The 288358-nt window shown below is 40.8% G+C and overlaps 2 protein-coding genes and 1 long non-coding RNA gene across 5 annotated transcripts; 1 reads left to right on the top strand and 2 right to left on the bottom strand.

Annotated features, from left to right (window-relative positions):
• Window positions 1-87851: 87851 nt before the first annotated feature.
• LOC126072026 (uncharacterized) lies at window positions 87852-185463 on the top strand. Of its 3 annotated transcripts, XR_007516446.1 has the most exons (11): window positions 87852-87894; window positions 106505-106664; window positions 112382-112489; window positions 126334-126441; window positions 132661-132768; window positions 146879-146986; window positions 151850-151963; window positions 159908-160015; window positions 177130-177269; window positions 177682-177796; window positions 185378-185463. XR_007516446.1 is itself a non-coding variant. In XM_049876617.1 (9 exons), exons 2-9 carry the CDS (start codon window positions 106598-106600, stop codon window positions 171112-171114), a joined length of 759 nt encoding a protein of 252 aa, XP_049732574.1. In that variant the 5' UTR covers window positions 87852-87894; window positions 106505-106597; the 3' UTR covers window positions 171115-171181. The 3 variants fall into 3 exon arrangements, 1 of the variants encoding a protein (XP_049732574.1); XR_007516447.1 differs by lacking the exon at window positions 177130-177269 and having other exon boundaries at window positions 177636-177796; XM_049876617.1 differs by lacking the exons at window positions 177130-177269; window positions 177682-177796; window positions 185378-185463 and adding an exon at window positions 171077-171181.
• LOC126070869 (adhesion G protein-coupled receptor E4-like) lies at window positions 184306-217554 on the bottom strand. The gene is made up of 10 exons (XM_049875207.1): window positions 217485-217554; window positions 214069-214253; window positions 212466-212633; window positions 207334-207528; window positions 204354-204589; window positions 195646-195712; window positions 193614-193705; window positions 191234-191414; window positions 185449-185544; window positions 184306-184462 (listed from the first exon to the last, which is right to left on the bottom strand). The coding sequence occupies exons 1-10, from the start codon at window positions 217552-217554 to the stop codon at window positions 184424-184426; spliced, it is 1329 nt and encodes a 442-aa protein (XP_049731164.1). The 3' UTR covers window positions 184306-184423.
• A 2183-nt stretch (window positions 217555-219737) lies between these two features.
• LOC126072027 (uncharacterized) lies at window positions 219738-232410 on the bottom strand. Its single transcript, XR_007516448.1, has 3 exons — window positions 232374-232410; window positions 220591-220667; window positions 219738-219817 (listed from the first exon to the last, which is right to left on the bottom strand). It is a non-coding gene; the product is annotated as an uncharacterized LOC126072027 (long non-coding RNA).
• Between the last annotated feature and the right edge of the window lie 55948 nt (window positions 232411-288358).

Raw genomic sequence — 288358 nt, 5'->3', positions numbered from 1 at the left:
AATCCAAGCCCACCCCTAGTTCTTCTCAATGTTTTTGTTAGTTGCTCATGACTCAGGTGTGATTCATGGGAACCCCACGTGTACAGAGAAGAACTGTGCTCCACAGGGCTTTCAAGGCTGTGGCCTTTCAGAAGCAGATGGCAGTCTTGTCTTCCAAGCACCTGTGAGTGGGTTCAAACCACCAATCTTTCGACCAGTGTGTTAACTGTTTGTGCCACGTGAACTTGCCTATTCTAGATATTTCATTTAAGTGGGATTATATAATTATACTGAATGAAATGAGTCAGTCCTAAAAGGATAAATATTTTACTGATTTTTTTTCCAGCCATTTAAAAAAAGTAAAAACCTTTCTGAGCTCACGGGCCATACAAAAGCAGGTTGTGGGTCCAGAATTCGCCGATTGCTATTCCCGGTGGTCATACACTGAGAAGAGTTAATCTTGAAAAACTATACAATTACCAACATGATCCATGTCCATAAGAGCTATTTGGGAGAAGTGCTATTCACAGAGTTTTGAAGTTTGGTACAATTATATTGTATATTTTATACATCCTTCTTCAATACATCTATCTACACATCCAATATAAATATTGAAGTTGTAAAGGATTTCATTTTACTCAGATCCACAATCAACGCCCATAGAAGCAGCAGTCAGGAAATCAAATGGTGTATTGCATTGGGCAAATCTGCTGCAAAAGACTTTTTTAAAGTGTTCAAAAGCAAAGATGTCACTTTGAGGATGAAGGTGCGCCTGACTCAGACCATGGTCCTTTCGGTTGCCTCACATGCTTGTGAAAGCTGGACAATGAATAAGGAAGACTGAAGAAGAATTGATGTCTTTGAACTATGGCGTTAGTGAAGAATATTGAATATACCATGGACTTCCAGAAGAATGAATGAATCTGCCTTGGAAGAAGTACAACAAGAATGCTTCTTAGAAGGAAGGATGGTGAGACTACATCTCACATACTTTGGACATTTTAGGAGGAAGGATCAGTCCCTGGAGAAGGACATCATGCTTGGTAGAGGGCCAGCGAAAAAGACAAAGGCCCTCAACAAGATGTATTGACAGAGTGGCTGAAACAATGGGCTCAAGCATAACAATTGTGAGGATGGCGCAGGACCCAGCAGTGTTTCGTTCTGTTGTACATAGGGTCACTACGAGTCAGAACTGACTTGATGGCACCCAACAACTTAACAACAACATACATCCTTCTAAACATTACTTGTAGGGAAATAGGTAGTATAAGAGGGAGAACATAACAAACCTAGTTTTTCTTTTAGGAATTAGTGAGTAAGTGAATGAATGAATATCATCAACAACTCTACTTGAAGGTGCCTACGGAAGTTACATCAAACTTCACGAGATATATATATATATATATATATATGGAAACACTGGTAGTGCAGTGGTTAAGAGCTACGGTTGCTGACCAAAAGGTCGGCAGTTTGAACCCACCAGGTGCTCCTTGGAAACTCTATGGGGCAGTTCTTCTCTGTCTTATAGGGTCACTATGAGTCAGAATCAACCCAACAGCAATGGGTACCTGTGTGTGTATGTACATATATATTTGTATTATCCTCTTGGCCATCATGGTAACTTGTGTGATGATCTTCCAAGAGTGGGACTCAACTCTTTAGCACTAAGGCAAAGAAAGTTTAACACACACACACACAATGAGTAGTATTTTGAGGCTTTGGTTATAGAACACAAGTTTAGTCTCTAGTTAGATGTAAGAACATAGGGTAAAGTACACATAATCTGGACTATAAGTGGCTCCTTAGCTCCTTACTTTTTTCTGCTAGAAAAGGATTGTAAGTGACTCAACTGCCATTATAAAATGTGATATAAATTGTTATAACCTAAGGTGTTTCCAGTAAGGGAAAAGTAATGGATGGCGCAAATGGTTAAGTGGTATTGAAGGAAGAGTTGGCGGTTCGAGTCCACCCAGAGGCAGCTCGAAAGAAAGTCCAGGTGAGCTACTGCTGAAAGATCAGCCATTGGAAACCTTATGGATCACAGTTCTACTCTGGCACACGTGGGTTGCCATGAGTCAGAGTCAACTCGAGGGCAACTTTTTTTTTTTTTTGGTTTAGTTTCGAACACCTTAATTACATACCATGGATGTTGTAATTTTAGAATGTACTTAACTTCAAATTCTAATCGAATGTGAAAGTTATGGAGACAGCTGGTTGCTAAGATTAGCAATAATATCTGTGTTGACTGTTTCCCAGTTGTTCTAAAACTGTGCTAATCAGCAACTTTTAGATGCTCTTCCCTGTATTTTGCTTGCTTTAAATTCTCTCCCCTGTATTTTGCTCTTTAGTCCCCAGCCTCAGACCTCAAAGACCCATCCTCTGTCAAAGGATCAGAATATCTAATATACGAGCAAGTACACAGAATATGAAAATACAGAAAGGAGATGAAAATAATGCTGAGAAAAAAAAAAAAAAAAAGCATGTTGGGAGAATCTGTGCGCAGAGAACATTATGTCCCAATCTAAAAAAAATAAAATAGAAAACACCATGATTCCGTAGCAAATAGGGTATTTATGTTGCAGGTATGAGACTATAAAAGTCAAGATTTTCAATGAAGCTCTCCAAACCACGTGTATAACCAAAACGTACTTTCTGTCCCCATTTCCAGCTAATGATGCAAGAGTTTCCCAAGGACACTATAATAAGTTGCTTGCTTCTTTTTCCTCCTTTCTAGTGCCAGGAGAAGCAGGTGATGAATCTGGACAATATATTACTTTCCAGCTGATAAACACTTGTACTTTTCCTAGAAAAGTCTATTGTCTTTTCCATCTCCATTTGGGGAATTTGTAAAAGGAAGAGAAAACACGTTAATGATGCGCACTCTGTAGATGAAACAACAGCTTAGTAGGTGCTTTCCAGAGTAAAAGCCAAGAGCCACATAAATTATTTATTGCAATAAAAAATTGTTTACTGCAGGGTTCCAGCAATTTAGTTGCCGGGATGAAGTAAAAACATTATAACCTATCAAGCCATTGGATTTTGTTGTAATTTTTTACTTTCCATCTTTCTGCTGACTCTAAGAGCCATGAATGGGAAACTCTGGTGGAGCGGTGGTTAGGTGCTGTGGCTGCTACCTTCTTTCCTTTCCTTCTTCCCAACAACCTGGCATCTTTTTTTTTTTCCCCTTGGTTTTTTGTCTCTCTCTACATTCCTTCCATGCCTTTCTTCCAGCCACCTATCTGCGTGTGCCTTTCTCCCTGTATCAAAGCCCTGAAATCCTGAGAGTATGGCCCCTGGACACCTTTTTAACTCAGTACTGAAGTCGATGTTGATGTTCACCCCTTAGCCAAAGATTACACAGGCCTATGAAACAAACCTATAAAACAAACCCGGGTGGCATAGTGGTTAAGAGCTACAGCTGCTAACCAAAAAGTTCAGTTTGAATCCACCAGACACTCCTTGGAAACCCTATGGGGCAGTTCTACTCTGTCCTTTAGAGCTGCTAGGAGTCGGAATCAACTTGATGGCAATGATTTTTTTTTTAATAAAACAAACAATAACACATATACTTCAACCATGTATATGAGACTACTAGGCACACTAGCCCAAAAGCAAAGATGAGAAGGTGGGAAGGGACAGGAAAGCTCAACGAATGGAAATGGGGAAGCTGAGGTCTAGAAGGAGAGTTGTTACATCATGGGGTTGGCAACCAATGTCACAAAACAATGTTGTTGTTAGGTGCCATTGAATATGTTTCAACTCATAGTGTTTTGACTCATGGTGTATTCGATATTCTTCACCAACACCATAATTCATCACAAAACGATAAAATGTGTATTAAATGTTTAATGAGAAACTAATGCGCTCTGTAAACTGTCACCTGAAGCACAATTAAAAAAAAAAAAAATCCCCTTTGAGCTACTTAGCATTTTTCACTTGCCTTTCAACAAATTCTTTGCTTTTATATTTTAATGAAGAGTCTATCAGTATAATGCAGACCTAACTCAAGCTTTTGCCCTCCTGACCTCTTCTCTAAGGTAACCTAGTTCAATACAACCTGTCTGGATGATCTATTGTTTCAGGAAACACGTGGGTTTAGTGTTCGCCGATTCTCAGAAGATGCCCCCCTCATCTGAACTCCATTAACCGTAATTTTCTAACCCTTTGCTCTAACTAACCCAAGTGTCACCCAGTGAGAAGTGTTTTAGCTGTACCCCTCTGCACCCCAGCTGCCTGCAGCAATGCCAGCCAATGAAGACAGCTTCTGGCTAACCACAATTGCCTGTGGTTTTAGCTGAAGGGTCTGTCTTACCCTGCACGGTTCACAGCCTCCCTGACTTAAGTTGTTTGTATTCTTTAATAGATCTTCCTTAATTTGACTTTTTTCAGAGTCTGAGTTTTACTCTTGGGCCATACATAAGCCAGTAACATAGATGTTTACTATGACTATCAAGACATATGTATTACAGGTTATATGTGTATGTTGTTGTTGCTGTTGTTAGGTGCCATCTAGTTGGTTCTGACTCATAGCAACCCTGTGTACAACTGAACAAAACACTGCCTGGTCCTGCGCCATCCTTACAATTGTTGCTATGCTCGAGCCCATTGTTGCAGCCGCTGTGTCTGTCTCTCTCTCTGAGGGTCTTCCTCTTTTTCACTGACCCTCTACTTTACCAAGCATGATGTCCTTCTCCTGGGACTGGTGTCCTGATAACATGTCCAAAGTATGTGAGACGAAGTCCTGCCATCCTTGATTCTAAGGAGCATTCTGGTTGTACTTCTTCCAAGACAGATTTGTTCGTTCTTCTTGCAGTCCGTGCTGTATTTAATGTTCTTTGCAAACACCACAATTCAAAGGTGTCAGTTCTTCAAAGGTCCTCCCTACTCATTGTCCAGCTTTCTTTCACATGCATATGAGGCAATCAAAAATACCGTGGCTTGGGTCAGGCACATCTTAGTCCTCAAAGTGACATCTTTGCTTTTTCACACTTTAAAGAGGCCTTGCATAGCAGTTTTGCCCAATGCAAATACGTTGATTTCTTGACTGCTGCTTCCATGGGCATTGATTGTGGATCCAGGTAAAATGAAATTCTTGACAGCCTCAATCTTTTCTCTGTTTATCATGATGTTGCACATTGGTCCAGTTGTGAGGAGTTTTGTTTTCTTTATGTTGAAGTGCAATCCATACTGAATGAAGGCTGTGGTCTTTGATCTTCATCAGTAAGTGCTTCAAGTCCTCTTCGCTTTCAGCAAGCAAGGCTGTGTCATCTGCATATTGCAGGTTGTTAATGAGCCTTCCTCCAATCCTGATGGTGCATTTTCCTTTATATAGTCCAAGTTCTTGGATTATTTGCTCAGCATACAGATTGAATAAGTATGATGAAAGGATGCAACCCTGATGCGCACCTTTCCTGATTTCAAACCGCAGAGTATCCCCTTGTTCTGTTCGAATGGCTGCCTCTTGGTCTATGTACAGGTTCCTCATGAGCACAAGTGTTCTGAAATTCCCATTGTTTGCAATATTATCCATAATTTGTTCTGATCCACACAGTCGAATGCCTGTGCGTAGTCGATAAAACACAGGTAAACACCTTTCTGGTATTCTCTGCGTTCAGCCAAGATCCATCTAACACTAGTAATGATATCCCTTGTATCACATCCTCTTCTGAATCTGGCTTGAATTTCTGGCAGTTTTCTGTTGATGTACTGCTGCAGCCGCTTTTGTAGTATATTCAGCAAAATTTTACCTGTGTGTTATATTAGTGAACTGTTGCATTTGCTATGTCTGGTTATGTCTGCTATGTTCAGTTCTCCAGCTGGGATTTCTGAACTCTGTTATAATAACCTTAGGGGACCATGGACGCATATGCTGTCAGACATGCCCTAATGGAGGTTATGCGACCCATGACTGTACTAGAAGTTAATATAATAATGTTGTTATTGTTGCTGTGAGCCGTTAAGTCAATTCTGACTCATAGCGACCCCATGTGACAGAGCAGATCGCCTAATCCTATACTATAAGTTAATATAATAATATTAATTGTATATATTTAATAATATATTACTACTGAAGTATAATGGTTAAATTTTAGTTTTCGCATTGACAATCTCGTTGTTGTTAGCTACCATTGAGTCTATTCTGACTCATGGCAACCCCAAGTGTGCAGAGTAGAGCTGCTCCATAACGGTTTCAAGGGTGTGGCCTTTCGGAAGCAGATTGCCAGGCCTTTCTTCGGCGGCACCTCTAGGTGGGTTCAAACTGCCAAACTTTTGTCTAGTAGTTGAGTGCTTAATTATTTACAACACCCAGGGACTCCACAATGACCATATAATTCCCCCAAATCATAATTATGGGAAAAACTGCACAGGGATTTTCTTCCTATAAATCAGAGTTTCTAAGCCTCAGCACTGTTGACATTTTGGGCCAGAATAGTCTCTGTTCCAGGGTTGTCGTGTGCATTGTAGGATCCTGAGCAGCATCTCTGGCCTCTACCCACTAGATACCAGTTAAATAAATAAGCAAACCAGTTGCTGTGGGTTGACTTTGACTCATGGCAACCCCATGTGTGTCAGAGTAACCCCTCTGGGTGGACTTGAACCCCCAGCCTTTCAGTTAGCACCCGACCTTGTTAACGGTTTGCACCACCCAGGGACACCAGATGCCAGGAGCACACCCCAGATGGTGAGAACCACAAATGTCTCCAGACATTGTCAAGTGTTCGCTGAGGGTGGGGGAAAATTGGCCCCAACGGAGAACCACTGCCCTAACTTTCAGCAGTAGGAGAAGTGTACAAGAACACTCCTCTGGGATTTTCTGGCTCTGTGCCCACCCACCCTTTGTTCTGAATTCTGGATACGTCATTGTCGAGGGAGCTAAGTTGTTTTTTTTCAAATCCAGAGGGTTGTCAGATAGAAGGGCGAGTTGATGATCTGTGGAAGCAGCGTGAAGGATGGAGCTTAAAATAGGCTTATACCCAATATTTGTAGTTAAATAGAAAATTGATATAGGGATTTGTTCCCGCAGCTTGTAAAATATGTTTAAGATTTCTGAAACTTACTGGAGGTACCTCTTGTTGTATTTTATTTTTTCAATTAGTTTCACTTTTTTTTTCTGATTGGAGAAGTGATACATTGTCATTAGGAAAATGGAGAAAAAAATGTACAGAAGAAAATGGAACTGCTCTGTAATTTCACAACACAGAGATGTTATTTCCTTTTTGGCATTTATATTTTCCGAGTTTTTTTGTTATTGCTGTCCCTTTTGCATGCCAACATTTTAAGTCATGCGCTGAATGTTTTGTACAGCCATAAAAATCCCAGATGGAAGAACAAATTCTGTCCTCAAAACACGTTCTATCAAATCAACAATAAAATAGAAATAAGGTCTGGGATCTAGTCAATATTACTGTACCAATGTCACTTTCCTGGTTTTAACTTTGCAGGATGGTTATGCAAGATGTTGCATATATTTACTATATTAAATACGTTACTGCTGTTGGGTGCCGTCAAGTCAGTTCTGACTCATAGCAACCCCATGTGACAGAGTGGAACTGCCTCATGGGGTTTTCTTGGCCATAATCTTTACGGGAACAGATCACCAAGTCATTTCTCTCGTGGAGCTGCTGGGCGGGTTTTGAACTGTCTACTTTTTGGTTAGCAGCCAAGCACTTAAACATTGTGTCATCAGTATATATTGAATTAAGGTTCCTAGGTGGTGCAAGCAGCTTATGGTTGATTACTAACCTAAAGTTTGGCCATTCAAACCCACTCACAAATGCCTCAAAAGAACGGCCTGGTGATCTGCTGTCATAAAGATTATAGCCACGAAAACCCTAGAAAGCAGTGCTACTCTGCAACAAATGGGGTCGCCATGAATCAGCATCGATCGGACAGTAGCATGTTTGGATTTTTAGTTTTTATATATTTAATTGAGGTACTGAGGGGGAAACTGGGTGAAGGGTACCTGAGAGTGCCTGCATTATTTTTCCAACTTCTTGTAAGTCTTATTTGAAAATAAAAAGTTAAATCATCAGGGACGGGGGCAAAGTGAATATCAAAAACTTCATCTCATTAACTCTTCAACTCTGAAGTGCTCCCTGTAACTCCTTCTACAGATAAAACCAGTTGCCATGAAGTCGACAGTACTCACGGCAACTGACGGTGACTTGTGGCAACTCCATGTGTTTCCGAATAGAACTGTGATCCATAGCCTTTTCAATGGTTGATTTTTTGGGAAGTAGGTCACTAGACCTTTCTTCTGAGATGTCTCTGGGTGGACTTAAACAGCCAGCCTTTTGGTTAGCAGCCGGGTGTTTTAACCTTTTGCACCTCCTAGGGATTCCCCACAAACAAAAAGGTCCATAATTCCTTGACGTGCTCTGCCTAAAGTTTAAACAGGTCTTTAAAAGGTCTTTGGGTGGAACAAATGATTTGTACTTGGCTGCTAACCAGAAGGTTGGCAGTTCAGGACCATCCAGAGGCACCATGAAAGGAAGCCCTGGCCATCTGCTTTCCTAAAGATTATAGCCAGGAAAACCCTATGGATCTCATTGCTGCTCTGTCACATACGGGGTTGCCATGAGTTGGAATCGACTACACGGCATCGGGTTTGGGTTTTATCACGTTATGCCATTGCCACATCAACCAAATATTGTATTTCCAATATCCAAATTAAAGACAAAAATTATAAACCCACCAAAATAATGACAAAAATAGGTCCCATGAAGCTCCAGATAAGTCCTCTATGGAGGTTAAGCCAGCAGCTGAAAAACAGAATAATAATGTCCCCATCTTTTCATAACAAGAAGCAAATACATAAAATTAAAAAAACCAAAAAGTCATTTTCTAAGCTGTAACATAGGAATTGAATAAGGAAGACACAAATAATCACTACAGCAACACTAATAACAATAAAAAATTAACAGCAGCTATCATTCATTGGGAAACTCTGGTGGCGTAATAGTTAGGAGCTACGTTTGCTAACCAAAAGGTCAGCAGTTCAAATCCACCAGGCAGTCCTTGGGAACCATATGGGGCAGTTCTACTCTGGCCTATAGGGTTGCCATGGGTCAGAATTGACTCTACGGCAATGGGATTGGTTTTTTTAAAAAAACATTAATTGGAAGAAGCCCTGGTGGCGCACTGGTTAACGTGCTCACTGCTAACTGAAAGGTTGGCAGTTCGAACCCACCAGCTGCCATGCAGGAGAAAGGTGTGTCAGTCTGCTTCCCCAAAGATTACAGCTTTGGAAACCCTATGGGGCAGTTCTACTCTGTCCTATTGGGTTGCAATGAGTTGGAATCGACTAGACAGCAATGGGTTAACTAACATTCATTAGAAGCTTAATATGTTCTAGGCGTTGTGCTAAGCAAGTCGAGTACATTGTCCTGCTTAATGTTCGTAATCTTTTTTAAAAAAATTTGTAGTGAAAACATACACAACAAAACGTTTGCCAATCCAGTAATTTCTGCACGTGTAACTCCGTGACACTGACTGCGCAGTCTTCCGAGAGAGGTACGTGAGCTCCATTTCATAGATGAATAAGTCAAGGCTCTCAGAGGTAAACAATTTTTTCAAGCCGTTCAGATAAGCATATGGGGTCCACTGAGTGTTGCAATGTCATTAGATTATCAGAATTCGATTACAAAATCAGAACAGCTATTTCAAATAAACTGGGGTTTCTCAACCTTAGCACTGCTGACATTTGGGGCTAGATGATTTTTTATAGTGGAGGTTGTCCTATTCTTTTGCAGGATGCTTAGAAGTATCCCTGAGGTCCCTGAGTAGCTGTAATGGTTAAGTGCCTAGCTATTAATCGAGAGGTTGGCAGTTCAAACCCATCCAGTGGTGCTGTGGAAGAGAGACTTGGCAATCTACTGCCAAAAGATCCAAAAAAATAAAATCCATTGCCACCAAGTCGATTCAGACTCATGGCAATCCCATGTGTTACAGAAGAGAACTGCTTCATCTGGCTTTCTTGGCTGTAATATTTATGGATGTAGATTGCCAGGTCTTTCTTCTGCTGCACTGCTGGCTGTGTTCAAACTGTCAACATTTTTCAGTTAGTGGTTGAGTGCAAACCACTTGCGCCACCCAGGACCTTTCCAAAAGGTCACAGTCATTGAAAACCCTATGGAGCACAGTTCTACTCTGACACACATGGGGTCGCCATGAGTCGGAGTTGACTCAATGGTAACTGGTTTTAGCAGCACCCCTGGTCTCTACCCACTAGAGGTCAGTAGCACCCCCAGTTGTGACAACCAAATATGTCTCCAGACATTACCAACTGCCCAAAATCACCCCTAGTTGAGATCCACTGGGATAGGTCAATAGCAGAGTAAATACATATTTGGCTTTAGTAACTATGATATTTAGCTTCAAATAAATGTTCTCCTATAAAGTGCAACCTGCCTTTTTCTTAAGTTGTATTTCAAAAGATTCACTTTGCTCCTCAGTGTGATGTATACTCTTTCATGTATCATTTTATTTCTTTACCCAAATTCATCCCTACCCTAAAGTCATAATTGCTCATTTGTTGCTAAATTTATCTTTGCACGTTCAAAGAGATTAGAAAAGAAGGCAAATTTGTAGGCGTGAAAGGCAGACTGCACTCTCTTCCAGCTTACCTACATGATTAGGTTCCAAAGGCCAGGTTTTTCTCAGTCATCTAGTGCTACTATAACAGAAATACCACAAGTGGATGGCTTCAACAAACAGAAGTTTATTCTCTCATGGTCTAGTAGGCTAAAAGTCCAAATTCAGGGCATCAGCTCCAGGGGAAGTCTTTCTCTCTCTCTGTTGGCTCTGGAGAAAGGTCCTTGTCATCAATCTTCCACTGGACTAGGAGCTTCTCCATGCAGGGACCCTGGTCCAAAGGCTGTACTCTGCTCCTGGCACTACTTTCTTGGTGGTATGAGGTCCCTCACTCTCTGCTTGCTTCCGTTTCCTTTTATCTCTTGTACTATTAAATGTGATGCAGGCCACACTCCAGGGAAACTCCCTTTACATTGGACCAGGGATGTGACCTTGGTAAGGGTGTTGCATCCCACTGTAAACTTCTTTAACATTATCTAATCTTGTCTCATTAGCCACAGTCAGAGATTAGGATTTACAACACATAGGAAAGTTTCATCAATCACAAAATGGAGGGCAACCACACGATACCGGGGATCATGGCCTAACCAAGTTGACATGTGTTTTTGGGAGACACGATTCAATCCATAACAAGGTTGTAATGTGAAATCGGTGTTATGTGAAAATGGAGCATCCATTTCTTCAGTTTCAAAGAGTTATAGGTCTGTACTGTCAGCGGGACAGCAGATTCCTGATAACCTTGAGAGGCAGAAAATGTAGGTGGGTGTCGTATGTCCCATTGGTCATGTTAATGTGCAAAATAGTAAGATAGTAGATTTTTTTCTATTGTTGTAAATATGAAATGTCAGATAATGAGATAGTCAATAAGTGATGAAAAGGTTTAATGGCCCTTCAGAGACATACAAAGGAGCCTTGGTGGTACAGTAGTTAAGCACTGTGCTATTAACTAAAAGGTCAGCAGTTCAAACCTACCAGTTGGTCTACAGTAGAAAGATGTGACAGTCTGCTTCTGTAAAGATTATATCCTTGGAAACCCTATGGGGCAGTTCTACTCTGACCTATAGGGTCACTATGAGTTGGAATTGACTTGATGGCCACGGATAAAGATAAACAAATCCTAATCCCCAGAACCCTGTGAATCTGTTACCTTACTTGGCAGGAAAGACTTTGCTGATGTGATTAACCTAAAGTCCTTGAGGCAGAAAGGTTATCCCAGATTGTTCAGATGGGCTCAATGTAATGACAAAATTCGTTGCTATGGGTTGATTCCAACGTGCTTTAGAGTAGAACTGTGCTCCATAGGGTTTTCTTGGCTGTAATCTTAACAGAAGCAGATGGTCAGGCTTTTCTCTCATGGCACCACTGGGTGTATTCAAACCACCAACCTTTCAGTAGCAGCTGAGTGCTTATTATTTGCACTACTCAGGGACCTTGAATGCAATCACAAGGGTCCTTAAAAGTGGAAGCAGAAGAAGAAAATCGGATGGGGATGTGAAGAATAGCCAGAGAGATACCATGTTCTGGCTTTGAAGACGGAGGAGGCAGCCATGAGTCAAGGAATGTGGGTGGACTCTAGAACCCGGAAAGACAAGAAAATGGACTCTCCCCAGGAGTCTCCAGAAGGAATGCAACTCTACTAACACCTTGATTTTAACGCATGTGTTGTTTTAAGCCACCAAGTTTGAGCGAATTTGTGATGGCAGTAATAGAAAATGAATGTAGTAGGAAATTAAGAAATCAGATAATATATGATATTCAGAAGTTACCTCCTTAGAGCTCCTTCCCCTGTCCACACAATTTAAAATAACATCCACATGATGGCTACACCACAGGATGAATGTAACTGATATCACTAAATTGTACACCTGAAAAATGTTTAATTGGCAAATGTTGTGTTATATGTATATTTTTGTTGTTGTAGGGTGCTGTCTAGTTGGCTCCAACTCATGGAGACCTTATGTATAACAGAACAAAACACCACTCAGTCCTGCACCATTCTCACAGTTGTTGCTATGTTTGAGCACATTGTTTCAGCCACTGTGTCAATCCAGCTCATTGAGGGCCTTTCTCTTTTTCACTGACCGTCTATTTTAACAAGCATGATGTCCTTCTCCAGGGATTGGTCCCTCTGATAACATGTCCAAAGTACAAGAGATGACGTCTCACCACGATCTCTTCTAAGGAGCATTCTAGCTATACTTTTGCTAGATAGATAGATGATAGATAGCTAGATAGATGATAGATAGATAGATAGATAGATGATAGATAGATAGATAGATAGATAGATAGATAGATAGATAGATAGATAGATAGATAGATAGATAGATAGATAGATAGATAGATAGATAGATAGATAGATAGGTGAAGATGAAGAAATTGAAGATTTTTACCAATTTCTGCAGTCTGAAATTGATCAAACATATAATCAGGATGAACTGATAACTACTGGTGATTAGAATGTGAAAGTTGGAAACAGAAGAAGGATGGGCATTTGGAAAATATTCACTTGGTGACAGAAACCATGCAGGAGATCATATGATTGAATTTTGTAAGACCAACGACTTCTTCATTGCAAATATCTTTTTTCACCAGCATGAACGGTGATTATACACACAGACCTCACCAAACGGAATACACAGGAATCAAATTGTCTACATCTGTGGAAAGAGACAATGGAAAAGCCCAATATCATCAGTCAGAACAATGCCAGGGGCCAACTGCAGATCAGACCATCAATTACTCATATGCAAGTTCAAGATGAAACTGAAGAAAATTAGAAGAAGTCCATGAGAGCCAAAGTATGGCCTTGAGCGTATCCCACCTGAGTTTAGAGGCCATCTCAAGAATAGATTTGGCTCGTTGAACACTAATGACCAAAGACCAGATGAGTTGTGGAATGACATCAAGGACACCATATATGAAGAAAGCAAGAGGTCATTAAAAAGACAGAAAAAAAAGGAAAGACCTAAATGGATGTCAGAAATTTGAAATGGATGTTTGAAATTTGAAATTTGCTCTTGAATGTCCAGTAACTAAAGCAAAAGGAAAAAATGATGAAGTAAAACAGCTGAATAGAAGATTTCAAAGGGCGGCTTGAGAAGACAAAGTAAAGTATTATGATGACATGTTCAAAGACCTAGAGTTAGAAAACCAAAAGGGAAGAACATGCTCAGCATTTCTCAAGCTGAAAGAACTGAAAAAAAGTTCAAGCTTCGAGTTGCAATACTGAAGGATTCTATGGGGAAAATATTAAATCGCGCAGGAAGCATCAAAAGAAGATGGAGGGAATACACACACACACTACACCAAAAAGAATCGGTTGATGGTCAGCCATTTCAAGAGGTAGCATATGATCAGGAACCGATGGTACTGAAGGAAGAAGTCCAGGCTGCACTGACGGCATTGGTGAAAAACAAGATTCCAGGAGCTGATGGAATACCAGTTGAGATGTTTCAACAAATGGATACAGCACTGAAAGTGCTCACTTGCGTACTGGAAGAGATCCCTATTTGTGCCTATTCCCAAGAAAGGTGATCCAACCAAGTGCAGAAATTATAGAACAATGTCATCAATATCACACGCAAGCAAAATTTACTGAAGTGGCTGCAACAGTATATCGCTGGAACTGCCAGAAGTTCAGGCGGGATTCAGAAGAGGATGTGGAACCAGGGATATCATCGCTGATGTCAGATGGATCCTGGCTGAAAGCAGAGAACACCAGAAGGACGTTTACCCGTGTTTTATTGACTATGCAAAGGCATTCAAGTGTGTGGATCATAACAAATTATGGACAACATTGCGAAGAATGGGAATTCCAGAACACTTAATTATGCTCATGAAGAACCTGTACATAGATCAAAAGGCAAGTTGTTCACCAGAACAAGGGGATGCTGCATGGTTTAAAGTCAGGAAAGGTGTGCATCAGGGTTGTATGCTTTCACGATACCTTTTCAATCTGTATGCTGAGCAGTTGATCAGAGAAGCTGGACTATATGAAGAAGAAAGGGGCATCAGGTTTGCAGGAAGACTCATTAACCATCTGTGATATGCAGGTGACACAATTTTGCTTGCTGAAAGTGAAGAGGACTCGAAGCACTTACTAAAGAAGATCAAAGACCTCAGCCTTCAGTGTGGATTACACCTCAACATAAGGAAAACAAAAATCCTCACAACTGGACCAATAAGCAACATCATGATAAATGGAGAAAAGATCAAAGTTGTCAAGGATTTCATTTTACTTGGATCCACAATCAACAGCCATGGAAGCAGCAGTCAAGAAATCAAATGATGCATTGCATTGGGTAAATCTGCTGCAAAGGACCTCTTTAAAGTGTTGAAAAGCAAAGATATCACCTTGAAGATTAGGGTGCCCCTGATCCAAGCCACGGTATTTTCAATGGCATCATATGCATGTGAAAGCTCGACAATGAATGAGGAAGATGAAAGAAAAATTGACACCTTTGAATTGTGGTGTTGGAAAAGAATGTTGAGTATACCATGGACTGCCAAAAGAATGAACAAATCTGTCTTGCAAGAAGTGCAACCAGAATTCTCCTTAGAAGCAAGGATGGCAAAACTGCATCTTACATAATTTGGACATGTTGTCATGAGGGATCAGTCCCTGGAGAAGGACATCATGCTTGGTAAAATACAAAGTCGGTGGAAAAGGGGAAGACCCTCAACGAGGTGGATTGACACAGTGGCTGCAACAACGAGCTCAAGCATAGGGATTGTGAGGATAGTGCAGAACTGGACAGTGTTTTGTTCTGTGGTACACAGTGTAGCTGTGAGTTGGAACTGACTTAACAGCACCTAACAAGAACAACAACAATCAGGCCTCAGACAAACCCAAATATGAGGGTGAAATCTAGTGATAATAACACTATCTGACTTCATCTAACTTCACGGAGAATAGTGAGAATCACCATCGGCTGAAAGCCGATTCCTATGAGGTGGAGGTCAGACATACTTCCACTCCCCAACCTTTTTACCAATTCTGACACCAGCCATTCCTCTCATGGCACTCTCAGCTTCTCTTCTGTCTTCGATTATTTGTTGCAGTGGCCACACAGAACTCATAGATCATACTCGCAGTTAATAGGGTTTATTAGGGAAGTAACAGGCTACAATTTAGGATAAGGATAAACTTGGAAGTAACAGGAACAACTCAGGATACAGTTTGTCAATCAGGACAGCTTCTGACCAAGATAATGCTCAACTTCTTCTCAGCCCAGAGTGTTATAGCTCTTTATCTCCACTGACAGGTACCCAGAGTTACCATACTCTGCCAGGAAGCCTCCTGCCCGATGGCACTAAGCTCTCTCACTCTGTGGTCCGTGACCCCACTGCAGCCATCTCGTGCTGGTCTCCTGGTTCTTGCTGCTTGTACCACATTGCGCTGTCTCGTGCAGTCTTGCACTGTCTGTCTTCAGTGTTACAGCTCTTTATCGGTCTCGGGTCTAGGAGGTTCTCAGCACAGAGACCCTGGGTCCAAAGGGCATGCTTCGCTCTTGGCTTTTCTTTTTGATGGTAGTGAGGTCCCCTTTTGACCTCTGTGGGAGTGGCTCTTTTAAGCCTAGCAGGAAAGCAAAAATGACCAATCTCCTCAGGAGGCCACAGTCACCTAGTTTACATAGTAATTGACCAATCCTTGTAGGGGTTTTACACACCTTATTTGCATAATAGACTAATCAATCCCATTGAAAGATTGTGGCCTAGCAAACCATCTTAGTAGAACTATAAACCCAGGCCAGAAAGGCCACATATAAAGAGAAACCAATTGCCCTGCAGAGGGACATGCCGTAAAAAAAGTGCCTGAACTCCTCAAAAATGACAAAATCATGAAAGACAAAGAAGAGCTGAAAAAATAACTGTTCTAGACTAAAGGAGACGAGAGCAACGTGATAACTAAAATGCCTATCACCAGATGAATGGCCAAACAAAATGTGGTATATACACACAAGGCAATATTTAAAACCCAAACCAAAAAACAGTGGCCGTCAAATCGATTCTGACTCATGGCAACTCCATGTGTGCAGAGTAGAAGTGCTCCATATGGTCTTCAAGGCTGTGACCTTTTGGAAGGAGAGCACCAGGCCTTTCTTTCGAGGTACCTCTGGGTGGGTTTGAACTGCTACCCTTTTGGTTAGCAATCAAGTGCTTAACCATTTGCACCCTCCCTCCCCTCTGAGAATCTCAATGCAATATTACTTGGCCATAAGAGAAATGAAGTCCTGATACATGAAAACAGTATGCTGAATGAAACAAGTCAGTCACAAAAGGACAAACATTGTGTGATCCCATTCATATGAAATATCTAGAATAGGTAAATTCCGTAGAGACCAAAGCTTATTTAGTGGTTACCAGGGGTGGAAAGGAGGGAGAAAGGGAGAGACATTGCTAAGGAAGCACTGAGTCTCAGTTGGTGGCCATGAGAAATTTGGCAATGGATATTATTGATGGCTGCACAACACGATTAGTGTAACTGATGTTACTAAAATGTTCACGTGAAAAATGTTAAACTGGCAAATGTTGTGCTATATACATTTTCACAACTAACAAAAAAGAGGCACGATCACTAAATACGATGCTTATACTATCCTAGAATAGATGCTAAATTTTTTAAATGGAAAAATTTGAAAACAATTGATTACGGACTAAAATGAAATCATAGAATTGAATCAATGTTAAATTTCCTGAATTGATTGTTGTGTTGTAGTTATGCAGAAATATGTCTTTGTTCTTAGTTGTTGTTGTTAGCTGCTGTCAGGTTGATTCAGACCGGTGGTGACCCCACATGTGCAGAGTGGAACTGCTCCACAGGGTTTTCAAGGCTATGACCTTTCAGAAGCAGATTGCTAGGCCTTAATTCTGAGGTGCCTCTGGGTGGGTTTGGACCACCAATCTTTCAGTTAGTAGTCCAGCACCTTACCACTTGCACCACCCAGGGACTCCTCTTTGTTCTTAGTAGACATGTGCTAAAGTATTTAGGGATGAGCAGGCATGATATCTCCAACTTATTTTCAAATGACGTAGCAAAAAATTAATTTTATCTGTGTGTGTGTGTAGATAGGTATGTGATAGATAGATAGCAAGATTTGCAGCTAGATAAATACATAGTGACATTGTGTTCTTTAAAAAAAAAAATCTATGTAAGACCAAATGGACAACAGCTATTCTAAAGTATAGATGAGAAGGTTGGGGGCGGAGGGCAGAGTTTAAGTCAATGAGAATAAAACAAGCAGAACAGAAATAACAAGGCTATTGAGACAAGGAGAAGAATGAAACCAACGTCACTGATCATTATGTTGAGAAACTGTAGAATGGGAGCAGGTTTTGCTGTGTGTATCTTCACTAAAAATGAGAAGGAGAATTGCGCCATTTCTGCCATCAGGTACTGCCAATATGATGCTCAACATCACACGTGTCCTTTCCCTGCCCCAGCAGATAGATGCATAGACGATAGCTAGGTAACTAGTTAGCTAGATGATAGCTAGCTAGCTAGCTAGATATGAAAACGTGGCAAAATATTAGCAAGTGGACTTCGGGTGAAGAGTATATGGGTGTTTCACATTTACTACTCTTGGAACTTTTCTGTAGATGTAAACATTTTCAAAAATAAAAAGTAGAGGAAAGAATAGCATTGGACCATCTCTTATTGGGGGCGATTAAGCCAGTTCCAATTCCACATTGTTTTTATTTTGGCCTCTACAAATCAGTGCCTTGGGGCTCAAAGTAAAGTGACGACAGTCAGGTCTTGATAGATTGTAAATTGCCTCTCCCTTCTCACTAAATAGGACTCCCTGGCTGATCACTAAAGCGTTGGAGTTTCGAGTTCACCCAGAGGTGCCCTGGAAGAAAGGCTGGAGATCTACTTCTGAAAAGTCATCCGTTGAAAACCCTGTGCAGGAAGCCTCATTCACCGCTGGGGAGAATGTAAAATGGTGCGGCCGCTGTGGGGAACTGCTTGGCGGTTCCTGAAAGCTGAACACGGAACTAGCATATGACCCAGTAATCCCACCTCTCGGTATAGACACAGAAAACTTGAAAGCAGGAATACAAACAGAAACCTGTACACCAGTATGCATTGCAGCACTTTTCACAATAGCCAAAAAGTGGAAACAACCTAAATGTCCATCAACAAATGAATGGATAAACAAAAGGTGGACCATCCATACAATGGAATAATTAGCCATAAAGAGAAATGAAGTCCTGATGCATGTCACAACATGGATGAACCTTGAAAACATCATGCTGAGTGAAAAAAGTCAGTTGTAAAAGACAAATACTACATGCTCTTACTTATATAAAGTAAGCAGATATATAGAAACCAAAGATTCTTATGGGTGGTCTCCATTAGTTCAATTGACTCTATGACAACTGGCTTGTGGTATTCTTTTTTGTTGTTGTTCTTACCAGGAGTGGGTGGGAAAGGAAAGCAGAATTTCTGCTTAGAAAGCATTGAGCTTACGTTAACAGCGTTAGAATAATTTGGAAAAGGATAATGCAAATTGAATAATGCAATCAATGTCACTGAATTGTTGTTACTATAGGTGCCATCCAGTCCTTCCCGGCTCATAGCAACCCTTGTTGTTGTTGTTGTGAGATGCCGTCGAGCCAGTTCTGACTCATAGTGACCCTATGCACAACAGAACGAAACACTACCCGGTCCTGCGCCATCCTTACAATTTTTATGCTTGAGCCCATTGTTGCAGCCGCTGTCAATCCACCTCGTTGAGGGTCTTCCTCTTTTCCGCTGACCCTGTACTCTGCCAAGCATGATGTCCTTCTCCAGAGACTGATCCCTCCTGACAACATGTCCAAAGTATGTAAGACACATTCTCGCCATCCTTGCTTCTAAGCAACATTCTGGCTGTACTTCTTCCAAGACAGATTTATTTGTTCTTCTGGCAGTCCATGATATATTCAATATTCTTCGCCAACACCACAATTCAAAGGCATCAATTCTTCTTTAATCTTCCTTATTCATTGTCCAGCTTCCACATGCGTATGATATGATTGAAAATACCATGGCTTGGGTCAGGTGCACCTTAGTCTTCAAGGTGACATCTTTGCTCTTCAACACTTTAAAGAGGTCCTTTGCAGCAGATTTACCCAATGCAATGCATCATTTGATTTCTTGACTGCTACTTCCATGGCTGTTGATTGTGGATCCAAGTAAAATGAAATCTTTGACAACTTCAATGTTTTCTCCATTTATCATGATGTTGCTCATTGGTCCAGTTGTGAGGATTCTTGTTTTCTGTATGTTGAGGTGCAGTCCATCCTGAAGGCTGTGGTCTTTGACCTTCATTATTCAGTGCTTCAAGTCTTTTCACTTTCAGTAAGCAAGGTTGTGTCGTCTGCATAACGCAGGTTGTTAATGAGTCTTCCTGCAAACCTGATGCCCCATTCTTCTTCAAATAGTCCAGCTTCTCGGATTATTTGCTCAGCATACAGATTGAATAGGTATGGTGAAAGAATACAACCCTGGCACACACCTTTCCTGACTTTAAACCAATCAGTATCCCCTTGTTCTGTCTGAACAACTGCTTCTTGATCTATGTAGAGGTTCCTCATGAGCACAATTAAGTGTTCTGGAATTCCCATTCTTCGCAGTGTTATCCATAATTTATTAGGATCCACACAGTGGAATGCCTTTGCATAGTCAATAAAACACAGGTAAACATCCTTCTGGTATTCTCTGCTTTCAGCCAGGATCCTTCTGACATCAGCGATGATATCCCTGGTTCCACGTCCTCTTCTGAAACCAGCCTGAATTTCTGGCAGTTCCGTGTCAATATACTGCTGCAGCCGTTTTTGAATGATCTTCAGCAAAATTTTGCTTGTGTGTGATATTAATGACATTGTTCTATAATTTCCACATTCAGTTGGATCAGCTTTCTTGGGAATAGGCATAAATAGGGATCTCTTCCAGTGAGTTGGCCAGGAAGCTGTCTTCCATATTTCTTGGCATAGACGAGTGAGCACCTCCAGTGCTACATCTGTTTGTTGAAACATCTCAATTGATATTCTGTCAATTCCTGGAGCCCTGTTTTTCGCCAATGCCTTCGGAGCAGCTTGGACTTCTTCCTTCAGTACCATCAGTTCCTGATCATATGCCACCTCTTGAAATGGTTGAACATCAACTAATTCTTTTTGGTATAGAGACTCTGTGTATTCCTTCCATCTTCTTTTGATGCTTTCTGCACCATTTAATATTTTCCCCATAGAATCCTTCACTATTGCAACTCAAGGTTTGAATTTTTTCTTCAGTTCTTTCAGCTTGAGAAACACCAAGTGTGTTCTTCCCTCTTGGTTTTCCATTTCCAGCTCTTTGCACATGTCATTATAATACTTTGCTTTGTCTTCTCAAGACTTCCTTTGAAGTCTTCTGTTCAGTTCTTTTACTTCGTCAATTCTTCCTTTTGCTTTAGCTGCTTGACTTTTGAGAGCAAGTTTCAGAGTCTCCTCCAACATCCATCTTGGTCTTTTCTTTCTTTCCTGTCTTTTCAATGACCTCTTGCTTTTTTCATGTATGATGTCCTTGAAGTCATTCCACAACTCGTCTGGTCTTCAGTCACCAGTGTTCAATGCGTCAAATCTATTTTTCAGATGGTCTCTAAATTCAGATGGGATATACTCAAGGTCATATTTTGGTTCTCGTGGACTTGCTTTGATTTTCTTCAGTTTTAGCTTGAACTTGCATATGAGCAATTGATGGTCTGTTCCACAGTTGGCCCCTGGCCTTGTTCTGATTGATGATACTGAGCTTTTCTATCATCTCTCTCCACAGATGTAGTCAATTTGATTCCTGTGTGTTCCATCTGGCGAGGTCCATGTGTATAGTCGCTGTTTATGTTTGTGAAAGAAGGTATTGGCGATGATGAAGTCACTGGTATTGCAAAATTCAATCTCCACCATTGCTTCTATCACCACGGCCATATTTTCCCACTACTGATGCTTCTTCTTTGTTTCCAACTTTCTCATTAAAATCACTAGTAATTATCAATGCATCTTGATTGCATGTTCAATCAATTTCAGACTGCAGCAGCTGATAAAAATCTTCTATTTCTTCATCTTTGGCCCTAGTGGTTGGTGCGTATATTTGAAAAATAGTCATATTAACTGGTTTTCCTTGTAGGCGTATAGATATTATCCTATCACTGACAGCACTGTACTTCAGGATGGATCTTGAAATGTTCTTTTTGACGATGAATGCAACACCATTCCTCTTCAAGTTGTCCTTCCCAGAATAGTAGACTATATGATTGTCTGATTCAAAATGGCCAATACCAGTCCATTTCAGTTCACTAATGCCTAGGATATTGATGTTTATGCATTCCCTTTCATTTTTGATGATTTCTAATTTTCCTAGGTTCAGGCCAGCCTTAATCCTCAAAGTGATATCTTTGCTTTTCAACACTTTATCTTTTGCACTAGATTTGCCCAATGAATACATAGTTTGATTTCTTGACTGCTACTTCATGGACGTTGATTGTGGAGCCAAGTAAAATGAAGTCCTTGACAGCTTCAATCTTTTCTCCATTTACCGTGATGTTGCTTATTGGTCCAGCTGTGAGGATTTTTCTTTTCTTAATGTTGAGGTGTAGTCCATACTGAAGGCTGTGGTCTTTGATCTTCATTAGTAAGTGCTTCAAGTCCACTTTCAGCAAGCAAGGTTGTGTCATCTGCATATTGCAGTTTGTTTATGTGTCTTCCTCCAATCTTGCTGCCACATTCTTCTTTATACCGTCCAGCTTCTCGGATTATTTGCTCAGCATACAGATTGAAGAAGTATGGTGAAAGGATACAACCCTGACACACACCTTTCCTGATTTTAAACCATGCAGTATCCTCTTGTTCTGTTTGAGTGACTATCTCTTCTGTGTACAGATTCCTCATGAGCACGATAAGTGTTCTGGAATTCCCATCCTTCATAATGCTAATCATAATTTGTTATGATCCACACAGTTGAAGGCCTTTGCATAGTCAATAAAACACAGGTAAACATCTTTCTGATAGTTTCTGCTTTCCGCCAAGATCTAGCTGACATCTGCAACACTTTCTCTTGTTCCATGTTCTTTTCTGAATCCAGCTTGAATTTCTGGCAGTTCCTTGTCAATATACAGTCGCAGCTGCTTTTGAATGATCTTCAGAAAAATTTTACTTGCGTGTGATATTAATGATATTGTTCGATAATTTCTGTGTTTGGTTGCATCACCTTTCTTTGGAATGGGCACAAATATGAATCCCTTCCAGTCTGTTGGCTAGGTAACTGTCTTCCAAATTTCTTGGCACAGATAAGTGAGCACTTCCAGTGCTGCATCTATTTGTTGAAACATCTCAGTTGGTATTCAGTCTATTCCTGGACCCTTGTTTTTTTGCCAGTGCCTTCAGTTCGACTATCTGCATTCATTGCATTTAACTTTACCTGACATACAATATATTCACATAATTTTTCATTATCTGTCTTCCCTACACTAGATGTGTACACAAGAAGAGCCATTATTTTAGCTTGGTTAAATCACTTCTGTATCCTCCTTGTTGTTGCTAGTTGTTGAGTAAGTAGGTTCTGACTCATGGTGACACCGTATGTGCAGAGTAGAACTCTGTGCCATGAGGTCTTCGAGGCTGTGACCTTTCAGAAGCAGATCACCAGGCCTGTCTTCCAAGGCTCCTCTGGATGGTTCAAACTACCAACCTTTAGATTAACAGATGAGCACAAACCATTTGCCTTACCTACCTAGAACAGTGCCTGGCACATAGTAGGTGCTCAAGTGGTATTTGTTGTGTGAGTGAATGAATGAGTGAATGAATGAATGATCATTGGCCTCAGCTTTGCAGACAGCCATCTTGAACTCAGCTGGGACTCATCCCATCCCTCATTGCTGACTGTGCAATGGACTTAGACCTGAATTCCCAACAGGTATCTCCGCCTGCCTTCACACCTCTCTCCAAGGCCCTGGAAAGTCAGGTTTGAACTGCTGGGTTCAAAGCCTGGGTTGCAGAAACAAGAGTGGCTTATGACAGTGTTATTGCAAATTGGACGCTCTGGGCAAGCTCTGGGATTGGCACATTCATCTACATCTGGCAAATGGAAGAGAGAACACAAGGTCAAGGCAATAAGGAAACAAGAAAGGGATTTGCTCTGAGTGTTGTTAATGTGGGGCAGAAAGTGGTGATGCTCCCCGATATCCAAGCTCCCCGCTTCTTCCTGAGCACACGGTGGAACATGTTTCCAGCCTCCCTTGCAGCTAGGTGTGGCTGTAAGAAGAAATTCTGCCCAATGGCATGTAGCAGAATGGTCGTAAATAGATTAAAAATAGCAGCTTCATTCATAATTGCCAAAAATTGGAAGCAACCAAGAATGTCCTTCAGTAGGTGAATGGATAAACAAACTGGTACATCCATGTAATGGAATATTACACAGCCATAGAGAGAAAGGAAGTCCTGATGCATGACAAAACATAGATAAACCTTGAAAATGTTATGCTGAGTGAATAAGTCAGTCACAGAATGACAAAAACCACATGATCTCACTTATATGAAATAAACAAATACATAGAAACTAAAGATTATTAGTGGTAACTGGCGGCGGGAGGGAGGAGAAAGGGGTAATTTTGTTTGGGGAGCATTGAGCTTCAGTTAATGTTGATGGAATGTTTTGAAAAAGGATAGTGATAAGGGTGGCACAACACGAAAAATGCGATCAATGTCACTAAGTTGTAAATGTAGGAGTTGTGTTGGCAAATGTTTTCTTGTGCATATTTTCATGATAATAATAATAAAAAAAACCCTAACAATAAGTGTTGACCAGGGTGTAAAAGTGGTACTCTTGCTTTGGAAAACTGTTTGGCAACATTTTATAGAGTTAAATATACACTTACCATGGGACTGAGCACTCTGATTCCTAGGGTTTTATCCAAGGGAAATGAAAACCCATGTTCACACACACATATGAAAAGAAATGAGCAATTTTTACAACAATAACTAAAAAAAGTAAAAGGAAGAAAGAAATGAGCTTTAAAGCCACAAAAAGACGTGAAGGACCCTTAAACGTATATTGTTAAGTGAAAAAATCCAGTCTGAAAGAACTACACGCTATATGATCCCAGCTATAGGATATTCTGGAAAAGATGAAGCTATTTTTATAGAGACAGTGAAAAGATTGGTGTTTGCCAGCGGACTAAGGGAGGGATGTAGCATAGCAGTTCAGTGCTTAAGTTTTTGCACGACTCAGGATTGCTACAAGTCAGAATTTGGGGCACCTGTAGGGGAAGGCTCCCTCTCTCTGCTCTGGGGAAAAATCCTTGTCTCAGCTTCTCGGCATTCCATGGAGACCTCCCTGTGGCATCAGTCTTTCCCCCACGTGTGTTTGCTTACTTCTGTGCCTGATCTCTTCCTTTTATATCTCAAAGTGATCAGCCCTTATCTTTTAGAGAGAACATTCTGGCTGCAGCATGTCTATCGTATGTTGTCGTTATTGCTGTTAGTTGCCAGCAAGTCAGCCCCCAACTCATGGCGACCCCATGCACAACAGGATCTGGCTATTGTGATCCATAGAGTTTTCACTGGCTGGTTTTTGGAAGTAGATGGCCAGGCCTTTCTTCCTAGTCTGTCTGGAAGCTCTGGTGAAACCTGTTCAGTATCCTAGCAATACACAAGCCTCCGCTGACAGATGGGTGGTGGCTGCATGTGAGGCACTTTGGCCAGGAATGGAAGTGGGGTCTCCGGCATTGAAAGTGAGAATTCACCACTGAACCACCGCTCCCCCCGCTGGCTGCAGTGTGGATGATGGATCCAAGGGGACAGGACTGGAGAGCCGGGAGCTAGTGAGGAGTTCGCTGCAGTACTAAAGGCTGAACCAAGGGCGGGAAAGAGCTGAGGGGTTCAAGAGATATTTAGCAGGTAGATTCCCCAAGACTTAGGGACTGATTTGCTATGGAGGAAGAGGATGGAGGAAGAGGAGGATCAAGGCTATTTCCTGAGAGTATGGCCCCTGGACACCCTATCAGTTCGGTGATGAAGTCACTCCTGAGGTTCACCTTCAGCCAAGGATTGGACAGGCCCATAAAACAAACGAGACTAAAGGGGCACGCCAGGCCGGGGCAAGGACGGGAAGGCAGGAGGGGACAGGAAAGCTGGTCATAGGGAACTCAGGGTCGAGAAGGGAGAGTGCTGACGTGTCGTGGGGTTGTTAACCAATGTCATAAAACAATTATGTGTACCAACTGTTTAATGAGAAACTAGTTCTCTAAACCTTCATCTAAAGCACAAAAAAACAGAAAAAAGGCCTCTGGTTAATGCTGATGGTTGCACAGCATGATGAAAGTAATCAGTGTCACTGAGCTGAACATGTAAAAAATACTGAAATGGCATGTGTTTTGTTGCATATTTGTTGTTGATGTTGGCTGCTGTCGAGTTGGCCCCGACTCGTGGCAACTCCGTGCACAACGTCACGAAACGCTGCCCAGTCCTGCGCCATCCCCATTAATAGCTTACGGATCCCACCGTTGTGATCCAAAGGGTTTTCATTGGTTGATTTTCAGAAGCCGATCACCAGGCCTTTCTTCCTAGTCCATTTTGGTCTGGAAGTTCCACTGAAAGCTGTTCAGGATCACAGCAACACACAAGCCTCCACTGATAGATGGCATTAGTCAGAGTTGTACCTGGGTCTCCCACATGAAAGGCAAGGATTCCTTCACTGAACCATCAATAGCACCATATATTTTTATCACAGTAAACAATTGCTTTAATGTTGAGATGGCAACTGTTTTGTTATGTATATTTATATCACAATAAAAAAAATGCCTCTGGACATTGCTAGATGTTCCCTGGGAAGAAAAATCAGTCTACGGATAAGAGCTCCTTGTCACTCTCAAGTATAGCCTGACTCACTGCTTGACTCAGAGAAGGCCCTCAATGGGAATTCAAATCCTGGTTCTTCTGCTTAATTGCTCTGTGTCCTTGGGCAAGTCACTTCACCTCTCTGAGCCTCAATTTTCTCATCCCTAAAACAGAATCACAATCCTATTCACATAGTTGTCAAATGAGGTGATGATTAGTTAATTGGGTAGGTAAGTCATGAAGGACAGGTGCTCTGTACCTTCACAGGTGGAGTGCCTGGGATGAAGCCAGCCCGGCAGCTGCAACTGTAGCTTCCCACGGCCTTCATGCAGTCAGAATTCTCCAGGCAGGTGGCGCTGCTGAGGCACTCGTCGATGTCTGAGGAGCAGAGGAGGAGAAGGAGCAGACAGGTGACCAGGTGTCTAGGCTCAGAAACACGTATACCTAACCCAGCGGAAGCTGTCCACCCAAGACCCCATGCAGGAGAGCATTACCTGGACGGGTGAAATCGTCTGACTATGCTGGGATCCAGGTAATTTCAGTGGGAGAAGAGAACCCAGGCAAACAGCTGCACCTGTGTCTCCCCCGCAGGTTTGTGCAGACCGAGCCAGGACCACAGGGTGGGGGTGTGTGAGAGCATTCATCCACATCTGGGCAGAGAAAGAGTGGGGTCACCTGTGTAGCAGACTGCATTTTCCAAAGATGGGTGCAGAGGGGCTCGGCACAATGGGACTTTGGCGTTCCTCCCGGTAAGAGGGGTGGTTGATCTGAGCTGTGACCGTGGGGGAGGTGACTCTAACCCAAACCAAACCTGCTGTCGTCGGGTCAGTTCCGACTCACAGCGATCCTGTGTGTGTCAGAGTGAAACTGTACTCCATGGGGTTTTCAATGGCTGGTTTCTCAGCAGTAGATCACCAGGCCTTTCTTTTCAGTGTCCCTGAGTTCAGGGCTCAAACCACCAACCTTTTGGTTAGCAGCCAAACACCTCAACTGTTGTACCACCCAAGGACTCTGCATTCTATATATAAAAGGAAACAAAATGAAACAAACCTCATTACCGTGGAGTTGACTGTGACTCCTGGTGACCCGACATGCGTCAGAGCACAACTGTGCTCCACAGGGTTTTCAGCGGGCGATTTTTCAGAACTAGATGGCCAGGCCTTTCTTCCGAGATGCCTCTGGATGCACTTGAATCTCCAACCTTTCAGTTAGCAGCTGAGCACATTGACCATTTTCACCACCCAGGGACTCCCTGTAAATGTTAGATGTCCTTACAATCAACATGGGGAGGCGACTGAAAGGAGGGTCCCCCAAAGGAATCAGTGGTTATTTCTGGATAATAACCTATAGCGTAATTTCTGTTTTTATTTTCATCTGAATGTTATTCTCTAATCATTGAAATTTTTACAGTGACCAAGAATCATTTTCATGACCATAAAAAAAGGATAAATAAAATGGACATACACACAAAGGAACATAACTCAGCTGTAAAGAGAAATGAAGCCCTGATGCATGTCACAACGTGGATGAACCTTGAAAACACTGACCCGAGTGAAAGAAGCCAGCCACAAAAGGGCAAGTACTATATGATCTCGCTTATACAAAATATGCAAATATATAGAAACCAAAATTATTAGTGGTTACCGGGGCGGGAGGGGGAGAGGCAGAGGGAGTTTTTGCTTCGGGGGCACTGAGTTTATGTTAATGGTGGTGGAATAATTTGAAAACGGATAGTGAGAATTGTTGCACAACTGGAAGAATGTGGTCAATGTCACTGAATTGTACATGGGGAAATTGTCGAATTAGCATATGTGTTACTGTGTATATTTTCACCACAATTGGAAAAAAAAAAAAAACCTAATTCAAAAGAAAAGAATAAAATCATGTTTGGGGGAAAGAAAAGAAATATCAACATCCAACTACCCGGCCATCTTCCACCTGACTTCCCTTCCAAACGCTGGAGGTTTGTGGAGGGGTTTGGACTCAACTGTACAGTCCACTCCTGGGCCTGTGAAATTGGTTTGTCTGTTGCTGGGCAGGAAGCCCTGTTTGCATGTGCAGTAGTACCTGTCCCAGGTGTTGGTGCGGGTGGTGTCAGCTGGGCATGCTATAGGGTTGGCACACTCGTTCATATCTGTGTGGTGTGGAAGGAAGAGTTTGGACAAGGCTAATGTGGTGCAAACAGTTAAGCACTCAACTACTAGCCAAAAGGTTGGAGGTTCAAAGCCATGCAAAGGTGCCTTGGAAGAAAGGCCAGGCAATCTACTTCTGAAAAATGGGCCATTGAAAACCTTATGGAGTATGAAAACCCTACCCTGTAATACGTGGAGCCTCCATGAGTCAGAGTCAACTCGACGGCAGCTGACAACAGGACCATGGTTAAGACTTTGGCTTTTTGTTGGAGAGAGATGGGAACCACGGGAAGGTTTTGAACAGAGGAGGGACACGGCTTGACTTAGGTTGTAACAGGATCCACTGGCTGGAGAATGAGCTAGAGAGGGGCTGAGGCAGAATGACCAGGAAGCAGGTTGTCCAGGGGAGTGATGGCGCTTTATGCCACCTGGGTCCCTGGGCAGCGTGAATGGTTTGCACTCAAGTACTAGCATAAAGGTCGATGGTTCAAACACACCCAGCAGTGCTGTGGAAGAAAAGCCTGGTGATCTGCTTCTGCAAAGATCACAGCTTTGAAAATCCTATGGAGGAGCAGTTCTACTCAATGGCAATGTTGTTTTGTTTTTCCTTTTTGCTTTGGGAGCCGTAGGGAGGATGAGAAGTAGTTGGACTCTGAGTTATTTTGAAGGCAGTGCTCACAGGATTTGCCAGTGGAGTGGGTGTGGGATTGAAGGAAAGAGAGGAGTCAATGACAATGCAAACATATTTAGGCAGAAGCAATGGGTAAGATGAAAAAGCATGAGAAAGCTCTTTAGAAAGTGCCCTAAAGATGTGAGCAACGATTATCATTGTGATTTTTATCTTTTTCTCACTCTTGTTTTTGTCTGTTGGTCTTGAGAGTCAGGCTCTTCCCCTGGCCAGGCGCCTTGTTGATTTCCCTTCTCTGCACCTGACCCCAGAGCCTCTCTCTCTTCTCATTTCCAGGTTCCTCTTTTATCTGCGGAGGCATCATTTCTCTTTGCAGACTTCTGGCATTTTACCACTTGTGGTCTCTTGAATCTGTGAGTTTCCCATCACCCTCTTCCACTAACTCAACCCCCACAATTCAAACCCATGCTAAACCAGAAAAACCACCCACCCTGTATAATCTGGCCCCTGCTAACCTCTCCAGCCCAGGTCCTACCTGTCCCATGAGCCATATTCACCTTTGCTCAGTTCCTCAAGCTCCTTCCAGCCCCAGGGCCTTTGCGCCTGCTGTTCCTGCTACTGGGTATGCTCTCTCCACCCCACTCCATTGCCTGGGTGACCTTGATTCATCTTTCTGTGTCCACTGAAATGTTACCTCCCAAGGGAGTCTTGCAAACAATCTCAATAGAGCTCTTATTATTTTAATCCTCTAAGGCATAGCTCTTGTCTTTTAAAAAAGTAGGACATAAATAACTTTTAGAACAACAACAAAAAAGAAAATAAGTTGGGGTAAGCTAAAAGTTTCAACATAAAAATAAGTTGGGATAAGTTGAAACCTGTTCAGCATCATAGCCACATGCAAACCTCCACTGACAGATGGGCAGTGGCCATGCATGAGGGGCATTGGGCGGGAATGGAACCTGGTACTCCTGCATGAAGGCAAGAATTCCACCACTGGACCACTACTGCCCTCAACTGCTCCCATAAAAAAAAAAATAGCACGCCATAATTTTCCTTAAGAACCCTAAAGAAATTGAAATGCTATAGCTGGGTGTTTTTTTTTTTTTTTTTCTTATTTTTTCTCTCTCCCGTTAGAATGGAGGCTTCCTGGGGACAGGACCAAGGTCAGTCTTAGGTAAAAGCCTACCCCCAGTGCCTAACACTATGCCTGGGGCACATGAGACACCCAACAGATATTTTTGAATGAATTAACCAGTCAGTCCCTCAACCCAAGCACATGTGTGAACACGCACACACACATACACACACACTCACACACACACTCACATACACACTCACATAATCACACATGCACATGCATGTACACATACACAAACATACATACGGATACACACATATACACGTACATGTACATGCATACATCTACACACATACACACATATACACACCTACACACACATAATCACACACACACACACATGCATGTGTTGTTGTTGCTGGGTGCTGTGGAGTTGATTCTGACTCAGTGATCCCATGTGACAGAGCGGAATTTCCCCATAAGGCTTCCTAGGCTGTGATCCTTACAGGAGCAGATCACCTACTGCAAGGTCTTTCACTCTCGGTGTTACTGGGTGGGTTCATTTCACCAACCTTTTGGTTAGCAGCAGGGTGCTTAACCGTTGCACCACCAGGGCTCCTTACACACACACACACACACAATCTTGTGCCCTATTTGGAGCAGGCTGCAACACTGAGGTTGGGTGTAAAGGGAACCTAGGTGCCCAGTACCCAGGATGCCCCAGTATCTGTCCTCCCGCCTTGCGACAAACATCCCCATCCACCATTTATTCCTCATCTTGCAGCTGCCTGTTCACTCTTTGCCCAGCATTTGAAAGGCCCCATAGCATGTTGTTAGTCGCCGTCAAGTTGATTCCGACTCATCGCAACCCCATGAGTGTAGAATAGAGCTGCTCTCCTTGGGGTTTTTAAGGCTGCGACCTTTTGGAAGCAGATTGCCAGGCCTTTTTCCCAAGGGTGGGTTTGAACCGCCAACTTTTTGGCCAGTAGTCGACCACTTAATCCTCTGTGCCAAAGGCCAAAAATGCCAGATGGGTAGGATTGTAATACTTGCTATGGTGTTGTAATCTAGGGCGTGCTGCTTCCCCTCTCTGAGCCTCTTTTCTCCTCTGCAAAATTCAGACAGGAATAGTACCCTCTTCACAGGGTTACCAAGATGCAGTTTGAGGGTTTACTGTAGTGTCTGCACAAAAAGGGGGTTTAACAGCATGGGGCTGATTATTAAGCCCTCTGGCTCCCTGGGTGATGCAAACAGTTAAGCGCTGGGCTACTGACCAAAAATGGTTGGTGGTTCGAATCCACACAGAGGTGCCTCAGAAGAAAGGTCTGGTGCCCTGCTTCCCAAAGGCCACAGCCGTCGGAAACCCTGTGGAGCACAGCTCTACTCGGACACACGAGGGACCAGCAGGAGTCAAAATCGACTCAACTGCAACTAAAACAGGAGCCCCGGTGGCGTAATTGCGAAGCGATCAGCTGCTAACCGAAAGGTCGGTGGTTTGAACCCTTCCGGCAGCTCCACAGGTCAAAGACCTGGTGATCTGCTCCTGTGAAGATTAGAGCCTAGGAAACCCTATGGGGCGATTCTACTCTGTCCTGTAGGTTCTATGTGAATCAGAATTGACTCAAGGGCAACTAGTTAGGAGTCTCCCTGTGATGTAAATGGTGAAAATACTCAGCTTCCAACTGAAAGGTGGGAGGTTCTAGTTCCCTCAGAGGCACCTCGGAATTAAGACCTGGTGATCTACCTCTGAAAAATCAGCTGGTGAAACCCTGTGGAGAACGTTTCTACTCTGACACACATGGGATCACCATGAGTGGAAATCAACTCGACAGCAATTGGTTTAGGGTTTTTTTTTTGGTATTGAGCCCTCTGGGATAAGTGAGATACTATATATATTTTTTTCATGTGTATTATGGGTTATAAAGAATTAAAATCCAAGTCAACAGAGATTCAGTCCAAACTTGACATAGCATGCAACATACCAAGACACCCATGTTCAAAACAACCTCTCGCTCACTCAGTAATTCATTCTTTTATACAACAAACATTTCTTGAACACCTACTATGTGCTGTTCTAGTCACTGGAGATTTAGTGGGGGGACAAGACAAACAAAAGTCTCACCCTCATGGAGCTGATAATCTGGAGTTTGGGGGTGGGGGAGACAATGTTAAAAAGAATAATTGCTGAGAAGGTGATAATCAGATGAGAAAAAGGAGAGAAGGAATTTTTAAAAGACAAGGGAGGGAAACCAGAGGGTATATAGGGGAAGAGCATTCCAGGTTGAGGGGACAACCAGTGCAAATACCCTGAGGCAGGACCGTGCCTGGCATGTTGGAGGAATAGCAAGGTGGCCTGTGAGCAGCTGCCGTGGAGTTGACTCTGACTCGTGGTGGCCTCAATGTGTCAGAGTAGGGCTGTGCTGCATAGGGTTTGCAATAAGTATGATCTTTCAGAATTTGATTGTCGGGGCTTTCTTCCAAGGCACCTCTGGGTGGATTCAAATCACCAATGATTTGCACCACCCAGGGACTCCAGAAGGAGCATAGTCAGCAGGTGTATGCTGAGAGAGAGTCCAGAGGACCCGGCCATTGTCCTTGCCGTGTCCCTCATTGGCTACCCACTTTGGTCCAGCTGCAATATATGGTGTCTTCTATTACACTGGCCAATATGGTAGCTACTGGGTGATGCAACAGTTAAGCCCTTGAAAAACTGAAAGCATACCAGAGTGCCTTGAGATCAGTGAACTTAGAAAGGTGTTGTTATGGATTCACTTGTCTGCAAGGAAGAGGAGTTAATGCAGTAAAGAAGTTCTTCTTGCAAAATTCTGTCAGATCTTCAGCAACATTTCTTTCAGCAAGGCCATATTTTCCAACTACTGATCCTTCTTCTTTGTTTCCATCTTTCACCTTCAAATCACCAGTAACTATCAATGCACCTTGATTACATGTTTGATCAATTTCAACCTGCAGAAGTTGGTGAAAATCTTCAATTTACTCATCTTTGGCACTAATAATTGCTGTACAAATTTGAATAAGTCATATTAATTCATCTTTCCCATAGGCATATGGATATTATTCTATCACTGACAACATCGTACTTCAGAGTAGATCTTGAAATGTTCTTTTTGATGATGAATGTAATGCCATCCCTTTTTAATTTGTCATTACTGACATAGTAGACCATATGATTGTCCCATTCAAAAAGGCCAATGCCATTCTATTGAAGCTCACTAATGTGTAGGATATAAATCTTTATGTGTTCCATTTCATTTTTCACAACTTCCGATTTTCCTAGATTCATACTTCATACAGTCCATGTTCCTATTATTAATGGATGTTTGCACCTGTTTCTTCTCATTTTGAGTCGTGGCACATCGGCACATTGCTAATGTCAGATGAATCTTGGCTGAAAGCAGAGGATACCAGGAAGTTGCTTACCTGTGTTTTATTGGTTATGCAAAGGCCTTCAGATGCATGGATCATAACAAATTATGAATAACGTTGTGAAGAATGGGAATTCCAGAATACATAATTGCGTTCATGAGGAACATGTACTTAGACCAAGAGCCAGTAGTTCAAAAAATACAAGGGGATACTGCTTGGATTAAGGTCAAGAAAGGTGTGCATCAGGGTTATTTCCTTTCACCATACTTATTCAGTCTGTATGCTGAGCAAATAATTTGAGAAGCTTGAGTATATGAAGAAGAACATGACATCAGGATTAGAGGAAGACTCCTTAACAACCTGTGATATGCAGATGATACAATCTTGCTCGCTGAAAGTGAAGAGGACTTGAAGCACTTACTGATGAAGATCAAAGACTATAGTCTTCAGTACAGATTGTACTTTAACATAAAGAAAGCAAAAATCCTCACAACTGGACCATTAAGCAATATCATGATAAACAGAGAAAAGACTGAAGCTGTCAAGATTTCATTTTACTTGGATCCACAATCAGCACCCATGGAAGCAACAGTCAAGAAATCAAATGACATATTGCATTGGGTAAATCTGCTGCAAAAGACCTCTTCAAAGTGTTAAAGAAAAAAAAACAAAAAAAAACAAAGATGTCACTTGGAGGACTAAGGTGGGCCTGACCCAAGCCGTGCTATTTTCAATCGCCCCATATGCATGTGAAAGCTGGACAATGAATAAAGAAGACCAAAGAAGAATTTACCGTTTGAATTATGGTGTTGGCAAATAATATTGAGTATTCCATGGACCGCAGAAGAACAAACAAATCTGTCTTGGAAGAAGTACAACCAGAATACTTCTTAGAGATTTGGATGTCGAAATTTTCATGTACTTTGAGCATGTTATCAGAAGGGACCAGCTGCTGGAGGACATCATGCCTGATAAGATAGAAGATCAGCAAAAAAGAGGAAGACTCTCGACGAGATGGATTGACACAGTGGCTGCAAAAATGGGTTCAAGCATAACAACGATTGTCAAGATGGTGCGGAACGAGGCAGTGTTTCGTTCTGTGGTATATAGGGTCGCTATGAGTCAGAACCAAATCAAAGGTACCTAACAACAAGAACAAAACTGCCACCTGATCTGTGACAAAAGCCCAAAGTCTGGTAAATGGGGAAAAGACAGTCTTTTTAACAAATGGTGCTGGTGATACAGGATGTCCGTTTTCAAAAAAGTGAAACAGAACCCATACCGCACATCATACACCAAAACTAATTCAAAATGTATCAAAGACCTATATATGAAACCAAAAACTATAAAGGTCATGGAAGAAAAAATGGAGTCAACACTAGGGGCCCTAAGGTACCACATAAACAGCATACAAACCATAATTAACAATACACAAACACCAGAAGATAACCTAGATAAATGGGATCTCCTAAAAATTAAACACTTTCACTCATCAAAAGACTTCACAAAAAGAGTAAAAGGAGAAACTACAGGCTAGGAAAAAATTTTTAGCTATGACAAAGGTCTAATCTTTTAAAATCTGTAGGAAAATCCAACACCTCTACAATAAGAAGATAAAAAAACCGTTGCTGTTGATTACAACTCATAGCAATGCCCATAGAGTTTCCAAGAAGCATCTGGTGAATTTGAACTGCCAACCTTTTCGTTAGCAGATGTAACTCTTAACCACTATGCCTCCAGGGTTTCCAAACAGATAATCCAAATAAAAAATGGGCAAAGGATATGAACAGACACTTCACCAAGGAAGACAATAGCTATCACTAGCTATTGTTGTTGTTAGGTACGTTTGAGTCAGTTCCTACTCATAGTGACCCTATTTGTGCAACAGAACGAAACACTGCCCAGTCCTGTGCCATTCTCACAATCGTTGCTATGCCTAAGTCCATTTTTACAGCCACTGTGTCAGTCCATCTCTTTGAGGGTCTTCCTCTTTTCTGCTGACCCTGTACTTTACCAGGCATGATGTCCTTTTCCAGGGACTACCCCCTCCTTGTAACATGTTCAAAGTATGTGAGATGAAGTGTTGCCATTCTTGCTTCTAAGGAGCATGCTGCTTGTACTTCTTCCAAGACACATTTGTTCGTTCTTTTGGTAGTCTATGGTGTATTCAGTATTCTTCGGTAACACCAAAATTTAAAGGTATCAATTCTTCTTCAGTTCTCCTTATTCATCCTCCAGCTTTCGCATGCATACGAGGTGATTGAAAACACCATGGCTTGGGTCAGGCACACCTTTGTCCTCAAGGTGACATCTTTGCTTTTCAACACTTTAAAGAGGTTTTCTGTAGCAGATTTGCCCAATGCAATGTGTCTTTTGATTTCCTGACTGGTGCTTCCATGGGTGTTGATTGTGAATCCAAGTAAAATGAAATCCTTAACAACTTCAATCTTTTCTCCATTTATCATGATGTTGCTTAATGGTCCAGTTGTGAGGATTTTTGTTTTCTTTATGCCGAGGTGTAATCTGTACTGAAGGCTATGGTCTTTGATCTTCATCAGTAAGTGCTTCAAGTCTTCTTCACTTTCAGCAAGCAAGGTTATGTCATCTGCATATCGCAGGTTGATAATGAGCCTTCCTCCAATCCTGATGCCCCGTTCTTCTTCATATAGTCCAGCTTCTCATATTATTCGCTCAGCATACAGATTGAATAGGTATGATGAAAGGATACAACCCTGACCCACACCTTTCTTGACTTTAAACCACCCACTATCCCCTTGTTCTGGTCCAACGACTGCCTCTTGGTCTATGTACAGGTTCCTCATGAGCAGAATTAAGTGTTCTGGAATTTCCATTCTTCACAGTGTTATCCATAATTTGTTATGATCCACACAGTTGAATGCCTTTGCATAGTCCATAAAACACAGGTAAACATTCTTCTGGTATTCTCTGCTTTCAACCAGGATCCATCTGACATCAGCAATGATATCCCTGGTTCCACGTCCTCTTCTGAAACTGGCCTGAATTTCTGGCAGTTCCCTGTCGATATACTGCTGCAGCCGCTTTTGAATGATCTTCAGCAAAATTTTGCTTGCATGTGATATTAATGATATTGTTGTATAATTTCCATATTTGGTTGGATCACCTTTCTTGGGAATAGGCATAAATATGGATCCCTTCCAGTCAGTTGGTGACGTAGCTGTCTTCCAAATTTCTTGGCATAGACGAGTGAACACTTCCAGGGCTCCATCTGTTTGTTGAAACATTTCAATTAATATTCTGTCAGTTCCTGGAGCCTTGTTTTTCACCAACGCCTTCAGTGCAGCTTGGACTTCTTCCTTCAGTACCATCAGTTCCTGATCATATGCTACCTCTTGAAATGGCTGAACGTTGACCAATTCTTTTTGGTATAGTGACTCTGTGTATTCCTTTCATCTTCTTTGGATGCTTCCTGCTTCATTTATTATTTTCCCCATAGAATCCTTCACTGTTGTAACTTGAAGCTTGAGTTTTTTCTTCAAGTCTTTCAGCTTGAGAAATGCTGAGCGTGTTCTTCCCTTTTGGTTTTCTATTTCCAGCTCTTTGCACATGTCCTTATAATACTTTCCTTTGTCTTCTCGAGCTGCCCTTTGAAATTCTCTGTTCAGTGCTTTTACTTCATCATTTCTTCCTTTTGCTTTAACTGCTTGACATTCGAGAACAAGTTTCAGAGTCTCCTCTGACATCCGTTTTGGTCTTTTCTTTCTTTCCTTTTTAATGAGTTTTTGCTTTCTTCATGCTTGATGTCCTTGATGTTGTTCCTTGACTCATCTGGTCTTCGGCCATTAGTGTCCAACGGGTCAAATCTATTCTTGAGATGGTCTCTAAATTCAGGTGGGATATACTCAAGGTCGTATTTTGGCGCTGGTCGACTTATTCTAATTTTCCTCAGTTTCAATTTGAACTTGCAGTTGATGGTCTGTTCTGCAATTGGCCCCCGCCTTTGTTCTGACTGATGATATTGAACTTTTCCATTATCTCTTTCCACAGATGTAGTCGATTTGATTCCTGTATATTCTGTCTGGTGATGTCTACGTGTATTAAAAAAAAAAAAAAAATTTTTTTTTTTTTTTACGTGTATAGTCACCATTTATGGTGGTGAGAAAAGGTATTTGCAATGAAGAAATTGACCATATGATCCTGTAATCCCCTTCCTAGGAATATATTCTAGAGACATAAGAGTCATCATATGAATAGACATATGCACACCCATGTTCATTGCAGCTTTATTTATAATAGTAAAAAGATGGAAACACTTTAAGAGCCCATCAACAGAAGAATGGATGAACAAACTATGGTACATACATACACACAATGGTATACTATGCAATGAGAAAGAACAATATTGAATCTGTGAAACATGTTGCAACATGGATGAATCTGGAGGGCATTATGCTGAGTGAAATAAGGCAATCATAAAAGGACAAATACTATATGAGACGACTATTATAAAAACACATGAAAATGTTTCCACACAGAAAGAAACAATCTTTGATGGTTATCAGGGAGGGGAGAGATGGGGAGGGAAAAACACTAACTAGATAGTAGATGAGCGATATCTACTTTGGTGAAGGTTAAGACAGTACATAATACTGACAAAGTCAGCACAATTTGACCAGGGAAAAGTCATAAAAGCTTCACAGTACCATCCAAATGCTCTGAGAGACTGAGCTACTGGGCTGAGGGCTGGGGATCATGGTTTCTGGGGACATCTAGTTCAATTGGCATAACATAACCTATAAACAGAATGTTCTACATCTGACCGTGGTGAGTAGTGACTGGGGTCTTAAAAGCCTGCAAGCAGCCATCTAAGATACATCTACTGGTTCCGTCCCAGCTGGAGCAAAGGAGAATGAAGAAAACCAAAGACACAAGGGAAAGATTAGTCTGAAGGACTAATGGACCACAACTACCACAACCTCCACCACACTGAGCCCAGAAAAACTAGGTGATGCCTGACTGCTGTGGTAGGGATAATAATAGAAGGTTCTGGATAGCTCGGAAGAAAAATGTAGAACAAAATTCAAACTCACACACACACACACAAAAGACCAGCCTTGCTGGTCTGACAGATATCAGAGAAACCCCAAGATTATGGCCCCCAGACACGCTTTTAACTCAGTACTGAAGTCACTCCTGAGGTTCATTCTTCAGCCAGAGATTAGAGAGGTCTACAGGGCCAACAATAACACATGTGAGCATCACGCTTTGTAGTCCAATCATGTACATGAGACTAATGGCGGCACCAGTCCACAAGCAAAGACGAGAAGGCAGGAATGCACAGGAAAATTGGGCAAATGGAAACAGGCACTTGAGCTGGAGAAGGGCAGAGTGTTGGCACATTGTGGGATTGGCAACCAATGTCACAAAACAATTTGTGTATTAACTGTTTGATGAGAAACTAATTTGCTCTGTAAACTTTCACGTAAATCACAATAATAATAATAAAAGATTTAAAAAATCTCATGGAGGGATAGGAGTGTTAAAAAAAAACTCTACAAAACAGTGCAGCCCTCTCCCAGGTTTTAGCTCCCCTCCATCGTCATCATCATCATCATCATCATCACAATCATCATCACCAAAACTACCATCACCATCATGACCATCACTTTCGTCATCACCATAATCATCTCCTTCATTTTGATCGTTACTGCCACCATCGATCATCATCATTACCACCATTATCACCATCATCATCACCACCACCATTATCACCATCATTACCACCATTGCTACCATCATCATCTTCATTTCTCATCATCATCATCATCACAATTCTTTGCTGATTAAATTTAACATCAGGGGCCGCTAACGCTAATGGAATCCTGGTGGTGCAGAGGTTAAGCTTTCAGCTGCTAGCCAAAAGGCAGTTCAAATCCACCAGCCTCTCCTTGGAAACTCTATGGGGCAGTTCTACTCTGTCCTATAGGGTCGCTATGAGTCAGAATTGACTTGATGGCAATGGATAATGGCTAATACCAGTGCTGACACCCCAAAGAAACAACTTCACATTCCTGCATTTGGGGTCTTCAAGCTTAAAGACATTCTCCTCAGCTGCTCCTTCTAATGAAGCCTGCCAGTCATAGGTCCCACAGATCCAGATTCCCAACATTCACATTTAATATCACTAACTGAAACTCCCTTGCTCGTTAATTAATATAGAGGCAACAAAGCATAGTGTTTAAGTGTACAAGTCTGGAATCAACATGCTTGGGTTTAAAATCTGGCTTCACCATTTACTGACTGTCTGGCCTTGGGAAAGTTATCTCTTTGTACCTCGGTTTCCTTTCCTGTAAAACAGGAGGAACCCCACTACTTAGTAAACATCCCCCATTCTTAATGTTGAACAGATGGCCAAAATTTGCAAGACATTAAAATATCCAGCAACATGAAAGATAGACAAGACCAAAACAGTCACCTGAAGAAATACAAATAAGAGAAAAGAGATGAGGGCTCCATCTCATTCTTCAGGTCTCAGGTAAATATCACCCTTAAAAAAAAATCTTCCAGGACTTCCTCCTTCTACATAGCCTGTAGCCACACTCTACATACAGTGAAACCTGTGAGAGCTGGAATTTGACAGGGCTGTCTTGTTTTTCTGGGTCTCACAAGTTTTCCACCTTTGACAGGATGCAGTCTTACCACATTTCTATCACTCATTCCAGTAGAAAACATTTGAGTTTTCCTTCTCTGACAGGTTTCCATCTTACAGAGTTTCCTGCTTCCACAGAAACTTCTTTCATGACCATGGTCACTACCTAAACTTCTTTTGTTTATTACTTGGGGGACAATATAACTTAAGGAGGGATCCCTGGGTGTCACAAATCATTATGGCTTGACTACCAGCCAAATGTTGTTGGTTCAAACTCACCCAGTGGTGCTGCAGAAAGAAGACCTGCAGATCTGTTTCCCAAAGGTCACACCCTTGAAAACCATGTGCAGCACAGTCCTACTCTTCACACATGGTGTCACCATGAGTTGGAATCAAATCGATGGCAACTAACAACAGCAACATCAACAGTTTATTGATAAAGTACACAGACTCTGGAGGCAGATTCCCACCCCCTGCCATCGACCTGGCTTTAAATCCTGGCCGTATCCCTTGGCTGGCTAAGTGGCTTTGGGAAAGGTATTTAAACTCTTTGTGCCTCAGTGTTCCTTTCTATAAAATGGGGCAAATAATGACTGGATAGCATAGAAAAGTTTTGAAGATTGATGATGTTCATATATTTAAAGAACTTAGAACAGTGGTGAGTATTTGCTATAACTATTAGGGGCTTCTTTTCTGCTTCCCTCCCCTTCCCGTGAACATCAGCCCCACAAGAGTATGAACTTTGCCTGTTTGTTCTCTGCTGTATGACAGTGCCAAGACAGTGCCAGCACACAGTAAACCAAACCGGTTGCCTTTGAGTCAATTCCGACTCATGGAAACCCAATGTGTTACACAGTACAACTGAGTTATATAGGTTTTCTTGGCTGTAATGTTTGTGGAAGTAGATCACCAGGCCTTTCTTCCATGGCACCACCATGTGCGTTCAAACCACCAACCTTTAGGTTAGTAATCAAGTGGAAACTGTTTGCACCACTAGGCACATATTAGATGCTCAGAACATACTTGTCAAATGAATGACTATGAAGAAAATCTGCCCCAACTTATGAAGTCTCCTGCGTTGAGTGATTTTGTCAAAGGTCCCCAGTGAAGGTGTTTGCAGAAAAAAAAAAAAAAAACCCAGTGCCGTAGAGTCAATTCCGACTCATAGCGACCCTATAGGACAGAGTAGAACTGCCCCTTAGAGTTTCCAAGGAGCGCCTGGAGGATTTGAACTGCCGACCCTTTGGTTAGCAGCTGTAGCACTTAACCACTACGCCACCAGGGTTTGCAGTGTCCACCCTAAAACCGTGGTCTCTTTGTGGAATAGTCAGTGGCCCTCACTTTTCCCTGCACCCCATTTCCTGCCCAGGATGCCCCAGAAAAGAATCAGACTGAAGCCCCACATTGTGCTGTGGTTGTGTGGTTTCAAGGGGAAACTTTTCTGCTTTCCCTGGGTTCTTAATTCTAGAGGATGTGGTGAGGGGATGGCAGAGCCAGGGTTACTCAATGGTGCCAGAGAATCACAGCCCTTTCTGCTGAGTTGCTGGTTGTAAATAGGAAGAACAGCATGGAAAACCCCTACTTGTTCCTTTTCTCCGCAGTGAAGAGAAGTTGCTCTGGTTGGCCTGTTACCGTGTGTGTCTTTCCCTAGATCATCTTCCAATCCAATCAATATCTAGCTCTCATCTCCTATCATCTTCTTTCATTGCACCCAATAATTGGGCCTGTACGTTTCTTTCTCTCTTCCCTTCCATTTCTTTCCCCTTCCCTCTCCTCTTTCCCCCTCTATTTCTGTTTCTTTTTCTCTCTCTCTTTCTCCCTTTAATATTTCCAGTAAAGCGAGTCACAGACTGAAAGACCTCTTCCCATTCTGCTCCATGTAAGCCACCATGACATAATTCTCATGAAATCAGACTTTCTGGAAGCATTGAGGCTAGATGAACCCCATAAACTATTGCTCTGAGATAATCTTTAACGCTTAGGCCAAAACTCTTCCCTTAAGACTTCTTTAAATAAAACAATAGTTTAGCTTAACTAGTAAAGAATGTTTACCTTGAGCACTGTGCTCTTTTAAAGAATAATCTATGTGAGATTATCTTCACAACAGCAACTTGAGAGGTTAGATGAGAAGCTTAGGGAGCAGTGAACTTATGTTGGAAATGAAGGAATGATTTGGAAAATGATAGCAAAAATGGTTGTGTTACCAATACCCAATCTGACACAAATGTCTGTCTTTTCCAGAGTAAGAATACACACAAAAGACAAACTTTATCTTCAGCAAGCTTTATTTTGACTATTTAGTCAAGCAAAAGGAGTCAGTGGGGGACTAAGCCTCTCCAAAAGACTGACTCATCAGAGTCAGGGAGGTCACAGCTCTTATAGTTTAGGGTAGGATAACTGTGTCATCTTTACTTACGGGTTTTCTGGGAATAGACGTGGTCTTCTAGAAAGAGGTGTAGTTTATCATAATTAAGTGTGCCTGCATATTTCTTTCAAGATGGAGTCTGCAGCAAAAGGCTCTGGGACTGTTCCCCACCCCAGTGCCTAGCATCACTCATTAGGGAAGTGGTGCCTACGCAGTTCCCCAACTCTGCCAGTTTGAAACCTGCTGGTGGGTTGGATAATGTGGTGTCTCTGGGGAGAGGTCATCTGGTGGTCATGGCAGTCTTGTACGCATGCTCAGCACCTGTCTCCTTGAAAAACAAAGTTGTGGATAAGCTTGGCTGAGTAATTTAAACAATTTCCAGATTGCCTCCCACAGATTGACCTCAGAGCTCACAATCTGCAGAAACAATCCAGAAACTGCTCAGCTCTGCTGTCATTTGTTCCCATACGTGGAGAGCTTCTTCCAGGGTGTGACCCTTGTACACAGACATGTTTTCGTCAAGGCTGTTGCCACAGATCTTTTCCTATTGTTCCAGTTTATCTCAGTTGTACAACTCGAAGAAAGTAATCAGTGTCACTGAATTTTACATGTAGAAATTGTTGAATTGAAGTATGTTTTGCCGTGTATATTTTCACAAAATATATTTTTACAATTAAAAAAAAGCAACCATCACTTATCAGGTGCTTTTCTAGGTGCCTTTCCAACAAAATTTAATTTAATCATCACGCCAATATGGTGAGGTAGGTATTTTCCCTTACGCACTAAAAAAAAGAGGAAATTGAGGCCTGTCCAAGATCATTCAGACCTGAAATAACAAACCAAGACCCTCTGACTCCAGAGTCTAGATTTTCAATCACTTCATCTTCCCTAAGCTCTCCTGCACATCTGACCAATCTGCAAGAACAATACTACACCATCCCCAAACCCCAAGGCAACACTCACACACACATGCAATCATAAAAATATGGAGGTATAGCAAAGATGTCACTTTTATGAATAAGGTACGTATGACCCAAGCCACAGCCTTTTCAATTTCCTCATGTCTATGTGAAACTTGGACAATGAAAAAGGAAGACAGAAGAAGAATTGATGCATTCGAACTGTGGTGTTGTATAAGAATATTGAATATACCATGGACTGCCAGAAGATCAAACAAATCAGTCTGAGAAGAAATACAACTAGAATGCTCCTTAGAAATGAGGATGGTGGAGAGGCAGGGCCAAGATGTAGGAATAGTCAGATGCTTCCTGTCATCCCTTTTACAACAAAGACCTGAAAAAACAAGTGAATTGAATGTGTATGACAACCTAGGAATCCTAATCATCAAAGACAAAGCTTAAGACTCAGACTGAGCGACAGGTAGAGGGAGAGACAATTCAAAAGCAGTGGAAATGGGGAAGTTCAGATCCTGGGATGACCAGTGTCCTGCTAGCTGAGCCTTCTGAGTGCACACAGGCTAAGGCAAGCTGCAATATTTAAAGCTGAGGCCACCACATCAGGTATAGCCAAGCAGCAGCGAATCTGCACCCACCTCCAGAACCAAGCAGGAGCGACACCAGACCTGTGAAAGTGAAGTGCAAATTTCTAACCTACCACGAGCAAATAACCCCTCAGCCCCCAGAACTTCACAGCAGAGAAGGGCTTCCTTTCCCTCACCCACCCCCGACTCTGCTCCACTCCGTGGCATTCAACAACACCAAGCCCCCTAAGGGAAGAATCAGGACCCTCTGCTCCTACACGAGTCCCATGGCATTTAATAATGCCACACCCCCTAAGCTGGGAACCCAGGGCTGGTCAGGATGCTCTGCTCCTTTGCCCAGCCACTGGTGTAAGGGGTCCATGTACTTGAAGCACCCTTCACCCCTGCCCAGCCCCTTGTGGGCCAATTCAACAGCTTACACTCTCGTTAGCATAAAACAACTTGGCAAACACCTGAAGGCCACTTTCCCCTGCAGCAGCCAAAGGAGAGCTGCAGATTTGTGACATTCAACACTTCCTGCCCCTTAAGCAGAGCCCTCACCCACCCACACCTGAGGCTGAGGGCCAGCAGTACCACTCAGTCCATCTAGCCACTCACAACAGGGGTCTGAGAATTAGTAGTGCTTCCCAGTCCCTCCAGCCAACATCACTAGGTGCCCAAGGACCAGATGCACTACCCGCCCACTACAAGCTGTACGGGACAGGGATATGCCCTCCACCCAGGCACCCAGGGACAGCCTATAGCCCCAAGCCTTGTCCCAAACATAGCCTCCCAAGGTACCCAGAGACCTGTGCCTGCTCTAAACACCCCCACACACCCCTGCTCACCTAGGACTGTAGGTAAGCATCTGCACCACACACTTGGTGGCTGATGACCTGGACACCTGTACCTTGAGTAACCATACCCCTGCAAGAATAGTAAACAAATCCTGGTCTCACAAACCTAGTAGTTGCTCTAACAACCTGGAGTCAGGATGCAAGCACTTCAAAGATGCTAAAAATAAAAGTAGCCCACACGCCCAGCCTAGTTGGGCATATCAAAACAAAACAAAACAAAAACACAGGATGCAGTAAACAAACACATAATTAATACACAAATACAATAACTTACTGATGCCTTAGAAGCAGCAGTCAATATCAAATCATATAAAGAAGCCGGTCAAGATGGCTCCAGCAAGTGATCAAAATAAAGAACCAGAAAATCTTCTGGAGAAAGATAAGGCAATGGAACTACCTGATAAAGAACTCAAAAGACTAATATACAGACGTCTTCAAGAGAACAGGAAGGAAATCAGGCAAAACTCAGACCAAGACAAGGAACACACAGACAAAGCAATAGAAGAATTCAGGAAAACAATACAAAACAAAAAGAATAAACAGTCTGCTAGAAAACATACAGAGAAAACAACTAGAAATCCAAGAGATTAACAATAAAATTTCAGAACTAGACAACCCAGTAGAAGGTCCTAGGAGCAGAACTGAGACAATGGAAGTCAGAATTAGTGAGATTGAAGATAAATCCCTTGACAATAATTTGTTTGAGGAAAAATCAGAAAAAAAAATGAAGAGAGCCTAAGATTTATGTGGGATACTATCAAGAGGAAAAACCTATGAGTGATTGGAGCACAAAAATGGAAGGATAACAGAAAGCATGGAGAGAACTCTTGAAGATTTGTTGACAGAAAACTTCCCTAATAGCATGAAAGACAAAAAAGTAATCTGTCCAAGAAGCTCAATGAACCCCATACAGGGTAGACCACAAAAGAAAGTCACCAGGACATATCATAATCAAACTTGCCAAAACCAATGACAGAGATAGAATCTTGAGAGCAGCCAGGGATAAACTAAAAGTCACCTACAAAGGAGAACCAATAGGACTAAACTCTGACTAAGTAGAAATCATGCAGGCAAGAAGGCAATGGGATGACATACAGAAAGCCTTGAAGGGAAAAAAAAAATTGCCAGCCAAGAATTATATACCCAATGAAATTGTCTCTCAAATAAGACGGTGAAATTAGGTCATTTCCAGATAAACAGAAATTAAGGGAATTTGCAAAAACCAAGACAAAATTATAAATTTTAAAAAAGAATCCTTCAGTTAGAGAACCAATAACATCAGACAACAATCTAAGACTAGGACACAGGACAGATCAACCAGTTATCAACCCAGATAGGGAATTCACAAAAACAAATCAAAGCTAAAGGACTGAAAATAGGGAATCAGAGACATCAATATGTAAATGATGACAAAAGAAGAGGAGATAAACAGTGTAGTCAGAGAACATCCATATGAAGAGAAAGTTAAGGCAATATCAAGACATAAAAAATTGGTTAAACTTAGAAATATAAAGGTAAGGTTCAAGTTAACTGCAAAAGAAGCTAACGAACCTACCCATCAAAATAAAGAAGAAGAAAAACATACATGCTCAGCAAACACAAAATTAACAATAATGAAAAAGATGCAGAGAAAATACGTAACGAAAATAAACTCAGCACAAAAAAATAAGTGGAACAAAGAAACTGTCTACATCAAAAAAAAAAAAAAAATCAAAATGACAGCAGTAAACTCACACCTATCAATAACATTGAATGTAAATGGCCTAAATGGCCAGTAAAGAGACAGAAAGTGGCAGAGTGGATAAATAAGCATGATCCATTTATATGTTGTCTAAAGAGACACATCTTAGATGCAAAGACATGAACAAACTAAAACTCAAAGGATGGAAAAAAATACATCAAGCAAACAACAACCAAAAGAGAGCAGGAGAGGTGAAATTACTCTCTGAAAAAATAGAATTTAAAGCAAAATCCACCACAAAGGATAAAGAAAGACACTATATAATGATTAAAGGGTCAATACACCAAGAGGACATAATCATAATAAATACATACATACCCAACGATAGGACTCCAAAGTCCGTAAAACAAACTCTAAAAGCATTGAAAAGAGAAATAGCTCCACAATAATTGTATGGGACTTCAACACACCACTTCCACTGAAGAACAGAACATCTAGAAAGAAACTCAACAAAGATATGGAAAATCTAAATGCCACAATCAATCAACTTGACCTCACAGATGTATACAGAACATTCCACCCAACAACAGCCACAAAGGCATTCTATTGCAATGCACATGAAACATTCTCCAGAATAGACCACATTTTAGGGCAAGAAGCAAGCCTTAACAGAACCCAAAACACTGAAATATTACAAAGCATCTTTTCTGATTATAATGCCATGAAAGTAGAAATCAACGACAGAAACAGCAAGGGAAAAAAAATCCAAATACACAGAAACCGAACAAAACCTTGATCAAAAACTACTGGGTTATAGAAGAACTCAAGGATGAAATAAGAAATTCATACAATTAAATGAGAATGAAAACACATCTTACCAAAACTTTTGTTGTTGCTAGGTGCCGTCGAGTCGGTTCCAACTCATAGCAACCCTATGCACAACAGAATGAAACACTGCCTGGTCCTGCCCCATCCTTACAATCATTGTTATCCTTGAGCTCATTGTTGCAGCCACTGTGTTGATCCACCTGGTTGAGGGTCTTCCTCTTTTCCTCTGACCCTGTACTTTGCCAAGCATGATGTCCTTCTCCAGGAACTGAGCCCTCCTGACAACATGTCCAAAGTATATAAGATGCAGTCTTGCCAGCCTTGCTTCCAAGGAGCATTCTGGCCATACTTGTTCGAAGACAGATTTATTCATTCTTTTGGCAGTCCATGATATATTCAATATTCTTCACCGGCACCACAATTCCAAGGCGTCAATTCTTCTTTGGTGTTCCTTATTCATTGTCCAGCTTTCACATGCATATGATGCAATTGAAAATACCATGGCTTGGGTCAGGTGCACCTTAGTCTTCAAGGTGACATCTTTGCTCTTCAACACTTTGAAGAGGTCCTTTGCAGCAGATTTACCCAATGCAATGCATCATTTGATTTCTTGACTGCTGCTTCCATGGCTGTTGATTGTGGATCCAAGTAAAATGAAATCCTTGACAACTTGAATGTTTTCTCCATTTATCATGATGTTGCTCACTGGTCCAGTTGTGAGGATTTTTGTTTTCCTTATGTTGAGGTGCAATCCATACTGAAGGCTGTGGTCTTTGATCTTCATTAGTAAGTGCTTCAAGTCCTCTTCACTTTCAGCAAGCAAGGTTGTGTCATCTGCATAACGCAGGTTGTTAATGAGTCTTCCCCCAATCCTGACGCCCCGTTCTTCTTCATATAGTCCAGCTTCTTGGACTATTTGCTCAGCACACAGATTGAATAGGTATGGTGAAAGAATACAACCTTGGTGCACAACTTTCCTGACTTTAACCTAATCAGTATCCCCTTGTTCTGTCTGAACAACTGCCTCTTGATCTATGTAAAGGTTCCTCGTGAGCACACTTAAAGTGTTCTGGAATTCCCATTCTTTGCAATGTTATCCATAATTTGTTATGATCCACACAGTTGAATGCCTTTGCACAGTCAATAAAACACAGGTAAACACCCGTCTGGTATTCTCTGCTTTCAGCCGGGATCCATCTGACATCAGTGATGATATCCCTGGTTCCACATCCTCTTCTGAAACCAGCCTGAATTTCTGGCAGTTCCCTGTCTATATACTGCTGCAGCTGCTCTTGAATGATCTTCAACAAAATTTTGCTCGCGTGTGATATTATTCTATAATTTCCACATTTGGATGGATCACCTTTCTTGGGAAGAAGCATAAATATGGGTCTTTTCCAGTCAGTTGGCCAGGAAGCTGCCTTCCATATTTCTTGACATAGACGAGTGAGCACCTCCAGTGCTGCATCTTTTTGTTGAAACATCTCAATTGATATCCTGTCAATTCCTGGAGCCTTGTTTTTTGCAATGCCTTCAGAGCAGCTTGGACTTCTTCCTTCAGTACTATTGGTTCCCGATCATATGCTACCTCTTGAAATGGTTGAACATTGACTAATTCTTTTTGGTATAATAACTCTGTGTATTCCTTCTATCTTCTTTTGATGCTTCCTGTGTTGTTTAATATTTTCCCCACAGAACTCTTCACTATTGCAACTTGAGGCTTGAGTTTTTTCTTCAGTTCTTTCAACTTGAGAAATGCTGAATGTGTTCTTCCCTTTTGGTTTTCTATCTCCAGCTCTTTGCACATATCATTAGAATACTTTACTTTGTCTTCTCCAGCCACCATTTGAAATCTTTTGTTCAGTTCAGCTGAGCTTCCAGACCAAGACAGACTAGGAAGAAGGACCTGGCAGTCTACTTCTGAAAAGCATTAGCCAGTGAAAGCCTTATGAATAACAGCAGAACATTGTCTGATATAGTGCTGGAAGATGAGCCCTCCCCAGGTTGGAAGGCACTCAAAAGATGACTGGGGAAGAGCTGCCTCCTCAAATAGAGTCAACCTTAATGACATGGGTGGAGTCAAGCTTTCGGGACCTTCATTTGCTGATGTGGCACGACTCAAAATGAGAAGAAACAGCTGCAAGTATCCATTAATAATCGTAACCTAGAATATTTGAAGTATGAATCTAGGAAAATTGGAAATCGTCAAAAATGAAATGGAACACATAAACATGGATATCCTAGGCATTAGTGAGCTGAAATGGACTGGTATTGGCCATTTTGAATAGGACAATCATATAGTCTACTATTCTGGGAATGACAACTTGAAGAGAAATGGTGTGGCATTCATCGTGACAAAGAACATTTCAAGGTCTATCCTGAAGTACAATGCTGTCTGTGATAGGATAATATCTATACGCCTACAAGGAAGACCAGTTAATACGAGTATTATTCAAATTTACACACCAACCACTAGGGCCAAAGATGAAGAAATAGAAGATTTTTATCAGCTGCTGCGGTCTGAAATTGATCGAACATGCAATCAAAATGCATTGATAATTACTGGCAATTGGAATGCGGAAGTTGGAAATAAAGAAGAAGGACCAATGGTTGGAATATGTGGCCTAGGTGATAGAAACAATGCCAGAGATTGAATGCTAGAATTTTGCAAGACCAACGACTTCTTCTTTGCAAATACCTTCTTTCACCAACATAAACAGCGACTGTACACATGGACCTTGCCAGATGGAACACACGGAAATCAAATTGAGTACATCTGTGGAAAGAGACGATGGAAAAGCTCAATATCATCAGTCAGAACAAGGCCAGGGGCTGACTATGGAACATACCATCAATTGCTCATATGCAAGTTCAAGCTGAAACTGAAGAAAATCAGAGTAAGTCCACGAGAGCCAAAATATGACCTTGAGTATATCCCACCCGAATTTAGAGACCATCTCAAGAATAGATTTGACACATTGAACACTAGTGACCACAGACCAGACGAGTTGTGGAATGACATCAAGGACATCATACATGAAGAAAGGAAGAGGACATTGAAAAGACAGGAAAGAAAGAAAAGACCAAGATGGATGTCAGAGGAGACTCTGAAATCAAAACTTTTGGGACACAGGACAAGCAGTGCTTAGAGATCAATTTATACTAACAACCACTTTGAAAAAGAAGAAAGGACCAAAATCAAAACATCAACCTTACAACTCAAACAAAGAGAAAGACAGCAGCAAAAGAAGCCCCCAGCCATCAGAAGAAAGGAAATAATAAAGGATCAGAGCAGAAATAAATAGAATAGAAAATTTAAAGAACAAGACCAAAAGTTGGTTCTTTGAAAAGATCAACAAAATCAACAAATTAGCCAAAATGAAAAAATAAAAAAGGGAGAGGAAGAAAATAACCCAAAAAAGAAAGGAGACAGGTGATATCACAACAGACTCAACTGAAATAAGAAAGATCACAACAGAATACTATGAAGAATTGTACTGAAACAAATTTGAAAATGGAGAAATTTCTAGAAACACATTACCTACCTAAGTTAACACAAACTGAGGTAGGAAAACTAAGCAAACCCATAATAAAAGAAGAAATTGAAAGGCAACTAAAAAAAAAAAAAAAGCTCCCAACCACAACAAAAAAGCCCTGGCCCAGATGACTTCACTGGAGAATTCTACCAAACTTTCAGAGAAGAGTTAACATCAATACTGTTAAAGCTATTTCAGAGTGTAGAAAAGAGGCAAATACTCCCAAACTCATTCTATGAAGCCAGAATAACCCTGACGCCAAAGCCAGGCAAAGACACCACAGGGAAAAATAAAACTACAGACCAATATACCTCAAGAACATAGATGCAAAAATTCTCAACAAAATTCTAGCTAATAGAATTCAACAGCATATCAAAAAAAAAAGAAAGAAAGAAAGAAAAAAAAGAAATTATAACCAAGTGGGGTTCATACTAGGTGTGCAGGAATGGTTCAATATTGGAAAATCATTTAATGTAATCCACCACATAAATAAAACAAAAGAACCACATGATCTGATCGATTGATGCAGAAAAGGCATTTGACAAAGTCCAACATCCATTCCTGATAAAGTGTCAGCAAAATAGGAATAGAAGGGAAATTCCCTGACATAAAAAAGGCCATTTATACAAAGCCAACAGCATTCTAAATGGAGACTGAAAGCATCCCCCTTGAGAACTGTGACCAGACAAGGATGCCCTTTATCACCACTGTTATTCAACATTGTGCTGAAGGTCTTAGCAAGGCATCCAAATTGGTAAGGAAGAGGTAAAACTATCCCTTTTCTCATATGATATGATCTTATGCACAGAAAACCCCAAAGAATCCACAAGAAAGCTACTGGGACAAATAGAAGATTTCAACAAAGTATCAGGATACAAGATTAACATACAAAAATCGGTAGGATTCTTCTACACCAACAAAGAGAACTTTGAGAAGGAAACCACCAAATCAATACCATTTACAATAGCCTCCAAGAAGATAAAGTACTTAGGAATAAATCTAACCAGATACATAAAAGACCTACACAAAGAAAACTACAAAACACTACTGCAAGACACCAAAATAGACCTACATAAATGGAAAAACATACTATGTTCATGGATAGGAAGATTCAATATTGTGAAAATGTCAATTCTACCCAAAGCAATCCACAGATACAATGCAATTCCAATCCAAATTCTAACAAATTTTTTTGAACGAGATAGAGATACAAATCACCAACTTTAAATGAAAAGGGAAGAGCCCATGGATAAGTAAAGCATTACTGAAGAGGAAGTGGGAGGCCACACACTGTATGATTTTAGAACCTATTATACTGCCATGGTGGTCAAAACAGCCTGGCACTGGTGCAACAACAGACGCGTAGACCAATGGAACAGAATGGAGAACCCAGACATAAATCCATCCATCTTTGAACAGCTGATATTTGACAAAGGGCCAAAGTCTGTTAAATGGGGAAAAGACAGTCTCTCTAACAAATGATGCTGACATAATTGGATGTCCATCTGTAAAAACAGTGAAACAGGACCCATACGTCACACCATGCATGAAAACTAACTCAAAATGCATCAAAGACCGAAATGTAAAACCTAAAATGGTAAAGATCAAGGAAGAAAAAATAGGAACAATGCAAGGGGCCCTAATACATTGCACAAATAATGTATAAACCATAAGTAACAATGCACTAACACCAGAAAAGAAACTAGACAACTGGTAGCTTCTAAAAGCCAGATGTTTATGCTCATCAGAAGACTTCACCAAAGAGGGAAAAGAGACCCCACAGACTGGGAAAAAAATTTTGACTATGACGTATCCTATAAGGGCATAATCTCTAAAATTTACAAGATACTGCAACTCCTCAACAACAGGAAGACAAAAAATCCAATTTTAAAATGGACGAAGTATATGAACAGACACTTAACCAGAAAAAATATCCATGCTGCTAACAGACACATGAGGAAATGCTCACGATCATTAGCCATTAGAGAAATGCAAATCAAAACTACTCTGAGATACCATCTCACCCCGACAATGCTGGCACTAATCCAAAAAACACAAAAATAACAAGTATTTGATAGGTTTTGGGAGATTGGAACTCTTTTGCAGTATTGGTAGGAATGTAAAATGGTAAAACCACTTTGGAAAATGATATGGCACTTCCTTAAGAAGCTAGAAGTAGAAATACCATAGTACCCAGCAATCCCCCTGCTAGGAATATATCCTAGAGAAACAAGAGCTGTCACATGAATAGACACATGTACACCCATGTTCATCGCAGCATTATTCACAATAGCAAAAAGATGGAAACAACCTAAATGCCCATGGTACATACACACAATGAAATACTATGTAACAATAAAGAACAATGATGAACCTGTGAAACATCTCACAACGTGGGTGAATCTGGAGGGCATTATGCTGAGTGAAATAAGTCAGTCACAAAAGGACAAATATTGTATGAGATCACTATTATAAGAACCGGAGAAAAGGTTTACACACAGGAAAAAGCATTCTTTGATAGTTACAAGGGTGGGGAGGGAGAGAAAGGGCAAATCACTAACTAGATAGTAGACAAGTGTCAACTTCAGTGAAGGGAAACACATCATACAATACAGGGGAAGTCAGCACAACTGGACCAAAGCAAAACCATAGAAGTTCCCTACACACATCCAAACACTTTGAAGGACAGAGTAGCTGTGGCTGGGGTTTGGGCTTCATAGTCTTGGGGGCCTCTAGGTCAATTGGCATAACATAGTTTATAAAGAAAATGTTCTACATCCCACTTTTGTGAGTAGATTCTGGAGTCTAAAAGCTTGCGAGTGGCCATCTAAGGTAAATCTATTGGTCCCATCCCACCAGGAGCAAAGGAGAATGAAGAAAACCAAAGACACAAGGAAAATACTAGCCCAAAGGACTAAAGGACCCCACGAACCAGAAACTCCACCAGCCTGAGACCTTCTACTAGATGATGCCCAGCTACCACCAATGACCGTCCTCACAGGGAATACAGCAGAGAGTCCTAGACAGGGCAAAAGAAAAATGTAGAACGGAATTTAAATTCACATAAAAACACCAGAATTAATGGTCTGACAGAGTCTGGAGGAATCCCTGAAACTATGGCCCCTGGATGCTCTGCTAACCCAGAACGGAAACTATTCCTGAAGTCCACCTGTTAGACAAAGATTAGACAGGCCTATAATGCAAAAAATTAATATACATGAGGATCGTGCTTCTTGGTTCAATCAAATACATGAGACCAAATGGGCATCTCCTGTCCAAAGGCAGGACAAGAAGGCAGAAAAGGGACAGGAACTGGACAAATGGACACAGGGAACCTGGGGTTGAAAAGGAAGCGTGCTGTCCCATTGTGGGGATTGCAACCAGTGTCACAAAGCAATATGTGGATAAACTTGTGAACGACAAATTAATTTGAGCTGTAAACTTTCACCTAACACACACAAAAAGAAAGAAAAGAAAAGAAAAGAAACAAGGATGGTTAGACTTAGGCTCACTTACTTCGAACGCATGATCAGGAAAGATCAATTGCAAGAAGAGGACATCCTGGCTGGTAAAGCAAAGGGTCAGTGAAAAAAAAAGGAAACCCTCAATGAGATGGATTAACAAATGAGCCACAAAAATGGACCCAGAAATATCAAAGATCATTAAGATGGTGCAGGACAGGGTAATGTTTTGTTCTATTACATGTAAGGTCGCAATGAGCCGGAGCGTGCTTGAAAGCAGTTAACCACAATAACACCAGTAATGTCTTAGTTAAAAAACCAAACCAATTACCGTTGAGTTGATTCTGACTCATAGCGACCCCCAAGTGCAGATCTTGTGAAAAGGATTCAGGTGAGAGTAGTTCATCAGGAAGGTGACCCTGGAGGCGGGGCCAAGATGGCTGACTAGGTAGAAGCTACCTCGGATCCCTCTTGCAACAAAGACTCAGAAAAACAAGTGAATCGATCACATACATGACCATCTACGAACCCTGACCATCAAACACAGATCTAAAGAGTTGACCTGAGTGATAGAGACTGAGAATGAAAAACCACGGGGAAGCAGCGACTATTTTCGGAGCCTGGAGCCAGCGTCCCAGTCGGGAAACCTTGGTGCCGGGCTTTGGACTATGCGCAGAGGAGCTGAGCACGGCATCCTGAGACGGTGCAAACACGGGGCGCAGCCCTAACCCCCTGAACTGACCTTGGGGGAAGCCCAGCCAGTGCATGCAGGCAGCACAACGATGCGGCTGACAGGAGGAGAAGTCACCGGGAGGCAGCGACTGGTTTTGGAGCCGGGAGTGCGGCATCCCTGCTGGGGAACCTTGGCGCTGGGCTTTAGCCTGGGAGCGGAGGAACTAACGGCGGCTTCTGAGACAGCGCAAGCGCGGGATGCGGCCTGACCCTCAGGGGCAATCTCTACCCAGCCAGGGCACACAGTCGACGTGCCCCCCTCAGGAATCTCAGATAAAACAGTCATCCTAAGCAAGATAAGTAACTTTGTCTATATTCTGGAGTGCTACTCTCTCCTATTTATCTGAACCCTCCCCTCCTCTTCCCAGGTGGCTTCATTAACATTGGAATTTCCTGAGCCAGAGAGTGAACTGCACTGCGGTTTTTCTTTCTTTATTTTATTTTTTTTTGGTCTTTTCCTAACCCATTCTCCTGGCCTGAGAGAAGCAGCTAAAAAAACCCAGGGACCAAAAATCCTTCCCTAATTGGACTAAAAACACAGAACCAGCTCCAGCCAAGCATATGTGAACCACAGTCTTGGGCTTTCATCCCTACAGGGAACAAGGTGGCTATTATAATGCAAAGGCATTTCTGATAGGGATCTGACTGTAATTGTTTTAGCAGATTACTGGAAAGACAAGTTTCCCAGGTCTGATATCTCTGCATATTCAATAGAGCCCTCACTGACCCACAACAGGGAACTGAGGGCTGAAGCTCCCCCCAGACCACCTAGCCTCCTGCCTTAGGGGTCTAAGGAGGGTGACACCTACCAATATGTAGAGGTACTTGCATTGGGGGCCTAAGGTACAGCTGCAGAGCCCACCCACCAAAGTGCTTTAGGAATACAGACATACCTACCTCACTGGCACTTGGGGGAAGCCTGTCAGCATCCTGCCCCCCCTAGAGTGTGAACCCCTGCTGCTACTAGAATCTGGTGCACACAACTATCACCACTACTTCTCTAGGTGGATAGGTGACAGTCTGCACCACACACTTGATGACCCAAAATCAGATTCTACTCAAGAATAGTGAGTGGACTCTTAGGCTTATATATCTGGTAACAGGCCAAACCAGCTGGTAATAGGACATAAGTGACTCAAGGGCTACAACAATCAAGACAGCTCAATCTAGTAGCCCATCTACGTATATTGAAAGAAAACAAAATAAGATAAGACTCAGTGAGCAAATATAGAATAAATCACTACAATAACTTAGAGACGGCTTGGAGACAGCAGTCGATATCAAACCACATAAAGAAGCAGACCATGACTGCTTCTACAACTCCCCAAGCTAAAGAATCAAAATCTTTCCCAAATGAAGATACAATCCTGGAATTGCCAGATGCAGAATATAAAAAAAAACTAATTTACAGAATGCTTCAAGACATCAGGGATGACCTCAGAAATGAAATAAGAAAATCTACAGACAAAGCCAAGGAACACACTGATAAAGCAGTTGAAGAACTCAAAAAGATTATTCAAGAACATAGTGGAAAAATTAATAAGTTGCAAGAATCCATAGAGAGACAGCATTCAGAAATCCAAAAGATTAACAATAAAATTACAGAATTAGACAACACAATAGGAAGTCAGAGGAGCAGACTCAAGCAATTGGAATGCAGAGTGGGAAATCTGGAGGACCAGGGAATTGACACCAATATAGCTGGAAAAAAAATCAGATAAGAGTTTAAAAAAATGAAGAAACCCTAAGAATCATGTGGGACTCTATCAAGAAGAATAATTTGCATGTGATTGGCATCCCAGAACAGGGAGGGATAACAGCAAACACAGAGAGAATAGCTGAAGATCTGTTGGCAGAAAACTTCTCTGACATCCTGAAAGACGAAAGGATATCTATCCAAGATGCTCATTGAGCCCCATTTAAGATTGATCCAAAAAGAAAACCACCAAGACGTATTATCATCAAACTTGCCAAAACCAAAGATAAAGAGAAAATTTTAAAAGAAGCCAGGGATAAAAGAAAGGTCTCCTACAAAGGAGAATCAATAAGAATAAATTCAGACTACTCAGCAGAAGCCATGCAGCCAAGAAGGCAATGGGATGACATACATAGAGCACTGAAGGAGAAAAACTGCCAGCCAAGGATCCAGCAAAACTCTCTCTGAAATATGAAGGGGAATTAAAACTTTTACAGATAAACATAAGCTTAGAGAATTTGCAAAAACCAAACCAAAGCTACAAGAAATACTAAAGGAAATTGTTTGGTCAGAAAACAAATATCAGATACCAGCACAACACAAGGTCACAGAACAGAAAATCCTGATACCAACTCAAATAGGGAAATCACAAAAACAAATTAAGATTAATCTTAAAAAGAAAAAAACACGCAAAACAGGGAATCATTGAAGTCAATATGTAAAAGATCACAATAATCAAAAAGAGGGACTAAATACAGGTGGCATAGAACTGCCATATGGAGAGGGATATAAGGCGATATAGGACAATACAAGTTAGATTTTTACTTAGAAAAATAGGGGTAAATATTAAGGTAACCACAAAGAGGTATAACAACTCCATAACTCAAAATAAAAACCAAGAAAAACATAACAACTCAGCAAACATAAAGTCAACTACCATGAAAATGAGGAACACACAATTTACAAAGAAAAACGTCTCAGCACAAAAAAGTAAGTGGAAAAATGAAATAGTCAACAATACACATAAAAAGGCATCAAAATGACAGCACTAAACACATACTTATCTATAATTACGCTGAATGTAAATGGACTAAACACAACAATAAAGAGACAGAGAGTCTCAGACTGGATAAAGAAACACGATCCGTCTATATGCTGCCTACAAGAGACACACCTTAGATTTAGAGACACAAACAAACTAAAACTCAAAGGATGGAAAAAAATATATCAAGCAAACAAAAAGCAAAAAAGAAGAGGAGTAGCAATATTAATTTCTGACAAAAGAGACTTTAAAGTTAAATCCACCACAAAGGATAAAGAAGGACACTACATAATGATTAAAGGGACAATTGACCAGGAAGATATAACCATATTAAATATTTATGCACCCAATGACAGGGCTACAAGATACATAAAACAAACTTTAACAGAACTGAAAAGTGAGATAGACACCTCCACAATTATAGTAGGAGACTTCAACACACCACTTTCGGAGAAGGACAGGACATCCAGTAAGAAGCTCAATAGAGACACTGAAGACCTAATTGCTACAATCAACCAACTTGACCTCATTGACTTATACAGAACACTCCACCCAACTGCTGCAAAGTATACTTTTTTTTCTAGCGCACATGTAACATTCTCCAGAATAGACCACATATTAGGTCATAAAACAAACCTTTGCAGAATCCAAAACATTGAAATATTACAAAGCATCTTCTCAGACCATAAGGCCATAAAAGAGGAAATCAATAACAGAAAAATTAGGGAAAAGAAATCAAATACTTGGAAACTGAACAATACCCTGCTCAAAAAAGACTGGGTTATAGAAGACATTAAGGAGGGAATAAAGAAATTCATAGAATGCAATGAGAATGAAAACACTTCCTATCAAAACCTCTGGGACACAGCAAAAGCAGCGCTCAGAGGTCAATTTATATCGATAAATGCACACATACGTAAAGAAGAAAGAGCCAAAATCAGAGAACTGTCCCTACAACTTGAACAAATAGAAAGTGAGCAACAAAAGAATCCATCAGGCACCAGAAGAAAACAAATAATAAAAATTAGAGCTGAACTAAATGAATTAGAGAACAGGAAAACAATTGAAAGAATTAACAAAGCCAAAAGCTGGTTCTTTGAAACAATTAACGAAATTGATAAACCAATGGCCAGACTCACTAAAGAAATACAGGAAAGGAAACAAATAACCCGAATAAGAAACGAGATGGGCCACATCACAACAGACCCAAATGAAATTAAAACAATCATATCAGATTATTACGAAAAATTGTACTCTAACAAATTTGCAAACCTTGAAGAAATGGATGAATTCCTAGAAAAAGACTACCTGCCTAAACTAACACAATCAGAGGTAGAACAACTAAATAGACCCATAACAAAAAAAGAGATTGAAACGGTAATCAAAAAACTCCCAACAAAAAAAAGCCCTGGCCCTGACGGCTTTACTGCAGAGTTCTACCAAACTTTCAGAGAAGAGTTAACACCACTTTAGTAGTAACTAAAGGTTTTTCAAAGGATAGAAAATGACAGAATACTACCTAACTCATTCTACGAAGCCACAATATCCCTGATACCAAAACCAGGTAAAGACATCACAAAAAAGAAAATTACAGACCTATATCCCTCATGGACGTAGATGCAAAAATCCTCAATAAAATTCTAGCCAGTAGAATTCAACAACATATCAAAAAAATAATCCACCACGACCAAGTGGGATTTATACCAGGTATTTTTTTTTTTTATGCAAGGCTGGTTTAATATTAGAAAAACCATTAATGTAATCCACCATATAAATAAAACAAAAGAAAAAAACGACATGATCTTATCAATTGATGCAGAAAAGGCATTTGACAAAGTCCAACACCCATTCATGATAAAAACTCTCACCAAAGTAGGAATTGAAGGAAAATTCCTCAACATAATAAAGGGCATCTATACAAAGCCAACAGCCAACATCACTCTAAATGGAGAGAGCCTGAAAGCATTTCCCTTGAGAATGGGAACCAGACAAGGATGCCCTTTATCACCGCTCTTATTCAACATTGTGCTAGAGGTCCTAGCTAGAGCAATTAGGCTAGACAAAGACATAAAGGGCATCCGGATTGGCAAGGAGGAAGTAAAATTATCTCTATTTGCAGATGACATGATCTTATACCCAGAAAACCCTAAGGAATCCTCCAGAAAACTACTGAAACTAATAGAACAGTTTGGCAGAGTCTCAGGTTATAAGATAAACATACAAAAATCACTTGGATTCCTCTACATCAAGAAAAAGAGCATCGAAGAGGAAATCACCAAATCAATACCATTCACAGTAGCCCCCAAGAAGATAAAATACTTAGGAATAAATCTTACCAAAGATGTAAAAGACCTATACAAAGAAAACTACAAAGTACTACTGCAAGAAACTAAAAAGGACCTACATAAGTAGAAAAACATACCTTGCTCATGGATAGGAAGACTTAACATAGTAAAAATGTGTATTCTACCAAAAGCCATCTATACATACAATGCACTTCCGATCCAAATTCCAATGACATTTTTTAAGGTGATAGAGAAACAAATCACCAACTTCATATGGAAGGGAAAGAAGCCTCGGATAAGTAAAGCATTACTGAAAAAGAAGAAGAAAGTGGGAGGCCTCACTCTACCTGATTTTAGAACCTATTATACAACCACAGTAGTCAAAACAGCCCGATACTGGTACAACAACAGGCACATAGATCAATGGAACAGAATTGAGAACGCAGATATAAATCCATCCACATATGAGCAGCTGATATTTGACAAAGGCCCAGGGTCAGTTAATTGGGGAAAAGATAGTCTTTTTAACAAATGGTGCTGGCATAACTGGATATCCATTTGCAAAAAAATGAAATAGGACCCATACCTCACACCATGCACAAAAACTAACTCCAAGTGGATCAAAGACCTAAACATAAAGACTAAAACGATAAAGATCATGGAAGAAAAAATAGGGACAACGTTAGGATCCCTAATTCAAGGCATAAACAGAATACAAAACATTACCAAAAATGACGAAGAGAAACCAGGTAACTGGGAGCTCCTAAAAATCAAACACCTATGCTCATCTAAAGACTTCACCAAAAGAGTAAAAAGACCACCTACAGATTGGCAAAGAATTTGCAGTTATGACATCTCCGACCAGCGCCTGATCTCTAAAATCTACATGATTCTGTCAAAACTCAACCACAAAAAGACAAACAACCCAATCAAGAAGTGGGCAAAGGATATGAACACACACTTCACTAAAGAAGATATTCAGGCAGCTAACAGATACATGAGAAAATGCTCTCGATCATTAGCCATTAGAGAAATGCAAATTAAAACTACGATGAGATTCCATCTCACTCCAACAGGCTGGCATTAATCCAAAAAACACAAAATAATAAATGTTGGAGAGGCTGCGGAGAGATTGGAACTCTTATACACTGCTGGTGGGAATGTCAAATGGTACAACCACTTTGGAAATCTATCTGGCGTTTTCTTAAAAAGTTAGAAATAGAACTACCATACAACCCAGAAATCCCACTCCTCGGAATATACCCTAGAGAAATAAGAGCCTTCACACAAACATATATGCACACCCATGTTTATTGCAGCTCTGTTTACAATAGCAAAAAGCTGGAAGCAACCAAGGTGTCCATCAATGGATGAATGGTTAAATAAATTGTGGTATATTCACACAATGGAATACTACGCATCGATAAGGAACAGTGACGAATCTCTGAAACATTTCATAACATGGAGGAACCTGGAAGGCATTATGCTGAGTAAAATTAGTCAGAGGCAAAAGGACAAATATTGTATAAGGCCACTATTATAAGAACTTGAGAAATAGTATAAACTGAGAAGAACACATACTTTTGTGGTTACAAGGGGGGGTGGGAGTGAGAGTGGGAGAGGTTTATTTACTGATTAGTTAGTAGATAAGAACTACTTTAGGTGAAGGGAAGGACAATACTCAATACATGGAAGGTCAGCTCAACTGGAGTGGACCAAAAGCAAAGAAGTTTCTGGGATAAACTGAATGCTTCAAAGGTCAGCAGAGCAAGGGTGGGGGTTTGGGGACTATGGCTTAAGGGGACTTCTAAGTCAATTGGCAAAATAATACTATTATGAAAACATTCTGCATCCCACTTTGAAATGTGGCGTTTGGGGTCTTAAATGCTAACAAGCGGCCATCTAAGATGCATCAATTGGTCTCAACCCACCTGGAGCAAAGGAGAATGAAGAACATCAAGGTCACGCGACAACTACGAGCCCAACAGACAGAAAGGGCCACATGAACTAGAGACTTACATCATCCTGAGACCAGAAGAACTAGATGGTGCCCGGCCACAACCAATGACTGCCCTGACAGGGAGCACAACAGAGAACCCCTGAGGGAGCAGGAGAACAGTGGGATGCAGACCCCAAATTCTCATAAAAAGACCAAACTTAATGGCCTGACTGAGACTAGAGGAATCCCAGCGGTCATGGTCCCCAAACCTTCTGTTGGCCCAGGACAGGAACCATTCCTGAAGACAACTCATCAGACATGGAAGGGACTGGACAATGGGTTGGAGAGAGATGCTGACGAAGAGTGAGCTACTTGTATCAGGTGGACGCTTGAGACTGTGTTGGCATCTCCTGTCTGGAGGGGATATAGGAGGGTAGAGAGGGTTAGAAACTGGCAAAATTGTCACGAAAGGAGAGACTGGAAGGGCTGACTCATTAGGGGGAGAGTAAGTGGGAGTATGGAGTAAGGTGTATATAAGCTTATATGTGGCAGACTGACTTGATTTGTAAACGTTCACTTAAAGCTCAATAAAAGTTATTAAAAAAAAAAAAAGAAGGTGACCCCACTAAGCACAGCATAGGAGGGGAGAAATGAGATGGGGTTGGGGAGAGAAAGAGTCAACAGTGGATGTTATCAAGCAAGTTACATGGTGGACACCTGGAACTTAATTCCTCTGGGGACCTCAAGGGGTCAGCATAGAGCACACTTGGGGGAAAGGAAGTTGGGTATGAATACACCATCTACCAATCGGTCTTTAGTCAAGGGCTACTCCCAGGGGACATCAATTCCATGACACTTCACCCTACCCTCCAGGCAAATAGGGTGGGCTCCACAGCTAAATTCTGCTGATAACAAAACTAAGTGCTGCCAGATAGAAATTAGGCTAATGTGTAGTGAGGTGTGGAGGGTAAGGCATCAGCAGTGAGTTACAGATGAGGTGAACATATCAGTAGATGTGGTCCGTTAGTCCTTTGGACCAAACTTTCCCTTGTATCTTTAGTTTTCTTCATTCTTCTTCGCTCCCAAAGGAGTGAGACCAGTTGAGTATCAGGTTTTTAAGACCCCAGATGCAACTCACCAAAGTAGAATGTAGAACATATTCTTTACAAACTATATTACACCAATTGAGCTAGATGTTCCCCGAGACCACGGTTCCCACAGTCCTTAGCCCAGCAATTCGGTCCCTCAGGGAGTTTGGATGTGTCTGTGGAGCTTCCATGACCTTGCCTTGTACAAGTTGTGCTGGCTTCCCCAGTACTGTGTACTGTCTTACCCTTCACCAAAGTTACCACTTATCTATTGTCTATTTAGCTTTTTTCCACCCCCACCCCTCCCCTCCCTCGTAACCATCAAGAATTGTTTCTTTTTACATGTAAACATTTTCATGAGTTTTTACAGTAGTGGTTTCATACAATATTTGTCCTTTTGTGACTGACTTGTTTCGCTCAGCATAATGCCCTCCAGATTTCATCCATGTTATGAGATGCTTCACAGATTCACTGTTGTTCTCTACCATTGCATAATACTCCATTGTGTACATACCACAGTTTGTTTATCCATTCATCTGTCAATGGGCATCCAGGTTGTTTCCATCTTTTTGCTATTGTGAACAATGCTGCAATGAACATGGGTGTGCATATGGCTATTTGTGTGATGACTCTTATTTCTGTAGGATATATTCCTAGGAGTGGGATTTCTGGATCACACGGTATTTCTATTTCTAGCTTTCTAAGGAAGGGCCATATCATTTTCCAAAATGGTTGTGTTGTTTTGCATTCCCACCAGGAGTGCATAAGAGTTCCAACCTCCCCGCAGCCTCTTCAACATTTATTTGCTGTTTTATTGATCCATGCCAGGAATGCCGGAGTGAGATGGTATCTCACTGTGCTTTTGATTTGCATTTCTCTAATGGCTAGAGATCATGATCATTTCCTCATATATCTGTTGGCCACTTGAATGTCTTCTTTGGTGAAGTGTCTGTTCACTTCCTTCACTCAGGTTTTAATTGGATTATTTGTCTTTTTGTTGTAGAGGTGTTGGATTTTCTTGTAGATTTTAGAGATTAGGCTTTTGTCTGATTTATAGTAGCCAATTTTTTTTCCCCAGTCTATAGGTTCCCTTTTTTCTCTTTTGGTGAAGTCTTTTGATGAGCATAAGTGTTTAATTTTTAGAAGATCCTAGCTTATCCTCTGGAGCTTGTGTGTTGTTGGTTGTGTTTTGTATCCTGTTAATGCCTTGTTTTAGGGCCTCTAGCAATGCTAAAAAAAAAAAAAAAAACTTTTTTTTTTTTTTAAGCATTGATCTTATTTTTTCTTCTATGAACTTCATAGTTTTTGGCTTTATATTTAGGTCTTTGAACCACTTTGAGTTAGTTTTTGTATATGATGTGAGGTATGGGTCCTATTTCATTTTTTTGCAGATGGACATCCAATATTGCCAGCGCCATTTGTTCAAAAGACTGTCTTTTCCCCACTTGATGGATTTCAGGCCCTTGTCAAGATCAGGTGACCATACCCAAAAAAAAAAAAAAAAAAAACCCGTTGCTGTTGAGTCAATTCCGACTCATACCAACCCTATAGGACAGAGTAGAACTGCCCTATAGAGTTTCCAAGGAGCGCCTAGTGGATTTGAACTGCTGACCTTTTGGCTAGTGGCTGTAGCACTTAACCGCTATGTCACCAGGGTTTCCCAGGTAACCATAGGTAGACAGATTTACATCTGGGTTCTCAATTCTGTTCCATTGGTCAACGTCTCTGTTGTTGAACAAGTACCAGGCTGTTTTGACTACTGTAGCTGTATAGTAGGTTCTGACAGGTAGTGTGAGCCCTCCTACTTTATTTTTCTTCTTCAATAGTGCTTTACTTATCTGGTGTTTCTTCCCTTTCCATATAAAGTTAATGATAAGTTTTTCCATCTCCTTAAAGAATGCTGTTGGTATTTGGATCAGTGTTGCATTCATTTGTAAATTGCTTTGGGTAGAATTGTCATTTTCACAATGTTGAGTCTACCGATCCATGAGCATGGTATGTTTTTTCCATTTATGTAAGTCTCTTGTTTTCTTGCAGTAGTGTTTTGTAGTTTTCTTTGTATAGGTCGTTTACATCCCTGGGTAGATTTATTTCCAAGGATTTTATTTTTTTAAGGGCCATTATAAATGGTATTGTTTTCCTGTTTTCATTTTCATCGTTCTCTTTATTGATGTATAAGAATCCAACTAATTTTTGTATGTTTATCTTATATTCTGCCACTCCGCTAAATCTTTCTATTAGTTCCAGTAGTTTTTTCATGGAATCTTTTAGTTTTTCTGTGTATAGTATCATACCATCTGCAAATAGGGACAGTTTAACTTCTTCATTGCCAGTTTGGATGCCCTTTGTTTCTGTTTTTTCCTTATTGCTCTAGCTAGGACCTCCAACACAATGTTAAATAGGAATGGTGATAAAGGGCATCCTTGTCTTGTTGCTGTTCTCAAGGGGAATGTTTTCAGCCTCTCTCCATTAAGAATGATGTTGGCCGTTGATTTTGTATAGACCATCACCATCATCATCTCCATCATTATTATCATCATCACTGGCAGCATCATCATCACCACTATCATCACCCATCACATTCTCACCATCATCATCATCATCACCATCATCCCTACCATCATCAGCACCATCATCATCATCATTTATCTTTATCATTATCACAACTATCATTATCATCATCATCAATATCACAATTCTTTGCTGATTATCTTCAGGGACAGAATAAGGGCTACTAATGGCTAATACCAGTGCTGACACCCCAGAGAAACAACTTCACATTCCTGCATTTGGGGTCTTCAAGCTTAAAAACATTCTCCTCAGCTGCTCCTTCTAATGAAGCCTGCCAGTCATAGGTCCCACAGATCCAGATTCCCAACATTCACATTTAATATCACTAACTGAAACTCCCTTGCTCGTTAATTAATATAGAGGCAACAAAGCACAGTGTTTAAGTGTACAAGTCTGGAATCAACATGCTTGGGTTTAAAATCTGGCTTCACCATTTACTGACTGTGTGGCCTCGGGACAGTTATTTCATTTCTTTGTACCTGAGTAGCCTTCTCTATAAAACAGAAGGAAACCTGCTACTTAGTAAACATCCCCCATTCTTAAATTTGAACAGATGACCAAAACTTGCAAGACATATAAAGAAAACCATCAGCCTGAAAGATAAACAAGACCAAAACAAATTGACACCTGAAGAAATAGAAATAAGAGAACAGCCATGAGGGCTCCATCTCATTGTTCAGGTCTCAGAATAAATATCACCTCCTCAAAAAATTCTCCCATGATTTCCTCCTTCTACATAGCCCCTAGCCACACCGTATATGCAGTGAAAACTGTGAGATCCAGAACCCTACTGGACTATCTTTTTTATTGGGATCACCCAAGTTTTTCACCTTTGAAAGGGTGCACTCTTATCACTTCTCTATTGCTTTTTTAGTGGAAAATGTTTGACTTTTCCTTCTCTGACAGGTTTTTGTATTGCATGGCTCCAGCTATCACAGGTTTTACTGTAACATCTTTCATAGCCATTATCACTACCCAAAATCCTTTTGTTTATTTGGAAAACAATATAGCTTAGTGAGGGTGGCACAAATGGTTAAGCATTTGACTACTAGCTAAATGTTAGTGGTTCAAACTCAACCAGTGGTGTTACAGAAAGACCTGGCAATCTGTTTCCAAAAGGTCACAGCCTTGAAAACCCTGTGAGGCACAACCCTACTCTGCATACATGGTGTTGCCATGAGTTGGAGTGGAGTCTACAGCGACTAACAACAACATATCTTAGTGATAAAGTGTACAGACTCTACAGCCAGAGTGCCTTGCTTTAAATTCTGGCTGTACCCCTTGGTTGGCTAAGTGGCTTTGAGCAAGTTATTTAATCTCTTTGTGTCTCAGTTTTCCCTCCTATAAAATGGGGCCAATAATAACCCAATCTCATAGAAAAGTTTTGAAGATTGAATATGTTCATATATTTAAAGAACTTAGAGCAATGCTAGGTGAGAGTTCGATATAACTATTAGTGTATCTTTTCTGCTTCCCTTCCTCTACCCCCAGAATATCAGCCACAAGAGCACAAACCTTGTCTGTTTGTTCACTGCTGTATAACAGGGCCAAGCACATAGTAAACTAAACCCATTGCCTTTGAGTTGATTCCAACTCAGAGCAACCCCATGTGTTACAGAGTAGAACAGATCTCTCTAGGTATTTTTGGCTGTAATCTTTAAGGAAACAGATCACCATGTCTTTCTTTTGTGGCACCACTTGATGGGTTTGACTGCCAATCTTTTTGTTAGTAGTCAAGCGCACACAGTTTGGGTCACTTGCCACATACTAGATGCTCAGAACATACTTGTCAAATGAATGACTATGAAGAATATTGCCCTGAGGGATGACATCCCCTGAGCTGAGTGATTTTGTCAAAGTTTCCCCAATGAAAGTGTTTGCAGTGTACAGCCTAAAATCATGGTCTCTTGGCCGGACAGCCTCACTTTTCCCTGTGTCCCATTTCCATCCCAGATTGCCCCAGAAGAAAAGTAGACTGAAGCCCCACTTTGTGCTGTGGTTGCACGGTTCAAAGGGGAACCTTCTCTTCTTCCCCTGAGTTTTTAACAAAAAAGGGTGTGAAGAAGGGAGGGAGGGCCAGTATTGCTCAATGCTGGCAGAGTATCATAGCCCTTTATGCTGGGTTGCTGGCAGTAAATAAGGACAGTGTGGAAAACCCCTATTTGTTCCCTTGCTCTAAGGTAAAGAGAAGTTGGTCTGGTTAGATTGTCACTGTGTGTCTCTCCCTCTATCTTCTTTCACAAAAAAATCTGGTTCCCATCTGTTACCATTTTCTTTCATTGTACCCAATCAACAGGCTTTTACTTCTATTCTCCCCTCTCTCTCCTCTTTGTCATTCCTTCTCTTCTTTTCTCTTCCCTCTCTCTTCTCTTCCCTCTCTCTTTTTCCTTCTCTTCTCTCTGTCCCTGCTTTTCACTTCTCTTCCTTTTCTGTCTTCTCTCCCTTTCTCCCTCTTCTTTTCTCTTCCATCTGTCTCTTTAATTAAAAAAGATGACCATCTCTCCTCTTCTCTTTCGCCTCTCTCTCTTCCTTCCTTCCTTTCTCTTCTCTTCTCTTCCTGCCCTGTCTCTTCTCACCCCTTTCATTCTATTTCCTTCACCTTCCCTCCCCACCTTTCCTCCCTTTCTCTCTGTTTCTCTGCTTCTTTCTTTTCCTTTTCTCTTCTCTTCTCTTCTTTTTCTTCTGTCTTCTCTTCCCTTTCTCCCTTCTTTTCTATTCTCTTCTTTTTTTGTCTTCTCTTTTCTTACCTCTCCCCCTGTAATTAAAAAAAAAGTTAACCATCTATCCTAATCTCTCCCCTCCCTCTCTCTTTTCTTACTTCCCTTCTATTTTATTCTCTCCTCTCTTCTCTTCTTTTTTCCTTCTCTTTTCTTCACTCTCCTTTCTCTTCCCTCCTCTACTTTCCCCCCTCTCTCTGTATCTCTCTCTCCCTTGCCTTTCTCTCTTTCTTTCTCCCTCTAAGATTCCCAATAAAGCACCTACCAAACCCAAGGGCCTCTTCCCATTCTACCACACAAAAGTTACCATCGAATAATTTTCATGAAAGCTGGACTTTCTGGAAATATTGAGGCTGGGCATGAAACTACTTCCTTGAGATAATCACTAAATCTTAAACCAAAACTGTTCCCTGGAGTCTTCTTTAAGTAATATAATAGTTTAGTGTAATCAGTAAATTATGTTTACCTTGAGCATTGTGCTCTTTTAAGGAATTATCTATATGGGATCAAACTGACAACAGGAACTTGAAAGATTAGATGAGAAGTTTAGGGGACAGTGAATTTATGTAAAAGGTGGACGAGTAGTTTGGCAAAGGATAGTGAGGATAGTTGCACAACTTGAAGAATGCAACCAATGTCACAGAATTTTACATGTAGAGATTGTTGAATTGATGTATGTTTTGTTGTGTATATTTTCACAAAAGATTATTTTCAATTAAAAAGAAGTAACCATCACTGTTTGGGCACCTGAAAACAAACAAACAGAAAACCTCTTACCATCTAGTTGATTCCACCCCTATAGGACAGAGTAGAAATGCCCCATAGGGTTTCCAAGGAGTGGTTGGTGGATTCAAACTGCCGACATTTTGGTAACAGCCAAGCTCTTAACCACTACGATTCCCAGTTCCAGGCACATTCCCAATTAATTTTAATTTAATCATCACATGAACCTGATGAGGTAGGGGTTTTTCCCTACCCATTTAATAAAAGAGGAAACTGAGGTTTGTCCAAGATCATTCAGACCTGTCATTTGAAACCAGGACCCTCTGAATCCAGAGTCTAGAGCTTTAAACATTTAATCTTCCGTAACCCCTCCACTATATCTGACCACTGTGCAGCAACACTACCATCCCATTTCAAAACCCCAACCCAAAACAGACCCACAAAATCACATGAACTTGGAGGTCTGTCAAAGATGTCACTTTGGTGACTAAGGTGCACCTGACACAAGCAATGGTCTATTCAGTCACCTCATATCCATGTGAAAGACGGACAATGAAGAAGGAAGACAGAAGAAGAATTGATGCATTTAAACTATGGCATAGGTGAAGAATATTAAATATATCACGGAATGCCAGGAGATGAAAAAAAATCACTCTTAGAAGACATACAACTAGAATGCTCCTTAGAAATGAGGATGATGAGACTTCGGCTCACTTACTTGGAATATATGATCAGGAAAGATCAATTGCTAGAAAAAGATATCATGTTTGGTCAATTAGAGGGTCAACGAAAACAAGAGAAACCCACAATGTGATGGGTGGACACAGTAGCCACAACAATGGACTCAGAAATACAAATGATCATGAAGATGGTGCAGGACCAAGCAACATTTTGTTCTGTTATACATAATGTTGTCATGAGTTGGAGCCTAGTTCACAGCAATTAACAACAGTAATGTCTTAGTTAAGGTCCCACAGATGCAGATACTAAGACAAGGATTCATGAAAGTGACCCTGGGGAGGGGGGGCAGACAGCACAGTAGGGGAGAAGTGAGACAGAGAAGGAGAAAGAGTCAACACTGGATGTTATCGAGCAAGTTATATGGTGAGCAACTGGAGCTTAATTCCCTTTGGGGACCTCATGGAGGCAGCATACAGCATACTCCTCAGAGTTATCCTGAGGGAAGAGGAAGCTGGGGTATTAATACACCATCTATTTTTTTTTTTTTTTATCATTAGTCAGAAACCCTGGTGGCGTAGAGGTTAAATGCTGCTAACCAAAGGGTCGGCAGTTTGAATCCGCCAGGTGCTCCTTGGAAACTCTATGGGGCAGTTCTACTCTGCCCTGTAGGGTCGCTATGAGTCGAAATCGACTCGACGGCACTGGGTTTGCTTTTTTTTGGTTTTTATCATCAGTCACTGGTTAAAGGTTACTCCCAGGGAGTGTCAACTCCATGACACTTCAGCCTACCCTCTAGGCAAACAGGGCAGGCTCCAGAGCTAAATTCTGCTGATAACAAATCTCCAGTGCTGGCAAACAGAATCAGGCTAATGTGCAGTGTGGTATTGAGGGTCAGGGATTGTGGGCAGGCACCAACAGCATCGGCCAGGGATTACAAATGAGGTGCAAAGGCCATCCCCAAGGTCTTGGAAAGATAATCCCTACTTGTTTTGCATGTCCCCTTTTGCTATCTGGAATGCACAACACCCAGCTTGGGTTTATTCTTTGGGTACTGAGGCTCTTCACTGCCCATGGCCCTCACTTTTCCCGGCACCCCATTTCCAGCCCCGGTTGCCCTACAAGAGAAGCAGACTGAAGCCCCACATTGTGCTGTAGTTGCTTGGTTCAAAGGGGAACCTTTTCTGCTTCCCCTGGGTTTTTAATACCAGAGGGTTTGGGAGGGGATGGTGGAGCCACGGTTGCTTAATGCTTCCACAGCATAATAGCCCTTTGTGCTGAGTCACTGGCTCTAAATAAGAACAGCGTGGGAAACTTCTTCTTGTTCCTTTCTCCATACTGAAGAGAAGTTGCTGTGGTTGGATTGTTCCTGTGTGGGTCTCTCCCTTGTACTTCTCCCTTTCCCAAACACCATCTGGCTCCCGTCTCTTATCACTTTCTCTCATTGCACCCTACAAATGGGCTTGTATCTCTCTTCCTCTATCTATCTCTTGCCTTTTCTTTCCCCTTCCCTTTCCATTCTTTTTCCGTTTAGTCCCCTCCTTTCCTCTCACTCTCCGTCTGTCTCTTTCTCTCTTCCTCTAAGATTTCCAATAAAGCAAGTCCAAACTGCAAAGGCCTCTACCCAATCTGCTCCACAAAAAGTGCCATCACATAATTCTCATGAAATCTGAACTTTCTGAAACCATTAAGGCAAAACTATTGTCCTGAGATAATCTTTAAACCTTACATCAATACAATCACCTGAAATCTTCTTTAAACGAAACATTTGTGTTTACTTTGAGTATTGTGCTCTTCTAAAGAATTATATATATGGGATCAAATTGAAAACAGCACCTTGAAAGCTTAAATGAGAAGCTGAGGGGGCAGGGAATTTATGTGAAAGGTGGAGGGATAATTTAGCAAAAGATAGTGAGGATGATTGCACAACTCAAAGAAGGCGATCAATGTCACGGAATTTTACATGTAGAAATTGTTGAATATAGTGTATATTTTGCTGTTCGTATTTTCACCAAAAACTTTTTTCAAGTAAAAAAAAGTAGCCATCCTGAATCAGTCACTGTTCCAGGCACATTGTCAACATATTTTAATTTTATCATTACATGACCCTGAGTAGGTAAGGTTTTTCCCCTACCTGTTTAACAAAAGAGGAAACTCAGGCTTGTCCAAGATCACTCAAATCAGTGATTTAAACCCAGGACCCTGTGGCTCTGGAGTCTAGAGGTTTCTCCTTAAGCTCTCCAGTATATCTGACCACCCCACAGCAAAACCATCATCCCATTCCCAAACCTCCAACCCAATGCACACATACACATACGATCACAAAAATATGCAGGTATTGCAAAGATGTCGCTCTGATGACTAAAGCGCACCTGACCCAAGCCAGGGTCTTTTCAAATGCCTCATATCCACGTGAAAGCTGGACAATGAAAAAGGAAGGTAGAAGAAGAATTGATGCTTTTGAGATGTGTTGGTGAAGAATGTTGAATATACCATGGAATGCCAGAAGATCAAACAAATCAGCCTTACAAGAAATACAATTAAAATGTTTTTGGGAAGTAAGGATGGTGAGACTTTAGCTAACTTACTTTGAACAGGTGATCAGAAAAGATCAATTGCTAGAAAAGGACATTGTGGTTGGTAGTTGTTGTTGTTAGGTGCCGTCGAGTTGGTTCCAACTCATAGCAACCCTATGCACAACAGAAGGAAACACTGCCCAGTACTGAGCCATCCTTACAATCATTGTTATGCTTGAGCTCATTGTTGCAGCCACCGTGTCAATCCACCTCGTTGAGGGTCTTCCTCTTTTCCGCTGACCCTGTACTCTGCCAAGCATGATGTCCTTCTCCAGGGACTGATTCCTCCTGACAGCATGTCCACAGTATGACAGCATGTCCAAGGATGGCAGTCTTGCCATCCTTGCTTCTAAGGAGCATTCTGGTTGTACTTCTTCCAAGACAGATTTGTTCATTCTTTTGGCAGTCCATGGTATATTCAATATTCTTCTCCAACACCACAATTCAAAGGCGTCAATTCTTCTTCGGTGTTCCTTATCCATTGTCCAGCTTTCGCATGCATATGATGCCATTGAAAATACCATGGCTTGGGTCAGGCACACCTTACTTCAAGGTGACGTCTTTGATTTTCAACACTTCAGAGAGGTTCTCTGCAGCAGATTTACCCAATGCAATGCGTCTTTTGATTTCGTGACTGTAGCTTCCATGGCTGTTGATTGTGGATCCAAGTAAAATGAAATCCTTGACAACTTCAATCTTTTCTCCGTTTATCATGATGTTGCTCGTTGGTGCAGTTGTGAGGATTTTTGTTTTCTTTATGTTGAGGTGCAATCCACACTGAAGGCTGTGGTCTTTGATCTTCGTTAGTAAGTGCTTCAAGTCCTCTTCACTTTCAGCAAGCAAGGTTGTGTCATTTGCATAACGCAGGTTGTTAATGAGTCTTCCTCTAATCCTGATGCCTCATTCTTCTTCATGTAGTCCAGCTTCTTGGATTATTTGCTCAGTATACAGATTGAATAGGTATGGTGAGAGAATACAACTCTGACGCTCACCTTTCCTGACTTTAAACCAATCAGTATCCCCTTGTTCTGTCTGAACAACTGCCTCTTGATCTCTGTAAATGTTCCTCATGAGCACAATTAGATGTTCTGGAATTCCCATTCTTTGAAATGTTATCCATAATTTGTTATGATCCATACAGTCGAATGCCTTTGCATAGTCAATAAGACACAGGTAGACATTCTTCTGGTATTCTCTGCTTTCAGCCAGGATCCATCTGACATCAGCAATGATATCCCTGGTTCCATGTCCTCTTCTGAAACCAGTCTGAATTTCTGGCAGTTCCCTGTTGATATACTGCTGCAGCTGCTTTTGAATGATCTTCAGCAAAATTTTGCTTGCATGTGATATTAATGATACTGTTGTATAATTTCCATATTTGGTTGGATCACCTTTCTTGGGAATAGGCATAAATATGAATCTCTTCCAGTCAGTTGGCCAGGAAGCTGTCTTCCATATTTCTTGGCATAGAAGAGTGAGCACCTCCAGCACTGCATCTCTTCGTTGAAATATCTCAATTGATATTCCGTCAATTCCTGGAGCCTTGTTTTTTGCCAATGCCTTCAGAGCAGCTTGGACTTCTTTCTTCACTACCATCGGTTCCTGATCATATGCCATCTCTTGAAATGGTTGAACATCGACTAATTCTTTTTGGTATAATGATTCTCTGTATTCCTTCTATCTTCTTTTGATGCTTCCCGTGTCATTTAATATTTTTCCCATGGAATCCTTCACTATTGCAACTCGAGGCTTGAATTTTTTCTTCAGTTCTTTCAGCTTGAGAAATGCCAAACGTGTTCTTCCCTTTTGGTTTTCTATCTCCAGCTCTTTGCACATGTCATTAGAATACTTTACTTTGTCTTCTCGAGAATCCCTTTGAAATCTTCTGTTCAGTTCTTTTACTTCATCAATTCTTCTTTTTGCTTTAGCTGCTCAACGTTCGAGAGCAAGTTTCAGAGTCTTCTCTGACATCCATCTTGGAAAGTGGTTGGTAGAGGGTCACTGAAAACAAGAGAAACCTTCAGGGGATAGATTGAAACAACAGTCACAATAGTGGACTCAGAAATACCAACAATTATGAAGATGGCACAGGACTAGGCGACATTTTGTTCTGTATACCTAAGGTTGCCGTGAGTCGTAGCCTACTTCACAGCAATTAATAACAACAACTACTGGGTTAGGGTCCCCCAGATGCAGCTCCTAAAACAAAGATTCAGGTGAAAATACTTTCTCAGGAAGGTGACCCCAGGAAACACCAGCAGGGAAGGGGAGAAATGGGAGAGGAAAGGAGAAAGTGCCAACATGGATGTTATCAAGCAAGTTACACAGTGGGCAGCTGGAGCTTAATTCCTTCTGGGGACCTCTAGGAGGCAGCATAGAGTACACGCCTCAGAGTTATCCTGAGGGGGAGGACACCGCACACACACCCATTTCCTTCGGGTCAGCTGGGCTTATAGCCACCCTATAGAATATAATAGAACTGCCCCATAGGGTTTCCAAGGAGTGGCTGGTGGATTCGAACTGCCAGCTTTGGTTAGCAGCTGAGCTTTTAACCACTGAGCAACCAGGCTCTAGTCACTGGTCAAGGGCTGCTCCCAAGGGGCTTCAACTCCATGACACTTCACCCTGCACTCCAGGCAAATAGGGTGGGTTCCAGAGCTAAACCCTTCTAATGACAAAATTTCAGTGCTGGCAGAGAGAGATCAGGCTAATGTGCACTGAGGTGTGGAGTGTTAGGGGTTGTGGACAGGCATTGACAGCATTGGCTATGAGTTACAGGTGGTGCAAAGACCATCCCCTGGTCTTGGCAAGAAAATTCCCACTTGTTCTGCATTTCCCCTTTTGTTCTCTGCAATGCAAAATACCCACCTTGGGGTTATCCTTTCTGTACTGAGGCTCTCAACTGAGCCTGGTGAGGTTGTAGTTAAGACCCACCATGAAAATACAGTAAATTGTACCCAGGAGGAATATTATAAATTGAATTGTGTCTTCCAAAGTATGTGTTGGTATGTTGGAATATTGTTGGGTGTGCTCAAATTGATTTCCAATACATAGTGACCCAATATGACAAAGTAGAACTTCTCTATAGGGTTTCCCAGGCTTTAATATTTATGAAGCCCCCACGAGTCTGTCAGTTTGTCGTACTCTGGGGGCTTGCATGTTGTTGTGATGCTGGAAGCTATGCCACCGGTATTCAGATACCAGCAGGTCACCAATGGAGGACAAGTTTCAGCTGAGCTTCCAGACTAAGACAGACTAGGAAGAAGGATCCGGCAGTCTACTTCTCAAAAGCATCAGTCAGTGAAAACCTTATGAATAGCAGTGGAACATTGCCTGATATAGTGCTGGAAGATGAGCCCCTCAGGTTGGAAGGCACTCAAAAGATGACTGGGGAAAACCTGCCTCCTCAAAGTAGAGCCGATCTTAATGACATGGATGGAGTCAAGCTTTCAGGGCCTTCATTTGCTGACATGGCATGACTCAAAATGAGAAGAAACAGCTGCAAACATCCATTAATAATCAGAACCTGGGATGTACGACGTATGAATCTAGGAAAATTGGAAATTGTCAAAAATGAAATGGAATGCATAAACATCAATATCCTAGGCATTAGTGAGCTGAAATGGACTAGTATTGGCCATTTTGAATCTGAAAATCATAGAGTCTACTATGCTGGGAATGACAACTTGAATAGGAATGGTGTTGCATTCATTGTCAAAAAGAACATTTCAAGATCTCTTCTGAAGTACAACGCTGTCAGTGTTAGGATAGTATCCATACGCCTACAAGGAAGATCAGTTAATACTATTATTCAAATTCACACACCAACCACTAAGGCCAAAGATAAAGAAATAGAAGATATTTATCAGCTGCCGCAGTCTGAAATTGATCGAACATGAAATCGGAATGCATTGATAATTACTGGCGATTGGAATGCAAAAGTTGGAAACAAAGAAGAAGGATTGGTCGTTGGCAAATATGGCCTTGGTGGTAGAAACAATTCTGGAGATTGAATGATAGGATTTTGCAAGACCAACGACTTCTTCATTGCAAATACCTTCTTTCATCAACATAAATGGCAACTACACACAAGGACCTCACCAGATGGAACACACAGGAACCCAATTTACTACATCTGTGGAAAGAGATGATGGAAAAGCTCAATATCGTCAGTCAGAACAAGGCCAGGGGCCTTGGAACTATGGAACAGACTATCAATTGCTCATATGCAAGTTCAAGCTAAAACTGAAGAAAGTCAGAGCAAGTCCACAAGAGTCAAAATATGACCTTGAGTATATCCCACCTGAGTTTAGATACCATCTCAAGAATAGATTTGACGCATTAAACACTAGTGACCAAAGCCCAGACAAGTTGTGAAATTACATCAAGGCATGGAATGACATCATACATGAAGAAAGTAAGAGGTCATTGAAAAGACAGGAAAGAAAGAAAAGACCAAGATGGATATCAGAGGAGACTCTGAAACTTGCTCACAAATGTTGAGCAGCTAAAGCGAAATGATGAAGTAAAAAAACTGAACAGAAGATTTCAAAGGGCAGCTCAAGAAGACAAAGTAAAATATTATAATGACACAGGCAAAGAGCTGGAGATAGAGAACCAAAAGGGAAGAACACGCTCGGCATTTCTCAAGCTGAAAGAACTGAAGAAAAAATTCAAGCCTCGAGTTGTAATAGTGAAGGATTCTATGGGGAAAATATTAAACAACACAGGAAGCATCAAAAGAAGATAGAAGGAATACAGAGAGTCATTATACCAAAAAGAATTAGTCGATGTTCAACCATTTCAAGAGATGGCATATGATCAGGAACCGATGGTAGTGAAGAAAGAAGTCCAAGCTGCTCTGAAGGCATTGGCAAAAAACAAGGCTCCAGGAATTGATGGACTATCAACTGAGATGTTTCAACAAACAGATGCAGCCCTGGAGGTGCTCACTCTTCTATGCCAAGAAATATGGAAGACAGCTTCCTGGCCAACTGACTGGAAAAGATCCATATTTATGCCTATTCCCAAGAAAGGTGATCCAACTAAACATGGAAATTTTCACAATATCATTAATATCACATGCAAGCAAAATTTTGCTGAAGATCATTCAAAAGCAGCTGCAGCAGTATATCAACAGGGAACCGCCAGAAATTCAGGCCGGATTCAGAAGAGGACGTGGAGCCAGGGATATCACTGCTGATGTCAGATGGATCCTGGCTGAAAGCAGAGAATACCAGAAGGATGTTTACCTGTGTTTTATTGACTACACAAAGGCATTCCAGGATCCTAACAAATTATGGATAACATTGCAAAGAGTGGGACTTTCAGGACACTTAATTGCGTTCATGAGGAACCTGTACTTGGATCAGGAGAGGTTGTTCGGACACAACAAGGGGATACTGCGTGGTTTCAAGTCAGGAAAGGTGTGCATCAAGGTTGTCTTCTTTCACCATACCTGTTCAATCTGTATGCAGAGCAAATAATCTGAGAAGTGGATTTTACCACGAAGAACAAGACATCAGGATTGAAGGAAGACTCATTAGCAACCTGCGTTATGCAGATGACACATCGTTGCTTGCTGAAAGTGAAAAGGACTTGAAGCACTTCCTAATGAAGATCAAAGACCACAGCACCTCAACATAAAGGACACAAAAATGCTCACAACTGGACCAATGAGTGTCATCATGATAAACACAGATAAGATTGAAGTTGTCAAGGATTTCATTTTACTTGAATCCACCATCAACAATGATAGAAGTGTAGCAGAGCAAGGCTTCACAGCTCGGGCTAAGCCCTGCCTAGGCTCTTACCTTCTTCTGACCAAGAATGACCAGGAGAGGCTCAGAGGTTCCACACGAACAAAGGTTTATTAGGGACAGAAGGAAAGTAAAGGGTTCACGAGTGAGAGAGGGAGAGGGGTTTTCACCTACACTAGCCTCCAGTCTCTCGTGAACAAAGGATTTCCTAGGGTTTATAAAAGGTTTTAGGCAGGGAAAAGGCATTGTTTTTATTCATTAGATGGGTGGGGAGATTTTCAGGAGAAGGGGAGGGATTATGAAAATCAAATGTGTGTGCACTTAGAATTCAAGATGGATTTTCTCGCAGACTTTGCTGGAACTAAGATGGAGTCTGTCACAAAGGCTGCTGGGATCTGAACAGGACTTATTCTGGGATGTTAGTGCATGCATGATGCCTCTGGATCTTGGTGCGAGTCCCGGCGAGGGGTCCGTGCTCATGTTTGTCTCGTGTGGAAGATCATTCATAGGCCACATTGATCTTTATTGCTCATGCTCTGCACCTGGTGAGGCCTTGAAAAACAGCTCAGGAGGATTATCAATAATTTATAGCTGGTCGAGCACAGACGGTCTTGAAGTGTAGCCCCTTATCTTGTCTAAGTACCTAGTTTGTTAATCACAAGCAGATCTCGGGTGCCAGCAGTAAAAGTTATATGGTGGTCTGCACTTAGGCTTAAATTCTAAGAATACTGAGTCAAAGGGTATTTAATTCAGCCAGCCCAATACCTTGCCTATCTCAGAAGCGGCAGCCAAGAAATCAAATGATGCATTGCATTGGGTAAATCCGCTGCAAAGGACCTCTTTAAAGTGTTGAAAAGCAAAGATGTCACCTTGAAGGCTACAGTGTGCCTGACCCAAGCCATGGTATTTTCTATCGCATCATATGCATGTGAAAGCGGGACAGTGAATAAGGAAGACCAATGCCTTTGTATTGTGGTGTTGGCCAAGAATATTGAATATACCATGGACTGCCAAAAGAACGAAAAAATCCTTGGAAGAAGTACAACCAGAATGCTTCTTAGAAGCAAGGATGGCGAGACTGCATCTTACACACTTCGCTTGGCAAAGTACAGGGTTAGTGGAAAAGAGGGAGACCCTCAACGAGGTGGATTAACACCGTGGCCGCAACAATGAGCTCAGGCATAGCAACCATTGTAAGGATGCACAGGACTGGGCAGTGTTTCATTCTGTTGCGCATAGGCTTGCTATGAGTAGGAACTAACTTGACGGCACCTAAGAACGACAACAATATTTATGAAGAGACTGCAATGTCCTTCTCCCACAAAATGGCTGCTGTGTTGAAACCTCTGACTTTTGGGTTAACAGCCAAGTGCTTAACCACTGCACCACCAGAGCTCCTTCAGGACAGCACTCATAACTGTCAATGCTTTTCTCCCTCTATCCAGTTGGGGCTTATGTGGAAGATGAGAATATTTATGGACCATAAACAAGCCATCTGGGTTTTCCACATTTGAGTTGTAATTTGGGTTAATTCTATCCTTGCTTCTAGTACTCTACCATTTATGCACCTCTTTTTTTTTTTTTTTTTACCACATGTCAGATGCTTTTCAGAGTTATTTTTGTTCTAAGATAAGCCCCACAACACTTACCACACATATCAAGTGCTTCACCAAGTCGCCTTTTTTAATTTAAGTTTCAAACATCCCTGTGAGATAGGAACCACCATTATCTGTATTTCACAACTCAGCAAAACAAAATTCAGAGAGGTTTTGTGGCTTGTCTGAGGTCACACAGCAAGTTCAAGGATCAAGTGAAAGAGCTTGTGGGAGGAAAAAATAGACTTAGTTGTTAACCCTTTCTCTAGCACTGACTAGCTCCCAGCATGTGCCAAGCTGTGGGTCAGCCTCGTGGACAGGAGAGTTCTCTGGGACAGACACATCCTTCCACCTGATCAGTCATATGGATTCTCTTCAGCCAACTTACCATTTATTGTTGGTGCCAATGTGAGCACTGTGGTCACTACCCAGCTGTATGTACCAATACACCCTGTGAAGACAGAAAATATTAAATGATGCAGGAAGCATCCAAAGAAGATGGAAGGAATACACAGAGTCACTCTACCAAAAAGAATTAGTCAATGTTCAAACATTTCAAGAGGTAGCATATGATCAGGAACTGATGGTGCTGAAGGAAGACGTCCAAGCTGCACTGAAGGCGTTGTCGAAAAACAAGGCTCTGGGAATTGATGAATTCCAACTGAGATGTTTCAACAAACGATGCAGTGCTGGAAGTGCTCACTCATCTATGCCAGGAGATTTGGAAGACAGCTACCCAGCCAACTGACGGGAAGAGATCCATATTTATGCCCATTCCCAAGAAAGGAGGGTTATCATTGCTGATGTCAGACGGATCCTGGCTGAAAGCAGAAAATACCAGAAGGATGTTTACCTGTGTTTTATTGACTATTCAAAGGCATTCGACTATGTGGATCATAACAAGTTATGGATAACATTGCGAAGAATGGGAATTCCGGAACACTTAATTGTGCTCATGAGGAATCTGTACGTAGATCAAGAGGCAGTGTTCAAACAGAACAATGGAATACTGTGTGGTTTAAAGTCAGGAAAGGTGCACGACAGGGCTGTATCCTTTCACCATACCTGTTAAATCTGTATGCTGAGTAGATAATCCGAAAGGCTGGACTTTATGAAGAAGAAAGGGGCATCGGGACTGGAGGAAGACTCATTAACCACCTCCGTTATTACAGATGACACAACTTTGCTTGCTGAAAGTGAAGAGGACTTGAAGTACTTACTGATGAAGATCTAAGACCACAGCCTTCAGTATGGATTAACACCTCAACATAGAGAAAACAAAAATTCTCACAACTAGACCAATACGCAACATCATGATAAATGGAGAAAAGACTGAAGTTGTCAAAGATTTCATTTTACTTGAATCAACACCCATGGAAACAACAGTCAAGAAATTAAGAGACTCATTGCATTGGGCAAATTTGCTGTGAAAGACTGCTTTAAAGAGTTGAAAAGCAAATATTTCACCTTAGAGACTAAGATTCTCCTGACCCAAGCCATGGCATTTTCAACCACATCTTATGCTTGCAAAAGGTGGACAATGAATAAGAAAGACCAAGGAAGAATTGATGTCTTTGAATTGTAGTGTTGGCAAAGAATATTAAATATACCATGGACTGCCAGAAGAACGAACAAGTCTGTCTTGGAAGGAGTATGGCCAGAACACTCCTTAGAAGCAAGGATGGAGAATCTGCGCCTTACTTTGGACATGTTGTCAGAAGGGATCAGTCCCTGGAGAAGGACATCCTGCTTGGTAGAGTACAGGGTCAATGAAAACGAGAAAGACCCTCAAGGAGATGGACTGACACAGTGGTTGAGGTAGGGATTTTCCCCTACCTGTTTAATAAAATAGGAAACTGAGGCTTGTCCAAGATAACTCGGACCGGAGACGTAAACCCAGGACTCACTGGCTCCAGAGTCTAGTGCTTTAACTGTTTCATCTTCCTTAAGCTCTTCAGTATATCTGACCCCTCTGCAGCAACGTTACCACTCCATTCCCAAACACCCAACATAAAACACACACACATGCAATCACATAAATATGGAGGCCTACCAAAGATGTCACTTTATTGACCAAGGTGCCCCTGACCCAAACCATGGTATTTTCAATTGCCCTGTATCCATGTGGAAGCTAAACAACAAAAAAGGAAAAAAGAAGAATTAATGCTTTTGAACGGTGGTGTTGGTGAAGAATATTGAATATAACATAGACTACTAGAGAATCAAAGCAAGATCAATTGCTGGAAAAGGACATCATAATTGATAAAGTAGAGGGTCAGTGTAAACAAGAGAAACGCTCAGTTAAATGAACTGACACAACCACCACAACAGTGGACTCAGAAAACCAACGATCATGAAGATGGTGCGGGACTAGGCAACGTTTTGTTCTCTTATACGTAATGTTGCCACTAGTCAGAGCTTACTTGACAGCAATTAATACTACCAACAACAACACCAATAATGTTTTTGTTAGGGTCCCCCAGATGCAGATGCTGAGACAAGGATTCATGGAAAGTAGTTTATCAGGTAGGTGACCCCAGGAAATATCAGCAGGGAAGGGGACAGGTGAGACAGGGAAGGAGAGTCAACAGTGGGTGTTATCAAGCACAGTACACAGTGGGCAACCTGAACTTAATTCTCTCTGGGGACATCTGAGGTGCAACACAGAGCACACTCCTGAGAATTATCCTGAGGGGAGAGGGGCTGGGATATTAATATACCACTTCTCATCAGTCACTGGTCCAGGGCTACTCCTGGGGGCATCAACCCCTTGATACTTCAGCCTGTCCTCCAGGCATGGAGGGCAGGCTCCAGAGCTAAATCCTGCTGATAACAAAACTCAAATGCTGGCAGATAAAAATCAGGCTAATGTGCAGTGAGGTGTTGAGGGTTGGGGATTGTGGACAGGAGCCGACCGCCGCATCAGGTCCGTCTTACAAATGAGGTGCAAAGGCCATCTTCAAGGTCTTGGGAAGAAAATTCTCATTTGTTTTGCATTTCCCCCTTTTGTTCCATGCATTGCAAAATACTCACCTTTGGGTTATTATTTGTGTATTGAGGCTCTTTACTGAGCCTGGAGAGGCTGCAGTTAAGAACCATGAAAAGACAGTAAATTGTACCCATGAGGAGCATTATAGATTGAGTTGTGTCCTCGCTAAATATATTTGGTATGTTGGAATATTGTTGGGTGCCGTCAAGTTGTTTTTGACACATAGCCATGCCATGTGACAAAGTAGAACTGCCCCATAGGGTTTCCTATGTTATAATTTTACACACCTGGCTTGAAAGAAGTACATCTAGAATGCTCCTTAAAAACAAGGATGGTGTGGCTTCATCTCATGTACTTTGGCCGTTTTATCAGGAGGGACCAGTCTCTGAAGAAGTACATCATGGTTGGTAAAATAGCTGTTGTTTTTAGATGCCGTCAAGTCTGTTCGGACTAATACTGACACTATGTACAACAGAACGAAAAACTGCCCAGTCCTGTGCCATCCTCATAATCATTGCTATGTTCGAGCACATTGTTGCAGCCATCCTTTCAATCTGTCTCGTCGAGGGTCTTCCTCTTTTTGTCTGACCTTCTACCTTACCAAGTAGGATGTCATTCTTCAGGGACTGTTCCCTAATGATAACGTGTACAAAGTAATTGAGACGAAGTCTTGCCATCCTGGCTTCAAAGGAGTACCCTGGCTGTACTTCTTCCAGGATGGATTTCATTCTCCTGGATGCCCACAGGTTATTCAATATTCTTCATCAACATCATAATTCAAAAGCATCAATTCTTCTTTGGTCTTCCTTATTCATCGACCAGCTTTCACATGCATAGGAAGCTACTGAAAATACCATGGTTTGGGTCAGCGCACCTTAGCCCATAAAGTGACATCTTTGCTTTTCAACACTTTAAAGAGGTCTTTTGCAGTAGATTTGCCCAATGCAAAAATGTCGTTAGATTTCTTGGCTGCTGCTTCCATGGGCATTGACTGTAGACCCAAGTAAAATGAACTCCTTTACAACTTCAGTTATTCTCTGTTTATCATGGTGTTGCTTATTGGTCCAGTTATTTCCTTTATGTTGAGGTGTAATCCTTACTGAAGGCTGTGATCTTTGATCTTTATCAGTAAGTGCTTCAAGACCTTTTCACTTTCAGCAAGCAAGATGGTGTCATCTGCATATTGAACAATGTTAATGAGTCTTCCTCCAATCCTGATGCTACTTTCTTCTTCATATAGTCCAGTTTCTCAGATTATTTGCTCAGAATACAGATTGAATAAGGATGATGAAAGGGTGATACAATCTTGACACACAGCTGTCCTGATTTTAAACAATAAAGAATCTTCTTGTTCTGTTGGAATGGCTGCCTCTTGATCTATGTAAAGATTCCTCATGAGCACAATTAAGTGTTCTGGAATTCCCATTTTTCACAATGTTATAGATAATTTATTATGATCCGCACAGTCAAAAGCCTTTGCATAGTCCTTAAACCTCAGGTAAACGTCTTTCTGATATTCTCTGCTTTCAGCCAGGATCCATCTGACATCAACAATGATATCCCTTGTTCCATGTCCTCTTCTAAATCTAGCTTGAATTTCTGCCATTTCCCTGTCAATGTCCTGCTAGAACTGCTTTTGAATGATCTTCAGCAAAATTTTACTTGCATGTTATATTAATAATTCAATAATTTCCACATTTGGTTGGACAACCTTTCTTTGGAATAGGCATAAATATGGACCTTTTCCAGTTGGTTGGCGAGGTAGCTGTCTTCCAAATTTCCTGGGATAGACAAGCAAGCACTTCCGGCGCTTCATTCATTTGTGGAAACATCTAAATTGTTATTCTGTCAGTTCCTGGAGGCTTGTTTTTCACCAATGCCTCAGTGTAGCTTGAACTTCTTCCTTCAGTATCATTGGTTCTGGATCACATGCTACCTCCTGAAATGACGGAATATCAACCAAATCTTTTTGGTACAGTGACTCTGTGTATTCCTTTCATCGTCTTTTGATCCTTCCTGTGTCATTCAGTATTTTGCCCATAGAATCCTTCACTATTGCAACCCCAAACTTGAATTTTTTCTTCAGTTCTTTAAGCTTGAGAGATGCTGAGTGTGTTCTTCCCTTTTGATTTTCTAACTCCAGGTCTTTGCACACATCATTGTAATACTTTTCTTTGTCTTCTCGAGCTGCTCTTTGAAATCTTCTGTTTGGCCCTTTTGCATCAGCATTTCTTCTTTCTCTTAAGTTACTCTACATTCAAGAGCAAATTTCAGAGTCTCTTCTGACATCCATTTTGGTCTTTTCTTTATTTCCTGCCTTTTAAATGACTTTTAGCTTTCTTCATATATGATGTCCTTGATATTATTCTACAACTTGTCTGGTTTTCAGTCATTAGTGTTCAATAACTTAAATCTATACATGAGATGGTCTCTAAATTTAGGTGAGAAATACTCAAGGTAGTATTTTGACTCTCGTGGCTTTGCTCTAATTTTCTCAGCTTCAACTGAACTTATATGTGAGCAATTGATGGTCTGTTCCACTGTCAGCCCCTGGCCTTGTTCTGACTGATGATATTGAGCTTCTCCATCGTCTCTTTCCACAGAGGTAGTTGATTTGATTCCCGTGTGTTCCATCTGGTAAGGTCCTGGTGTATACTCGCTGTTTATGTTGTTGAAAAAAGGTATTTGCAGTGAAGAAGTAGTTGGTCTCGCAAAATTCTGTCTTGCGATCTCCGGCATCCTTTCTGTCACCAAGGCCATATTTTTCAACTACCTGTCTTTTTTCTTTGTTTCCAACTTCAGCATTCCAATCACCATTGATTATCAATGCATCCTGATTGCATATTTGATCAATTTCAGACTTCAGAAGTTGGTAAAAATCTTCAATTTCTTCATCTTTGGCCTTATTGTTTGGTACGTAAATTTGAATAACCGTCTTATTAACTGGTCTTCATTGTAGGTATGTGAATATTATCATACCTATCACTGACAGCGTTGTACTTAAGGATTGATCTTGAAATGTTTTTGATGATGAATGCAATGCCATTCCTCTTCAATTTGTCTTTCCTGGCATAGTAGATCATATGATTTTCTGATTCGAAATGGCCGATACCAGTCCATTTCAGCACATTAATCCTAGGATCTTTATGTGTTTCATTTAATTCTTGACAACTTCCAATTTCATAATTTTTATTCTGAATAATTCCATATTCCTATTATTAATAGATGTTTGCAGCTGTTTCTTCTCATTTTGAGTTGTGCCACGTCAGCTAATGAAGATCCCAAAAGATTTAATCCATCCATTTCATTAAGGCCTACTCTACTTTGAGGAGGCAGATCTTCCCCAGTCATATTTTGAATGCCTTCCAACTTGAGGGACTCATCTTCTGGAACTACATCAGACAGTGTTCAGCTGCTATTCCTAAGGTTTTCACTGGTCAGTTTTTTCATAAGGTCCTTCTTCCTAGTCTTAGTCTGGAAGCTCCACTGAAACCTGTCCACCGTGGAAGAACCTGGTGATATTTGAAATACCATGGCATAGCTTCCAGCATCACAGTAACATGCAAGGCACTTCAGTATGACACCTAACAACAAGGATCTTTACAGAAGAAGATCACCAGGTTTTTCTTTCATGGAGCCTCTGGGTGTGTTGAAAATGCCAACCTTTCAGCTGAATGTCTTCAATGGTTGCACTAGCAGGGCTCCTTACCAGACAAGTGTTGTTGCTGTTGTTTGGTGCAGTCAAGTCAGTTCTAACTCAAAGTGACCCTACATACAACAGAAGGAAACATGTTCAGTCCTGTGCCATCCTTAAAATTGCTATGTTTGAGACCATCGTTGCAGCCACCGTGCCAATCCATCTCAACCATGGTCTTCCTCTATTTCGTTGATCCTCTGCTTTACCAGGTCCTTCCCCAGGGACAGTCCCTCCTGATAACATGTCCAAGGTATGTGAGATGAAGTATCATCACCCTCGCTTCTAAGGAGCTTTATGGCTGTACACCTTCCAAGACAGATTCACTTTTCTGGCAGACCATGGTGTATTCACTATTCTTCCCCAACACCATAATTCAAAGGCATCAATTCTTCTTCAGTCTTCCTTACTCATTTTCCAACTTTCATATGCATATGACTTGATTGAAAATACCATGGCTTGGGTCAGGCACACCTTAGTCCTCAAAACGACATCTTTGGTTTTTAATACTGTAAAGAAGTCTTTTGAAGCAGATTTGCCCAGTACAACACTTTGTTTGATTTCTTGACTGCTGCTTTCATGGATGTTGATTGTGGATCCAAGTAAAATATAATCCTTGACAACTTCAATACTTTCCGTTTATCGTGATGTTTCTTGTTGGTCCAGTTGTGAGGATTTTTTTTTTTTTTCATGTTGAGGTATAATCCATAATGAATGCTGTAGTCTTTCATTTTCATTAGTAAGTGCCTCAAGTCCTCTTCACTTTCAGCAAATAAGGTTGTAGCATCTGCATATCACACGTTGTTAGTGAGCTAGCCAAGCAGATCAGTGTAATTATGTTGTCTTGTCCTATCCCGAAGATAAAGACTATGGGTAAGTCACTTCCCAGAGAGGTAAACTGAGAAGTGGGTACTGGGTAATATAAGTATCTGCTGACTCCTTCCCATACTAACTCCTGTACTAAAAAGTCCACCAACTAAAGGAGCCCCTTCAAATTTGGATCAATTTTCTTAGCCTGGCTGGGAGTTGGCAGCATTCTCTATTAGGGGATTTTCCCCATTGGACACCACATCTGTTTGCAAATTCATTTCCTACAGCATGTTAGGAAGCCCCACCTCCATGTACTATGTAAATGACTCATGAAAAGAGAAACAATGGACCGGGGATTATGCCAACTCCCCAACCAACACCCCTAAGCCATCTCACCCACCCACAAGTCTCCTTGAGAAACTGGAGTGTGACAAAAAAGAGACATACATTTTTTTTTTTTTTTTGTTACTTCTGAGAAGCCACCAGACTGGGTGAGAAGGCAGGGCTTTTCATATTGGTTGGTAAGTAGGACCTGGTTTATTGTCTTCTGACAGAAAATAAAAAATGTTTTACTGAGATGTTGGGTCTAGAAAACGTTCTGCTTCTAGAATTTTCCAGGAGACCTTGTTACATGTCCTTCTATTTTATTTCTTGAAAGCTGCTGTCTGGGCATCTATCTCCCTTTCATTTGTCCACTTCTGCTTGGGCAAGGAATGCATGTGTTGTTTGGTGGTAGAGTGGAAAATACTGAGATACCTTAGCACACTCATGGAGTATGAGGATTTGCGAATTAGTGGGTTTAAGGTGAAGTAAATTGATTAAAGCTCTCAGAAGAGCTGAACAAACTCAGAGTGTAACCAATTTGTTATTCAAAATGTGGAAAACAAGATCTAAAACAATCAGGGTGTTGACCCATGTTAGGTAGTGAATTAACGTGCCTTTTCACATGCTACACACCTCCCCCCCTAAAATAAACACATGAGCATGTTAAATGCCAAGTTCACAGTGAAGGATAGTACGTTATCTTCATGGCCAAAATTAAGAGATGTACAGGCCAGTGTTTTGTCACCAGCTGGTTGTGTCTCCCTAGGGTGTCAGGAAACCAACTTAGTGGGTAACAACCAGCATTTTAAAAGAAAAGAAAAGAATTTTAATTATAAAATATCATATACTGCATGCAGTGAGTACTGTTTGTCTCTTTTTGTCTCTCTCTCTCTCTCTCTAAATCCCTTGTTGTAGAGTCGATTTTGACTCACGGCATCCCCATGTGCATCAGAGTAGAACATCACTCCATATGGTTTTCGATGGCTGTGATCTTACAGAAGTTGATCACCAGGCCTTTCTTCTGCAGAGCTTCCGGGTAGATTAGAACCATCAACGTTTCAGTTAGTAGTGAAGTACAAACCGTTTGTGCCACTAAAGAATGCATATATATATATATATATATATATAACCAAAAGGTCAGCAGTTCGAATCCACCAGGTGCTCCTTGGAAACTCTATGGGGCAGTTCTACTCTGTCCTATAGGGTTGCTATGACTCCGAATTGACTTGACAGCAATGGGTATATATATATATGTGTGTGTGTGTGTGTGTGTGTGTGTGTGTATACTGAAAGGTTGATAGTTCAAATCCACAAAGCAGCCCTGTGAAAGAAAGGCTTGGCGATCTATTTCTGTAAGATCGCAACCGCTGAAAACCCTATGGAGTGAAGTTCTACTCTGACACACATAGACACACAAACACACACATATTATGGAGCCCTAGGGATTCAGTAGTTAAGTGCTTGGCTGCTAACCAAAAGGTTGCGGGTTTGAACCCACCAGCAGCTCCATGGGAGAAAACACCTGGTGATCTGTTTCTGTAACGATTACAGTCTAGGAAACCCTATGGAGCAGTTTTGCTCTATCATACAGGGTCGGTATGAGTTGGAATCAACTTGATGGCACAAAAACCGACATACATATATTATGCGTACGTACACATACAAATAAAATATGTGTATACATAATATGTATGCATATATGCGTATATATTTCTATACACATATGTAAGTAGGTTGTTGTTGTTAGGTGCTGTCCAGTAAGTTCTGACTCATAGTGACTCTATGTACAACAGAACAAAACTGCCGTGTCCTGCGCCATCCTCACAGTTGTTGCTATGGTTGAGCCCGACTTTGAACCACTGTGTCAACCCATCTTGTTGAGGGTCTTTCTCTCTTTTGCTGACCCTCTACTTTACCAAGCATGACATCCTTCTCCACGGACAAGTCACTCCTGATAACATGTCCAAAATACATGAGATGACATCTCGCTGTCCTCACTTTTCATGAGCATTACAGTTGTACTTCTTCGAAGACGGATTTGTTCATTTTTCTGGCAGTCCATAGCATATTCAATATTCTTCACCAACACCATAATTCGAAGGCATCAATTCTTCTCTGGTCTTCTGTATTCATTGTCCAGCTTTCACATGCATAGGAGATGATCGAAAATACCATGGCTTGTGTCAGGCACGCCTTAGTCTTCAAAGTGACATCTTTGCTTTTTAACACTGTACAGAGGTCCTTTTCACCAGATTTGCCCAATGCAATATGTCATCTGATTTCTTGACTGCTGCCTCCATGGATGTTGATTGGGGATCCAAGTAAAATACAATCCTTGACAAAGTCAACATTTTCACCATTTATCATAATGTTGCTTATTGGTCCAGTTGTGAGGATTCTTGTCTTTTTTATGTTGAGGTGTAATCCATACTGAAGCCTATAGTCTTTGATCTTCATCAGTAAATGCTTCAAGTCCTCTTAGCTTTCAGCAAGCAAGATTGTGTCATCTGCATATCACAGGTTTATTGTGTGTCTTCCTCCAATCCTGAAGCCATGTTCTTCTTCATATAGTCCAGCTTCTCAAATTATTTGCTCAGCATACAGATTGAATAAGTGTGGTGAAAGGAGACAACGCCAATGCACACCTTTCCTGATTTTAAACCACCCCACAGTATCCCCTTGTTGTATTTGAACAACTGCCTCTTGGTCTATGCACTGGTTCCTCATGGGCATAATTAAGTGCTTTGGAATTCTCATTCTTCACATAGTTATCCAAAAAATGTTGTGCTTCACACATTCAAATGCCTTTGCATAGTCAATAAAACACAGGTAAACATCTTTCTGGTTTTCTCTGCTTTCAGCCAAGATTCGTTTGACATCAGCAATGATATTCCACATTCCATGTCCTCTTCTGAATCCAGCTTCAATTTCTGGCAGCTCCCTGATGATGTACTGCTGGAACAGTTTTTGAATTATTTTCAGCAAAATTTTACTTAAGTATGATATTAATGATATTGTTGGATAATTTCCTCATTCTGTTAGATCACCCTTCTTTGGAATGGTCACAAATATGGATTTCTTACAGTTGGGTGGCCAGGAAGCTGTCTTCCAAATTTCTTGACATAGACGAGTGAACACTTCCAGCACTGCATTCATTTGTTGAAACACATCAACTGGTATTCCATCAGTTCCTGAAGCCTTGTTTTTCACCGGTGCCTTTAGTGTAGCTCGGACTTCTTTCTTCAGTACCACTGGTTCTTGATCATATGCTACCTACTGAACGTCGACCAATTCTTTATGATATAGTGACTCTGTATATTCCCTACATCTTCTTTTAATGGTTCCTGAGTTGTTCAATATTTTGCCCATAGAATCCCTCAGTATTGCAATTTGAGGCTTGAATTTTTTTTTTTTTTCAGTTATTTCAGCTTGAGAAATGCCAAGTGTGTTCCTCCCTTTTGGTATTTTAACTCTAGATCTTTGCATATTTTGTTATAATACTTTACTTTGTCTTCTTGAGTTGCCTTTTGAAATCTTCTGTTCAGCTCTTTTACTTCTCATTTCTTCCTTTTGCTTTAGCTAGTCAACATTCAAGAGCAAGATTCAGAGTCTCTTCTGACATCTATTTTGGTCTTTTCTTTTGCTTTCTTCACGTATGATGTCCTTGATATCATCCCACAACTTGTCTGGTCTTTCCCAGTTGTATTTTGAGCACCTCCCAACCTGAGGGATCCATCTTCCAGCACTATATCAAACAGTGTTCTGCAGCTATTCATAAGGTTTTTACTGGCCAATTTTTTTCAGAATTAGACCATCAGGTCCTCCTTCCTTGTGTGTCTTTGTCTGGAAGCTCCACTGAAAACCGTCCATCTTGGGTAACCCTGCTGGTATTTGAAATACCTGTGGCATAGCTCTCAGTATCACAGCAACTGTCATACCACAGTATGACAAATTGACAAAAGAGTGGTGGTTGTCTAAGTATACATACATCAATACTGTATCATAAATATAATATTTCTTATTGCAGATCTTGGCCCAAGTCTCTTCAAATAAGCATTGCTAGAAGCTTCTGCTGTTTCAAAAAATGTTATCCCTTCTTTGATACAAAATATTCTCTTTAGTAAAACTGGTTTCCAGTGAGGCTTCAAAAAGCAATTTTTCCCATCTGGACAGGGTTTCTTAATAATGGAAATTTGTACGGTATATTTTAGGGTAGGTTTTTTGAGGGGACGAGCACCATGAATTAAAAAAAATAAAATAAGGAAGACAAATGTTGAGAGAAAGGAAGGCAACCAAGAAGTAACCAAGTATATTTCCTCTAAGAGACACGGGAATCCCATTTAAAGAATTTGATTTTCAATCAGGCAGTATCGTCTACTGCAGAAGTTGTGGACTGGTGGCCCACTGGTTGTGTATTTAAGGAAGAAGTGGATTTGAATGTCTTTAGAGAGATAGAGCCTATGACCTCCAGATCTTCACTGTTCTCATTGCTCCTCATCATTTGCTGTGTTTTTGTTGCTGAGTGCCGTCAAATCTATTTTCAATTCATAGCTACCCCATGTGACAGAGTAGAACTGCCCCATAGGGTTTCCTAGGCTGTAATCTTTATGGGAGCAGATCGCCAGGTCTTTCTCCTGTGGTGTGGCCGGTGGGTTCAAACCACCAAACTTTCAGTTAACAGCCCAGTGCTTAACCATTGTGCCACCAGGGATCCTCGTTTCTCATCAAAGGCCTCACTTATTTATGTTACATGTCTAGTTCCCAGAAGGCATTGGAATTTATGACCTTGTGTGGTGGTGGACATGGGCTTTGGAATCAGGCAGATTTTTTTCGGGTCTTAGCTTTGCATTTTATTAGCAGTGGGACCTTGAGCTAATGATACAATTTTTTGAACCTGCATTTCTTGGCCTGAAGAGTGGGGTGATAATTATAACTTCTATATCATTGCATAGTTGTGAGCTTTCAATGAGATGATATTTACAAAGTACTTAATAAGGTGCTTGGCCCATAGTAGAAGTTCCACAAATGTTTTTAGGAAGTGGTAAAGGAAGGGATAAGGGAAGTCTCTTCAGCAAAATTTTATTTACATCTAAGTTTTCAATGTGTAATATGCAATTCCTTAGTCAGAGTTGTCAGTAATCAAAGATTCCCTCTCAGAGCTCTACTTTATTACTGTGGGGGACTCGCAGGACCCTTTTCAATTTTTATCACCAGTGAATAAGGAGTCAGTCCTCAACATGCAAAGTCATGGTTACAATTGAAATCGTGGAAGAAGGATGGGTGATCTCCATGACCACCATTGTAACCACCACCATCATCACCATCACCATCAGCTCCACCATCTCCACCATCTATCATCTGCCATCTACCACCACCATCTACCACCACCATCTACCACCACCATCACCACCTTCACCACCACCACCACCACCACATCCACCATTACCACCACTATCACCACCTTCAACATGACCACCATCATCACCATAGCACCATCACCAGCACTACTGCCATTACTATTATGTCCACCATGACCACCACCACCATCACCACCTTCCCCACCATCACTTCCCCCATGACCACTACCATCACCATTATCACCACCACCGTTACTATCATCACTACCAACACTCCACAATCACCATCATCTCTACCACCACCACCATCACTACTGTTGTTCTGTTCACCGTTACCACCATCACCATCACCCCATTAACAGTACCATCACTACCATCACTGCCATTATCACTCCCTGTCCTCATCACAGTTAACATTATTTAGCACTTGCCATGTGCCAGGCAGGGGTCATGTGCTGTGGAAGGTCATCTCACTGAATCAGCACAGTTAGGATGTGTGAAGTATGAAGTACATGGTCTTTCTTAGCCCTTTTTGCAGATAAAAAAACTAAGGCTCAGTGGTACAGCCACCACCTTAGGGCCACTCGGGTAGTAACGGTGGATTTGGGATTCAAACTCAGGTGTACTGAATGCCACCTAAATGTCTTATGGCCATTGTGTAACTGTGGGTGAGGCACTGAGAGAAGATTATCCCATGGGCACACAAGCAGGCCCTAAAGGGTTTCAAACATCAAGATCAAAATAGAATGGCTACATCAAGACAGGAATACGGAGAAGGAACGGAGCTGCCAAGAGAAGCCATTTCTGTTTGCCATTATGTTTCCTCTTCTACAAAAATATTTTATTACTATTATTATTTTCTTATTACCAAAGTAATGTATAAAATTTAGAATTACATTTAACTAAGAAAAAATTTTAAAGTCACTCCTAAAGCCACTCTCTTGTAAGCATTTATAATTCCTTTAAATGTGACATTGTATAATTTGCTCTACAACTGGCATTTTATTCCAATGCTATATCACAATTGCTTTCTATGCTATTTTTTTATTGTTGTAAAAATATAGAAAACACATTTGTAACTTCAGCATTTTTCATGTGCACAATTTGGGGACACCAATTTCTCTGTTATCTTAATAGCTTCCATAACATTATTTTTATTTATGGCATCAAATTATTTTTGTTAACCCAAAAACCCAGTGCCGTCGAGTCGATTCCGACTCATAATGACCCTATAGGACAGAGTGGAACTGCCCCACACGGTTTCCAAGGGGTGTCTGGTGGATTTGAACCGCTGACCTGTTTGGCTAGCAGCTGTAGCACTTAACCACTACGCTACCAGGGTTTCCGTATCAATTATATATTATGTAATTATGTATAATTTATTTATTATATACAATTTACAGATTATATTTACATATCCGTATATATATATTGGAAACCTTGGTGGCGTACTGGTTAAGTGCTACGGCTGTTAACCAAGAGGTCGGCAGTTAGAATCCGTCAGGCGCTCCTTGGAAACTCTATGGGGCAGTTCTACTCTGTCCTATAAGTTCGCTATGAGTCAGAATTAACTTGACGGCAGTGGGTGGGTACATATCTATTTTTAAAAAAAGTTGTTGTTGAGTTGATTCCAACTCACAGTGATCCTACGTGTACAGAGCAGAACTGCTTCATAGAGTTTTCAAGGTTATGGCCTTTCAGAAGCAGATCCCCAGGCCTGTCTTCCAAGGCACCTCTGGGTGGGTTCGAACCACTAATCTTTTGGCCGGTATTCAAGCACTTAGCCTTTTGCACCATGTGTTTAAGAATTCCTGTATTTATATATGTGGTTGTTGTTAGTCGCTGCCAAGTGGATTCGGACTCATGGTGACCGCGTAAGTGTCAGAGTAGAACTGCTCTATAGGGTTTTCAAGGCTGTGAGCTTTCCGAAACATATTGCTGGCCTGTCTTCCAAGGAATTTCTGGGTAGGTTCAAACTGCCGACATTTTGGTTAGTAGCTGAGCGCTTGACCACTTGCATCACCCGGAACTCCACATATTTATATATTTTTATTACATTTTATAGAATATTTATATGTTATAAATGTACTGTTATTGTTGTTAGGTGCTGTCGAGTCAGTTCTGACTCATAGTGACCCTATGCACAACAGAATGAAACACTGATCCTACACCATCCTCACAATGGTTGCTATGCTTGAGTCCATTGTTGCAGCCACTGTGTCAATCCATCTCATTGAGGGTCTTCCTCTTTTCTGCCGACCCTGTATTTACCAAGCATGAAGTCCTTCTCCAGGGACTGATTCTTCCTGATAACATGTCCAAAATATATGTGAGACGCAGTCTCGCCATCATTGCTTCTAAGGAGCATTCTGGTTGTAGTTCTTCCAAGACAGATTTGTTCATGGTATAGTCAATATTCTTGGCCAACACCACAATTCAAAGGCTTCAGTTCTTCTTCGATCTTCCTTAGTCGTTGTCCAGCTTTCACATGCATATAAGCAATTGTAAACAACATGGATTGAGTCAGGCGCACCTTAGACCTCAAGGTGACAGCACTAAATAACTAAGACACCCCCTGGCACCATGGGCCTCCTCCAGTACCAGACCATACAGAATCCTTATTTTTGTACTAATGTTATTTGTAAATTGTAATGGCAATAATAGTGACATAAATGGCAGCAAAATTATAATTACACACTTAAATTACAATATTACGCACACAGCCTAAATACTTTCATACTTTCATACAGTTAAAGTGAAAATTCGGTAAGAAAAGAATACAATTCAAAGTAAAAACATTGAAGAACAACATAGTTATGTTCCTTTTAACATTAACCTTTGCCATTAGGTGAGACACATTAATGCATTAGGCTTGCATAATCAATAACAACCCAAATAATGTAGAAGTTGTAGACAAATGCATATGGAAATATATTCATAAATAAAATTATACCATAAAAATAAACAGGAACAAATAGACAAGCATTTCAGCACTTAGTGGGCATCTCAGATCAGAATATGCCTTTTCTGGCTTTCAAAACTGTGAACTTTTGAGTCACTTCAATGAAAACCTCTTTTGATTTTTCTCCTTTTCTTTTAATTGCTGCTTCTTTCTCAAAAAAGTTATTGACGTAGATTCACAAATACTACTTATCACAATACTGTACCCAAAACACCAGAAAACTTGACAAAATCTAAACCAAAAAAACCCAAACCCATTGCCGCTGAGTCGATTCCTACTCATAGTGTCATTACAGGACAGAATAGAACTGCCCCATAGAGTTTCCAGGGAGCACCTGGTGGATTCGAACTGCCGACCTTTTGGTTAGCAGCGGTAGCACTTAACCACTACACCACCAGGGTTTCCCTGACAAAATCAGTGACTGTCAAAATACCAGCAGCCATGAAAACATCAGCGAGTGCTTGTAGCAAGTGCAGGCGAAAACTTGTGATTGATAACGTCATTGTAATTGGGTAATAATGACAGCTCTGACCAGAGCACGTTAGAAGGTCCAAAAAGCAAATTAGCATAGAATTTTATCCTTGTAAGTATATTGATGTACATAAGCTGGGCATACGAAAAATGTTTTTGTTGTTACAACTAACTAAAGGGATATTTTTATTAAAAACAATAAATTTCTGCTGAAATACGGCACAAAAACTTTGGAGGCAGCCATTATGGTGTGACCCCCTTTGACAGTGTCAGCTGGTCTGGTCAGCACCCCACTCACCCACCCACTCATCCCCGTAGTGACGTCACTGCTATAGTGTCACTGTAAGTTGGAATGAATAGTGTGTTTTGTTTTGTTTTTGAGAGACATGGGGCTTAAGAATTGTTGTTAGAGGCTGTCAAGTCTATTCGGACCCATTAGTGACCCTATAGGACAGAGTAGAGCTGCCCCACAGGGTTTTCAAGTTGTAAATCTTTAAAGAAGCAGACTGCCACATATTTCTCCCAGAGTGGCTGGTGGGTCTGAACCACTGATATGTTTGAACCGTCTATCCTTCACTTAGCAATTGAACACCTAACCACGGAGCTACCGGGGCTCAGGGCCCGTAAGCTGGGGAGTCTCTCAAGTCCTTCTGACCCTTCTGGCCGGTAGCATCACTAAGGTTATGTGGGGTGTGTGGACCGGACCAGATACGGTCAGAGGGAGTGACACCAAAACAACTGTCTATAAAATTTTTGTGCAGTGTTTCAGCAGAAATTTAATATTCTTTATAAAAATATCCCTGTAGTCAGTTGTAATAACAAAAACGTTTTTTGTAAGCCCAGCTTACATTTATCAATACACTTACAAGGCTAAAACTCTACGCTAATTTACTTTTTAAACCTGCTGTGGTGCAGTGGTTAAGTGCTTGGCTGCTAACCGAAAGGTTGGTGGTTCAAACTCACCAGCTGCTCTGTGGGAGAAAGATTACAGCTTTGGAAACCCTTTGGGGCAGTTCTACTCTGCCCTGTAGGGTCGCTATGAGTCAAAATCGACTCCACTGCAATAAGTTTGGTTTTTGGTATGCATTCCAGGGAAAGCTGCCATTATTACCCAATTACAATGATGCTTGGAGTGGTGTGGTTTCATCTGCATGCCCTACAAGCATGCCCTGTTGTTTTTGAGGTATTTTTATAGTTTTTATGGAATGTTATGTGAGGAGGCCCATGGAGGGGGGTAACACCATGATTTACCACGATGGGTGACACCAACCCTAGTAATGGCACTGTTCCTCACCCCACCCCGCCTTCCAGCCCCATCTCTAGAGGTTGGGATGCAGCCAAGGATTGCCTCTTGACCCTCTCTCACTACTTACCCCAGAAGACCAGGCTACCCAGGAAAGCGCTGAGTCCAAAGTAAACAGCCAGAGAGGGCCTGGGCCAGTACGGCCAGGGACTCAGGCACAACGGTGCAGTGAGGGGTGCCCCTCGGAGCTGGCAGGTAGTCCCTAGGGCTGGGCACAGCGCCCATCCACCTTGCCCATGAGATCACAGCTCGGGTTGCAGGGCGGGGGGCGCTGGGGGTCCTAGCCATCCCAGTGGCCGTGGCGCCAGGAGTCTGGCACGTCCCTCAAGGAGAAGTGGGCTGGGGCTGGCGGTGGGCTGGGACAGCGCAGGAACTACCCGGCTCCGGGGTCCTTTTCTCCCCTGCTCAGGCCAGGCCTAGACTCCGCAGACTACTCCCCCCCACCCGCCACCCCTCGACGACACCCGCTCCTGCAAGGGCACACAGGGCTGCACAGTCAGCACCCGAGGGGCAGCGGGAAGTCCCTGAACAACAGTGTCCTGGCCCAGAGCTCAGAAGGCAGGGACCAAATCTGGCCCCAGGAAGGTCCCTTCCACAAGCCACCAGCCGCCGGAGGTGGATTCCCATAGAGGAGTTGTCGCTGGAGACCTTTACTAGCTGAGAACCTGCGCCGGGGTTCCACCTGCCGCTGCGCAGTGGGGCCAGCAGGTGGCCCCCGAGCCCCAGCCAGCAGGCGTCCAACAGGTGGCCTCTTGGAAAGGCCCCGACCTCTGGGCTAGGCGTTTGGGGCTTTCTGAGGACAGTGCCAAGGTGCCTTCCCTGGCGCACCCCAGCCCGCGCGCATCCGAGTATATATGTTTAACCACCGATGTTCACCTGTATCGTATTTGCACTGCTGTTTTCCCCGCCAGTTACAGGGTCGCTTTGGGGTAGCCATGAATTAGAATCTACCCGTTGGCAACTGGGTTTTTGGTTTTAGTTGAGGCTCGAACTTTGACCCTTTAATATCATCACTTCTCATTTCCCCCTGCACCCAGAACGTCCCACCTCCCAATCTTGGAGCTCCCGAAGGCAGTGCGAGCCTTAGTAAGGAGCAGCCTTCCACACCGCGCTCGGTCCGAGTAGGCCGAAAATGTTACACCTTGCATGTTTAGTATCTAACGATCAATGAAGTCCTGGATCTTTTTGAACAGAGGCTTCAGGGCAGGCAAAGGTGGGTGGGGCGTGTCCCCATAGCAGGGTTCAGGGACTCTTCGGTGGCCTGGGGCAAGTGTTCAATTACTACCCCCCCACCCCCAACATTCTATACAAGTGAATTCCGGTTACAGAGGAATAGGGTGGACACATCACAAGGGGTATGTAGGAATGGGGAGGGACCCCTGCACCTCTTAGGTGTTAGGGCTGAGAAGTAAGGTACAGACATGGATTATGGGTGACTGTAGGTCTTGTGGGAAACCCTGGTGGCTGGCGTGGTGGTTAAGTGCTACAGCTGCTAACCAAAAGGTCAGCAGTTAGAATCCACCAGGTGCTCCTTGGAAACTATGGGGCAGTTCTACTCTGTCCTATAGGGTTACTAGGAGTCAGAATCCACTGGACAGCCATGGGTTTGGTGGGTTTTTTGGAAGGTCTTGTGGGGACCAACCACGTGTACAGCAGCCTCCAGCCCTGTAATTTTTGGGATCAGCTGGAGCTATTTTCTGGCAGCGGGAGAAGGGCCCAGACCAGGGACAGAGGGACCTGTGTAGAGCAAGGCAGTTGGACCACCACTTCTGGGGTGACGTGCCATAACCTCGGTTTCCTCATCTGTGTGTGGGGTGGGACTCCACAGTACAAGGTCCATGGAGAGGATCAGTTGCCCAGACACTCAGATGTGCAATGTGGACTACTGTTTGGGTGCCAGAGGGCTCTGGCTGCAAATAACTCCCTGGTCTGCTCAGTGCCCAGGCTCCTGGGCTCCAGAGGGCTCATGCACGGCACGTACCCTGCAGGGGTGAGGGTTTTCACTGCAAGAGTGTAACAGTGCAGGAGGAAGGAGAGTGGGGACATGGCATGCCCCTTGCTCACTGCTGGCCGCCAACTGAACCAGGCCGGCCAGCCACTGGCAGCTGTGTTTGTGGAGCTGGTGAAGCCAACACTAACACCCTCTTTGTCCCATGGTTTCAGAATGGGGAAGGTCGCACATCAGCCTGAGTGCTTCAGAAATAATTGAGAAAATACTGTCTGGCTGCATTGTTACGCTGTAGCTTGGGTGGATCAACCAATCTGAGTGAGGGAAGAAGTCCATGAACATGGTGGCAAGGACCTTGATGAGGCCCACTGGGACAGTGCAACATCCTGCGGGTCCTTCGGTGTGTTCAAGGGCAGCCTTCAGTGTGTCAAGAGCAGAGCTGCGTCAGGAGTGTTCAGGGTTGGGGCTGTGCAGGGAGGCAGATCTGCCCCAGAGGGAGGTCCTAGCTGCTCACTAAGAGAGCAAGGTCTCTTTAGATGCAGTCTCCAGAAGAAGGCTGATCTGGGGCACGACCTCTGGGAAATCCAGGCCTCTTAATGTTCATTTCAATGCTGCGTACATGTCACCGGCAGCCTACATCTCTCCTCAAACACACACAGACCTCATAACACACACACACACCTTAAGTTACACCACACACACACACATCACCTCCCTACACCTCACATCATAACAACACACACCTACCTCACATCATACCACACACACGTTCTTCAAATCACATTGTAACACAGAGCTCATACCACAAACACACAAATCGACCTCACATTGTAACACACCCCTCATATCACACCACAAACACACACAACTCACACTATAGGCATACACACTTCACACCACACATATGTGTGACATCATATGACACACACATACCACATCATACCACATGCACTTGAAGTCACACCACAAACGCACACAATTCATACCACAAACACACACATAACTCAGATACACCTCATACCACAAACACGCATACTTCACCCCAACACTTCATATCACAACACACAAACGCACACGCATCTCTCAAATCACACCACAATCATACATACCTCACACCACAAACATACACACTTTACATCATGTCTCTCCCACACACGCCTCATATCATACCACAAACATACATCCGCCTTAAACCCCACCACTAGCACACACATACTTACATGCCTCATAGACCACAAAACACAATGCCTTACACAACTTCCAAAAACACATATTTCAAATTATTCCCCCCAGCACGCACACTTCATTACACACACCTCTCACATCACAATTGTGGGCAGGTCATGTCTCACTATAAGAACATGCATGACATCGCTGCACGCGCTCCTCAGATGGCCCCCGAGGCTCACATCATCCTCAACGCACATGTTGTTGCTATTAGGTGCTATTGAATTGGTTCCGACTCAAAGAGACCCTGTGTACAAACACTGCGCCGTCCCCACAATCGTCGCTATGTTTGAGCCCACTGTGTCAATCCGTCTCGCTGAATGTCTTCCACTTTTTCCCCGACCCTCCAAATAAAACACCCCTTTCATGCCCCTAACAGCTCTCATAGCTCCCAAATACATATGTCACAGAAATCCAAAATGAATGTCCACCCCTCATTACCTCCCAAACAAATATGCCTGCCAACCTGCAACAAAAATCATACCACGCACACTCATACACTGCACTCATAGAGCAGGTGGTGAGTGTCATATGAAAACTTCTTGGTATTCAGAGGAGGGACCTTTTGTGTAGCCAAGGAGATCCAGGAGGGCCTGCATGATACCCAGGTGTGATCAGAAAGGGCATTCCAGGTGGATGGAACAAACGCCCAGAGGTAGGGGAAGAACACATAGTCTGTGTGGGCAGGGTCAGGACATGGAGGGCAGAGTAGGTCAGAGCAGCAGGGATGAGGCCAAAAATTGAGTTTCTCAAAATGTGGTGGACGGACAACCTGCCTCACAGGTCCCAGGGTGTATGTCAAAGTGCACGTTCTGGGCCCCCACCCAGTCCTATGAATTGGGATCTCCGTGGGTGGGTTTGGGGATCTACATTTCAGACTAGCTTCCCCCCGGAGATTTTTATGTGTGCTGAACAAGTGTTTGAAGACCGCTGGTCTAAACGGTGTAAGACCTTGACCAGCAGACGACGGATTTAGAAGTATTTGATAGGTAATAGTGAGCCACTGAAGGTTTAGGGTGGAGGGTGAGCAGAGAGAGGCTTTAGGAAGATGCATTTTGCAGCAGTATATAGGCAAGACTGAAGAGTCTGGGAGAAACTGAGGTGAGAATTTATAAGGAGGACCTAAGCTGGAGTGGACAAGGGGCTGGCTGGGAAGACTACCCTGTGAACCCTACCATGGCCAGTTCCTCAGTAAATCCAACAGCAGGAACTGAAGCCAGTTTGATGGAGCCAGTGTTGGAGGAGTTGGGAAAAACCTTGACGTGAACGGCATCTACTTAGGACCTGGGCAGGTACCTCTTCCAGAAGGCAATGGGCCTGGTAGTTTCTGGGGAGAGGGACACTTGAAAAGTCCTGGGAGCTGACCCAAGGACTCACCCCACATAGCTACCGCACTCACCTCTGTCCCTCTGAAGTGGAAGACCAATGGCGCCATCCTGCCTGCCCAGGCTGCACTCAACCTGTGAGCTGGGCCAGCAGGTGCTTCAGTGGCTCTTATCCTTCAGGCACCAGCACGTAGGAATTCTGGGCTAAACCCAGGGCCAGCCACAGCACGCTAGTAAGTTGCCAGCACTGTTGTTGTTGTTGTTAGGTGCTGTCGAGTCAGTTCTGACTCACAGCAACCCTATGTACAACAAAAGGAAACACTGCCCAGTCCTGTGCCATCCTCACAACCATTGCTATGCCTGAGGCCATTGTTGCAGCCACTGTGTCCATCCATCTCATTAAGGGTGTTCCTCCTTTTCACTGACTCTCTACTTTACCATGTGCGATGTCCTTCTCCAGGGACTGGTTCCTCCTGATAACCTGTCCAAAGTATGTGAGATGAAGTCTCACCATCCTTGCTCCTAAAAAGCATTCTGGCTGTACTTCTTCCAAGACAGATCTGTTTGTTTTTCTCACAGTCCAAAGTATATTCAATATCCTTCCCCAACACCATAATTCGAAGGCATCAATTCTTCTTCAGTCTTCCTTATTCATTATTCAGCTTTGGCATGCATATGAGGTGATTGAAAACATCCTGGCTTGGGTCAGGCACACCTTCTTCTTTAAGTGACATCTTTGCTTTTGAACACTTTCAAGTCTTTTGCACCAGATTTGCCCAACGCAATGTGTCTTTTGATTTCTTGACTGCTGCTTCCATGGGCATTGATTATGGATCCAAGTAAAATGAAATCCTTGACAACTTCAGTCTTTTCCCCATTTACTATGATGTTGCTTATTGGTCCAGTTGTGAGGATTTTTGTTTTCTTTATGTTAAGATGTAATCCATACTGAAGGTTGTAGTCTTTGATCTTCTTCAGTAAGTGCTTCAAGTCCTTTTCACTTTCAGCAAGCCAGGTTTTGTCATCTGCTCATTGAAGGTTGTTAATGAGCCTTCCTCCAATCCTGATGCTACATTCTTCTTCATATAGTTCAGCTTCTTGGATTATTTGCTCAGCATAAAGGTTGAATAAGTACGGAGAAAGGATATAACCATGAGGCACACTTTTCCTGATTTTATGCCATGCAATAATCCTTTGCTCTGTTCAAACCTCTTTGTCTATGTACAGGTTCCTCATGAGCACAACTAAGCCTTCTGGAATTCTCATTCTTTGCAATGTTATCCATAATTTGTTATGATCCACACAGTCGAATGCCTTTGCATAGGCAATAAAACACAGATAAACAATTTTATGGTACTCTCTGCTTTTAGCCAAGATCCAACTGATATCAGCAACAGTATCCCTTGTTCCATGTCCACTTCTGAATCCAGCTTGAATTTCTGGCAGTTTCCTCTCTATGTCCTGCTGCACCCACTTTTGAATAATCTTCAGCAAAATTTTACTCGTATACGATATTAATCATATTGTTTGATAATTTACAGATTCTATTGGATTTCCTTTCTTCAGAATGGGGACAAATATGGATCTTTTCCAGCTGGTTGGTCAGGTAACTGTCTTCCAAATTTCTTGGCATAGACGAGTGAGGACTTCCAGCGCTGCATCTGTTTGTTGAAACATCTCAATTGATATTCCATCAATTCCTGGAGTCTTGATTTTCACCGATGCCTTCAGTGCAGCTTGGGCTTCTTCCTTCGGTACCATCAGTTCTTGGTCATATGCTACCTTCTGAAATGGTTGAATGTCAGCCAATTCTTTTTAGTACAGTGACTCCGTGTATTCCTTCCATCTTCTTTTGATGCTTCCTGTATTGTTTAATATTTCCCTCGTAGAATTCTTCACTATTGCAACTCTAGGCTTGGATTTTCTCTTCAGTTCTTTCAGCTTAAGAAATGCCGAGTGGGTTCTTCCCTTTTGATTTTCTAACTCTAGGTCTTTGCACATGTCATTATAATACTTTATTTTGTCTTCTGGAGCCTAACTTTGAAATCTTCTGTTTAGCTCTTTTACTTCATCATTTCTTCCTTTCACTTTAGCTACTCTTCATTCAAGAGCAAGCTTCAGGGTCCTGTGGGGTGTCCTTGATGTCGTTCTACAATCTGTCTGGCCTTCCGTCATTGGTGTTCAAAGAGTCAAATCTATTCTTGAGATGGCCTCTAAATTCAGGTGGAATATACTCAAGGCTGTACTTTGGTTCTCCTGAACTTGTTCTAATTTTCTTCAGCTTCAACTTGCGTATAAGCCATTGGTAGTCTGTTCCACAGTCACCCCCTGGCCTTGTTCTGACTGATGTTATTGAACTTTTCCTTTGTCTCTTCCCACAGATGTAGTCAATTTGATTCCTGTGTATTCCATCTGGCAAGAGCCAACATGTATAGCTGCAGTTTATGTTGTTGAAAAAATGTATTTGCAATGAAGAAGTCACTGGTCTTGCAAAATTCTATCATACAATCTCCAGCATCATTTCTGTCACCAAGACTGTGTTTTCCAACTCTGTTCTTTCTTCTTTGTTTCCAACTTTTATGTTCCAATCATCAGTATGCATTCTAATCAGTACTTCACAATAAACTGACAGATGTAAGGGGGCCAGCAATAAGTAATGTTTAAATCTCCGTGTACATGACAGACTGCAGACCCTCAAAACACTGAGACACCAATGTCCCTGTCCCCAGCATGACTTGGGAGACTTTAGCTACTGTTCTCTGAGCAGAGGGATAGAAAGAGACCTCTCTGTACCAAAATGGATGGAGTACCTGGGTGGTGCAAAAAGTTAATGTGCTCAGCTGCTAACCAAAAGGTTGGAGGTCCAAGTCCACCCAGAGATGCCTCAGAAGAAAGTCTGGCTATGTACTTCTAGAAAAATCAGCCATTGAAAACCCATGGAGTGCAGTTCTACTTTGACACACACGGGGGCACCATAATTTGTAGACCATTTGATGACAATTTCAACTGTAGCACTGGATAGAGTGGTGGGCAGGGAGTCTGAGGAGGAGTAGGGGCTGCAAATCTCTAGGCATGCAAGTGCCAAGTACTCCACCCCCGTCCACAATGTGACCCCAGAAAGCATGCCACGCGCTGTCGCTACTGCCCTCCATCACCAGTGTTGGAGGTCCTCTGGGTCTGTTTCTCACCTGTGCAGTAGGGTATATGCTCCATTCGTGGTCCCTGGTCATGCCACTTGACACTGGTGTCCCCAGACCCAGGCTCAGGTGGGGCCTTCATGCTGTCATTCAGAGTTACCTGTCCACAGGTTTGTCCCAAGGTGAATCAGCCTGCCCAGAGCTGACCATGCTGACCAGAGCCAAGCAAACAGCCGAGGGTCTAGAGGGCCCACCCTGGAGTGAGGCTGGGTTATTACTGCATTTGAGCTTTGCATGTGGTTTTAGACTTCCTGGCAGTCAAGACAAAATGGGAAGCAAGACGGCACATGTGATACTTATCCGACAAAGAAAACCTGGGCACTTTCAGTCAAGGAAGAGTTTTTCCCTGCATGTGATTCTAAGAGAAATTTGTTATGTGGATTCTTTTTTATTATTGTGGTAAGCATATATGTAACAAAACGTTTGCCATTTCACCAATTTTTTTTCTACCCATGCAATTCAGTGACATGAATTATGTTCATTTTATTCTTTAACCATAACAGCTTTTTGTTTCCAAAATTTCCCATCCCCCTTAACAGAAGCTCAGAGTCCCCTAAGAAATGAGTCCCCGTTTTCCCCTCCCTCTCTCCCTTCTGCTTCAGTAACCACTAATAAACTTAGCTCTCTACACACTTGCCTATTCTAGGTGTTTTATATTGTTATATGGATTCTTATACAAGGGGCCCTGAATAACAATTGTGATTTTGCAGAAGAAGCAAAGTGATAGTGACCTTTGATAAAAGCAAGACCTAATGGCCTAATACTAAATCATACTTCGGTAGAGGCCTCTTGGTGGGAGCTGGGCTAATGTTAGACTGAACTATCCAGAAACAATGGGTCTTTGTTTGCAAATCCCCACAAGGCAGGGAAGGGGCTGTGAAGTTCTTTTTAGAGACAGCCCATTGAGGTCCTCAGCAGGGAGGTAGTTCTCAAAAGCTCATGATCCCCATTGGTTCTTGCATTGTTAACTACCCTGTAACTTCACCAATTCCTTCTTCTTTTAATCTTACTCACCAGTAGGAAGTGGCTGCCAGAAGAAGAGCAAGAGTGACTGTGAGAAAAAGAAGGGCTGGAAGATGAAGGGGTTTGTTCTTGCTGACGGGCTGCACCATGGGGGTCCAGTGTGAAGAGAAAATGCACCTGCTGCTGTTCATCTCCTTCCTCTTCTTGTGTCCAGGTGAGCACGGGACCTGGGTCTCTATCCAGGAGAAAACCTTATCCAGCAAGAGGGAGTGGCTGGCAGATTGGTGAGGGAACCCATGAGGAAGGCATCCTGCTGAGAAGCCGACCATGTCTAACTAGTTCTTTCAAATAATGCTATGAACCTTGTGTATTCCATACTCACTCAACACAGAAATATTGAGCACAGTCTTCCTAGTGAGCTCAGTTCAGCATACTTCATGATCACCTAGCAGCTGACATTACAAAATGGACAGACTGACTAGCCCCACTTGGTCAGGGAAATGAGGAAGACTGAAAGGTTGGCCACTGGAACTCACCCAGCGGCTCTGAGGGAGAAAGATCATGCTCTCCGTTCCTATAAAGATTACAGCCTTAGAAAACCCTGTGGGGCAGTTCTACTCTGTCACATGGAGTCACTATGAGTCAGAATCAACTCGACAGCATCTAGCAACAGAAGAATTGTATAACACGAAGATGGCTACAAAAGGCCATACCTTTAAATATAAAGATTAAAATTGTCCCTTGGTATCCACTGGGGATTGGTTTCAGGACCCCCGCAGATACCAAAGTCAGAGGTTGCTCAAGTCCCTTATATAGAATGGTGTAGCATTTTCATATAACCTGCACACATCCTCCTGTATAGTTTAAATCATTCCTAGGTTACTTACAATATCTAATGCAGTGTAAATGCTAGGTAAATAGTTGTTTCATCACAGTTGAAGGCTTGCTCTGGAAGATAGCCTTTCTCTTTTATGAGTTTCTTGAGCTCTTCTGGGAACACTGATTCTGCCTGGGCATCAGCCTATGTGATTCTCCAGTGATCTTGAAGTTCTTGAGGCTGTAGTGCTTTACATAGCTAGCCAGCCATCCTTTACTAGCCTTAAACTCCTTCCTCTTGCTCTCCTCAACCCGCTCACAGTAGTGCTCAAAGCAGCTAAGTGCTTCTTCATGCATGATTTTGCCATCAACAGGGATATGCTTCTGTGACATGCCCTCTAGCCACACAGAATGCTTTCTCAGTCTTTGCAAGCACTTTATCACAAACCCAAGCTTTTTAGGAGCCATTTTTCTCACAGAAACAAAGGGTGAACACAGTACAAGTAGTGAACAAACAATTCAGAGGTGAACAATGCTCAAACAGTGAGTGTTAGAGAGAGACTGAGGATCTGTGAGACGGTGGGAAGCTACAGCAGGGCATTCCTACACATCACTTCGTTTGTGTCAATTCAGCGTAGTGCTCAGCGGGTGACAAATTCAAATTTTGCTTTTTGAAATTTTTTTTCCTTCAATATTTTCGATCCAGAGTTGATGGAATCCCGGGTGAGGAACACACAAATATGGAGGGTCAATTGTATATTGGCCATAGGACAGGAATATCAGTGAATTATATAGAAAGCTGTTATCGCTCAGTGTCAACATTTTTATTTCTTTTGAAATTTGTATTTATGCTCTTCAGTGACTTCAATGGTGGCTTTGACCAGTGGAATTTTGAAGGACAGAAGGTCTGTCTTGTGGAAGGTATATTCCTTCCTTGACTGCTATTCAACTCATCAGGCTCTTCGATTTGGGAGTTATTCCCACTGCAGGAGGCTGTGGCCCTCCACTCAGGGTGGGAGGTGACAGGTACATGGGTTTGTGTTTTCCAGGTTGCGCCACCATGTGGGGTCCAAAAGAAATGAGTGGTCCGGAGGGAAGTTCATTGACTGTGACATGTCATTATGACCCAGGATGGGAGACCTACTACAAGTGGTGGTGTCGAGGAGCTGATTGGGGTAGCTGTAAAACCCTTGTTAAAACTACTGGATCAGAGCAGGAGGTGAAGAAAGGCCTTATGTCCATCAGGGGCAATCATACAAAACACATATTCACTATTACTATAGAGAAGCTCAGGGAAGATGATGAAGATTTCTACTGGTGTGGGATTGAGCGATTTTTAACTGACCTTGCAGTCCAGGTGAAAGTGTCACTTGACCCATGTAAGTGTGTGTGTGTGTGTGTGTGTTCTTCAGTGCCTACTCTGTCCTGGTCTCTGAGGGCTCTCTTGAGTGACTGAACTGTGAGCATGCCAGAAGGTGGACCAGCCCCTTGACGTCAGTGAACCACACTGTCCACTTGGGGTTGGGAGAGACTTCTTAAGGGGCTTCTCATGGCTCCCAAGGCTCCTCTAGGATGGAATGAAGACTTGCTGGGCACATTTTCTTCTCTGCACACCTCAGTCTCTTGCCTATAGAGAAAAAGGTAATGGTCCCCAGTTCCAGCCCATGGGTCAAAGGCACCCCATTCCATGAGACTCAGAGATCCCTATCCCTGCCAAAGCTTTCCTGGTACCTCTGGTGCCCAGGTGTGGCTGCTCTTTGTGGAATTCTGGGCTGAAACTTCATTGCCTCTTACCCTTCATCTCATATCCAACCTTGGGGGAGGACAGAGGCCCAACATAAATGAGTTGCTGTGGTCTAATTCTGAGGTTTGAAAAGGCCCCCACAGTCAAACGGCTGCCCTCCTGGTGCCTGAAATCTCACTGTCTGCCATTTATGCTTCTGGACCTAATAATGTTCTCTTTCTAAGTCCTCCTAGAAGGCAAACACTCCCGGGAAGGTCAGCTTAGAGGTTCTGGTGCTTTGGCTGGAGTTTATCTGTTGTGCTCTGCTTCTGCTGACCCTCAGACAGGCAGCACAGGCTCTCAGGACCCTCGGGGCACCACAGTCAACAGAGTTGCAACCACACCTGGCCTGATAAGGCATGCTTCAATTTGCAAGGTGTAGCATGCACATTGTCTCACTTTATCCTCATATCACTCCGGAGAACCAGATAGCCACATCCTAGAAGCTTAGTAACTTGCCCAGGATAAAGCTTTTCTTAATGTTATGATTTTGTTTAGAACTAGCTCTGACCTTAGAAGTAACAGATTTCAGGTGTATGCTTACAGAACTATGCAAGCTCCCATTCTTCCCTGTCCTTGCTAGGAAAATAAGATTGAAGGGAGGCATGGGATGAGGCACTGTCATAAACAGTAGAAATGTTTAAAATCCAGGTGAACTTCAGCCACCCTTATACCGAGCCTCTTCCCGGCCCCCCTCTAGCCCTTCCAGGGCCTGATCAAGGTCGTCTCTTGTACCTGTGTCCAGCCCCACCTATTTCTGAGGCTTTTGAGGCTCCTGGAAGCTGTGGAGATATGAAAGATCCAGGTTAGTGTTCCTCCTTCACAGCCCGGCTCCAGGTTTCTCAGGCAAGGTCACCCCCCACCCTCCTCAGGCTAAGTGCCACGTGCAGGGCTGGGTTGGTCAGCAGGCAGAGTGGTATGCTGTGGTACCATGGGTAGCTTTTATATGGCCTTTCTTACCATGGTCTTGTAACTCCCATCAAGTGATTGGGCAGAAGTATACAAATCAGGTGCACCAAACCAAAGCCAAAAAAAAAAAAAAAAAACTACAGTTGAGTCGATACCCACTCGTTAGCGACCCTATAATCCGAGAAGCTGGACTATATGAAGAAGAACACTATGTCAGGATTGCAGGAAGACTCATTAACAGCCTGTGTTATGCAGATGGCACAACTTTGCTTGCTGAAAGTGAAGAGGACTTGAAGAACTTACTAATGAAGATCAAAGACCACAGCCTTCAGTAAGGATTATACCTCAACATAAAGAAAACAAAAATCTTTACAACTGGATTAACAAGCAACATGATGACAAACAGAGAAAAAATTGAAGTTGTCAAGGATTTCATTTTACTTAGATCCTCAATCAATGCCCATGGAAAGCAGCAGTCAAGAAATGAAACAACACATTGCGTTGGGTGATTCTGGGGCAAAAGACCTCTTTAAAGTATTAAAAAGCAAAGATGTCACTTTAAGGACTAAGGTGCACCTGACCCAAGCCAAGGTATTTTGAATCAGCTCATATGCATGTGAAAGCTGAGCGAGGAATAAGGAAGACCAAAGAAGAATTTATGCCTTTGAATTATGGTGTTGGTGAAGAATATAGAACATAGCATGGGCTGCCAGACAAATGAACAAATCTGTCTTGGAAGAAGTACAGCCAGAATGCTCCTTAGAAGTGAGGATGGTGAGACTTCTTCTCCATACTTTGGACATGTTATCACCAGGGATCAGTCCCTGGAGAAGGACATCATGCTAGGTAAAGTAGAGGTTCAGAGAAAAAGAGGAAGACCTTCAGCAAGGTAGATTGACACAGTGACTGCAACAAAGGGCTGAAGCATAACAACGATCGTGAGGATGGCACAGGACCAGGCAGTGTTTCATTCTGTTGCAGGGTTGCTATAAGTCATAACCAACTCCATGACACCTAGCAACAACACCAAAGTTATGGTATTTTCAATCACCTTATATGCATGCGAAAGCTGGACGATGAATACAGAAGACTGAAGAAGAATTGATGCATTTAAACTATGGTGTTGGCAAAGAATATTGAAAATACTGTAGACTGCCAGATGGAAGAAACAAAGAAGAATTGGTGCATTCAAATAATGGTTTTGGCAAAGACTATTGAATATCCCATGGACTGCTAGACTAAAAAACAAATCTATCTTGGAAGAAGTACAGCCAGAGTGCTCCTCAGAAATGGGGGTGGCAATACTTCATCTCAATTACTTTGGACATATTATCAAGAGGGACCAGTCCCTGGAGAAAGACATAATGCTTGGTAAAGTAGAATGTCAGTGAAAAAGAGGAAGACCCTCAATGGGATGGATTGACACGGTGCTTGCACTAATGGGCTCACACATAGCAATGATTGTGAGGATAGTGCAGGACCGGGCAATGTTTCCTTCTGTTGTACATGGGTTTGCTATGAGTCAGAGCCAACTTGACAGCCCTAACAAATCATTAAGCCTTTCTTCCTAGCCAGTCTTAGTGTGGAAGTTCTGCTGAAAGCTGCTCACCATGGGTGACTCAGCTGGTGTTTGAAATACCGCTGGCATAGCTTCTAGTATGGTAGCAACAAGCAAGCTAACTCAGTACGATAAACTGACAGATGGGCAGTGGTGCCAAAGTACAGAGAGTGAGAAAGCAGGTGGGGAAGGAACCCAGAAGATACTGAACTTGTTCAGTCAGTTTGCTGCCACTTTTAAGGTTTATTTAAAATGTTATTGAACACAATGTGTGAAAAAGTAGCTTTAAGAAGGACAGGGTTTCATGCCAGGATGATACTAAAACCCTCAAAGATTTCTTAGCTGTCCTATTTTTTAAATATTCCTTTGGTTTCATCTTTAAAAGATACCTAGCATTTACCTAAGCAAGATGTTTTAACCTGAGTTTAAATTATTATCTTTTTCTTTGGCTCTTAAGGCAATACACTTTTTTAGGTGACATTTTCATTTATAAATCCTACAGTTGTAACAGAATATTGTGTCTTGAGGACATGTAGCCGTCAATCTGACTAAGTATGTATGCAATACTTTATTTTTATAATGGTTCTCAGCTGTTTAGAGGCCACATAAAAAGCCAGTTGTACTCTTCTCTCTCTATATTATTATCTTATGAAGTCACTTAACTTCCATGGGGAATCATTGTTTTTTTTATTTTTTGATTCTTTGCTTATTTAATATAAACCCTTGAAATAAATTGTAAATGGCAAAATAAACAAGATACACTTCATAATAGATTCTGTTAACACTGTGACTAGAAGTCCTATGAATATCGGTTTTCTTTCAATTTCAACAATAAGGCCTTGTGTCTGTCTGTCTCATCTCCCAGACCCGGAACTTGAGCCCATAAATTTGAAGGTCAAAAATCAAAAAGGGAAGCCAAATGCTGTCATTGTGAGCTGCCAGCGTCCCCTGGAAGCCAATAGAAATATTACCGGTAAGCATCTCAGCTGGAATTCCCAGCACTGCTCTGCCTTTGTCTGTGACTATTTACTTCTTGCGCTGTGCAGGCCTTTTCTGTACCCCCTTCTGTCTCAGCATCTCCATTGACTCCCGACCCTCTCTGATTTTCTCCCTTTGCTCTTCACTGACCATGAAATTCTTCTAATTGTACATACAAATCCACACACAGGAACAACTCATTTGAATTGCCTTATGAAGGATATGTATTTAAATTAGTATAGACTTTTGTTTTTCATTCTATGGAACGGACAACCTTCTAGTGGAGTGCCTCTGAGCATAAAAGACAAAAGAGAAGCCAGTTGTACGGCAATTATGAAATACAAAACACACCTAGTGACCACAGATTTTTGTATGGCACATAAGCTTTGTCTGGGGATTTTTAGTTTCTCACTTAGCTTTTAGTTTCTCACTGAAATCATAAGGTTCAGAAAACACTTAATATTGTCTGACACTTAATAATGAATATTTCACAGTGAAAGATTTTATTTTGCCAAATATTGCTCATAACATCCACACTTAATGAAAGGATTTATTAGAAGGCTATAATGTTAATTTAGTATGAAAAATACAATGGAGCTGTATCAAGGATTTTGTATGGAAATGATCACTTTAGGCTTTTAATAGATAACTCCATAAAAAAATTTTTTTTAATTATTATGAAAAAAATTGTATAACTCAGAATATGCACATTATAGTCTAGTTAACTTGGACCATTGGGATAGGCACATGTAAGAATCACTCTTTATTCTTCTTTTATACCTGGCATTTATACTACACAAGAATGTAATATCTGGAGAATGCAGGATTTAACATGGTTTTTAATGGGTTTTGTCATATTTGGGGTAAACTAAAGTACACATTTTCATATTAAAGAAAAAAAAACAAAGACAAAAAATCTATGCCAATAAAGTTCTTCTGTCTGGGGAAGTTGAGTTTCTCTTTTTCTTAGAATTTGTACCGTGACATTGCAGTTATAATTTTTATTTCACGCCACTACATTAGCTATTTGCCATTTATGTTGTTGAAAAAAGGTATTTGCAATGAAGATGACATTGACCTTCAAAATTTGTCATGTAATCTCCGGTGTCATTTCTATCACGAAGTACCTATTTTCCAACTACCGATCCTTCTTCGTTTCCAACTTTGGCATTCCAATCACTGGTAACAATCAATGCATGTTGATTGATGTTTGGTCAATTTCAGACTGCAGAAGTTGATAAAAATCTTCAATTTCCTCATCTTTGGCATTAGTGATTGGTGCATAAATTTGAATAATAGTCGTATCAACTGGTGTTCCTTTTAAGCATATGGATATTATCCAGTCACTGATACCATTGTACTTCAGGATGTACCTCAAAAAATGAGATGAACAGGAATCAAATTGACTATAGCTGTGGAAAGAGACGATGGGAAAGCTCAATATTATCAGTTAAAACAAGGCTGGGGCCAACTATGGACAGACCATCAATGACTCATATGCAAGTTCAAGCTGAAGCTGAAGAAAATTAGAGCAAGTCCATGAAAGCCAAAATATGACCTTGAGTACATCCCACCCTAATTTAGAAACCATCTTAGGAATACGTTTCACACGTTGAACACTAAATGACCAGAGACCAGACATGCTGTGGAATGACATCAAGGACATCATACATGAAGAAAGCAAGAGGTCATTAAAAAGACAGGAAAGAAAGAAAAGACCAAAATGGATGTCAGAAGAGACTCTGAAACTTGCCCTTAAGGTAGAGTAACTAAAGTGAACAGAAGAAATAATGAAGTAAAATAGCCGAACAGAAGATTTCAAAGGATGGCTTGAGAAGACAAAGTATTACAATGAAATGTGCAAATACCTGGAGTTAGAAGATCAAAATAGAAGATCACACTAGGCAGTTCTCAAGATGAAATAAGCGAAGAAAAAATTCAAACCTTGATTTTCCATATTGAAGCATTCTAAAATTTATGGGCAAAATATTGAACAATGCAGGAAGCATCCAAAGAAGGTAGAAAGAATACACAAAGTCGCTGTACAAAAAAGAATTCGTTGATGTTTAACCATTTTAGGAGGTAGCATATGATCAAGAACTGAAGGAAGAAGTCTCAGCTGCACTGAAGGGAATGGCAAAAAGCAAGGCTCCAGAATTGATGCAATACCAATTGAAATGATTCAGCAAACAGATGCAGCATTGGAGGTGCTCACCCATCTGCCAAGAAATTTGGAAGGTAGCTTCCTGGCCTATGGACTGGAACAGATCTATCTTCATGATCATTGGTATTTGAGTCCATTATTGTGGCCATTGTGTAGCTCCTTCCAACGTAGGGGCTCATCTTCCAGCATTCTATAGGACGATATTCTTTTATGATCCATAAGATTTTCATCAGCTAAATTTTATAAGTAAATCATTAAGCCTTTCTACCTAGTCAGTCTTAGCCTGGAAGCTCTGCTGAAAGCTGTTCACCATGGGTGGCCCTGCTGGTATTTGAAATACAGGTGGCATCTCTTCCAATTTTTCAGCGACATTTTCCACCACAGTATGGCAAACTGACAGGTGGATGGTGGTGTCAAAGCACAGAGAGTGAGAAAGCAGGTGGGGAAGAAGTCTGGAAGACACTGAACTGGTTCAGTCAGTTTGCTCCCACCATTAAAGTATATATAAGAAGTTGCTGAACACCACATGTGTGAAAAGTTGCCTTAAGAAGGAGAGGGTTTCATGCTAGGATGATACGAAAACCCTCATAGATTACTTACCTCTCCTGTTTTTAAATATTTCTTTGACTTCTTTAAAATATATCTAGTATTTATCTGCTTGAAAGAAGTACAGTCAGAATGCTTCTTAGAAGCAAGGATGGCGAGCCTATGTCTCACATACTTTGGACTTGATATCAGGAAGGACCAGTCCCTGGAGAAGGACATCATGCTTGGTATAGTAAAGGGTCAGCAGAAAAGAGGAAGACCCATAAATTCCAAGGTAACCACAAAGGAAGTTAACAAACTGACTCATCAAAATAAAAAGGAAAACATAAAGTCTCAATAAAAACAAAACCTACAAAAACAAAAGAAACGGAAAAGAAATCCACAAATGAAAGGAATTCAGCACATGAGAATAAGAGGAACAAAGAAAATGTCAGCACTACAAAATGACATCAATAAACTCACACCTATCAATAATTACACTGAATGTAAATGGCCTAAATGTACACATAAAGAGACAGAGACTGACAGAATGGATTAAAAAAACAGGATCTATCAATATGCTATCTACAAGAGACATACCTTAGAAACAAAGATGTAAACTTATTAAAAATCCGAGGATGGAAAGAAATATATCAAGCAAATAACTGCCAAAAAAGTAGGAGTGACAATACTAATCACAGATAAAGTAGACTTTAAAACAAAATCCACCATAAAAGGCAAAGAAGGGCACCATATAATGATTAAAACAGGACAATCCATCAAGAAGACCGAACCCCAATAACAGACCTCCAAAATACATAAAACAAACTCTAACAGCACTGAAAATAGAAATTGACAGTTCTACAATAATACGAGGAGACTTCAACACACCACTTTTGGTAAAGGACAGAACATAAAGAAAGAAGTTCCACAAAGATACAGAAGAAGTAAAGGTGAAAATCAGGCAACTTGACTTCATAGACCTATGTAGAACACTCCACCCAACTACTTAAAAGTACATATTATTTTCCAGTGCACATGGAATGTTCTCCTGAATAGGCCACAGAGCAAATTTCAACAAAATCCAAAACATTGAGATAATACAAAGTATCTTTTCTGACCACAACGCCATCAAAGTAGAAATTAACAACAGGAAGAGCAAGGAAAAAAAAAATCAGTTACATGGAAACTGAATAAGACCCTGCCTAAAAAACACTGGGTAATAGAAGATCAGAGATGGAATAAAAAAATTCTTAGAATCAAATGAAAATGAAAACACATCATAGCAAAACCTTTGGGACACATCAAGGCCATGCTCAGAGGTCAATTTATAGCAATAGATGCACACATCAAAAAAGAAGAAAGGGACAAAATCAAAAACATTATCTACACAATGAACAAATAGAGAACAGCAAAAGGAGCTCACAGCCAACAGGAGGAAGGAAGTAATAAAGACCAGAGCAGAAAGAAATGAAATACGGAATAGAAAAACAATAGAAAGAATCAACAAAACCGAAAGTTGGTTCTTTGAAAGAATCAACAACATTAACAAACCACTGGCCAAACTGACAAAAGAAAAACAGGAGAAGACACAAATAATCCAAGCAAGAAATGAAATGGGGAACATTACAACTGACCCAACTGAAATAATAAGGATCATAACAGAGTATTATGAAAAACTATACTCCAGCAAATTTCAAACCTAGAGAAAATGGACAAATTTCTGGAAACACACTACCTACTCGAACTAACACAAAATGATGTTGAAAATCTGAACAGACCATAAGAAGGGAAGAGATTGAAAAGGTAGTAAAAAAAACTCCCAACAAAAAAAGCTCTGGCCCAGATGGCTTCACTGGAGAATTCTACCATTTAGACAAGAGCTTATGCCAATACTACCCAAGCTATTTCAGAATATAGAAAAGGAAGTGATACTGCCAAATTCATTCTATGAAGCCAGCATAACCCTGATACCAAAACCAGGTGAAGACACCAGAAAAAAATATAATTGCAGACCAGTATCTCTCATGAATATAGATGCAAAAATTCTCAACAAAATTCTAGCCAATAGAATTCAGCATGATATAAAAATATATATATACACCAAGACCAAGTAGAATTCATACCAGGTATGCAAGGATGGTTCGATATTAGAAAATCAATCAACGTAATACACCACATAAATAAAAGGAAAGAAAAGAATCACATGATCATCTCGATCAATGCAGAAAAGGTATTTGAAAAAGTCCAACACTCATTCCTGATAAAAGTTCTCATAAAATAGAAATAGAAGGGAAGTTTCTCAACATAACAAAGGGCATATATGCAAAAACCAATGGCCAACATCATTCTTAATGGAGAGAAGCTGAAAACATTCCCCTTGAGAACAGGAACAAGACAAGGATGCCCTTTATCACCACTCCTATTTAACATTGTGCTGGAAGTTCTAGCTAGAGCAATAAAGCAAGAAAAAGAATTAAAGGTCATCCAAATTGGTAAGGAAGGAGTTAAACTATCCCTATTTGCAGATATGATACTATAGGGTTGCTATGAGTCAGAATCGACTCAATGGCAGTGGTTTTTTTTTTTTTTTTTTTATGATACTATACATAAAAAACCCAAAAGGCTCCAAGAGAAAACTGCTCAAACTAATAGAAAGATTCAGCAGACCAGCAAGATACAAGATAAACATACAGAAATCAGTTAGATTCCTATATACCAATAAAGAGAGTGATAAAAAGGAAATCATGAAAGTAACTTCATTTATAACACCCCCTAAAAAAATAAAACACTTAGGAACCAGAGTTGTAAAGGACGTATACAAAGAAAACTTCAAAACACTACTAAAAGAAACCAAAAGAGATCTACATAAATGGGAAAACATAACATGTTCATGGATGGGTAGACTCAACGTTGTGAACATGACAATTCCACCCAAAGTGATTTACAAATACAATGCGATCTCCATCCAAATACCAACAACATTCTTTAAAGAGATGGAAAAACTCATCATTAACTTTATACGGAAAGGGAAGAAGCTCTGGATAAGTAAAGCACTACTGAAGAAGAAGAATAAAGTAGGAAGACTCACACTCCCTGACCTCAGAACCTACTATGGTAGTCAAAACAGCCTGGTACTGGTACAAGGACAGATACATTGACCAACAGAAAAAAATTGAGAACCAAGATGTAAATCCATCTACCTGTGGTCACTTCATTTTCGACAGGGTCTCAAAGTCCATCAAATGAGCAAAAGACAGTCTTTTTAACAAATGGTGCTGGCAAAACTGGAAGTCCATCCACAAAAAAATGAGATAGGACCCATACCTCACGCCACCATATACAAAAACTAACTCAAAATGGATCAAAGACCTAAATATAAAGCCAAAGACTATGAAGTTTATAGAAGAAAAAATAGCATCAATACTAGAGGCCCTAATATATGGCATTAACAAGATACAAACCAGAACCAACAACACACAAACTCCAGAAGATAAGCTAGTTAACTGGGATCTTCTAAAAATTAAACACTTAAGCTCATCAAAAGACTTCACCAAAAGAGTAAAAAGAGAACCTACAGACTGGGAAAAAAATTTTGACTATTGCAAATCAGACGAAGTTCTAATCTCTAAAATCTATAAGAAAAACCAACACCTCTACAACAAAAAGACAAATAATCCGATTAAAAAATAGACAAAGGAAATGAACAGACACTTCAGTAAAGAAGGCATACAAGTGGCCAGTGGACACATGAGGAAATGTTTGTGATCACTAGCTATTAAAGAAATGCAAATCAAAGCCACAATGAGATACCATCTCACCCTGCCATTACTGGGACAAATGAAAGATACAGAAAATAATAAATGTTAAGCTGCGGGGAGATCAGGACTCAAGCACTGCTGGTGCGAATGCAAAATGAAAGACCATTTTGGAAAACAATATGGTGCTTCCTTAGAAAGTGAGAAATACCGTATGATCCAGCAATCCCACTCCTAGTAATATATCCTAGAGAAAAAGAGGCATCGCATGAATAGACATATGCACACCCATGTTCATTGCAGCATTGTTCACAATAGGAAAAAGATGGAATCAACCTAAAAGTCCATCAACAGATGAATAGATAATCAAACTGTTGTACATACACACAATGGAGTGCTGCCCAATGATAAAGGACTATGATGAATCTGTGAAGCATCTCATAACATGGAAGAATCTGGAGGGCATTATGCTGAGTGAAATAAGTCAATCACAAAAAGACAAATATTCTATGAGGCCATTACTGGAAAAATTCATGAAAAAGTTTACACACAAAAAGGAAGAGTCTTTGATGGTTCTGATGGAGGGGAGAGGCAGGATGGAAAAACATTAAATAGACAATAGGTAAGTGGCAAGTTTGGTAAAGGGTAAAACAGTACACAATACTGGGGAAGCCAGCACAACTTGTACAAGGCAAGATCATGGAAGCTCCGTAGACAGAGTCAAACTCCCTGAGAGACCGAATTGCTGGGCTGAGGGCTGTGGGGACCATGGTCTCAGGGAACATCTAGCTCAATTGGCATAACATAGTTTACAAAGCAAATGTTCTCATTCTACTTTGGTGAGTAGTGTCTGGAGTCTTAGAAGCCTGTGAGCAGCCATCTAGAATACTCTACTGGTCTCACCCCCTCGGGAGCAAGGAAGAATGAAGAAAACCAAAGATACTAGGGAAAGGTTAGTCCAAAGGACTAATGGGCCACATCTACCATGGCCTCCACCAGACTGAGTCCAGTACAACTAGATGGTACCTGGCTACCACCACTGACTGCTCTGACAGGGATCACAGTAGAGGGTCCTGGACAGAGCTGGAGAAAAATGTAGAACAGAATTCTAACTCAAAAAGAAAGACCAGACTTGCTGGCCTGACAGAGACTGGAGAAACCCTGAGAGTATGGACCCCAGATACCCTTTCAGCTCCTGAGTTTCACCCTTGAGCCAAAGATTGGACAGGCCCAGAAAGCAAAATGAGACTAAAGGGGCACACCTGTCCAGGGGCAAAGACTAGAAGGCAGGAGGGAACAGGACAGCTGGTCACAGGGAACCCAAGATCAAGAAGGGAGAATGTTGACATGTCGTGGGGTTGTTAACTAACGTCATAAAACCATATGTGTACTAGCTGTTTAATGAGAAACTAGTTTGTTCTGTAAACCTTCATCTAAAGTTCATTTAAAAAAAAGGATTTTGAATTAAGAAGCAAAGAATAAAAAAAAGAAAAAGAAGAAGACCATCAACAAGATGGGTTGACGTAGTGACTGGAACGATGGGCTCAAACCTAACAATTGTGTGGATGGTGCAGGACCAGGCAGTGCTTTGTTCTGTTGTACATAGGGTCGGTATGAGCAGGAAACAACTCGACGGCTCCTACCTAACAACAAAAACAATTTACCTAAGCATGATGTTTTAACATGAGTTTAACTCATTTTTCTTTTTTTTAACTTTTAAGGCCATACATAATTAGGTGACATTTTTGTTTATAAATCCTGCAGTTGTAACAGAATTTTGTCTCTTAGAGACATGTAGCCATCAATCTCACAAAGCATGTACACATTCCTTTTTTTTTCTTTACAATGATTGCCATATTTTTAGTGTAGAGATAGTTTGAAAATATAAGCTCTACTTTTGTCCTCTCTATTCTCACTTTTGGAAGTCACTTAACTTATTAATTTCTCTGTTTCTCTGCTTATTTAATTCAAATCCTTGAAGTGAATTGTAAATGGCAGAATAAATGTGATACGGGACACAAAATCAAAAGTGGCACCTGGCCTAAAAAAAGCTAAATTCATGTTAAAAGGCTGAATGTAATTTTTACACAGACTCAAACCTTGTTACTTAGAAACCAATCCTATTATTAAGGCTTTGTGGTTAGCTAAGACCCTAATTAAACCTTATCAAACCCTGCAGGTTAAACCCCACCTGGAGACCTCGTGCTCTGGGCACCAGTGCTGTTCCTGAAAGTACCCGTATGCCATTGCTTGGGAAGAACGTATCCATCAGGCCACTGTATGTGATTGGTCAGGAGACACCCTCCGTGACCCTGTATTTGCAGTTATGTCTTTTAGCCAAACAGTATAGGTGAGTTGTATTAACACAACCAATAATGTTGAAGGTCAGGCTTTGCTTTGTCCTGCCTTTGACTGCCCTCAATCACTGCAAACCAGCCTGAACACTGATTGAAGTTCCTCATATGGGCGTATGACTATAGGTGAATTGAACCCCTCCCTTTGCAATGCATGAGTTTCAGATTCCTCAGGTTTTCGTGAATTTCCCGTTCGAATGACGTATTGGCTTCAATAAAGCTCTTTGATTTTACTTAGACTTGGAAAGTCTTTCTTCTATAATACGCTTTATGACAGATTCGAGTGTCAACATGATGATTGAAAGTCCCACAAATGCATGTTTTCTTTCAATTCCAATGAAAAGGCCTTGTCCTCTGTCTCATTTCACAGACCTGACCTCTGCTCCCATGAGAGTGGCATATATTTCTTGAGGAGATAATTTCCGTGCTATCATTCTGAGCTGCCAGCCTACCCTGACAATCAACGGGGAAATAACTGGTAAGCATCTCAGCTGAATTTCCCACCTCTGGACTGCCTCGGCTTGTGGCTATCTATCTTTTGCTCTGCGCACAGGTTTCTTGTATCCCTGTTCTGTCTCAGCATCTCTGGTGACTCCCTGACGCTCTCTGATTTTCTCCATTGCCCGCCACTGACTGCGGAATTCTTCTAAAGGTGCACAGAAATCCACACCCAGACACAGCTCATTAAAGTCACCTCATGAAGGATATGGATTTACGTTAGTATAGACCTTTTGCTTTTCATTCTAGGAAGCATTAGGAGAACCTTCTAACGGAGTGCCTCTGAGCATAAAAGATAAAAGAGAAGTCCGTGGTTTCGAAATTATGAGATACGAAAGACACCTAGTGACCACGTATTTAGTTTCTCACTTAGCCTTTAGCTTCTCACTGAAATCAAAAGGTCCAGAATGCTGGTAATACTGACCGACAGAAACTGAACTTAATAAATATTTCACAGCGACGGGTTTCGTTCTGCCAAGCGTTGCTGATAACATCCATGCCTCAGTAAAGCACCCATTAGAAGGCTGTAATGTTGATTTACTACGAAAAATATAATGAAGCTCTCTCAGGGATTTTGCATTTAAATGATCACTTTAGGCTTTTAATAGATGTCTCTAGCATATAATTATTATGGAAAACACCGTATAACTCAGACTGTGTGCATTAGAGTCTAATTAACTTGAACCCTTGGGTTAGGCACAAGTAAGAGTCACTCTTTTGTCTTCTTTGATACTTGACATTTGTAGTTCACAGAAATGCAGTATCTGGAAAATGTAGGGTTTAACCTGGTTCTTAATTGGTTTTTATCATATTTGGGGTAAACTAAACCACACATTTTCAAATTAAAGAAAGAAAACTCTATGCCAATGAAGCTCTTCTCTCTGGGTAAGTTTAGTTTCTCTTTTTCTTAGAATTTCTACCACGGCACTGCGGTTCTAATTTTTTATTTCAGGTCACTACATTAACTATTAGAGAGTTAAATGTGAGTATTTTTACATTTTTGTGGATACTTCTTCCTAAAGTAAGTTTTCGAATTGGCCTGATTTAATTTTAACACCCTCCTTTTCTATTTTGCTTGCTGTGCATAGGTTAACTCTTCCTCCCAGGGTCCTGCCCTGGAAGCCAGTGTTCACAGCCTCTGAGGAAGAATACCAACAGCTGAATGAATGACCTGCTGGGGGAGAACATTATTTGAAAGGAAATGAAAGGAGTTAAATGTAGGAAGTTTGGTCTTCCCTGAGGGAAAGAGGAGGAATAATATCCTCTTCATACAGCAAATTCATTCATTTTTCTCTTTCATAAACAAAGTGCACACCAACGCCTGACTTGATGAATGCACCCTATTAATTTCTCATCAAGTGCCTGGCCTTAGGGAAACCCTGGTGACGTAGTGGTTAAGAGCTACACCTGCTAACCAAAAGGTCAGCAGTTTGAATCCACCAGGCGCTCCTTGGAAACCCTGTGCGGGCAGTTCTACTCTATCCTATATGGTCATTGTGAGTCTGAATCAACTCAATGGCAACGGGTTCGGTTTTTTTTTTTTTTTTTTTTTTTTTGGTTTGTCTGGCCATATGGAGACACCGATGGTGAGACCCATTGTTGACAAAAAGATATTAACTTGAAACCTGGTTAGTAGGAAGGGTGATTGTCGAATGGGTTAGTGATGTAGACACAGGTGTAAACAGCATGTGGATGAGATCTCTGGGTGATGATGAGAAGCAAGAGGTAATTCATAAGAGTCTGCAGGTTTTATAGCTGTGAGAAGAAAATAAAGTGAATGAAATAACTCATAGAGTTTGCTTCTAAACCTGCTACAATTGAAAGACTGTATAGAGCTACATAGCTATGCCCTATGCAGAAACTTCTCATGATAAAAATAGCAATGGGTGGCAAACTCTTGAAATAAAACACTTCATTCTGTCCATGTGATCAATCCTTCATCTTAGTCTATAAACTTAAGTAAAATAAAAACCACTGGAAGGGCACTGGGCAGCTTAAGGAATTGGAAAATTCCAATAATCAGGCCCTGGAAAGGGATAAGAATCAGCATTATTCCCAGGATCTAGAGATCAGAAACTATTGGAATGGCCCTCTAAGGTTTGTTATTGCAATAGTTTGACTCCATGTGTTTTCCTGCCTTGTATCAAGATTCAATTTCCCAGGAAAGGGGATCTGATTGGCATTTCTTGAGTCAAGTGATCACACAACTTAAGAGAGAGTGGAGTGAACACAATAAAATTCCAAACTGATGTTCCTATCAAGCCCACATGAACCAGACTGGAGCTTGTTCTGCAAAGGAAAAAGCTGAGTGTCTCTGTAAAAGAAGGAAGAAGGGTGGGATGCTGGGCTGTCCAAGTCACAGGTGTCTACTACAAAGTCCATGGCTGGACATCTTCCAGATCATGAATGCTACCTTCTACTCATGCACTTAATGAAGAAACTCAAGTGTACAAAAAATTATTTTCAAGCCAGAGAAACCAGTTAGCAGCTCTTTGTCCAGTGAACTGAGATACTAATAATGACTTTTCAATGATGTTCAATTGCAATTGTGAGGCACTGGGATCAGCACTTGGTATAAAAGGAAACAAGATATAGGCTGTAACTTTGAGAGAATCATAATTCAGTGAAGAAGAAAAATACTTAAAAAAAAAAAAAATACCAGAAGGAACATGAGAAGTTCAATCTCAGAATTTTGGAGAAGTTGAAATCAGAGCAAATATATCAAAGGACTTAATTCTGTCTGGAGAAATAAGAGATGGTTTCACAGAGGAGGTGATGTTTCAGCTGTGGCCTGGTGGCCGACCAGTCACCCATTCCAGGGCCTTGCAAAAGGCATGAACAGCGTATGCAAAAAACACAAGCAGGTGTCAGACGATGGGTTTAAGAGATGCTCACGAACGGTCACGAACGGTTTAAAGTCTTTGGAACACAACTTTCAGGGTACAACAGAGGACATGGCACCGTGAAAGGAAGTGCCTAAACCCGGGAAGGCCTGGTATGTGTTTATTATGTATGTATTTACCTTTAATCCAAAGGTGGTGGGTGGTCTTTGGCATAGTCTAAACCAGGGAGTATCCTGATAGATGTATGTTTCTAACACATTGCTCCAGGCACCCTTTTAGAGATTGGAAAGGAGCAGGCGAGAGACATTCTGCTCCGTTTAGTAGAGATCAGGGATGTCTTTAAGGTCACATTCTCTTCCAAATACTGTGGAATAGTGTGCAGTTGTTAGGATGAAATTTTTTAGGACACTAATTCTCAGCAGAGCCTGTGTATTCACTAACATTCACATGGCTTAAGGGAAAAGAGCTTGTATGACACCTGAAATAGATTGGATTAGGTGTTGTTGGATTGTTGTTGTTTTTAATGACCAATTCTTCGATGTACTGAGAAAATATTGAGGTTATCAAGGATTTCATTTTACTCGCATCCACAATCGAAGTCCAGGAAAGCAGCAGTCAAGAAATCAGGTGATGTATTGCACTGGGTGAATTTGCTGCCAAAGACCTCTTTAAAATCTTAAAAAGCAATGATTCCACTTTGAGAACTAAGGTGCATCTGATATAAGACGTGCTTTTTCAGTTGCCTCATATACATGTGAAAGCTGGACAGTGAATAAAGAAGAGCAAGGAAGAACTGACACATTTGAGTTATGATGTAGGCGAAGAACATTGAGGTTACTGTGGATTTCCAGAGGAATGAACAAATCTGACCTGGAAGAAGTACAGCAAGAATACTTTTTAGAAGCCAGGAGAGTAAGACTTCATCTCAAACACTTTGGACAAGTTATCAGGAGGGAATAGTCCCTACAGAAGGACATCATGCTTGGTAAAGCAAAGAGTCAATGAAAAAAAGGAAGACACTCAATGAGACGGACTGACACAGTGGCTTCAACAAGGGGCTCAAACATGGCAATGATTGTGAGGATGGTCCAGGACTGGGCAGGGTTCCCTTCTGTTGTACATAAGGTTGGTATGAGGAGGAAGTAACTAGAAGGCACCTAACAATAACAAAGTTGAAGAGCTCCTTTATCTTTTGAATAATACCACACAGATTCCCTGAAGCAATCTAACCACCTTCATTTCACAATACTGGGGAAGCCAGCACAACTTGTGCCAGTCAAGGTCACGGAAGCTCCATAGACACATCCAAACTCCCTGAGTATTTACCTAAGCAAGATGTTTTAACCTGAGTTTAACTCATTATGTTTACTTAGGCTTTTAAGACAACGCACAATTAGGTGACATTTCCCTTTATAAATGCTGTAGTTTGATATGGGATATAAAATGAAAAGAGGTGTCTGACGTGAAGTAAAATGTGTTAGATCTCCCCTGGAGGTCATATGCTGTGGGCAAGGTAATTTTAACAACTCGTTTCAGCAAGTATTTAATTCAAACCCTTGAAACACATTATAAATGACAGAATAAACATGCTACAATTCATGACACATTCTGAGCATCAAACCATGATTAAAAGTCCCACAAAGGTCTGTTTTCTTTCAATTCTAACCACAAGGCCTTATTTCTGTCTCATCTCACAGACCCACGCTCTGCTAACATGGATTTAAAAAGCATTAATCTGGAAGGAGAGCAGCGTATTGTCTTTGGGAGCTGCCAGCCGCCCCTGGAAACCAATGAGAAAATTACTGGTAAGCATCTCAGCTGAATTTCCCAACATTGTTCTGCCTTGGTCTATGACTATTTACCTCTTGTGCTTCACAGGCCTTTTGTGCATCCGCTTTGTGTCTCAGCATCGATTGCCTTCCTGACCCTCTCTGGTTTTCTCCATTTGCCCCTTAACTGACACTGGAATTCTTCTAATGGTGCATACAAACCCACACATGGAAACATGCCATTCCAGTTCCCTCAGGAAGAATATGTGTTTAAATTAGTACAGACCTTTTGTTTTTCAGTCTATAGAGCATTAGGACAACCTTCCAATGGAGTGCCTCTGTGCATAAAAGGCAAAAGAGAAGATGGTTGTATAGCAATTATGAAATACAAACGACATCTGTTGTACTGTTGTTAGGTCCCTTTGAGTTGGTTCCAACTCATAGTGACCTCATGCTCACACAGAATGAAACATTTCCTGGTCCTGTGCCATACTCATAATCGTTGTTATGCTTGAGCCCAGTGTTGCAGCCACTGTGTCAATCCATCTCGTAGAGGGTCTTGCTCTTTTTTGGTGACCTTCTACTTTACCAAGCATGATGTCCTTCGCCAGGGCATCTGAATGACCATGACTTTTTGTATGGCATGTTAGAAGGAGGTTTGTCTGGGAATTTTCAGTTTCTTACCTAGCATTTACCTTCTCACTGAAATCATAAGGTTCAGAAAACGTGCAATACTGACTGACAGAAATTGAATTTAATGGATATTTCACAGTGGCAGATTTTATTTTGCCAAATATGACGGATAACATCCATACCTAACTAAGGCACCCGTGCCTAATCAGAGCATCCATTAGAAGCCTGTAACATTAACTTAGTATGAGAACTGTAATGGCATTCTGTCAGGGGCTTTGAATTTAAATCATCACTTTAGGTTTTTAGTAGATGTTTCTATTGCATATAATTATTATGAAAAAATTGTAAAACTCAGAATACGCACATTATAGTCTCATTTACTTGAACCATTGTGTTAAGCATGTGTAAGAGTCACTCTTTTTTCTTCTTTCATTCTTGGCATTCAGTGTTCACAGAAAAAAGATCAGACTGGGGGCTATGACTAAGGTAAATCAATAATTAGTTTAATTAATCTTCAAGACAGTGTTGTATAAAATGCCTGTGTAGTGTTTGAAATCTTTGGAGTCAGCTCCCCAAAACAGACTGAATATTTCACAAAGGCACAACACCCAGCGTAAAACAGTCTCACTAGTTTATACAGACCATTGTTTGACTCAAAAGTGGCTTCAGGAACATTTTTTTTTTTTTCCCCAAAGCTCAAGTTTCCAAAGGATACTCAAAGGCAGTGGCCTGTCTGGGTTACCACAATTTCCATGAAAGCCAGAAATCTGGATCCCAGGAGAGTTACAACTCTTTTATCATTCCTCCTTTTGATCATGATCCTGCTATAGAACCTTCTATCAAAAATGTTCAATAATGGTAGCTGGGCACCGTCTGATTTTTAAGATCCCAGGCACCGTACAGTGAACTAGGAGGTAGAATAGAAATGCTAACAATATTAGGACAGTTGTCTGAAATAACCACCGAAACCATGGCCCTGAAGTCTTTGAACCAAGGAAACAAATCTCATGAGGTGTTTTTTACATATGAGCAGCACCAGTAATTGCTTTTCACCTGCCTTGGCAGCCACTGCTGTTGGTGTTGTTAGGTGCCGTCGAGAATGCTCCAACTCACAGCGACCCTGTATACAACAGAAGAAAACACTGCCCGATCCTTTGACACCCTTACAATCGTTGTTATGTTTGAGCCCATTGTTGCAGCTACAGTGTCAATTCATCTCCTTGAGGACCTTCCTCTTTTTTGCTGAGCCTCTACCATGCACGATGTCTTTCTCCAGGGACTGATCCCCCCTGATAACATGCCCAAAGTATGTGAGATGTAATCTTGCCATCCTTGCTTCTACGCAGCATTCAGGTTGCACTTCTTCCAAGACTGATTTATTGGTTCTTTTGGCAGTCCACGGTATAGTCAATATTCTTTGGCAGCAACTATGTTCTGAAAAACCTGAGATTGCATATTGATATAAACACAGTGACATTTATCTATTAAGACACAAACTGTTCCTTGGGAAACTAACAGGAAATCTAATGCCATTTGATTTTTTAAAATCATAACTTGAACTTCAGACATTTCTCTGGTTATCATATTTAAAATTTTGATAAGTTTACCAACAGGAACTTATAATTCAAGAGGTACAATATTTAAACCCGTTAGTTAATTTAGGAGAAAGGAGGAACATGGTTTCTTATATCCAGAAAGCAGAACTTTAAAACAACAGCAATATTCTCACATAAAACCCACAGTAATCATTTAGTTCACTCAATCCTTTGTAGTTAACTTCTGTTCCATGTGATTCTGGATCAGCCATGGTCTGCGAACCCATCAGCTTCTGTATAAGAGTTCTGGAAATCTTGATTAAGTCCAGTCATAGTCCTTTTCACAAGTCCAATATAGTCCACCTTTTTGCTGAGTATTTTGGTCAAACGTCTTCAGCAAATCAGCAAAGTAAAAACTTATCTGCAGATGACAAAACTTAATGTGGCCATGATTCTATGGATATAATCTTAAGTCTCTGGCTAGAGGTGGAAATATTTTCCCATGACATTTCAAGTGTGTCTCATTGTGATTTCTTTTTTTTTTTTTTTTTGGCTTCCTAGAATTCCTCTGCAATAGAGAGAACTTGTTTACATTTATTTTATGATTGGGATCTACCCAATTTCTGATAACTATGCCTCTTGTTGCTGTTAGGTGCCATCAAGTCGGTTTTGATTCATAGGGACGCTAGGTACAACACAATGAAACACTGTCCGGTCCCGCACCACACTCACAATCATTGTTATGCTTGAGCGCATTGTTACTGCTACTATGTCAATCCATCTCCTTCAGGATCTCCCTCTTTTTCGCTAACCCTCTACTTTACCAAGCATGGTATCCTCTCCATGGACTGGTCCTTCCTGATAACATGTCCAAAATATGTGAGACGCAGTCTCATCATTCTTGTTCTAAGGAACATTCTGGCTGTACTTCTTCCAAGACAGATTTGTTTGTTCTTTTGGCAGTTCATGGTATATTCAACATTCTTCACCAACACCATAACTCAACGGCATCAATTCTTCTTTGGTTTTCCTTACTCATTGTCCAGCTCTCGCATGCATATCAGTCGATTGAAAACACCTTGGTTTGGGTCAGGCACACCTTAGTCCTTAAAGTGACATCTTTGCTTTTTAACTTTTTAAAGAGGTCTTTTGACCAGATTTGCCCAGTGTAATTCACTGATTGATTTCTTGACTGTCACTTCCCTGGGTGTTAATTGTGGATCCAAGTAAAATGAAGTCCTTGACAACTTCAATATTTTCTCTGTTTAACGTGATGTTGCGTATCAGTCCAGTTGTGAGGATTTTTTTTTTTTTTTTTCTGTTGAGGTGTAATCCATACTGAAGGCTGTGGTCTTTGATCTTCATCAGTAAGTGCTTCAAGTCCTTTTCACTTTTAGCAGGCAAGGTTGTGTCATCTGCATAATACAGGTTGTAAATGAATCTTCCTCCAATCCTGATTCCTTATTCTTCTTAATATCGTCCAGGTTCTTGGAAAATTTTCTCCTCTTACAGATTGAATAAGCATGGTTAAAGGATACAACCCCGACGCACACCTTCTCTCACTTTAAACCATGCAGTATCCCCTTGTTTTGTTCCAATGATTATCTCCTGATCTGTGCACAGGTTCCTCATGAGCACAATTAAGTGTTCTGGAATTCCCATTTTTCGTAATGTCATCCGTAATTTGTTATGATGCACAGAGTAGAATGCCTTTGGATAGTCAATAAAATACAGGTAAACATCTTTCTGATATTCTCTGCTTTCAGTAAGGATCCTTCTGACATCAGCAATGATATCCCTGGTTCCAAGTCCTCTTCTGAATCTGGCTTGAATTTCTGGCAGTTCCCTGTCAATGTACTGCTGAATGCTTTTGAATGATCTTCAGTAAAATTTTACTTGTGTGTGATATTAATGATATTGTTGGATAATTTGCAGATTTTGTTGGATCACCTTTCTTTGGAATAGGCATAAATATGGATCCCTTCCAGTCGGTTGGCCAGGTAGCTCTAGAAGAGTGAGTACTTCTAGAGTTACATCCATCTGTTGAAACATCTCAGTTGGTATTTCGTCAACTCCTGTAGCCTTGTTTTTTGCCAATGTCTTCGTTACAGCTTGGATTTCTTCCTTCAGCGCCATTGGTTCTAGGTTATATGCTACTTCCTGAAATGACTGAAGGTCGACCAATTCTTTTTGGTTCAGTGACTTTATGTATTCCTTCCATCTTCCTTTGATGGTTCCTGCATCGTTCAGTATTTTGCCTATAGAATTCTTCAAAATTTCAACTATAAAAAAAATCTTCAGTTCTTTCAGCTTGAGAAATGTGGAGCTTGTTCTTCCCTTTTGGTTTTCTAACTCCAGGTGTTTGCACATGTCATTATAAAACTTTATCATGTCTTTTCAAGTCGCCCTTTGAAATCTTCTGTTCGGCTCTTTTACCTTGATCATTTCTTAGGCCCTGTTTAGCTACTCAACATTCAAGAGGAAGTTTCAGAGTCTCTTCTGACATCTGTATTTGTTCTTTCTTTCTTTCCTGTCTTTTTAATGACTGCTTGCTTTCTTCGTGTATGATGCCCTTGATGTCATTCCAGAACTCAGCTGGTCTTCAGTCATTAGTGTTCAATATGTCAAATCTATTTTTGACAGGGTCTCTAAATTCAGGTGGGATGTGCTCAGGGTTGTACTTTGGCCCTCATATAATTGCTCTAATTTTCTTCAGCTTCAACTTGAACTTGCATATGAGCAATTGATTGTCTGTTATAGTAAGATGGTAATTTTGTTTTGCCTTAAGAAGGTCCTTATCCTGTTGGGAGAGGTCTTTCAAAAGCGTTCCTGGAACTATATGACCTCAGATGTTGGGGACCAAGGAGGCCTGATCCTGCCCTGCCCTCTCTATTTTGGGCTTATGATTAGTGACAGTTCACCAAAACAGTAGATGGCAGTCTTAATCAAACTATCGAACAAAAATCTAAGAAGGATTCTCCTTAATCAGACAACCAGTTTTCAAACAATATGGCAAAGAAAACTTAAAACATGAGAAAAAGAACAAGAAAGAATAAACAAAGGCTCATTTCCTGAAAGGACTTATGTCTGTGTCAAAGGGATGTGGAGTGTGAATGTGTGGGGTCCAGAAGACAGGACCTTTCTTTGCCAGCTTCTGTTCCACAGTCAAAGTCTCCTTGACTTGACCGGATTCTGGGCTTCAGAAAGATCCTGCCGAGACGATACCATTTAATTGTCCTAGGGTAAAATCACCACAAAGGTATAGTAAAACAAGAGGAGAGATTTTATTTGATCTATGTTTCAAGAGGGAAAAGTGGGAAACAGACAAGCATGCTGACCGAGCTGCATCTGCCCAAGTCTGGGGGATGTTATAAAATAGGCAAAAGTAGGAAATGGACAAGCATGCTGGCAGAGCTATGTCTACACGAGTACAAAGAATGTTACAAAATCCTCAGTATATATTGACATTACAAATGGGTGAGCTCATTTAAAGTTTCATCCTTTCACAGATGGACTAAAAACTGCTAAATCACCACGATCCTACATTTTAAATTGTCTTTCCGAATAATCATTGGTACAAATTTCATTAACGACAGTCAGGAGAGTCTTCATTAGTCCAACAAATCTTGTTGTGTTGTTGTGAAAAATATGAGTGGAAACTATGTGGATCTTATTGTGCTCTATCTCAGTCATTGTTTATGTGAAAGGTTTTCTAAAAAATGTTTTTCAAGATTGTCCTAGCTATTGTTTTTATCCCTCAAGGACCAGTTGATGTGTCCTTGTGAGTCCTTACTGATCCAGAATCTAAACATTCTTTATATTCAAGGACAGGGAATAATGGCTCCTTAACTCCTAAGTCATTTCCATGGAAAGTCATTAATTTTTCTTTGCTTATTTAATTTGGGTAAAAAAAAATTTGGGTACTCGGGTATTTAATTGAAACTCTTGAAACAAATTGTAAATGTCAAAATAAACAAAATAAAGTTCACGATAGATTCTGAGTGTCGACACCATAGTTAAAAGTCCCACAAATGTCTGTTTTGTTTCAATTCCAATGACAAGGCCTTCTCTCTGTCTCATCTCACAGACCGGAACTCTCTTTCCATGTACTTGACAGTCATCTCTCGAAAAGAGAAGCCACGTGCTGTCGTTGTGAGCTGCAAGCCTCCCCTGGAAGCCAACTGGAAAAATTTCAGTAAGCATCTAAGCTGAATTTCCTAGCCTGCTCTGCCCTTGCTGAGACTATTTACTTCTTGCACTACGCAGGCCTTTTGTGTATCCTTTTCCTGTGTCAGCGTCTCCATTACTCTCTAACCCTCTCTAATTTTCTTCTTTTGCCCCACACAAGCAGTGGAATTCCTCTAATGGTACATAGAAACCCACACCCAGACACATGTCATTCCAGTTGCCTCATGAAGGATGTGTATTTAAATTAGTATAGAAGTTTTGTTTTTCATTCTACGGAGCATTAGACCCTTTTAATGGAGTGGCTCTGAGGATAAAAGAGGGAAGAGAAGCTGGTTCTTTGGCAATTGTGACTTAGGAAAGACACCTAATGACCACGCATTTTTGTATGGCACGTAAGAAGGCGGTTTGCCTGGGGGTTTTTAGTTTCTCTCTTAGCTTTTAGCTTCTCACTGAAATCATAATGTTGAGAAAACACTTAGTATTGCCTGACAGAAATGGAACTTAATGAATATTTCACAGTGACCCATTTTATTTTGCCAAATTTTGCTGGTAACATTCATACATAATTAAAGCATCCATTAGAAGCCCGTAATGTTAATTTAGTTCGAAAAAATGTAATGGCGTTCTCTCTCAGGGATTGTGCATTTAAATGTCACTGTAAGCTTTAGTAGATGTCTCCGTAACAAATGGTATTATGACAAATATTGTGTAACTGAGAACGTGCACATTAAAGCCTAATTAACTTGAACCGTTGTGTTAGGTGCTTGTAAGAGTCCCTCTTTTTTCTTCTTTTATACTTGGCATTTATAGTCCACAGAAATGCAACATCTGGAGAATGCAGGGTTTAACATGGTTCTTAATTGGTTTTATAATATTTGAGGTAAAATAAACCACACAGCTTCAAATTAAAGGGAAAAAAGGTTAAAAAAAATCTGTATCAATAAAGCTGTTCTCTCTGGGTAAGTTGAGTTTCTCTTTTTCTTAGAATTTGTACCATGGCACTGCAGTTCTAATTTTTATTTCAGGTTACTGCAGTAACTTTTAACAAGTTAATTCTGAGTATTTTTACATTTTTGTAGGAACGTCTTCCAGTAATAAGCTTTCTAGTTGGCCTGATTTAATTTCAACATCCTGTTTTTCTATTTTGAGTGCTTTGCATAGATTAACTCTTCCTCCCAGGATCCTGCCCCCAAAGCCAATGTTTACAGCTTCTTAGGAAGAATGACAACAGCTGAATGAGTTACCTGCTGGGGGAGAACAAAGACACTTCTTTTTATTACAAAGGAGATGAAAGGAGTTAAATGTAAGAAATTTAGTCTTCCCTGAGTGAAAGAAGAGTAACAATTTCCTCTTAACTCAAGCAAATTCAATCATTTTTCTCTTTTGTAAACATAAAGCACACCCCAACACCTGAGTTGACAAATGAACCCTATTGATATCTCATCAGCTGTCTACCTTATAGGGATACCAATGGTGAGACCCATTGCTGAAAAAAAGATGTTAATTTCAAATGTGGTTAGTAGTAAGGGTGATTGTTAAATTGGATAATAATCCAGAAAAAAGAGCATGTGGATGATATCCCTGGGTTATGCTGAGAAGCAAGATGTAATTCAGAAGTGTTTGCAGATTTTATCAGTGTGAGAAGGAAAAAAAAGTGAATGAAACAACCCTCGAAAGACCCAACTATTTTTTCCTTTGAATTTTTTGTTGATGCTATGTGTTTTCACTTATGAAGGCATGTTGATGAGAGAACCAATTTAGAGTTTTTAATGTAAGTTATGGATTTTGATAGCCATTATCTGGGATCATAGATTTCTCAGAGGCCCCTGGAGGACATATATCCTGCCAATGTGAGTCAATGATAAAATTTTATTTATTTATTGAAAATTTGCAAAACATGAGGTAAAACATTAAGTCACCTGCCAGTGACCACACAAAGATTTTATTTTAGTCTCCTTCTTCTTGTCGCTGTTAGGTGCTGTTGAGTCAGTTCTGACTCATAGCCACCCTATGTACAAAAAAAAAAAAAACTGTCTGGTTCTACACCATCCTCACAATCTTTGCTTTGCTTGAACCCACTGTTGCAGTCACTATGTCAATCCCTCTCCATGAGGGCCTTTGTCTTCTTGCTGACCCTCTATTTTACCAAGCATGATGTCCTCCTCCAGGGACAGGTCCCTCCTTATAACATGTCCAAAGCATGTGAGATGAAGTCCTGCCATCCTTGCTTCTGAGGAGCACTCTGGATGCACTTTTTCCAAGACGGGTTTGCTCGTTGTTTTGGCAGTCCTTGGTATATTCAATATTCTTTGCCAACAGCATCTTTCAAAGGTGTCAATTCCTCTTGGATCTTCCTTATTTATTGTCCAGCTTTCACATGCATATGAGGCTATTGAAAATATATGGCTTGGGTCAGGTGCACCTTAGCCCTTAAAGTGATATTGTTACCCGATTAGGGTCCCTGCCCTGGAGCAGTCGAGCCAATGAAACATACTCCAAGTCAGAAAGAGTGAGAAAGTTTATTAAGGAGATGGCATACATCACCGGGGACCCAGCAGCAACACAGGCTGTCTCTGTGGAGTCCCAAAGAGCAGTTTTACATTAGAGCTTATATAGAATCTTACAAGGGTTACAAGTGTCTTTGTAGTCCCCTGCCAGACATTCTTTATTTGGCTAAAGACATACATGTCTGATGCCTGGGCTCCAACTTTCCTGTCGGGGGTTGTATGCAAGTTAGTCCAGCCAGAATAAAAGTTATTTGCATCAGTTTAAAACAAAGAACAAAGTTATTAACAGAGGTGTGTGAAGGAGGCAGGCAGAGGAAGAACAACTTATAGATTTATCATGGCATTAGTTACGTTAAGCTCTCAGTTGCCCATTTTGAAAAAAGAAGAACACTTGCTGGGGGGTTTTTAACACTTCAAAAAGGTCTTTTGCGGCAGATTTGCCCAATGCAATATGTCATTTGATTTCCTTATTGCTGCTTTTTTGGACATTGATTGTTGTGGACCCACATAAAATAACATCCTTGCCTACTTCAGTGTTTTCTCATTTATTGTAATGTCGCCTATTGGTCTAGTTATGAGGGTTTTTGTTTCCTTTATGTTGAGGCGTAATCCCTACTGAAGGTTGTGGTCTTCTATCTTTGTCAGTTAAGTGCTTTAAGTCCTCCTTGCTTTCAGCAAAAAAAGTGGTACCCATTGCCATCGAGTCAATTCTGACTCATAGCGACCCTATAGAACAGAGTAGAACTGCCCCATAGAGTTTCCAAGGAGCACCTGGAGGATTCGAACTGCCGACCCTTCCGTTAGCAGCCATAGCACTTAACCACCACGCCACCAGGGTTTCCAAAAAAGTGGTATCATCTGCATATCTCAGGTTGTTAGTGAGTCTTCCTCCAATCTTGATGCTGCTTTCTTCTTCATATAGTCCAGCTACTTGGATTATTTTCCCAGAATACAGATGGAATAAGTATGATAAAAGGATACAACCCTGACACCTTTCCTGATTTTAAACCACTGGGTTAGTATACTCTAGTTTTATTTGAACAACTAACTCTTGATCTATGTACAGGTTCTTCATGAGCACAAAGTTATCCATAATTTGTTACGATTGACACAGTGTAATGCCTTTATAGTTGACAAAACGCAGGTAAACATCTTCCTGGTATTCTCTGTTTCAACCATGATCCACTGGACATCAGCAATGATATCTCTGTTTCCGCGTCCTCTTCTGAATCTGGCTTGAATTTTGGCACTTCCCTGTTGGTGTACTGCTGCAACTGCTTTTGAATTCTCTTCAGCAAAATTTTACTTGCATGTGACATTAATGATATTTTTGATTAATTTCTGCATTTTGCTGAATCACCTTTCTTTGGAATGGACACAAATATGGATCTCTACCAGTCAGTAAGCCAGGTAGTTGTCTTCTAAATTTCATGACATAGATGAGTGGGTATTTAAAGTGCTGCATCCGTTTGTTGAAACAACACAATTGGTATTGCATCGACTCCTGCAGCCTTGTTTTTCGCCAATGCCTTCAGTGCAGCTTGGGCTTTTTCCTTCAGTACCATTGGGTCCTGATCATATGCTACCTCCTGAAATTGGTTAAACATCAACCAATTCTTTTTGGTATGGTGACTCTGTGTATCCCTTCCATCTTCTTTTGATGCTTCCTGCATCTTTCAATATTTTCGCCATAGAATCCTTCAATATTGCAACAAGAGGCTTGAACCATTCTTCAGTCCTTTGGCTTGAGAAATGTCGACTGTGTTCTTCCCTTTTGGCTTTCTAATTCCAGTTCTTTGCATGTGTCATTATAATACTTTACTTTGTCTTCTTGAGGCACCCTTTTCTTTCATCATTTCTTCCTTTTGCTTTAGCTACTGTACATTCAATAGCAAGTTTCAAAGTCTCTTCTGACATCCATTTTGGTTTTTTCTTTCTTGTCTTAATGATCTCTTGCTTTCTTCATGTATGATGTCCTTGATGTCATTCCACAACTCTTCAGTCGTTGGTGCTCCACATGTCAAATCTATTCTTCAGTGGTCTCTAAATTCAGGTTGGGTATACTCAAGTTTGTATTTTGACTCTTGTGGACTTGCTCAAATCTTCTTCAGCTTCAACTTGAACTTGCATAGGAGCAATTGATGGTCTGTTCCACCATCGGCACCTGGCCTTTTTCTGACTAATGATATTTAGCTTTTCCACAGATGTCAATTTGATTCCTGTGTTTCCCATCTGGAGAGGTCCATGCGTACAGTTGCCATTTATATTGTTGAAAAAAGGTATTAGCAATGAAGAAATTGTAAGTCTTGCGAAATCCTATTATGTGATCTCTGGTGTCATTTCTACCACCAACACCATTTTTTCCAACTGCTGATCCTTCTTCTTTGTTTCCAAATTTTGCATTCCCATCACCAGTCATTATTAATTCATCTGATTGCCTGTTTGATCAGTTTCAGACTGCATAGTAAGTTAGTACAAATCTTCAGTTTCTTCATTTTTGGTGTTAAGGGTTGGTGCGTAAATTTGAATAATAATTGTATTAACTGCTCTTACCTGTAAGAGTATGAGTATTATCCAATCACCAAAAATGTTGTACTTCAGGATAGATCTTTAAATATTCGTTTGACAATGAATGTAATGCCATTCCTCTCCGATTTTTCATCCCAGCATAGTAGACATACGATTGTCTGATTCAAAATGGTGAATACCAGTTGATTTCAGTTCACTAATGCCTAGAATATCAGTCTTTATGCAATGCATTTCATTTGATGACTTCCAATTTTCCTTGATTCACATTTCATACATCCTATGTTCCCAATATTAATGGATGTTTGAAGCTGTTACTTCCATTTTCAGTCATGTTACCTCTGCAAATAGAGGTCTGGAAACTGGACTCCATCCACATCACTAAGGTCAACTCTACTTTGAGGAGGCAGCTCTTCCCCCATCATATTTTGAGTGTCTTCCAACCTGAGGGGCTCATAGTCTGGCAGTATACGAGACAATGCTATGCTGCTATTCTTAAGGTTTTCACTGGTCAATTGTTTTCAGAAGAGACTGCCAGATTATTCTTCTTAGTCTATCTTAGTCTGGAAGCTCAGTTGAAGCTTGTCCACTAAGGGTGACCCTACTGGTTTTTGAAATATCGGTGGTATAGCTTCCAGTATCACAGTAACATGTAAGCCACTGCAATACAACAAACTGACAGATATGTGGGATCCTTCTTCTTACACTTTTTCTTATTTTTCATGAAACTTTTCAAAACATGGTACAATGCATTCTTCCCTACTGCATAACCAGTAATTACAGCCCATATAAGTAAAGCCAAGGGATTTTTTATCTCAGAAAAATTACCAATACAATGCTTTCTTCATCACTGCATAAGCAGTACTTAGATGCAAAATAAATAAAACTAAAAAAAAAAGAATTTGAATTTCAGGAAAATTACCACTACTGTGTATTTGCATTATAACAGAAACAGTACTAACAGATAAGAAGCAGAAACAGCTGCCCTAGAATACTGCACAACAGCTCACAGTGGTCGATTCTACCTGCCACACATGGATGCAATGATTGGGCCCTAAGCTTGAATGCAGGGTAGGAATAACTTATAGGAGTTCGAATCTCTTGAAAAGTACTGCTTCAATGTGTTATTCCTTATTGGAAAGGCAGTGTTTACTGCTCAGAAGCTAGAAAATAAAGGGAACCAGTAACACCTGGAAACGATGAACGGCATAAAGGAGAAAATGGACACTATGATTGTACGAAGACTGGCAATAGCTTAGTCTCAGGATAAGTATATTCTCACAAGAACATAGTAACTAAAAACAGTAAGGAGGCTTATCTCACAAAAAAAGAGGCAAATCTGTCAAAAATTTAGCAAATTCATACATCCAAGAGGCATCACCTAAGACAACACTCAATCTACACAAAAATGAGACTCCCACTCAGGATTTTTGAGTTTCATGCATTTCAAAGTATTCCTTGATTGAGGGTAATTGTGTTAAAATCATACTATACCTTTCCAAAGAAACCCAGAGGCATAAAAATTGGGTGGGATACCTATGTCCCATGGGTCTTAAAAGGGATAACTTGCAGGGTTTGCTCCTAATTCTTTAAAATAATGTAAAGACTGTATGGGTGCTACATTGCTATTCCCTTTTGCTGAAATTGCTCATGATAAAAAGAACAATGACTGGCAAATTCTTGAAATAAAACATTTCATTCTGTCCATTTGATAAACCTTTCAATTTACCCTGGTAAACTTAAGTAACACAAAAAATAAATGGAAGGACAATGGACAGCTTAAAGAAATGAAAAATTCCTTATCTGGACCTTAGAGAGGGACAGTAACCCAGCGTTACCCCAAGGATCTAGAGATCAGGAACTATTGGAATGATTCTCTGAAGTGCTGCCATTGCAATTCCTGTCTTGTATCAAGATACAGCTTCCCAGGAGAGGGAATCTAATTGACACTTCTTGAGTCAGGTGGTACACAACTTAAGAGAGAGTAGAGCAAACACCACCAAATTCCTAATTGATGTTCTAATCCAGCTCCCATGAAACTGAGTGGAGATTGTTCTCCAAAAGGACAAGCCGAGTGCTTCTCTAAAAGAAGGAAAAAGGGTGGGATGCTGGGCAATCCAAGTCACGGATGTCTACTACATCTTCCATGGCTGGAAATCTTCCAGGCTGTGAATGATATGCTTCATTCATGCCCTTAATGAAGAACTCGTGTAGAAAAAATTATGTTCTGACCAGAGAAACCAGTAGGCAGTGCTTTGTCCAGTGGAGTGAGATAGTAATTAGAGATTTTCAGTGATGTTCAATTTCAGTTGTGAGGCACTGGGATCAGCACTTGGTATAAAAGAAAAATAGAATACGGGCTGCACCTTTGAAAATATTATAATACAGTGAAGAAGGAAAACATTAAAAAAAAAGAATACCTCAAGGAACATGAGCAGTTCAATCCCAGGATTTTGGAGAAATTGAAATCAGAGCAACTAAATCAAATGACCTAATTCTGTCTGGAGAAATGAGAGAAGGTCTCATAGAGGATGTGATGTTTGAGCTGTGACCTGGGTGGCTGATCAGTTACCCATTCCAGGGCCTTCCAAAGGGCAGGAACAGGATGTATAAAAACACACAAGCTGGTATCACAGAGATGATGTGCTCAGGAGATGCTTACAAATAGTTGAAGTGTCTGGAGCACAGCCTTCATGAGATAACAAGGTGAAATGACACTGTAAAAGAAAGTAGTGCCTAAATCATGGAAGGTCTGGTATTTCTTTATTATATATTTATTTACCTTTCATTCAAAGATGATGGATGGTCATTGAAGACGTTTAAACCAAGAAGTATCGTGATCAGATGTATGTCTCTAACAGATTGCTCCAGACACCCTTCTAGAGATTGGAGAAGAGCAGATGATAGACATTTTTCTCCATTTGGTAGGGATTGCTGAAGTCATTAAGGCCACATTTTTTCCAAATATTAGGAAATAGCATGTGGTTCATATGATAAAAACATTTAAGATATTAATTCTAATAAGAGCCTCTGTATTCACTAACATTCACATGGCTTAAGGAAAAGAAACTTGCATAACACCTGAAGCAGGTTGTTGTTTTGTGGTTTTTTTAATGAGCAGCTCTTCAATGTTTTGAGAAAATATTGAAGTTGTCAAGAATTGTATTTTACTTGCATCCACAATTGATGCCCATGGAAGTAGCAGTGAAGAAACCAAACGGCATATGGCATTGGCCAAATCTGCTGCAAAAGACTTCTTTAAGGTGTTGAAAAGCAAAGATGTCACTTTGAGGACTAAGGTGCAGCTATGCAAGCTGTGGTATTTTCACTCTCCTCGTATGCATGTGAAAGATAGACAATGAATAAGGAGGACTGAAGAAGAATTTATGCCTTTGAACTATGGTGCTGGTGAAAGACATTGAGATTACCATGGATTGCCGGAAGAACAAATACATGTTGGAAGAAACCAAAACCCAAATCAAACCCTTTGCCGTCGAGTTGATTCCAACTCATAGAGACCCTACAGGACAAGGTAGGACTGCCTCAAAGGGTTTCCAAGGAGTGCCTGGTGGATTACAAAGTATGGCCAAAATGATCCTTCGCAGCAATGATGATGAGAGTTCATCCTACATACTTTGGACATGTTATCAGGAGGGACCAATCTCTGGAGAAGTATATCATGCTTGTTAAATCAGAGATCAATGAAAAGGAGGAAGACTCTCAAAGAGATGAACTGACACAGTGGCTGCAAAAATGGGCTCAAACGTAGCACCAGTTGTGAGGATTTTGCAGGACCAAGTATCCTTTCGTTCTTTTGTACATAGGGTCTCTTTAAGTTGGTACCGACTTGAAGGCACCTAACAACAACAAGCGTGAAGAGTTATTTTATCTTTTTAAATATGAAAACAGATTCAGTGAAGCAATCTAATCATCTCCATTTGATCATTTCTTAAATAAACATCAGTTTGAGTTTAGCACAATTAAGAGAAAACTATTTTTTTTAATTTATTGTGCTTTAAGTGAAAGTTTACAAATCAAGTCAATCTCTCATACAAAAACTTATACACACCTTGCTATGTAACCCTAGCTGCTCTCCCCCTAATGTGAGAACACACTCCTCCTCTCCACCTTGCATTCCGGTGTCCATTCAACCATCTCCTGTCCCCATCTGCCTTCTCATCTCCCCTCCAGACAGGAGCTGCCCACATATAGTCTCATGTGTCTACTTGAGCCAAGAAGCTCACTTCTCACCAGTATCATTTTCTATTTTATGCTCCAGTCCAATCGCTGTCTGAAGAGTTGGCTTTTGGAATGGTTCCAGTCTGGAGCTAACAGAAGGCCCAGGGGCCATGATCTCTGGGGTCCCTCCAGTCGGTCAGACTGTTAAGTCTGGCCTTTTTATGAGAATCTGAGGTCTGCATCTCACTGTTCTCCCGATCCATCAGGGATTCTCTATTTTGTTCCTTGTCAGGGCACTCATCAGTGGTAGCCGGGCACCATCTAATTCTTCCCGTCTCAGGCTGATGGACTCTGTGGTTCATGTAGCCCTTTCTATCTCTTGGGCTCATATTTACCTTCTGACTTTGGTGTTCTTTCTCCTTTACTCCAGGTGGGTTGAGACTCATTGATGCATCTTAGATGGCCGCTAGCTAGCTTTTAAGACCCCAGACACCACTCACCAAAGTGGAAAGCAAAACCTTTTCTTAATATATTTTGTTATGCTAATTGACCTACATGTCCCCTGAAACCATGGTCCCCAGAGCCCTGTCCCTGCTACACTGGCCTTTGAAGCATTTGGTTGTATTTAGGAAACATCTTTGCTTTTGGTTTAGTCCAGTTGCGCTGATATGTCCTGAATTGTGTGTTCTCTTTCCCTCCACCTAAAATAATTCCTGTCTAAAAAAAAAAAAAAAAAAGTGAATAACCCTCTCCTTCCCTCCCTACCATTGTAACCATCAAAGAATATTTTCTTCTTTGTTTAAACTTTTTCTTGAGTTCTTATAATAGTGGTCTCATACAATATTTGTCGTTTTGCAACTGACCAATTTCACTCAGCATAATGCATTCCAGATTCCTTCGTCTTATGAGATGTTTCACTGTTTTGTTGTTCTTAATCATTGCACAGTATTCCATTATGTGACTAGAACAATTTACTTATCTATTCGTCTGTTGATGGGCATCTTGGTTGCTTTCATCTTTTTGCTACTGTAAACAGTGCTGCAATGAACATGGGTGTGCATGTATCTGTTCTTGTGAGGGCTCTTATTTCTCTAGGGTATATTCCAGGAGTGGGATTGGTGGATTATATGGTAGTTCTATTTCTAGCTTTTTAAGGAAGCACCAAATCGATTTCCAAAGTGGTCATACCATTTTACGTTCCCACCAGCAGTGTATAAGTGTTCTAGTCTCTCCACAACCTCTCCAACATTTATTGTTTTGTGTTTTTTGGATTAATGCCAGCCTCGTTGGGGTGAGATGGAATCTCATTGTAGTTTTGATTTGCATTTCTCTAACGGATGATGATTGTGAGCATTTCCTCAAGTGTCTATTAGCCACCTGAATGTCTTCATTGGTGAAGTTCCTATTCATATCATTTGACCATTTTTTAACTGGCTTAACTGTTTTTGGGTTGTTGAGTTTTTGCAGTATCATGTAGATTTTAGAGATCAGATGCTGATCAGAATTGTCATAGCCGAAAACTTTTTCCCAGTCTATAGGTAGTCTTTTCACTCTTTTGATGAAGTCTTTGGATGAGCCAAAGTGTTTGCTTTTTCGGAGCTCCCAGTTATCTAGTTTCTCTTGTGGTGTTTGTGCATTGTTAGTAATGTTTTATATACTTTTAATGCCATATAGCAGGGCTCCTAGCATTGTCCCTATTTTTTCTTCCATGATCTTTATCATTTTAGATTTTATATTTAGGTCTTTGATTCATTTTGAGTTCGTTTTTGTGCATGGTGTGAGGTATGGGTCTTGTTTCATTTTTTTGCAGATGGATATCCAGTTATGCCAACACCATTTGTTAAAGAGACTGTCTTTTCCCCACTTGACAGACTTTGGGCCTTTGTCAAATATCAACTGCTCATATATGGATGGATTTATGTCTGAATTCTCAATTCTGTTCATTGGTCTATATATCTGTTGTTGTACCAGCATAATGCTGTTTTGACTACTGTGGTGGTATTTTTTTTTTTTTTCTAGTGCCATCGTATAATAGGTTCTAAATCAGGTGGTGTGAGGCCTCCCACTTTCTTCTTCCTTTTCAGTAATGTTTTATTTATCTGGGACCTCTTCCCCTTCCATGTAAAGTTGGTGATTTGTTTCTCCTTCTCACTAAAAAATGTCATAGGAATTCGGATCAGGATTGGATTGTATCTATAGATCACTTTGGGTAGAATAGACATTTTCACAATGTTGAATCTTCCTACCCATGAGCAAGGTATATGTTTTTCCACTTATGTGGGTCTCTTTTGGTTTCTTGCAGTAGTGTTTTGTAGTTTTGTTTGTATAGGTCTTTTACGTCTCTGGTTTGATTTATTCGTAAGTTTTTTATCTTCTTGGGGGCTACTGTAAATGGTATTGATTTGGTGATTTCCTCTTCGATGTTCTCTTTGTTGGTGCAGAGGAATTCAACTGATTTTTGTACGTTTATCTTGTATCCTGATCCTCTGCTGAACTCTTCTATTAGTTTCAGTAGTTTTCTTGTAGATTCTTTAGGGTTTTCTGTGTATAAGATCATGTCATATGCAAACAGAGATACTTTACTTCTTGCTTACCAATTTGGATGCCCTTTATTTCTTTATGTAGCCTAAACACTCTGGCTAGGACCTCCAGCACAATGTTGCAAAAGAGTGGTGATAAAGGGCATCCATGTCTGGTTTCCATTCCCAAGGGGAATGATTTCAGACTCTCCGTTTAGAATGATGTTTGCTGTTGGCTTTGTATAAACGCCCTTTATTATTGTGAGGAATTTCCCTTCTATTCTTATTTTCCTGAGAGTTTTTATGGTGAATGTGTGTTGGACTTTGTCAAATGCCTTTTCTGCATCAATTGATAAGATCGTGTGGTTCTTGTCTTTTGTTTTATTTGTATGATGGATTACATTGATAGGAAAAAAGACTATTTTGACTAGTTAAAAGACAACTCTTTTCATTATTTCTGTAAATTCAAAAATCTTTATCATGTTTGTTTATTAATCTAAGTAAATTTTTGCTATATCTTACCTTCCTACCTGGCCTAGAAAATATCTTTAATTAGCTCTTTATGAGAATAACTCTTCTTTCAGCTCTGTTACCATGCTATTTCTAATCTGCATTTCTTATAAGAAGGTCCCTGATCTAGGGTATTCAAGAAGTCCATTAACCTGTAAATTTGCTGTGTCTTTATTCAGGGATCAACTGTACTGGACCTAGGATTGTTTGCTGCTGCTTAGTCCTCTCTTCCTCCTCCTTCTCCTCCTTTTTTCTTCTTCTCTGTGTTTTTCTCCCCCTTCTATTTCTCCTCCTTTTCATTCTCCTTCTTGGTGTTTTGGAAAATTTTAATGTCTTACGTGCATTCTAAGGATATTACAATTACTTTACACTTTTGTTAAACTGAAATCCTAATGGATTTGAGAACCAAGAATTTGAAAAGGAAATGATTCTGATAAATGGGAATGATTGGTCATCTCCTCTTTTTGGCCCTATGTGTGGATCTCCATTCAAAATAGAAACTGAAAATAGTGTGTTGGTAATGCTCAGTGTCTGCACAATAGACCAACAGAAGAGACAAAAAGTGTGCTGAGAGAAAGGATGAATTCAGAAAGAGGACTAAGTTCTGCCTACCTTGTGATACACAAGCATTTCTACATGGAGATAAGAAAGTGCTTCCAGAACCCAACCACAGAATCTACATATGTTCTGAAGGTGCCTTTGCCAAGCTAAGTATAACTAAAAGAAATTATGGATAATAGATTTGGAGCATTGTGAACTACCTAGAAGGAACCCTAACTGCATGCCAAATCATATTGCTCTTAGTTGTCCTCCAGTTGGCTCTGACTCACGGCAACCCCATATACTAGGGAAAGAAACATTGCCTGATCCTGAACCACCTTCATGATCGTTGGTATTTGAGGGCATTGTTGCAGCCATTGTGTAGTATATTCCAACCTAGGCGCTAATCTCCCAGCACACTGTAGGACGATATACTGTTATGACTCTGGGTTTTCACTGGATAATTTTTAAAGAAGTATATCATTAAGCTGTTCTTGCTAGTCAGTCTTAGTCTGGGTGCTCTGCTGAAACCTGTCCACCATGGATGACCCTTCTCTTATTTGAAATACCAATGGCATAGCTTCCAGTATCGTAGCAGCATGCAAGCCACCACAGAATGATAAACTGACATATGGGTGATGGTGTCACATAGACAGTGAGGAAGCAGGTGACAAAGAAGCCTGGAAGATGCTGAACTGGTTCAGTAAGTTTGCTGCATCCTTAAGTACCTTTAAAATTTCACTGAACACAAATGTGGTTAAATTGCTTTAAGAAGGATGGACAGGATTTTATGCCAGGGTGACACTAAGACTCTCATAGATTACTTACCTTTCCTAATTTTAAACATTACTTTGACTTATTCTTTAAAAAACACCCAGTATTTACCTAAGCAAGATGTTTTAACCTGAGTTTAATGCCTTATGTACTGTTTGGTTTTTAAGGCAATACACAATTAGGCGACATTTTCACTTATAAATCCTAACAGAATTTTGTCTCTTGGAGACATGTAGGCATGAACCTCACTAAATACGTATATATCCCTTTGTTTTTTATAATGGTCCTCATATGTTTAGGGTAGAGGTCAGCTGAAAATGCCTGTTCCTCTTTTCTCCTCTCTATGTTCTCATGTTTGGAAGTCACTTAATTTCCATAGTAAGTCATTAATTTTTCTCTTTGTTTTTGTTTTCTTTTGTTATTTAATTCAAACCCTTGAAATAAATTGCAAATGGTAAAATCGAATATACTTCATGATAGATTCTGAGTGTTAACACCATGATTAAAAGTCCCACAAATGTCAATTTCAACCACAAGACCTTCTCTCTGTCTCTTCTCACAGCCCCAACCTGTGCTCCAAAGGATTTCAGACTCGTTTATCAAGAATCAGAGCCTTATTCCTCCACTGTGAACTGCCAATGTCCCATGAAAGTCAATGAGGGAATTACTGGTAAGCATCTCATCTGAATTTCTCAGAGTTGCTCTGCCTTGGCCTGTGACTATTTACCTCTTGTGCTGTGGAAGCCTTTTGTGTACCCCTTTTCTGTCTCAGCATCTCCAGTGACTTCCTGACCCTCTCTGATTTTCTTCATTTGCCCCCACTGACTCTGGAATTCTTCTAATGGTGAATACAAATCCACACATAAACACATTTTATTGGCATTGCTTCATGAAGGATGTGTATTTAAGTTAGTATAGATTTTTGTTTTTCATTCTATGGAGCACTAAGACAACCTTCTAACGGAGTGCCTCTGAGCATAAAAAAATGAAAGAAGAGTCAGTTGTTTGGCAGTTATGAAATACAAAACACATTAATGCTCATGTATTTTTTTATGGCACGTAAGAAGGGGGTTTGTCCAGGGATTTTTAGTTTCTCACTTAGCTTTTAGCTTCTTGCAAAAATCATAAAGTTTAGAAAACATCTAATATTGACTGACAGAAGTTGAACTTAATGAATATTTCACAGTGACATTTTATTTTGCCAAATTTTCCTGATAACATCCATGCCTAATGAAAGCATTCACTAGAAGCCTGGGACGTTAATTTAGTATGAAAAACAATGGAGTTGTCTCAGGGATTTTGCACTGAAATGATCGCTTTAGATTTTTAATAGATGTCTCCATAGCACATAATTTTTATGAAAAATATTGTCTAACTCAAAGTGTACACATTATAATCTAATTAACTTGAACCTTTCAGTTAGGCAACGTAAGAGTCACTCTTTTTCCTTCTTCTATAGCTGGCATTCATAGTTCATAGAAATGGGACATCTGGTGAATGAAGGGTTTAGCATGTTTTTATCATATTTGGAATAATTGTGCTCGTGAGGAACCTCTACATAGAACAAGATGCAGTCATTTGAACAGGACCAAGGGATACTTCGTGGTTTAAGGTCAGGACAGGTGTGCATCAAGGTTGTATCCTTTCACCACACTCAATCTGTATGCTGAACAAATAATCTGAGAAGCTGGACTATATGAAGAATCACGATTGGCGAAAGACTCATTAACAACCTTCGATATGCAGATGACACAACCTTGCTTGCTGAAAGTGAAGAGGATCTGAAGCTCTTACTGATGAAGATCAAAGACACAGCCTTCAGTATGGTTTATACCTCAACAGAAAGACAACAAAAACCCTCACAACTGGACAAATAAACAACATCATGATGAACGGAGAAAAGATTGACATTGTCAAGAATTTCATTTTACTTGGATCCACAATCAGCGCCCATTGTAATTCCTTCCAACTTAGAGATCTCATATTCCTCTGCTCTATCGGACAATATTCTGTTGCGATCCTTAAGGTTTTAACTGGTTAAATCTCAGAAGAAGATCATTAACCCGTTCTTTCTGGGTGCTCTGCTACGGGCTGTTCACCATGCCTGACCCTTCTTGTATTTGAAATACCTGTTTTGGGTGACATAGCTTCCAGCACCATAGCAACAGGAAAGCCACCACAGTATGACAGACTGACAGATGGGTGACAGTGTCAATGCATGGAGAGTGAGAAAGCAGGTGGAGAAGAAGCCCAGAGGATACTGGACTGGTTCAATCAGATTGCTGGCACCTTTAAGGCATATTGACAATTTCTCTAAACACAACATGTAGAATAAGTGGCTTTAAGAAGCGCAGAGTTTCATGCCAGGATGGTACTAAGAGCCTCAAAGATTTCTTACTTCTCCTATTTTTAAATAATTTCTTTGCCTTCTTTTTTAAAAGATACCTAGTATTTACCTAAGCAATGTATTTTAACGCAAGTTTAACTCCGTATGTTTTCTTTGGCTTTTAAGGCAACACACAAGTAGGTGACATTTTCACTAACAAATCCTGTAGTTGTAACAGAATTTTGTGTCTTGGGGACATGTAGCCATCAATGTCATTAAGTATTTGTGCATTCCTTTCTTTTTATACTGGTTCTCATATATTTAGTGCAGAGACCACTTAAAAATGCCAGTTCTTTGTTTCTCCTCTTGCATTCTCACCTTTGAGAGTCAGTTAACTTCTATGGAAAATCATTAATTTTTCTTCCTTTGCTTACTTATTTCAAACCCTTGAAATAAATAGTAAATGGCAAAATAAACATGACACAGCTCACGATAGATTCTGAGGGTTAACATGATAATTGAAAGTTCCACAAATGTCTGTTTTCTTTCAGTTCCAATGACAAGTCCCTGTCTGTCTCACCTCACAGCTCTGACCTCTGCTCCCATGGATTTTACAGTCTTTACTCGTACTCCAGAGGTTAGGACGCGTTCTGTCTTTGTGACCAGCCAACCTCCCCTGGAAACCCACGGGAAAACTACTCTGGGTTGCTCTGTCTTAGCCTGTGACTAACTTACCCCTTGCACGATTCAGACATTTTATGCATCCTTTTTCACTCTCTGCATCTCCACTGACTCCCTGACCCTCTCTGATTTTCTCCATTTGCTCTCCTCTGACCATGGAATTCTTCTAATGGTGTGTACAAATCCACACGCAAACACATCTCATTGGAATCACCTCATGGAGGATATCATTTGATTTTTATTCTGTGGAGCATGAGGACAACCTGCTCATGGAGTGCCTCTGAGCATAAAAGAGTAATGAGAAGCTGACTGTTTGGCAGTTATGAAACACAAAGGGCATCTAATGACCACCTGGTTTTTTTTTTTTTTTTTTTTTTATGACATGTAAGAGGGTTATTTGTCTGGCTGATTTTCATTTCGTACTAGCTTTTAGCTTTTCACTGAAATCATGATGTTCAGAAAACACTTAATATTGACTGAAAGAAATGAAACATAATGACTATTTCACAGTAATAGATTTCATTTTGCCAAATATTGCTGATAACATCCATGCCTAATGAAAGCATCCAGTAGAAGCCTGTAATGTGTTGTAGAGAAAAGACTCTTCAACTCCATTAAAGTAAAGTCAAAGAGATTAATTGATGCCAAAATATCATTGGAATGGGGATCGTGAAAACCTCAGAGTCTGAAGCTCACAGATCCAAGGAAAGGGGTGCAAATCACGCATACTTATAGTGCCATAAGAAGAACTACAAAGCACAATACTCTGACTGGCTTACAGTGATTGATGTCAGTCCAAGGCAGGACAAAAAAGAGTGTGATTTTTCACATTATTCGTTACATTAATACAGCTGGAATACATAGATTAGCTAAAAGACATAATTGCAAGGTATGTGGTTGCAAAGGGGTCTCTTGACGGATCACAAAATAATGGCAGGACATATATTGTTAGGAACAGGTGCTTAAATGTTACCTTGCCCAGAGATCAAAGATTTCCTGGGGAGGTCCAAAAGAGTTTTGAGGTTGTTTCAGCTACAGACCCCAAGACACGTAATAACCACATACTTAGCATGACCACAAAGAAAATCATTTCCTTAGTGATAAGGTGGACTTCTAAGCAAAGATACTTGAATCTGTGTGAAAATTTATACTGAACCTTAGCATTAGTTCAGACCTTTTACTCTAGGTCAGATGCATGTTTTGATTTTATATCAGCTATTAATTTAGAATGAAAAACATAATGGCGTTCTCTCAGGGTTGTATCCTTTGACCATACCTATTCCATCTGTATGCTGAGCAAATAATCAGAGAAACTGGACTCTATGAAGAAGAACCAGGCATCAGTATTGGAGGAAGACTTATTAACAACTTGCAATATGCAGATGATGTAACCTTGCTTGCTGAAAGTGGAGGACTTGAAGCTCTTACTGGCAGAGATCAAATACCACAGCCCTCAGAATGGATTACACCTCCACATAATGAAAACAAAAATTCTCACAACTGGACAAATAAGCGACATCATGATAAACGGAGAAAAGATTGGAATTGTCAAGGATTTCATTTTACTTGTATCTACAATCAACACCTATGGAAGCAGCAGTCAAGAAATCAAAAGACGCGTTGCATTGGGCAAATCTGCTTCAAACGACCTCTTTAAAGGGTTGAAAAGCAAAGATGTCACCTTGAAGACTAAGGTGCACTTGACTCAAGCCAATGGTATTTTCAATATCATCACATGCATGTGAAAGCTGGACAATGAATAAGGAAGACAGAAGAAGAATTGATGCCTTTGAACTGTGGTGTTGGCAAAGAATATTAAATAAACTATGGACTGCCAACAGAACGAACAAATCTGTCTTGGAAGGAGTACAACCAGAATGCTGTTTGGAAGCAAGGATGGTGAGACTGCATCTTACATACTTTGGACACGTTGTCAAAAGGGACCAATCCCTGGAGAAAGACATCACACTTGGCAAAGCATAGGGTCAGCGGAAAAGAGGAAGATCCTCAAGGAGATGGACTGACACAGTGGCTGCAACAATGGGCTGAAGCATAAGAATGATTGTAAAGATGGTGCAGAGCCAGGCAGTCTTTTGTTCTATGGTATGTAAGGTCGCTATGAGTCAGAACTAACTCAAAGACATCTAACTACAACAACAGTTGTAACAGAATTTTGTGTCTTGGGGACATGTAGCAATAAATGTCACAAGTATATATGCATTTCTTTGTTTTTATAATGGTCCTCGTATTTTTAGTGCAGAAACCACTTGAAAATGCCAGTTCTACTTTTCTTCTCTCTATAGTCTCACCTATGAAAGTCAGTTAACTTCCATGGAAAATCATTAATTTTTCTATTTTTGTTTCTTTGCTTATTTGATTAAAACTTTGGAAATAAATAGTAAATGGCAAAATAAACATAAACCAGTTCATGATAGATTCTGAGTGTCAACATGATGATTGAAAGTCCCCAAAATGTCTCTTTTCTTTCGATTTCAATGACAAGGCCCTGTCTGTCTCATCTCACAGCTCTGACCTCTGCTCCCATGGATTTTACAGTCTTTACTGGTACTCCAGAGGTGAAGACACATTCCGCTCTTGTGACCAGCCAGCCTCCCCTGGAAGCCAATGGGGAAACTACGGGTAAGTATCTCAGCTGAATTTCAAACTTTCCTCTTGTGCTGTTTAGTACTTTTATGTATTCCTTTTCACTCTCAGCATCTCCATTGACTCCCTGACCTCTCTGGTTTTCTCCATTTGCCCTACTCTGACCGTGGAATTCTTTTCATGGTGCGTACAATCCACACGCAAACACATCTTATTGGAGTCACCTCATGGAGGATATGTGTTAAAATAGTACAGACCACTTGATTTTCATTCTATGGAGCATGAGGACAACCTTCTCATGGAGTGCCTCTAAGCATAAAAGAGTAATGAGAAGCTGGATGTTTGGCAGTTATGAAACACAAAAGACACCTAATGACCATCTTTTTTTTTTTTATGACACGTAAGAGGGTTATTTGTCTGGTTGATTTTCATTTCCTACTAGCTTTTAGCTTTTCACTGAAATCATGATGTTCAGAAAACACTTAATATTGACTGAAAGAAATGAAATATAATGACTATTTCACACTAATAGATTTCATTTTGCTAAATAACATTCATGCTTAATGATAACATTCATGCCTAATGAAAGCATCAGTTAGAAGCCTGTAATGTGTTATAAAGAAAAGACTCTTCAACTCCATTAAAGTCAAGAAGATTTATTGAAGCCAAAATATCATTTGAATGGATATTGTGAAACCTTAGAGGCTGAAACTCATGGATCCAATGGAGGGGGTGCAAGTTACACATAGTTATAATGCCTTAGGAGAAACTATGAAGCACAGTATTCTGATTGATTTACAGTGATTGACATTAGTCCAAGGTGGGACAAAGCAAAGTGTGATTTTAAAATTTTTCATTACATTAATACATCTGGAATACATTGATTGGCTTAAAGACATAATTCTCAGATATGTGGTGATGGCGGGGGTCTCATGACCTATCACAAAATAATGGAAGAATGGATATTATTGGGAACAGGTGGTTAAACATTACCTTGCCCAGAGAGCAAAGATTTCCTGGGGAAGTCTGAAACAAAAAGTTTTGATAACGTTTCAACTACAGACCCCAAAAAAACCACAAAGATAATCATTTCCTTAATGATAGAGTGGATTTCTAAGCAATGGTATTTGAATCTGTGTGAAAGATTACACTGGACCTTAACATTCATTCAGGCATTTTACTTTAGGTCAGATGCATCTTTTGATTTTATATCCCATGTCATTTCCTCCTCTTGATCCAGGATTTCTAAGAACATCCTTTGATCAGACTTATTGGCATGCTCTCTTCTGCATGCATTTGTCAATACGCTGCTCCCAGGTGGTGGCTCAACCTTTGTAGTTTATGGTTTTCTTATTTTTTTGTTAAACCCTCTTTTTCCTCATTGTTGAGGACTACCATTACCTTGGCTTCCAAATACCTACGGTATGACTACCATGCTATGGCTAAGCATCTCTCTTCAGGGATCTCAGTATGGGGAATGGATAGGGTATGGCTACATTGGAGGAACAACCTGTTGTACCTTTAAAGGATTACTCTAAGTCACGAGCCTTCTGTAATTTTAGGTTCCCAAATGCAGGGTTAATATACATAATTCATTGAGCTTGAGATGAGATGGGGTTATCAGTTGCTATGGTAGATGCACAACTTATAATACATTTTATAAATCCAATAATAAGGATTATTATTATTAATATAACTAATCTGTTCTACAACAGAGACCATAACAAAAATATGCACTACTAGGTTGCTGACTGAAGATATCAAAAAAGGATGGTAAAATCCAAGGGGTATAGAATGTAACCATGCAGCTTTTTGATGAATCTTAGTAATATCCTGTTCAACTAATCCAGTGGTGTTAATCCAAGAACAACAGGGGATATTAGCAAAGGTGCAAACCACCTCACCCTTTCTGGGCTAAGAGGAAATCCAGGGTTATTATATTGTTCAATGCTACTTTTATCAAGGATTCTAAAGATTTTTTGTTGTGTGGCCATTCCATTGAGCACATCATCAGCAATTTCAGCCTTAGTGGCAGATAGATTGTGAATCAACTGCTCTAATTTCCCAATCCCAAACCTTGGCACAGTAGTAGTAAGAAGAAACATCCTCATCCTGGATAATCAGCTATGGCATTGTCTGAAATGACAAGTTCCGTCTTCTGTATGTATATTAATTTCAAGTCATTGTTCCACAGTAAGCTGTCATTGTATGAGTGATTATTCATGATAATTCCTAGGGCTCCTAGGATACATTGGCCTGTCATCTAAACAAGGCAAGACCCAAGTATAGGAAGAATCATCAGACTTTTTCCTTAAATTAAGCTGATCCTTCACATAAAAAGAGATGTCCAGTTGGGATGCACAACATACCTGCCCTGATTTGAATACTGGGCAATGAGATGGATTGATTGACCCTTTGAAGCCAGTTCGCAGTTAATGAATCATCATAAATGAATAATTCTCCAAATTCTAGGGGTTCCCAGAGGTGGGTACAAACTGACAGGTTTAGGTTATTTCTAAAACTGTTATCTGCTACTACAGAATAACATTGAGCATCATTTAAAAAAAATCACATGATGTATACAGAATAGAACATTCTATCAATCCATGATGCAGCCCTGGTTGCCTAATGGTTAGGAGCTAGGCTGCTAACCCAAAGGCTGGCAGTTAAAATCCCAACAACTCCTTGGAAACCCTGTGGGGTAGTGCTACTCTGTCATATGGGGTTGCTGTGACTTGGAACTGATTTGCTGGCAGCTAACAACAACAACATTGATGCATGGGTAAGATTGAAACAGGGCGATGATGGATAAGTGGGTAGTTCTGGGGGTAGCCATAATTTAGCAAGAATAGCCCATTTAAATATTTTTAAAAATTAATTGTAAAGTTAGGTGTGGATTTATAATCTAATACTGGTACAGCAAGAGGATCAGTACAATCTCGTGTAGGCCTAGGGGAAGAGTGACATATCCAGCATTTGGTTAAATTGCTAATGCCGGATAATGATTGAGTTAATTTGATAAAAGCATTTTCTTTCCAAGCAATAGAAAAAAGGAGACAATAAAGTGATTAAAACAGTAGTAGGAATCATGATTTTGTTGTACATAGGGTCATTATGAGTTGGAACCAACTTGGCGGCACCTAACAACAACAACAACAGGAATCATGATTAGAGCACAAATACCAAAAAGGAATAATACCACAATATCAGAAGAAAATAACTGTGCCTATGATTGTTAAAGCCCTTGCGGTGCAGTGGCTTAAGAGTTCGGCTGCTAACTGAAAGGTCAGCAGTTCAAATTCACCAGCTGCTCCTTGGAAACCTTAGGGGGCAGGGGGCAATTCTACTGTCAAAAAAAAAAAAAAAAAAAATTTTTTTTTTTTTCTTTATAGAGTAGCTATGAGTCAGAATTGACTTAGTGGCAATGGGTTTGGTTCAATGGGTTTATGATTATTAAACTAAGTCCAAAAATCCCCAAAGTTTACATAAATGTAAAGAATTCTTAAAGTGTAAAACAAATACAGAATAGCTAAAGCTAGAAGGATAGCAATATAACACAGAGTCTAAAGGTCTCAGCCGCTTGCACATTCTAGTTCTGCGGCCTGGGGTAAGCTATTATCCACCCTTGCAGTTGTCTACTTTGTGTTCGAGTGCTCAGTGAAGTTTACTTTGAGTTCTCCTGTGGGTTGACTAGTCCAAACAGGTGTTGTGTTCATTTTCAATTGAGATAAATGAACCCCTGCATTAACTCCCTGTAATTTGGCAACACGCTGATTAGTTAGGAGAACTAGGTATGCATGCTTCCAGCGAGGCACAAGTGAATTCTTAAATCGGTGTCTCTTCCAATAAACACAGTCACCAGACATAAGTGGAGGTAGTGTATGCTCTTCAATGCCTCTGCTGTCAAATACTTGCTTAAGCAGTTTGGGATGCTCCTTGTCATAATGAATTAAGGCCTAATAATTTGATAAATTGGCATAGATTAAATTTTAATCCGCAGCCACTGATAAGGTAAATTCATTGGCTGGACTGTAATTATCTCATCAGGGGTCAACTTATGAGGGCAAAAAGCGGTGATTCTCAAGTTCATTGAAACTAATGGCAGGGCCTGCAGCCAGCTCAGACCCATCAAAGATGAGAGTTTTGGCAACTGTTGTTAACAGTTGTTGGATTGTTGTTTTCTTGACTTTTTAATGACCAACTCTTCGATGTATTGAGAAAATATTAAACTTGTCAAGGATTTCTTTTTACTTACATCCACAATCAATGCCCATGGAAGCAGCAGTCAAAAAAATAAAAGGACGTATTGCACTGGGCAACTCTGCTGCAAAAGACCTCTTTAAAATCTTAAAAAGTAAAGATGTCATTTTGAGAACTAAGGTTCGCCTGCCCCGAGTCATGGTATTTTCAATCCCCTCATATACGTGTGAAACCTAGACAATGAATAAGGGATAAACAGATGAAGAATTGGTGCATTTGAATTATGGTATTGGTGGAGAATATTAAATATACCATGGGCTGCCAAAAAAATGAACAAATCCATCTTGGAAGAAGTACATCTAGCATGCTCCTTAGAAAAGAGGGTGGTTAGACTTCATCTCACGTACTTTGGGCATGTTATCAGGAGTGACCAGTCCCTGGAAAAGAACATCATGCTTGGTAAAACAGGGGGTCAATGAAAAAAAGAATGACTCTTCTGTTCGTCATCTAGGGCTGCTATAACAGAAATACCACAAGTGGATGGCTTTAGCAAAAGAAATTTATTCTCTCACAGTCTGGCAGGCTAGAAGTCCAAATTCAGAGCACCAGCTCTAAGAGGAGGCTTTCTCTCTGTCTGTTCTGGAGGAAGGTCCTTGTCATCAATCTTTCCCTGGTCTAGGATATTCTCCACACAGGAACCCTGGGTCTAAAGGATGTACTCTGCTCCCAGCTCTGCTTTCTTGGTGGTATGAATTCCCCATGTTTCTCTGCTCTCTTCTTTCTTTTGTTTATCAAGAGAGATTGGGATTGGCTCAATGAGTCCTGCCTCATTAACATAACTGCAGCTAATCCCATCTCTTCAACATCATAAAGATAGGATATACAACACATAGGAAAATCACATCAGATGAAAAAATGGCAAACAATCATGGCCTACCCAAATTGATACACAAATTTTGGGGGGACATAATTCAATCCATGACAACCCTCAAAAAGATGGACTCAGATAGTAGGTCCAATAATGAGCTCAAACACAGCAACAAATGTGAGGATGGCACATGACCAGGTAGGGTTTCCTTCTGTTTTATGTTGGATTGCTATGAGTCAAATTCTACTCGAAGGCACCTAGCAACAAAAATGACAACAAAGTTGAAGATCTATTTTGGTTTTGAATACCATAGAAGATTCTGTGAAGTAATCTAATCTTCTTCATTTGGCTGTTTTCTAAATAACCATCAATTTGAATTTTAATACAGTTAAGAGAAAACGGACTATTTTGACTGGTTAAAAAGGGAGATCTTTTAATGACTTCCCTAAATTCAAAAGTCTTTATCATGTTTGGTGTAATAATCTAAGTAAATTTGTGACTATACCTGATCTTCCTAACTGGCCTAGAAAATATTTTTAATTAACTCTTTATGAGAATGACATTTCTTTCATTTCCGTTATCTTGCTATATCAAATCTGCTTGTCTTGCAAGAAGGTTCCTGATTTAGAGTTTTCTTAACTTCATTAACATGTAAATATGAAGTCTCTTTACTCAGGGATCAATTGCACTTGACCTACGATTGTTTACCTGCTGCTTCTTTGTCCTCTCTTCCTCATCCTCTCCTTCTCCTTTTTTGTGTTCTTCTCCCCCTTCTCTTTCTCCTCCTTCTTGTTGTTTTTTTTTTTTCTTTTGGAAAGTTTTAATATCTTAAGCGTGATATGGGATATAAAATCAAAAGAGGTATCTACCTAAAGGTAAAATGGTAGAACTAATAATGCTAAGACTAAGTTGTAACGACTCTGGATCTCTAACCAAATCTTATCAAAATTCTTTGTGTTAGAACTCTGGAGAGTTTATCCTCTGGGTGAGGGAACATTTAACAACCTGTTCCTGCCACTATCCATCATGTCTTTGTTACACCATTGTTTTGTGACAAGTCATGAGACGTCCTCCTAGTGACTAAAACATTTGTAATTATGTCTTCTAATCAATGTATTTCGCTGCATTAATGTAAGCAGTAATGTTAAAGGTCATGCTTTGCTTTGTCCCACCTTTGACTGACCTCAATCACTATAAACCAATCAGAATATTGAAGCCCCCATTCTTTGTTTCAGCCCTGTAAGAATATCTTTGTAATTGCTGTGCCTCCAGCTTTGCAACTTTATTTTTATGGTCCATGGCAATCTCTGGTTTAGACTGCCTTTAATCCTTAATAAACCTCTTAATTTTAATTCAACTTAGAGTATGAGTTTTTCATGCTATGACAAGTCCCTTGTGAGGATATTAAAATTACATGCCACTTTTGTTAACCTGGAATCCTAGTGGCTTTGAGAACCAAGACTTTGAAAATAAAATGGTCTGATAAATGGAAATGATTGGTTATCTCCTATATTTGGTCCCATGTGTGGGACTCCATTCAAAAGAGAAACTGAAACTAGAGTGTTGATAATTTTCAGAGCCTGTACAATAGACCAGAAGAAAAGGCAAAGAGAGCAGTAAGATTGAGGATGAATTCAGAACGAGGACTAAGTTCTGCTTACTTTGTTATACACAAGCATTTCTACATGGAGATCAGAAAATTCTTGCAGAACTCAACTATAGAATCTACATTTGTTCTGGAACTGCCTATGTCAAACTAAGAGTAACTAAAATAGATTATGGAGAACAGACTTGGAACATTGTAAGCTACCTAGAAGGAACACTAACTGCATGCCAAATCATATTGCTGTTAGTTGTCATCGAGTCAGCTCTGACTCATGACAACCCCATGTACAAGAGAATGAAACGTTGCCCGATCCTGCACCATCTTCACAGTCGTTGATATCTGAACCCATCGTTGTGGCCTTTGTGTGGTTCCTTCCAATCTAGGTTCTCATCTTCCAGCACTCTATAGGACCATATTCTGTTGTCTTAGGGTTTTCACTGGCTAATTTTTATAAGTAAATCATTAAACTTTTCTTCCTAGTCAGTCTTAGTCTGGAAGCTCTGCTGAAGTCTGCCCACCATAAGTGACACTGCAGATATCTGAAATACCAGTGGCATAGCTTCCAGTATCGTAGCAACACGCAAGTCACCATAGTATGACAAACTAACAGATGGGTGGTGGAGCCACGTAGACAGTGAGAAAGCAAGTGGGTAAGAACATACTGAACTGGTTCAGTCAGTTTGCCACATTTAAAGTATATTTAAACTTTCGCTTGTGGAAAAAGTAGCTTTAAGAAGGACAGGGTTTCATGCCAGGATGATAGGTTACTTACCTCTCCTATTTTTTAAATATTTCTTCGACTTCTTTAAAAGATACCTAATATTTAGCTAAGCAATATTTTTTTAATATGTTTTAACCTGAGTTTAGCTTTTTATGTTTTCTTTGGCTTTTAAGGCAATACATTATTAAGTGGCATATTCATTTAAGAATTCTACAGTTGTAAAAGAATTTTATCTCTTGGAGACATGTAGCCATCAACCTCACTAAGTATGTATGCATTCCTTTGTTTTTATGATGGTCCTCATCTTTTTAGCGTAGAGGCCACTTGAAAATGCCAGTTCTATGTTTCTCCTCTCTATGTTCTCAACTTCAGAAGTCATTTAAGTTCCATGGAAAATCATTAATTTTTCTATTTTTGTTTCTTTGCTTATTTAGTTCAAATCCTTGAAATTAATTGTAAATGGAAAAATAAACATGATACAGTTCATGATAGATTTGGAATATCAACACTATGAATAAAAGCCTCACAAATGGCTGTTTTCTTTCAATTCCAATGACAAGGCCTTGTTTCTGTCTCATCTCATAGCCTCAACCTCTGCTCCCAAGGATTTGACAGTCATTTCTCCAGAAGCGAAGCCTCTTGCTGTCACTGTGAGAAGGAATCCTGCCCTGAAAGACAATAGGGAAATTAACAGTAAGCATCTCAGCTGAATTTCTCAGCATTACTCTATCTTTGGCTGTGAGTATTTACCTCTTGTGCTGTCCAGGCCTTTTCTGTATCCCTTTTCTGCCTTAACATCTTCGTTGACTCCCTGACCCTCTCTGATTTTCTCCTTTTGTCCCCCGTTACTAAGTGTGGAATTCTTCTAATTGTGCAAATAAATCTACACACAAACACACCTCATTTGAGTTGCCTCATGAAGGATATGTGCTTAAATTAGTAGAGACATTTGCGTTTTCGTTCTATGGAGCATCAGGACAACCTTCTAATGAAGTGCCATTGAACATAAGAGTCAAAGAGAAGCCTGTTGTTTGGAAATTATGGAATACAAAAGACATCTAATGACCACGCATTTTTGTATGGCACAAAAAATAAGAAGGAGGTTTGTCTCAGAATTTTTCTTTTTATTTATTTAATTTTTAAATTTTATTGAGCTTTTTTTTTTTAGGTAAATGTTTACAGTGTTAGTTTCTTATTCAAAAATTTATATACAAACTGTTCTGTGACATTGGTTGCAATACCCACAATATGTCAGCACTCTTTCCTTTGCACCCCGGGTTCCCTGTGTCCATTAGTCCACTTTTCCTGTCCCTTGTTGACTTCTCATCTTGCCTTTGGGCAGGAATTGCCTTTTGGTCCGGTATACTCGATTGAACTGAGAAGCACGTTCCCGTTACCACTTGTTTTACAGGCCTGTCTAAACTTTGGCTTAAAAGTGAGCTTCAGTGAGAGCAGCTTTAGTTCTGAGTTAGCAGGGTGTCTGGGAGCCATAGTCTCGGGGGTTCTTCCAGTCTCCGTTAGACCAGGAAGTCTGGTCTTTGTTTGTTTTACATTTTTCTCCTGCTCTGTCTGTGACTCTCTATTGTGATACCTCTCAGAGCAGTCGGTGGTCATAGCCAGGCACCATCTAGTTCTTCTGGGCTGAGGCTGGTAGCAGCTATGGTTCATGTAGTCCTTAGTCCTTTGAGCTAATATTTTCTTTGTGACTTTGGTTTTCTTCATTTCTTTGCTCTGGATGGGATGGCCGCTTATAAGCTTTTAAGACCCCCGGCATCACTCACTAAAGTAGGATGTAGACCATTTTCTTTATAAACTATGTTGTGCCAATTGACTTAGATATCTCCTGAGACCATTGTCACCAGGCATCAGACGGAGCAAAAAAGTCCCTCAAAGTGTTTGGATGTGTGTGGGAAGCTTCCATGACTTTCCATTGGTTAAGTTGTACTGAATTCCCCTATATTTTGTGTTGTCTTTCCATTTACCAAAATTGACACATGTCTACTATTGTTGCTCGCTTTCTATTTGTTCAAGTTGTAGGGACAGTTCTCTGATTTTGGCTCTTTCTTCTTTACATATGTGTGCATTTATCGATATAAATTAACCTGCGAGCACTGCTTTTGCTGTGTCCCAGAGGTTTTGATAGGAAGTGTTTTTATTCTCATTGCATTCTATGAATTTCTTTATTCCTTCCTTAATGTCTTCTATAACCCAGTCTTTTTTGAGCAGGGTATTGTTCAGTTTCCAAGTATTTGATTTCTTTTCCCTAGTTTTTCTGTTATTGATTTCCACTTTTATGGCCTTGGGTCTGAGAAGATGCTTTGTAATATTTCAATGTTTTGCATTCTGCAAAGGTTTGTTTTATGGCCTAATATGTGGTCTATTCTAGAGAATGTTCCATGTGCACTAGAAAAAAAAGTCTATTTTGCAGTTGTTGGGTGGAGTGTTCTGTATAGGTCTATGAGGTCAAGTTGGTTGATTTTAGCAATTAGGTCTTCCGTGTCTCTATTGAGCTTCTTACTGGAAGTCCTATCCTTCTCCGAAAGTGGTGTGCTGAAGTCTCCTACTATAACTGTGGAGGTGTCTATCTCACTTTTCAATTCTGTTAAAGTTTGTTTTATGTATCTTGCAGCCCTGTCATTGGGTACATAAATATTTAATATGGTTATGTCTTCCTGATCAATTGTCCCTTTAATCATTATGTAGTGTCCTTCTTTATCCTTTGTGGTGGATTTAACTTGAAAGTCTATTTTGTCAGAAATTAATATTGCCACTCCTGCTCTTTTTTGATTGTTGTTTGCTTGATATATTTTTTTCCATCCTTTGAGTTTTAATTTGTTTTTGTCTCTAAGTCTAAGGTGTGTCTCTTGTAGGCAGCATATAGACGGATCGTGTTTCTTTATCCAGTGTGAGACTCTCTGTTTCTTTATTGGTGCATTTAGTCCATTTACATCCAGCGTAATTATAGATAAGTATGAGTGTCACTTTGATGCCTTTTTAAGTGTGTTGTTGACAATTTCATTTTTCCACTTACTTTTTTCTGCTGCGAAGTTTTTCTTTGTAAATTGTGTGTTCCTCATTTCCATAGTAGTTGAATTTATGTTTGGTGAGTTGTTATGTTTTTCTTGGTTTTTATTTTGAATTATGGAATTGTTAGACCTCTTTGCAGTTACCTTAATATTTACCCCTATTTTTCTAAGTTAAAATCTAAGTTCTATCATCCTATATAGCCTTGTTTTCCTCTCCATATGGAAGATCTATGCCTCCTGTATTTAGTCCCTGTTTTTGATTATTGTGATCTTTTACATAATGACTTCAATGATTCCTTGTTTTGAGCATTTGTTTCTTTTTAAAATTAATCAGTTTGTTTTTGTGATTTCCCTATTTGAGTTGATATCAGGATGTTCTGTTCTGTGACCTTGTGTTGTGTTGGTATCTGATATTATTGATTTTCTGACCAAACAATTTCCCTTAGTAATTCTTGTAGCTTTGGTTTGGTTTTTGCAAATTCTCTAAGCTTGTGTTTATCTGTAAATGTTTTAATTTCACTGTCATGTTTGAGAGAGAGTTTTACTGGATATATGATTCTTGGCTGGCAGTTTTTCTCCTTCAGTGCTCTATATATGTCATCCCATTGCCTTCTTGCCTGCATGGTTTCTGCTGAGTAGTCTGAACTTATTGATTCTCCTTTGTAGGTGACCTTTCTTTTATCCCTGGCTGCTTTTAAAATTTTCTCTTTATCTTTGGTTTTGTCAAGTTTGATGATAATATGTCTTGGTGATTTTCTTTTTGGGTCAATCTTATATGGGGTTCGATGAGCATCTTGGATAGATATCCTTTCGTCTTTCATGATGCCAGGGAAGTTTTCTGCCAACAGATCTCCAACTATTATCTCTGTATTTTCTGTTATCCCTCCCTGTTCTGGGACTCCAGTCACACGCAAGTTATTCTTCTTGATAGAGTCCCACATGATTCTTAGGGTTTCTTCATTTTTTTAAATTCTTTTATCTGATTTTTCTTCAACCATATTGGTGTCAATTGCCTTATCCTCCACCTCCCCCACTCAGCATTCCAGTTGCTCGATTCTGCTCCTCTGACTTCCTATTGAGTTGTCTAATTCTGTAATTTTACTGTTAATGTTTTGGATTTCTGAATGCTATCTCTCTATGGATTCTTGCAGCTTATTAATTTTTCCACTATGTTCTTGAATAATCTTTTTGATTTCTTCAACTGCTTTATCAGTGTGTTCCTTGACTTTTTCTGTAGATTGCCTTATTTCATTTCTGAGGTCATCCCTGATGTCTTGATATTAGTTTTTATATTCTGCACCTGGCAATTCCAGGATTGTATCTTCATTTGGGAAAGATTTTGATTCTTTAATTTGGGGAGTTGTAGAAGCAATCATGGTCTGCTTCTTTATGTTGTTTGATATCGACTGCTGTCTCCAAGCCATCTATAAGATAGTGTAATGATTTATTTTATATTTGCTCACTGAGTCTTATCTTGTTTTGTTTCCGTATACCCAGATGGGCTACTAGATTGCACTGTCTTGATTGTTGTAGCCTTTGAATCACTTGCATCCTATTACCAGCTGGTTTGAGCTGTTACCAGATATAAAAGCCTAAGAGTCCATTCACTATTCTTGAATAGAATCAGCTTAGGTGTTCTCATTTTGGGTCACCAAGTGTGTGGTGTAGACTGTCACCTATTAACTTAGAGGAGTAGTGGTGATAGTTGTTTGCACCAAATTCTAGTAGGGGCATGGAGTCACACTCTGGGGCTGGGGCCGGGGCAGGATGCTGACAGCTTTCCCCCACATGCCAGTGAGGTAGGTGTGTCTCTATTCCTAAAGCACTTTGGTGGGTGGGCTCTGCAGCTGTACCTTGGGCACTCAATGCTTATACTTCTAAAGATTGGTAGGTGTCAGTATCCTCAGACCCCTTTGGCAGGTGGCTAGGTGGTTTGGGTGGAGCTTCAGCCCTCAGTTCCCCATGTGGATCAGTGAGGGCTCTGTTTAATAGGTAAAGATATCAGACCTGGAAAACTTGTCTTTCCAGTGCTCTGCTAAAACAATTACAGTCAGATCTCTATCAGAATGGCTTTGCATTATAATAGCCACCTTGTTCCCTGTAGGGATGAAAGCCAAAGACTGTGGATCTCATATGCTTGGCTGGAGCTGGTTCTGTATTTTTATTCCAGTTCAGGGAAGTCAGGGAAGGATTTTTCGTCCCTGGGTTGTTAGTAGCTGGTTCTCTCAGGCCAGGAGAATGGGTCAGGAAAAACAAACAAACAAAAAAACTGCACAGTACTTCACTCCCTGGCCCAGGAAATTCCAATGTTAATGAAGCCGCCTGGGGCAGGGAGCAGACGGATCAGATAGATAGGAGGGAGTAGCACCCGGCAATATAGACAAAGGTACTTATCTTTCTTGATGATGACTGTTTTATCTGAGATTCCCAAGGGGCGTGTAGCCTTTGTGCGCTGGCTGGGTCAAGATTGCCCCCGAGGGTCAGGGCTCACTTCCTATGCTTGTGCTGTCTCAGAAGCCGTGGTCAGCTCCTCCGCTTCCAATCCAAAGCCCAGCATCAAGGTACCCTGGCTGGGACGCCACACTCCAGGCTTCAAAACCAGTTGCTGCCTCCCAGTGACTTCTCCTCCTGTCAGCCACGTCATTGCCCTGCCTGCATGTGCTGGCTGGCCTTCCCCCAAGGTCACTACAGGGGGCTAGAGCTGCATCCCGTGCTTGCGCCATCTCAGGAAGCAGTGCTCAGCTCCTCTGCACCCAGTCCAAAGCCCAGTGCCAAGGTTTTCTGACTAGGATGCTAGCTCCAGGCTCCAAAAACAGTCACTGCTTCCCTGTGGTTGCTCGTTCTCTTGTTAGCCGCATCAGTGTGCAGCCTGCTTGCGCCGGCTGAGTCTCTACTGAGGTTACCCCAGGGGGCTAGGGGTTAGGGCTGTGTCCTGTGCCTGCCCTGCCTCAGCAAGCAGCAATCAGCCCCACCACTCGGCACCAGGGAACCATGAGGGTTCAAGGCTGTGGAGCGGGACACTGGTTCCAGAAGCAGTCACTGCTTCAGGGTGCAGCTTTTCACTCCCCTGTTACTCAGGTCAACTCTTTAGATCTGTGTTTGATGGTCAGGGTTTGTAGATTGTCATGTATGTGATCAATTCGCTCGTTTTTCGGAGTCTTTGTTGCAAGAGTGATCTGCGGTAGCTTCTACCTAGTCAGCCATCTTGGCCCCCCTTTTTTTTTTTTAATGTTTTTCTTCTTCATTGTCTTATAATTCTCTCATAGCTACAGGCCGTATCCTATTGCCTTTTATACCAAGTGCTGATCCCATTGCCTCATAATTATAACTGCACATCATTGAAAATCCATAATCAGTATCTTCGTCAGCTGGACAAAGCCCTGCCTACTGGTTTCCCTGGCTTGAAAATATTTTTTCCTACACTTGAATTTCTTCATTAAGTGCATGAGTAGAAGGTAGCAGTCATAATCTGGAAGATATCCAGCCATGATGTTGTAGTAGACATCTGTGGCTTAATTGCCCCAGCATTCCATCCTTCTTCCTTCTTTTAGAGAGACACTCAACTTTTTTCTTTGCAGAACAAGCTCCGCTCTGTTTCACGTGGGCTTGATACGAACAACAATTAGAAATTTAATGGTGTTTGCTCCATCCTCTCTTAAGTTGTATGACCACTTGACTGAAGAAATGCCAATCAGATTCCTTCTCCTGGGAGACTGAGTCTTGATACAAGGAAGGAAAATATGTGGAGTCAATCTATGGCAATAGCAGCATCTTAGAGGGTCAATCCAATAGTTCCTAATCTTTAGATCCTGGGATTAGTGCTTTAATTCTTTAAGCTGCCAAGTGTCCTTCCAGTCATTTTTTTTGTCACTTAAGTTTACCAGAGTAGAATGAAAGATTTATAACGTGGACAGAGTGAAATGTTCCATTTCAAGAAGATACCACCATTGCTATTTTTATCATGAGCAATTTCAGCACAAGGGCATAGCAGTGCAACTCCATGCTGTCTTTACATTATTGCAGAATTAGAAGCAAACCCCTTAAGTTATTTCATTCACTTTATTTCCTTCTCACAGTTATAACATCTGCAGACACTTGTGAATTATCTCCTTTCTCATTATCATCCAAGAATCTCATCTACAGGCTCATTACACCTTTGCCTGGATCATTATCCGATTTGACCATCACCCTTCCCACTAACAACATTTCAAGTTAATATCTTTTTGTCAGCACAAGTCTCACCATTGGTGTCCTTGTAAGGCTGGGCATTTGATGAGACATCAATAGGGTACATTTATCAAGTCAGGCATTGGTGTGCACTTTATGTTTATAAGAGAGAAAAATGAATGAATTTTCTGGGTTAAGAGAAAATTATTACTCCTCTTTCACTCTGGGAAGACCAAAACTCCTACATTTAACCCCTTTCATCACCTTTCAAATAAAAAGAAGACAAGGGTCTTCCTTCTGCCCCTAGCAGGTCACTCATTCAGCTGTTGTTATTCTTCCTAAGAGGCTGTGAATATTGGCTTCCCGGAAGGATCGTAGTAGGAAGGCTTCTACGCACAGTATGCAAAACAGAAAAGAAGGATGTTGAAATTAAGTCAAGCCAGCTAGAAAACTTATCCCAGAAAGACGTAGCCACATTCACTAGATTTCACTATGGAACAGTGAATGCTTTTTCACGGACCAACTAACATTTCTGAAGCGCTGCTTCAGGAGGTAGTCTGCTGACTACAAAGACCTTCTAGCCTGTGGCCTTGAATCAAGGTTGGAGTTAGCAGTTCATCTACACACCTAAAAGCTTTCCTACTTCCCAAGAGCAACAGTTATTAAAAAACAGGAATGGAGGACCTCTTTTTTTTTTCTATTCAAGGAAAAGAGAAAATTATTACCTAACAGAAAACCCTGTATCTCAGTTCACCTGCATGAAATGACCAAAGAAAGAAGACTCAACTCACCTCCTTTAATTTCCAATGATAGAGTGTTTCTGATCATTAAACAAACCCCAGTGCTCGATATGACAACAGGCCACTGTCTTCCTTGACTGCATTCTCTATAGTCAAAGATACATTCCTTCCCCAAAAGGACTCGTTAGTTTATAATGGTAGTCCTTCTAAAGGTGACATGGGATTCATCAGTCAGACAATTTCACCTGTACACCCAAAAGAGGACAAGTCCCTCAGCCCTAACACATGGACGTGAGCGTTCCTGAGTACGTGCAGGGTAGGGTGACAGGCTGACCCACTTCCCCACACACTTGTACATAAGAAACTACAGCATCTGCAAATAAACGGAAGAGAAACAGAGAATGAGGGCTCAGTATTGCTTTAACAATGTTTTTTCACTTTATTATTTATTTCTTCCATTGTTTCACTTGGATTGTAATCACATGACTTTATGCTCAAATTTTAAATATTAATAATTACAAGCATTTTTCTATGTTAAAAAAACAAAAAAGAACAACCTACAAAAATGTAAAAATATTCACAATGAACTCTCTAATAGTTAATGTAGTGACCTGAAATGAAAAAGTACAACTGCAATGCCAATTTACAAATTCTAAGAAAAAGAGATACTCAGCTTACCCAGAGGGAAGAGCTTTATTAACATAGATGTTTTTGTTTTTCAATTTGAAAATAAGTGCTTTGGTGTATCCCAAATATGATCAACCCAGTCCAGAAATACGTTAAACCCTACATTCTCAAGATGTTGCATTTCTATGAACTATAAATGCCAAATAATCTACACCCTTATTAAGCATTTAGTGAAGAAGACGGAAGACTACAGCCTTCAGTATGGATTACACTTCAACGTAAAGAAAACAAAAATCCTCACAACTGGACCAATAAGCAACATCATGATAAATGGAGAAAATACTAAAGTTTTCAAGGATTTCATTTTACTTGGATCCTCAATCAACGCCTATGGAAGCAGCAGTCGAGAAATCAAATGATGCATTGCATTGGGCAAATCTGATGCAAGAAAAGCTCTAAAGTATTAAAAGCAAAAATGTCACTTTGAGGACTAAGGTGCACCTGATCTAAGCCATGGTGTTTTCAATCGCCTTGTATGCATGGGAAAACCGGGCAATGAATAAGGAAAGATCTAAGAAGAATTGATGCCTTTGAATTACGGTGTTGGAGAAGAATATTGAATATACCATGGACTGCCAAAAGAAAGAAAAAATCTGTCTTAGAAGAAGTACAACCAAGGTGCTTCTTGGAAGCAAGGATGGTGAGACTTCCTCTCAAGTGCTTTGGACATGTTATCAAAAGGGACCTGTCCCTGGAGAAGGACATCATGTTTGGTAAAGTAGATGGTCAGCAAAACAGAGGAAGACCCTCAATGAGATGGACTGACATATACTGGGCTCAAACATAACAATGATTGTGAGGATGGCACAGGACTGGGCAGTGTTTCGTTCTGTTGTACATAGGGTCACTATGAGTGAGAACTGACTCGATGGCATCTAACAATATTCCATTGTTTTTGACATTTTGTTTATTCATTCATCTGTTGATGAATATTTAGGCTGTTTGCACTTTTTGGCAATTGGGAAGACTGCTGCACTGAACACTGGTTTACATATGTCTATTTTCGTTACTGCTTTCAAATCTCTTGGGTATATAGCTAGGAGTGGAATTGCTGGGTCATATGATAGTTCTCTACCACTCATCTGTCAGTTTGTCGTACTGTGGTGGCTTGCATGTTGCTGTGATGCTGGAAGCTATGCCACTGGTATTTCAAATACCAGCAGGGTCACCCATGGTAGGCAGGTTTCAGGGGAGCTCCCAGTGGAGCTTCCTAAGACAGACTAGGAAGAAGGACCTGGCAGTCTACTTCCTGAAAGATTAGCAAGCAAAAACTGTATGAATAGCAGTGGAACATTGTCTGATATAGTGATGGAAAATAGGCCAATTTGGTTGGAAGGCACTCAAAATATGACTAGAGAAGAGCTGCCTCCTCAAAGTAGAGCTGACCTTAATGACGAGTGGATGGAATCAAGCTATCGGGACAACTCAAAATGAGAAGATACGGCTGCAAACATCCATTAATAATCTGAAAGTGAAATGTATAAGGTACGAAACTAGGAAAACTGGAAATTGTCAAAAATGAAATGGAAGCATAAAGATCAATATCCTAGGCATTAGTGATCAGAAATGGACTGGTATTGGCCATTTGGAATCAGAAAATCACATGGTCTACTATGCCAGGAATGACAAATTGAAGAGGAATGCCATCTCATTGATTGTCAAAAAGAACATTTCCAAGATCTATCCCGAAGTACGATGCTGTCAGTGATAGGATAATATCCATATGACTACAACCAGTTAATACTACTATTATTCAAATATAAGCATCAAACGCTGAGGCCAAAGATGGGGGCATTAAAGGTTTTTACCAACCTCTGCAGTCTAAAATTGATCAAACATGTGATCAAGATTCATTGATAATCACTGGTGATGGGAATGCAAAAGTTGGAAACAAAGATGAAGGAACAGTAGTTGGAAAATATGGCCTTGGTGATAGAACCAGTGTTGGAGATTGCATGATAGACTTCTGCAAGACCAGTGACGTCTTCATTGCAAATACCTTTTTCAACAACATAAACAGCAACTATACATGTGGACCTCTCCAAATGGAATACACAGGAATCAAGTCGACTGCATCTGTGGTAAGACACAATGGAGAAGCTCAATATCATCAGTCAGAACAAGGCCAGGGGACGATTGCCAAACGAACCATCAATTACTCACATGCAAGTTCAAATTGAAGCTGAAGAAAATTAGAATAAGTCCACAACAGCCAAAATATGACCTTTAGTATATTCTGCCTGAATTTAGAGACCACCTCAACAATAGTTTTGATACACTGAACACTCATGACTGTAGACCAACAAGTTGTGAAATGACATCAAGGACATCATACATGAAGAAAGCAAGAGGTCATTAAAAAGGCGAGAAAGAAAAGACCAAAATGAATGTCAGAAGAGACTCTAAAACTTGCTCTTGAAAGTCAAGTAGCTAAAGGAAATGGAAGAAATGGTGAAGTAAAAGACCTGAATAGAAGATTTCAAAGATTGGCTCAAGAAGACCAAGTAACGTATTATAACAACATCTGCCAAGACCTGGAGTTAGAAAACCAAAAGGGAAGAACACACTCAACACTTCTCAAGCTGAAGGAATTGAAGAAAAAATTCAAGCCTCAAGTTACAATATTGAAGGATTCTAAAGGGAAAATATTAAATGACACAGGAAGCATCAAAAGAAGACAATAGGAATACACGGAGTCAGCGTACCAAAAATAATTTGTCACGTTCAACCATTTCAGGAGGTAGCATAGGATCAAGTACTGATGGTGTTGTAGGAAGAAGTCCAAGCTGCACTGAAGGCCTTGGTGAAAAACAAGGCTCCAGGAACTGATGAGATACCAGCTGAGGTGTTTCAACAAACAGATGCTGCACTAGAGGTACTGACTTGTTTATGCCAAGAAATTTGGCCAATCAACCGGAAGAAATCTATATTTGTGTTCATTCAAAAGAAAGGTGTAGTGGGTTCTAGCTGCATGTCCTGACCAGGCTTGGATTTGATTCCGGCCTCCCCCACCTCTTACTAAAAAATCAGGTTTTTGGTTTTGGTGATATTTATCTGTCTGAGTGGCTTAATGTAACATTTGACTTTTTTCATTAAAAAACTTAATTGACTGTGACTCTTCCTATTGACTTCAGTTCTTTGCTGTCTTCCTTCATTTCTACAATTGGGATGAGACCTGGCACTAACATAATGGAGAGAATAATGGAGCAAATTGGTGTTTGTGAAATGCTTGGAAGAAATTCACTGAGTCACTGTCTGTAAACACTAAATAACAAGGGAAACTAAGGATGAGATCTGCGTTGTTCTGACCCATAAAAAACATTTTCTTGAAAAATACGGACAACGGAGGAAAGTTTTATTGCTTGAGTGATTGAACTTAACATCGATAGGATGAAAGACCGTTAATTTACCTTCTGGAGGAAGGCTCCAGATTCCCCCTCGGCCTTTGGCCGTAAGTAGACTTACCACCTGACAGAGCCAGCAGGATGCTGAGACCTGGAACAGAGAGAGAGGAGGTTACAGATCAGGTAAGGAATGCCCAGGGCTTTGCCGGGGGCCTTTTCTCCTGCTGCTCAGCTGTACACACTAGCATCACTGCACACTCTCCAGGCATGACAAACACCAGGGCCTCATATATTACTGGGGCATGAGCGAAACGTGGTTGCCGCTTGTGTCCTGATTTCTAACATTCCAGCAGCTATTTCAGCTTTTTCTCCAAGTCTGGCATCAAAAGGCCAGTCTCCTTTCTATGTTCAACTGTAGAGCTTTACCAAGGAGCCCTGGTGATGCAACGGTTAAGTGCTTGGCTGCTAAACAAAAGGTTGGTTGTTCAAATCCACCTGTGGCTCTATGGGAGAAAGACCTGGTGATCTGCTCCCACAAAGATTAGAGCCAAGAAAACCCTAGAGGCAGTGCTGCTCTGTCACAGGGGGTAGCTATCAGTTGGAACCCACTTGATTGCACCCAACAATAGCAACAGTACCTTTACTAGTCTGGACTTCCAACCCAGCACTGTCCATTAGAAACACAAGGTGATATCCTGACACCTTCTACAACATGGATGAGTAAAATCAGTCACAAAAGCACGAATATTGTATGATCCCACTTACATGAAATATCTGTTCTCATTAGCTGCTGTCAAGTCAGACACCGGCTCATGGCAACACCATGCACAGCGGGACAAGACCTATGTGATGCATAGGATTTTCTTTGGCTAAAGGTCGGCAGTTCAAATCTGCCAGGTGCTCCTTGGAAACTCTATGGGGCAGTTCTACTCTGTCCTTTAGGGTTGCTATCAGTCAGAATCGACTCAACGGCAATGGGTTTAGTTTTTTTTTTTTTGAATTTTCGGAAGTCGATAGCCAGGCCTTTCTTCCTGGACCATCTTTGTCTGGATGCGTCACTGAAACCTGTTCAGGTGGATGGTGGCTACACATAAGGTGCATTAGCTGAGAATCAAACCCAGGTCTCCTACATGAAAAACGAGAGTTCTACCACTGAGCCAGCACTGCCTCATCCCACAGCCAGCCCTAGCCCTCCGCGAACACACCTTCACTGTCTTCTCCCTTTCCTGCCTCTCCTGGGCTTCCTGGGGTCACCACCCAACAAACTGCTTACACCCAAGCTCTTGTCTCAACGTCTTCTTCAGGGAGCCCAATCTAAGAGACTCGGAGTGACAGATACTAATAGGACTAACAGTTATTTCTGGGGAAAGTGCCAAATTTGGGGGAGCAGCCAAAGTTAGCATGCAGGGGGAGGGAATTCATTGTTACACTCACCTGAGACGAGGAGCAGGTACCTGCTGGCCATAGCACTGAGACCTGGGTGGCCAGAACCTGAGATAATAAGGAGGATGTTAGCATGCTATTGTTGTAGTTGTTGTGTGCCATTGAATCATAGCAAACCTACAGGACAGAGCAGAACTTCCCCATAGGGTTTCCTAGGCTGTAATCTTCACAGAAGCAGATTGGTACGTCTTCATATTTTCCTATGGATCAGCTGTTGCTGGGTTTGAATCGATGACCTTTTGGTCAGCAGCTGAGTGTTGAACTGTTACACCAGCAGGACTCCTTTAGTATACTATACAAGATGACAAATATGCATGTATGAATATATATATGGAAACCCTGGTGGCATAGTGGTTAAGAGCTATGGCTGCTTACCAAAAGGTAAACAGTTCAAATCCACCAGGCCCTCCTTGGAAACCCTATGGGGCAGTTCTACTCTGTCCTATAGGGTCACTCTAAGTCGGAATCCACTTGATGGCAATGGGCTTGGGGCTTTTTTGAGAGATTATAAATATATATATGATCTACAATATTATCTAAATACAATATATGAATATACAAATATATATTTACATAGGTGTAATATAGAAATATGTATATATAATTATATAAAAAATGTATAAATCTGTGGAGTCCCTGGGTGGCACAAAAGGTCAAGCACTGGACTACTAAGTGAAGTGCTGTCAATTCGAACCCACCCAGAGGTGCCTTGGAAGACAGGCCTGGCAATCCGCTTCTGAAAGGTCACAGCCTGTGACCCTGTGGAGCACAATTCTATTCTGACACACTTGGGGTCATCATTCAGAGTCAACTCAACAGCAACGTTTTTTTTTTTATTATTATATACAGATACATAAATACATAATGTATAAATATACAATTTATAAATATGTCAAAATAAGTTATATAAAAAATTACATAATATATAATCGATATAGAATATATATATATAAATATGCTTACACAATAGGGAAATTACCTCTCCTAAAAAAAAAAAAAACCAATGCCGTTGAGCTGATTCTAACTCATAGCAACCCCGTAGGACAGAGTAGAACTGTTCCGTAGGGTCTCCAAGGCCGTAATCTTTATGGAAGCAGACTGCCACATCTTTCTCCAACAGAGCAGCTGGTGGGTTCTAACTGCCGACCTTTCAGCTAGCAGCCGAGTGCTTTAACCACGACACCATCAGGGCTCCTCATTTATATAAATGTATTTATATAATAGGTCAGATACCTCTCCTATTTTACAAAAGAAGTAAACATTCCATATACAACTTTGTGCGTGTGTGTGTGTTTGTGAGTGTGTGTATCCATTCACAAAGTCATACTTACATACACACATGGATGAGCACAAACCAACGCGTCCAATGCGTGCAGATATGCGTACATGATTTTGTATCTGCGTGAGATCCCTGGAAGATGCCTAACAAACTGCTAAGACCAGTTGTCTTTGAATGAATGCCTCGGAAGCAGGGCAGGAAGGAGACTTTTCAGTTTGCCCTTTTGTACCTTCTGAATATTGAGCCAAGTGATTGTATTTTATATTCAAAGAATAAATAGTTTTTAAAGGAGAAAATAGTGGAAGTCTTAGACATCATTGAAGCCCCTGGATGGTGCAAACGGTTAACGCACTCAGGTGCTAACCGAAAGGTGGGAGGTTTGAGTCTACCCGCAGGCACCTCGGAAGAAAGGTCTGGCGATTTGCTTCTGAAAAATCAGCCACTGAAAACCCTATGAGGCACAATTCTACTCTGACACACATGGGGGTGCCATGAGTTGGCGTTAACTCACTGGCAAATGGTTTATTTTTCTAGACTTTGCTACAAATGAGCTTTTCAGAGAAGACTTTAAAAAGCAATGTAATAAATGTTTGCCCTATGGATGTCATTTTAAAATTTAAGAAGAACTGTCCTAATGTTATGTAAATGGGTAATTGGATTTAGGATAAAACTTTCAGTGCACATTAGCAAAGACGATATGCTCTGCAAATCCGCTAAGCCACTCAAGAAGTGGCACTATTGATGATGAAGACGCTGATGGAGAACATGCTTCTAAATGGTTTGGAGACAATCATTTCACAAAATGTAAGTGGGAAGAAAGCCAGCATTTAAATATGTGTAACAAAAATAATTTGATGCCATAAATGAAAATAATGCTATGGGAGGCTATCAAAATAACATAAAAATTGGTGTCCCCAAATCGTACATGTGAAAAATGTTGAAATGACAAATGTTGTGTTTTCTATATTTTTACAACGATAAAAAAAAAAACAAAAACATAGAAAGCAATTGTGATGTAGCATGGGAATAAAATGCCAGGTATAGGGCACAATGCATAATGTCACATTTAAAGGAATTATAAACGCTAACAGGAATGACATTATGAGTTGTCTTTTAAATTTCTTCTTGTTCAGCTGTAATTCTCAATTTTATACATACTTTGGTCATAAGAAAATAATAATAGTAATAAAATATTTTCAGAGAAGAGGAAAACAGAAATGATTTCTCTCAACAGCCGCATCCGTTCTCCATATTCCTTTCTTGATGTATCCATTCTATTTCGGTCTCAAAGTTTGGAATTCCTGTAGGGTCCGCCTGCATGCCTGTGGGGTAATTCTCTCTCAATGCCTCACCCACAGTTGCACACTGGCCATAAGACACTTAGACGACACTCAGTACACCTAAGTTTGAATCCAAAATCCACCGTTATTACCTGAGTGGCCCTAAGGTGGTGACTATACCACTGAGCCTTGGTTTTGTCATCTGGAGAATGGGGATAAAAAAGAGCATGCTCTTCCTACTTCACACAAACTCACTGTGCTGATTCAGTGAGACAACCTTCCACAGCATGTGACCCCTGCCTGGCACATGGCAAGTGCAAGATAATGTTAACTGTGATGAGGCAGGGAATGATAACATCAGTGATGGTGATGACAGTACTGTTGACGGTGGTGATGGTGTTGATGGTAATGGTGAACAGGGTAATAACGGTAGTGATGGTGGTGGTGGTGGAGATGGTGATGGTTATGATGCTGATGGTGAAATGGTGGTGGTGATGATGGTGAACATAATAGTAATGGTGGTGGTGGTAATAACGGTAATAGTGGTCATGGTGATGATGATGATGGTGATGCTGGAATGTTGGTGGTGATGATGGTGGAGGAGGTGGTGGTGAAGGTGGTGACTGGTGGTAATAGTGAAGGTGGTGATGGAGGTGGTAATGGGTGTGATGTGATGGTGGAGTGTTGGTGGTGGTGGTGGTAATAGTGGTGATGGCGTGATGGAGTATTGGTGGTGATGATGGTGATGATGGTAAGTAATAGTGGTAATGGTGGTGATGGTGATGATGGTGTTAATGATGATGGCTGACATGACAGAAATGGTGATGGTGGTGGTAATAGTGGTGATGGTGATGGTAAAGTGTTAGTGATGATGGTGATGGTGGTAGGTGGTGGTGGTGATGTTGGTGGTGATGGTGGCAGTGGTGATGGTGCTAATGGTGCTGCTGGTAGATGGTGGTGGTGATATGGTGTTGGTGATGATGATGATTGACATGACAGAAATAGCAATGGTGGTGGTAGATGGTGGATGGGAGCTGGTGGAGCTGGTGGTGATGGTGATGGTGGTGGTGATGGTGGTGGTTATGATGGTGGACATGGAGATCACTCATGCTTCTTCTATGACTCAATTATAACCATGACTTTCCATGTTGAGGACTGACCTCTTACCCAGTGGTGATAAAAATTGAAAAGGGTCTTGTGAGGCCCCCACAGTAACATAGTGCTCTGAGAGGGACCATCTGAGAGGAATCTGATTCCTCACAGCCCTGAACAGGTTAACTGCACACTATGCATTGGAACATTGAATGTAAATCAAATTTTGCTCAAGAGTCTTTTCTTATACCTTCCTTTAACACATCCTAAAAAAAATTATGGAACTTCTACTATGGGCAAAGCACCTTATTAAGTGCTTTGTAAATATCATCTCATTGAAAGCTCACAACCATCCAATGATATAGAAGTTATAATTATCTCCCCACTTTTCAGATGAAGAAATGGAGGTTCAAGGATATTATATCATTAGCTCAAGGTTCACTTGCTAATCAAATGCAAAACTAAGGCTTGAACAAAATCTGTCTGAGTCCAAAGTCCATGTCCACCACCACACCTAGATTATATATTCTAGTGTGCTAAAGTATCTCAGTATTTTCCACTCTATCACAAAACAACACACACATTCTTCACCCAAGTAGAAGTGGTAAAATAAAAGGGAGATAGATGCCAGGGTAGAAGCTTTCAATAAATGAAATAACGGGACATATAATGAGGTCGTCTGGAAAATTCTAGAAGCAGAACATTTTCTAGACCAAGATCGTAGTAAAACATTTTCTGTTTTCTATCAGAAGACACTAAACCAAGTCCTATTCACCTACCAAGATGAAAAGCCCTGGCTTCTCACCCCGGCTGGTGGCTTCTCAGAGGCAACAAAAAGGAAGTAGGTCTCTTCATATCTTGAGCTCCAGTTTCTCAAGGAGGTTCATGGGTGAGTGAGATGGCTTGGGAGTGTAGGTTGGTGAGTTTGCATGCTAGGTCCGTTAATTCTCATTTAATGTGCCATTTACAAAGTACAATAGGAGAAGTGCATGCTAGAGTGCCTCAGGAAATGAATTAGGAAATGGGGATGGTGTCCAGTGGGGAAAATCTACTATCAGAGACTGATGCCAACTCCCAGCCCAGCTAAGAAAATGGATCCAACTTTGAAGGTGCTCCTTTAGTTGGTGAACTTCTTAGCACAAGAGTTATTGGGGGAAGAAGTCAGCAGATCTATGTATTGCCCCATTCCCTGTTATCAAATCACTTCTTAATTCATCCCTTTGGGAAGTGACTTACCTGTAGTCTTGGTCTTCAGGATAGGACAACCCAACATAATGACACTGATCTACTTGGCTTGCAAGGAGTACTGGTGATGCAAAGGTTAAAAATGCTTGGTTGGAACTCGCCCAGAGGCCCCGAGGAAGAAAGACCTGATGATCTGCTCTCCTAAAGATTACAGTCAAGAAAACACGATGGGTAAGTTCTCCTCTGTCACATGGGGTCACTCTGAGTCGAATATCAACTGCACAGTACCTAACAACACATGACTGATGAAATTCTTGACTGACCTCTTTGGCATGTTGTCCTGAAATTTTCATCTCAGTTGTATTGGAAGAATCTTAGTAAGACCTGGCATAAATATAGGAAATACCCCCCAGTTTGGCAAAACAAATATACATCTAGTGATTTCCTCCTTATCTCAATTTTATTACGTTTATGAAGCATGCCCTTATTATCCCTAACGTTATTGTTGTTGTTAGGTGCCGTCGACCAGGTTCCGACTCATGATGAACCTATGTGCAATAGAACAAAACACTGCCTGATGCTGTGCCATCCTCATAATTGTAGCTATGTGTTTGAGCCCATTGTTGAAGCAACTTTGTCAATCCATCTCGTTGAGGATCTGCCTCTCTTTTGCTAACCTTCTACTTTACCAAGAATGATGCTCTTTTCCAGGAACTGGTCCCTCCTGAGAACATGTCCAAAGTATGTGAGACAAAATCTTACCTTCCTTGCTTCTAAGGAGCGTTTGGGCTGTACTTCTTCCAAGACGCATTTGTTTGTTCTTCTGGCAGTTCATGGTATATTCAATATTCTTCGCAAACACCGTAACTTAAAGGCATCAATTCTTCTTTGGTCTTCCTTATTCATTGTCCAGCTTTCTCATACATATGAGGGGATTGAAAATACTATGGCTTGGGTCAGGTGTACCTTAGTCTTTAAGGTGACATTTTTGCTTTTTAATACTTTAAAGAGGTCTTTCGTTGCAGATTTGCCCCATTCAATATGTTCTTTGATTTCTTGACTGCTGCTTGCATGGGCATGGATTGTAGATCCATGTAAAATGAAATCCTTGAAACTTCAATATTATTACAAAAATGGTGTTAGCAGCTTCCTCTGACCCTTATTTTCACAAAAGGGGAGGAGAGTCATTATCAGCTTCCACAGCTGAAGGCTGATTCCTACGAGGCAGAGGTTAGACATACCACTTCTCTTCAACCTTCTTACCAATTCTGACACCAGCCATTCCTTCCATAGCACGCTGTACTTCTCTACTGGTTCCAATAGTTCTTGCAATGGCCACATAGAATTTACAGACTGTACTCACTGCTATGGGGTTGATGAGCAAATAACAGGTTACAATTCAGGATCAGTAATGACTCAGGATATGGTTTTTCTGGGCAGGAGAGCTTCTTTGCTGCATTAACAGGCAGGCCTCTCCCTGGCCCTGGGCTTCTCAGCCCTGGACCCCTCACCTCTGCCCTGCTCAGGAAAATGTTACAAAGCTCTTTAGTTCTGCCAGTAAGTGTCTAAGGTCACCCCATTCCACCAGGAAGCCTCCTGTCCAAATGTGCTCAGCTCTTTTGCTCTGTGGGCAGGCCCACCCACTGTCATTGCCTTGCTCTGTGGTCTGGGAAGCCCACTGCACCATCTTGTGCCAATCTCCTGGTTCTGCTGCCACCATTTCTTGGCCACTGCTTATTGCCATCTTGTGTTGTAAATGGTGTTGCAGCTCTTTGTCTCTCTCTGTCTCCTGGGTCTGGCAAACTCTGAGCACAGGGACCCCAGGTCCAAAGGTTGCACTCCGGTTCCATCTCTTCTTGGTGGTAATGAGGTCTGCCCTTTCCACCTCTGGGATGGTTCATTTCAAGCCTAGCAGGATGGGAAAACTGACCAATTCCCTTCTTAGAGTTCCATACACCTTATTTGCATGGTCCTACCTCCATAGGGTTGCTGTGAGTTGGAATTGACTCGATGGCAACGTGTTTGGTTTTTTTTTTACCCCCAAAAGGGTGTCAGGCTCCTTATTTGCATTATTTGCAAGCTATCCAATCTCCTTGGTGGGCCACAAACACTTTATTTGCATAATACCACTCAATCTTATGGTTGGGGTTATAAGACCATGGATAGAAAGATCATATAAATGTGACCATGGGGCTACAATCACGATGGTGCTTATTGGTCTAGTTGTGAGGATTCTTGTCTTCTTTATGTTGAGGTGTAATCCACACTGAAGTCTATAGTCTTTGATCTTCATCAGTAAGTGCTTCAAGTCCTCTTCACTTTCAACAAGCAAGGTTGTGTCATCTGCATATCACAGGTTGTTAGTGAGACTTCCTCCAATCCTGATGCCCCGTTCTTCTTCATATGGTCAAGCTTCTTGAATTATTTCCTCAGAAGTAGACTGCCAGGTCCTTCTTCCTAGTCTGTCTTTGTCTGGAAGGTCCACTGAAAGCTGTCCACCATGGGTGACCCTGCTTGTATTTGAAGTACCAGTGGCATAGCTTCTCATATGGCAACATGCAAGCCACCATAGTACAACAAACTTACAAACAAGTGGTGGGTATATATATATATGGATATGTATATTTATATATATATGTGTTACGGTTTTTTTATATATGTGTATGAATATATGTATATGTTTGTTGTTATTAGTTTTAGTTCTTAGTACAACAGAATGAAATATTGCCTGATCCCTGCCATCCCCATGATCGTTGGTATGTTTGAATACAGTGTTGCAGCCTTCCGACCTAGGGTGCTCATCTTCTAGCACTATATTAGACAATGTTCTGTTGTGATCTATAGGGTTTTCATTGGCTGATTTTTGGAAGGAGATCACCAGGTGTTTTTCCTAGTCTGTCTCAGTCCGGAAGCTCCACCGAATCCTGTCCACCATGGGTGACTCTACTGGTATTTGAACATTGTTGGCATCGCTTCCAGCATCCTAGCAACATGCAAGCCACCACAGTACAACAAACTGACAGTGGGTGGTCTGGGTGTATTCTGTGCGAGGGGCCATGCCAACCACTCATAAGTGTTATATCGCTGAATTTTCACAACTAACTCTATGGGATGTTGTTGTGTACCTTTGAGTGAATTCCAACTCATAGCAACACCATGTGACAGAGTAGAAGAGCCCCATAGGGTTTTCTAGACTTTGATCTTTAAGGGAGTAAATTGCCAGGTCTTTCTCCCATGGAGTCGCTGGGGGGGGGGGTCCGATCCACTGACCTTGGTTAGCAGCCAAACGCTTAACCATTGTGCTGCCTGAGCTCCTTCTCTATGGGGTAGTTGTTATTATTCTATCAGGGTCCTACGAGGAAACAGAGGCACACTCAAATGGAGGAATGAGGCAAGTTTATTGAAGTGTTTATTACAAAGGTGGAGGCAGGGTTAGGACAAAGCAACAAGGGATGATGGAGCACCCCAGTGGTAGCAATGTGGAGAGCTGTTAACAACCTACAGGCCTGTGAGAGGCAAAGGGAGACAGAGGTTACCAAAGACCTGGAGAAAGCTGTAGAAGCCTTCCGTAAAGGGATAAAACCAACCCATGGCCTCACAAGGAGGGAGCTGGGGAAAGAAATATCCCCACCTCACTCTCCTTCCTTCTTCCAATCTCCTGCCATTACACTCCATTGGCCATACCCACCCAGACACCTTCTGGAGTTCTAGTCCACCCAGACCAGTCTTCTGGGGCACAATGCAGGGTGGAGAAGTGGGAAGGGTGGCGATTAAAAAATATATATATATTATCATGCTTTAGATGAAGGTTTACAGAAGAAACTAGCTTCTCATTAAACAGTTAGTACACATACTGTTTTGTGACATTGGTTAACAACCGCATATGTCAACACTCTCCCTTCTCGAACTTGGCTCCCCTATTACCAGCTTTCTTGTCCCCTCCTGCATTCTCATCCTTGCTCCTGTGCTGGTGTGCCCCTTTAGTCTCCTTTTCTCTTATGGACATGTCTAATCTTTGGCTGAAGAGTGAACCTCAAGAATGACTTCATTACTGAGCTGAAAGTGTTTCCAGGGGCCATATTCTTAGGGTTTCTCCAGCCTCTGTCAGGGCAGTAAGTCTGGTCTTTTTTTCTGAGTTAGAATTTTGCTCTACATTTTTCTCCAGCTCTTCCCAGGACCCTCTATTGTCATCCCTGTTAGAGCAGTCAGTGTTGGTAGCCAGGCACCATCTAGTTGTACTGAACTCAGTCTGGTGGAGACCATGGTAGTTGCGGTCCATTAGTCCTTTGGACTGATCTTTCCCTTGTGTCTTTGACTTTCTTCATTCTCCCTTGTTCCTGAAGGGGTGAGGCCAATACATTATCCTAGATCACTGGCTGCTCACAGGCTTTTAAGACGCCAGATGCTATTCACCAAAGTCGAATGTAGAACATTTTCTTTATCAACTGTTATGCCAGTTGAGCTAGATGTTCCCCAAGACTGTGATCTCCGTAGCCCTTAGTCCAGCAATTCGGTCCCTCAGGGAGTTTGGATGTGTCTATTGAGCTTCCAACACCTTGCCTTCTACAAGCTCTGCTGACTTCCCCAGTATTGTGTACTGACTTACCCTTCACCAAAGTTACCACTTGTCTATTGTCTATTTAGGAAGGGTGACTCTTGAAGGCAAATGGAGATCGCCTATGAAGTTATTAGCTTTGTTTTGTAGATCAGGAAACTAAAGATCACAGATGTGAAGTCACTAGCCCAAAATCAAGTAGCATAAATTCTGTAGCTACCTGGATGTTCTGATAGGCTGACCCTAAGATCTGAAACTTCTAGGCTACCCATTCTGTTTCATTTAGGAAATCTTCTCTGCTTATTCCCTAATACTAGATTCCCAGTCCAGTTTCTATTGAGTCGTATTGTGACTCATGGTGACCCTGTATGTGTTGGAGCAGAACTGTGCTCTATAAGCTGTGTTTTTATAACTACATTGCCAGGCCTTTCTTCCAAGGCTCCTCTGGGTGGACTGGAATCTCCAACCTTTTGGTTAGTAGCTGAGCCTGTTGGCTGCACCACCTTGGGACTCCAATTTTATTTGCTGTCATTATAATTTTAAATGTTTTTTAAAAAATCATTTGATAACCAAGTCATCCATGCATTTGTTAATCACAGCGCTGAAAAACACACCTAAACATCCATAACTTTGGACAAGAAATTAAAAACGATAAACAAAACAAATAAGGCCAAACCATCACTGTGATATGTCATGTTGTTTGGAGCATTTATGCCAGGAAGTATTCAAGATGATACTAAGAAAAGAAAATTATCTTTAACCTAGGTCTACATTTACATTCAAGCAGGTTATCAGGTAAAAAAAAAAAAAAAAGGGAAAATACCGGTCTTGGCTACAAATTTCCAGCCATCCACAATGTATCCTTAAACATGAGTGACTGTGTATTTTTGCATTCCAAGAAAGCAACAGCCTCTTTTTATGTTTATTCATATGGAGTTTATTGAGTTATGCAAAAGTTGAGTTACGGAAGATATTTGGGAGGATAAAATACAGCACAAAACCCTGGTGGTATAGTGGTTAAGTGCTACAGCTGTTACCCAAAAAGTCAGCAGTTTGAATCCACCAGGTGCTCCTTGGAAACTCTATGTGACAGTTTTACTCTGTCCTATAGGGTCGCAATGAGTTGGAATTGACTCAACGGCAATGGATTGGTTTGGTTATACAAGTCAGGGAGATTAATGGAGAAGGGGAGGCCAGAGAGGGCACTCTGAACGGAACCTAGTTGTTAGCTGAGGGGTCAGAAGTCAACCCCATTTCCCTCATTATTAAAAAACATTCCTTGAGACATCACAGGTAATATACCTAACGCCATTTTTAGTGCTTCTGCTCTACCTTCTGGCTCATTGCATACTGCCTGGGGTCTTAAAAACTTGCAAGCCACACAAGGCACAATTGGTCTCTTCACCTGGAGCAGCTTATAAAGGAGAGTCACGAACAGGAGGAGGAAATGGAATGTGTGGCTAGCTGCCTCCATGAACAACTACCTCCTTTGCCATGAGATCATAACTGGATGGTGCCCAACTAGCATTCCTGAACATTTTGATCAAACATTCTGTAGAAGAATTCTGATCTAAGGGGAGCAATTCAGAATAGAATTTCAAATTCTCGTGGAATCCAGACTTTCTGGAGCAATTAAGGCTGGACAGCTCCCCCAAAATAGTTGTCCTGACATAATCTTTAAACTTTCAACCAAAAGTATCTCCTGAAGTTCTCTTGAAACCAAACAATAAATTAGTTTTTTTAGTAAAGAATGCCTGCCTTGAGCATCTTACTCTTTGGAAGACCTATCTGTATGGGATCAAATTGACAACAGCAACTCGAAAGTTCAAGTAGGAAGCTTAGGGGGCCGTGAGTTCATGTTAAAGGGGGAGGAACAATTTGGAAAAGGAAGGTGAGAATGGTTGTACAGTTTGAAAAATGTAATCAAGGTCACTGAATTGTACATGTAGAAATTGTGGAATTTACATATGTTTTGCTGTGTATACTTTCCACGACAATTAAAAAAAAAAAAAGATGCCAAAAAAAAAAAATTCCTTGAGCTCTTAATGGCTCATGACCCCACTATCAGATGCCAGCTCTAAGAATTCTCCATGTGTCCCATTCTTTCTAGGGAAATAGAGGCCAAAATAAGGGAACAAGAGTTTTCACAGGGAAAAGCAGCATAGGGGCATTTGTCCAACACACATGTGACCACAAGGGGGCGCCATCAATGAGCAGATCATTCCTCTGTCTTTAGCCAAGAAACAGCAGCAAGATGAATTAGCGGCTCTGGCTGGACAAACGAAGTGTCTTTGGTGTCTCTTTTATGTACAGACTCTGATGTCTTTCCGGGATCCTCCTAACTGGGGGAAATAATACAGAGAAAAGCTGAAGAGAAATTACTAAACCACACCAATAGCTGTCAGTCAACTGCAACTCCTGGCAACCCCACGTGTGTCAGAGTAGAACTGTATGGTCCATAGGGTTTTCGCTGGCTGATTTTTGAGAAGTAGGTTGCCAGGCCTTTCTTCCGAGCTGCCTCTAAGTAGGCTTAAACCTCCAAATTTTTGGTTAGCAGTCAAGAGCACCACCCAGGGGCTCCAAAGAGAAACCAGCCCCTCAAAAATTAACTAAAACTTCTAGCATGCCTAGAGACGACACCTAGAATTTCTGTAAGCTTCAATGCTCAGAAAGGTACCCCAATATCTGACTTTTCCCACAGAACACCAAGGATGATGGCTCTTTTTTAGTTTTTTAGTTTATGTTATCATTTTATCTTTTTACAAACACAATGTGCTTTGTGTACCAGGAGCATTCTAAGCACTTCTATGACCTTGTTATTCTTCATGATGAGATAAATAGTATTATTACCCCCATTTTACAGATGAAGAAAGTGAGGTGCAGAGAAGTTAATTCACTTGCTCAAGGTTAGGCAACGTATAAGTGGTGGGTCTGGGATTTGAACCCAGGCTGCACTTAAACACTACAGTGATGACAGCTGTGAGGATCAATGACGACTGTAAGGTTGTTTCCTCAGCACCTAAAACAGTGCCTAGATGTGCTAGACACTCAATAAATATTTGTTAAATAAACGATGACATTTGGACAAATATCCTTTGGATATCTGTGGGAAGACTATAGAAAAGGAGGAGGAAGCAAGGAAGAAAAGAAAGAAAAAGGGAGGAAGGAAGGAAGAGTTTTTCTGGTTGTGGTCTCAAAAAATAGAAACTTCAGCTGCACAATTGTAGGAACCTAATGCAATCTCTCTTTTCTTTCAGATCAAGTAAACAGGAAGCTCAGGATGTTGGATTCAGACAAGGCTGTGGCATCACGGAGAGGTGGATCTTACCGTTTTGGTGTGGGCAGTAGAGTGAGACAGCTCAGTGCTTTCCATTTCAACCCCTTTCTGAATCCTACGAAACCACTTCTTGTATTCCATTCGCACCTGGAAGTTTGAAGAATATAGTGGCTGCATTACATCCAGCGCTTGGAGCAAAAGAAAGGGCCCTAAAACGAGAGACTAGAGGTACAGATGCCAAGCCCTCCCCTCTGCTACTCTTTCAGGGGTTTTGTGTACAGTCTTGGCCATGCTCATGCTGGTTCATTTTATCTAAATTAAACTTTCTCAGCTATAGAAAATGTGCTTACTAAATGCCAGGCACCAGGAGGGCTGTATATATGGGATGATGATGATGGCGATGATGTAGGTGGTGATGATGATGGAGATGATGAAGGTTATTATGATGATTATGACAATGATAACAAAAGAGATTTTGGTGAAATATACTGATGAATGTGATGATGATATTGGTGATGGTGATGATGATGAAGGCCACCACTTATTGAGCACTAGTTATCTTCCAAGGAGCCCTGGTGATGCAACAGTTAAACACTTGGTTGCTAGCTGAAGGCTGCAAACCGACCCAGAGATGCAAACCCACACAGCAGTACAAACCCATGAGCAGCTCCGAAGGAGAAAGACCTGGTGATCTGCTCCTATAAAGATTAGAGCCTAGGAAACCCTATGGGGCAATTCTACTCTGTCACACGGGGTTGCCATGAGTCAGAATGGACCTAACAGCACCCAACGACAAGCTATGTTCCAGGTACTTTACATGTACTGTGTCACTGAATGTGATGGGGAAGGCGAATGATGAAGAAGTTAATGATGAAGAAGTTGAGGCTCTTGGAAGTAAATTGACTTGTCCATGGGCACACACCCAGCATTCAAAATCTTGTCATGTTTACTTCAGAACTCTAGCACTAACCACTGCACTAAAGCACCCATTGTGAGTCTATGAATTGCCTTACTTGCGTCTACTTAACATGTCAAAAATGACTGTTAAATAGTTAATGTTTAGCATTATTTTGTCAAGACATGTAAGTTTACTTCTGTGTGTGAGGAGTACCAAGAATTCAGAAGGCACTAAAGGATTGGAAGGGAATTGATAAAGTAGAAAACCGGTCTGTTTGTAACCTGCATCTTAACTGCCATTAGTTCCATTCAATTACAAAGGTCAAAGCCAGGAAAGCTCTTCCTAATCTATGTGAAGAGTAAAATTATAATAATAATGACCCTCAATGAGAACTTAATGTCTGCCAAGTACTGTGCTGGGAGATTTATATTGCATTATCTCATTTAATCCTCAACATTATCTCATTTAATCCTCAACACTATAAAGTAGCTATCGCCACATTTGCAGACTAAAAAACTGAGGCTCTGAGAGGGTAAACGGCCCATCCAATGACACATAGCAAATACATAGTGGAAGAAATTGAATTAGAGCTAAAGTCTCTCTGAGCTTACAGTGGTTGTTGTTAGGTGCCATCGAGTCACTCCCGACTCATAGTGACCCTATACACAGCAGAACAAAACACTGCCTAGTCCCGTGACATCTTCACAATCACTGTTATGCTTGAGCGCATTGTCGCAGCCACTGCGTCAGTCCATTTTGTTGAGGGACTTCTTTTTCACTGACCCTTTACTTTACCAAGCACGACATCCTTCTCCAGGGACTGATCCTTCCTCATAATATATCCAAAATTCTTGAGACGAAGTCTCACCACTCTCGCTTGTAAGGAGCATTCTGACTATACTTCTTCTAAGAGAGATTTGTTCCTTCTTCTAGCAGTTCATGGTATATTCAATATTCTTTAGAAACACCATAATTCAAGGCTTCAACTATTCTTGGATTTTCTTTATTTATTGTCCAGCTTTCACATCTGTATGTGGTGTTTGAAAACATCTTGACTTGGGTCAGGCACACCTTCGTCCTTAAAGTGACATCTTTACTTTTTAACACTTTGAAGAGATCTTTTGCAGCAGATTTGCCCAATGCACTGCGTCTTTTGGTTTCTTGAGTGCTGCTTCCGTGGGCATAGATTGTGCATCCAAGTAAAACAAAGTCCTTGACAACTTCTATCTTTTCTCCATTTATCATAACGTTGCTTACTGGTCCAGTTGCAAGGATATTTATTTCCTTTAGGTTGAGGTATAATCCATACCAAAGGCTGCAGCCTTAAATCTTCATCAGTAAGTGCTACAAGTCCTCTCCACTTTCAGCAAGCAATGTTGTGTCATCTACATAACACAGGTTGTTAATGAGTCTTTCTCAAATCCTGATGCCGCATTCTTCATACACTCCAGGCTCCCAGATTATTTGCTCTGCATACAGATTGAATAAGTATGGTGAAAGGATACAACCCCGACACACACCTTTCTTAATTTTAAACCACACAGTATCCCCTTGTTCTGTCTGAACAACTACTTCTTGGTCTATGTACAGGTTCCTCATGAGCACCATTAAGTGTTCTGGACTTCCCATTCTTCTCAATGTTATCGATAATTTGTTATGATCTACAGAGTCAAATGCCATTGAATAGCCAGTAAAACAATTAAACATCTTTTTGGTATTCTCTGCTTTCATCCAGGATCCATCAGATGTCAGGAATGATATCCCTGGTTCCACATTCTCTTCTAAACCTGGATTGAATTTCTGGCAGTTCCCTGTTGCTATACTGCTGCAGCCATTTTGGAATGATCTTCAGCCAAATTTTGCTTGCTTATGATGATACTGTTCTATAATTTCCATATTTGGTTGGATCACCTTTCTTGGGAATAGGCATAAATATGGATCTCTTCCGGTTGGTTGGCCAGGTAGCTGTCTTCCAAAATTCTTGGCATAGATGAGTGAGGACCTCCAGTGCTGCATCTATTTGTTGAAACATCTCAATTGGTATTCTGTCCATTTCTGGAGCCTTGTTTTTCACCAATGCCTTCCGTGCAGCTTGGATACTTTCTTCAGTACTGTCAGTTCTTGATCACATGCTACCTCCTGAAATGGTTTAAAGTTGACCAATTCTTTTTGGTACTGTGGCTGTATTCCTTTCATCTTCTTTTGATGCTGCCTGCATGGTCTTAATATTTTCCCTGAGAATCCTTCAATGTTGCAATTTGAGGGTTTTTGTTTGTTTTTTAGTTCTTTCAGATCGAGAAATACCACACGTGTTCTTCTCTTTTGATTTTCTATCTCCAGCTCTTTGCACTTTGCCATTATAGTACTTTACTTTGTCTTCTCGAGCCAACCTTTGAAATCTTCTGTTCAGCTCTTGTACTTCATTTCTTCAGTTTGCATTAGCTACTCTACATCCAAGAGCAAGTTTCAGAGTCTCTTCTGACATCCATTTTGGTCTTTTCTTTCTTTTCTGTCTTTTTAATGACCTTTTGCTTTCTTTATGGATGATGTCCTTGATGCCGGTCCACAACTCACCTAGTTTTCGGTCATTAGTGTTCAGTGCCTCAAACCTGTTCTTTAGATGGTCTGTTAATTCAGGTGGGATATACTCAAGGTCGTACTTTGGCTCTTGTAAACTTGTTCTAATTTTCTTCAGTTTCAGCTTGAACTTGCATATGAGAAACTGATGGTCTCTACAACAGTTGACTACTGGCTTTATTCTGACTGATGATATTGAGCTTTTCCTTGGTCTCTTTCCACAGATGTAGTCGATTTGATTCCTGTGTATTCCATCTGGTGAGATCCACATGTATACTCATCGTTTATGTTCTGAAAAAGGTATTTTCAATGAAGAAGTAGTTGGTCTTCTAAATTCTATCATATGATCTCCAGTGTCATTTCTATCACCAAGGCCATATTTTCCAACTATCAATCCTTCTTTGAGTCCAACTTTCGCCTTCCAGTCACCAGTAATTATCAATGCATCTTGATTGCATGTTTGATCAATTGGGACTTCAGAAGTTGGTAAAAATCTTCAATGTCTTCATCTTTGTCCTTAGTGGTTGGTGCGTAAATTTGAATAATAGTCGTATTAACTGATCTTCCCTGTAAGTGTATGTATATTATCCTATCACTGACAGTGTTGTACTTCAGGATATATCTTGAAATATTCTTTTTGACAATGAATGTGATGCCATTCCTCTTTAATTTTTCATTTCCCTCATAGTAGACCATATGATTTTCTGATTCAAAATGGCCTATACCAGTCCGTATCAGATCACTAATGCCTAGGATATCGATCTTTATGTGCTCCATTTCATTTTTGACAATTTCCAATTTTCCTAGATTCACATTACGTAGATTCCCCATTCCCATTATTAATGGATGTTTGCAGCTGTTTTTTCTCATTTTGAGTCATGCTATATCAGCAAATGAAGGTCTTGAAAGCTTGACTTCATCCAGGTCATTAAGGTTGACTCTACTTTGAGGAGGCAGCTATTCCTCAGTTGCATTTTAAATGGTTTCCAACCTGAGGGACTCATCTCTGGCTTTATATCAGACAATGTTCTGCTGTTATTCATAAGGTTTTCACTGACCATTTTTTTTAAGAAATAGACTGCCAGGACCTGCTTCCTAGTCTGTCTTAGTCCGAAGGCTCCACTAAAACCTGTCCACCAAGGGAGACCTGCTGATATTTGAAATACCAGTGTCAAAGCTTCCAGTATAACAGCAACATGCAAGCCACCACAGTAGGACAAACTGACAGACACTTAGTGGAGGTTGCAGGAGATTGTGACAAATGGTTCAGTTCCTCCCAGTAGTGAACCTTCCTACAGAAAGATTATTTATCTTTTCCAAGGTGAATTCAGGTATGACCCATGACTTGCTTTGGCCATGGAAATGAGGGCAGAAGTGAGTATGTCACTTCTAAGCAGAAGCTTTAAGAGAGTGAAGCTGTGCTTTACCTTGTTCTCTTTTTCCTTGGCCATGATATCACTAATTTTCTACACTGGAACTGCCCCCTCAGTCTAGGCCCCACAGCGAATGCAATGAGCATCAACCCACAGGTATATGGCATGAGCAAGAAATAAACGTTTACTGTTGTTAACCACTGAGATTGGGAAAGAGCTATTTGGTTTTTGTTGTTCTGTTTTTGGTAAAAATGTACACATAAAAACATACACAAATTCAACAATTTCTACAAGTACAATTCAGTGAAGTTGGTTACATTCTTCAAGTTGTAGAGTTCTTGCTATCATTTTTGAAATTTTTCCACCATCATTAACATAACTCACTGCCGTCTATTCTCATCTAGCTTTTGAGTCTCTTTTGTCAGTTTGATGACTTATAAATAGATAACTATTTAAAATAGCACAATACTCAAAGCAAACTCTATTTATTTTTTTCTTTTTATTTAAAATAGCACAATACTCAAAGCAAACTCTATTTACTAATTAAGCTGAACTATTGTTTTATTTTTTTTATCGTTTGGTTTAAAGATGATTTCAGAGAATGGTTTCACTTAAAGGTTTAAAGATTAGCTCAGGACAATAGTTTCAGGGGGGTCATCCAACTTCAGTGACTCAGAAAGTCTGGGTTCCATGATACGTTAAAATTCTGCTCCACATTCCCCCCTTTCGATCAACAGAAGAGGAATGTTTGTTACTGCAGCATAATTGATGTTACTTTGATTTTTACAATGCCCCTAAGAGACATGTTATGATGCTGCAAAGATAAGACCCAGAGCACATGGCAGATCCAAGCAGCACCCAAACCCTCCTCCCAAAACCTGAGCAACCCAAAAATACAAAATGAAGGGTCAGGGAAGGGCAAGAATGTTAGTCGCCATTCAGTAAGATTTTGGGTCTGTCTAGTAAGAGAGGAAATAATTACCCTTACCTGGTGATTAAGGAGACAGTGCAACACGAAGAGCAAAACTCCTTGCAGAACATTGATGATGGTGAACATGTAGGCAATGACTAATCCAGCTGTCTCCCCCACTGCTTCAACCATAAAAAAACCAAGGCTCCAAGAACTGCCCAGAATAAATAGTTGAGCAATGGCTTTAAATGTCATGACTCTGGAAATAAATAAAAAAATAAATAAGGAGGACTAATAATAACCACCATTTATCAGACGGTTAAGAAATTCTTGAGTGGTGCAAATACTTAAGTGCTCAGCTACTAAACAACAGGGTGATGGTTTGAACCCACTCAGAGATGTTTCAGGAGAAATGGCTAGCAATCTACTTCTGAAAGGTCACGGCCATTGAAAACCCTACAGAGCACAGTTCCACCCTGACACACGTGGAGTCACCATGAGTTGGAACTGATTAGATGGTAGCTGCCTTTTTTTGGTAATATGTCTTATTTATTACAATTTATTTTTTATTTGGAATATATTTATATGTTATTTTATTATCATAGTGTATAAAATCAGTATTATTTTATATTACATAATATGAATATTTATATGTAAATAAAATAACATATTATTATGATTTAAGCATAATGTAAATACATTAAATATAAATACTTATATCAATATATAATATATGTTGTTGTTGTTAGTTGCTGTCAAGTCAATACCAACACATGGTGACCCCATGTGAGGAGAGTAGAACTGCCACGTAGAACCTTTCAGAAGCAGGCCTGTCTTCCAAGGTGCTCCTGGGGTGGTTGGAACTGCCAACGTTTTGGTTAGTAGCTGAGTGCTTAACTGTTTGCACCACTCAGAGACTCCTTATTTTGTATGTAACCCATTGCCGCTGAGTGTATTCCAACTCATTATTTTTGTTTTGGTTTTTTGTTTTAATCGTTATTTTTAATAGTTGGGTCATCATCAATGGGAATGCAGTTGCTACAGCCAAAGAGAAGGGAGCCCATAAGTGAACCCCCTGGGGGAAAAATGGATAATGTTGACATTCTTGGCACTAATTTTATATGAAGATTGTGTCACACAAAGGAGACACTCAGTGGATATCTGCTGTGTAAACAAATGAGGCAGTGGAATAAGTCACCTGAAAATCATAGTTTTTACTTCTTCTACAAGTCTTGTCACATACCCTTCCTCTGTTGTTGGTGTTAGGAGCCTTCGAGTAAGTTCTGACTCATAGCGACCCTATGCACAAAGAACACAACACTGCCCAGTCCTGCGCCATCCTCACAGTAGTTGCTATGCTTGAGCCCATTGTTGCAGCCACTGTGTAAATCCATCTTGTTGACAGTCTTCCTCTTTTTCCCTGACCCTCCACTTTACCAAGCATGATATCATTCTCCAGGGACTGATCCCTTCTGATAACATGTCCAAAGTATGAGACGTAGTCTCACTATCTTTGTTCTAAGGAGCATTCTGGTTGTACTTCTTTCAAGACAGATTAGTTTCTTCATCTGGCACTCCATGGTATATTCAATATTCTTTGCCAACACCACAATTCAAAGGTGTCAATTCTTTCGTTTTCCTTATTCATTGTTTAGCTTTCCATACATATGAGGCAATCAAAAACACCATGGCTTGGGTCAGGCACACCTTAGTCCTCAAGGGGACATCTTTGCTTTTAACACTTTAAAGAGGTCTTGCCCAATGCAATCAATGCATCTTTTGATTTCCTGACTGCTGCTTCCATGGCTGTTGATTGTGGATCCAAGTAAAATGAAATCCTTGACAACTTCAATCTTTTCTCCATTTATCATGATGTTGCTCATTGGTCCAGTTGTGAGGATTTTTGTTTTCCTTATATTGAGGTGTAATCCATACTGAAGGCTGTGGTCTTTGATCTTCATCAGTAAATGCTTCAAGTCCTTTTCACTTTCAGCAGGCAAGGTTGTGTCATCTGCATAACCCAGGTTGTTAATGAGTCTTTCTCCAATCCTGATGCCTCATTCTTCTTCATACAGTCCAGCTTCTTGGATTATTTGCTCAGCATACAGATTGAATAGGTATGGTGAAAGGATACAACCCTGATGCATACCTTTCCTGACTTTAAAACATGCAGTATCCCCTTTTTCTGTTTGAACGACTGCCTCTTGATCCATGTACAGGTTCCTCATGAGCACAATTAAGTGTTCCGGAATTCCCATTCTCCACAATGTTATCCATAATTTGCTATAGTCCACACAGTCGAATGCCTTAGCATAGTCAATAAAATAATTCCTCTATGACTAGGAAAATTTATATCGTATTTTTCCATAGGTATCTTTCTTCCCAGGAAGAGTGGTCCTGCAGAAACAAGCCATAAGGACAACTCAGTGGATATAACTGAGTCTGTTTTTTTTCTTACCTGGTGTCCTGAATGGTGGAAACTTCATTATTCAGGGAAGAAAGTTTGGTTTTCAAAATCCAAAGAATTATGAAGTAAAACACCAAGTTTATCTGTAGAAACAGAATGAAAAATCAACTTAGAATTTTCCTTTGAGGCTATTCCTTGCCACCTAACTTGACATGATCACCACCCATCTGCAGTTTGTATGGCTGTGGCAGCTTGCTTGTTGTTATGATGCTGGAAGCTATGCCACTGATCTTTCAGGGTCACCCATGGTGGATAGGTTTAAGCAGAGCTTCTGGACTAAAGCAGACTAGGAAGAAAGGCCTGGCAACCTACTCCTGGAAATTAGCCAATAAAAACTTCATAGATCACAACAGAAAAATGTCTGATATAATGCTGGAAGATGAGCCCTCTAGGTTGGAAGGCACTTAAAATACACACTGGCTGTAACAATGGACTTGAGCATATCAACAACATGAAAATGACACAGGATTTGCAAATGAATTTCATGTGGCACGTGAAAGAAGGAGCAGAGTCAAGGTGACTCCAGGGTTAATAAACTAAGGACTCAGGAGCAAGAAGCTTCCATCAACTGAAGAGTAACTTGGAAGAAGAGTTCAAATCAAGAGTTCAGTTTTCAACACACTAAAATGCCTATAAAATACTCAAGTTTAGATGTCAGGTTGTTGTCTTGTTGGCTGCTGTCTAGTCGGCCCCCCACTCATGGCAAACCTATGCACAACAGGACCAAAGGCTGCTCAGTCCCATGCCATGCCCATGATTGGTCGCAAATCAGACTGTAGTGATCCATAGAGTTTTTGTTGGCTGACTTCTGGAAGTAGATTGTCAGACCTTTCTTCCTAGTCTGCCTTGGTCTGGAAGCTCTGTCGAAACCTGTTCAGCATTATAGCAACACACAAGCCTCCACCGACAGACAGGTATGGATGCACAGGAGGTACACTGGGCAGGAATAGAACCTGGGTCTCCCACATGAAGGTGGTAATTCTACCATTGAACCATCACTGCCCCCTTTAGATGTCAGGACACCAGGTTGGATTTGTAAGTCTAGAGTTGAGAAGTTCAGGCTGGGTACATAAATTTGGGAGTTGTCAGGATAAGGTAATTACTGAAAGCCATAGACTGGAGGAGAACACAAGGGAGTGAGTGTATGTAGAAAAGTAAGGAAGTTTATGAGTTAACTCTGTCCGCTCCAATATTGACAGGAGGAACCCACAAAGGTGGCTGAGCAGGAGCAGTCAACATTCTAGGGTCCGTGACCAAATCCAGTATCCATTCCATTGCTTGTTTTTGTAAATAAGGTTTTATTGGAACACAGCCACTGGGATTCATTTACATGTTGTCTGTGGCTGCTTTCATATCAACTTACAGTATGCTTCCGTGTTGACTTAGCTACCTGACATCTAAGGCCTTGGGTGGCACAAAAGGTTTATGCTTAGCCGGTAACCAAAAGTTTGGAGTTCGAACTCACCCAATGACACCGTGGAAGAAAAGGCTTGGCAATCTGTTTCCCTTAAAGACTGTAGCCAAGAAAACCTACGGAGCAGTTCTACTCTGTGGCACATGGGGTTGCCATGAGTCAGTATCGACTCAATGACTCGAGACAACAACAACAACCTGGCATCTAAACCTGAGTATATCATAAACCAACCAAACCAAACTCAGTGCTGTCATAGACGTCTTAAATATAGTGTGTTCAGAACTGAACTCCTGCTAGGGGAAGCCTAGCAAAAACAGTATTTAAACATGAGGGATGGATAACATTAGGGTAAATTTCCTTATCTTCATCTCATATCCATTTTAACAGGTAAGAAACGACATTCTCTATATAGCCACCCCACATGACAGAGTAGAACTACCCCATAGGGTTTCCTGGATGGTGATCTTTAGAGGAACAGGTTGCTTCCCCCATGGAGCCACGGGGTGGGCTCAAACTGCCAACCTTTGATTAGCAGCCAGAACACTTAACCATTTGTGCCCCCAGAGGTTCAGCACTAGCACACCAATGTACCTGCCCCTAGGTACCTACCAAGATAATGAAGGCCACCGGCCCCATGAAGCTCCAGACAAAGACTTTATCAAGCTTCAGCCAGCAACTGTTGAGAGAGAGAATGAAAAGCATTAGCTGCCTACTGGTCAGGAGAAGGAGACCAGTTACCAGCTGTTGTCAAGCAATTTCATGTAGCATTGGATGTCAAATAGTCTGGGTTCAGCTTTCCTTCTACCCACTAGTTAGGCAAGTTACTCAAACTTTGGTGCTGCAGCTGAATAAGTCAAGCAGTTGCTTCTGATAATACTAATGTGCCTTGGTGATGTGAGAGTTAAATGAGCAAATAGACATTGCTGTTAGGTGCTGTCAAGTTGACTCTCATAGCGACCCCATGTACAACAAAATGAAATGTTGCCCCGTCCTGTACCATCCTCACAATCATTGCTATGTTTGAATCCATTGTTGAAGCCACTGTGTCAGTCCAACTCATTGAGGATCTTCCTCTTTTTTGCTCACCTTCTACTTTACCAAACATGATATCTTTCTCCAGAGGCTCGTCCCTCCTGATAAAATGCCCAAAGAACGTGAGACAAAGTCTTGGCATCCTTGCTTCTAAGCAGCATTCTGGCTACACTTCTTCCAAGACACCTTTTATTCATTCTTCTAGCAGTCCATGGTATACATAATATTCTTTGCCAACACCAGAATTCAAAAGCAAAGATGTCACTTTGATGATTAAGGTGAGCCTGACTCAAGCCATGCTTTTTTCAACCACCTCATATACATAAGAAAGCTAATAGACATGAAGATCTTAAAATAGTGTCTAATAGTTGGAATACATAGTAAGCACTCGCAACCATTAGATATCATTACTTTCTGGACATGATCACCGTGGATTTTTTTTTTTTTTTTTAATATAAAGACATGGTGGTTTCAGAGCACAAGAAGTGAAAACCACTGAGTATTTCTTACTGCCTCTTTATTCCTTACCTAAAACAACACTTTGAGTCGGACTCAACTGGATGGCAAAGGGTTTGGTTTTTTAAGACAACACTAAGTAATATTCAGATACCATCTTCTCTGTCTTCATCTCTCAGTTGAAGATGGGATATTTTCTTTGTACTTAAAAGCAGCCTGTCTTAGTTATCTAGTGCTTCTATAACAGAAATACCCCAAGTAGATGGCTTTAACAAAGAGAAAATTATCATCTCACAGTCTAGTAGGCTAGAAGTCCAAATTCAGGGCACCAACTTCAGGTGAGGACTTTCTGTCTCTGTCAGCTCTAGGGGAAGACTCTTGTTATAAATCTTCCCCTGGTCTAGGAGCTTCCCAGGTGTAGGGACCCCAGATACAAAGGAGGTACTCTGCTCCAGGTGCTGCTTTCTTGGTGTTATGAGGTCCCCCTGTCTCTCTACTCACTTCTCTTTTTTATACCTCAAAAGAGACTGGCCCAAGACACAACCTAATCTTGTAGATTGAGTCCTGAATCATTAACGTAGCTGCCTCTAATTCTATCTCATTCATGTCACAGGTATAGAATTTACAATGCATAGGGAAATCACATCAGATGAGAAAATGGTGGACAGTCACACAATACTGGGAATCATGGCCTAGCCAAATTGATACATATATTTTGGGGGGACACAATTCAATCCATGACATTCTACCTTTTGACCCCCCAAATTACTCTTCTTGCCACATGTAAAACACATTCATCCCATGATATCATAGCAAAAGTCTTAAATCAACTCCAAGTCCAAAATCTAAAAATTTTTCTTCATCTGTGAAATCTAGAATCCAAGCTATGTGCCTCCAAAGTACAATGTTCGAATAGTTAAAGCAAAAGGAAGAAATGATGACGAAAAAGAGCTGCGGTGATTTGCATGGTGCTGTGATACTGGAAGTTTTGCCACCAGTATTTCAAATACCAGCAAGGTCACCCTTGGCAGAAAGGTTTCAGCTGAGCTTCCAGACTAAGACAGACTAGGAAGAAGTCTACTTCTGAAAAAATTAGCCACTGAAAACTTTATGAATAATAGAGAAGCATTGTCTGATATAATGCCAGAAGATGAGCCCCTCAGGTTGGAAGGCCTTCAAAATACAACTGGGGAAGAGGTGCCTTCTCAAGTAGAAAAACAAAACATTGCCTTTGAGTCAATTCCGACTCATAAAGACACTATAGGACAGAGAAGAACTGCCCCATAGGGTTTCCAAGAAGCAGCTGGTGGATTCAAACTGCCATTCTTTGGATTAAAGCTATACCTCTTAATCACTGTACCACCAGGGCTCCTCAAAGTGGAGTCGACCTTAATGACCCAGGTGAAGACAAGCTCTCAGGACCTTTATTTGCTGATGTGGCACAACTCAGAATGTCCAGAAACAGCAACAAACATCCACTGATAATACAAAGGTGCAATGTACGTAGTATAAACGTGTAGGAAAATTTGAAGTCATCAAAAATGAAATGGAACACATAAACATCAATATCCTAGGCATTAGTGAACTGAAATGGACTGGTTTTGCCCATTTTGAATGTCATATGGTCTACGATGCCAGGAATGATAACTTGAAGAGGAATGGCATTACATACGTCATCGAAAATAACATTTCAATATGTATCCTGAAGTGCAATGCTGTCAGTGATAGGTTAGTATCTATATGCCTACAAGAAACACCAGTTAATATGACTATTATTCAAATTTACATACCAACCACTAAGGCCAAAGATGAAATTGAAGATTTTTACCAACTTCAGCAGTCTAAAATTGACCAAACATGCAATCGAGATGCATTAAAAATTACTGGCAATTGCAATGTGAAAGTTGGAAACAAGTATTGGTAGTTGGGAAACCTAGCCTGGTGATAGAAACAACGCCAGAAATCACATGATAGAGTTTTGCAAGATCAATGACTTCTTCATTGTAAATACCTTTTCTCAACAACATAAACAGCGACTATACACTTGAAACTTGCTCTTGAACGTTAAGTTCAACAGCCTCAAGCATGATTGTGAGAATGGCACAGGACATGGCAGTGTTTCATTCTGTTGTACACTATGAGCCAGAAGCAATGTGACCACACCTAACAACAACGACATACATGTGGACCTTGCCAGATGGGATGCACAGGAATCAAATCAACTATATCTTTAGAAAGAGATGATGGAAAAGCTCAATATCATCAGTTACAACAAGGCCAAGGGGGACTGTGGAACACACCATCAATTGCTCATATCCAAGTTCAAGCTGAAGTTGAACAAAATAAGAACAAGACCACTAAAGCAAAAGCATGACTTTGAGTATATCCTTCTTGAATTTATAGACCAATAGATTTGATGCTCTGAACACTAATGACTGAAAATTGGATGAGTTGTGGAATGACTTCAAGGACATCATACATGAAGAAAGCAAGAGGTCATTAAAAAGACACAAAAGAAAGAAAAGGCCAAAATGGATGTCAGAACAGACTCTGAAACTTGCTCTTGAACATCAAGTAGCTGAAGAAAAGGATGAAATGGTGATGTAAAAGAGATGAACAGAAGATTTCAAAGGGTGGCTATAGGAGACAAAGTTTTATGAAATGTGCAAAGACCTGGAGATTGAAAACCAAAAGGGAAGAACACGTTTATCATTTCTCAAGCTGAAACAACTGAAGAAAAAATTCAAGCCTCGAGTTGCAATTCTGAAGGATTCTACTGGGAAAAAATTAAATGAGGCAGGTAGAATCAAAAGAAGATGGAAGGAATACATAGAATCACTGTAACAAAAAGAATTGGTTGACATTCAACCATTTTAGGAGGTAGCATGTCTTAGTTATCTAGTACTCCTGTAACATAAATACCACAAATGGATGCTTTTAACAAAGATAAATTTATTTTCTCACAGTCTGGTAGGCTAGAAGTCCAAATTCAGGGCATCAGCTCCAGGGGAAGGCTTTCTCTATTGGCTCTGGAGGAAGGTCCTTCCCATCACTTGTCCCTTGGACTAGGAGCTTCTCTGTGCAGCAACCCCCGGTCCAAAGGATGCACTCTGCTACCAGTGCTGCTTTTTTGGTGGTATGAGGTCTTCCTGTCTCTCTGCTTGTTTCTCTCTTCTATGTCTCAAAAGAGAATGGCTCAAGACACAGTCCAAACTTGTAGACTGAGTCCTGCCACATTAACATCATAGAGACAGAATTTACAACACATAGGAAAATCACATCAGATGACGAAATGGTGTACAATCACACAATACTAGGAATCATGGCCTAGCCAAATTGATACATATATTTTGGGGGGACACAATTCAATCCATGACATAGCATATGATCAAGAACCAATGGTACTGAAGGCAGAGATCCAAGCTGCACCGAAGGCACTGGTGAAAAACAAGGCTCCAGGAATTGTTGGAATACCAGTTGGGATGCTTCAACAAACAGATGCAAACTGATGGACTGAGTCCTGTGCCAGCTTCCTAGGATCATGGGATAATGATATGAGTTACTGCCTATGTGAAGCACTGTCCTCGTGCGTTGGAGGTTTTCTGGAGTTGTCATCATTATTGTTATTGTTTATATTTTGGAGGTCAACCTCAAGCTATTCAACCTACTCTTTCAGAATCATACAGAACATGTAGCTCACAGGTTCTTAATGTGGGGACATGGATTTGCTTTATGTGCCCTTGAATTTCCTGGACTTGTATTCAAAATTATGTACATACATAAATTTGGCTACTAATTCTAAGATTGGCTGTTTGAGCACACCTAGCTGTGCTGTAAAGAAAGCCCTGGTGATCTGCTTCATAAATGTTGTTGTTGTTGCTGTTGTTGGGTCCCATAGAGTAGATTCTGACTTATAGTGACCCCATGGGAAGAAGTAGAACTGCTCTGTAGGGTTTTCTAGGCTGTAGTATTTATTTTTTTGGAGCAGATCACTGGTGTATCTCCCACACAGTCAGTGGGTGGATTTAAACCACCAGCCTTTTGGTTAGCATCCAAGTGCTTAACTCTTATGCCATGAAGGCTCCTTTCTGTAAATATTACAGCTAAGAAAATACTATGGAGTTCAGTTCTACTCCATAACATATGGTGTCATAATCAGTCAGAATTGCCTCAGTGACAATGGGTTTGGGTTTTTGTTTGTTGGTTTGTTTGTTTATGTTTATCTGGGAGAAGAGCCTCTTGCGTTCACCAAATTATCAAAGGTAATTTTTATTTATTGTCTCTTTCCACAGATGTAGTCAATCTGATTTCTGTGTGTTCCATCTGGTGAGGTCCATAGTCGCCGTTTATGTTGGTGAAAGAAGGTATTTGCAATGAAGAAGTTGTTGGTCTTGCAAAATTCTATTATTCTATCTCCAGCATGGTTTCTATCACCAAGGCCATATTTTCCAACTACTGATCCTTCTTCTTTGTTTCCAACTTTCACATTCCAATTGCCAGTAATTATCAATGCATCTTAATTGCATGTTTGCTCAATTTCAGACTGCAGCAGCTAATAAAAATCTCAATATTATCAGTCAGGACAAGGCCAGGGGCTGACTGTGGAACAGACCATCAATTGATCCTATGCAAGTTCAAGCTGTAACTGAAGAAAATCCGAGCAAGTCCACAAGAGCCAAAATATGACCTTGAGTATATCCCACCTGAATTTAGAGACCATCTGAAAAATAGATTCGATGCATTGAACACTAGTGACCGAAGACCAGACAAGTTGTGGAAGGACATCATCCATGAAGAAAGCAGGAGGTCATTGAAAAGACAGGAAAGAAAGAAAAGACTAAGATGGATGTTGGAGGAGACTCTGAAACTTGCTCTTGAGCATCGAACAGGTAAAGCAAAAGGAAGAACTGCTGAAGTAAAAGAACTGAACAGAAGATTTCAAAGGGTGGCTCGAGAAGACAAAGTATTATAATGGCATGTGCAAAGAGCTGGAGATGGAAAACCAAAAGGGAAGAACACTCTCAGCATTTCTCAAGTTGAAAGAATTGAAGAAAAAATTCAAGCCTCAAGTTGCAATAGTGAAGGACTCTATGGGGAAAATATTAAATGACGCAGGAAACATCAAAATAAGATGGAAAGAATACACAAAGTCATTATACCAAAAAGAATTAGTCGACGTTCAACCATTTCAAGAGGTGGCATATGATCAGGAACAAATGGTACTGGAGGAAGAAGTCCAAGCTGCTCTGAAGGCATTGGCGGAAAACAAGGCTCCAGGAATTGAAGGAATATCAATTGAGATGTTTCAACAAACACATGCAGCGCTGGAGATGCTCACTCGTCTATGCCAAGAAATATGGAAGACAGCTTCCTGGCCAACTGACTGGAAGAGATCCGTATTTATTCCTATTGCCAAGAAAGGTGATCCAACCGAATGTGGATATTATAGAACAATATCATTAATATCACACGCAAGCAAAATTTTGCTAAAGATCATTCAAAAACAGCTGCAGCAGTATACCGACAGGGAACTGCCAGAAATTCAGGCTGGTTTCAGAAGAGGACGTGGAACCAGGAATATCATTGCTGATGTCAGATGGATCCTGGCTGAAAGCAGAGAATAACAGAAGGATGTTTACCAGTGTTTTACTGACTATGCAAAGGCATTCGACTGTGTGGATCATAACAAATTATGGATAACATTGCGAAGAATGGGAATTCCAGAGCACTTTAAGTGTGCTCATGAGGAACTTTTACATAGATCAAGAGGCAGTTGTTTGGACAGAACAAGGGGGTACTGCGTGGTTTCAAGTCAGGAGAGGTACACATCAAGGTTGTATCTTTTCACCATACCTATTGAATCTGTATGCTCAGCAAATAATCCGAGAAGCTGGACTATATGAGGAAGAACGGGGCGTCAGGATTGATGGAAGACTCATTAACAACCTGCATTATGCAGATAACACAACCTTGCTTGCTGAAAGTGAAGAGGACTTGAAGCACTTGCTGATGAAGATCAAAGACCACAGCCTTCAGTATGGATTAAACCTCAACATAAAGAAAACAAAAACCCTCACAACTGGACCAATAAACAACATCATGTTAAATGGAGAAAAGATTGAAGTTGTCGAGGATTTCATTTTACTTGGATCCACAATCAACACTCGTGGAAGTGTTGTTGTTGCTGTTGTTAGGTGCCGTCGAGTCAGTTCCGACTCATAGCGACCCTGTGCACAACAGAACGAAACACTGCCTGGTCCTGAGCCATCCTTACAATCGTTGTTGTGCTTGAGCTCATTGTTGCAGCCACTGTGTCAATCCACCTCGTTGAGGGTCTTCCTTTTCTCTGTTGACTCTGTACTCTGACAAGCACGATGTCCTTTTCCAGGGACTGATCCCTCCTGACAACATGTCCAAAGTATGTAAGACGCAGTTTCGCCTTCCTTCCCTCTAAGAAGCATTCTGGCTGTACTTCTGCTAAGACAGATTTGTTCGTTTCTTTAGCAGTCCATGGTATATTCGATATTCTTCACCAACACCACAATTCAAAGGTGCAAATTCTTCTTCGGTCTTCCTTCTTCATTGTCCAGCTTTCATACGCATGTGATGCGATTGAAAATATCATGGCTTGGGTCAGGAGCACCTTAGTCTTCGAGGTGAAATCTTTGCTCTTCAACACTTTAAAGAGGTCCTTTGCAGCAGATTTACCCAATGCAATGCATCTTTTCATTTCTTGACGGCTGCTTCCATGGCTGTTGATTGTGGATCCAAGTAAAATGAAATCCTTGACAACTTCAGTCTTTTCTCTGTTTATCATGATGTTGCTTATTGGTCCAGTTGTGAGGATTTTAGTTTTCTTTATGTTGAGGTGCAATTCATACTGAAGGCTGTGGTCTTTGAAAGTGGTCTTTCGAAGTAGTAGTCAATAAGTCAAAAGACTCATTGTATTGGGCAAATCTGCTGCAAAAGACCTCTTTAAAGTGTTGAAAAGCAAGGACATCACTTTCATGACTAAACAGGGCCTGACCCAAGCCACAGTGTTTTCAATTACCTCATATGCATGTGAAAGCTGAACGATGAATAAGGAACACCTGAGAAGAACTGATGCCTTTGGACTGTAGTGTTGGTGGACCATATTGAATATTCCATTGACTGCCAAAAGAATGAACAAAGCTGCCTTGGCAGAAGTACAACCAGAGTGTTTCTTAGAAGCAAGGATGGGAAGACTAGGTCTCACATACTTTGGACATGTTATCAGGAGGGATCAGCCCCTGGAGAGGGACACCATGCTTGGTAAAAGAGAGGTCAGTGAAAAAGAAGGAGACCCTCAAGGAGATGAACTGACACTGTGGCTAGAACAATGGGCTCAAGCAAAACAACAATTTTGAGAATGTCACAGAACCAGGTAATGTTTCATTTATAGGGTCGCTATTTTTCTTTATGAGTCAGAACTGACTGGATGGCACCTAACCACAACAACAGGGATTTATAAGAGAACATTGACTTCAGGCTTAAGGAAGAACTAGTTTGATATATAACTAACAGTTGGAAAATGGACTATTATTATTTTTTTTTATTTTAGATCATGTAACAGTTAAGCACTCAATTACTGTCTGAAGGGTGGGTGGTCCAAACTCACCCAGATGCACTGCAGAAGAAAGGCCTGGCCATCTGCTCCATTAAGATTACAGCCAAGAAAACCCTATGGAACAGTTCTATTCAGTCACTCATTGGGTTGTTACAAGTCAGAACTATGTGATGGCAATGAGTTTGGTTTTGGTATCTTGCTATGGACACACTTCCACCATAAACACACACGTCATGCTTACTGAGTATCTGTCCCGTAATTTTTGTGTCCAATGCATGCAGACACAGCCACGATCACAGCTGGGATCCCGTAGCCAAAGGAGTACATGAACCTCTTCTTGAATCTGCCTGGGCTGGTGTAGTTGGCCACCTTGAGGTTCCTGACAGTGAGGAAGAGGTGCAGGCCTTCCAGGAGCATCCAGGTGAAGGAGGCCAGGTAGAGGTAGTGCAGCGCCCCAGCGATGACAGAGCACAGCACCTGGACAGAGGGAGAATTGAGAGAGTGAAGCAGATATTAAGTGCTCGGCTGCTAACTGAAAGGTCAATGATTCACCACCTGCCACTCTGCAGGAGAAAGATGAGGCTGTCTGCTTCCATAAAGATCACAGCCTGGAAACCTTCCGGGGTAGTTCTATTCTGTCCTATAGGGTCTGTATGTGTTAATTTCCTCTTGCTGCTATAACAGAAATACAAGTGGATGGCTTTAAGGAACTGAAATTTATTTTCTCACAGTTTAGGAGGCTAGAAGTCTAAATTCAGGGTGCTGGCTATAGCGGAAGGCTCTATTGCCTCTGGGGGTAGATTCTTATCTCACCTTCTCTAGCCCCAGTGTTCCTCGGTTCCTTGGTAAACTTCATGTGGCATCTATCTCCCCCATTTGTGCTTACTTGTCTCTGCGTCTATGCTGCTCTCTGTATCACTCAGAAATGGAGAACCCTATGAAGCACAGTTCTACTCTGCACACTTGGGGTCACCATGAGTCAGAAAACTTGAGGGCAACTAACAACAACTACACTGATATGGCCTCATTGATATAACAAAGAAAACCCTATTCCCAAATGGGATTGCATTCACAGGTGTAGGGGATATGATTCCACTACATATTTTGGGGGGAACACCATTTAATCCATAATATACCCTGATTCCAAACTCTTATTTCCAATGGTCTGTTGGCTGTCTCCACTCAAGCGTCTGATAAGCACCTCCAGTTTAGCAGATTTAAACTTGAATTCATCATCTCTTCTGTCCCAATCCTGTTCCTCCTCTCTAGCTTGGTTAATGACATCACCAACCCTCTATACACAGTCTCCCAAACTAGAAACCTCAGCATCACCCTTATGTCTGCTTTCTCCCATACCCACCACTTCCACCTTCACTTGGGCCCCAAGTCCAGCTGATTCCACTTCACAAACATTTTTTAAATCAGACCCACTTCCTCTTCCTTGGTTCATGTTTTCATTATCTCTTATCATCACTCTTCTCTCTGCTGCTAGCTTCGTCTCGCTCCAACTTACCTCCACTTTCTTATGCTTTGAAGGCCACATAGTGTTTGATACACACACAGTTCTACAGACACAAGTGGGGTTGCTATGAGTTGGGGTCACCATGAGTCAGAGTTGACTCAACAGCAACAGAGTTTTTATGCTGCATCCCAGGGGGAAGCCAGTGTTTTCATAATATTCTGGCTGGGGAATCGTAGTCTTTTAGGGCTCAGAGGAGTTTTGGAGTGCGCGTAGTTCTAATTCTTCCTGGAAATATTGGTGATCGTGATCACGATGAAGATAAAAATGAACATTTTTCACTTTAATCCATGTTCTTTATATGTTTTATCTTGCTAAGTCCTTTTAGGAGCCTTATGACTAGGTCCCTGTTTTACACAGGAAATTTAGAAAGGAGAAGTCATTTCACCAAGGTTATATAGCAAGTAAGATGAACAGTTTGACTCTGACACACATGGGGCTACCAGGAGTCAAAATCGACTCTATGGCACCGTAATTTTTTAAGTGCAAAGTTAAGATTCAAGTGCAGATCAGAGTGGCAAAGCCACTCTCCGTTAAAAAAAGAAAAATCCAAGCCTGCTGTCATTGCCGAGAGGGCACTGGTGGTTCAGTGGTAGAATTCTCACCTCCCATGTGGGAGACCGGGGTTAGAATCTCAGCCAAGGCATCTCATGCACAGCCATCAGCACCTATCGGTATAGGCTTGCATGTTGCTATGACACTAAACAGGTATCAGTGGAGCTTCCAGACTAAGGGGGACAAAGAAGAAAGGCCTGCCTACTGACTTCCAAAAAACAGCCAGTGAAAAACCTGCAGATCACAACGGTCCAATCTGGTACTGATTATAAGGATGGTTCAGGGCTGGACAGTGTTTATTCTGCTGTGCATGGGGTTGCTATGGGTTGGGGACCAACTGGACAGCAGCTAGCAACAACAAAAACTACAATCTCCCGTTCCCCAGTATACGGTTGTTGCTAGGATATCACTGCCCAGCCAGGGATTACATTTCCCAGCCTCCACTGCAGCTTGGTATGACTATATGGCTGAGTTTTAGCCAATAGAATGTGAGAGATAAGCCCATATACAGCTCCCTCATAACACTTCACCATGCCTTTTTTCCCATCCACTTGGTCCAAAAGGAAAGGGCTCTAGGGTAACCTTGGTAAAGCCTCCATTAGCCTGAGGATGGAAGATAACTGATAAAAAAGTAAAAAAAATTACTATTTCTCTAAGGGGAGTCCCTGAGTGGTGCAATTATTGAGCACTTGGCTATTAACAAAAAGGTTAGCAGTACAAATTCACCTAGAAGTGCCTCAGACAAAAGGCCTGGTGATCTAATTCTGTACGATCACAGTCACTGAAAACCTTAAGGAGCATATTTGTACTTTGAAACACATGGGGTTGTCCTATGTGGAAATCAACTTGACAGCAACTGATTTGGTATTAGTGCACTAAGCCACTGACATTTTGGAGTTTATTTGTTATAGCAGCTAATGTTACCCCATCTAATACCATCAGCCTGACTCTCAGTCACTTTGCTAAATAGACTCTCGGGAAGTACGAGTCTTGTTCAAAGTTAAACAGGAGCATAGCTGAAATGGGGAGCCCTGCTTTACCCCTTACACACTCACTCCTGATTCTTGCCTCTGTCCCCCATCTTTTCTCAGGCCAAGATGTTGAGATTTGATTATGACAAGGAGGTAAACTGGTTGAGAAATCCTACCTCAGGCTCAGTTTTATCAATCCCCACTAGGAATAGCAGTTGGGCCAGGAAGAGGCAGAGTGAGAGCTGCAGGTGGAGCGAGGTGCTGGTGTTCTGGATGGGCCGGCACAGAAGGAAGGTGAGGGCTGCCAGGAGGAGGCACAACAGAGAGAGGCTCAGCCCCATGCTGGTGATCACAGCCAGCACTGGATCTGCCTGTGAAACATGATAGGAGGAATCTGTTACATATCTCAGTTCAGCAGTTATGGCTCTGATAGGGAGTCAGATGGGGTTCCCAGCTCAAGGATCCCTTGAACAAGTTACTTAACCTCTCTGAGACTTGGTGTTCCCATCTCCAAAATGAGGAAAATAATGATGACACAACAGTTAAGTGCTTGGCTGCTAACCATAGAGGTTGGTGGTTTAAACGAACCCAGTGGCTCCTTGGGAGAAAAACCTGGCAATTTGCTACCATAAAGATTACAGCCCAGAAAACCCTATGGGGCAGCTTCCCTCTGTCTCATGGGGTTGATATGAGTAGAAATTGACTCAATGGCACCTAATAGCAACAACCAGGCAAGGCTGTTGAAAAACTGAAAACATAGACTAGAGCTGTCCAATAGAAATATCACATGACCCACACAGGTAAATTAAATTTTCAAGTAGCCACATTAACAAATAATGTAAAAAGCAACAGGAGAAATTAATGTCCTAGTATATTTTATATAACCTAATCCAACTCAACGGCACTGGGTTGGGTGGGTTAATATGTTCAAAACATTACTAGTTCAAAATCTGTACATCAATTTTCACTGCCACTCTGTTCACAATAGCCTAAAGACAGAAACAACTGAATTGTCCATCAACAGAGGAATGATAAACACAATATAGTCCATCTATACAACGGAATAGTACTCAGCCATAAAGAGAAATGAAGTCCTGATACATGCCACAACGTGGTTGCAACTTGAAAGCATGTTGAGTGAAGTCAGTCAGTCATAAAAGGACAAATACTGAATTATCTCACTTGTATGAAACGGGCAAAGGTAGAAATCAACCCCATGCATCTGTCAGACTATCATACTTGGGTACGACCTTGAGTGTATCCCCCTGAATTTAGAGACCATCTCAAGAATGGATTTGATGCATTGAACACTAATGACCGAAGACCAGATGAGTTGTGGAATGACATCAAGGAAATCAGAAATGAAGAAAGCAAGAGGTCATTAAAATGACGGGGAAGGAAGAAAAGACCAAAATGGATGTCAGAAGAGACTCTGAAATTTGCTCTTAAAGATTGAATTGCTAAAGAGAACTGAAAAAATGATGAAGTAAAAGAGCTAAACAGAAGATTTCAAAGGGCAACTCAAGAAAACAAAGTACTATAATGATGTACAAATGGCTGGAGTTAGAAAACCAAAAGGGAAGAAGATGCTTGGCATTTCTCAAGCTAAAAGAACTGAAGAAAAAATTCAAGCCTTCGGTCGGAATTTTGAAGGTTTCCATGGGCAAAATATTAAACGATGCAGGAAGCATCAAAAGAAGATGGAAGGAATACACAGAGACACTGTACCAAAAAGAATTGGTTGAAGTTTAACCATTTCAGGAGGTAGCATATGATCAAGAGCCAATGGTACTGAAGAAAGAAGTCCAAGCTGCATTGAAGGCGCTGGCAAAAAACAAAGCTCCAGGAATTTGCAGAATATCAACTGAGATGTTTCAACAAATGGATGCAGCGCTGGATTGTTCACTCGTCTATGCCATGAAATTTAAAAGACAGCTACCTCGTCAACTGACTGGAAGGAATCCATATTTGCACCCTTTCCAAAGAAAGGTGATCCAGCAGAATATGGAAATTACCGAACAATATCATTAATATCACATACAAGTAAAATTCTGCTGAAGATCATTCAAAAGCAGCTGCAACAGTATATCAACAGAGAAATGCCAGAAATTCAACCCAGATTCAGAAGAGGACATAGGATGAGGGATATCATTGGTGACGTCAGTTGGATCCTGGCTGAAAGCAGAGTATTCCAGAAAGATGTTTACCTGTGTCGAGTGGCTACACAAAGGCATTCCACTGTGTGGATCATAACAAATTATGGATAACATTGCAAAGAATGGGAATTTCAGAGCATTTAATTGTGCTCATGAGGAAGCTGTACTTAGACCAACAAGCAGTCATCATTACCGTTTTCTGCAACATTCCACAACCATTAACTGAAACTCAATTCCCCCTAAGTATTAACAACCTGCTATATACAGATAACACAACCTCCCTTGCTTAACGTGAAGAGGACTTGAAGCAATTACTGATAAAGATCAAAGACCACAGCCTTCACTATGGATTACACCTCGGTGTAAAGAAAACAAAAATCCTCACAACTGGACCAATAAGCAATAGCAAGATAAACAGGGAAAAGATTGAAGTTGTCAAGGATTTCATTTTACTTGGATTCACAATCAACACCCATGGTAGCAGCAGTCAAGAAATAAAAGATGCATTTCATTGGGCAAATCTGTTGCAAAACACCTCTATAAACTGTTAAAAAGCAAAGATATCACTTTGAGGGATAAGGTGCACCTGACCCAATTCATGGTATTTTCAATCACCTCATACATATGTGAAAGCGGGACAATTAGTAAGGAAGACCAAAGGAGAATTGATGCCTGTCATGGATTGAAATGTGTCCCCCAAAAATATGTGTCAACTTGGTTAGGCCATGATTCCCAGTCTTGTGTGGTTGTCCTCCATTTTGTGATTTTCCTAGGTGTTATAAATCAGAATCTCTGCCTGTGGTTAAAGAGGATTAAGGTGAGATGTAAACCCTTGTTCACGTCACATTCCAGATCCAAGGCAAAGGGAGTTTCCCTGGGGTGTGGCCCGTACCACCTTTTGTCTTACAAGAGATAAAAGGAAAGGGAAGCAAGCAGAGAATGGGCGACCTCATACCACAAAGGAAGCAGCACAGGGAGCAGAGCCCATTCACTGGACCCCAGGTTCCTGCCCAGAGAAGCTCTTAGGCCACGGGAAGGCTGATGACAAGGACCTTCCTCCAAAGCCAACAGAGAAAGCCTTCCCCTGGAGCTCATGCCCTGAATTTGGACTCGTAGTCTACTAGACTGTGAGAGAATAAATTTCTCAACTAGTGCTTCTACACCAGAAATACCAGAAGCCATCTACTTCTGGTATTTCTGGTGTAGAAGCACTAGTTGACTAAGGCAATGCCTTTGAACTATGGTATTGGGAAAGAATATTGAATACACCACGAACGGCCAAAAGAACGAACAAATCTGTCTTGGAAGAAGTACAAACAGAATGCTCCTTAGAAGCAAGAATGGTGAGACTTCATCTCACATACTTTGCACATGTTATCAGGAGGGACCAGTCTCTGTAGAAGGATATCATGCCTAGTAAAGTAGAGGGTCAGTGAAAAAGAGCAAGACCCTCAATAAGATCGATTAACACAGTGGCTGCAACAATGGGCTCAAGCATAACGACTAACAGGGCAGCGTTTCATTGCGTTGTACATAGGGTCACTATGAGTCAGAATGAACTCGATGGCACCTAACGATAACAATAGAAATCAAAGATTATGAGTGCTTACCAGGGGCAGGAAGGAGGGGAATACAAGGAATCTTTTCTAGGGGGAATTGAATTTCAGCTAATGGTGGTGGAATGATTCAGAAAAGGACAGTGATGTTGGCTGCACAACGTAAAGAAAGTAATCAACATCACTAAATTTTACATGTTGAAGTTGTTTGAACTGGCGAATGTTTTGGTGTGTATATTTATACTACAATTAAAAAAAAATCAGTTCAACGTGTAATGAATACAAAATAATTATTAATGAAATATTTTATATTGTTTTTTATATTAAACCTTTGAAACACTATACATATTTTAATCTTACCCATTGCAGTTGAGTCGATTTTGACTCATAGTTACCCTATAAGACAGTAGAAGTGCCCCACATGGTTTCCAAGGAGTACCTGGTGGATTCAAACTGCTGACCTTTTGTTTAGCAGCCATAGCTTTTAACTACTACACCACCAGGGTCATCTCAAAACAGATTCTGTATTTTCAGTGGTGAAAATGTAATGTGGTCTTACCAAATCAATAAAGTTGCATTTAATGGATGAGGATTTTACACAGCTTCAGCCTTCTTATTTAAAACAGTTTAAATTAAGTAAAATTAGAAATACAATTCTTCAGTGCCACTCACCACATTTCAAATGCCCAATAGCCACCTGTGGATGGTGGTCCTATTGAACTGAACTGTACTCAAATGTAATCTCCGTGTAGGCTGGTATTTTTATCTGTTTTATTCCCTGCTGTATTCCTAATCCCTACAACAGTGCCTGGCAAATAGTAGGCACTTCATAAATATTTGTCAAATGAATAAAATGAGGCCATGCATATAAAGCGTTCAACACTATGGCTGTCATACAGTAAATATCCAGTAAATGGGAGCTAAAAAGTAGAGGAAGAAGTTAAGTAAATTTCTTGAAACCTTAGTTGTCCTAGACTTGACTGGGACTCGGGAAGTTCAGGGGCTATTCTTTGTCATTGGTGACAGCCAGTTACCTCCTTTTGGTCTGACCAGGGAGGTTTAGCTGTGATTCTCTCTTGCACAGTAGCAGACACTTTCGATTCCAGAAGCCCTTGAACCTGACCATCGTAGGGCTTGTCAATCTAACCCCCCAATACTGGAGGTGCTTTTCCTGTTTTAGCTTGAGCTCACTCTGCCCGTGTCCATGAAAATGGCAGAGAATTAGTATCCCCTAGATGTAGTTCTCAATAAATGATTGAAAACAGATGGTGTATCAATACCCCAGCTCCCTCTCTTCTCAGTTAGGACAACTCTGAGGTGTGTGGTCTACACTGTCTCCCAGAGCTTCCCAGAGGGAATTAAGGTTCAGTTGCCCACAGAGGTGACTGATTTGATCATGCTCTCTGTATTTTATTGCATAGAGATCCTTTTCGGGTTTCACTTGCTCAGCCCCCTAGTGGTGTTTTCTGGAATTACCTTCCACATAAGCTACTTGTACTGGAGTCCTTAAAGTCTTTTTCTAAGATATGGAGAGGATAACTTCACAGCTCACTGGACACAGTCAGGTTCACAGGACAGAGCCATGAATCCTGGTACCTTGGATATAACAGCCATGAGGACAGCAAAGCTTGGCAGATGGAAGCACTGGCATTTGGTGTGAGAATTGTTGCTTCCCATATGAGAGCAGCCCTCCGTTGACCAGCTGCCCCCCTTCTTGGATCCTTCCCAGGAAGCACACAAAAGTTTTGTTCTTGCACCAACAGGCTGGAAAAAGAATAGAATAGAAGTGATCCTCCTTCTGGTTTTATTATTTGAGCTTTATAGGTTAATCACAGATGCACTGGGTTGGAGCCTGAATTAGGAAAATCCCACTATCTTAAGTACTTGTGGGGAAGAGTTTCACACCACCACCTGTGCTATGGGGTTTACTCTTCATTAATGCTGCCCTTTTCTGCTCATCTCAGTGCCCTGGGGATTGACCCTTATGAACTGTTTCACCCAGGCTCCTTGTTGGCTGACTGGCTTCCATTGGGTTTTACCAATGAGAGACTCTGATGGGTGATCACTGGGCAAGAGATGAGAGACGTCAGGTATTTCTTCCAGGTTATTTCCATTTCCCTACCCCTCGTCTGTCTCTTTGTCATACAGTAGTGGCTTGTGTGTTGCTATGACACTGGAAGCTATGCCACCGATATTTAAAATACCAGCACGGTCACCCATGGTGGACAGGTTTCAGTGGAGCTTCCAGACTAAGACAGACAAGGAATAAAGGTCTGATAATCTACTTCTGAAAATTGTTGTTGTTAGTTGCCATTGAGGTGAGCCCATGTATAACAGCACAAAACAATGTTTGGTCCTGTGCCATCTAATGAGCTTTGTGATGTTTGAGCCCATTTTTGAGGGTATTGTATCAATTCCCTTCATTGAGGGTTCCTCTCAGCCAATGAAAACCCTGTGGATCAGAAAATATTGTCCTAGACTTTGATTGACTTACTTTGGGCACAGTATCAGGGAAGACTAATCACTAAAAAAGGACATCATGTTTAGTAAAGTGGAGGGCCAGCAAAGGTAAGAGAAACCCTCAATGAGATGAACTGACACAGTGGCCACAACAATGGACTCAAACATACGAATGATCACGAAAAAGGTTCAGGACTGGGTGACATTTTGTTTTGTTACACGTAAGGTCACCGTTCATAGGAGCTGACTCGATGGCAATTAACATTTCCATCACCAGTCGGACAATCCCTCTTCCATCCTTCCAGCTAAATAATCTTAGTTCCCCTGTTGCCTTTTTAGGCTTAAATGTGATCATGACTCCCCACTGTGGCAGTCTCTGAGTGCCTCAACATCCCTTGTCAGCTCTCTTAACTCTGAACCATCAGAGTTGGCTTCAGTTCCCTACTAAAAAAAAAAAAAATACATCTTCATCCCTTTAAGGCACCCTGAATGGAGTCCCTTGGTGGTGCAAGTGAACAGTTTAAGTGCTCAACTGTTAACTGAAAGATTGGAGGGTCAAGTCCACCCAGAGGCACTTTGGAAGAAAGATCTGATGATCTACTTCCTAAAAATCAGCTATCGACAACCCTATGGAACACAGTTTTACTCTGACTTACATGGAGTCGCCGTGACTCAGAGTTGACTTAACAGCAACTGGCGCTGGGCTTTTGGGATACAACCAGCCCTTGGTTTTGCTCACCTGAGTATGTTTCAAGGTCAGGAACACAGGTTTGGACAGGTAAATTCTTCTCTCCGAATCATTGGTGCCACTCACGACAAGAGAGTTCAGTTTCACATCCTGCAGTCTTTTCCCGCCACTAAAAAAGGATCCATTGACAATATCCCCAAGAGTTTGATAGACTATCAATGCAACATCCTTCTGACCTGCAACCATAGAAGAGAAATCATTTTATAGGGTTTACATAGCTTGGGGAAGTGGTACACTAGTAGCTTATGTGAGGGTCATAAGGCAAACCTAGTGTAGAGTCAAAATTTCTCTTGGAAATCCCTTAAATTGCCCTTGCAATACGCTGATTGTGGTTTTAAGTGCAGTGTTTTGTATTATGTCATACATGTTGTCATGCACTCTACATAATAAGAGGTATCTATGCAAAACATGTAAATCAGTGATCTATGAATCCTTAAATATCAAGTCAGAGTCATGAGGCAAGAAGCTTACCCTCAGAGGGGCAGGTGAAACTCAGATGGAATGAGGAAACCACACACTCCCGTCTTTCATCTTTAGTTCACTCTGGGGATCTAATTCAGTGGAAAGGTATGCAGATAGCCCATTCCATTTAATTTGTTCTCTCGCTCTCAAACTCTCTCTTTCTCCTCTCCCTACCCTTTCTTCCTTTGAATCACTGAACCTCTATCACTTTATCTCTCTTACTCTATCCTTGTCTCTATGACCCCAACTTCTTGTCTCTCATCTTCAACCCTTTGGAGCTCTGACCCTCTAGCCCTCTGTCTCTATAGCCCTCATTTCCTGTCTCTTTGTCTCACTCTCACTGTCTCTCTGCCCGTCTGTGTCCTTTTTTTCTTCCCACCCTGTCTTCTTTCCGTCCCTTTCTTCTCCCTGCGTTTTTCATGCAAGTATAAGTTAGTCGCAGAAGTCAAATGAATTCTGTAGCATAAAGCAGTGTTTCTCAAACTGTAGTTATTCGTGTGCCACCATCCCATTACTGTAATTATTTACTCAGTTTTAAAATCAAGTCATTTTTAGATTTTTTCTTCTCCACCCTCATTCTTCAGCTCACAGTAGGGGGTGAAAATTAGTCAGTAGCTGGGAATTTTCTGGAGGAAATGCGACATGTATTCCACTCTCTCAAAGCAATCAGGTCTTTTCCTCTGAAATATTTTACATTCATTCATCCAATATTTGTTGAGCATCTACTGTGTGCCAGCAGTGTTCTAGGCATAGCAGATATAGCAGAGAACAAAATGGAGTCCTTGCCATCAGAGAGCTGACATTGTAGTTGGAAAAATGGACAATAAATAAATTAGAAAAATATCACAGAGTAGTAGGTGCTGTAAAAAGGCTTAAATAAAGTGATGGGATAAAGCAGGGGTTGGCCTGAGGGTCAAATTCAGCCTGTCACCTGTTTTTGTAAATGAAGTTTTAATGGGCCACAGTCATACTCATTTATGTATTGTCTATGACTGCTTTCATACTACAATGACCGGGTTGAGTACTTGCAACAGAGACTGTACAGCCTGAAATTTACTATCTAGGTCTCTATAGAAAAACCTTGTCAACCTGTAGGATAGAGGAAAACTGAGTGATGATAAAACAATTCTCAGGGGACTCAGTCATAAAAAGAAAAGAAATCCTGATGCATGCCACGACATGGATGAACCTTGAAAACACCGTGCTGAGAGAAATAAGTCCATCACAAAAGGACAAGTACTGTATGATGCCACTTATATAAATAAGCAAATATATGGGGACCAAAGATTAGTAGTGGTTACCAGGGGTGAGAGGGATGGGTACAGGTGAATTTTTACTTAGGGGCACAGAGTCTGTCTTAATGGTGGTAGAATGATTTGGAAAAGGGTAGCGGGAAGGGGTATACAACTTGAAGAATATAACCAATGTCGCTGAATTGTACATATAGAAATTGCTGAGATGTCATACATGTTTTCACCAGAATAATTTTTTTTAAAAGACCCAGAACATACAGAAAAAGTTTTAAAATAAGGACCCAGGATAAAAAGACAACAATGCTTGGATAAGAGTTCCTTTTAAATATAAGTAAAAAGCTTCTGAATCAGGGGTAAATTAGAAAATACATATATGAATAAGGGATGGCAGCCCTTATTATTATATAAAAATCATAACAGCCTGGAAATCCTCTAATGATATACAGGATCAGTTAAAAAATTATTTATATTTCTGGAATAAAAAACAAACTGTTAAAAAAAAAAATCACTTCTCAAGGGAGTAAGTATTGAAAGCAATGATCATCTACCCCTGTTGAGCATTGAGTTCAGTAGCTGCCTTTTTAAACCATAACATAAAAGCCAAAAAAACCAAACCCAGTGCCATCGAGTTGATTCCAACTCACAGCAACCCTATAGGACAGAGTAGAACTGCCCCATAGAGTTTCCAAGGAGCACCTAGCGGATTTGAACTGCTGACCCTTTGTTTAGCAGCCGTAGCACTTAACCACTACGCCACCAGGGTTTCCAAACCATCACATGGAAACAGGAAATGCATCAACCTAGCCCTTTTAAGGAAGTGTGTCAAGGGATCCCTGTTTGAACATTGGTGTGAGTCCCAAAGTACACACTCCTTGTGAGACTCCAGCTCATCTCTAATATTACCTGCTCAGTGGTCAAGGCAGAACTTTTAATTCTATTGTGTAGCATCTCCCTTCTTCAAAAACTTTGAGTTCCCATTAGGGACTGAATTGTGTCCCCCAAAAGCTATGTGTCGTCAATCCTAACCCCTATAATACCTGTGGTTATAATCCCTTTTGAGAATGGGTTCTCTTTGTTATATTAATGAAACAATATTATTGTAGGATGTGACTTAAGATAATATATTTTGAGGAACAATATTATTGTAGGATGTGACTTAAGATAATATATTTTGAGATAGACAAGAGATTAAACAAGCAAATAAGAAAGCAGAGATCAGAGAAGAGGGATGCCATGCCACTTGAGATCACAAAGGAAACAAGAAACAGAAGCTTGGAAGGAAAAAGGACCTTCCCCCAGAACCACCAGAGTGTGAAAGGCTTCCTTTAGAGCCAGCACCCTGAATTTGTACTTCTAGCATCCTAAACCATGAGAAAATAAATATCTGCTTCTTAAAGCAACTCACTTGTGTTATTTCTGTTACAGCAACACTAGATCACTAAGACAGTCCCCCACCCCTTGTTCTAGTCACCTAGAAATGAGACATGGTGCCTAGAATTTGAAGGTTAAGAGAATCCATCTTAAAAACAGTACCTCTTGTGGTTTCTTTGAAAGCATGGGCACAGTCAATATCCATTGTGTTATTTTCAGCTTCCAAAATTATTCTCTTGCTTGTCTCATTGCATCTATTGGTTTCATAGGCTGGAAACATAAAGAAAGTGAGTCCTGCTTTGCTTACTTCTCATGTCTAACACTTGTTGAAGAGCTCTTCTTTGGAAGACCCACTGTTGGTGATTTCATCTCCCGCATGCTCCAAAGTCATGGTAGACCAGATGACACTCCCCACCACCAACACACATCTCTGGCCGCTGAGTACGAGTTGGTAAAAATGGCCTAAGCAACACACACTGGCCACATAACTCAAGAAGAAAGGAGATGATCATACTTCCGAAAGCTGGCACTAGAGGGGGCAAGCTAAACATTTACTACAGGAAACTTAAAGGGCAGAAAAAAAAAAAATTAAGAATGTACACTGGAGTTCCCACTGAGTGGAGAATTTAATATTTTAAAGCTAACCACTTAAGGGTTTTCCACAGATAGTCAACTGGGACTAGATCTTCTGCATTTGGGAAGAATCCCCTGAGTAAACCCTTTCAGCCAAGTGAACACAAGACCTGACAAAAGATGACCCCTATATAAGTTTTTGATACACACAGTTTTTCTCTGGAGAAGTGAGAAAATTTGTTTAGGGGCTATGACAGAGACTATACATTGTTTCCATATCCATTCACCTCTTCTTTCTTTGGGAAAGAGACCCCACAATTAAGCTGAGCACAAGTCATTTCTCAGCCTCCTTTGCAGCTAGGTGGAACCATGTAATTATTTACAGGCCAACACAGGGGTGATCAGAAGTGGTGTGCACTAAAGGGAATGGGCACGGCACATCTTCTATTTCCCTTTCCCCTTCCCAGTGGCTAGTAAGTGGATGTGCAACTAGAGCTGCCATTTTGGGATACAGATGGGAGTTGAACATTCAGGATGGAAAAACTTGGAGCTGACAGGGAACTGCCACACCAGCCCTTGACTTCTTATGTTCAAAGTGTTAAAGAAATAAATCTCTCTCTTTTTAAACCATAGATATTTCAGTCTTTGATATACAACCAGATCCTGTATCCTAATACAGAAACTAAGTTCACACGGAGCATTCAACACAGAACATAAAACAAGCCTCAATAAATTCAAAAACATTAAAATTTTAGAATATGCTCTCAGACCACGATGGAATTAAATAAGGATTAAAAAAAAAAAAAAAGATAACCAGAAATCTAGAAAAGCCCCATATATTTGGAAATTAAATAACACACTTCTAAAATAACCCATAAAGAACCCTGGTGCTGCAAAAACTAAATGCTTGGCTGCAAATCAAAAAGTTGGCAGTTCAAACCCACCCAGCAGCTCTGTGAGAGAAAGACCTGGTGATCTGTCCCCATAAAGTTTATGACCAAGAAAACTCTATGGGGCAGTTATACTCTGTCATGTGGGGTTATTATGAATCAGAATAGACTCAATGGCACCTAACAACAACAAATAACCCATATGCCAGAGGATAAACCACAAGTAAAATGTTTAGATATTTTAACTGAGTGATCATGAATGCTCAACATAAGAAAAATTATAGAATGCAGCCAAAGCAGTGCTTAGAGGGAAAAATGTAGCTCCAATTTATAGCTAAATTTATATCTCTAATGCACATGTTATGAAAGAAGAAATGGTTTGAAATCAATGACCTAAGTTACCAAGTCAAGAAGCTAGAAAACAAAAAGCAAATTAAACCCAAAGAAAGTAGAAGAAATGAAATAAGATAAGAGCAGAAATCAATATAAAAAGAAAGCAGACTAAGGAAGGATAGGAAAAAAATAAATAAACCAAATCAGAAGTTGTTTCTTTGAAATAATTAACAGGTACCAGGGATAAAGAGATTCCTGAAAAGGAATGTAATTAGGGTCCCCCAACCCATCCTTTTGAGGTTTAAAATTGTTAGAACCGCTTGAGTGGATAAGGATGATACTCACTCAGGTTTACTGGAATGAAGGAACTCCAGGGACCCCAATGGAGGAAAGGGGGTCTAAACCAGGTACCAAATATCTGCACTAGGTTTAGCTTGCCCTAGTACCGTATGTAACTGAGTCCATGGGATCTTTCTGATCCAGTGATGGAAGCATGGTGGATATGTTCCTATGTACTTTCCACTGTACCAAGGGGAGTTGGGAAGAGAAAGATAGCTGGTTTATTCCTTTGAATTTATATTTTGAAAGCAGACCCCTACTCATATAGAATGTCAATGTAGAAAATCTATAATGCTTGGATCTAAAAGATTTCATCATTCATAGACTGCAACTATGCCAGGACCTAAATCCCTTTAAGGAGGCAATTTAAGGAGTATTCTTACCTATACCAATCTCAGGATTTTCATGCTTTCCTGGAGAATCAAAAATATCATTCCATGTGTTCACTATCACCTTCTGAAGTAGTCGGGTAGTCCTTTGTACAATGTCCTTTTTGGTTCCATGGTTCCATATATCATTCTTTAAAAAAAATAAAGCTAATTAGGTAGAAACACACTGAAACTTAAGAAAGTGGGAACATGGGTAAGTGTGGTTAGGTGAGCCCAGAAGGTGTTGTAATGGATCACAAAGGTCCGTCTTGTTGTGCATACCAAAAAACCAAACCAAACCCATTGCCATCGAGTTGATTTCAACTCATAGGGTCACCATAAGTCAGAGGCCGACTAGATGACAGCTAACAACAACAACAGGTTCTGTGCCATCAGCTTGTTATGTGGTTTCTCTTTTATCCCTCACAGCCCTCTGAAGGGTGTACCATTAGCTGGATTTTATTTATGAGTCCATGAAGGCTTAGAAGATGAGATCTTTGGAACCTATAGGTAGTGCCTTATGGGGTAAGACAGGGGATGTGAAGTGGTGGTGGGGTGGTGAGGCTCTAGGTATCTGATGCAGGTCTTTGAATGACAGCTTTAACATTTTAACCCTATTCCAGAGTTTCTCAATCTTGGCAGTATTGACATTTGGGACTGGAAAATTTTTAGTTGTGGGGACCTGTTCTGTGCATTGTAAGATGTTGAGCAGCATCGCTGGCCTCTACCTAGTAAACATCAATAATACACACACACACACACACACACACACCCCAGTGATGACAGCCAAAAACGTTTGCAGGCATTGACAAATGCCCCCTCGGCTTGGGGATAAATTCACCCTCAATTGAGAACTGCTCTATCCTAAAAGTCATAGGGAACCATTGAAGTATTTAAGCAGGAGAATGACATGGTAAGACTGACCAACTGTTTCCAAGCCTGGGCTCTGCCCCCATTCCTCCAAATGTTCACTGAACTCTGGGTCTTCTTACTGTCGTACTCTGGGAAGTAAAAATAACCATTAGAATAGAATATGGGAGAGAACATGCCACTGGTCACATCCCTTCTTCCAGTCACCGCTGACTTGGGTCTTTTCTAGATGCTTTCACCACCACCACCAGTTACCATCAATTGATACTGACTCATGGTGACCCCGTGTGTGTCAGAGAAGAACTGGGTTCCACAGGGTTTTCAGTTGCTGAGTTTTTGGAAACATATCACCACACCTTTCTTCCAAGGAGCCTCTTGGTGGACTCCAACGTCCAACATTTTGGTGAGCAGCTGAGGGTTTTAAATGTTTGCACCACCTAGGGACGCCAATGCTTCCAGTCTATCCTAATTCCTCTCTAAAAATAAAAAAGAAAGAAACCCACTGCCCTCAAGTCCATCTGAACTCATGGTGACCCATATGGCAGAGGAGAATTGCTCCTGTGTAATCTCCTCCCCTTGAGGGTGTACTGAACCTAGTGGCTTACTTATAATGAATGTTGTTGTTGTCCGCTCTGAGTCATGGCAGCCTTATGTAGAACAGAATGAAACATTGCATGGTCCTGCGCCATCTTCATGATCATTGGGGTTTGAGTCCATTGTTGTACCTATTGTGTCAATCCATCCATTATGGATTGAACTATGTCAACCAAAAATATGTGTTACAGCCCTTACCCCTATACCCGTGGATGGAATTTCATTTGGGAATAGAACTTTCTTTGTTATGTGAATGAGGCTCTACCAATGTAGAGAGTGTGTCCTAAACTTAATCACTTCTGAGTTATGGACACAGAGACAAGCAAGCAGATGCTATATGAAGATGATGGAGGCAGTTGAATCCACAAACCCAGAAACTCCAAGGCTTGCCTGCTGCTAGAAGCTGATGCAGCACTGCAGGTGCTCATTCGTGTATGTCAAGAAATTTGGGAGACAGTTACCTGGTCAACCAATTGGCAGAGATCCATATTTGTGCCCATTCCAAAAAAAGGTCATACAACAGAATTTGAAAATTGTCGAACAATACCATTAATATTACATGCAACTAAAATCTTGCTGAAGATAATTAAAAAATGGTTGCAGCACTACATCACAAGGAACTGCCAGAAATTCAAGCTAGATTTAAAAGAGGATGTGGAATGAGGGATATTATTGATAATGTCAGATGGATCTTGGCTGAAAGGAGAGTATACTAGAAAGATGCTTACCTGTGTTTTATTGACTCTGCGAAGGCATTCAACTGTGTGAATCATAACAAATTATGAATAACATTGCAAAGAATGGGAATTCCAGAACACTTAATTGTGCCCATGAGGAACATGTACATAGACCAAGAGGCAGTCATTTGAACAGAATGAGGGAATACCTCATGGTTTAAAATTAGAACAAGTGTGTGTCAGGGCTGTACCCTTTCACCATATTTATTCAATCTGTATGCTGAGCAAATAATTCGAGAAGCAGTATTATATGAAGAAGAATGCAACATCAGGATAGGAGGAAGATTCATTAACAACCTGTGACATGCACGGGACACAACATTGCTTGCTGAAAGTGAAGAGGACTTGAAAGCACTTACTGAAGAAGATCGAAGACTACCACCTTCAGTATGGATTACACCTCAACATAAAGAAAACAAAAACCCTCGCAACTGGACCAATAAGTAGTATCATGATAAAAGGAGAAAAGATTGAAGTTGCCAAGCATTTCATTTTGCTTGGATCCACGATCAATACCCACTGAAGTAGCAGTCAGGAAATGAAATGATGCACTGCATTGGGCAAATCTGCTACAAAAGACATCCTTAAAGTGTTGAAAAGCAGAGATGTCACTTTGAGAACTAAGTTCCGCCTGATCCAAGCTGTGATATTTTCAACCGCCTCACATGTGGGTCAGGCTAGAGTCTTCTCCTGACTCACGTAGCTGCAGGGGCTGGCAAACCCAAGATTGACAGGTAAGACAGCAGGCCGCTGTCTTACAGACTGTGGAGGCTGGTGAATTCCAAGATCGGCAGGTAAGCTGCTAGCTCAAGTTCTAAGAACTGGAGATCAGGGGAAACAGAAGCCAGGTGCAGAACTCAGAGCTAGCAAAGGCCTGTGAACTTTGCCAGAAAGCCCATCTGTGTTGGATTCAGTCCACATCCCCAAGGAAACTCTCTTTCAACTGATTAGCTGCTCATAACAAATCTCATTATGGAGGTGATTACATTATCGCCTGGTTGCCAAACTATATCATAACAGCCAAACCACTGAGAATCATGGCCCAGCCAAGCTGACACACAACCTTGATCATCACAGTTGGGAACAAAGAAAGATCAGTAGCTGGACAGTATGGTCTTGGTGAAAGACAGGACGCCTGTGATGACATGATAAAATTTTGCAAGACCAATTATCTGTTCATTGGGAATACCTTTTTTCAATAACATAAACAGCGATTATACATGTGGGCCTTGCCATATAGAATACACAAGAATCAAATCAACTACATCTGTGAAAAGAGATGATGGGAAAATATCATCAGTCAAAACAAGGTCAGCAGCCATCCGTGGAACAGAACATCAATTGCTGATATGCAAATTCAGTTAGAAGCTGAAGAAAATGAGGCAGGACCCCTACCTCACTCCATGTACAAAAACTAATTGAAAATAGATCAAAGACCTAAATATAAAATCTAAAACAACAAAGATCATGGAGAAAAAAAGTGGGGACAATGTCAGGCGTGCTAATGCATGGCATAAACAGTACACAAAACATTACTAACAATACAGAAGAAAAACTAGATAACTGGGAGCTCCTAAAAATCAAACACCTATGCTCATCCAAAGACTTCACCAAAAAAGTGAAAAGATTAGCTCCAGACTGGGAAAAAGTTTTTAGCTATGACATTTCTGATCAGCGCCTGATCTCTAAAATCTACATGATACTGCAAAAACTCAACTATAAAAAGACAAATAACCCAATTAAAAAATGGGCAAAAGATATGAACAGACACTTCACTAAAGAAGACATTCAGTGGCTAACAGATACATGAGGAAATGCTCACAATCATTAGCCATTAGAGAAATGCAAATCAAAACTACAATGAGATTCCATCTCACTCCAACAAGGCTGGCATTAATCCAAAAAACACAAAATAATAAATGTTGGAGAGATTGGAACACTTATACACTGTTGGTGGAAATATAAAATGGTATAACCACTTTGGAAATCAATTTGGCGATTCCTTAAAAAGCTAGAAATAGAACTACCATACTAACCAGCAATCCCACTCCTTGGAATATATCCTAGAGAAATAAGAGCCTTTACAAGAAGAGATATATGCACACCCATGTTCACTGCAGCACTGTTTACAATACCTAAAAGATGGAAGCAACTAAGGTGCCCATCAACAGATGAATGGATAAATAAATTATGGTATATTCACACAATGGAATGCTACACATTGATAAAGAACAGTGATGAATCTGTGAAACATTTCATAAAATGGAGAAATCTGGAACGCATTACGCTAAGTGAAATTAGTCAGTTGGAAAAGGACAAATATTGTATAAGATCACTATTATAAGAACTCAAGAAATAATTTAAACACAGAAGAAAATACCCTTCGATGGTAACGAGAGGGGGAGGGAGGGTGGGATAGGAGTATTCACTAATTAGATAGTAGATAAGAACTACTTTAGGTGATGGGAAAGACAACACACAATACAGGCCAGGTCAGCACAACTGGACTAAACCAAAAGCAAAGAAGTTTCCTGAAAAAACTGAATGCTTTGAAGGTCAGCGTAGCAGGGGCAGGGGTCTGGGGACCATGGTTTCAGGGGACATCTAAGTCAATTGGCATAATAAAATCTATTAAGAAAACATTCTGCATTCCACTTTGGAGAGTGGTGTCCAAGGTCTTAAACGCTAGCAAGCGGCAATTTAAGATGCATCAATTGGTCTCAACCCACCTGGATCAAAGGAGAATGAAGAACACCAAGGACACAAGGTAATTATGAGCCCAAGAGACAGAAAGGGCCACAGAAACCAGAGGCTATATCAGCCTGAGACCAGAAGAACTAGATGGTGCCCAACTACAACTGATGACTGCCCTGACAGGGAACAAAACAGAGAACCCCTGAGGCAGCAGGAGGGCAGTGGAATGCAGACCCCAAATTCTCATAAAAAGACCAGACTTAAGGGTCTGACTGAGACTAGCATGACCACGGTGGTCATGGCCCCCAGACCTTCTGTTGGCCCAGGACAGGAACCATTCCCAAAGCCAACTGTTCAGACAGGGATTGGAATGGACAATGGGTTGCAGAGGGATGCTGGTGAGGAGTGAGCTTTTTGGATCAGGTGGACACTTGAGACTATGTTGGCACCTCCTGGCTGGAGGGGAGATGAGAAGGTAGGGGGGGTTAGAAGCTCACAAAATGGACACTACAAGAGAGAGTGGAGGAGGGAGTGGGCTGTCTCATTAGGGAGAGAGCAATTGGGAGTATGTAGAAAGGTGTATATAAGTTTTTGTGTGAGAGACTGACTTGATTTGTAAACTTTCCCTTAATGCACAATAAAAATTAAAAAAAAAAAATGTGCAAAGACCTGGAGTTAGAAAACCAAAAGGAAAAGACATGCTCAGCAATTCTCAAGCTGAAATAACTGAAGAAAAATTCAAACCTCCAAGTGGCAATTTTGAGAATTCCACAGGGAAAATATTGAATAACACAAGAAGCATTAAAAGAAGATGCACGGAATACACAGTCACTGCACAAAAAAGAATTGATTGACGTTCAACCATTTCAGGAGGTAGCATATGATCAAGAACTGATAATATTGAAGGAAGAAGTCCAAGTTGCACTAAAGGCATTGGCAAAAAACAGGACTCCAGTAATTGAGGAATACAAAATTGAGATATTTCAACAAATGGATACAGCCCTGGAAGTGCCCACTCATCTATGCCAAGAAATTTGAAAGACAGCTACCTGGCAAAGAGACTGGAAGTGATCCATATTCATATCCGTTCCGAAGAAAGGTGATCCAGCCAAATGTGGAAATTATTGAACAATATCATTAATATCACACACAAGTAAAATTTTGCTGAAGATAATTCAAAAATGGTTGCAGCAGTGCATTGACAGGGAAATTCTGGAAATTCAAGCTGGATATCATTGCCATTGTCAGATGGATCTTGGCTGAAAGCAGAGAATGCCAGAAAGATGTTTACCTGTGTTTTATTGACTATGTAAAGGCATTCAATTGTGTGGGTCATAACAAATTATGGATAACGCTGTGAACAATGGAAATTCCCAAACACTTCATTGTACCCATGTTGAATCATTTTACCCGGAGGGACCAGTCCCTGGGGAAGGACATTAGGCTTGGTAAAGAAGAAGGTCATCGAAAAAGAGGAAGAGTCTCAATGAGATGGATTGATACAACGGCTGCAACAATGGGCTGAAACAGAGTAATACTTGTGAGAATGGTGCAGGACCAGGCGTTGTTTCGTTCTATTGCATATGAGGTCACTATGGGTTGGAACCAACTCGATGGCACCTAACAAAAACAAATGTATGTATATATATTTACATGTATGTGTATATATATATGTATATATATATATACATATATATATGTATAAACCAAAAAACCAAACCCGTTGCTGACTCATAGCGACCCTATAGGACAGAGTAGAACTACCCCATACGGTTTCCAAAGAGCGCCTGGTGGATTCAAACCGCTGACCTTTTGGTTAGCAGCCATAGCTTAACCATTATGCTACCAGGGTTTCCGTATATATGTATATATCGACTCGACGGCAATGGGTTTGGTTTGGTTTTTTTTCATGTATATATGGAGCCCTAGTGGTGCAGTGGTTAAGTGCTGGGCTCCTAACTGAAAGTCATCAGTTCAAGTCCACCAGCCACTCCTTGGAAATTCTATGAGGTAGTTCTACTCTGTCCTATAGGGTCACTATGAGTCAGAATCACCTCAACAGTAAGGATTTCATTTTTTAAATGGAGACACCTATTAAAAGCCTAAAAGACCATTAAATGGAAAATCTGTAAGAGAACTCCATTATATTTTTCATACAAAATTAACATTACAGGCTTCTAATGGATGCTTTAATTAGAAATGGATGTTATCAGCAATATTTGGCAAAATAAAATCTGTCACTGTGAAATATTCAATAAGTTCAATTTCCATCAGTCAATATTAAATGTTTCCTAAACCTTACGATTTCAGTGAGAAGCTACAAGTTAAATGAGAAAGTAAAAATCCCTAGACAAACTTATGATCATAAAAAGACTTTACCAAAAGAGTGAAAAGGGAACCTATGGGCTGAGAAAATATTTTTGGCTACAACATACCTGACAAGGGTCTAACTTCTAAAACCTATAAAATGCTTCAACACCTCAACAACAAAAAGACAAATACTCCAGTTAAAAAATGGGCAAATAATATAAACAGACACTTCACCAAAGAAGACATTGAGGCAGCTAACGGGCACGTAAGGAAAAGCTCCCAATCATTCACTGTTAAAGAAATGCAAATCAAAACTAAAATGAAATACCATCTCACCCCGAAAATACTGGCACTGATTAAAAATAATAATAATAATAATAATAATAATAATAATAAATGTTGGAGAAGTAGCAGGGAGATTGGAACTCTTACAAACTGTTAAAGGGAATGTAAAATGGTACAACCATTATGGAAAACAATATGGCATTCCCTTAAAAAGCTAGAATTAGAAGCTTCATACAATCCAGTAATCCCACTACCAGGAATATATCCTAGAGAAATAAGAGCCATAACACAAATAGACATATGCCCACCCATGTTCATTGCAGCATTATTCACAATAGCAAAAAGATGTAAACAATCTAAGTGCCTATCAGCAGATGAATGGATAAACAAATTATGCTACATACACACAATGGAATACTATCCAATGATAAAGAACAATGATGAATCCACAAAACATCTCACAACATGAATAGGGTGGGCATTATACTGAGCGAAATAAATCAATCACAAGAGGACAAATATTGTATGAGACCACTATTACAAAAACTGAAGGAAAGGTTTGTTGTTGTGTTAGGTGCCAACAAGTCCGTTTCAACTCATACCGATCCCTTGTACCACAGAAGGAAACACTGCCTGGTTCTGCACCATTCTCACAGTCGTTGCTATGTTTGAGCCCATTGTTGCAGCCACTGTGTCAATCCATCTCATTGAGAGTCTTCCTTTTTGCTGACCCTCTACCAAGCATGATGTCCTTCTCCAGGAACTGGTCCCTTTTGATAACATTTCCGAAGTACTTGAGATGAAGTCTCACCTTCCTTTCTTCCAAGGAGCACTCTGGCTGTACTTCTTCCAAGACAGACTTGTTCCTTCTTCTGGCAGTCCATGATACATTCAATATTTTTCACCAATACCATAATTTAAAGGCATCAATTCTTGTTCAGTTGTCCTTATTCATTATCCAGGTTTTGCCTACGTGTGAGGTGATTGAAAATATCATAACCTGGGTCAGGTGCACTTCAGTCCTCAAAGTGATATCTTTGCTTTTCGACACTTTAAAGGGATATTTTGCAGCAGACTTGCTCAATGCAATTTGTTGTTTGATTTCTTGACTGCTGCTTTCATGGGTGTTGACTGTGAATCCAAGTAAAATGAAATCCCTGGCAACTTCAATATTTTCTCCAGCTATTTATTATGATGTTGCTTATTGTTCCAGTTGTGAGAATTTTTGTTTTCTTTATGTTGAGGTGTAATCCATTTTGAAGGCTGTAGTCTTTGATCTTCATCAGTAAGTGGTTCAAGTCCTCTTCGCTTTCAGCAAGCAAGGCTGTGTCATCTGCATATTGAAAATTGTTAATGAGTCCCCCACCAATCCTGATGTCACATTCTTATTCATATTGTCCAGATTCTCAGATAATTGGTCAGCATACAGATTCAATAAGTATGGTGAAAGGATACAACCCTGATGCACACCTTTCCTGATTTTAAATCACACAGTATCCCCTTGTTCTGTTCCAATGACTGACTCTTGGTCTATGTACAGGTTCAACATGAGCACAATTAAATGTTCTGGAATTCTTATTCTTTGCAGTGTTATCCATAATTTGTTATGCTTTGCCAAGCATGATGTCTTTCTCCGGGGACTGGTCCCTCCTGACAACATGCCCAAAGTATGTAAGATACAGTCTCACCATCCTTGCTTCCAAAGAGCATTCTGGTTGTACCCCTTCCAAGACAGATTTGTTCATTCTGTTGGCAGTCCATAGTATATTTAATATTCTTCGCCAACACCACAATTCAAAGGCATCAATTCTTCTGTCTTCCTTATTCATTGTCCAGCTGTCACATGCATGTGATGATACTGAAAATACCATTGGCTTGAGTCAAGTGCACCTTAGTCTTCAAGGTGACATCTTTGCTTTTCAACACTTTAAAGAGGTCGTTTGCAGCAGATTTGCCCAATGCAATGCGTCTTTTGATTTCTTGACTGCTCCTTCCATGAGTGTTGACTGTGGATATAAGTAAAATGAAATCCTTGACAATTTCAATCTTTTCTCACTTTATCATGATGTTGCTCATTGGTCCAGTTGTGAGGATTTTTGTTTTCTTTATGTTGAGGTGTAATCCATACTGAAGGCTGTGGTCTTTGATCTTCATCAGTAAGTGCTTCAAGTCCTCTTCACTTTCAGTAAGCAAGGTTGTGTCATCTGCATAATGCAGGTTGTTAATGAGTCTTCCTCCAATCCTGATGCCCCGTTCTTCCTCATATAGTCCAGCTTCTTGGATTATTTGCTCAGCATACAGATTGAATAGGTATGGTGAAAGAATACAACCCTAACTCACACCTTTCCTGACTTTAAACTGCTCAGCATCCTCTTGTTCTGTCTGCAAAACTGCCTCTTGATCTATCTACAAGTTTGTCAGGAGCAGAATTAAGTGCTCTGGAATTCCCATCCTTCGCAATGTTATCCATAATTCGTATGATCCACACAGTTGAATGCCTTTGCATAGTCAATAAAACACAGGTAAACATCCTTCTGGTATGTTCTGCTTTCAGCCAGGATCCATCGGACATCAGCACTGGTATCCCTGGTTCCACATCCTCTTCTGAGTCTGGCCTGAATTTCTGGCAGCTCCCTGATGATACACTGCTATAGCTGCTTTTTAATGATCTTCAGCAAAATTTTCCTTGCATGTGATATTGATGATATTATTCAATAATTTTTGCATTTGGTTGGATCACTTTCTTGGGAATAGGCATAAATATGGATCTCTCAGTTGGTTGGCCGGGTAGCTATCTTCCAAGTTTCATGCCGTAGGCGAGTGAGCACTTCTAGTGCTGCATCCATTTGTTGAAAGATCTCAAATGATATTCCATCAGTTCCTGTTACAACTGTAGGATTTATAAGTGAAAATGTCACCTGTGTATTGCCTCAAAAGCCCAAGAAAAAATAATAAGTTAAACTCAGGTAAAAACACCTTGCTTAGGTAAATACCTGTTAGGTGCTCTTGAGTCAGTTCCTACTCATAGCGACCCTATGTACAGCAGAATGAAACACTGCCTGGTCCTGTACCATCCTCATGATCACTGTTATGCTTAAGTCCATTGTTGCAGCCACTAGGTCATTCCTTCTCATTGAGGGTCTTCCTCTTTTTCCCTGACCTTCTATTTTACCAAGCATGATGTCCTTCTCCAGGGACTGATCCCTCCTAAAAACATGTTCAAAGTATGTGAGATGTAGTCTCACCATCCTAGCTTCTAAGGAGCTTTCTGACTATACTTCTTCCAAGAAAGATTTGTTTGTTCTTTTGGCAGACCATGGTATATTCAATATTCTTCACCAACACCACAATTCAAAGATGTCAATTCTTCTTCGGTCTTCCTCATTCATTGTCCTGCTTTCACATGCATATGAGACAATTGAAAAAACCCTGGCCTGGGTGAGGAGCACCTTAGTCTTCAAGGGGACATCTTTGCTTTTCAACACTTTAAAGAGGTCTTTTGCAGCAGATTTACCCAGTGCAATGAATCTTTTGATGTCTCGACTGCTATTTCCATGGGTGTTGATTGTGGATCCAAGTAAAATGAAATCCTTGACAACTTCAATCTTTTCTCCGTTTATCATGATGTTGCTTATTGGTCCAGTTGTGAGAATTTTTGTTTTCATTATGTGGAGGTGTAATCCATTCTGAGGGCTGTGGTCTTTGATCTTCCTCAGTAAGAGCTTCAAGTCCTCTTCACTTTCAGCAAGCAAGGTTGCATCATCTGCATATTGCAAGTTGTTAATAAGTCTTCTTCCAATACTGATGCCTGGTTCTTCTTCACATAGTCCAGCTTCTCGGATTATTTGCTCAGCATACAGATTGAATAGGTATGGTCGAAGGATACAGCCCTGAGAGAGTGCCATTGTATTTTTCATTCTAAATTAATAGTATATTAATTAACAATTAATATAAAAAAATTTTAAGCTATATAATTAATATAAAAAAAAAGAAAAAAATACAGCTGATATAAAATCAAAACATGCATCTGACCTAGAGTAAAATGTCTGAACTAATGCTAAGATTCAGTGTAAACTTTCACACAGATTCAAGTATCGTTGCTTAGGAGTTAACCTTATCATTAAGGAAATGATTTTCTTTGTGGTCACGCTAAGAATGTGGTTATTACGTGTCTGGGGGTCTGTAGCTGAAACATCATCAAAACTGTTTTGGACCTCCCCAGGAAATCTTTGATCTCTGGGCAAGGTAACGTTTAAGCACCTGTTCCTAACAATATATGTCCTGCCATTATTTCATGATCTGTCACGAGACCCCCTTTGCAACCACATACCTTGCAAATTATGTCTTTTAGCCAATCTATGTATTCCGGCTGTATTAATGTAATGAATAATGTGAAAAATCACACTCTTCTTTGTCCCGCCTTGGACTGACATCAATCACTGTAAGCCAATCAGAATATTGTGCTTTGTAGTTCTTCTTATGGCACTATAAGTATGTGTGATTTGCACCCCTTTCCTTGGATCTGTGAGCCTCAGACTCTGAGGTTTTCACGATCCCCATTCCAACGATATTTTGGCATCAATTAATCTCTTAGACTTTAATGGAGTTGAAGAGTCTTTTCTCTACAACACATTACAAGCTTCTACTTGTTGCTTTCTTCAGGCATGGATGTTATCAGCAATATTTGCAAAATGAAATCTATTACTGTGAAATAGTCATTATATTCATTTCTGTCAGTCAATATTGTGTTTTCTCAACATTAGGTTTTCAGTGAAAAGCTAAAAGCTAGTAGGGAACTAAAATCATCCAGACAAATAACCTTCTTATGTGTCATAAAGAACGCATGGTCATTAAGGGCCTTTTGTGTTTCATAATTGCCAGACAGCCAACTTCTCTTTACTCTTTCATGCTCAGAGGCACTCCATGAGCAGGTTGTCCTCATGTTCCATAGAATGAAAATCAAATGATCTGTACTATTTTAATACATATCCTCCATGAGGTGACTCAAATGAGATGTGTTCGCGTGTGGATTTGTATGCACCATTAGAAGAATTCCATGGGCAGAGGAGAGCAAATGGAGAAAATCAGAGAGGGTCAGGGAGTCAGTGGAGATGCAGAGAATGAAAAAGGATGCATAAAATATCTGAATAGTGCAAGAGGTAAGTTAGTCACAGGCCAAGACAGAGCAACCCAGAGAAATTCAGCTGAGATACTTACCAGTAGTTTCCTCTTTGGCTTCCAGGGTAGGCTGGCTGGTCACAAGGGCAGAACGCGTACTAACTTCTGGAGTACGAGTAAAGACTGTAAAATCAATGGGAGCAGAGGTCAGAGCTGTGAGATGAGACAGACAGGGACTCGTTATCAGAACTGAAACAAAACAGACGTTTGTGGAACTTTCAATTATCATGTTAACCCTCGGAATCTATCGTGAGCTGTGTCATGTTTATTTTGCCATTTAGTATTTATTTCAAGGGTTTGGATTAAGTAAGCAAAGAAAGAAAAATTAATGATTTTCCATAGAAGTTAACTGACTCTCAAAGAAAAAAAATGCAGGAGAAGAAACAATAACTGGCATTTTCAAGTGGTCTCTGCACTAAATATGTAAGAACCAGTATAAAAAGAAAGGAATGCACATATACTTAATGACATTGATGGCTACTTGTCCCCAAGACACAAAATTCTGTTACAACTACAGGATTTGTTAGTGAAAATGTCACCTACTTGTGGGTTGCCTTAAAAGCCAAAGAAAACATGAGGAGTTAAACTCACGTTAAAATACATTGCTTAGGTAAATACTAGGTATCTTTTAAGAAAGAAGGCAAAGAAATTCTTTTAAAAATAGGAGAAGTAAGAAATCTTTGAGGCTCTTAGTATTATCCTGGCATGAAACTCTGCGCTTCTTAAAGCTACTTATTCTACATGTTGTGTTCAGAGAAATTGTCAATATGCCTTAAAGGTGCCAACAATCTGATTGAACCAGTCCAGTATCCTCTGGGCTTCTTCTCCACCTGCTTTCTCACTCTCCATGCATTGACACTGTCACCCATCTGTCAGTCTGTCATACTGTGGTGGCTTTCCTGTTGCTATGGTGCTGGAAGCTATGTCACCCAAAACAGGTATTTCAAATACAAGAAGGGTCAGGCATGGTGAACAGCCCGTAGCAGAGCACCCAGACTAAGGCTGACTAGAAAGAACGGGTTAATGATCTTCTTCTGAGATTTAATCAGTTAAAACCTTAAGGATCGCAACAGAATATTGTCCGATAGAGCACAGGAACATGAGATCTCTAGGTTGGAAGGAATTGCAATGGGTGCTGATTGTGTATCCAAGTAAAATGAAATTCTTGACAACGTCAATCTTTTCTCTGTTTATCATGATGTTGCTTATTTGTCCAGTTGTGAGGATTTTTGTCGTCTTTATGTTGACGTGTAAACCATACTGAAGGCTGTGTCTTTGATCTTCATCAATAAGAGCTTCAGATCCTCTTCACTTTCAGCAAGCAAGGTTGTGTCATCTGCATATCGAAGGTTGTTAATGAGTCTTTCACCAATCCTGATTCTTCATATAGTCCAGCTTCTCAGATTATTTGTTCAGCATACAGATCGAGTAAGTGTGGTGAAAGGATACAACCTTGTTGCACACCTGTCCTGACCTTAAACCACAAAGTATCCCTTGGTCCTGTTCAAATGACTGCATCTTGTTCTATGTACAAGTTCCTCATGAGCACAATTATTCCAAATATGATAAAAACATGTTAAACCCTTCATTCTCCAGATGTCCCATTTCTGTGAACTATGAATGCCAGCTATAGAAGAAGGAAAAAGAGTGACTCTTATGTTGCCTAACTCAAAGGTTCAAGTTAATTAGATTATAATGTGTACACTTTGAGTTAGACAATATTTTTCATAAAAATTATATGCTATGGAGACATCTATTAAAAATCTAAAGCGATCATTTGAGTGCAAAATCCCTGAGACAACTCCATTGTTTTTCATACTAAATTAACATTACCGAGTTCTAAAGGATGCTTTCATTAGGCATGGATGTTATCAGGAAAATTCGGCAAAATAAAATGTCACTGTGGAATATTCATTAAGTTCAACTTCTGTCAGTCAGTATTAGATGTTTTCTAAACTTTATGATTTTCACAAGAAGCTAAAAGCTAAGTGAGAAACTAAAAATCCCTGGACAGACCCCCTTCTTACGTGCCATAAAAAAATACATGAGCATTAATGTGTTTTGTATTTCATAACTGCCAAACAACTGACTCTTCTTTCATTTTTTTATGCTCAGAGGCACTCCGTTAGAAGGTTGTCTTAGTGCTCCATAGAATGAAAAACAAAAATCTATACTAACTTAAATACACATCCTTCATGAAGCAATGCCAATAAAATGTGTTTATGTGTGGATTTGTATTCACCATTAGAAGAATTCCAGAGTTGGTAGGGGCAAATGAAGAAAATGAGAGAGGGTCAGGAAGTCACTGGAGATGCTGAGACAGAAAAGGGATACACAAAATGTTTCCACAGCACAAGAGGTAAATAGTCACAGGCCAAGGCAGAGCAAGCCTCGGAAATTCAGGTGAGATGCTTACCTGTAATTTCCTCATTGACTTTCATGGGATGTTGGCAGTTCACAGTGAGGGAATGAGGCCCTGATTCTTGATAAACGAGTGTGAAATTCTTGGGAGCACAGGTTGGGGCTGTGAGAAGAGACAGAGAGAAGGTCTTGTGGTTGAAATTGAAAGAAAACAGACATTTGTGGGACTTTTAATCATGGTGTTAACACTCAGAATCTATCATGAAGTAAATTTTATTTTACCATTTGCAATTTATTTCAAGGGTTTGAATTAAATAACAAAAGAAAACAAAAACAAAGAGAAAAATTAATGACTTACTATGGAAATTTAGTGACTTCCAAACATGAGAACATACAGAGGAGAAAAGAGGAACAGGCATTTTCAGCTGCCCTCTACCCTAAACATATGAGGACCATTATAAAAAACAAAGGGATATATATGTATTTAGTGAGGTTCGTGGCTACATGTCTCCAAGAGACAAAATTCTGTTAGGATATATAAGTGAAAATGTCACCTAATTGTCTATTGCCTTAAAAACCAAACAATACATAAGGCATTAATCTCAGGTTAAAACATCTTGCTTAGGTAAATACTGGGTGTTTTTTTAAAGAATAAGTCAAAGTAATGTTTAAAATTAGGAAAGGTAAGTAATCTATGAGAGTCTTAGTGTCACCCTGGCATGAAATCCTGTCCATCCTTCTTAAAGCAATTTAACCACATTTGTGTTCAGTGAAATTTTAAATGTACTTAAGGATTCAGCAAAGTTACTGAACCAATTCAGCATCTTCCAGGCTTCTTTGCCACCTGCTTTCTCACTGTCTATGTGACACCATCACCCATATGTCAGTTTATCATACTGTGGTGGCTTGCATGCTGCTATGATACTGGAAGCTATGTATTTCAAATAAGACAAGGGTCGTCCACAGTGGACAGGTTTCAGCAGAGCACCCAGACTAAGACTGACTAGCAAGAACAGCTTAATGATATACTTTAAAAATTATCCAGTGAAAACCCAGAGTCATAACAGTATATCGTCCTACAGTGTGCTGGGAGATTAGCGCCTAGGTTGGAATATACTACACAATGGCTGCAACAATGCCCTCAAATACCAACGATCATGAAGGTGGTGCAGGATCAGGCAACGTTTCTTTCCCTAGTATATGGGGTTGCCGTGAGTCAGAGCCAACTGGAGGACAACTAAGAGCAATAGGATTTGGCATGCAGTTAGGGTTCCTTCTAGGTAGTTCACAATGCTCCGAATCTATTATCCATAATTTTAGTTATACTTAGGTTGGCATAGGCACCGTCAGAACATATGTTGGTTCTATGGTTGGGTTCTGGAAGCACTTTCTGATCTCCATGTAGGGAATGCTTGTGTATCACAAGGTAAGCAGAACTTAGTCCTCTTTCTGAATTCATCCTTTCTCTCAGCACACTTTTTGTCTCTTCTGTTGGTCCATTGTGCAGACACTGAGCATTACCAACACTCTAGTTTCAGTTTCTATTTTGAATGGAGATCCACACATAGGGCCAAAAAGAGGAGATGACCAATCATTCCCATTTATCAGAATTATTTCATTTTCAAATTCTTGGTTCTCAAATCCACTAGGATTCCAGTCTAACAAAAGTGTAAAGTAATTGTAATATCCTCCGAACGCACGTAAGACATTAAAATTTTCCAAAACACCAAGAAGGAGAATGAAAAGGAGGAGAAATAGAAGGGGGAGAAAAACACAGAGAAGAAGAAAAAGGAGGAGAAGGAGGAGGAAGAGAGGACTAAGCAGCAGCAAACAATCCTAGGTCAAGTGCAGTTGATCCCTGAATAAAGACACAGCAAATTTACAGGTTAATGGACTTCTTGAATACCCTAGATCAGGGACCTTCTTACAAGAAATGCAGATTAGAAATAGCATGGTAACAGAGCTGAAAGAAGAGTTAGTCTCGTAAAGAGCTATTTAAAGATATTTTCTAGGCCAGGTAGGAAGGTAAGATATAGCAAAAATTTACTTAGATTAATAAACAAACATGATAAAGATTTTTGAATTTATAGAAATAATGAAAAGAGTTGTCTTTTTAACTAGTCAAAATAGTCTTTTTTCCTATCAATGTAATCCATCATACAAATAAAACAAAAGACAAGAACCACATGATCTTATCAATTGATACAGAAAAGGCATTTGACAAAGTCCAACACACATTCACCATAAAAACTCTCAGGAAAATAAGAATAGAAGGGAAATTCCTCACAATAATAAAGGGCGTTTATACAAAGCCAACAGCAGACATCATTCTAAATAAAAAAAAAATGGAGAGTCTGAAATCATTCCCCTTGGGAATGGAAACCAGACATGGATGCCCTTTATCACCACTCTTTTGCAACATTGTGCTGGAGGTCCTAGCCAGAGTGTTTAGGCTAGATAAAGAAATAAAGGGCATCCAAATTGGTAAGGAAGAAGTAAAGTACCTCTGTTTGCATATGACATGATCTTATTCACAGGAAACCCTAAAGAATCTACAAGAAAACTACTGAAACTAATAGAAGAGTTCAGCAGAGGATCAGGATACAAGATAAACATACAAAAATCAGTTGAATTCCTCTACACCAACAAAGAGAACATTGAAGAGGAAATCACCAAATCAATACCATTTACAGTAGCCCCCCAAGAAGATAAAAAAACTTAGGAATAAATCAAACCAGAGATGTAAAAGACCTATACAAACAAAACTACAAAACACTACTGCAAGAAACCAAAAGAGACCCACATAAGTGGAAAAACATATACCTTGCTCATGGGTAGGAAGATTCATCATTGTGAAAATGTCTATTCTACCCAATGTGATCTATAGACACAATCCAATCCTGATCCAAATTCCAATGACATTTTTTAGTGAGATGGAGAAACAAATCACCAACTTTACATGGAAGGGGAAGAGGTCCCAGATAAATAAAACATTACTGAAAAGGAAGAACAAAGTGGGAGGCCTCACACCACCTGATTTAAAACCTATTATACCACCACAGTAGTCAAAACAGCCTTACACTGTTACAACAACAGATATATAGACCAATGGAACAGAACTGAGAATTCAGTCATAAATCCATCCACATATGACCAGTTGATATTTGACAAAGGCCCAGAGTCTGTCAAGTGGGGAAAAGACAGTCTCTTTAACAAATGGTGCTGGTATAACCGGATATCCATCTGCAAAAAAATGAAACAAGAACCATACCTCACACCATGCACAAAAATGAACTCAAAATGAATCAAACACCTAAATATAAAATCTAAAATAATAAAGATTATGGAAGAAAAAATAGGGACAATGCTAGGAGCCCTGCTATATGGCATTAACAGTATATAAAATATTACTAACAATGCATAAAGACCAGAAGAGAAACTAGATAACTGGGAATTCCTAAAAAGCAAACACTTAGGCTCACCCAAAGACTTCATCAAAAGAGTAAAAAGACTACCTATAGACTGGGAAAAAGTTTTTGGCTATGACAATTCTGATCAGCATCTGATCTCTAAAATCTACATGATACTGCAAAAACTCAACAACCCAAAAACAGTTAAGCCAGTTAAAAAATGGTCAAATGATATGAACAGGAACTTCACCAGTGAAGACATTCAGGTGGCTAATAGATACTTGAGGAAATGCTCACAATCATTAGCCATTAGAGAAATGCAAATCAAAACTACAATGAGATTCCATCTCAGCCCAACAAGGCTGGCATTAATCCAAAAAACACAAAACGATAAATGTTGGAGAGGTTGTGGAGAGACTAGAACACTTATACACTGCTGGTGGGAACGTAAAATGGTATGACCACTTTGGAAATCGATTTGGTGCTTCCTTAAAAAGCTAGAAATAGAACTACCATATAATCCAGCAATCCCACTCTTTGGAATATATTCTAGAGAAATAAGAGCCCTCACACAAACAGATACATGCACACCCATGTTCATTGCAGCACTGTTTACAGTAGCAAAAAGATGAAAGCAACCAAGATGCCCATCAACAGATGAATAGATAAATAAATTGTTCTAGTCACATAATGGAATACTGTGCAATGATTAAGAACAACAAAACAGTGAAACATCTCATAAGACAAAGGAACCTGGAATGCATTATGCTGAGTGAAATTAGTCAGTTGCAAAAGGACAAATATTGTATGAGACCACTATTATAAGAACTCAGGAAAAAGTTTAAACAAAGAAGAAAATATTCTTTGATGGTTACAATGGTGGGGAGGGAAGGAGAGCGGTATTCACTACTTAGATAGTAGACAAGAATTATTTTAGGTGGAGGGAAAGAGAACACACAATTCAGGGGATATCAGCGCACCTGGATGAAACCAAAAGCAAAGATGTTCCCTAAATACAATCAAATGCTTCAAAGGCCAGCGTAGCAGGGACAGGGCTCTGGGAACCATGGTTTCAGGGGACATGTAGGTCAATTAGCATAACAAAATATATTAAGAAAAGGTTTTGCTTTCCACTTTGGTGAGTGGTGTCTGGGGTCTTAAAAGCTAGCTAGCGGCCATCTAAGATGCATCAATGAGTCTCAATCCACCTGGAGCAAAGGAGAAAGAAAAACACCAAAGACACAAGGTAAATATGAGCCCAAGAGATAGAAAGGACCACATGAACCAGAAAGTCCATCAGCCTGAGATGGGAAGAATTAGATGGTGCCCGGCTACCACTGATGAGTGCCCTGACAAGGAACACAATGGAGAATCCCTAATGGATTGGGAGAACAGTGAGATGCAGATCTCAAATTCTCATAAAAAGGCCAGACTTAACAGTCTGACAGACTGGAGGGACCCCAGAGATCATGGCCCCTGGGCCTTCTGTTAGCTCCAGACTGGAACCATTCCAAAAGCCAACTCTTCAGACAGGGATTGGACTGGACTATAAAATAGAAAATGATACTGGTGAGAAGTGAGCTTCTTGGCTCAAGTAGACACATGAGAGTATATGTGGGCAGCTCCTGTCTGGAGGGGAGATGAGAAGGCAGAGGGGGACAGGAGATGGTTGAATGGACACGGGAATACAAGGTGGAGAGGAGGAGTGTGTTCTCACATTAGGGGGAGAGCAGCTAGGGTTACGTAGCAAGGTGTGTATAAGTTTTTGTATGAGAGATTGACTTGATTTGTAAACTTTCACTTAAAGCACAATAAATTTAAAAAAATAGTTTTCTCTTAATTGTGCTAAACTCAAACTGATGTTTATTTAAGAAATAATCAAATGAGATGATTAGATTGCTTCACTGAATCTGTTATCATATTTAAAAAGATAAAATAACTCTTCACGCTTGTTGTTGTTGTTAGGTGCCTTCAAGTCGGTACCAACTTAAAGAGACCCCATGTACAAAAGAACGAAAGGATACTTGGTCCTGCAAAATCCTCACAACTGGTGCTACGTTTGAGCCCATTTTTGCAGCCACTGTGTCAGTTCATCTCTTTGAGAGTCTTCCTCCTTTTCGTCGACCTCTGATTTAACAAGCATGATATACTTCTCCAGGGATTGGTCCCTCCTGATAACATGTCCAAAGTATGTGAGATGAACTCTCATCATCATTGCTTCTAAGGAGCATTTTGGCCGTACTTTGTAATCCACCAGGCACTCCTTGGAAACCCTTTGAGGCAGTCTTACCTTGTCCTGTAGGGTCTCTATGAGTTGGAATCAACCCGACGGCAAAGGGTTTGATTTGGGTTTTGGTTTCTTCCAACATATATTTGTTCTTCTGGCATTCCACGGTAATCTCAGTGTCCTTCACCAGCACCATAATTCAAAGGCATAAATTCTTCTTCAGTCTTCCTTATTCATTGTCCATCTTTCACATGCATATGAGGCGAGTGAAAATACCACAGCTTGCATAGCTGCACCTTAGTTCTCAAAGTGACATCTTTGCTTTTCAACACCTTAAAGAAGTCTTTTGCAGCAAATTGGCCAATGCCATATGCCGTTTGGTTTCTTCACTGCTACTTCCATGGGCATCAATTGTGGATGCAAGTAAAATACAATTCCTGACAACTTCAATATTTTCTCAAAACATTGAAGAGCTGCTCATTAAAAAAACCACAAAACAACAACCTACTTCAGGTGTTATGCAAGTTTCTTTTCCTTAAGCCATGTGAATGTTAGTGAATAGAGAGGCTCTTATTGGAATTAATATCTTAAATGTTTTTATCATATGAACCACATGCTATTTCCTAATATTTGGAAAAAATGTGGCCTTAATGACTTCAGTAATCCCTACCAAATGGAGAAAAATGTCTATCATCCGCTCTTCTCCAATCTCTAGAAGGGTGTCTGGAGCAATCTGTTAGAGACATACATCTGATCACGATACTTCTTGGTTTAAACGTCTTCAATGACCATCCAACATCTTTGAATGAAAGGTATATAAATATATAATAAAGAAATACCAGACCTTCCATGATTTAGGCACTACTTTCTTTTACAGTGTCATTTCACCTGGTTATCTCATGAAGGCTGTGCTCCAGACACTTCAACTATTTGTAAGCATCTCCTGAGCACATCATCTCTGTGATACCAGCTTGTGTGTTTTTATACATCCTGTTCCTGCCCTTTGGAAGGCCCTGGAATGGGTAACTGATCAGCCACCCAGGTCACAGCTCTAACATCACATCTCTATGAGACCTTCTCTTCTTTCTCCAGACAGAGTTAGGTCATTTGATTTAGTTGCTCTGATTTCATCTTCTCCAAAATCCTGGGATTGAACTGCTCATGTTCCTTGAGGTAGTCTTTTTTCAAAATGTTTTCCTTTTTCACTGTATTATAATTTTTTCAAAGGTACAGCCCATATTCTATTTTTCTTTTATACCAAGTGCTGATCCCAGTGCCTCACATGTGAAATTGAACATCACTGAAAATCTCTAATTACTATCTCACTCCACTGGACAAAGCACTGCCTACTGGTTTCTCTGGCCAGAACATAATTTTTTCTACACGAGTTCTTCATTAAGGGCATGAATGAAGCATATCATTCACAGCCTGGAAGATTTCCAGCCATGGAAGATGTAGTAGACATCCGTGACTTGGATCTACACGAGTTCTTCATTAAGGGCATGAATGAAGCATATCATTCACAGCCTGGAAGATTTGCAGCCATGGAAGATGTAGTAGACATCCGTGACTTGGATTGCCCAGCATCCCACCCTTCTTCCTTCTTTTAGAGCCACTCGGCTTGTCCTTTTGGGCTTGTCCTTTTGGAGAACTATCTCCACTCAGTTTCATGGGGGCTGGACTGGAACATCAATTAGGAATTTGGTGGTGTTTGCTCTACTCTCTCTTAAGTTGTGTACCACCTGACTCAAGGAGTGTCAATCAGGTTCCCTCTCCTGGGAAGCTGTATCTTGATACAAGACAGGAATTGCAATGGCAGCACCTCAGAGAATCATTCCAATAGTTCCTGATCTCTAGATCCTTGGGGTAACGCTGGGTTACTGTCCCTCTCTAAGATCCAGATAAGGAATTTTTTATTTCTTTAAGCTGCCCATTGTCCTTCCATTTACTTTTTGTGTTACTTAAGTTTACCAGGGTAAAATGAAAGATTTATCAAATGGACAGAATGAAATGTTTTATTTCAAGAATTTGCCAGTCATTGTTCTTTTTATCATGAGCAATTTCAGCAGAAGGGAATAACAATGCAGCACTCATACAGTCTTTACATTATTTTAGAATTACAAGGACACCCTGTAAGTTATCCCTTTTAAGACCTATGGGACATAAAGTATCCCACCCAATTTTTATGCCTCTGGGTTTCTTTGGAAAGGTGTAGTCTGATTTTAACACAATTACCCTCAATCTAGGAATATTTTAAAATGCATGAAACTCAAAAGTCCTGAGTGGGAGCCTCATTTTTGTGTAGATTGAGTATTGTCTCAGATGATGCCTCTTGGATGTGTGCATTTGCTAAATTTTTGACAGATTTGCGTCTTCTTTTGTGAGATAAGCCTCCTTACAGTTTTCAGTTACTATGTTCTCAGAAGAATATACTTATCCTGAGACTAAGCTATTGCCAGTCTTCATACGGTAATAGTAGCCATTTTCTCCTTTATGCTGTTCATCGTTTCTAGGTGTTACTGGTTCCCTTTATTTTCTAGCTTCTGAGCAGTAAACACTGCCTTTCCAGTAAGGAATAACACATTGAAGCAGTACTTTTCAAGAGATTGGAACTCCTATAAGTTATTCCTACCCTGCATTCACATGTGGCAGGTGGAATGGACCACTGCGAGCTGTTGTGCAGTATTCTACAGCAGCTGTTTCTGCTTCTTACCTGTTAGTACTGTTTCTGTTATAATGAAATACACAGTGGTGGTAATTTCCCTGAAATTCAAATTCCTTTAGTTTTATTTATTTTGCATCTAAGTACTGCTTATGCAGTAATGAAGAAAGCATTGTATTGGTAATTTTTCTGAGATAAAAAATCCCTTGGCTTTACTAAAAAAAAAAAAAAAATTTATGGGCTGTAATTACTGGTTATGCAGTAGGGAAGAATGCATTGTACCATGTTTTGAAAAGTTTCATGAAAAATAAGAAAAAGTGTAAGAAGAAGGATCCCACGTATCTGTCAGTTTGTTGTATTGCAGTGGCTTGCATGTTACTGTGATACTGGAATCTATACCACCGATATTTCAAAAACCAGTAGGGTCACCCTTAGTGGACAAGTTTCAACTGAGCTTCCAGACTAAGACAGACTAGGAAGAAGAATCTGGCAGTCTCTTCTGAAAAAAATTGACCAGAGAAAACCTTAAGAATAGCAGCGTACATTGTCTGGTATACTGCCAGACTATGAGCCTCTCAGGTTGGAAGGCACTCAAAATATGACAGGGGAAGAGCTACCTCCTCAAAGTAGAGTTGACCTTAGTGATGTGGATGGAGTCCAGTTTCCAGACCTCCATTTGCAGAGGTAACACTACTCAAAATGGAAGAAACAGCTTCAAACATCCATTAATATTGAGAACATGGAATGTGTGAAACGTGAATCAAAGAAAATTAGAAGTCGTCAAAAATGAAATGCATTGCATAAAGACTGATATTCTAGGTACTAGTGAACTGAAATCAAGTGGTATTCACCATTTTGAATCAGACAATCATATGTCTACTATGCTGGGATGAAAAATCGGAGAGGAATGGCATTACATTCATTGTCAAAAAGAATATTTAAAGATCTATCCTGATGTACAGCATTTTCAGTGATTGGATAATACTCATACTCTTACAGGTAAAAGCAGTTAATACAATTATTATTCAAATTTACACACCAACCCCTAATGCCAAAGACGAAGAAACTGAAGATTTTTACCAACTTATGCAGTCTGAAATTGATCAAACATGCAATCAAGATGAATTAATAATGACTGGTGATTGGAATGCAAAATTTGGAAACAAAGAAGAAGGATTAGTAGTAGGAAAAAAATGGTGTTGGTGGTAGAAATGACACCAGAGATCACAAAATAGAATTTTTAAGAGTAACAGTTTCTTCACTGCTAATACCTTTTTTCAACAATATAAATGGCAACTGTATGCATGGACCTCTCCAGATGGGAAACACAGGAATCGAATTGATTACATCCGTGGAAAAGCTAAATATCATTAGTCAGAACGAGGCCAGGTGCCGATGGTGGAACAGACCATCAATCGCACCTATGAAAGTTCAAGTTGAAGCTGAAGAAGATTTAATCAAGTCCACGAGAGTCAAAATACAAACTTCAGTATGCCCAACCTGAATTTAGAGACCACCTGGAAAATAGGTTTGACATATGGAGCACTAATGGCTGAAGACCAGAAGAGTTGTGGAATGACATCAAGGACATCATACATGAAGAAAGCAAGAGATCATTAAGACAAAAAAGACAGAAAAAACCAAACTTGCTCTTGAATGTACAGTAGCTAAAGCAAGAGGAAGAAATGATGAAAGAAAAGGGTGCCTCAAGAAGACAAAGTAAAGTATTATAATGACATGTGCAAAGAACTGGAATTAGAAAGCCAAAAGGGAAGAACACAGTCGACATTTCTCAAGCCAAAGGACTGAAGAAAAGGTTCAAGCCTCTTGTTGCAATATTGAAGGATTCTATGGGGAAAATATTGAAAGATGCAGGAAGCATCAAAAGAAGATGGAAGGGATACACAGAGTCACCATACCAAAAAGAATTGGTTGATGTTTAACCAATTTCAGGAGGTAGCATATGATCAGGAACCAATGGTACTGAAGGAAAAAGCCCAAGCTGCACTGAAGGCATTGGCGAAAAACAAGGCTGCAGGAGTTGATGCAATACCAACTGAGTTGTTTCAACAAACGGATGCAGCACTGTAAAAACTCACGCAGCTATGTTGTGAAATTTGGAAGACAACTACATCGCCTACTGACTGGTAGAGATCCATATTTGTGTCTATTCCAAAGAAAGATGATTCAACAAAATGCAGAAGTTAACCAAAAATATCATTAATGTCACGTGCAAGTAAAATTTTGCTAAAGAGCATTCAAAAGCAGTTGCAGCAGTACACCAACAGGGAAGTGCCAAAATTCAAGCCAGATTCAGAAGAGAACGTGGAAACAGAGATATCATTGCTGATGTCCAGTGGATCATGGCTGAAAGCAGAGAATACCAGGAAGATGTTTACCTGTGTTTTATTGACTATAAAGGCATTACACTGTGTCAATTGTAACAAATTATGGATAACTTTGTGCTCATGAAGAACCCGTACATAGATCAAGAGTTAGTTGTTCAAATAAAACTAGAGGGTACTAAAAGTTTAAAATCAGGAAAGGCGTCAGGGTTGTATCCTTTCACCATACTTATTCAATCTGTACTCTGAGAAAATAATCCAAGTAGCTGGACTATATGAAGAAGAAAGCAGCATCAAGATTGGAGGAAGACTCATTAACAAGCTGAGATATGCAGATGATACCACTTTTTTTGAAACCCTGGTGGCGTGGTGGTTAAGTGCTATGGCTGCTAACGGAAGGGTTGGCAGTTCGAATCCTCCAGGTGCTCCTTGGAAACTCTATGGGGCAGTTCTACTCTGTTCTATAGGGTCGCTATGAGTCAGAATTGACTCGACGGCAATGGGTACCACTTTTTTTGCTGAAAGCAAGGAGGACTTAAAGCACTTAACTGACAAAGATAGAAGACCACAACCTTCAGTAGGGATTACGCCTCAACATAAAGGAAACAAAAACCCTCATAACTAGACCAATAGGCGACATTACAATAAATGGAGAAAACACTGAAGTAGGCAAGGATGTTATTTTATGTGGGTCCACAATCAATGTCCAAGAAAGCAGCAATAAGGAAATCAAATGATGTATTGCATTGGGCAAATCTGCCACAAAAGACCTCTTTGAAGTGTTAAAAAGGAAAGATATTGTGACCCTGAATACTCCCCAGCATGTTTTCTCCTTTTTTCAAAACGGGCAACTGAGAGCTTAACATAACTAATGCCATGATAAACCTGTAAGTTGTTCTGCCTCTGCCTGCCTCCTTCACATACCTCTGTTAATGACTTTGTTTTGACCAAATGTTAATGACTTTGTTCTTTGTTTTAAACTGATGCAAATAACTTTTATTCTGGCTGGACTAACTTGCATACAACCCCCGACAGGAAAGTTGGAGCCCAGGTATCAGACATGTATGTCTTTAGCCAAATAAAGAATGTCTGGCAGGGGACTACAAAGACACTTGTAACCCTTGTAAGATTCTATATAAGCTCTAATGTAAAACTGCTCTTTGGGACTCCACAGAGACAGCCTGTGTTGCTGCTGGGTCCCCGGTGATGTATGCCATCTCCTTAACAAACTTTCTCACTCTTTCTGACTTGGAGTATGTTTCATTGGCTCGACTGCTCCAGGGCAGGGACCCTAATCAGGTAACAATATCACTTTAAGGTCTAAGGTGCACCTGACCCAAGCCATATATTTTCAATAGCCTCATATGCATGTGAAAGCTGGACAATAAATAAGGAAGATCCAAGAGGAATTGACACCTTTGAAAGATGCTGTTGGCAAAGAATATTGAATATACCAAGGACTGCCAAAACAACGAGCAAACCCGTCTTGGAAAAAGTGCATCCAGAGTGCTCCTCAGAAGCAAGGATGGCAGGACTTCATCTCACATGCTTTGGACATGTTATAAGGAGGGATCTGTTCCTGGAGGAGGACATCATGCTTGGTAAAATAGAGGGTCAGCAAGAAGACAAAGGCCCTCATGGAGAGGGATTGACACAGTGACTGCAACAGTGGGTTCAAGCAAAGCAAAGATTGTGAGGATGGTGTAGAACCAGACAGTTTTTTTTTTTTTTTGTACATAGGGTGGCTATGAGTCAGAACTGACTCAACAGCACCTAACAGCGACAAGAAGAAGGAGACTAAAATAAAATCTTTGTGTGGTCACTGGCAGGTGACTTAATGTTTTACCTCATGTTTTGCAAATTTTCAATAAATAAATAAAATTTTATCATTGACTCACATTGGCAGGATATATGTCCTCCAGGGGCCTCTGAGAAATCTATGATCCCAGATAATGGCTATCAAAATCCATAACTTACATTAAAAACTCTAAATTGGTTCTCTCATCAACATGCCTTCATAAGTGAAAACACATAGCATCAACAAAAAATTCAAAGGAAAAAATAGTTGGGTCTTTCGAGGGTTGTTTCATTCACTTTTTTTTCCTTCTCACACTGATAAAATCTGCAAACACTTCTGAATTACATCTTGCTTCTCAGCATAACCCAGGGATATCATCCACATGCTCTTTTTTCTGGATTATTATCCGATTTAACAATCACCCTTACTACTAACCACATTTGAAATTAACATCTTTTTTTCAGCAATGGGTCTCACCATTGGTATCCCTATAAGGTAGACAGCTGATGAGATATCAATAGGGTTCATTTGTCAACTCAGGTGTTGGGGTGTACTTTATGTTTACAAAAGAGAAAAATGATTGAATTTGCTTGAGTTAAGAGGAAATTGTTACTCTTCTTTCACTCAGGGAAGACTAAATTTCTTACATTTAACTCCTTTCATCTCCTTTGTAATAAAAAGAAGTGTCTTTGTTCTCCCCCAGCAGGTAACTCATTCAGCTGTTGTCATTCTTCCTAAGAAGCTGTAAACATTGGCTTTGGGGGCAGGATCCTGGGAGGAAGAGTTAATCTATGCAAGGCACTCAAAATAGAAAAACAGGATGTTGAAATTAAATCAGGCCAACTAGAAAGCTTATTACTGGAAGACGTTCCTACAAAAATGTAAAAATACTCAGAATTAACTTGTTAAAAGTTAATGCAGTAACCTGAAATAAAAATTAGAACTGCAGGGCCATGGTACAAATTCTAAGAAGAAGAGAAACTCAACGTACCCCGAGAGAACAGCTTTATTGATACAGATTTTTTTTTTTTTTTTTACCTTTTTTCCCTTTAATTTGAAGCTGTGTGGTTTATTTTACCTCAAATATTATAAAACCAATTAAGAACCATGTTAAACCCTGCATTCTCCAGATGTTGCATTTCTGTGGACTATAAATGCCAAGTATAAAAGAAGAAAAAAGAGGGACTCTTACAAGCACCTAACGCAAGGGTTCAAGTTAATTAGGCTTTAATGTGCACGTTCTCAGTTACACAATATTTGTCATAATACCATTTGTTACGGAGACATCTACTAAAGCTTACAGTGACATTTAAATGCAAAATCTCTGAGAGAACGCCATTACATTTTTCGTACTAAATTAACATTACAGGCTTCTAATGGATGCTTTAATTATGTATGAATGTTATCAGGAAAATTTGGCAAAATAAAATGGGTCACTGTGAAATATTCATTAAGTTCCATTTCTGTCAGTCAATACTAAGTGTTTTCTGAACATTATGATTTCAGTGAGAAGCTAAAAGCTAAGAGAGAAACTAAAAAACCCCAGGCAAACCACCTTCTTATGTGCCATACAAAAATGCGTGGTCATTAGGTGTCTTTTGTAGGTCATAATTGCCAAAGAACCAGCTTCTCTTCCATCTTTTATCCTCAGAGCCACTCCATTAAAAGGGTCTAATGCTCCGTAGAATGAAAAACAAAACTTCTATACTAATTTAAATACACATCCTTCATGAGGCAACTGGAATGACATGTGTCTGGGTGTGGGTTTCTAGGTACCATTAGAAGAATTTCACTGCTTGTGTGGGGCAAAAGAAGAAAATTAGAGAGGGTTGGAGAGTAATGGAGACGCTGACACAGGAAAAGGATACACAAAAGGCCTGCGTAGTGCAAGAAGTAAATAGTCTCAGCAAGGGCAGAGCAGGCTAGGAAATTCAGCTTAGATGCTTACCGAAATTTTTCCAATTGGCTTCCAGGGGAGGCTTGCAGCTCACAACGACAGCACGTGGCTTCTCTTTTCGAGAGATGACTGTCAAATACATGGAAAGAGAGTTCCGGTCTGTGAGATGAGACAGAGAGAAGGCCTTGTCATTGGAATTGAAAGAAAACAGACATTTGTGGGACTTTTAACTATGGTGTTGACACTCAGAATCTATCATGAACTTTAATTTGTTTATTTTGACATTTACAATTTATTTCAAGAGTTTCAATTAAATACCCGAGTACCCAAATTAAATAAGCAAAGAAAAATTAATGACTTTCCATGGAAATGACTTAGGAGTTAAGGAGCCATTATTCCCTGTCCTTGAATATAAAGAATGTTTGGATTCTGGATCAGTAAGGACTCACAAGGACACATCAACTGGTCCTTGAGGGATAAAAACAATAGCTAGGACACTCTTGAAAAACATTTTTTAGAAAACCTTCCACATAAACAATGACTGAGATAGAGCACAATAAAATCCACATAGTTTCCACTCATATTTTTCACAACAACACAACAAGATTTGTTGGACTAATGAAGACTCTCCTGACTGTCGTTAATGAAATTTGTACCAATGATTATTCGGAAAGACAATTTAAAATGTAGGATCGTGGTGATTTAGCAGTTTTTAGTCCATCTGTGAAAGGATGAAACTTTAAATGAGTTCACCCATTTGTAATGTCAATATATACTGAGGATTTTGTAACATTCTTTGTACTCGTGTAGACATAGCTCTGCCAGCATGCTTGTCCATTTCCTACTTTTGCCTATTTTATAACATCCCCCAGACTTGGGCAGATGCAGCTCGGTTAGCATGCTTGTCTGTTTCCCACTTTTCCCTCTTGAAACATAGACCAAATAAAATCTCTCTTCTTGTGTTACTATACCTTTGTGGTGATTTTACCCTGGGACAATTAAATGGTATCGTCTCGGCAGGATTTTTCTAAAGCCCAGAATCCGGTCGACTCGAGGAGACTTTGACTGTGGAACTGAAGCTGGCAAAGAAAGGCCTTGTCTTCTGGACCCCACACATTCACACTCCACATCCCTTTGATACAGACACAAGTCCTTTCAGGAAATGAGCCTCTGTTTATTCTTTCTTGTTCTTTTTGTCATGTTTTAAGTTTTCTTTGCCATATTGTTTGAAAACTGGTTGTCTGATTAAGGAGAATCTTTCTTAGATTTTTGTTCGATAGTTTGGTTAAGACTGCCATCTACTGTTTTGGTGAACTGTCACTAATCATGAGCCCAAAATAGAGAGGGCAGGGCAGGATCAGGCCTCCTTGGCCCCCAACATCTGAGATCATATAGCTCCAGGGAAGCTTTTGAAAGACCTCTCCCAACAGGATAAGGACCTTCTTAAGGCAAAACAAAATTACCATCTTACTATAAGAGACAATCAATTGCTCATATGCAAGTTCAAGCTGAAGCTGAAGAAAATTAGAGCAATTCCATGAGGGCCAAAGTACAACCTTGAGCACATCCCACCTGAATTTAGAGACCTTGTCAAGAATAGATTTAACATATTGAACACTAATGACTGAAGACCAGCTGAGTTCTGGAATGGCATCAAGGACATCATATACGAAGAAAGCATGCAGTCATTAAAAAGACAGGAAAGAAAGAAAGAAAGAACAAATACAGATGTCAGAAGAGACTCTGAAACTTCCTCTTGAATGCTGAGTAGCTAAACAGGGCCTAAGAAATGATCAAGGTAAAAGAGCCAAACAGAAGATTTCAAAGGGCGACTTGAAAAGACATGATAAAGTTTTATAATGACATGTGCAAACACCTGGAGTTAGAAAACCAAAAGGGAAGAACAAGCTCCACATTTCTCAAGCTGAAAGAACTGAAGAAAAAAATTAAAGTCTAGAGTTGAAATTTTGAAGACTTCTATAGGCAAAATACTGAACGATGCAGGAAGCATCAAAGGAAGATGGAAGGAATACATAAAGTCACTGAACCAAAAAGAATTGGTCGACCTTCAGTCATTTCAGGAAGTAGCATATAATCTAGAACTAATGGCGCTGAAGGAAGAAATCCAAGCTGTAACGAAGACATTGGCAAAAAACAAGGCTACAGGAGTTGACAAAATACCAACTGAGATGTTTCAACAAATGGATGCAGCTCTGGACATACTCACTCACTCATCCATGCTAAGCAATCTGGAAGACAGCTACCTGGCCAACCGACTGGAAGAGATCCATATTTATGCCTATTCCAAAGAAAGGTGATCCAACAAAATCTGCAAATTATCCAACAATATCATTAATATCACATGCAAGTAAAATTTTACTGAAGATCATTCAAAAGCATTCAGCAGTACATTGACAGGGAACTGCCAGAAATTCAAGCCAGATTCAGAAGAGGACTTGGAACCAGGGATATCATTGCTGATGTCAGATGGATCCTTACTGAAAGCAGAGAATACCAGAAAGATGTTTACCTGTATTTTTTTGACTATCCAAAGGCATTCTACTCTGTGGATCATAACAAATTATGGATAACATTATGAACAATGGGAATTCCAGAACACTTAATTGTGCTCATGAGGAACCTGTGCACAGATCAAGAGATAATCATTGGAACAAAACAAGGGAATACTGCGTGGTTTAAAGTGAGAAAAGCTGTGCGTCGAGGTTGTATCCTTTCACCATGCTTATTCAATCTGTACAAGGAGAAAATCTTCCAAGAAGCTGGACTATATTAAGAAGAATAAGGAATCAGGATTGGAGGAAGATTCATTTACAACCTGTATTATGCAGATAACACAACCTTGCCTGCTAAAAGTGAAAAGGACTTGAAGCACTTACTGATGAAGATCAAAGACCACAGCCTTCAGTATGGATTACACCTCAATAAAAAAAAAAAAAAATCCTCACAACTGGTCCAATAAGCAACTTCAGGTTAAACAGAGAAAATATTGAAGTTGTCAAGGACTTCATTTTACTTGGATCCACAATTAACACCAAGGGAAGTGACAGTCAAGAAATCAATCAGTGAATTACACTGGGCAAATCTGGTCAAAAGAGCTCTTTAAAAAGTTAAAAAGCAAAGATGTCACTTTAAGGACTAAGGTGTGCCTGACCCAAACCAAGGTGTTCTCAATCAACTGATATGCATGTGAGAGCTGGACAATGAATAAAGAAAACCAAAGAAGAATTGATGCCTTTGAATTATGGTGTTGGTGAAGAATGTTGAATATACCATGAACTGCCAAAAGAACAAACAAATCTGTCTTGGAAGAAGTACAGCCAGAATGTTCCTTAGAACAAGAATGATGAGACTGCGTCTCACATATTTTGGACATGTTATCAGGAAGGACCAGTCCATGGAGGAGGATACCATGCTTGGTAAAGTAGAGGGTTAGCGAAAAAGAGGGAGATCCTGAAGGAGATGGATTGACATAGTAGCAGTAACAATGCGCTCAAGCATAACAATGATTGTGAGCATGGTGCAGGACCGGACAGTGTTTCATTGTGTTGTACCTAGCGTCCCTATGAATCAAAACCGACTTGATGGCACCTAACAGCAACAAGAGGCATAGTTATCAGAAATTGGGTAGATCCCAATCATAAAATAAATGTAAACAAGTTCTTTCTATCGCAGGGGAATTCTAGGAAGCCAAAAAATAGAAAGCACAATGAGACACACTTGAAAATATTTCCACTCTAGCCAGAGACTTAAGATTATATCCATAGAATCATGGCCACATTAAGTTTTGTCATCTGCAGATAAGTTTTTACCTTGCTGATTTGCTGAAAGCATTTGACCACAATATCTCAGCAAAAAGGTGGACTATATTGGACTTGTGAAAAGGACTATGACTGGACTTAATCAAGATTTCCAGAACTCTTATGTAGAAGCTGATGGGTTCGCAGACCATGGCTGATCCAGAATCACGTGGAACAGAAGTTAACTACAAAGGATTGAGTGAACTAAATGATTACTGTGGGTTTTATGTGAGAATATTGCTGTTGTTTTAAAGTCCTGCTTTCTGGATATAAGAAACCATTTTCCTCCTTTCTCCTAAATTATCTAACCAATGGGTTTAAATATTGTACCTCTTGAATTATAAGTTCCTGTTGGTAAACTTATCAAAATTTTAAATATCATAAGCAGAGAAATGTCTGAAGTTCGAGTTATGATTTTAAAACATCAAATGGCATTAGATTTCCTGTTAGTTGCCCAAGGAACAGTTTGTGTCTTAATAGATAAATGTCACTGTGTTTATATCAATATGCAATCTCAGGTTTTTCAGAACATAGTTACTGCCAAAGAATATTGACTATACCGTGGACTGCCAAAAGGACCAATAAATCAGTCTTGGAAGAAGTGCAACCTGAATGCTGCGTAGAAGCAAGGATGGCAAGATTACATCTCACATACTTTGGGCATGTTATCAGGGGGGATCAGTCCCTGGAGAAAGACATCGTGCATGGTAGAGGCTCAGCAAAAAACAGGAAGACCCTCAAGGAGATGAATTGACACTGTAGCTGCAACAATGGGCTCAAACATAACAACGACTGTAAGGGTGGCAAAGGATCGGGCAGTGTTTTGTTCTGTTGTATATAGGGTCGCTATGAGTTGGAGCATTCTCGACGGTACCTAACAACACCAACAGCAGTGGCTGCCAAGGCAGGTGAAAAGCAATTACTGGTGCTGCTTATATATACAAAACACCTCATGAGATTTGTTTCCTTGGTTCAAAGACTTCAGGGCCATGGTTTTTGCGGTTATTTCAGACAATTGGCTTAATACTATTGTTAGCACTTCTATTCTACCTCCTAGTTCACTGTATGGTGCCTGGGATCTTAAAAATCAGAGGGTGCCCAGCTACCATTATTGAACATTTTTGATCAAAGATTCTATAGCAGGATCATGATCAAAAGGAGGAACGACAAAAGAGTTGTAACTCTCCTGGGATCTGGATTTCTGGCTTTCATGGAAATTGTGGTAACCCACACAGGCCACTGTCTTTGAGTATCCTTTGGAAACTTGAGCTTTGGGGAAAAAAATAAAAATTGTTCCTGAAGCCACTTCTGAGTCAAACAATGGTCCGTATAAACTAGTGAGACTGTTTTACTCTGGGTGTTGTGCCTTTGTGAAATATTCAGTCTGTTTTGGGGAGCTGACTCCAAAGATTACAAATGCTACACGGGCATTTTATACAACACTGCCTTGAAGATTAATTAAACTAATTATTGATTTACCTTAGACATAGCCCCCAGTCTGATCTTTTTTCTGTGAACACTGAATGCCAAGTATGAAAGAAGAAAAAAGAATGACTCTTACATGTGCTTAACACAATGGTTCAAGTAAATGAGACTATAATGTGCGTATTCTGAGTTATATAATTTTTTCATAATAATTATATGCAATAGAAACATCTACTAAAAACCTAAAGTGATGATTTAAATTCAAAGCCCCTGACAGAACTCCATTACAGTTCTCATACTAAATTAATGTTACAGACTTCTAATGAATGCTCTGATTAGGCACGGGTGCCTTAGTTAGGTATGGATGTTATCCGTAATATTTGGCAAAATAAAATCTGCCACTGTGAAATATCCATTAAATTCAATTTCTGTCAGTCAGTATTGCATGTTTTCTGAACCGTATGATTTCAGTGAGAAGGTAAATACTAGGTGAGAAACTGAAAATTCCCAGACAAACGTCTTTCTAACATGCCAGACAAAAAGTCGTGGTCATTCAGATGCGCTGGCGAAGGACATCATGCTTGGTAAAGTAGAAGGTCACCAAAAAAAAGCAAGACCCTCAACGAGATGGATTGACCCAGTGGCTGCAACACATAACAATGATTATGAGTATGGCACAGGACCAGGAAATGTTTCATTCTGTGTGAGCATGAGGTCACTATGAGTTGGAACCAACTCAAAGGGACCTAACGACAATAGAACAGATGTCGTTTGTATTTCATAACTGCTATACAACCAGCTTCTCTTTTGCCTTTTATGCACAGAGGCACTCCACTGGAAGGTTGTCCTAATGCTCTATAGACTGAAAAAAAAAGGTCTGTACTAATTTAAACACATATTCTTCCTGAGGGAACTGGAATGGGATGTTTCCATGTGTGGGTTTGTATACACCATTAGAAGAATTCCATGGTCAGTGGGGGGCAAAGGGAGAAAATCAGAGAGGGTCAGGGAGGCAATGGCGATGCTGAGACACAAAGGGGATGCACAAAAGGCCTGTGAAGCACAAGAGGTAAATAGTCATAGACCAAGGCAGAACAATGTTGGGAAATTCAGCTGAGATGCTTACCAGTAATTTTCTCATTGGTTTCCAGGGGCGGCTGGCAGCTCCCAAAGGCAATACGCTGCTCTCCTTCCAGATTAATGCTTTTTAAATCCATGTTAGTAGAGCGTGGGTCTGTGAGATGAGACAGAAATAAGGCCTTGTGGTTAGAATTGAAAGAAAACAGACCTTTGTGGGACTTTTAATCATGGTTTGATGCTCCGAATCTGCCATGAATTGTAGCATGTTTATTCTGTCATTTACAATGTGTTTCAAGGGTTTGAATTAAATACTTTCTGGAACGAGTTGTTAAAATTATCTTGCCCACAGCATATGACCTCCAGGGGAGATCTAACACATTTTACTTTATGTCAGACACCTCTTTTCATTTTATATCCCATATCAAACTATAGCGTTTATAAAGGGAAATGTCACCTAATTGTGTATTGCCTTGAAAGCCTAAGTAAACATAATGAGTTAAACTCAGGTTAAAACATCTTGCTTAGGTAAATATTATGTATCTTTTAAGGAAGAAGCCAAAGAACTATTTAAAATAGAAGAGGTAAGTAATTTATAAGGAAGACCAAAGAATTGATGCCTTTGAATTATGGTGTTGGCGAAAAATACTGAACAGCTATGAACTGCGCGAAAAACGAGTAAGTCTGTCTTGGAAGAAGTATAGCCAGAGGGCTCCTTGGAAGCGAGACTCAGTCTTGAGTACTTCGGACATATCATCAGGAGGGGCCAGTCCCTAGAGAAGGACATCATGGTTGGTAAGGCAGAGGGTCAGTGAAAAAACGAAGACCCTCGTAAGATAGATTTACACAGTGGCTGCAACAACGTGCTCAAACATAGCAAGGATTGGGAGGATGGCACAGGACCCGGCAGTGTTTCCTTCTGTAGTACATAGGGTCACTATTAACCTGAACAGACTTGAAGGCATCTAACAACAACAACAACAAGTAATCTATGAGGGTATTAGTATCATCCTGCCATGAAACACTGTCCTTCTTAAAGCTTCTTTTCCCGCATGTTGTGTTCAGGGAAATTTTAAATATACTTTAAAAAGGTGGCAGCAAATTGACTGAACAACCTGATAGTATCTTTTGGGTTTCTACCACCTGTTTTCTCGCTGTCTATGTTTTGACACCATTACCCATCTCTGTCGTACTGTGGTGGCTTGCACATTGTTAGGATGTTGGAAGCTATGTCACTGGTATTTCAAATACCAGCAAGGTCACCCTTGGAGGACAATTTTCAGCAGAGCTTCCAGACTAAAACTGACTATGCTATGTCAATTGAGCTAGATGTTCCCTGAGACCATGGTCCCCACAGCCCTAAGCCCAGAAATTCAGTCCCTCAGGGAGTTTGGATGTGTCTATGGAGCTTTCATGACCTTGACTGGCACAAGTTGTGCTGGCTTCCCCAGTATTGTGAAATGAAGGTGGTTTAGATTGCTTCAGGGAATCTGTGTGGTATTCAAAAGATAAAGGGGCTCTTCAACTTTGTTATTGTTATTGTTAGGTGCCTTCTAGTTACTTCCTCCTCATGGCAACCTTATGTACAACAGAAGGGAACACCGCCCAGTCCTGGGCCATCCTCACAATCATTGCCATATTTGAGCCCCTTGTTGAAGCCACTGCGTCAGTCCGTCTCATTGAGTGTCTTCCTTTTTTTCATTGACTCTTTGCTTTACCAAGCATGATGTCCTTCTATAGGGACTAGTCCCTCCTGATAACTTGTCCAAAGTGCATGAGATGAAGTCTTACTCTCCTGGCTTCTAAAAAGTATTCTTGCTGTACTTCTTCCAGGTCAGATTTGTTCATTCCTCTGGAAATCCACAGTAACCTCAATGTTCTTCGCCTACATCATAATTCAAATGTGTCAGTTCTTCCTTGCTCTTCTTCATTCACTGTCCAGCTTTCACATGTATATGAGGCAATTGAAAATACCATGTCTTATATCAGATGCACCTTAGTTCTCAAAGTGGAATCATTGCTTTTTAAGATTTTAAATTAGGTCTTTGGCAGCAAATTCACCCAGTGCAATACATCACCTGATTTCTTGACTGCTGCTTTCCTGGACTTCGATTGTGGATGCGAGTAAAACGAAATCCTTGATAACCTCAATATTTTCTCAATACATCGAAGAATTGGTCATTAAAAACAACAACAATCCAACAACACCTAATCCAATCTATTTCAGGTGTTATACAAGCTCTTTTCCCTTAAGCCATGTGAATGTTAGTGAATACACAGGCTCTGCTGAGAATTAGTGGCCTAAAAAATTTCATCCTAACAACTGCACACTATTCCACAGTATTTGGAAGAGAATGTGACCTTAAAGACATCCCTGATCTCTACTAAACGGAGCAGAATGTCTCTTGCTCCTTTCCAATCTCTAAAAGGGTGCCTGGAGCAATGTGTTAGAAACATACATCTATCAGGATACTCCCTGGTTTAGACTATGCCAAAGACCACCCACCACCTTTGGATTAAAGGTAAATACATACATAATAAACACATACCAGGCCTTCCCGGGTTTAGGCGCTTCCTTTCACGGTGCCATGTCCTCTGTTGTACCCCGAAAGTTGTGTTCCAAAGACTTTAAACCGTTCGTGACCGTTCGTGAGCATCTCTTAAACCCATCGTCTGACACCTGCTTGTGTTTTTTGCATACGCTGTTCATGCCTTTTGCAAGGCCCTGGAATGGGTGACTGGTCGGCCACCAGGCCACAGCTGAAACATCACCTCCTCTGTGAAACCATCTCTTATTTCTCCAGACAGAATTAAGTCCTTTGATATATTTGCTCTGATTTCAACTTCTCCAAAATTCTGAGATTGAACTTCTCATGTTCCTTCTGGTATTTTTTTTTTTTTTAAGTATTTTTCTTCTTCACTGTATTATGATTCTCTCAAAGTTACAGCCTATATCTTGTTTCCTTTTATACCAAGTGCTGATCCCAGTGCCTCACAATTGCAATTGAACATCACTGAAAAGTCGTTATTAGTATCTCAGTTCACTGGACAAAGAGCTGCTAACTGGTTTCTCTGGCTTGAAAATAATTTTTTGTACACTTGAGTTTCTTCATTAAGTGCGTGAGTGGAAGGTAGCATTCATGACCTGGAAGATGTCCAGCCATGGACGTTGTAGTAGACACCTGGGACTTGGACAGCCCAGCATCCCACCCTTCTTCCTTCTTTTAGAGAGACACTCAACTTTTTCCTTTGCAGAACAAGCTCCAGTTTGGTTCATGTGGGCTTGATAGGAACATCAGTTTGGAATTTTATTGTGTTCATTCCACTCTCTCTTAAGTTGTGCGATCACTTGACTCAAGAAATGCCAATCAGATCCCCTTTCCTGGGAAATTGAATCTTGATACAAGGCAGGAAAACACGTGGAGTCAAACTATTGCAATAACAAAACCTTAGAGGGGCATTCCAATAGTTTCTGATCTCTAGATCCTGGGAATAATGCTGATTCTTATCCCTTCCCAGGGCCTGATTATTGGAATTTTACAATTCTTTAAGCTGCCCAGTGCCCTTCCACTGGTTTTTATTTTACTTAAGTTTACAGACTAAGATGAAGGATTGATCACATGGACAGAATGAAGTGTTTTATTTCAAGAGTTTGCCACCCATTGCTATTTTTATCATGAGAAGTTTCTGCATAGGGCATAGCTATGTAGCTCTATACAGTCTTTCAATTGTAGCAGGTTTAGAAGCAAACTCTATGAGTTATTTCATTCACTTTATTTTCTTCTCACAGCTATAAAACCTGCAGACTCTTATGAATTACCTCTTGCTTCTCATCATCACCCAGAGATCTCATCCACATGCTGTTTACACCTGTGTCTACATCACTAACCCATTTGACAATCACCCTTCCTACTAACCAGGTTTCAAGTTAATATCTTTTGTCAACAATGGGTCTCATCATCGGTGTCCCCATATGGCCAGACAAACCAAAAAAAAAAAAACAAAAAAAACCAAACTTGTTGCCACTGAGTTGATTCAGACTCACAATGACCATATAGGATACAATAGAACTGCCCACACAGGGTTTCCAAGGAGCGCCTGGTGGATTCAAACTGCTGACCTTTTGGTTAGCAGGTGTAGCTCTTAACCACTACGCCACCAGGGTTTCCCTAAGGCCAGGCACTTGATGAGAAATTAATAGGGTGCATTCATCAAGTCAGGCGTTGGTGTGCACTTTGTTTATGAAAGAGAAAAATGAATGAATTTGCTGTATGAAGAGGATATTATTCCTCCTCTTTCCCTCAGGGAAGACCAAACTTCCTACATTTAACTCCTTTTTTTTCCTTTCAGATAATGTTCTCCCCCAGCAGGTCGTTCATTCAGCTGTTGGTATTCTTCCTCAGAGGCTGTGAACATTGGCTTCCAGGGCAGGACCCTGGGAGGAAGAGTTAATCTATGCACAGCAAGCAAAATAGAAAAGGAGGGTGTTGAAATTAAATCAGGCCAACTAGAAAACTTACTTTAGGAAGAAGTATCCACAAAAATGTAAAAATACTCACATTTGACTCTCTAATAGTTAATGCAGTGACCTGAAATAAAAAATTAGAACTGCAGTGCCGTGGTAGAAATTCTAAGAAAAAGAGAAACTAAACTTACCCAGAGAGAAGAGCTTCATTGGCATAAAGTTTTCTTTCTTTAATTTGAAAATGTGTGGTTTAGTTTACCCCAAATATGATAAAAACCAATTAAGAACCAAGTTAAACCCTACATTCTCCAGATACTGCATTTCTGTAAACTACAAATGTCAAGTATCAAAGAAGACAAAAGAGTGACTCTTACTTGTGCCTAACCCAAGGGTTCAAGTTAATTAGACTCTAATGCACACAGTCTGAGTTATACAGTGTTTTCCATAATATTTATATGCTATGGAGACATCTATTAAAAGCCTAAAGTGATCATTTAAATGCAAAATCCCTGAGAGAGCTTCATTATATTTTTCGTAGTAAATCAACATTACAGCCTTCTAATGGGTGCTTTACTGAGGCATGGATGTTATCAGCAACGCTTGGCAGAACGAAACCCGTCGCTGTGAAATATTTATTAAGATCGGTTTCTGTCGGTCAGTATTACCGGCTTTCTGAACCTTTTGATTTCAGTGAGAAGCTAAAGGCTAAGTGAGAAACTAAATACGTGGTCACTAGATGTCTTTCGTATCTCATAATTTCGAAACCACGGACTTCTCTTTTATCTTTTATGCTCAGAGGCACTCCATTAGAAGGTTCTCCTAATGCTTCCTAGAATGAAAAACAAAAGGTCTATACTAACGTAAATCCATATCCTTCATGAGGTGACTTTAATGAGCTGTGTCTGGGTGTGGATTTCTGTGCACCTTTAGAAGAATTCCGCAGTCAGTGGCGGCCAATGGAGAAAATCAGAGAGGGTCAGGGAGTCACCGGAGATGCTGAGACAGAACAGGGATACAAGAAACCTGTGCGCAGAGCAAAAGATAGATAGCCACAAGCCGAGGCAGCCCAGAGGTGGGAAATTCAGCTGAGATGCTTACCAGTTATTTCCCCGTTGATTGTCAGGGTAGGCTGGCAGCTCAGAATGATAGCACGTAAATGATCTCCTTCAGAAATGTTTGCCAGATTCATGGGAACAGAGGTCAGGTCTGTGAAATGAGACAGAGGACAAGGCCTTTTCATTGGAATTGAAAGAAAACATGCATTTGTGGGACTTTCAATCATCATGTTGACACTCGAATCTGTCATAAAGCATATTATAGAAGAAAGACTTTCCGAGTCTAAGTAAAATCAAAGAGCTTTATTGAAGCCAATATGTCATTCGAGTGGGAAATTCACGAAAACCTGAGGAATCTGAAGCTCATATATTGCAAAGGGAGGGGTTCAATTCACCTATAGTCATACGCCCATATGAGGAACTTCAATCAGTGTTCAGGCTGGTTTGCAGTGATTGAGGGCAGTCAAAGGCAGGACAAAGCAAAGCCTGACCTTCAACATTATTGGTTGTGTTAATACAACTGGCCTATATTGTTTGGCTAAAAGACATAACTGCAAATACAGGGTCACGGAGGGTGTCTCCTGACCAATCACATACAATGGCCTGATGGATACGTTCTTCACAAGCAATGGCATGACGGGTACTTTCAGGAACAGCATTGGTGCCCAGAGCACGAGGTCTCCGGGTGGGATTTAACCTGCAGGGTTTGATAAGGTTTAATTAGGGTCTTAGCTTAACCACAAAGCCTTAATAATAGGATGGGTTTCTAAGTAACAAGGTTCGAGTCTGTGTAAAAAGTTACATTCAGCCTTTTAACATGAATTTAGCTTTTTTTAGGCCAGGTGCCACCTTTGATTTTATGTCCCATATCACATTTATTCTGCCATTTACAATTTATTTCAAGGATTTGAATTAAATAGAGAAACAGAAAAATTAATAAGTGACTTCCAAAGGTGAGAATAGAGAGGACAAAAGTAGAGCTTGTATTTTCAAATTATCTCTACACTAAAAATATGGCAATCATTGTTAAAAAAAAAAAAAAGGAATGTATACATACTTTGTGAGATTGATGGCTACATGTCTCTAAGAGACAAAATTCTGTTACAACTGTAGGATTTATAAACAAAAATGTCACCTAATTATGTATTGCCTTAAAAGTTAAAAAAAGAAAAATGAGTTAAACTCAAGTTAAAACATCATGCTTAGGTAAATTGTTTTTGTTGTTACGTAGGAGCCGTCGAGTTGTTTCCTGCTCATACCGACCCTATGTACAACAGAACAAAGCACTGCCTGGTCCTGCACCATCCACACAATTGTTAGGTTTGAACCCATCGTTCCAGCCACTATGTCAACCCATCTTGTTGATGGTCTTCCTCTTTTTCTTTTTTTTATTCTTTGCTTCATAATTCAAATTCCTTTTTTTTAATTGTACTTTAGATGAAGGTTTACAGAACAAACTAGTTTCTCATTAAACAGCTAGTACACATATGGTTTTATGACATTAGTTAACAACCCCATGACATGTCAACATTCTCCCTTCTTGACCTTGGGTTCCCTGTGACCAGCTTTCCTGTTCCCTCCTGCCTTCTAGTCTTTGCCCCTGGACAGGTGTGCCCCTTTAGTCTCATTTTGTTTTCTGGGCCTGTCCAATCTTTGGCTGAAGGGTGAAACTCAGGAGCTGAAAGGGTGTCTGGGGTCCATACTCTCAGGGTTTCTCCAGTCTCTGTCAGGCCAGCAAGTCTGGTCTTTCTTTTTGAGTTAGAATTCTGTTCTACATTTTTCTCCAGCTCTGTCCAGGACCCTCTACTGTGATCCTTGTCAGAGTAGTCAGTGGTGGTAGCCAGGTACCATCTAGTTGTACTGGACTCAGTCTGGTGGAGGCCATGGTAGATGTGGCCCATTAGTCCTTTGGACTAACCTTTCCCTAGTATCTTTGGTTTTCTTCATTCTTCCTTGCTCCCGAGGGGGTGAGACCAGTAGAGTGTTCTAGATGGCTGCTCACAGGCTTTTAAGACTCCAGACACTACTCACCAAAGTAGAATGAGAACATTTTCTTTGTAAACTATGTTATGCCAATTGAGCTAGATGTTCCCTGAGACCATGGTCCCCACAGCCCTCAGCCCAGCAATTCGGTCTCTCAGGGAGTTTGACTCTGTCTACGGAGCTTCCATGATCTTGCCTTGTACAAGTTGTGCTGGCTTCCCCAGTATTGTGTACTGTTTTACCCTTTACCAAACTTGCCACTTATCTATTGTCTATTTAATGTTTTTCCATCCTGCCCCTCCCCTCCACCAGAACCATCAAAGACTGTTCCTTTTTGTGTGTAAACTTTTTCATGAATTTTTCCAGTAATGGCCTCATAGAATATTTGTCCTTTTGTGATTGACTTATTTCACTCAGCATAATGCCCTCCAGATTCTTCCGTGTTATGAGATGCTTCACAGATTCATCATAGTTCTTTATCATTGGGCAGCACTCCATTGTGTGTATGTACAACAGTTTGATTATCTATTCATCTGTTGATGGACTTTTAGGTTGATTCCATCTTTTTCCTATTGTGAACAATGCTGCAATGAACATGGGTGTGCATATGTCTATTCGTGCGATGCCTCTTTTTCTCTAGGATATATTACTAGGAGTGGGATTGCTGGATCATATGGTATTTCTCACTTTCTAAGGAAGCACCATATTGTTTTCCAAAATGGTCTTTCATTTTGCATTCGCACCAGCAGTGCTTGAGTCCTGATCTCCCCGCAGCTTAACATTTATTATCTTCTGTATCTTTCATTTGTCCCAGTAATGGCAGGGTGAGATGGTATCTCATTGTGGTTTTGATTTGCATTTCTCTAATAGCTAGTGATCACAAACATTTCCTCATGTGTCCATTGGCCACTTGTATGCCTTCTTTACTGAAGTGTCTGTTCATTTCCTTTGTCTATTTTTTAATCAGATTATTTGTCTTTTTGTTGCAGAGGTGTTGGTTTTTCTTATAGATTTTAGAGATTAGAACTTTGTCTGATTTGCAACAGCCAAAATTTTTTTCCCAGTCTGTAGGTTCTCTTTTTACTCTTTTAGTGAAGTCTTTTGATGAGCGTGAGTGTTTAATTTTCAGAAGATCCCAGTTAACTAGCTTATCTTCTGGAGTTTGTGCATTGTTGGTTGTGGTTTGTATCTTGTTAATGCCATATATTAGGGCCTCTAGTATTGATGCTATTTTTTCTTCTATGAACTTCATAGTCTTTGGCTTTATATTTAGGTCTTTGATCCATTTTGAGTTAGTTTTTGTATATGGTGGCGTGAGGTATGGGTCCTATCTCATTTTTTTGTGGATGGACTTCCAGTTTTGCCAGCACCATTTGTTAAAAAGACTGTCTTTTGTTCATTTGATGGACTTTGAGACCCTGTCGAAAATGAAGTGACCACAGGTAGATGGATTCACATCTTGGTTCTCAATTTTTTTCTGTTGGTCAACATATCTGTCCTTGTACCAGTACCAGGCTGTTTTGACTACCATAGTAGGTTCTGAGGTCAGGGAGTGTGAGTCCTCCTACTTTATTCTTCTTCAGTAGTGCTTTACTTATCCAGAGCTTCTTCCCTTTCCGTATAAAGCTAATGATAAGTTTTTCCATCTCTTTAAAGAATGTTGGTATTTGGATGGAGATCGCATTGTATTTGTAAATCACTTTGGGTGGAATTGTCATGTTCACAACGTTGAGTCTACCCATCCATGAACATGTTATGTTTTTCCATTTATGTAGATCTCTTTTAGTAGTGTTTTGTAGTTTTCTTTGTATACGTCCTTTACATCCCTGGTTAGGTTTATTCCTAAGTATTTTATTTTTTTAGGGGGTGTTATAAATGAAATTACTTTCATGATTTCCTTTTAATTCTTCTCTTTGTTGATATATAGGAATCTAACTGATTTTTGTATGTTTATCTTGTATCCTGCTGCTCTGCCCAATCTTTCTATTAGTTTCAGTTTTCTCTTGGAGTCTTTTGGATTTTTTATTATAGTGTCATATCATCTGCAAATAGGGGTAGTTTAACTTCTTCATTACCAATTTGGATAACCATCATTTCTTTTTCTTGCTTTATGTCTCTAGCTAGAACTTCCAGCACAATGTTAAATAGGAGTGGTGATAAAGGGCATCCTTGTCTTGTTCCTGTTCTCAAAGGGAATGTTTTCAGCTTCTCTCCATTAAGAATGATGTTGGCCACTGGTTTTGTATATATGCCCTTTGTTATGTTGAGAAACTTCACTTCTATTCCTACTTTATTGAGAACTTTTATCAGGAATTGGTTTTGGACTTTTTCAAATGCCTTTTCTGCATTGACTGAGATGATCGTGTGATTCTTTGCTTTCCTTTTATTTATGTGGTGTATTACATTGATTGATTTTCTAATGTTGAACCATCCTTGCATACCTGATATGAATTCTACTTGGTCTTGGTGTATTTTTTTTTTTTTTTATATCATGCTGAATTTTATTGGCTAGAATTTTGTTGAGAATTTTTGCATCTATATTCATCAGAGATACTGGCCTGCAATTTTTTTTTTTTTATGCTGTTTTTGCCTGGTTTTGGTATCAGGGTTATGCTGGCTTCATAGAATGAATTTGGCAGTATCACTTCCTTTTCTATATTCTGAAATAGTTTGGGTAGTATTGGCATAAGCTCTTCTCTGAATGTTTGGTAGAATTCTCCAGTGAAGCCATCTGGGCCAGAGCTTTTTTTTTGGGGGGGGGAGGTTTTTTTTATTACCTTTTCAATCTTTTTTCTTATGGTTTATTTAGATTTTCAACATCATTTTGTGTTAGTTTGGGTAGGTAGTGTGTTTCTAGAAATTTGTCCATTTCCTCTAGGTTTTGAAATTTCCTGGAGTATAGTTTTTCATAATACTCTGTTATGATACTTATTATTTCAGTTGGGTCTGTTGTAATGTCCCCCATTTCATTTCTTACTTGGATTATTTGTGTATTCTCCTGTTTTTCTTTTGTCATTTTGGCCAGTGGTTTGTGGATTTTGTTGATCCTTTCAAAGAACCATCTTTTGGTTTTGTTGATTCTTTCTATCATTTTTCCATTCTCAATTTCATTTCTTTTGGCTCTGGTCTTCATAATTTCCTTTCTTCTGGTGGCTGTGGGCTCCTTTTGCTATTCTCTTTCTATTTGTTCAAGTTGTGTAGATAATGTTTTTGATTTTGTCCCTTTCTTCTTTTTTGACGTGTGCATCTATTGCTATAAATTGACCTCTGAGTACTGCCATGCTGTGTCTCAAAGAATTTGGAATGATGTGTTTTCAATATCATTTGATTCTAGGAATTTTTTTAATTCCAGCTCTGCTTTCTTCTATTACCCAGTGTTTTTTAAGCAGGATTTTATTCAGTTTCCATGTAATCGATTTTTTTTTTTTCCTTGCTCTTCCTGTTGTTAATTTCTGCTTTGATGGTGTTGTGGTCAGAGAAGATATTTTGTATTATTTCAGTGTTTTGGGGGTTGTTGAGGGTTGCTGTTTGGCATAAGATGTGGTCTATTCTGGAGAATTTTCCATTTGCGTTGGAAAAGAATGTGTACTTTGCAGCTGTTGGGTGGAGTGTTCTGCACATGTCTGTGAGGTCAAGCTGGCTGATTGTGACCTTTAGCTCTTCTGTATCTTTGTTGAGCTTCTTTCTTTATGTTTTGTCCTTTACCGAAAGTGGTGTGTTGAAGTCTCCTATTATTGTTGTGGAACTCTCAATTTCTCTTTTTACTGCTGTTAGAGTTTGTTTTATGTATTTTGGAGCCCTGTCATTGGGTGTGTAGCTGTTTATTATGGTTAAGTCTTCATGATGGATCATCCCCTTTTAATCATTATACAGTGCCCTTCTTTGTGTTTTATGGTAGATTTTGTTTTAAAGCCTACTTTATCTGAGATTAGTATTGTCACTCCTGCTTTTTTGGTAGTTATTTGCTTGATATATTTGTTTCCATCCTTTGGTTTTTAATAAATTTACATCTTTGTTTCTAAGGTGTGTCTCTTATAGACAGCATATTGATGCATCCTGTTTTTTTTTTTTTAATCCATTCTGTCACTCTTTTTCTCTCCATGGGTTCATTTAGGCCATTTACATTCAGTGTAATTATTGATAGGTGTGAGTTTATTGATGTCATTTTGTAGAGCCTTTTTTTGTGGTGCTGATGTTTTCGTTGTTCCTCTTACCCTCTGTTGCTGAATTCCTTTTGTTTGTGGATTTCTTTTCCATTTCTTTTGTTTTTATTGAGACTTTATGTTTTTCTTTTTATTTTGATGAGTCAGTTTGTTAACATTCTTTATGGTTACCTTGAAATTTATGGGTCTTCCTCTTTTCTGCTGACCCTTTACTATACCAAGCATGATGTCCTTCTCCAGGGACTGGTCCTTCCTGGTAACATGTCCAAAGTATGGAGACATAGTCTCACCATCCTTGTTTCTAAGAAGCATTCTGGTTGTACTTTTTCCAAGTAGGTAAACACTAGGTATTTTTTTTTAAGATATATTAAAATAGGAGAAGTAAGTAATCTATGAGGGTTTTGGTATCATCCTAGCATGAAACCCTGCCCTTCTTAAAGCAACTTTTCACACATGTAGTGTTCAGTGACATTTTAAATATATATACTTTAATGGTGGGAGCAAACTGATTGAACCAGTTCAGTGTCTTCCAGACTTCTTTCCCACCTGCTTTCTCACTCTCTATCCTTTGACACCACCACCCATCTGTCAGTTTGTCATACTGTGGTGGCTTGCATGTTGCTCCAAAACTGGAAGAGATGCCACCCGTATTTCAAATACCAGCAGGGTCACCCATGGTGAACAGCTTTCAGCAAAACTTCCAGACTAAGACTGGCTGGGTAGAAAGGCTTAATAATTTTCTTATAAAATTTAGCTGAAGAAAACCTTATGGATCATAACAGAATATTGTCCTATTGAGTACTGGAAGATGAGCCCCTAGGTTGGAAGGAGCTACACAATGGCCACAATAATGGACTCAAATATCAATGATCATGAAAATGGATCTCTTCCAGTCGATAGGCCAGGAAGCCATCTTCCAAATTTCTTGGCAGATGAATGAGCACCTCCAATGCTGAATCTGTTTGTTGAATCATCTCAATTGGTATTGCATCAATTCTGGAGCCTTGTTTTTTTGCCATTCTCTTCAGTGCAGCTTGGATTTGTTCCTTCAGTTCTTGATCATATGCTACCTCCTGAAATGGCTGAACATCAACCAATTCTTTTTTGTATAGTGAGTTTGTGTATTCTTTCCACCTTCTTTTGATGCTTTCTGCATTGTTCAATAGTTTGCCCGTAGAATCCTCCAATATGGCAACTCGAGGTTTGAATCTTTTCTTCAGTTGTTTCATCTTGAGAACTGCCTAGTGCGATCTTCCCTTTTGATTTTCTAACTCCAGGTATTTGCTCATTTCGTTATAATACTTCGTCTTCTCTAGCCACCCTTTGAAATCTTCTGTTCAGCTATTTTACGTCATTATTTCTTCTGTTCACTTTAGTTAAATCTACCTTCAAGTGCAAGTTTCAGAGTCTCTTCTGACATCCATTTTGGTCTTTTCTTTCTTTTCTGTCTTTTTAATGACCTCTTGCTTTCTTCATGTATGATATCCTTGATGTCATTCCACAACTCATCTGGTCTGGTCATTAGTGTTCAATGTGTCAAATGTATTCTTGAGATAGTTTCTAAATTCAGGTGTAATGTACTCAAGCTCTTATTTTGGCTCTCATGGACTTGCTTTAATGTTCTTCAGCTTCAAGTTGAACCTGCATATGAGTAATTGATGGTCTGTCCAGAGTTGGCCCCCAGCTTTGTTTTGACTGATGATATCAAGCTTTTCCATTGTCTCTTTCCACAGCTGTAGTCAATTTTATTCCTGTCCACCTCATTTGTTGAGGTACATTCTGAAGCACAACAGTATCAGTGACTGGATAATATCCAAATTCCTACAAGGAACTCCAGTTGATACGACTATTATTCAGATTTATGCACCAACCACTAATGCCAAAAATGAGGAATCTGAAGATTTTTATCAACTTCTGCAGTCTGAAATTGACCAAACATCAATCAAGATGCATTTTTATTATCAGTGATTGGAATGCCAAAGATGGAAGCAAAGAAGAAGGATCGGTAGTTGGAAAATATGGACTTGGTGATAGAAACGACGCCGGAGATTACATGATAGAATTTTGAAGGTCAATGACTTCATTGCAAGTACTTTTTTCAACAACATAAAGGCAAATAGTTAATGTAGTGGCCTGAAATAAAAATTACAACTGCAATATCATGGTACAAATTCTAAGAAAAAGAAAACTCAACTTCCCCAGAGAGAAGAACTCTATTGGCATAGATTTTTTGTTTTTGTTTTTTTTCTTTAAATTGAAAATCTGTGCTTTAGTTACCCCAAATATGACAAAACCCATTAAAAACCATGTTAAATCCTGCCTTCTCCGGATATTACATTTTTGTGTATTATAAATGCCAAATATCAGTGAAGAATAAAGAGTGATTCTTATATGTGCCTATCCCAATGGTTCAAGTTAATTAGACTATAATGTGCACATTTTGAGTTATACAATATTTTTCGTAATAATTTTATGCTATGGAGACATCTATTAAAAGCCTAAAGTGATCACTTCAAAACAAAATCCTTGATAGAGCTCCCTTGTATTTTTCATACTAAAATAACATTACAGCCTTCTAATAAATGCTTTCATTAAGCATGGATGTTACGAGCAATATTTGGCAAAATAAAATCTTTCACTGTGAAATATTCATTATTAAATGTCAGGCAATATTAAGTGTTTGTTGAATCTTATGATTTCAGTGAGAAGCTAAAAGCTAAGCGAGAAACTGAAAATCCCCAAAGTTTCTTATATGCCACACAAATATATATGGTCATTATGTGTCTTTTGTATTTCATAATCCCCATAAAACTGGCTTCTCTTTTGTCTTTTATGTTCAGAGGCACTCCATTAGAAGGTTGTCCTAAAGTTTCATAGAATGAAAAACAAATGACTATACTAATTTAAATACATATCCTTCATGAGGCAACTCAAATGATTTGTGCTTGTGTGTGGATTTATATGCACATTTAGAAGAATTTCGTGGTCAGCGAAGAGCAAAGGGAGAAAATCAGAGGGGGCCGGGGAGTCAATGGAGATGCTGAGACAGAAAGAGGTACAGAAAAGGCCTGCACAGCACAAGAGGTAAATAGTCACAGACAAAGGCTAATCAATGCTGGGAAATCCACCTGACATGCTTACCGGTAATATTTCCATTGGTTCCCAGGGGAGGCTGGCAGCTCACAACGACAGCAGTTAGCTTCCCTTTTTGATTTTCAACCTTCAAGTTTATGGGATCAAATTCTGGGTCTGTGAGATGAGATGAACACAAGGCCTTGTCATTGAAATTGAGAGGAAACAGATATTCACAGGACTTCTAGTTATAGTGTGAACACTCAGAATCTATCATGAAGCCTATCTTGTTGATTTTGCCATTTACAATTTATTTCAAGGGTTTGTATTAAATAAGCAAAGAAACAAAAAATAGAAAAATTAATGATTTTCCATGGAAGTTAAGTGACTTCATCAGATAATAATATATATAGAGAAGAGTGGAACTAGCATTTTCACGGGGCCTCTACACTAAACATCTGAGAACCATTACAAAAACAAAGTATTGCATACATACTTAGTGAGATTGATGGCTACATGTCCCCAAGACACAATATTCTGTTACAACTGTAGGATTTATAAATGAAAATGTCACCTAATAGTGCATTGCCTTAAAAGCCAAAGACAAACATAATGAGTTAAACTCAGGTTAAAACATCTTGCTTAGGTAAATGCTAGGTATCTTTTAAAGAAGAAACGAAAGGAATATTTAAAAAATAGGACAGCTAAGAAAACTTAAGAGGGTCTTAGTGTCATCCTAGCATGATACCCTCTCCTTCTTAAAGCTACTTTTTCACACATTGTATTCAGCAACATTTTAAATAAACTTTAGAAGTGGCAGGAAACTGACTGAACAAGTTCAGTATCTTCTGGGCTTCTTCGCAACCTGCTTTCTCACTCTCTGTGCTTTGGCACCACTGTCCATCTGTCAGTTTATCGTACTGAGTTGGCTGGCTTGTTGCTACCATACTAGAAGCTATGCCAGTGGTATTTCAAATACAAGCAGAATCATCCATGGTGGGCAGTTTTCAGTAGAACTTCCATACTAAGACTGACTAGGAAGAAAGGCTTAATGTTTTGTTAGGTGCTGTCAAGTTGGTTCTGACTCATAGCAAACCCATGTACAACAGAAGGAAACACTGCCCAGTCCTGCACTGTCCTCACAATCATTGCTATGTGTGAACCCATTAGTGCAGCCACCATGTCAATCCATCCCATTGAGGGTCTTCCTCTTTTTCATTGACATTCTATTTTACCAGCATTACGTCCTTCTCCAGGGACTGGTCCCTCTTGATAATATGCCCAAAGTAATTGAGATGAAATATTGCCATCCCCATTTCCAAGGAGCATTCTGGCTATACTTCTTCCAAGATGGATTTGTTTGTACGTCTAGCCATCCATGGTATAGTCAACAGTCTTTGCCAACACCATTATGTGAACGCATCAATTCTCCTTTGTTTCTTTCTTCTGGCACTGTATGGTATTTTCAATATTCTTTGCCAACACCATAGTTTAAATGCATCAATTCTTCTTCGGTCTTCCTTATTCATCATCCAGCTTTCACATGCGTATGAAACGATTGTAAATACCATAACTTTGATTGTTGTTCTTAGGTGCCGTGGAGTTCTGACTTATAGCAACTCTGCAACAGAACAAAACACTCACCAGTCCTACACCATCCTCGTGATTGCTGTTATGCTCCAGCCCATTGTTTCGGTCGATATGTCAATCCATCTTGTTGAGGGTCTTCCTATTTTTCTCTGACCCTCTACTTTACTGAGCATTATGCCCTTCTCCAGGGACTGATCCCGAGTGATAACACGTCCAAAGTGTGTGAGACTAAGCCTCACCATCCTTACTTCTAAGGAGCACTCTAGCTGTACTTCTTTAAAGACAGATTGGTTCATTTTCTGGCAGCCCATGGTATATTCTATATTCTTCAACAACACCATAATTCAAAGGCGTAAATTCTTCTTCTGTCTTCCTTATGCATTGCCCGGCTTTCACATGCATATGAGGTGATTGAAAATACCGTGGCTTGGGACAGGTGCACCTTAGTCTTTAAAGTGACGTCTTTGTTTTTTAATACTTTAAAGAGGTCTTTTGCCCCAGATTCGCCCAATGCAATGTGTAGTTTCATTTCTTTACTGCTGCCTTCCATGGGCATTGATTGTGGATCCAAGTAAAATAAAATTCTTGACAACTTCAAATTTTTCTCTGTTTATCGTTATGTTGCTTATTAATCCAGTTGTGAAGATTTTTGTTTTATGTCGAGGAGCATTCCACACTGAAGGCTGTAGCCTTTGATCTTCATCAGTAAGTGCTTCAAGTCCTCTTCACTTCCAGCAAGCAAGGTTGTGTCATCTGCACAAAGCAGGTTGTTAATGAGTCTTCCTCCAATCCTGATGCAGCATTCTTCTTCATATAGTCCACCTTCTCGGATTGTAGGGTTGCTAATGAGTCGGAATCGACTGGACTGCAGTTTTGTTTTGTTTTGTTGGCCTTGGTTTGGTGCACCTTATTTGTATACTTCTGCCCAAACATTTGGTGGGAGTTACAACACCATGGTAAGAAAGGCCATGTAAAAGGAATCCATAACATCATAACATACCACTCTGCCTGCTGACCAGCCCAGCCCTGCACAAGGCTCTTAGCCTGGGGAGGGTGAGGGGGTGCCCTTGCCTGAGAAACCTAGAGCAGGGCTGTGAAGAGGGGAGACTAACCTGGATCTTCCTTATCTCCCCAGCCTCCAGGAGCCTCAAGAGCCTCAGAAATAGGTGGGGCTGGACACAGGTACAAGAGAGGACCTTGTTCAGGCTCTGGAAGGGCTGGAGGGGTCCAGGAAGAGGCTCAGTATAAGGGTGGCTGGAGTTCACCTGGATTTTAAACATTTCTACTGTTTATAACAGTACCTCATCCCATGCTTCCCTTCAATCTTATTTATCCAGCAAGGACAGGGAGGAATGGGAGCTTGCATAGTTATGTAAGCATACACCCTAAAGGTCAGAGCTAGTTCTAAACAAAATCATAACATTAAGAAAAGCTTTACCCTGGGCAAGTTCCTAAGCTTCTAGGATGTGGCTATCTGGTTCTCCGAAGTGATATGAGGATAAAGTGAGACAATGTGCATGCTACACCTTGCAAATTGAAACATGCCTCATCAGGCCAGGTGTGGTTGCAACTCTGTTGACTGTGATGCCCCAAGGGTCCTGAGAGCCTGTGCTGCCTGTCTGAGGGTCAGCAGAAGCAGAGCCCAACAGATAAACTCCAGCCAAGGCACCAGAACCTCTAAGCTGACCTTCCCAGTGGTGTTTGCCTTCTAGGAGGACTTAGAGAACATTATTAGGTCCAGATGCATAAATGGCAGACAGTGAGATTTCAGGCACCAGGAGGGCAGCCGTTTGACTGTGGGGGCCTTTTCAAACCTCAGAATTAGACCACAGCAACCCAATTATGTTGGGCCTCTGTCTCTCCCAAGGTTGGATGTGGGATGAGGGATAAGAGGTAATGAAGTTTCAGCCCAGAATTCCACAAAGAGTAGCCATACCTGGGCACCAGAGGTACCAGGAATGCTTTGGCAGGGATTGGGATCTCTGAGTCTCATGGAATGGGGTCCCTTTAACCCATGGGCTGGAGCTGGGGACCATCGCCTTTTTCTCTATAGGCAAGAGACTGAGATGTGCAGAGAAGAAAATGTGCCCAGAAAGTCTTCATTCCATCCTAGAGGAGCCTTGGGAGCCATGAGAGACCCTGTAAGAGAAGCCCCTCCCAACCTCAAGTGGACAGACAGTGTGATTCACTGACACTCCAGGGCTTGACCACCCTCTGACCTGTGCACAGTTCAGTCACTGAGAGCCCTCAGACACCAGGACAGAGTAGACACTGAAAGACACATTCACACACACACACTTACCTGGGTCAAGTGACACTTTCACCTGGACTCCAAGGTCAGTTAAAAATCGCTCAATCCCACACCAGTAGAAATCTTCACCATCTTCCCTGAGCTTCTTTATAGTAATAGTGAATATGTGTTCTGTATGATTGTCCCTGATGGACACACGGCCTTTCTTCACCTCCTGCTCTGTTCCAGTGGGTTTAACAAGGATTTTACAGCTATGCCAATCAGCTCCTTGACACCACCACTTGTAGTAGGTCTCCCATCCTGGGTCATAATGACATGGCACAGTCAATGAACTTCCCACCGGACCACTTATTACTTTTGGACCCCACATGGTGGAGCAACCTGGAAAACACAAATCCATGCACCTGTCACCTTCCACCCTGAGTGGAAGGCCACAGCCTCCTGCAGTGGGAATAGCTCCCAAATCTAAGTGCCTGGTGCGTTGCATATCAGTCAAGGAAGGAATATACCTTCCACAAGACAGACCTTCTGTCCTTCAAAATTCCACTGGTCAAAGCCACGACTTAAGTCACTCAAGAGCATATATACAAATTTCAAAAGAAATAAAAAATGTTGATACTGAGCAATACCAGCTTTCTATAATTCACCAATATCCCTGCCCTATACAATTGACCCTCCATAACCACGGGTTTTCTTCCTCATCTGGGATTCAGTCAACTCTGGAACAAAAATATTGAAGGAAAAAAAAAATTCCAAAAAGCAAAATTTAAATTTGTCACCTGCCGAGCACTACACTGAATCGACACAAATGAAGTGATGTGTAGGCATACCCTGCTGTAGCTTCCCACCGTCTCGCAGATCCTCAGTCTCTCTCTAGCACTCACTGTTTGAGCATTGTTCACCTCTGAATTGTTTGTTCACTACTTGTACTGTGGGCACCCTTTGTTCCGGTGAGAAAAATGGCTCCTAAAAAGCCTGGGTTCGTGATAAAGTCCTTGCAAAGACTGAGAAAGCATTGTGTGCGGCTAGAGGACATGTCACAGAAGCATGTTGATGGCAAAATTATGCATGAAGAAGCACTTAGACTCTATGGACACTCCTGTGAGAGTGTTGAGGAGAGTGAAAGGAAGGAGTTTAAAGTTAGTAAAGGATGGCTGGCTAGCTACGTAAAGCACTAAAGCCTCAAGAACTTTAAGATCACTGCTGAATTGCACCAGCTGATGCCCTGGCAGCATCATTGTTCCCGGAAGAGCTCAAGAAACTCATAGAAGAGAAGGCCACCTTCCAGAACAAGTCTTCAACTGTGATAAAACAATTAACCCAGCATTTAAACTGCATTGAATATTACATGTAACTTAGAAATGATTTAAAGTATGTTGGAGGATGTGTGTAGGTTGTATGCAAATACTACACCTTTTATGTAAGGGACTTGAACATCCTTAGATTTTTGTATCCGTGGGGGTCCTGGAACCAATTCCCCATGAACACTGAGGGACAGTTGTAATCTTTATATTTCAAGGGATGTCCTTTTGCAAACATCTTTGTGTTATACTGGTCTTCTGTTTTTACCCACCAAAATACCCATAGCCGTCGAGTTGATTCCGACTCATAGTGACCCCATTTGACAGAGTAGAACTGCCCAGTAGAGTCTTCTAGGTTGTAATCTTTACAGGAACAAACAGCCAGACCTTTCTCCCTCAGAGCTGTTCCTCCTTATTGCCCTGTCAGCTTCGGGGCGATCAGTACGTATGCCTGATAGTGAGTTCACTAGGAAGACTATGCTCAATATTTCTGCGTTGAGTGAGAGAGTGGATGGAACACATAAGGGTCATAGTGTTATTCGAAAGAACTACTTAGAAACCGGGTCAGCTTCTTGGCAGGATACTTTCCTGCTGGGCTCCCTCCCCAATCTGCCAGCTACTGCCTCTTGTTGGATAAGCTTCTCTCCTGGATATAGACCCAGATCCTGTGCTCACCTGGTTGCCAGAAGAGGAAGGAGATGAGCAGCAGTAGGTACATTTTCTCTTCACACTTGTCACCCATGGTGGAGCCCGTCAGCAAGAACAAACCCCTTCGTCTTCCAGCCCTTCTTCTTTCTCTCACTCCCACTCTTGCACTTCTTCTGGCAGGCACTTCCTTTTGGTGAATAAGACTAAAAGAAGAAAGAGGTAAAACTGGTGAAATTTCAGCGTAGTTAACAATGCAAGAACTCATGGGGATCATGAGCTTTTGAGAAATACCTCCCTGTTGAGGACCACAATGGACTCTCTCTTAAAAGAACTTCATGGCCCCTTCCATGCCATATGGGGCTTTGCAGGTATAGGCCCATTGTTTCTAGATAGTTTAGTCTAATCCTCCTCCCCTGGGGTGGGGGAGGCTGGGGCAGGGGGACCCAGCTCCACCAGAGGACGTCTTGGGGGCCCAAGGACCTGGAACTTTGAGTGTAGCCAGATCCCAAGGGGCCCAAGTGATCAGGAGTTCAATGGAACTGTGGGAGGCTTGGGGCTAAAGCCAGAACACCACAGGACAGATTCTAGACCAGAGATTAGAATGAGAGGGTGAGAGGCCTAAAAGGATATCAAAACCTACACTACAAAGAACGTGGTTCCAAGGGTAGGGAAATGCAAGCCAGGAACTACTGGTCCAATGGACAATTGGGGCGGCTGTCCAGAGAATGTACGGGAAACTCATTGCTGTGGCCGGCCCACCAGGTGAGATTCCATGGATGTCCCTATCAACCTGGGTCCTCCAGAAACTTGTTGATTGTACTAGGGGCCCCACCCTGAAGAAATTAGTTCAGTTTTGTGACTATCGCCTTTCCTCCCACCCCACCCCCACCCCATCTCTGTAATAAATATTTGTTGGGGTAAGGAAGAAAGGAGAAAAGAAAATAGCAGCGTTGCCTGTCTTATTCCCTTCTTTCTGACAACCTTGACCATCCTCCTGCCTCCCCTATCCCATCAAGGTTCCCAGCAAGCCCTAGCAATCAGACTCAGAGGTTATGAAAGGAATTGGCCTTTTTTCACATTGTGCAACTGGGACCACTTTTTCTATGTGTCACCAATGCCCCGGGACATCTTGAGGTGTCAGTGAGCCCCACGGGGGGACATGACCCTCCTCACACTCTCATCAGGAACAAGTTGGTGTGTAGGAGGATTATTTGCACAGAAAAACAGGAGCTGTAAAGTGGGAGTGTTTCAGGATGTGGCCAAAATGGCTCCTCACTTCACATATGTCAAGGTATAAAATGAGATCAGTGATGGGGGGGAGGGCTTGCCCCCCAACCCTGTCCCCACTGCTCTCTCAGCATGCCCTCTGAACAGAGCACCAGCCACTTACACTGAGGGACATCGTCTTCTGCAAACAGGGAAGCCTCAACTCCCAGGAACAATGATGGAGTAATCAAGAGGATGGACAGGGGGCAGTTGCTTTGAGGGCTGTAGAGCAATCCTTCCTTCTTGAGGATGGGCATCAAGGAACAGCCTCTGAGCCTCTAGAAGCCCTACCTGTGGCCCAGCCCTCTGATTCTGGGCCCAGACTAGTCTGGGAGGATCCCCTTTGAATCAAGAACGGAGACTTAACAGAGTAGTTCTGAGCAGGGGGCATACACATTGCAAATATTTTCCCTCTATCATTTCTCTTTTGACCTTGTTTCTGCTATCTTCTTTTGACGTTGTTTCTGGTATATCCTGTCAACCAGAGCATTCCTATTTCTATTCCGTCAGATCTACTGATGTCTTTCTTTTTGGTGTCTAAATTTCCTGTCCTGTTAAGAAAGTCATTCGGAGCCACTTTAAGAGTGTTGTACCTGCCCACTCATTGAAGTTTCACTGAATCCTGGAGCTGCAGGAGAGAAGCATACTTAACATTAGCCCAGCTCCCACTGAGAGGCCTCCACTGAAGTATGATTTAGCGTTAGGCCATTAGGTCTTGCTTTTACCAAGGGTCGATATCATAGCTATTGGCAAAGCTTTGCCTCTTCTGCAAAATTACAATTGCCCATTTGTTAGAGTCCTTTGTATAAGAATCCATATAACAATATGAAATATCTAGAATAGGCAAGTATACAGAGAGCTAAGTTCTTTAGTCGTTACCAGGGGCAGAAGGGAGGGGGGAGAGGAAAAGGAGGACTCATTGCCTAGGGGACACTAAGCTTCTGTTAAGGGTGATGGGGAATTTTGGAAACAAATAGCAGTTATGGTTAAAGAACAAGATGAACATAATTCATGTCACTGAATTGCATGAGTAGAAAAAAATTAGTGGAATGGCAAACATTTTGTTACATATATGCTTACTATAATAATAATAATAAAAAAATCCATGTAACAAATTTCTCTTAGAATCACATGCTGGGAAAAACTCTTCTTTGACTGAAAGTGCCCAGGTTTTCTTTCTCAGATAAGCACCATATGTGCCATCTTGTTTCCCATTTTGTCTTGACTGCCAGGAAGTCTAGAATCAAATGCAGTAACAACCCAGTCTCCCTCCAGGGCGGGCCTTCTAGTCCCTCAGCTGTTTGCTTGGCTCTGGTCAGCACGGTCAGCTTTGGCCAGGCTGATTTACCTTGGGACAAACCTGTGGGCAGCTAACCCTGAGTGACAGCCTGAGAGCCCCACCTGGGCCTGGGTCTGGGGACATAAGTGTCAAGTGGTATGACCTGGGACCATGCATGAGGCATATACCCAGCTGCACAGGTAAGACACAGACCCAGAGGACCTCCAATGCTGGTGATGGAGGCAGTGGCAACAGCTCATGAAAGACTTTCTGGGGGTCATATTGTGGACAGGGGTGGGGTCCTCGGTACAGCACACTTGCGTGCCAAGAGATTTGCGGCCCTCACTCCTCCTCAGGCTCCCTTCCCACCACTCTATCCAGTGCTACAGTTGAATTTGTCATCAAATGGACTATGGATTATGGTGCCCCCAAGTTTGTCAGAGTAGAACTACACTCCATGGGTTTTCAATGGCTGATTTTCTAGACATAGATAGCCAAGTCTTTCTTCTGAGGGATATCTGGGTGGACTTGGACCTCCAAACTTTTGGTTAGCAGCTGAGCACGTTAACTTTTTTCACTCCTCAGGCCTATACCTGCAAGCCCCATATGGCATTTTGGTACAGAGAGGTCTCTTTCTATCCCTCTGCTCAGAGAACAGTAGCTAAAGTCTCCCATGCCATGCTATGCACAGGGACTTTGGGGTTTCAGTGGTTTGAGAGTCCACAGTCTGTCATGTACTAAAAACCAAAAAAACCAAACCCAGTGCCATCAAGTCAATTCCAACTCATAGCGACCCTATAAGACAGAGTAGAACTGCCCCATGGAGTTTCCAAGGAGCGCCTGGTGGATTTGAACTGCTGACCCTTTGGTTAGCAGCTGTAGCACTTAACCACTATGCCACCAGGGTTTCCCTGTCATGTACATGGAGATTTAAACATTACTCATTGCTGGCTCCATGCGTTTGTCAGTTTGTCATACTGTACTGATTGGAATGCATACTGGTGACTGGAATGCAAAAGTTGGAAACAAGGAAAAAGTAACAGTAGTTGGAAAATACAGTTGTGGTGATAGAAATAACGCTGGAGATTGCATGATAGGATTTTGCAAGACCAATGACTTCTTCATTGCAAATACATTTTTTCTACAACATAAACTGCAACTATACACATTGGACCTTGGCAGATGGAATATACTGGAATCAAATCGACTACATCTGTGGAAAGAGACCAAGGAAAAGTTCAATATCATCAGTCAGAACATGACCAGAGGCCAACTGTTGAACAGACTATCAATGGCTCATATGCAAGTTGAAGCCAAAGAAAATTAGAACAAGTTCATGAGAGCCAAAGTATAGCCTTGAGTATATTCCACCTGAATTTAGAGGCCACCTGAAGAGTAGATTTGACTCATTGAACATTAATGACCAAAAACCAGACAAGTTATGGAATGGCATTGAGGACACCATACATGAAGAAAGCAAGAGGTCATTAAAGAGACAGAAAAGAGAGAAAAGACCAAAATAGATGTCAGAAGAGATCCTGAAACTTGCCCTTGAATGTAGAGTAGTTAAAGTGAAAGGAAGAAATGATGAAGTAAAAGAGCTGAACAGAAGATTTCAAAGGTAGGTTCCAGAAGACAAAATAAAGTATTTTAATGACATGTACAAAGACCCAGAGTTAGAAAACCAAAAGAGAAGAATGCACTTGGCATTTCTTAAGCAGAAAGAACTGAAGAGAAAATTCAAGCCTCAAGTTTCAATAGTGAAGAATTCTACAGGGAAAATATTAAATGATACAGGAAGCATCAAAAGAAGATGGGAGGAATACACGGAGTCACTGTACTAAAAAGAATTGGTTGACATTCAACCATTTCAGAAGGTAGCATATGACCAAGAACTGATGGTACCGAAGAAAGAAGCCCAAACTGCACTGAAGACTTTGGCACAAAACAAGGCTCCAGGAATTGATGGAATACCAACTGAGATGTTTCAACAAACAGACACAGCACTGGAAGTGCTAGCTCATCTATGCCAAGAAATTTAGGAGACAGCTACCTGGCCAGCCGGCTGAAAAAATCAACATTTCTGCCCATTCTGAAAAAGGTAATCCAAAAGAATCGGTAAATTATCGAACAATATCATCAATATCACATACTAGTAAAATTTCGCTGAAGATCATTCAAAAGTGAGTGCAGCAGGACATAGAGAGGAAACTGCCTGAAATTCAAGCTGGATACAGAAGAGGAGATGGAACAAGGGATACCGTTGCTGATGTCAGTTGGATCTTGGCTGGAAGCAGAGAACACCAGAAAAACGTTTATCTGTGTTTTATTGACTATGCAAAGGCATTCGACTGTGTGGATCATAACAAATTATGGATAACATTGCTCAGAATGAGAATTCCAGAACACTTAGTCGTGCTCTTGAGGAACCTGTACATAGACCAAGATACAGCAGTTCGAACAGAACAAGTGATTATTCCATGGCTTAAAATTAGGAAATGTGTGCTTCATGGTTATACCCTTTCTCCGTACTGTTTCAGTCTGATGCTGAGCAAACAAACCAAGAAGCTGGACTATATGAAGAAGACTGTAGCATCAGGATGAGAGGGAGACTCATTAACAACCTTCAATGCGCAGATGACAAAACCTGGCTTGCTGAAAGTGAAAAGGACTTGAAGCACTTATTGATGAAGATCAAAGACTACAGCCTTCAGTATGGATTACATCTTAACTTAAAGAAAACAAAAATCCTCACAACTGGACCAATAAGCAACATTGTGGTAAATGGCGAAAAGATTGGAGTTGTCAAGGATTTCATTTTACTTGGATCCACAATCAACGCCCATGGAAGCGGCAGTCAAGAAATCAAAAGACACATTCCACTGGGCAAATCTGGTGCAAAAGACCTCTTGAAAGTGTTAAAAAGCAAAGATGTCACTTAAAGACTAAGGTGTTCCTGACCCAAGCCAGGATGTTTTCAATTACCTTATATGCATGTGAAAGCTGGACAATGAATAAGGAAGACCGAAGAAGAATTGACGCCTTTGAATTATGCTGTTGGTGAAGAATATTGAACATACCTTGGACTGCCAGAAGAACAAACACCTCTGCTTTGGAGGAAGTACAGCCAGAATGTTTTTTAGAAGCAAGGATGGTGAGACTTCGCCTCACATATGTTGGACAGGTTATCAGGAGGGATCAGTCCCTGGAGAAGGACATCGCACATGGTAAAGTAGAGAGTCAGTGAAAAGGAGGAACACCCTTAATGACATGGATGGACACAGTGGCTGCAACAATGGCCTCAGGCATAGCAATGGTTGTGAGGATGGCACAGGACTGGGCAGTGTTTCCTTTTGTTGTACATAGGGTTGCTGTGAGTCAGAACTGACTCGACAGCACCTAACAACAACAACAACAGTGCTGGCAACTTACTAGCATGCTGTGGCTGGCCCTGGGTTTAGCCCAGAATTCCTATGTGCTGGTGCCTGAAGGATAAGAGCCACTGAAGCACCTGCTGGCCCAGCTCACAGGTTGAGTGCAGCCTGGGCAGGCAGGATGGCACCGTTGGTCTTCCACTTCGGAGGGGACAGAGGTGAGAGGGCTTGACTCTGTTGGGGTGTGTCCTCGGGTCAGCTCCCAGGACTTTTCAAATGTCTCTCCCCCTAGAAACTACCAGGCCCGTTGCCTTCTGGAAGCGATACTAAGTGGATGCCTTTCATGTCAAGGTTTTTCCCAACTCCTCCAACACTGGCTCCATCAAACTGGCTTCAGTTCCTGCTGTTGGATTTACTGAGGAACTGGCCATGGTAGGGTTCACAGGGTAGTCTTCCCAGCCAGCCCCTTGTCCACTCCAGCTTAGGTCCTCCTTATAAATTCTCACGTCAGTTTCTCCCAAACTCTTCAGTCTTGTCTATATACTGCTGCAAAATGCATCTTCCTAAAGCCTCTCTGCTCACCCTCCACCTTAAACCTTCAGTGGCTCACTGTTACCTATCAAATACGTCTAAATCCGTCATCCGCTGGTCAAGATCTTAAACCATTTAGACCAGCAGTCTTCAAACACTTGTTCAGCACACATAAAAATCTCTGGGGGGAAGCTAGTCTGACATGTAAATTCCCAAATCCACCCATGGAGATGCCAATTCCATAGGACTGGGTGGGGGCCCAGAATGTGAACTTTGACATGCACCCTGGGACCTGTGAGGTAGGTGGTCCATCCGCCATATTGTGAGAAACTCAAGTTTCGGCCTGGGTATGGTGCAGGCCCTCCTGGATCTCCTCGGCTACACAAAATGTCCCTCTGGATACCAGGGAGTTTTCATATGACACTCACCACCTGCTCTATGAGTGCAGTGTATGAGTGTGCGTGGTATGATTTTTGGCAGGCATATTTGTTTGGGAGGTAATGAGGGGTGGACATTCATTCTGGATTTCTGTGAAGTATGTATTTGGGAGCTATGAGAGCTGTTAGGGGCATGAAAGGGGTGTTTTATTTGGAGGGTCGGGGAAAAAGGGGAAGACACTCAATGAGATGGATTAACACAGTGGGCTCAAACGTAGCAACAATTGTGTGGATGGCGCAGTGTTTCGTTCTGTTGGAACTGACTCTGCAGCACCTGCAAAAACGACATGTGCATTTAAGGATGATGTGAGCCTTGGGGGCAATCTGAGGAGCGCGTGCAGTGATATCATGCATGTTCTTATGGTGAGACATGAACAGCCCGCAGTTGTGATGTGAGAGGTGCGTGTAATGAGGTATGTGTGCTGGGGGGAGTAAATTGAGATATGTGTTTTTGGAAGTTGTGTAAGGCATTGTGTTTTGTGGTCTATGAGGGGTGTCTTTGTGGTATGATGTAAAGTATGTGTGTGCTAGTGGTGGGGTTTAAGGCGGGTGTATGTTTGCGGTATGATATGAGGCGTGTGTGGGAGAGGCATAAAATGTGTGTCTGCTTATGGTGTGATGTATGTATGATTGTGGTGTGATTTGAGAGATGTGTGCATTTGTGTGTTATGACGTGATGTTTTGGGGGGTGAAGTATGTGTGTTTGTGGTACGAGGTGTATGTGAGTTGTGTGTGTTTGTGGTGTGACTTAAGGTGCATGTAGTATGATGTGTGTGTTATATGATGCCACATGTATGTGTGGTGTGAAGTGTGTATGTCTATAGTGTGAGTTATGTGTATTTGTGGTGTGACATGAGGGGTGTGTGTTACTATGTGAAGTCGATGTCTGTGTTTGTGGTGTGAGCTCTGTGTGGTACAGTGTGATTCGAGGGACACGTGTGTGGTATGCGGTGAGGTAGGTTTGTGTGTTGTTATGGTGTGAGGTGTAGGGAGGTGATGCGTGTGTGTGTTTATGGTGTGTCTTAAGATGTGTGTGTGTATTATGATGTTAGGTCTATGTGTGTTTGAGGAGAGATGTAGGCTGCCAGTGACGTACACAGCATTGAAAGGAACGTTAAGAGGTCTGGACTTCCCAGGGGTCGTACTCCAGATCAGCCTTCTCCTGGCGACTGCATCTAAACAGACCTTGCTCCGTTAGTGAGCAGTGCTTCCTGAGGCTAGGACCTCCCTCTGGGGTAGACCTGCCTCCCTGCACAGCCCCAACCCTGAACACTCCTGACGCAGCTCTGCTCCTCACGCACTGAAGGCTGCCCTTGAACACACGGAAGGACCCGCAGGATGTTGCACTGTCCCAGTGGGCCTCATCAAGGTCCCTGCCGCCATGTTCATGGACTTCTTCCCTCACTCAGATTGGTTGATCCACCCAAGCTACAGCGTGGCAATGCAGCCAGACAGTAGTTTTATTTCCTCGATTATTTCTGGAGCACTCATGCTAACGTGCAACCTTCCCCATTCTGAAACCATGGGACAAAGAGGGTGTTGGTGTTGGCTTCACCAACTCCACAAACACAGCTGTCAGCGGCTGGTGGGCCTGGTTCAGTTGGTGGCCAGCAGTGAGCAAGGGGCATGCCGTGTCCCCACTCTCCTACCTCCTCCACTGTTACCCTCTTGCAGTGAAAACCCTCACCCCTGCAGGGTACGTGCCGTGCATGAGCCCTCTGGAGCCCAGGAGCCTGGGCGCTGAGCGGACTGAGGTGTTATTTGCAGCCAGAGCCCTCTGGCACCCAAACAGTAGTCCACATTGCACATCTGAGTGTCTGGGCAACTGATCCTCTCCATGGACCTTGTACTGTGGAGTCCCATCCCACACACAGATGAGGAAACCGAGGTTATGGCACATCACCCCCAGAAGTGTGGTCCAACTGCCTTGCTCTACATGGGTCACTCTGTCCCTAGTCTGGGCCCTTCTCCCGCTGCCAGAAAATAGCTCCAGCTGATGCCAAAAATTACAGGGCTGGAGGCTGCTGTACATATGGTTGGTCCCCACAAGACTTATCAAAAAATCCACCAAACCCTTTGCTGTCCAGTCGATTCTGACTCATAGCAACCCTATAGGACGGAGTAGAACTGCCCCATAAAGTTTCCAAGGAGCACCTGGTGGATTTGAACTGCCGAGCTTTTGGTTAGTAGCTGTAGCACTTAACCACCATGCCAGCCACCAGGGTTTCCCAAAAGACCTACAGTCACTCGTAATCCATGTCTCCACCTTACCTCTCAGCCCTAACATCTAAGAGGTGTGGGGGTCCCTCCCCATTCCTACACACCCCTTTGTGATGGTCCACCCTATTCCTCTGTAACCTGAATTCGCCTGTATAGAATGCTGGGGGTGGGGGGAAGGAGGGTGGTAATTGAACGCTTGCTCCACGCCACCGAAAAGTCCCTGAACCCTGCTATGGGGACACGCCTCACCCACCTTTGCCTGCCCTGAAGCCTCTGCTCAAAAAGATCCAGGACTTCATGGATCATTAGATACCAAACATGTAAGGTGTAACATTTTCGGCCTACTCTGACTGAGTGCAGTGTGGAAGGCTGCTCCTGAGTAAGGCCCGCACTGCCTTCGGGAGCTCTGGGATTGGGAGGTGTGTGCGGGAAGCCTGCATGGAAAGGCTCTCCCATGGTGGGACCTTCTGGGCACAGCCCAGCTGGTCAGGAGGAGATGAGAGGTGATGACACTAAAGGGTCAAAGCCCAAGCATCAACTAAAACCAAAAAACCAATTCCCAACGGATAGATTCCTATTCAAAGCTAACCCATAGCGACCCTGTAACTGGCGGGGAGAACAGCAGTGCAAATGCGCTACAGGTGAATATCGATCGGTAAACATATATATTCAGATGAGCGCGGGCTGGGGTGCGCCAGCGAAGGCAGCTTGGCACCTTGGCACTGCCCTCAGAGAGCCCCAAACGCCCAGCCCAGGTGCCCGGGGCTTCCTAAGGGGCTCGGGCTGGGCTGGGCCTCGGGCGCCACCTGCTGGCCGCACTGCGCAGCGGCAGGTGGAACCCAGGCGCTGGTTCTCAGCTGTTAAAGGTCTCCACCGACGTCTTCTCTATGGGAATCCATCTCCGGCGGCTGGTGGCTTGGGGAAGGGGCGGTCCTGGGGCCAGATCTGGTCCCTGCCCTCTGAGCTCTGGGCCAGGACAGTGTTGTTCAGGGACTTCCCGCCGCCCCTCAGGTGCTGACCCTGCAGCCCTGTGAGCCCTTGCAGGAGAGGGTGTCCTCGAAGAGTGGCGGGTGCGGGGGACTAGTCTGCGGGGTTTAGGCCTGGCCTGAGCAGAGGAGAAAGGGACTCCGGGGCCAGGTTGTTTCTGCCCTCTCCCAGTCCACCGCCAGCCCCGGCCCAAGTCTCTTTCAGGGATGTGCTGGACACTCCTGGTGCCGTGGCCACTGGGATGGCTAGGACCCCCGGCTCTCCACGCCCGGCAATCTCAGCTGGGATCTCATGGGCAAAGTGGATGGGCACTGTGCCCAGCCTTGGGGACTACATGGCAGCTCCGAGGGGCACCTCTCCCTGCGCCCTTGTGCCTGAGACCACGGCCCTACTGGCCCAGGCCCTTTCTGGCTGTTTGCTTTGGACTCAGCCTTTTCCTGGGTAGCTGGGTCTTCTGGAGTAGGGAGGGAGGGAGGGTCAAGAGGCAACCCCCTGGGTGCACCCCAGCCTCTAGGGTTGGGGCTGGATCAGCAGCGTGGGGTGAGGAAAAGCGACATCACTAGGGTTGATGTCACCCATTGTGGTAACTCATGGTGCCCCCCCCAACTCCCACAGGACTCCATAAAAGCTATAAAAACCCTCAGCAATGAAAAGCGGCATGCAGATGAAACCGCATGATTCTAAGCCTCATTGTAATTGGGTAATAATGACAGCTCTACCTGGAATATATTACAAAAAACCAAACTTGTTGCGGGGGAGTTGATTTTGACTCACAGTCACCCTACAGGCAGAGTAGAAATGCCCCCAAAGGGTTTCCAAGGTTGTAATCTTTATGGAAGCAGACTGCCACATCTTTCTCCCACAGAGCAGCTGGTGAGTTTGAACCACCGACCTTTTGGTTAGCAGCCAAGCACTTAACTACTGTGCCACAGAAGGTTTAAAAAGTAAATTAGCATAGTATTTTGGCTTTGTAAGTATATTGATTAATGTAAGCTGGGCTCACAAGAAATGTTTTTGTTGTTACAACTAACTACACGGATATTTTTAATAAAGAATAATAAATTTCTGATGAAACACTGAACAAAAATTTTATTGATAGTCATTTTGGTGTCAATCCCTCTGACAGTGTCTGGTTTGGGCCACACCTCCACACCCCCTTAGTGATGCCACTGCCCAGGAAGGTTAGAAGGACTGAGAGACTCCCTATCTCACGGACCTCGAGCCCTGATAGCTCCGTGTTTAAGTGCTCATTGCAAACCGAAAGGTAGATAGTTCAAACTCATCAACAGCTCAGATCCACCGGCCACTCCAGGAGAAATAGTGGCAGTCTGTTTCTGTAAAGATTTACAACTTGAAAACCCTGTGGGGCAGCTCTTCTCTGTCCTATAGGGTCACTAATGGGTCCGAATAGACTTGACAGCCTCTAACAACAATTCTCCGGCCCCGTGTCTCTCAAAACGAAACACTGCTATAGTGTCGCTATGAGTCCATTCCGATTCATAGCGACACTATAGCAGTGATGTCACTAGGTGGATGAGTGGGGTGCTGACCAGACCAGTTGATACTATCAGAGGAGATGATACCATAATGGCTGTCTACAAAGTTTTTGTGCAGTGTTTCAGCAGAAACTTATTATTTTTTATAAAAATATCCCTTTAGTTATCACGACAAAAACATTTTTCATAAGCCCGGCTTATATGTACCAATATACTTACAAGACTAAAACTCTATGCTAATTTGCTTTTCGAATCTTCTAATGCACTCAAGTCAGAGCTGTCATTATCACTAAATTACAGTGACGTTGTGAATCACGGGTTTTAGTCTGCACTCACTACAAGCACCCAGTGATGTTTTCATCGTTTCCTGTGTTTCCACGGTGACTAATTTTGTCAAGAAAACCCTGGTGACATAGTGGTTAAATCCTACGGCTGCTAACCAAATGGTCGGCAGTTCAAATCCACCAGGTGTTCCTTGGAACCTCTATGGGGCAGTTCTACTCTGTCCTATAATGTCGTTATGAGTCGGAATCGACTCGACCACAATGGGTTTGATTTTTTTGGTTTGGATTTTGTCAAGTTTTCTGGTGTTTTGGCTACAGTATTGTTATAAGTAGTATTTGTGAATCTGTATCAATAAGTTTTTTGAGAATGAAATACCAATAAAAAGAAAAGGAGAAAAATCAAAAAAGGCTTTTTGTTGAAGTGAGTCGCAAGTTCACAGTTTTGAAAGCCAGAAAAGGCATATTCCGATCTGAGATGCCCACTAAGTGCTCAAATGCTTGTCTATTTGTTCCTGTTTATTTTTATGGTATAATTTCATTTATGAATATATTTCCATATGCACTTGTCTACAACTTCTACATTTTTGGGGTTGTAATTGATT

Source organism: Elephas maximus, chromosome 3 (assembly GCF_024166365.1).
Source record: "Elephas maximus indicus isolate mEleMax1 chromosome 3, mEleMax1 primary haplotype, whole genome shotgun sequence".
In the NCBI taxonomy this organism is placed as follows: Eukaryota; Metazoa; Chordata; class Mammalia; order Proboscidea; family Elephantidae; genus Elephas; species Elephas maximus.
This window is presented reverse-complemented; position numbering and strand designations above follow the sequence as displayed.

Bases quoted from the DNA above. Each gene is read 5' to 3' on its own strand.
- LOC126072026 (XM_049876617.1), top strand. From the start codon at position 106,598: ATGGGGGTCCAGTGTGAAGAGAAAATGCACCTGCTGCTGTTCATCTCC. The intron at 146,987-151,849 runs GTAAGCATCTCA...CTCATCTCACAG, and splicing joins AGTCAATGAGGGAATTACTG to CTCTGACCTCTGCTCCCATG. The intron at 151,964-159,907 runs GTAAGTATCTCA...CTCATCTCATAG, and splicing joins AGCCAATGGGGAAACTACGG to CCTCAACCTCTGCTCCCAAG.
- LOC126070869 (XM_049875207.1), bottom strand. From the start codon at position 217,554: ATGACTTTGGAGCATGCGGGAGATGAAATCACCAACAGTGGGTCTTCC. The intron at 204,590-207,333 runs GTAGGATTTCTC...CCCTCTGTCCAG, and splicing joins TTGATAAAACTGAGCCTGAG to GTGCTGTGCTCTGTCATCGC. The intron at 193,706-195,645 runs GTAGGTACCTAG...CTGTTTCTACAG, and splicing joins CGGTGGCCTTCATTATCTTG to ATAAACTTGGTGTTTTACTT.